Here is a 281357-nt window from a genome sequence, read left to right as displayed (position 1 = left end):
AGGCTGTTCAACATTCATTGTAAACATAGTCATATTGCGAGTAACATTTAGTGTTTGTGCACGCACATATGCACATGATTATGAGTCTTATATGTGTGTCAGTGTGTTTGGGTGTGTGTGCAAAGAAAAATAATTGCAGACAGCTTGTGCATCAAGTCATCATCAACCAGAGTTCTGCCATATTGCCAATGCACTGGAGCTTATACAAGCCAACACAAGGTATCCTCAATACATTGGTCAGGCAGGGTAAAAAATAAGAGCATTAGTGTATTGAAGATGGTAAAGTTCTGTAAATAGTGAGATGTAATTAAAACAGCCACAGCTCTCACTCCTTTTATTAATAAATGAATCACTTTATGCATGCCAATCTTGTACAAGGTAGCATTATATGCAACACATGTAACTAATCTAAAAGGTATCTTTTTTCTCCATTGCTTTCATCTTTCAAGCTTCCTGTTAAAGTTTTTGAGTTGATCTACTAGCTAGGCCTTCACTCATACAAGATTCCACCCATTTTCTCATGTTCTGTATAAAATAAACATCTGCACATGAACAAGAAATCTTCATATTATAAATGTTCAACAGCTCCAACATTTTGTCTTCTTCAAACATTTATAAACCCTAAGTTTTCGAAGTTTCCAATGCCTATTTAGGTGAAGTCATATGAAAACAAAGGTTTTAAGATATGAAGGTGCAAAAGAAGATAAAATTGTTGCAATGTAATGACCCAAAACTATTCCCAAAATGACCATTGCCGGAAACTCCTTGTTAAGCCATGGATTTGAACACTAATTTGATCAAATTTGCACTTCTCTAAAAATGGAGTTCCAAACTCTAAACACCAAATGTAAACCTAAATCCCACCTTTGATTCAATCAAGCACCAATCCACATATAACTTCCGCCAAAGAGAATTCCGAGCAAATGAAACAACATTCGATTTCCCGTAAAGGAAGAATTCCATCATAACCCTAAGCTACCTATCCACCATCACACTAAAAAACACTACAATCCACTACCCTAGCTATAAAGTAACATGTCAAAATTTGCAAGATACAACCACAATGAGAATGCAACCAATGCTCGACCATGTTCCTCTTTATAGCTTCCAAATAACATTAATACATTCACTTCAATAAATGGAAACAATAAAACTCATTAACATACAAGTCTAATAATGCAAACCTAAGTTCAGCATCTTACATAAATTTGGTAAAATAATCACACTGATCAATTTAAAGAAATACCCAACAATAATAATCAAAAGGGTACTGCTAAAAATCACAACTTTAAACCCATGATTAAAATATGAATAAAATTGGAAATATAAAACCATAGTATAAAATCAAACAACATAAAAAGGGAACATACAGGGCCGTGAGAACGATGGCGGGCGACAGGAAAAGGAAGAACAGAAGGAAGAGGAGCAGTAGAAGGCGGAGTAGAGAAGCAATCATCAGAAACACACTTTTCTACAATTCCACCAATTAGCTGATTTGCTTCATCTTCTGATAATTGAACAGCGTTTGCTCCGAATACTCTCGCTTTTGGTAGCTTCTTTCGCGGTGCCGGTGGTTTTCCGCCATTGATGCTTTGCTTCTTCATCGTCTGTTAAAGAGAGTGAGAGCTGATTTTGCAGGACGTTGACGGGAAGACGGAGGACGGGAGGAGGGAAGTTGAAATAGGGAAAGGAGGTTTTCCAGTTTTTTTGCACTTGCTCAATGTTGTTACTCAAAAATACTACGGAGTAGCTCCATAGTTTATATTCCGCATTTTATTTGTAACAAAAGAATATTTTTGATTCTCAATTCTCATTAACGGAGTACTAATACACTTTGAACTCGGAAAAAAATATTACTACCTCTATTAATTTTTATGTATAATTTTGGGTATTATTTGTGAGATATAAAATATTTCAAAATTATACATAAAAATTAACGGAGGTAGTACCCTTTATTATGGACAATAAAAACAGATGTGCTAATTATAAATTATACTTAAAAAAATATTATAAATTATACTCAAAATATATGATCCAACTAATTTTAGTCCCGGGCGATGTCCCGGGTTACAGCATTATTTCCATGATACATATCTTTATTAATATTTAAATTTTATTGAATGACATGTAATATGGTAATAGCTTAAATCTTGTAATCACCAAAAGGAGTAGAGTTTTCTAATCAATTGATTGACCATAAACTTAAATTTTCCCCACTTCCCCAAAGCATAATAACTTTGGCGGATTTGGACATTTCTTTATTAATAAAATGCTCTATCTTTGATTGTATTTTTTTTATTATTATTTTGAATTAGTCTAAGAAAATTGTAAATATTTTACTTAAATTATTAGGACTTCTCATTGAACTAGCCAAACTATCTATGAATTTACGTATGCTATCTCTAAGGATGTTCAGTATTAATTCGAGTATATTATCAATCTACCCTACTTAAATTCTTAGGGCTTGTTATTTAATTAGTCTAAGAAAATGATCCCCTTAGAAATTTTTGTTTTTTATAGCAACATGATATACTACCTTCGTTACATATTATTTGCAACGATTAGACATTTTTCCTCTCTACTTTATGTCAACTTGTTGCAAATAATATGTAACGGAGATAGTATATGGAGATGAGCGGAAAATGATTAGTGCTTGACTTGACAACTTGAGTATAATGATAAAAATTTTACGAAGTACATTTAGAAGTTCTTCATATACTCGACTACTCTGTATTTTTTGTCTTAGTATAGAGTATTTTTTAGGGTTACTAATTTTAGTGTGTGATCGTGAACCTTACTTTTTATTATTTTACTGGTTAAATTTGATTTTGCTGATTAAAATGTTTTTTTTTTCTTTCACCATTTTCCTTTTTTTTAAGATGCCCACCCGTTTACCGTAGCTTACTTTCGATTACATTCGGATCCGACTTGGAATGCATTCCCCCCTCATGTTATATTCCGTATTTCCGTGCATGAACAGTTGAATACGCAAGTACTAAATGCAATACAAAATGACCTAAATGCAGAAATTAATTAATGATAAGAAAATAATAAAAGACTGAAATACCCTTTTCCAAAATGAAAAAATTGATTTGTCATTTCACCAGACTTTTATTTTTTACATTTTCCCTTTTGTGATTCATTTCATTCGCTATTTTTTCCATTTCATTCACCATTTCAGTCGCCATTTTTTTTTGCTATTCATTTCATTTCATCATTTCCCTCAAAAATTTTCAATCTAAGCCGTAGAGACGAAGAAGTTGTTCACAGTCGGCTATGATTTCCAAGGGGTACTATTTTACCCCGACTATGATTTCCAAGGGGTACTAAAGACCCCCGAAAATCATAGCCGGGGGGGTGCTGGAGACCCCCGGAAATCGTAGTCGGGGGGTGCTGGAGACCCCCGGAAATCGTAGCCGGGGGTATTGTTGACCCTCGGAAATCATAGCCGGGGGGTACTGTTGAGCCCCGACAACACAACCGGCACCGTGATACATGCCCATGAATAAAAAGTTCCGTTTAAGATGGAAATTTTATTTTGTTTGATTGTTCATCTATAACTTAGATTTTGCGAAGAAAAAAAATTTACAACACATAATTTTCATATCTCAAAAAAATCGTCGTAATGCACTTTATTATTATCCATGAATTTGTATAGCATTGAATATTTAATAGGATAAAAGGTTGAATACGTTAGAATATGGTTGTAAATTAAACGGTAGGAATGTTTATATAGTTAGGAGTATTAAGGGTTTAATTTTGGGATTTGTTAAACATCGCCCGCGTTTTTCTACATAAAGCCCACATTTTTTAAAAATGTTGACATTATTGCCCTTGTTTTAATTTTTACCGAAAATAAAATTTTTCACTCATAAAAAATGTGGAGCAGGACTGGATCGCCGAGTGAAACCGAAGAGCCCTCAACGTCGGGTAGATGCACCGGAGAGACGCCGTTGACGCCGGAAAAGGAGGTACGAAGCCATCTAAAACCACGAATTGGCGGCTGGCGTCCTGCCGGGACGCCGTGACCGTAGTGGTGGCGCCTAGCCAGGACGCCGCCACCGTGGCTCTGGCGCCTGGCCAGGACGCCGCCACCGTGGCCGTGGCGTCTGGCCAAGACGCCGCCGCCACGGTGGCGGCGTCCTGGCCAGGCGCCACCGTCACGGTGGCGGCGTCCTGGCTAGACGCCACCGCCACGGTGGCGGCGTCCTGGCTAGGCGCCACCACTATTTTTTTATTTTTTTTTTTAATTTAATTTAAAATTTGTTTTTTTTTTTTTTTTTTGTGTTACAATTTTTTTCTTTTTTTTTGGTTTTTTTTTTGTTTTGTTTTTAATTGTTTTAATTTGTTTTTGTTTTTAATTTATTTATTTTTTATTTTTTTTTTTACAATTTTTTTCGTTTTATGTTTTTTTTTTGTTTTTATTTTTTTGGTTTATTTTTATTTATTTAATCTAAAGTTTTGTTTATGTTTTTTATTTTTGTGTTTTGTTTTTTTTTTTTTTTGAATACTTTTTGTTTATTTCTTTGTTTGTTGTTTATAATTTATTATTGTTTTTGCTTTTGTGCTAATGTTGTGTCAAATGTATTAATTTAATCTACTCTTATGTGATTATATTTATATGTTATTGTTGCAGGATTATGGTGGAGACGGAAATGATTATAGTGGGATTTTTGTACACGATGGTCTGTTCGAAGATGCTCAACAAGCGGTTGATTGGGCGAAACAGGTTGCAATTAGATCAGGTTTTTGTTTAGTAGTAGCAACTCATAAATCTCAACGGGATGGTAGAATGGATCGCATTTTGAGATGCGACCGTTATCGCAAAAGGGAGGAACGAGATTTCAGTCAAGCGATTCGGTTTGATACAAAGCGGAAAGGTTGTGGGTGTCAGTTCAGAGTAAAGGTTCGACAACAGCAAAGGGGTGACGGTTGGGAAGTGAAGAGTTACGGTAAATGGGGGTATCACAACCATGAGATGATCGCATATGAAGTGGGTCATCGACAGTTAAGTGGCCTAAGTCCTGCTGCGAAACTAATTGTAAAAGAAATGAGTGATGCTCAAGTGAAGCCTGCTAAAATATTAGCATCTGTGTTGGAGAAATTTCCTGAAGACCAGCCAAACCGAAGACACATCTACAACGTCAGACATAAATTGAGGTTTGAACGGTCAGAGGGAAGGAACCCTATACAGCAGCTTCTACACCAGGCACAAGCACGTGGTTACCTGTACTGGTTTGAATCTGATGAAGACACATCGGAGGTGACTCATTTGTTCCTTGTGCATCCTGATTGTGCTGATATGATTTCGTCTTGGCCATCTGTGATTCTGATCGATTCAACGTACAAGACAAACAAGTATAAGTTTCCACTGGTTGAGATGGTTGGGATGACTCCAACGAACCAGAACTTTTTGATTGGTTATGCAGTTATGAAGGATGAGACGGTTGCGAGTTACCGTTGGGTGTTGGAGAAGTTGAGAAATTACATCGGCCCAAGTGTTCAGCCATCGGCCATCGTCAGCGATTGTGAGGGAGGTCTCTTTGCCCCTATAGCGGAGCTGTTTCCGGAGTCGAGCCATTTACTGTGCACATGGCACATCAACAAATGCGTGAAAGTCAAAGCCTACAACCTTTTCAACAAGAACTTAGATTCAGCAGAGAGATTGGTAAATGGTAAGTGGCGGAAGATCCTGCAAGCTACCACGGAGGCAGAGTACGACCGAGCCTTGGATAACTTCAAGGATGCATACCAATGGTGCCCGGCAATCGTAGACTATGTGATGCAGCAGTGGGTGCCTCAGAGGGAAAAGTTTGTCAAATATTGGACAAACCAAGTTCTTCATTTTGGAAACACTACTACATGTAGAGTTGAGAGCGCTCATAGAGCTCTGAAGGACTGGATTGATTCTTCCACCTCTGCTCTGGATACACTGTTCGAGAGAATAAACAAGGCTATTGATACTCAGAGGAACGGCATCAAGAACTCTCTCGAGGACTCCAGACGGCGACATGGCACGATGTATAGCCATTTCATATTTAAGATTCTCCATGGTCGTGTGTCACACTACTGCTTGGGGTTGATTCTGAGCGAGCACACCAGGATGAGGGAGTTGGGTGATGAAGTGGCTATTCGGTGCGGATGTGCTATATCGGTGACTCATGGACTACCTTGTGCATGCACCATTCACCGCGTAATTACGCAAGATAGGGCGTCGTTACATGTTGATCAGGTTCATCCATTCTGGCGGACGCTCGTTATCGGAGAGCATGCTGTTCCACAGACAGTCAACCGTGAACAGGAGGAGTTGGAGCAGTTTCGTTCGATGTTTGACCAAGTGTCCTCCAGCCACCCTTCAGTCATTCGTAGTGCTACCCACGTACTTCATGACATGTTCAACTCGTCGTGCTTGGATCATGAGGAACCTGAGGGGGTCGAGCGACCACGGGGCCGACAACCACGGCGGGAAAGGAGTGCGTTTGAGTACATTCGTGGTCGTGGTCGTGGTCGTGGCCGTGGTCGTACATCGTCATCAAGTGGTAGTCAAACATCTTCGTCGGTGAATATGCCCGGCACCGGTACGGTACTTTAGTTTAATTTACTTTTTAGAGTGTTTGTTTAGTTTTCTGCTAACTTGTTAATTGTGTTTTTTGATGTGTGCAACAGGCAGAATGGACATTGAACATTTTCCATATAAAGACAGGATCCCTAACATCATGATGCCGTTCCTGGACTCCACGCACAGGCACGTGGCTGGCCATCCCCAATAGGAACCGGGTCGCGGTGTGGTCGAAACGCCGGGAAATACTCGTATATCCACGTCTGTAACAACGTCATACATCCAGTGATACCTGCCGCATCAGCCCGGCTCGAGAATCCTAACTGGCGATACATGTACGCTAATGTAGCCGACCCCCAAGAAAACTGGCCTACTCTGTCGGGCTCACACGCGTCAACTATGTCGCGTGGCCTGAGCTTGTTTCCGCTCTTATCCGGAAACAAGGTACACCCGAGAAGAAGAAAAACATATGCAGCCAGCTGTGTGTCCTGCGTCCTACGTGAAGTGGGGTGCAAACATCGCTGCAAAACTGCTGCGATCTTAACACCGCCGTGATCCCACACACCAAGTGCCGCTGTGTACAGCGCAACCCTATCCACCGCCAACAGCTCCGCCAATAAATCTGCCTGATCCGCATCTGTGACAACAGATGCTCGGTTTCCCTCTACGGGAATCCCAAGGATGGCCTCGACGTCATGCAACATGATCGTCATCTCACCGAACGGAAGGTGGAAAGAGTTCGTGTCCGGCTGCCATCGCTCAACGAAAGCCGTGATCAGCGTCGAGTCAATCCTCTCATGCATGGTGGCAGGAAGGTGGCTCACTCTAGTGGCCCTCAATCGGCCGACCATCTCGCTCTCCTCCGGCCAAGCCTCAGCCCAACTACACAAGAAGTTACAAGTCCTCTCCCGGGTTTGGCATTTCAAAATGCCGCTATCCAAAGCCCGCTCTTGGTCCTCCCAAATACGGGTAGCGATGTGTCCTAGAAAGCTAGGAATCACACTCCCGTCTATAGGTCCCCCAGCCACCTCGCCCCTCACCACCCAAGAATCATTAACGGCCCTCGACCGTTTTCTGCTAACCGCAGACACAGTGGACGCAGATGATGTGCCAGATCTACTAACAAATCTACCATCTCTACCCTTACGCACGTCTACCCTACGCGTCTCATACACATCATCAAGCCTCTGACTGAATGGACCGTAATCATCATATGGTCCACTCTGATCGTCCACATCCTCATCTGCATCCTCCTCCTCCTCCTCCTCATCACCATCATCATCTTCATCATCCTCAGAATAGTGCACCCGTTCTCTACGAGCCGAGGCCGAAATACCACGGGATCTAACGTGTCTGGGCCCCGAGCTCTCCATTGAGTTCATCGTACTTCTCATAATGTCCATACTCTTCCCAGCCCCAGAACGAAAATACGATGCCTAACACAAAATAACAAAACATGTAATATGCAATATAAACATGTAATATAAACATAAAAAAAGTAATTAAAATAAATAAATAAAACAATATACATATGATGGAAAATAAATTAAAAACATTACAAAATATTAACAACCTAAAAATAAAAAAATTAATAACCTAATAAATAAATAAATAAAAAATTGGAAAAAACAAAGCAAAAAAAAAAATTACCCAAAAAAAACAAATTGGAAAAAACAAAGTGAAAAATATAAAATTATAAAAACTTAAAAAAAGAAGAACATCAAAATTTTAAAAAAAATTTATAACAAAAAAAAGGGAACATAAAATTTTTTTTAAGTAAAAAAACTAATTCAAAAAAAAAAAAAAACAAGAACAATAAACAAGAACATAAAATTAAAAATTAAAAAAAAAAAAAGAGGAACATAAAATTTTTTTAAAAAAAACCAACAAAATTTAAAACAAAATAAAAAAAAAATCAGAAACATAAAATTTAAAATTAAAAAAAAGAAAAACAAATTTAAAAAAAAATAAAAAAAAAATAATTATTTTCGAAAATTAAATTTCAAATTTAAAACCAAAAAAAAATTAAAAAAAAAAAATAAAAAGGCGGCGGCGCCTAGGCCAGACGCCGTGACGGTGGCGGCGGCGTCTAGCCCAGACGCCACTACCACGGCGGCGGCGCCTAGGCCAGACGCCGGTGCCGTGGTTCTGGCGCCTGGGCCAGACGCCACCGCCACCGTCACGACGTCTGGCCTAGGCGCCGCCGCCGTGGTAGTGGCGTCTGGGCTAGACGCCGCCGCTGTGGTGGTGGCGTCTGGCCTAGGCGCCACCACCGCCTCCGACCTTTTTTTTTTTAATTTTTAAACACAAAATTAATAAAAAATACCTTCTCGCCGGAAAACCGCTGTCCACCCGCCGCCTGTGCCGCCACTTCCTTGCCGGGCCGCCTCGACATCGCTCGGAAAGTTTTTTAGAGAGAGAAAGTGGAAGTAGAGAATTGAGAGAAGAAATTGTGTTTTTTACTTTGAGGGCAAAAGTGACAATTCACTCTAATTTTGTGGGCTTTATGTGGAGATTCGCGGGCGATGTTTAGCAATTGAGTTAATTTTAATCCTTAAAAAAAAGTGTAAGGGATAAAATTAAAACAAGGACAAATATGAAATATAATTTTTTTTTAAAAATAATTTATTCTGCATTTAGGTAAAATTATGCCTGCATTTAGTATTTCCCGTTGAATATTTCCTCCATTTGCACTTCTCCTAATATCTCCTTCTCGCACCTCCAATTCTCCAAACAGAGCATCAATGGCGGACTGGTCTGATCTTCCCAGAGAACTCCTCGATGAAATCTTAACCCGCCTCGATTCTCCAATTGACGCCCTCCGTTTCCGCGCCGTATGCTCCACGTGGCGCCAATCATCACCATCCAAGCTCAAATCCAACGGCCCACAAACCCCCTTCTCTCTCCCTTCCCATGGCATTTCCCTCTCCAAACGATCCATATTCGTTCTCTCTCCTTCCGAAACCCCCATTTCTGAATTACCCCACAATGACAATCCCTATTCATGGGTCATCAAAATCGAAGAACAAAACCCTAATTTTTTTCACATTTTCTTCCCTCTTTCGTGGACCCAGATCGATCCTCTACCTGAAGATTTCCCAAGAGTCATGGATCTCTCGAACATTCGAATTCGTGAACTGGGTTGTGAGTATTTCCTTCGTTATACCGATAAAATTTGCTTTAGGGGTAATTTTCTGAATTTGCTTATAGAAAAGGTTGCAATTTTACCAGGAATAAATGATGATGATTTTTTTCTATTGACTATTCATGTTTCTGGGAAATTAGCATTGTATAATTCTGTTAATAATATATGGCATATTGTATCTGATAAAATAGACGTACCTTATGATGATATTATTGCCTTCAATGGGGAGTTTTATGCTGTTGATTATACTGGGAGGATTGTTTTGATTGGATGTGATGCTGTTGATAATACCACGATTTTATTGGCAACATCTTTTGGTGGGGGTGATAAGAAGCGTTTAGTAGAAGTTGGTGATGAGTTGATATTGGTGGATGTATATATGGGTCTTCCTCCATGGGAGTTTGCTCATGATATGGAAAATTTCGATGGATATGTCACCTCAAAGTCTAAGTGGTTCAAGGTCTATAGGTTGGATAGGAAAAAGATGCGGTGGATTGAGGTTAAAGATTTGGGAAACTATATCTTGTTTTTGGGTATGCATTCTGGATTTTCAGCAACTGCTGCTGATTTGTTGTGTCATAAGGGGAATTGCATATATTTTTCCTTCCCACACGATATATACCCATCACATTTCGACAAAGATGATGTCTTCAAGTTTCATAGTGGTGGTGTGTATAATTTGGAGGATGCTAGCATCACTTATTCGGACCTGTTTTGGCCTCCTCCGCCTTGGATTGCTTAGCCTTCCGGAGAGGTACGTGTTTCATGTAATATTTGTTGATGAAGGCTGTTTTGCTTATGTAGCTTGGTGCATTATATGCTTTAATTTCTATTGCCCCTTTTGAAATTCCCTCCATGATGTGCTATGTGAAACCAAATTTTGCAATTCACAAGTTTCTATCAATCCTCTTCAATGATGCAAGTGGAAAGTGCTGAGTTGGGGTTATTCTATGTGATTAGTTTATCTGCAACCTCTACAGTATAGAAGTTGAGGTTTTTTTTATGTGATTGGCTTATGTGATATCTATGAAGTTTCTGCTGTTGTATTCCTGCAGACCTGCAATGCTTAGTGATGGTAGACTATGGAGTTCTTTTTGCGGAAGTAGTTCTTTCTTTTTGTCTGCAGCAATTGCTGTTGTTTTGACTTTGTTAGCTATAAAAGATGAATACATACTGACATTATGCCAGATGCACCTTAATTCGTTAGTACTTTCCCCCTTCGCTCAAATTCGATCGACATTGTTTGATAAGCAATATCAATTTCCTATATGTATCACCTTAAAATATTAAAAGACTAGTTTTTAAAGTGTGCGTGAAGCTTTGCTATAGCTTCTGTAAGGCTTCTGGTGAATGCACTATTTTGATGGTGGCAGTAATTGTGTAATGTGAGCCGATTGGAAGTTCTTAGGGAAAGATTTGGGCCTTGCATTTTTTACCTAAGTCTGTAAATAAAGAGCTTGATTACAGTTATTAATTTGATAGTACTTGATTGGATACAGGAACACAATTTGCCACTTAGCTTTGTGAATTAGGTCGAAATGTATTAATTTGCCTTTCCTAGTTTGATACTTTGATGGGATTAAAAATTAAGTAACACTGTTTTTTATACTATGTCGTACTCAGTAAAAGAAAGATATTTTGACTATTTGTTATTAAAGAAATATATATTGACCCTAGGTTATAAAGGAGTTAAGGAACATATTTTGAACTTAGGTAATTAAAGTGAGTATTAGATTTACTCAGGTTTTCCTTCTTTAGTACTAGTACTTAGAGCTCACAAGGTATGGCGTTTTTGTAAAGTCAGCTTATTTCATTCAATTATTTCCTTTTTTTTTTCTCTCTCCCTGTTGTACGGCTGTCTTTTGCGGAATATGCCCTATCTTAAGAATATCATGCAATATTTTCCATTCTACTGAGTACCTTTAGATATACTGGGCTGTCAATCTTATATGTTTATGAATTAAGCATATCCAAGAGCAAAACTTTGGATTTTGGAACTTTTATTTCAGTAGACATATCACTCTGCTCCCGGTATTGAATTTATGTGGTGCTGACGAAACAACCCACCCTGCCACCCATCAATGCTCTTATTTCGTTATCTACCTTTAAGGTAACTCCACATCTGTGGACAGGCCTTGACCACTTACCGTGTCAGGTATAAATCTGGTCTTTTATAGAGTACCCTTCAATAGGACACATCTTCTTCAAGTTTCAATGGCCTTTTCCTTCTTATCTTGATCCAATACAAAGTTTCCCTCCAAAATTTTTCCTTATGTAGATGAACTACTTAGGAATTTCTATCTTTTGAGCTTCTCGCAACACCTCCCAGTATTTTGGCTAGAATTCTTTAATTTGTATAGAGCCCGCCACAGGTGTTGACATATATTGCCCTCTAGTACCTTGTGCAAATTCCAGGACAAAAGAACTAAATTTTCTAGCTGTTAACATAATTTTAGTTTTTAGTTGCACAAGCAGCAAAATTTAGGTTTACAATCACAGAAAAGTTTTTTGTTTTTAAGATTCAAAGGCGCAGATCAAATACTAGAAACTTGCTGTCTTTCCATTAACAGCATAAGACTATTAGTGTTTGAGGAATTTGAAGCTCTTAAGAATTGCATACTTTTTGGTTTTCAGCAATCCCATCATCTTCACGTAGGTGCAAGAAATCACAGCAGATACCTCTCATGATTAGACAATTGCTTAAATCCAAAATGATCTCTTTACAAATGTTTTGTCAATGCACATGAAATCTATGACAAGCTAAAATTTAAGCAGAAAGAACAAAGCAATACCATGAACCAAGTAGAAACCAAGCTAAAAAATCAAGCAGAAATTAAATGCTTATTGAAATTAAATTTGAGAAGGCTCGATAGAAACTTGGTTTTTATCTGTCTAGAAGCCCCTTCCTCTCTTCTTCTCTTCATAGGGTAAAAGGATTAAGATAAGATATGGCCATTTACCAAATTATAGAGTGAATTTTGTACTTCCTTTTTTTCTTTTGATTCGGTGACCATTTTTTTGAGATATAATTATCTGACTGACCAAACCAGTTTCAACATGAATGGACAGGTCTTCATAGTGAAGCATGTTTTCCCCTTCCCCCCGCCCCCAAATTTCCTGAAATGAGATTTCAATTTGCACCTAAGATGTCCAGACTTTCTAGCTTTTTATTGTTGTGGCCTCAGCTGTGTTCTGTGTATTGGCACTAATTTGTCAAAGGATTGGTTTTAGACAAACATTAGGGACCTACAGTGGCTATAAATAAAGCTTATCGGTACTTTGGAATGTGATAAGTCTTGATAGTGAATCATGAGTACTTGATGGTCTTTCTTCTACTGTTTACTCTGCAGTAGAATTTACAAGCCATTGTCATGTCATATTTTTTTTACAGGAGAACTTATGTTCTTGATGAAAGAAAGTTCGGAGGCTAGGTGGTCATCTTCCGAACGGCTTTAGCATTCAAGCTACAATATCTCCCCTGTTTTGTCAAGCTGAAATAAATTTGCATGACGTTTCATCCTCGCCTAAAATGGCTTCTTCATGTTTCCTAGATTAATGAACTGTGTATGTAACCGATTATTGTACATATATAATTGAATAAATTATCAATAAAATGCTTACAGGTTTTTATTGCCAATTTGCCTTCCATTCGAGCTTAAATTGTGGATGCTAAGTCTATGTGATTCCCCTTGTAACAAAATGTTTATTGTATTATACTATAATAGTACATACTCATTATGCTGTTATATACTCATGAAAGAATTTTCGTGGAAAAATTGGTAGATTTTCCAGAATCATGAGTAAATGCTTGGGAAAAAAGGGATGATTGAATAGGATGTGATTCCTTTCAAACCTTAGCTTGATAGCGTTACGTTATTTTACTCGCGATTTGATGGTTTACTAGTCAGTAGTCACTACTACTAGCAAGTACTCGTATCAAATATGCTGGTCTGAATACTTATCATTTCCCATCAATGCGAAAATCTGCTCTTTCTTTTGTTTGTTTTTGGACCCAGCAAAATCCTGTCTTTTTAATCTGGACTAGACTAGAAAATCATTTTTCGTAATTCTAATCCATCAACTTTAGTAACAGTCTTTGGTCTACTAGTATGCAATTATGTGTTCAATTTTACACAGGACCATTAAACGTTATGCACGTTTTGTTTTTTTAATTTGCCTAAAATTTGCATCCATATTCTATTCCAGTTTCCCGACATCCTCATTTACATTCTCTGAACCCCTCTCTCTGATCTCTCTTGTTTTTTGGAGCCTTGATATTATGTTTATGAGAATAAATTTGAAATAACTCATATGATCCTCAATGTACTTAGGTGGTGCGAATAATGTGTGAAAGATCTAGTCAAAAATATTTGTATTTATCAATCTTCCTTCCCCTAGCTCTAGTTTCTATAGTTATGTATTGAGCAAGTTCACGAGATTCTCGAGTCGAGCTTTATTGTGCCTAGCTCATGAAAATTTCGAGTTGGATAGTAGGCTCTTAACACTCTTCATTATGAAGATTATATTTTAATGGATGTCACTCTCATTTTACTTTGTATAAGACCTTTAATTTTCTTTGTATGAGCGAAGCAAATATACAAAGAAATTAGGAAATGGGGAGGAAAATGAGGCATCCTCTAAATTTAACTAAACAAAGAAAATTCATAGAAACGAAATGAATTTTCCATCCTATACTAATCACTTAATCAGTAAGCATAGCCTTGAAACAAAGGCAAATTGGGGCCGTTTCAGTGTGTTTGCCATGGTAATTTCATTCTCTCTTTCAAAGATGAATTGACTTTGCCTAAAGTCCTGATTCCTGAGGCATCACAAGCTTTTCTTTTCTTGATTCTACTTTGATAATTGTGCCTTTTTTTGGTGGTAGAGTGATATCAGTTTTACTGTTGTGAAATATAATATGGCTTTCACTTAAGAATTAAGATATATACACGAGAAACACTATTATTCACCCGTTCCACTAAAATTGTATGAATTATGTAGTACATGGTGTTTGAAGATGCTATTTAGTGTTTCAATTTTCAAACAAATGTTTTACTTTAACAATCACATGGCTCACATATATTCACCCATTTCACTGAAATTGGGTCGTATCACCTATTATTTAAAGATGTTTGTTTTTATGAGTACATAATTACTTCATACACGGCCCCTTCAAGATAGTTTGGCAATTGCAAGTGTTACATATTCAGCGAAATGAGCAAAAGTATAAAAATAAGGAATAAAAAAAATATATATCTAGTGTTATTTAATGACCATTTTATGTGGTGTAGAGGGAGTCACAATACTCGCAAAGAACTAAAGAAGTGAAAGAACATATGAAATACAGAGTAACTAATAAGTAATGATTGGATTTCAGATTTTAAGGTATCAAACCAAAACTTAACTAACAACTACTCGAAATAATCTTATTAAATTCTAGGCTCAAACCAAAATTATGTTTAATTCAATTCTAAACGTAAGGAAATTAAGGTATGGCTTGCAATTAAATTAGTACCAGTCTTCCTTGACTTCAAATTTTCAGTCTTTATATGGGCCTCTGAATTTTCTTTTACTGTCAATTAATCAATCTAAAATATAAATTATTTTATATTGATTGAGAATTTGAGATGTGATCATATTTGGCATGATATTTGGTTTAACTTCCTTGGCGAAGTGGTAGAGTCTTTCCTATAAAAGTTTGTTGTTTATCTATTTGATAAGTTAGTTAAAATTAGTCTTATTGCATAATTTGTATGAGTAAATAATATTAATCATTGTTTAAAATTAAGTTCTTACTAGTTTTTGTCTCTGAATACTGTGCTACAGAACGTTTTATTGAAAGTCATCTTTATATAGCTAAGTTAAAATATCACAATTTTTTTTGTTTTGTTTTGTTTTTTTTTTTTTCATCGTGAACTAGTTAAGATTCTCACTATTACTTTATCCGTCCCTTAATTAGATTTCTACTTCTCTCTATTATGTGAGGAATAAATGTTAGAACTAGAAATTTGATTAAGGGACGGAGGAAGTAGGATTTTGACAAAGTTGAAAGTTTCCAAACTACATCTAAAAATGGACTATTATTACTTGTATAATATATAACTAACATTATTGTCTACATTGACTTGACCCATCCCAAATTAAATTTGGTAGAAATTTCTAACTAATTGCTTACTTGTGAAGTTGTGAACATCAGCTCTATATATTTGTTTAAGTACTCACCCAAATGTCCCATCATTTCTCACATCTACAATTCTCCATTCATACACTCTCCTCCAACTTACTATATATATGTTCTCAACCTTCACTATAAAATTCAAATAAAATCCACAATGATGATTTAGGTTATCCGTCTTAAATCTCCATCTTATTTTCTTTCCTAGCATCGAAAAAAATACTTCCTCCGTTTTTTTTTTTTTTAAAATGGCAGATTGGTCGGAACTCCCTTCAGAGCTCCTAGAGCTTATTTCTAACCTCTCAAACACTTGCTCCAACACTCGCCAATTTCGTTCCGTTTGCTCTTATTGGCGTTCTTCTGTTCGTGGCAAACCAACCGCCAATTTTTATTACTCTCCAACTATTAAATTCTTGGGCTCTAAAGCCCACGACTTTGACCTTCGACTCATCAGACAAACTACCTACATCATTTCTCTCTTGTCTGACCCCAACTCTTGTTGGGTGATCAAGACAGAGGAACATAAGCCAGGGGTGTTACGCCTCTTGAGCCCGTTTTCGAAGAGCGATTCCATTAAACCCTTAGATCACAACATTTTAGACCTTAGTAATGTTAACACCTTTGAAATTGGTCACGAGTATGTTCTTCGTAATATTAGCGGGAATGATCGAGTGATGAATTTGTACAATATGGAGTATGAGAAAGTAGCGTTTGCTACTATTGGAGGAAATGACTCTTTTGTCCTTTTGTCTACTCAAAATTCCACGGGTAAATTGTTAATGTACCGGTCTAATACCCAAGAATGGGCGCTTTTGGACGATTTTGCCCTTGGGTTTGATGATACGAGCGAGTTCGTTTATGATATGTCGATGAGATATGTTGATGTGGCGGAATATGAAGGGAAGTTCTATGCTGTGACCGATTCAGGTCGAACTGTTGTCATTGAGTATGGCGGCGAGGATGAGATTTTGGTTGAGGTCGACTTAATGGTAAAGTCAATCATTGGAGGGAATAAAAAATATTTGGTAAAATCAGGCGATGATTTACTGTTAGTAGACTTGTACACCTCTTCAGACAAAGGATCATGTGACGTCTATGCAATCGATGTTTTTAAATTGGATAAGGAGGACAAAAAATGGGTCTTGCTTAAATGTTTAGGGGGTCATTCGATATTTCTAAGCAACTACTCTTCATTTTCTACTACTAGCACTAGTTTGCATGGTCTTAAGGAAAATTGCATATATTTTTTCTTGAATAATTTAGGAAGAGATTTTTCAGAGAAAAAGCAAGGGAATATAGAGGATATTGATGGCGTAGAAAGTGGTGGAATTGGTGTTTTTAATTATGAGATGGGGACGTTTGAGTCATTGGAAGAAAACATTGAAAATTCAAAGTTCTGTTGGCCCCCTCCTTCTTGGGTCAATTTTGTAAAGTAAATTATAATGTATTAGTGTCTTGTTTGTTTAAACTTTCACTTCACCTTCTATGGACATCTTAATTTTCAATCTATTTTTATCTTCTATAATTTTTTTTAGCAGCGGATTTATTAATTTTCTATATTTAATCATCTCGTTCCATAGTAATTGTGACATTTCTTTTGTAATGTTTGCTAATGCATGATTTAAACCTTAATATTTTCAATTATCCATAAGAATTTATTTTTTTTATTAAAAAAATCAATAAATTGAAATGAACTTAACAAGACCTTGCATATATACTTGTTTATTCTCAAATATAGATCATACATCAATAAAGCTAAAATAACTTATGTAAATAGTGCTCAAAGATAAAATTTATCAACTAAAAAAAAAAGAAGTATCATATATAGTCGTGAATAAATCAAAATTCTTAAAAAAAAAGTTGAATAAATCAAAAGAAGTAAAGAACACATTGCACGTACTTCCTCTGTTTTGAGTCCGTAAATTTAAAAGTAATGCATCTTTTAAGAAACAGAGAAAGTATTAAATTTGACTAAAACATGCAAGTTTGTAATACATGGCTACCGGTTATTTGTATGTCTCCATGATTAGTGCTTGGCCCAAGATTTTATAAGCTAATAAGACGCATGCTAATGTTCCAGGCTTTGGTAAATTTGATATCCAATTTAAAGCCCAGCCCATCTCTATATATTTATTTTTATTTGAAGAAATCTCTATATAAGTAGTACGAAGTATTTATTATAGGATAGGATGGCAATAAAATACAAAACAAGTCAACTAACAGTACATGGATAGCTAAAGGCGTCGGTATTGAATCTTGACCTTCAATTATTCGGTTGCTCCCCTAAAAAACTATTTGTATTATTGTATACTCGTATGTCTTTTGTTTTTGTTTTTATTTTTAAAGGGTAAAAAAAAAATTAAAAAAATAAAAAGAAAAAAAATTAGGAAATAATTTCTTATTCCGTATTAAAGGAGATAATAGAAAATTCTTTACGAGAACTTTCTAAGAAATTAAGGATCATGTGATCAAAATCCCACAAGGGACTCTTTACATCCCAATTTACTTGTCTCATAACGTTACTTCTATAGCGTATTATGCTAATGCACACATGCTTAGTGACTTCAAAGTTCAAACATATCAAGAATTAAATAGTTTCCTTACTCGATAAATATGAAATTACCTCGTTCTTGTTAGGAATCACAGTACATTTGTAGGGAATATGGCAATTAATTAATAAATGTAATATAATAGGCATTCTTTGCAAAACTTGTAATTGGTCTTCCCCTAACATTCAATTCCCATTTATTTAAGTTATGGTTATAAGTCTTATTACTTTTCAAAATAAGTTATGAGTAATTTAGGGCCTGTTCATATTTACTGATAAGTTATGGTTATAAGTCTTATTACTTTTCAAAATAAGTTATGAGTAATTTAGGGCCTGTTCATATTTACTGAACTGATTGGAACTGAACTAAGCTGAAATGAATATTTTATAAGAGGGGGAAATTAAGAGCTGAACTGAACTGAACTGAACTGATTGGAGCTGAACTGAACTGAACTGAAAATAAGTAAATATGAGCAGACCCTTACTATTGACTATAAAATGAAATTTCACAGTATTATTCACCCACGCTAGAAAAGTATATACTATAGTTCTTTTTTGTTGACAAAATTAATAATGAATTCAAATAAAATGGTTAGAATGAGCAGCAGCTAGTCTTTGCCCGCGAAGACTGCTATTTTATTAAAAAAAGATGGGCACAGGAGAAATCTTGACCTAATTAATAGTCATATGGAAGCTTACTATGCTGGACTCATCTCTTTGGTTTTTTAGTTTTACTTATATTGAGTTTTCTACTTGATAATCTCCTTAAGCTTATACGAGTAATAATTTTATATTTCAATACTTATACCTCTAATTTATAATATATGCATCATTTTAACTTTTATGTACAAAGTTTTTTGACTTTTATATTATTATTCACTTACTACAATTTTTATTTTTATTTTTATTTTTATTTTTTTTATACAAAAAAATAATGCTATTCGTAAGATGTTGTGGGATTGGTTTAAACTTTAAATAAATATTTCAACATATATATTTTTTCTATAAATTTTTTATTGATAATCTAGCTAGACAAACATTAATGATCAAAGTTGTATTTTAACAAAGTCAAAAAGTCAAATTGTTACATCTATCGTAAACTAAAGGTAAAATAGACTTGCTGAGTATGTGTTTTACTTTTATAAATTAGCATCATATTCACTATTAAACTTTACGCTATCAAATGTAAAAATTAAACTGTAATACATATTGCATAATCATATAACACTTAATCCGGCCTAAGCATATAACACTAAATCCTGACAATTTAATCTCGATTAACAAGTATAAATATTTTTTTTTATTTGAGAAAACAAGTATAAACATTTGGTTGGTGGTTTTAGACATTTTTTTTAGTTTTAGATTAATTAGTAGTTGCTGAAAGTAGAATAGTACGTAGAGGTTTGCCGATTGTATATAAGGACCACATACAACAATTGTATGTATAGCCTTTACCTTGCCTTTAGTATATAACCACTCACAACATTAATTAGTACAGGTCCTACTTAATCCGAATCGATAAGAAGCATATGACATTACTATAATTAATACGCTTAAATAGTCTAATCCTAGTACGTACTACGTAGTTGGGTTGCAAGCTTGCAACCTTCTACTCTATTTTTACATAAGGACTTTTTCTATTTATTTATGCATTAGGTTAGGAATCTTGTCGATTTAGCTAGTTTAGTGTGCGTCGGAATGACTTAAGAGCCATTATTTTTGAGAATCTATCTTCTCATACATTAGTATAAATTTTATGAAATCTTACGGTGTATATTAGCATAGATTTACAAAATTTGATATTATAAACTACAAATATACATTAAACATCAAGTCCAACATGGTCACATATAATTTTTTTTCTTGTATTCCATATTACTTGTACATATTAAAGACAGTTTAAATTGAAGTTTAATTAAAAAAAATGAAAGAACGAAATAAAGAGTACATGACATTACATACATTGTATCTGTGCTAATTTACGAAATATGATTCAATTCAGCTTTAGAAAATTAGTTGTTCCAAGTTAATTTTTTTTGCAACATAATTGGAAAGATCGACTATGGTCATGTTTGGCAATTGACTGTTAGCTGTTTTAATTGGCTGTTTAGATTGGCTTTTGAGTTGGCTGTTTGACTACAATTGTAGTGTTTGGTAAATTGGCTTGTTGGGTGCTAGTTGTTGTTAAACTACACAACACTAATTAGTAATTATTAGGAAAATTTGCAAATTGCAGCCATTTAAAATTCGTATTTTGCAAATTGCAGCCCAAAAGTTCATATAAATTGTAAATTGCAGCCCGATTTAACTTTTTCATCGGTTTACAAGTTGAAAAATCTTCGATTAAGGTTTTAGGGGCCATTTTAGGCCTTAGGGGTCTGAATTGAGCTCGGAATCAGCAAAAAAATAACGAAGTATCTTGTTTTGCGCAACAAAAATGTATCGATTTGTGGGAAACTGTAAATATGAGACACTTACGTTATTTTTTTTGCTAATTCCGAGCTCAATTCGGCCCCTAAGAACTAAAATGACCCCTAAAACCTTAACCAAAGATTTTTTTTAACATGTAAATCGATGAAAAAATTGAATCGGGCTGCAATTTACAATTTATACGAACTTTTTGGCTGCAATTTGCAATAAAAAAATAAATGGCTGCACTTTGCAAAATATGAACTTTAAATGGTTGCAATTTGCAAATTTTCCTAATTATTAACATTAATTATTGATTATAGATAATAATTTTTTTATAACTAATTATAAATTTAAATTAATTAATTATTGGTTATATATTAACAATAATTGTATTAGTTATAAATTGATAATTATCAATAATAATGTACTATTAATTACTAATATTTTAAATACTAATTATTAAACACTAGTAATAATTTATGTTTCAAAGAAAATAATTATTAACTATCAAATATCAATTATCAATTATTAATTACTGCCTCCGTTTCTTTTTAGTTGACACATTTCTTTTTAAGATTTTTTTTTTAGTTGACACGTTTCCTTTTAGGATAAATTTTTTACCTAGCATTTCAAGCTACCCTACTTGCTTTTTCATTCTCTTTCACTCTCTCCTCTCTTTAATATATGTGCCTAAATCAAACGCGTCAACTAAATAGAAACGGAGGAACGAAGTATTAACTATTAACTACTAACTATTAACTATTAACTACTACCTATTAACTATATATTAACTATTAACTATAGTATTAACTATTAATTACAGTATTAACTACAGTATTAACTATTAACTATTAACTTTTAACTTTTAACTTTAAACTATTAACGGAGTATTAACTATTACTCCCTCCGTCCCCGAAAGAACGATCCATTTGGCCTAATTTTAGTCCCAAAAAGAATGACCCATTAACATTAAATATCCACCAATTTGCAATAATATTTGTGCAAAATTAGATTCGCCATATAAAATTTTGTTTTTCCGATCCATATACTTTTATTACTATCTCTCTTTACTTTTTTGTAAACCCCGTGTAAATTTATCTTTCCAATATACTTTTACTTCTTTTTATTTAATTTAAAATTAATGCCCGCGAAATCAACCAAAAAAGGGTCGTTCTTTCGGGGACGGAGGGAGTAACTATTAACTACTAATTACTAATTATTAATTACTAATTATTAATTAATAATTACTACTACCTCGATCCGTCCCCGAAAGAACGGCCAATTTGGCCTAATTTTAGTCTAAAAAAGAATGACCCATTAGCATTAAAATCCCCACCAATTTGCAATAATATTTGTGCAAAATTAGCTTTCCTATATAAAATTTTGTTTCCCTATGTAGTTATTACTTTCTCTCTCTACTTTTTTACAAACCTCATGTAAATTTATCTTTCCAATATACTTTTACTTATTTTTATTTAACTTTCTTAATACACACGAAATTAACCCAAATGCGTTGTTCTTTTAGAGACGAAGGGAGTAATTATTATTAATTATTAATTTCTAATTACTAATTATTACTTAATTATTATTAAGTATTAAATATTAATTACTAATTATCTTTTATTATGACTAATTATTATTAATCAAAAGTTAATTATGTCAACAAGCCAAAAGCTGCTCCAACCAGGTTTTTGCTTCTGGCTTTAAAGCCAGCTTTTCAGCTAGTTAAAAAACCCAATAGTCAAACATATTTTTTGAATGTTTGATCAACTTGAAGAAGCCAAAAACCAGCTAAAAAGCTGGTTTCCAAACACCCCTATGATTTTTTCTAAAATGAAATAAAACTCGTACTAAACGTAAGTGATAGTTGTATAAAGGATTTTGCCTAGCTAATTTCGGAAAGTGACCACTGCACTTTCTAAACAATTTTCAAATATGCATTGGATCAAAACCTTTGTCCTATTCTACATGCAATTGCGTAATATTGATTAGGAAGTTAGGACATAATATTGTTGACAATACTACTAGCTAGTACTACTATTGACTATTACTTCAGATTCGCCCTCCTTTTTAGCTTTGATCATTTAATTATTATTAAACACTTGCATTATTTTCTCAAAAGGTGGGCTGTCACATTTTCTTGATTCCATTTAAATACTACAACAATTTAAGCACATTTCTATTCAACTCAATACACACCTTCTACTTCCAAAACCCTAAACACCTTCTACCTAGCTAATTAAGCCATGGCATATTGGTCTGATCTCCCTCCGGAGCTCCTCGATCTCGTTGCCACCGGCTTTGACACCCCGTCCGACACTCGTCATTTCCGTTCCGTTTGTTTCACGTGGCGGTCTGCCATCCCCAAAACACTACCCATATTTTTCCCTCCTATAAAATTCCTAAACTCTAACGTCCATCATTGTGACCTCCGACTCACCAAACACACATTTACCCATCTTTCACCCTCTTTCGACGACCATGATGGCCCCGGGTGGCTCATCAAGACCGAGGAGCACAACCCGGGGGCGGTCCATTTGTTCAATCCTTTCTCTAGGACCCTCATCAAACAGTTAGCTCCAAATCTTCCTAGGAAGTTGGATCTAACCAACATTAAAATCAAGGAGTTGGGTTGTGAGTATGTGTTACGTAACGTTAGTAATAATCCTAGTACAGAAAACATGGATTACTACAACATGGAGCATCAAAAGGTAGCTGTTACCTTCCTTAATTCTAATAATGTTAACGATTACGTTATTTTGTGTACACATAACACGGGTAAGTTACTCATGTACCGGTCCAAAATCGAATCATGGACGTTTTTGGATGATTACACTTTAGGTTATGATGATCGGAGCATATTTGTTAACGATTGGTCGTTGCACTACGTGGATGTAGTAGAGTTCGATGGTACATTTTATGCTGTTACCAACTCGGGTAGGACCGTAGCCATTAAGGTTATTGGTTCTTCCGTCACAGTAACATTGCTAAAAAATTCTATTATTGGCGGAGATAAAAAATGTCTGGTAAAAGTAGGTGATGACCTGTTAATGGTAGACCTGTATACCGATATCACTCCTAAATTGATAAAGGTACACGGGGTTGAGATTTTCAAACTCGACAAGGAGAAACAAAAATGGGATTTGGTTAAGGATTTAGAGGAGCATGCAATTTTTTTGAGCAACCATTCTTCATTTTCCGCTATTGGTTTAAAAGGTTGCAAAGGTAATTGCATATACTTTCATTTTAAGAACTTAGACAATAAGAATTCATGTTATTCCGAGATTAAAGTGGGAGATTTGGATAAATTGGATGATTTTGAGTGGAAAAGTGATGAAATTGGTGTTTTTGATTTTGAAAAGGGCATTTTTGGGCCGTTGGAAGAATATTTGGAAGATTCTAAGCTATTTTCTTGGCCTCCACCAAGTTGGGTTACATTGGCTCGTATGACATGAAGTTTTCAATCTTCATAATTCTAGATTTTTCATTTTTTTACCCTTTCGTTGTGCAATTTTTTATTTTTTTTAATCCTTTCTTCTTTAATTAATTGTATAATTAATTAAAAATATATAACTCTGTATTACTCCGTACTATATAAGTTTACAATGAAATAATAGTCAAGTCCAACTATTAATGATCAGTCATAACTATTTTTTTCCCAGACCATTTATCATTCATGTTATTTATGCATGTGTAGTAAACGTTATTAGAAATTCTTGTAAATAAAAGCGCAGACTTGGAGCCACTTTTGACTATAGTACTTGCTGGAAAATAAGTTAATGAAAATGTTTATTATATGGTCAAAATGCATGAACTTTAATTTATTTTGAAAAAAAAAAAAATCAAAGTGAGATCATCGTGTATGGACTTTGTTGTTAGCTATGATAATGAGCTGTAAACTATATAGGCAATTAGGCATATCTAGCCACAATTATTTCAACTTATGTTAATGAGATCTTGGATAAGTTGGGTACTAAAGATTGAGGGCATGCATATAATAAGTCACAATTACAAAACTATTTTAACAAAGTATTGGTATTGAGTAACAATAAATTAAACAACAATATAATATAATAATAATATAATATAAGCAACCCAAGTAATACATGCATGAATCAACAATACAATGGTATGTCATGGTAAGTAATGATTGAATGGGTGAGTAATATTGGGTATAATTGAGAGCTCAATCCTGATATCATTATAAGAAACCTGGGATGTCAAGTTGGTGATTGAAACCATTATCTTTTGAAACTTTTCAATATCAATGCAACATATAATTGTTCCGTAATACCATACTCACATAATTGAGTCCAACTCATCGATCTCGATCCTATATAAACAGATTAGTAGGCTTGTTATGGCTTCAAACCAGCTTATATGACTTCAGAGAAAGCCCCACATGTTAATTCTAATTTTATGAAAATTTTCCTAATTTAAATTGGTTTGAAAAAGTTAAATATAACCTTTAGTTTTAGACGATTTTTGACTTTTTTGAACTCGGAAAGGAAATAGGTTGAGGTACTTTCCATATATCCCATAACATCTTGGGAGGTCACTTATGTGGTTGGAATCAACTAACCACTTTGTCTTTAAACTGTCAAGTTAGTCATTTATGTATATGTTTCTCTTTATTAATTAACCAAAGGCCACCATAAGCCTTTATGTGATTAACTAGCTAGCAGGGGTCATATATGATTTCAAACATCATTAATATTCTATCCTTTGAGTTTTATACACCGGGTCTCAAAATTTATTTCTTTAAACAGTTTGATTTTGTGTATTAATCATTAAAATCGGCCAGTGAAGAGCACATACTTTTGAACCCGATAAGATTATGCACCAAATTTCTTCAGGTGTTGTCAAAAAAATCCCGGGAGGCCTACTTGGTGCTCAAAACCATGTCATATTCATGTTTGGCCTACCCTTCTTTATAGTGTCTTAAATGTATTGCCTTGGCTTGGTCTTGTTACAATACCTTGACTTGTCCTAGCGTTGCCTTGCCTTGCTTAATCTACGAAGGTGTTAGCTACTGATTAGCAATACATCATTATTATTGTTTTGGTTAAATTGACAGATTGGAGAGAGTATCATTTTTTTTTTTTTCAGATTCTAATAAATGATATAAAAGTAGATTATGACATGAATTGAACAAATCCTAATCTCAGTCAATGGCGGAGAGAGGCCGGAAGTAAGAAGTCACGAGTATATAAAAATAATTTTTGTTTATATTAATACTTTGTACTTTTTTGAAACCATTATTATTCAAGGTGATTAAAAGGTGTACAATATTAAATAAATTTTCTAAGTCATACGATTTAACATATTATTGTCAAACAAGTTTTTAATAATATGACTAAGTACATAATCCCATCAACTTTGTAAGATAATAATTGTACTTTTAATTAAAAAATAAGGACTTCATAGAATTTATTAACGTACGCAAATATAGATTCATTGTCGACAAAGAAGTCCAAGTGAGATAATTACGTACGTTAATTAGAAAATCTAACCCGTCTAAATTTGACGAATAAATGCATTACTAATAAGCATGCAGTATATCTAGTTGTGTGATTTTGACTGACATTATTTTCTAATCTAGACTATGTTTATTGGATTATTCTAACTTTAATTTTATAAAATATGCCCAATTTTTGTTTACTTTTACTTTTATTCACAACCCATACTTAGTATTTAAATTTAAATATTGTGATACATTTATGAACTGTTTTCTTCAATTAGACAAGTACAATTTACGAGTCTTAAATGGTAACCTTGATCAGTTTGCGATGATGTCTTAAACAATTCTGTATAACTTATTACCATTGCCACATCAATTAAAATTATTGTTTGAATTTCTGGTCTGCCATTGTTGGCCGATAAGTCCGAGAAATTGGCTAGTAAATTAGATTTCAATCAAATATTGTTAGAGATATAATATGCATGATACATGTGAGTAAAGACTATTTGTCGCACTTTGGAAAAAAAAAATTGCTTCCTCCATACGAGTATTTTTAAATGCATCACTTGAGTTTGCGTATATATTTGCTGATGTACAAATTTAACCATTAATATATTTAATTAAATATTATTTAAAAAAATTACACGTCCTCTCCACAAATATTTCAACAATTACCATCTTATGAAGTTTTTAAATATTACTCCATACAATATTTCACTATTTGCACATGATTTCTCTCTTTCTTTCACCTCAACACATGAGTCTCTATCTTTATTCCTTTTTATCTTTCTCATCTTCTTAAAATTCTTGTTCCATCCCCATGTTGCAATATTTACAATATTTAGGAAACAGAGGAAATATTATAAAAGTAGACATTGTGACAAATACAGGATATCGTGCTTAATCTCGTTAAAAATGAATTTTGAACAAAAAAATTCAACTTTGACTCAAAAAAAAAAAAAAAAAAAAAAGAAAAAAATCATCATGAAGCTTGTGGGCTAGCCCATACAAAGATATTCTGTACATCAACTTAGTTTGAGGCCCGTATTATGTATATTGGTTTTACGTTCGAAATTTCAGATGGCCCAAAGTTGGAGTAAGCAATACGCTATTCCCTGGCAACCCAACTTTTTTTTTAGCTACAGTATTACTGTACTCCGTAAAGTAAAGTCGGAGTACTGACCTGTTTTTTTTTATTATGCTTGTCGACACTACCTCAGTGTTATTTTAAGTGTTACTCTTTGACCGTCACATATAACGATCACATATGGTTCAAAAAGGTATTATATGACCCCGAGATATACCCCCTAAAATATGAATATACTTTTCTACACCGGGCCCTGAAACCTCCAAAATTTCTCAAAAAACGTGGATATTAGTCTTCAATTTTGAGTTTTTTTTTATTTTTTTATTTTCGCCTGTAAATAAAAATTGCCGAAATATTTACCATGGTCCCTTATACTCTCCGGGAGTTCAATTGAGTGGGTGGAACCATCCAATTAGCCTTTAATCGACCAATTTACCAGTTTACAACTTGCACCGATTTCATTAATTCAAGCCTACCACGAACGTTTATGACAACAAATAATGATCATATATGGTTCCAAACGACATTATATGATCCCGATATGTATCCCATAGAACTTTAAGACTTTTCGACACCGGACCTTGAAACCACCAAAATTTCTCAAAAAGCGTGGATATTAGCAATAGCCTTCAATTTTGGAATTTTTTAACTTTTTTTCGCCTAGAAATAAAAATTGCTGAAATGTTTACCATGGTCCCTAATAACCTCCGGGAGTCCAATTGGGTTGGTGCAACCATCCAATTTGTCTTTAAACGACCAATTTAATTACCGGTTTACAACTTGCGTGGAAGAATTTCATTAACTCAAGCCTACTACAAACATTTATGTCAACATATAACGATCACATATGGTTCCAAAACGCATTATATGACCCCGAGATGTATCCCCTAAAATATGAATACTTTTCTACACCGGCCCTGTAACCTCCAAAATTTCTCAAAAAGAGTGGATATTAGTCTTCAATTTTGAGTTTTTTTTTTTATTTTTTTTTCGCCCGTAAATAAAAATTGCCGAAATATTTACCATGGTCCCTTATAATCTCCGAGAGTCCAATTGAGTGGGTGGAACCATCTAATTTGCCTTTAAACAACCAATTTACAACTTGCAACGATTTCATTAATTCAAGTCTACCACGAACATTTATGACAACAAATAATGATCATATATGGTTCCAAACGGCATTATATGAGCCCGATATGTATCCCATAGAACTTGAAGACTTTTCGACACCGGGCCTTGAAACCACCAAAATTTCTTAAAAAGCGTGGATATTTCGAATTTGGAATTTTTGGACTTTTTTTCGCCCGAAAATAAAAATAGTTGAAATGTTTACCATGGTCCCTAATACCCTCCAGGAGTCCAATTGGGTTGGTGCAACCATCCAATTTGCCTTTAAACGACCAATTTAATTACCGGTTTACAACTTGCGTGCACGGATTTCATTAACTCAAGCCTAATACAAACATTTATGACAATATATAATGATCACATATGGTTCCAAAAGGCATTATATGACCCCGAGATGTATCCCCTAAAATATGAATACTTTTTTACACCGGGCCCTGAAACCTCCAAAATTTCTCAAAAAGCGTGGATATTAGTCTTCAATTTTGAGTTTTTTTTTTATTTTTTTTGCCCGTAAATAAAAATTGCAGAAATATTTACTATGGTCCCTTATACTCTCCGGGATTCTAATAGAGTGGCTGGAACCATCCAATTTGCCTTTAAACGACCAATTTACCAGTTTACAACTTGCACCGATTTCATTAATTCAAGCCTACCACGAACATTTATGACAACAAATAATGATCATATATGGTTCCAAACGGCATTATATGACCTAGATATGTATCTCATAGAAATTCAAGACTTTTCGACACCGGGCCTTAAAACCTCAAAAATTTCCCAAAAAGCATGGATATTAGCCTTCAATTTTGGAATTTTTGACTTTTTTCGCGCGTAAATAAAAATTTCCAAAATGTTCACCATGGTCCCTAATAACCTCTGGGAGTCCAACTGGGTGTATGGAACCATCCAATTTGCTTTTAAACGGCCAATTTACCGGTTTAATTACAACTTACACTGATTTACCAGTTTACAACGGCTAATTTAATTCATTTGCACCGAACCCGACTTGAACTGAAATTGACCCAAACTCATTTTTATCCGTCAAAATCCAAATTTAACCCGACTTGTTACTAACCTGACCCGAATTCAACCCAACCCGTTCCTAACCCGACCCGAATTTTACCCAACCTGTTACAAACCCGACCCAAAATCAACCCGACTTGGTATTGACCTGACCCAAATTCAACCCGACTTGTTATTGACACGACCCGAATTTTACCATACCTATTACTTACCCAACCCAAAAATTCAACCCGATCTTTTACTAACCCAACTCAAAATTAACACAACTTGTTATTTACTCAACCTAAATTCAACCCAAATTGTTCTTGACCTGATTTCAAATCACCGACCCGAATGTAACCTGACCTGTTATTAACCCAACCTAAACCCGATAAGAAGTATGACCTGGCGTGACCCGATTCAAGCATGACCCAACCCAAACCCGACTCGCATAGGACATAGGTTGTGGAATTAATTTGAATTGACCCGACCCAAGTTGACCCAACCCACTCTTACCCAACCCAAACCCAACCCGTTTACCCGAATTTACAGCTCTAGATACAACCTTACATGGAGTAAATCAAATGAAGCACATATAGCAACCTTAGATGGAGATCTATTCATTGCATTCCACTTATCGATACAAGTAGAATTTGATCTGTAAAGGATCCATGTTGATGATTGTTCGAGTAATTTATTATATTTTCGATGGCCGTTATAGAAGTTATAGTGATCCATATCCAACAATAACAATTGCATCATAAAATAGATCAGACTAGCTAGCAATTAAGGAGCAAGTAGCAAGCAACAAAGTTTAGCAATTCTAGAAGAGTGAAGCAATCCTATTGGGAGAAGGAACTAGTTTAGCTTATGATAAATGGGTGATGCACCATTGCACCGCACCAATTTGCCATACAAATTCAACAGACCAATTTTGACTCAATCATAATAAGTGGTTCAAATATACATATTCAATATTCATCGTGGTTTAATTAAAAGATCAAGTATTTTACTACTCCACTTGTTTTCCATGATTTTGAACCAAATCCTTGATTAATTATCTGATTATACTTAACTACATATAATCTTTTTATTGAAATTAAAATAATTAAAAAATCTTACAGGAACTCACTTATGGTTTGAAAATTGATATGAGATATTGCATTTGCATCATTACTCCTTATAAGCTACAATATCTTATCCATTCTGACATTTTACATTATTTATATACTTTCTTTTAACTTCTCCATACGTAAAATTATCAAAAAAAAGTTATTATAAAAGAATTGTTGGATTAGTCCTAATTTATATATTCAAAATGTATTAGAAGTCAGTTGGTTTATATTAATATTGTATATTTATTATGTTTATCTTTAAAGAGTTTTAGGTTAGTTAGGTCGATCTCCTTTATATTGTACTATATGTATTGTCGTAAATACCCCTTTTATATATATATATATATATATATATATATATATATATATATATATATATATATATATATTAATAAACAATTATATAAATAAAGAATGAATCATCTAAATGTGTTCAAGTAAATTAAAATAAAGAAACAATTATGGCGGGATGAAGGCCGTTCCTGTATAGTGTGTATAGTGTATAGCATAAGAACACACAGAATGGTGATATACTAGCTTAGTAACGTACCATGCATACTTGATCATTTCTCTAATAAAGCCATCAATCTCTACACATAGGTACAAAACGATGAAAAATTTCCCATAATCTAGTATCAACAAATAATTCAAGTAACCAATTTAATTTCAACATTACAACTATTACAAGTGGCCTGTTATATTGGATAACATACAGCCAGTAAAACAACTTGCTTTATCACTACCACAAGCAACCGTCAAGGTATGTGACTATGCGGCTACGTATTATCTATCAACCAACTTTTATGTAATAATTGGTTACATTATATTCATATTTTTATTATTTTTCCCATGCAATTTTTCTCCTATATATACCTCTTTTGGTTGTTCTATATTTCATATCTTATTTTGTGATAAGCAAAATTGCAATATAAAATAAATTAGAGTGAAAATGAAGAGCTTGATGAATAGTGTCACTCTTTGTTGCGTCTTTTTCTCATTTTCTCTTCTCTTTAACTTTGTTTCTCCTACCTTATTGTTTCAGGTATATATATATAGCTTGCTTATGTATGATTTCCTTAAGTTAGTTGAACGATTCAAATTTCAAAGAAATGAAGTTTTTCTATATAAATGATCCAAACATTGCATAAAAAATATTAGTGATCAATAAAATAAGTCGTAAAAGCTACTAATAATGTATAAATTTTCCTATCCTCTTCTCCTTTCGTTATATATACGAGTATAATTTATATTAGCAAAATGCGTTTTTGACTTGCATTGTCATTAGGATGATATGAGTAAATTAATTAAAAAAATGTAGGGTAGTCTTCTTTGCTCAATTAAGTTTCTTGATTAAACATACAAATACAATGTGGTTTGCTAACTAGTTTTGTAATTCATCAATGTGGTTAGGGTTTCAATTGGGATTCATGCAATAAGCCAGGAGGGCTGTATAATTACCTCAAAAACTCGATCGACGACTTGGCTAGAGCAGGAGTCACCCATGTCTGGCTTCCTCCTCCATCTCACTCAGTTTCTCCTCAAGGTATACAATCATACAGTGATCATGTTTTGCAGTATAATTTTATTTATTTATTTTTTCTTATCCTCACGTGGAAGTAAATTTTATTAAAAATGCAAAAATTAAAGGTCCACAAAATTTTTTGTTTAGGGTTGAACATACGTACCATTGTGTATGTAACACCCTTTCTACACTCTTAAGTCTTAAGCCATCATTTTCCTTCAAATATATCGTAAAATTTCTAATTTAACTTTCATACAATACTTTAATTTTCGAATGCCATGTTTATTAAATAAAATTGATGCTATTAGAACGTGTTGTAACAATATTTTCAAAGTATACAAACATAAATTAATCATCTTGTTTGGACATACTACAATACATCTAAAAAAAACTCGATTTTGATCATAATTAATACAAATCCATTCTTAGTTTTCACAAATAAATTAGAGTCACATTTTGCACAATATAATCAAGTGATTAATGTTTCATGTTTAATAATTAGTGCTTCAACGTACCAAAACATACTCTAATAATACTTGTACATCTCATCTAATGTTTTATCTATATTAATTAATTGATTTTCAGGATATTTGCCTGGAAGATTATATGATATAGACGCATCCAAATACGGAAAAGAGGCAGAGTTGAAGAGCTTGGTTAGTGCATTTCACCAAAAAGGAATCAAATGTGTTGCTGATATTGTCATAAACCATAGGTGCGCAGATAAACAAGATGGAAGAGGAGTATACTGCATTTTCGAGGGCGGAACGTCTGATGACCGCCTCGATTGGGGTCCTTGGGCTATATGTAGGGACGATACTCAATTTTCCGATGGTAGCGGGAATTTAGACACCGGTGCTGGCTATGGTGCTGCCCCTGACATTGACCATCTTAACCCAAGAGTACAAAAGGAGTTGGTAGATTGGATGAATTGGCTTAAGGCCGAAATCGGTTTTGATGGTTGGAGATTTGACTTTGTTAAGGGGTATGCACCTAGTATTACAAAAATTTATATGGAAAAGACTTCACCAGATTTTGCTGTTGGAGAGTTGTGGGACTCAATTAACTATGATCCAGATGGTAAGCCTGATTACAACCAAGACGGACCGAGAAATGAGCTAGCAGGGTGGGTTCAAGCTGCTGGTGGTGGTGTTGTTTCTGCATTTGATTTTACTACTAAAGGTGTTCTTGGTGCTGCTGTTCAAGGAGAATGGTGGAGAATGAAAGATTCTAGTGGTAGGCCTAGTGGACTAATTGGTATTATGCCGAAAAATGCTGTTACTTTCATTGATAATCATGACACTGGATCTAGCCAAAAGTTATGGCCTTTCCCTGCAGACAAAGTTATGCAAGGATATGCCTATATTTTGACACACCCTGGAATTCCATCCATCGTAAGTACTTCTATGTGTTTTCGTTCAAAGATACATACCATATAAATTACTATGTATGTCTATTATACATTTAGGTGTACCTGTGCCTTTTTTTAATGAAATATTTTGTTTTGCAGTTCTATGACCATTTCATCGAGTGGGGTTTGAAGGAAGAAATTATAAAGCTAACTTTGATTAGAGAAAGGAACGCGATAAGTGAGACAAGCAGTGTGAATATAATGGCCTCGGATGCAGACTTATATGTAGCAATGATCGATGGAAAGATTATTGTTAAGACTGGAACAAGATTCGATCTTGGCAATCTTATTCCTGCAAACTTTAAAGTTTCCACATATGGAAAAGACTATTGTGTTTGGGAGAAGCAATGATTGATCCTAACTAAACAAGCATATGCTTAATGCATATACAATTAAGAATGAAATACACAAATATATATAGATATTAAAGAATAATGTCAAGAAATTTGTACCATGGTTTATTCAAAATCATGATGAATTAGTGACTTGTTACAAATTATTTCTCATTTGAAGGTTATGCTTAGCTTAGCCTCCTCATTATTGTTATACATTGTATGACCTATGATGTCATGTTTGAATTTTACTAAGAAAAATAATGGCAGTATAATAAATGGCCTTTTATTATCAGATCAGTGTCTCAAATTGTGTTGTTTGCTACTTTTGTTTGACTGCTGACCAAGGTACTATGAATTTGTTGTTATTACATACACAATATATGCAACCAGTCCATTAATTACTTCAAAGGCTTTAAATTGCTCGATCCAATTTTGTAAGTTTGATTGTATTGATTGAATAATTTCCGGAATTAGAAGTTTAGTGGTCAGGCACCACTCTAATTTCCGGAATTAGAAGTTTAACTTTCTCTATTTCTCAATACTTACAATAAAATGTGATTGAATTACAAGCTTGCGAATGCATTAATTTGAAGATTAGTTATTTATTTATACTAATGTAAAATTTTAAAAAATACACGTTTAGATTAACTTAACAACAATTAATTTGGTGTGATATTTTTTTACGTAATAGTCTAGTAATGTCAAAATGTTACGAGTAAATATGTGTTGATAAGTATATTAGGTGACTCGTACTTCGTAGCTTTGTCCGCCCGATCGGGCGGACATTGCCCGGTCTGACCGGGCGGAAGAAGAAGAGGTGCCTGGCAAATTCGTTGAAGAAGCTGCTCTCGCGCCCGACCGGGCGAGCCTTCGCCCGACCGGGCGAGCCTTCGCCCGATCGGGCAGACCTTGCCCGGTCTGACCGGGCGGTGGGGGTTGGATACGTTGAAGCATTCGTATGGAGTCTTCTTCTCGCGCCCGATCGGGCAGACCTTGCCCGGTCTGACCGGGCGGAGAAGGAAAAATACGGAACGCGGATTTTGCGGTTTTAGGTTATCTTATTTTATTATCTTTTTGCCCAAGTATCTTTTAATTAGGGATTAATATAAAACCTCCCTAAAATCAGTATTAGGGTTAAGAGAGACAGAGTGAAAGTCGTTCTTGAGAAATACAAGAATCATCTTTGTAATCTTTGCAGTTTATAGTGAAATCATTCGATCTCGGTGCCCGTGGACGTAGCTATCACATCGATAGTGAACCACGTAAATTCTTGGTGTTGTTCTTATTGTTTGCATTGAATTTCTTTATTGTTTTCTTGTTTGTTTACGACCTTTGCTTCCGCTGTCGCACAACAATTGGTATCAAGAGCTCAGGTTCAATCCTTGGAGAGTTTCTTGAAGATAACAATGGCAGGAGATTCAACAATAAGAATTGAGAAGTTTACCGGGAAAAATAGTTTCGGGCTATGGCAAATTAAGATGAAGGCTCTGTTAAAACAACAGCAGATATGGCGTCCGTTGGCTCCAAAGAGTACTACTTCGGAGTCAGGAGACGGACCGACTGACTCGCAGTTAGAAGTTATGGAAGAGAAGGCACACTCTACCATATTACTTAGTCTTGATGATCAAATCATCACGGAGGTTGCTGATCAGGAAACGGCGGCTGGATTGTGGCTGAAGCTGGAGTCATTGTATATGACTAAGTCGTTGACCAACAAATTATTACTGAAACAGCGGTTGTTTAGCCTCCGGATGCAGTCAGGTACTTCCTTACGGGAACATCTAGAAAAACTTAACTCTATTTTGCTTGATTTACGTAATTTAGATGTTAAAATTGATGATGAGGATGCTGCGTTGATTTTACTTGTATCTCTACCGTCTAGCTTTGAGAATTTTGTAGAGTCTTTTGTTGTTGGTAAGGATTCTATAACCTTAGAAGAAGTGAAGGCAGCACTTCATACTAGGGAACTCAGAATGAAAGCTACGAGTGATAATGGGGATAATGGTAGTGGGTTATTTGTTAAGTCCGGAAAGTCTAAAAAGAATAAGGGGTTTAACAAGGGGAACAATGCTGGGTCGGGTGCTGGAAACGGCAAGGATGGATCTAGTAAAACTACTACTAAAACATGTTATTACTGTAAAGAACCGGGTCACTTTAGGAATAATTGTCCGGTGAGGAAAAACAAGTCCCAGGCTGCTGTAGTTGAAGAGAAACCGAATGAGAGCTATAATTCAGAGGAAGATTTAGCATTAGTCAGTTCTGCTAGGTCTGATGATTTATCTGATAACTGGGTTCTAGATTCGGGGTGTTCGTTCCATATGTGTCCACGTCGAGATTGGTTTGATACATATGAACCTCGCAATGGGGGTATGGTTATAGTCGGTAACAATGCTCCATGTAAGGTCACAGGTATTGGTTCCATGAGGTTGAGGACTGTTGATGGGCGGAGGTTAACTTTGACTAATGTACGGCATGTTCCTGCTTTAGGAAAGAATCTGATTTCATTGGGTACCCTGGATGAATTGGGGTACAATGGTGTGTTTTCAGATGGGGAGTTGTGTATTTTCAGAGGTTCTGAGTTGGTACTTAAGGGTATCAAAAGGAACACCCTCTATGTTTTTGAGGGTGTTACACTGCCTAGTTCTGCGGTTTGCGCATCTGTATCTCACCAGGAGATGACTAAGATTTGGCACATGAGGCTTGGTCATATGGGGGAGAAGGGGATGCAGCTATTGTCCAAGAGGGGTCTTCTATCCGGGGTCAAGGTTGCCAACCTTGAATTTTGTGAGCATTGTGTGTTTGGTAAGAAACACAGGTCAAAGTTCAGCAAGGGTGCTCACATTACTGATGCAGTGCTCGATTACATCCATTCAGATTGCTGGGGTCCATCTAGAGTTGAAGGTATGGGAGGTTACCACTATTTTGTGTCATTTGTTGATGACAAGTCCCGATACACATGGCTTAGGTTGCTTAAGTCAAAGGATGAGGCCTTCAAAGTTTTCAAGCAATGGAAAGCTTTGGTGGAAAATCGACAAGGAAGGAAGATCAAGAAGCTACGAACGGACAATGGGCTAGAGTTTTGCAAAGACGAGTTTAATCAGTTCTGTGCAGATGAGGGTATAGGTCGGCATCATACTGTCAGGAAGACACCACAGCAGAACGGTGTAGCAGAACGGGTTAATCAGACACTGCTAGAGAGAGTCCGATGCATGCTCTCTAATGCAGGGCTTGGGAGGAGGTACTGGAGTGAAGCTGTGTTAACAGCTTGTTATGTCATTAATAGGGGTCCTCATTCTGGAATTGATTCCAAGATTCCGTTTGAGATCTGGAGTGGTAAGTTGCCTAATTTTTCGAATTTGAAGATTTTTGGTTGTGTTGCTTATTATCATGTTATTGAGGGTAAGCTGGATCCACGAGCCAAGAAGGGGTGTTTTGTTGGGTACGGGGATGGTGTGAAGGGGTTTAGAATTTTTTCACCTTCGGAGGGTCGGGTCATTCTTAGTAGGGATGTTACTTTCGATGAAAACACCATGTATTCAATTAAAAATGCAGAGATTTCAGATTTGAGAAGGGAAGGAGACAATTTATTACAGACAGATGGGGTACTTGAGGTACATCAGTCTACCATTGCTGATTTACCTCGGGTACAATATATTGATGATGATGCTGATGTTCCAGTGCCGGGTACTCCTGAACCTGAGATTACTCCTACTCATTCTAACTCTGGGGATGAGGTGGAGCAATCTAATCAGGGGTCATCTAGTCAACCTGACACCATTCTTGAGATGCCTAAACGAGTTATCAAGAAGCCTGTTAGATTGATTGAAGAGATGGAGGGAAGAAATTGCTGTGTTGATGCGATGACAGGTTATGCATTGAGTGTAGCTGATGATGTAGAGTCATTTGAACCTGCCACATATAAACAAGCAATTAGTTGTAGTGAGTCTGCGCAATGGCTTGCCGCAATGGGTGAAGAGATGCAGTCCCTTTACAAGAACAGAGTGTGGGAACTGGTAAAGGTACCGGAAGGGAGGAAGCTTGTGGGTTGTAAATGGATTTACAAGAAGAAAGAAGGGTTGTCGGAAACTGAGCAAATACGTTTTAAGGCTAGGCTAGTTGCTAAGGGGTTCAGTCAGGTAGAAGGGGTTGACTTTGTTGAGATATTCTCACCTGTGGTTCGACATACTTCTATCCGTGTGTTATTGTCAATTGTAGCACATTTTGATCTTGAGCTGGAGCAGTTGGATGTTAAAACGGCCTTCCTTCATGGCGATTTGGAGGAGGAGATTCTGATGAAGCAGCCCGAAGGATTCGAAGCTCCTGGAAAGGAACACTATGCCTGCAGATTGCTAAAGTCATTGTATGGACTTAAGCAATCCCCCCGACAGTGGTACAAAAGGTTTGATTCTTTTATGGTTTCACAAGGTTTTGACAGGAATTCATATGATTGCTGTGTGTATCATAGTAAGCTGGATAATGGTTCCATGATTTATCTTTTGTTATATGTTGATGACATGTTGGTTGCCACAAAGAATAAATCTGATATTGCTAGATTAAAGGAGATGCTTAACTCGGAGTTTGACATGAAAGACTTGGGTGCAGCTAGGAAGATTTTGGGTATGGAGATCTACAGGGATCGGGCTAGAGGTAAGCTTTTCTTGACTCAGAAAAGCTACATTGAAAAGATTCTGTCTCGTTTTGGAATGGAAAAATCGAAGCCTATAAGTACGCCAACTACTGTTAGTTGTAAGTTGTCTTTGTCTATGTCACCTCAATCAGAGGAGGAGTTGTCTTATATGTCTAGAGTTCCATATGCAAACGCGGTTGGTTGTTTGATGTATGCTATGGTCTGTACTAGGCCGGATATTGCGCATGCTGTTAGTGTTGTAAGCAGGTTTATGGCTCGACCTGGGAGGGAACACTGGCAAGGGGTGAAAAGGATTTTTCGCTACCTGAGAGGGACAGCTGATATTGGTCTTGTGTACGGGAATGGTAAGGAATGCTTGGTCACTGGGTACAGTGATTCTGATTATGCAGCTGATGTGGATACCAGGAGGTCTGTGACTGGTTATGTGTTCACTTTGGGTGGTTCTGTGGTTAGTTGGAAGTCTACATTGCAGTCATCAGTTACGTTGTCAACTACTGAAGCTGAGTATATGGCTCTAACTTCTGCAGCTAAGGAGTCTATTTGGCTCAAAGGCCTAGTAGGTGAACTGGGTATTGCACAGGATTTTGCTACAGTGTATTGTGATAGTCTAAGTGCGATTTGCTTAGCTAAAGATCAAGTACACCATGATCGGACGAAGCACATTGATGTCAGGTATCATTTCTTACGTACTGACAAGAGGATTAAGGTGAAGAAGATTGGGACTGCTGACAACCCGGCTGATTTCTTCACTAAGCCTGTTCCGTTTAGCAAGTTTAAACATTGCTTAGACTTGCTAAATATTGATTACTACGTGATGTAGTAGGCCCTGAGGGGCGAAGTTGGGGAGCTCCTGGTGTAGGTGTGTTGGCATTAAGGTGGAGCTTGCCCGGGGCTTGTGATGCAGGTGGAGCATTATGAGTTGTTATACTTGGAGACGAGTATGTGATGGGTCTTGGTTGAAGACTTATCGGGATGTATGGCTTATGCATGAGTCCTGCATCGGGTTTGGCTTGAGATGTTTTTTCACTATGTCTTGATGGGGTCGTTTGCTGACTACGAGTTCTCGTCAAGGTGGAGATTGTTGATAAGTATATTAGGTGACTCGTACTTCGTAGCTTTGTCCGCCCGATCGGGCGGACATTGCCCGGTCTGACCGGGCGGAAGAAGAAGAGGTGCCTGGCAAATTCGTTGAAGAAGCTGCTCTCGCGCCCGACCGGGCGAGCCTTCGCCCGACCGGGCGAGCCTTCGCCCGATCGGGCAGACCTTGCCCGGTCTGACCGGGCGGTGGGGGTTGGATACGTTGAAGCATTCGTATGGAGTCTTCTTCTCGCGCCCGATCGGGCAGACCTTGCCCGGTCTGACCGGGCGGAGAAGGAAAAATACGGAACGCGGATTTTGCGGTTTTAGGTTATCTTATTTTATTATCTTTTTGCCCAAGTATCTTTTAATTAGGGATTAATATAAAACCTCCCTAAAATCAGTATTAGGGTTAAGAGAGACAGAGTGAAAGCCGTTCTTGAGAAATACAAGAATCATCTTTGTAATCTTTGCAGTTTATAGTGAAATCATTCGATCTCGGTGCCCGTGGACGTAGCTATCACATCGATAGTGAACCACGTAAATTCTTGGTGTTGTTCTTATTGTTTGCATTGAATTTCTTTATTGTTTTCTTGTTTGTTTACGACCTTTGCTTCCGCTGTCGCACAACAATATGTATATGCATTATTGTTATGATGAAATGTTACTAATGTATATTCTAAAATGTACACAGTGTGTATATTATCTTTATCATTATCATGATAACTTTGATTAAATTCGTCTAAATGTGTATTTTATCCAAAACCTAAGTATAGCGTTCCCAATTTCGTAGCAAATTGCAGAGAGAGCGTGGCTTGAACTGGTGTCGTCGTGGCACAAACATAGCATAGACTAGCTTGGCTTGGGTTAGTTAGCGGTTTGCAGTTCTGTAAAACCAATAATAAATTCATCATAACACTAGCAAACCATGCAGCAGTACAACTAGCTAGGGTTTACAACTTCAAGGAAATTCATACACATAAAATTCCCTTTTGATAAGGAAAATAATTAATAATGCATACAAAATGGCTACATTATTGATGTATATTTATTTTATTTCCCTGTAAACTACTACGTAATTTATATGATCATTTATAGCCATGCAAAATCTGCTGACTCGTGCATGCATGCATGGATAATGAAACTTGAATGACAAACAATTCAACAGACTATTTTCCAGAATTTAGCGGTTAACTGGTGGACCTAGAGCTAAGCTAATGCCTATCTTATTATTATTAATTATTTTTTTTAATGAAGAGTATCTTATTAATAACTCAAAAGATTTACATAAAATTAGTGGCAGCCGAGAAAGAGACAATAATATGAGCCCCCACTACTTAAGTATAGCGAAATTAATCCTAACAAAGATGTGGGCCGCTGCTTGACCCCAAAATAATCTAACATGATAATGTTCGTTTATTCTTGTACGTGGTATATATATTATTATATCACAAAAATAAAACGGATGTTCAGTAAATTACTGAATATCCGTTATAAAGTGACAATAAAATGTGCAATAGTTACACTAAAACGCACAAAAGTTATTGTGACATATATAAGAGTTATTTATGTTTTATTGATAAATTTGACAAAAGTGACACTAAATCTGACAAAAGTGTACCCGATGTACAGTAAATTACTGAAAACCGGGTGTATACAAAAGTTTTCCTTATTATATTACCAAGGATAGTCAAAATTTCTTATATTAGACATCTTGAATAATTAATAGAACAATGAACACATCGATGAATGATCGTAGCAAAGTGCGTGGAAGATAAGATCATAAAGAGCTTGTTGATATGGGATCTTTTGGGATAGGGATGGAAGACATAAATTTGACGCTGAGATACATTTTGAGTTTGTCAATCCCTATAATTTGATGATAACTGATAACTGATAGCTTTATTATGATAAGGTGATTGTGTTTTATATAATAGACTTAAATTTTGAGAGAAATAGTACATAATAGAGAGAAAGAGGAATGTAATTTAAGGATGGAGGGAGGATGATTTTTGGTCTAAAGATTTAAATAAAATAAGGTTGATTTATCTACTATAACTATGTTGTATGTACTTCGTATTTACGTTTTAGTCTTTTAGATGAGGTGTTATGTGTAAACTAGTTTCTAATTATTTTTTTTCTCTGGGCTCCAAATAAAACATGACGAGAGAGGTATTTTACATTCTTGCTTGTCGATATATGATGCTCGATCATATGAGTCACATCACATGAACATACATATAGTTTAATCAGATTCACTATTTGGATACATAGCATCATGTAAACATTTTAATTAACTAAGTTAGTTGACATCCACACATCTCTCACATTTATTTCCGTATACTAAATTCTTCGGACTCAGACAAAACCGATTATGGTTACTCGTAAGTTTTTTGGCGACCTTATATATATCCAACAGATTGAATGACTGCGTATTAAATGCCATCAAAGTGGCAACCAAAGCCAGAGTATGAGAAAAATCGCGCGCGGTTTCATCGTGAGCAGTTGCAGCGCATGCATGCGGATAATCCTGTTATACATCATTAATCTGCCTCAGCAGTCAGCATGACCTGTTTTGGTGATTGCCTTGTCATTCCCTTTATCTATATTACCCCATTATAACTTATACTGTATGCTTTTTATCATAAAGTTTCATTTATCTATTATATAAATATATTTCTCTAGGACCATATATATAATTAGTTATGTGGTACGGTGTTTTAATAGCTGATAGGACCTTTATAGTAATTAGTTATATATGTGTACACAACTTGTTAAATTGATAGTTTAAAGGCAAAGTAGATGATTTCAATCACTCAAATGACCTTTTGAGGTCTTGTGAGGACGTTAGAAACACTTTATTTTCTATTTTTTTTTGTTCCAGAATCGCTGAAAATTGTCAAAAATTGAAGATAATAATATTATAATTTGTCCTTTAATATCATATTTGAAGATTTGGAATTTCATATCGAAAACTCAAGTGCGATGGTTGGAGATGTTTCTCGAAGTCATATAATATTGTTTAAAATTACATACATTCTCTAATTACTCACATAAAGACCCTGTGTATTTATTTATTTATTTATTTATTTATTTATTTTTTTAATAGAGACGTGTATTTATATATGTAACTAGTTAAAATACATATTCTTATTTTAATCATCTAGAAAGACCCATTTAGTTTTTGGTACAAGAATACAATATGAATACACTTAAGTAATGTACAACATACATATTATACATACATTGTCAATTTTGATACATACTTTATACAAACATACAGAGTACATCTAAATCTATAATTATTATTGTAAAAACCTTAGAGTGAAGAATTATTATAATCACGGTGCAAGCAATTTGTCAATCAATGCGGCTAATCTGACCACCAGAGTTTATCAACTTAATTTGTTTGCACCGAATAACGTTTTCAAATCTTAACTTAAAAATAAATTCATTATACGTTAACCTTATACAGTACAATTTTGTGGCTATAAATACCCTTTATTTGGTATACGTACATTCATGCAAATACTAGCTAGCTTTCTACTTATATTACAAGTATTTCTAAAGATGAAGATCAAATGCTTCAATTCTCTCTCTTTTGCCTTCCTTTTCTTGTCCTTTTCTCTTTTACTAAATCTTGCTACTCCTACTTTGTTGTTTCAGGTATGTTAAACACTTATCAAACCAATTAAGCATATTTACTACTCCGTACTAGATAGACATCAATCTACATTTTTATTATTCGACAAGCTTTCCTGTGTATAATTCTAACTACTTAATTTGTTGGAGGCTTGGAGGTTATTAGAGATCACATACACTCTGAGTCTATCTATCGATCTATCCAACTTTCTCTTAGGGTATTTCATATTTGGTGTATTACACTACATGTAGTGTTAACAAGACTTGATAAAAAAACAATGCTAAAGGAATTGTTTTTGTATCTGATTAGTGATAATGTGACATTATATTAACAATCTTAAGTTGATGAATTTTTTTAAAAATCCGTCTTAGGAGAATTATGTCTTAATCTTATATATAGTTTGTGTTACATTTTGGTTTTTAACTTCGAACTTTTTTCTAAACTAATTCTCCATTGTTATCAGGGATTCAATTGGGATTCATGCAATAAGCAAGGAAGTTTATATAGCTTTTTAAGCAACTCAATTGATGATTTGGCTAGAGCTGGAGTAACTCACGTGTGGCTTCCTCCGCCAAGCCATTCCGTTTCACCCCAAGGTAAATTTAGTTTTTTTTACAACTTTCTTTGTCCGAAATTAATACTCTTGTTGATGACGTAATTAAAATATATTCCGTATTAGCAAAATGTGACGTGACAAACGACTAAAGAGTATTAGCAAAATATTTTTAATTCACATTCCTTAAAATTTAATTATTCAAAAGATAATATTGTCTTCAACAGTTGACTTCCTTTTACTTTCTGCCTATTTGATGACATAGGGCATAAATTAAATACTCTGCAACACAATTGACAAGGCAAACACAATTCCTCTATGTGTGTGTTTGTGCACGCGCGTGCATTAAAAAAAAAAAAACAAATAAGGACAACCTAAACAATTATCGAGTAATTAAATACTTTTCTTAATTAATTACTAATGATATGTATAATTATTATTTCAGGGTATTTGCCTGGAAGATTATACGATCTCGATGCATCGAAATATGGTAATGAGATGGAATTAAAGACACTAAACAGCAATTTCCACCAAAAAGGGATCAAATGTGTTGCAGACATAGTCATCAATCACAGAACTGCTGAAAAACAGGATGGAAGAGGTATATACTGCATGTTCGAAGGAGGAACTCCAGATGATCGTTTAGATTGGGGTCCTTGGGCTATCTGCAGAGACGACACACAATACTCTGATGGTTCCGGTAACCTTGATACCGGGGATGGTTACGCTGCTGCCCCTGACATTGATCATCTTAATCCAAGAGTACAAAAGGAGCTTATAGATTGGATGAATTGGCTCAAAGCCGAAATTGGCTTTGATGGTTGGAGGCTTGATTTTGTTAAGGGATATTCTCCTAGCATAACAAAGTTGTACATGGAACGAACACAGCCTGATTTTGCTGTAGGAGAGTTGTGGGACTCGATTACTTATCTTAATGGTGCACCTGACTATAACCAGGACGCGCATAGAAGTGAGTTGGCTCGATGGGTGGAAGCCTCTGGTGGAGGAGTGGTGACCGCGTTTGATTTCACCACCAAAGGGATACTTCAGTACGCGGTACAAGGGCAGTGGTGGAGGATGAAGGATCCTTATGGAAGGCCTAGTGGACTTATTGGAATTTCACCGAAAAATGCTGTTACTTTCTTAGATAATCATGATACAGGTTCAAGTCAGAAGCTTTGGGCTTTTCCGTCTGATAAAGTTATGCAAGGATATGCTTACATTCTCACCCATCCAGGAATTCCATGCATAGTAAGTAACTAAATCCGAACAGAGGTAGTATAGTTTCGTAGTTAAAAAACTAAGTGACTATATTTTCACTAATTAACACTTATTTTTTATGTTGCAGTTCTATGATCATTTCTTTGATTGGGGATTAAAGGAAGAAATTATAGCATTGACATCCATAAGAACAAGGAACGCGATATCTGAAACAAGTAACGTCAATATACTCGCCTCTGATCCTGATCTATATGTGGCAATGGTAGGCGATAGGATCATAGTGAAGATTGGGTCAAGTATGGCAACGGGCAATTTTGTTCCGCCAAATTACAAAATTGTGACGCATGGAAACTGTTACTGTGTATGGGAGAAACAAGGCTAAGAATTAAAGTTTTCCGAAGATGTTACGTTACTTTTTTGTTAATCGATCAAATGTAACACAATTCATGAATTACAATGAAGCTTATGGGTTATGATAGTCTCTTTACACCTTCAAATAATTGACTAGATGTTTGCTGATAGATTTATTAGCTGTTACATTACCGCACCATATATACCGACTAACTAACAAAAGTGAGTAAAAACATAGCCCATTTGCCTCCGCTCATCGCCTATAATATTCAAATGATCAGCCAATGTAGCAATTATGACAGTTTTGGTACCATTTCCAGTTGTAATGGTAAGCACAATAACACTTCCCTGCTTCAGCTAGAGCAGGTCATAACTCATAAGGCTAGAGCCCTGGTCCGAAAAGTGGCCAGTACCACCCTAAGGCATTAAGTAGACAGTTGGAACTTTGGAAGATGGGGTCTAGGATTGCAAAGGTGAAACTAAAAATACAGTTTGTTCAGCAAAAAACGAAATTATCAACAAAAACTGGGCCAACCAAACCTGACCATACATGATTAGTTCTAGTTTTAGGCGTTTAGCTTAAGACATCCATTTGGTCCAAGTAAAACGGCTTCAGAACAGATACAAAAGCTTGAGAAAAATTAAATTCGGTACAATTAATAGCTTAGGACGAATTGACTATATCTTGAAGTTGTGACGTTTTAAGAAAAATAAAGGCAACTCAATTCATAACTCCCATAGACACATGTAACATATATTATTGAATCCATATCCGCCCAAACATACAGCTTTTCGGATGGAATCTATCTACTCGATTTATAACTTCCTCCTACTTGTCCTCAATGGCTGTCGAATGTGTAGGATAAACCTCATCTTATTAACAAATTTAAACCTGACTTGATAGACTGAACCCAACTCCAAGTAGAACCTGTACACGAGTCAAGTGACGTTTCATCTCTAAAACCACTTATCAACGCGTGAATAGATGAGTCTAAATTGATTTCATTGATATGTTGTACAAGAAGGTAGTCTGTACTACATATTTGGCTAAGCTTAGTGCTATTGGAGATATTAGGATCATAGTGAATTTCAATCTGTACCATAAGACAGTGACTCTGAGTACTGACAAGGGAGTGTAAATCCATAAGACAGTGCTAACAAGAAATAGGAATTTAGAAATAGCAGAAGCAACAAAATTGCTTGTAAAGATCATTACAAAGGCTTGCACTACCTAAACAAACTTACTGAAACTGTATATCCATATTACATATTTACACGACATGTTTTAAGCCAATGCAAAAGATCAATGCGGCTAATGGTTGTATCATATGTTTTACATGACAGATAGACTCGTACTTGATTGCCCAATCTGAATAATCCGTTATTACATAACTCATATCAAAATTGACCCTAGCTGACCAAACAAGATTGTATCGTGATAAACTAATCAACTTAAATCTGGAATATGACTCCAACAGCAACCACATTGGCTTAAATTGATCGATTACTAAACCAAATAGCTCTGCACCCTAACCAAATTCACCAAATGGAACTTGTATGATGAAAAATGAAAACTACTTATAAAAAAAAGAGTAATCAAAGCGCATTTGATTAGGAAATTAAAGAGCCCTCCTTTACATATAATCTCAGGTTTCCTGGCAAATATAGAAAGTACTAAACTACTAATCCATGACTATGATACACCCCCGTCTCTTACCATCTTACTATTCCCACTCTATCCGTCTACTAATGATTGCCAACAAAAGAGCTGTAAACATAAACATTTTTAAGAAAGACTTTGCTAAAAATAGGTCCTAACATATACTAAATCCTCCTCAAAAACCTAGTACAGAGTAGCGAATATTGTAACTAACCTAATTTAAAGTTTAAACTAACAAGAAACTTACTGCACAGATGGTCTGTTGCTAGAGAATTTACAAAGAAGAAGTTATATTTAGCTGTTCTGGGAAGCTGTCCTCTTAGGTATTGTCGTCATCAGTCTCTCTCAGGAGCATCTCCAGGTGCTTTCCTCGCACTCAGATTCCCTGGATGTGCCCAGATCCTCTCAAATTCTTCTGACAGTATTTTATCAGCTTTCACATCCTCTTCTCCTGCTTTAAGGTTCATTTTGCTGAGGGTGGAGAGTGATCTAGGGCTTCCTCCAGCAGCAGGGGAGAAACAGAAGCTTGGGGTAGCAAATGGTGAGCCATAAGGAGTATGTTGAATAGAGAAGGGGCTAGGTGACATGCGTTTTTGGATCGGGAGACCACCAAAACCTCCTCTACAGAAAAGAGATTTGGACTCTGAAGCTGATTGTTTAACAGCATCATCCACAAATAATAAATCGTCTATTCTAGCCATAATGTTAAATGCTAAGCTCTCCAAAACTCTTGAGTAGCTTTCTAGTATTGCTTGCCCAACATCCTGCACGACATAAATGCAAAATTTTGAGTACTTTCAATATTAGAAATGCATGCCTTCCAGCAATCACATGGCAAAAACTTTCATCACTTTGTTTAAGTATGAATTTTAAATCCAAGTAGGAACAACAATACGATATTACATCTGGGGTAATTAGCAATGATGCAGCAAATTATGGGGCATCGACAAAGTACCTTGTTAAACTGTATCTTGCTCATATCTAGAGCTGTTTGTGGAAGTACAGGGAACCGAAGCTTCAGGAACCTCAAAAGCGTTTCAGCACGTCGTGCAAGAACTTGATTCTTGTCATTATCGGATACAAGACCTTTGACCTTGCCACCCCAAGTTGCTCGTTTACTTCTAGACTGACCTGCAAGTCTTTTCTGATCTTTCAATCTCCAGACATGAACCGATGCCTCGATCCTATTGGCAACTTCCAGGATTTGATGTTCCGAAGACAAGTCAAGGCAATCAAGTAGGCAATCAGGTGTGAACAGCTCAGCAGTTACATAGCGGTATATGACCTCTCCTAGACAATCTTTTCCGTTCTGCCAAGGCAAGGTTTATTAATCAGTAAACACATTGCTACACAGGACGCATCAATCTCACAGAAAACCAAATTGCATAGAAAAAGACAGGAAATGTTGGACAATAACATTCAAATTTGGACGACAAGAGCACAGATTCTAGCAGCAGAATTAATACCACTTCTCGGTCACAGAAAAACAGACAAAGGAGGGTAAATTTACAAAACTCTACAGACTGATATCACTACCAATAAAAGCAATAACTTTCACTCAGACGAAATACAAGCACAAGGTATAAATACACATTGTACTGGACTGATCAAGGGAACAGTTTAGTGCTTGTGTATTCAAATTTAGTTGCAGCAGCCAACTGAATGACAATGAAGATTTAAATACATATATACAAGCATCATTACACCTATATCAGGCAACAATGGTAGTAATAAGCTTCTCACCTTAGGCAAAGACTCCAAATAAACATCAGGAATCTCCATCTCAGCAATGACACTGGTATTAATAGCCATAGCAGCCTTGAGAATCTGATTAGTACAATCCCTACACTGCTGCAACCTCTTCCTAGCATCCTCAGACAACCCACGAGGCGGAACTTTCGGACAAGGCAACCACCACTTCTCCTCCTGTCTAACAGAAGGCCGACCATTAGACACCGCTGTTTTAAGAGGATCCCGATCATCACTCTCTCGGTCAGCATACGAAAACTCAGTCTCCTTAAACCCTTCAAGCATACTAAGCAACATTGCATCCAGTTTCTTAAGAGCAGGCAGATTCACATACAAATCCGACCTCGGCCTCGTTGCCATGACCTCAAACGAACCCCCACCAGGAAACTCTTGTATCGACGGGACTAATTCAACAATCGAGTCACTCACACATAACAACCACTCCATTTCTCTGCACCACATCTTCTTCCTCTGCGACGCCAACGGCTCTAATCTCCATAACTCCCCAAATACAGTAGCTACCCAATTTCAACAAACAAACCAAAATCAGACTAAAAATTCACCAAAATAGTACTAGACAACAAAAATATCAAAAAATGTCAAATAAAACAAAGTATAGAATGTAAGTAATTATACCAGCAAGATTGGTAATTGCATTTGAGATAGCAAGAGCAGTACAAACTCCCTTTCCACCACCAGACATGTCCTCTCCCAACAACAACTTTGCAAATCTCTCCTTCATCAACTCTACCTCTGTACACATCAAACAAACACAAAACCCAAAAAAAACCCAGAAATTATTATTTAATTTTTTTCAGATATACATAGAAACAGTCAATATAATGAAAAAAAAATAATCATAAAATATGCTCAAAATGGAAATAAACACAATTTATCAATACTTTGACTTATTACTTATTACCCATAGATTAAGCCACAGATTTATAATACAAGGTCACCATTTTTTCACTGACCCAAAAAAAAAGACAAAAAAATAAAAAGAAAATGACATTATTATGATAAATCCAATCAGTCTCAATTCGCAGAAATTTCGCCATAGGTATATCCAATTTTTTAAAAAAATAAATAAATAAAATTATAGCCGACACATTAAACTGAATTTTTTCCCAAAAAAAGCAACCCAAAACACAAAATTAGAAATGTCATTATACTACTATAGTAAAATTTTATACAAAAAATAAAATAAAAACAGAGATCCAAAAAAAGGGAATGTGGGTATATATTATAAATATTTACCGGAAAAATCGGAGTCGTTGGATTGAGGGAGTTTGATGTCATCCCAAAGAACGGCGTCTCTACCGGAGATAACCGGAAAAGCGAAATGAGTAGCGGCGAAGTTGAAGTTTCCGGGGTGTCGGAGAGCAGGGGAAGAGGTGGAGGTAGAAGGAGCAGCATCAGGGTCAAAACGAAGGAGAGAGAAACTACTAGAACTTTCAGATTCACTAACATCTGCACTCAAACAGTAGCTACCACCACCTCTATCGCTTTGTTGGTCGTATTGATCGTCTTCTGAAGAAACACTACCCATTGATGAAGATTGAATCTGGGAATGAAGGGTTGAATGGTGGAGATCTGTTATTGCATTGTGGATTGAAAGAGAGGGAATGTAGATGGTTGTTGTTGTTGTTGCGGAAGGATGAAGGAGTGATAATGGAGGAAGAGAGAGAAAGTGAAAGTGGGGACCAGAGAGAGAAAGAGAAGAAAGAGAGAATGTGGTTTTTTTTACGGAGTATTCGTAATAATATGACAAGAGGAGAGAGAAAGAAAGATGCTTAAGGTGCCCGACACAGACACTGTGGTTTCCTCTTGGTTTTTGATAAGGGCTTTTTCACTTTTTTTTTTTTGTTGTTTTTTTTTCTTTTTTTTTTTTTGGGTGAGTAAATTTTTTTTGTTTTGTTTACAATAGGAGTACTATTTTAAGTTTTTAAACTCTTGTCAAAAAAAAAAAAAAAATTTGGACATTATGTTTTATCCTAACCTAACATAATGTCGTCAAATTGAGGATACTCAAAGCTTGTTTTCATATGATTATTTCCAGTTTAGTTCAACTCTAATAAATCCAGTTTAACTCCTAATTTCCTTCTCTTATAAAATATTCATTTTAGTTCAGCTAAATTCAGTCAATGAGAACAACTCCTCACTTCCAAAAAACATTAAAAAAAATGAGGAACTTAAAGAGCCAAATGTTTTAATCTGTTTTTTTAGTATTTATTAAAGGGTTGGCTGTTTGAAATCCTCTGAACACGAAAAGTTATCAATTATAATGAGCCTTAATCCTTTGTGTTAATTTCATACTATAGTACTTCGTATATGATCATATTTCATACTATGGTATACAAACATATTCATTGAACTCATTCTATTTCTATTTAATGATTCACTATCATAAATATTATCTGTTTAGATTTACAACATAAATGGAATAGATTTGTTTAAATTAATACAAAGTAAAATCAAAGATTGTACCAGCTCATAACAGCATTGTCATGGAGATTTCTAAACCATAAATAGGAAGCTATATACTCAAATATATGGTCATATGTATATGAAATTACGTTTATATAATCACTTTCAAAGCAAAAATTGTACATTGCACAAGTTTACAACTAGCTTAGTTTCCTCTATTTGGAATTGATTGACATAATTTACACCTAGCTACAATGTATCTAAGGGCTTAAGGTTAAATTGATCATATGATTTTTTGGTGCACTAAAATTGATCCTATTATGTGACTATAGGCTCGTCCCATGAGGTCGTATATACTTGATTCGGACTAATTACTTTGTATTTACTATTGAGAACGTGTTAACTTCTGACACATACCGTAGCCTAAAAGTCATTTATAATTGTTGGACTACTGTTTACCATATCCCTCTGAATTAGTTTGATGTCACAATCTTTTTATTTTTCTTACCAAAAAATGGGGAAATTGGCAAGATAAGCTCAAATCACAATGGCGCTAGCTCTAACAAAGAAGAAAAAAAAGCAGACAAAGAAGAAAGCAATAAAACAACGTATGGCCCAGAAATAGGCACAAAAAATTGATGCCGATGATAAGGTAATAGTATAACTTTATATGGTCTATTAAACTGGCCTTGGTATTCGGGAACAAGAGTAGAAAAACCCACTTATTAAACCAATAACAAATGTCAGCAAAATCCTTTATTTGCATAATTAATATAAGTTTATTCCTGGTACTTTTTAATTAAGCTGAAACCGGCCGTATTACAACTTTTACGACATTTTATTATCTCCTACTATTAAAATGATGAGATCAAGCATTTTTATTGTAGTTTTCTTATTAGCTCTATTAGGAAAATAATTAAAATTAGCAAAAGACAATTACGAGTTTATTATTTTGACTAAAGTAACAATTAATTATGTTTAGAGAAACCCCTATTAGGATTAGAATTGGTATTAGCTAGGCATGGTATGGAGCCCACCATTACAGTGCATGCATGGGGATGTGGGCCGGTGGAATTCCTTTATTTTTAATGTTTTTTTAGAGGGAGGAAGAAGAACAAGGGGTAACGAATGATAATAAAGTAACAACATGATGATAGCGTAACGTTTTTTTTGTTAACTGTATAGTATAGAACTATAGAGTATAGACTAGTATTCTACCAAGTAGCAACTATGGCCTAATTATGGCATTATGATATGAAGCATTGAATTGTTGAAGTATGAACGTATGGAGGAATTACAATATGTCTACTTCTGAGCATCGTAGTAGATACACAAGTCTTGTGACTTTTGAATTGTGACTAAAATTTTGACTTGATTTGTTGTAAACCAACCAAACTAAAGGCATATTTTGATTGACTGAATTGAGTTGAGTTAAACTGAACTGAACTTATTAGAGTAGAACTGAACTGAAATTAATAGATCTGAATTGAAGTGAATATTTTATAAGAGAAGGAAATTAGGAGTTGAACTGCAATGAATTGAACTTATTAGAGTTGAACTGAACTGAACTTATTTGAGCTGAACTGAACTGAACTTATTTGAGCTGAACTGAACTGAACTTATTTGAGCTGAACTGAACTGAAATGAAAATAATCGTATCAGAATAGACCCTAACTCGATTAACCAATTCTTTGATATTGATATCATGCATACATACTTGTAAGTTGTAAATGCGAACAGGTTTCCCAATCAAATACCCCAAATACTAATGATCGAGGAAGAAAATGACCTGCGAACAGGTTTCCCAATCAAATACCCCAAATACTAATGATCAAGTAAGAAAATGACCTACTACGTACAAAATTGATTGATTTTTATGAGTAACAAATTAAATAAATGCACGGAACGAAACAAATAAGAGGGAGAAAAAAGTCTTTTTAAAACTCTTACATTTTCATTATCTTTTTTTTTTTTTTTTTTTTTTTTTGTTTGGGTGTTTAGAAAATCATAAGGTCGAGGTGAGAATCAATCCAAACTTACCTAAAATCGGGAGGGTAGCTCTAACTTTTTTTTTTTTTTTTTGAAACAAGCTCTAATTACCTTAGCTATCCCTCACTCTTATTGTCATTATATGGTTTAATCATGAAATTAAATCATTTTTACCTAACTCTCTTTCTTTTTATTTGAAATAGGTGCAGGATAATTATTAATTCAGGTTTTATTAGAGAGGTAACAAGTTGGTGGAAACCATTACCTCTATGTTATTGTAATTGTTATCCAAACATTATAACCAAACACTTGGTAACTCAGTAAGATTAAGGTCCTGTTCACATTTACTAAACTGAACTGATTGGAGTTGAACTGAAGTAAAATGAATATTTTATGAGAGAGAGAAATTAGAATCTGAACTGAACTGATTGGAGCTAAACTGAACTGAAATTAAGTAAATGTGAACAGACCCTAAATGACTAATGATTTAATTGAAGGGTAATGATATATGTAGCCCTAAGGGTTATATATAAGCATTAAATATACTTTCGAAAATGGAATTAAGTTGAAAGTTCATGACCAAATCACGCACATATTAGTGTAACAAATGTTAATTATCCTTAACATTTCATTTTTTATCTTCTTATACATATCCCTTAGACCCATGTTTATTACGAAGTATTTTTCTAATTGAATTTATTTCCATTCCAAAAAAAAAAAAAAAAAAAAAATACTCAAACATGTTATAAAGCGTCATTTTAAAAATTGTTTTCAAAGTAGGTAATACGAGTACTCCTAGTCCGTATATGATAATCACATACATAGTACTCTGCATTGAGTACGTTATTTTAAAAGGAATAATCATAATCACCACCTAATTTATATTCTAGGGGCGTGTATTTAGAAGAAAGGACTATTAATAATATTGACCAAATTAATCAAGAAATTAAATAGGGAGTTGCACGAATTGATTAGAAGTAATTGCCCATTTATTTCATTTTGAGTGCAATTTTAAATTAAATTTCCTCTGTTGGTCAAATTAATTTCATAAATTTTGTGCCCTTTAAGAAATTCACACAAAAAGTCTTGAAATAGAACGTCCAAAATTTCTTCAAACCCATAATAATGACTGTTTTCGACATTTGAGCTCAAAAAACCTGCTAAAATTATGGACAGAGAGAATCAAATCATTTTCACATATGAGGGAGATTTTTTTTTTTAAAAGGTATTGTAGGATTTTGATTGCGTGTTTTCTGAATTGGAATAATGCCATTTTAGTGAATTTGGGAAGCTTTTTTGGGTTTGAAAATTTTGGAGCATCTCATTGATTTCTTTACCCTAAGTCAGTAAATACTATCAAATTTATTTATTTTTGGTAGTAAAATAAAGTAAGCTAGGATTTTCTTTAATATCCACGTTTTGGTTTGTGATTGGTTATGATTCTTTCATCCATAATTTTAATTTTTTATTTGAAGCCACCAAATTCATTGATCCATTTCGATATTTTCAATTGATTCCTTGTTTGAATTTTTTTGGTGCGGTTTGTGTTTATAAAATTAACAAAGGTAAAGCTATAACAAGTAGTGGTAGAATCCATTGGGATGAAGAAAAGTGAGAAAGTACATAGGTTAGCCTAGTCTTTTTGTGAAAATGTGAAATGATCCAAATGCTCATCTTGTTTTTTCAAAAAAAAAAAAAAAAAAGATTGCATGTTGTGAAATTTTCATAGTCAATAACGACAATAACTCAATAATAATTTTATAAAATTAAGATATACAACCAAAAGTTACACTAAGGGCATGCTCTCTTGCGTTGAAATTTAGTTCAGTTCAATTCAGCTCAGTTCAATTCAGTTCAGTTCAGCTCCTAATTTCCTTCTCTTATAAAATATTCATTTCATTTCAATTCAATTTAGCTCAGCTGAGTTCAGTCAATGAAAACAGACCCTAATTTAAGCTTTGAAACACTCGTATATAAACCTTGCCTTTTGAAAATAATAACAGGAGCTAACTCATTACTCATTAATTCATTACAATACATTTTAACATCATACCACATGTTCGTTAAAAAAAAGAAAAAAAAAAAAAAAAAAACGGTGACAATTCACAAAAAGGGTGAAAAGCAAGTTTAAGCACACGATTTAATCTGTAGAGGGTGACGAGTTGGATGTATCAAGGCCGTTAATAGCAACAACATAAAGTCCTTAAATTTATGATGACTGCCTACTGCCTCCTGCTCGCTTGTTAATGATACATGTGCATGATTGCGCCATCTCATCTCAACTGTTGTACACTCTGCTCTAGACTACCATCTTTCCTTTTTTTTTTTTTTTTTTTTTTTTTTTTTTTTCTACGACTAATTAATTTACACTTCACATGGTAATCAGCAAATGTACGCTGTTTTACGAGCTAATCATAGTTTTTGGAGAATGGGATTATTGCATTAATTACCCCTTCTCATTATTCTAATCTCTACTACTAGTACCACTGTAATTAATACTCCTAAGGAATACTTCATATTCTATATAGATGTCAACTACTGGTATATCCCTAAAATTTTAAGATGCATAAGCCTTGTTCTTTTGAGCTTACAAGCATAACAGAGAGCAGACTTCGGGTCTAATCTGATTTACTGAATTGAGTTAAACTAAACTGTTTATGAGAGAAGGACATTAGTAACTAAACTGAACTGAAATTAAGCCGAAGAGAACATGTCCTTCAACTAAGTAGAGCAGGTATTAGCAAAACAGATTATTAATGCTCAATAGAGCAAAATATGACTCATCAAAGCAGAATAACTCAAAAGAACATAATCATACTCCGTAGTAGCTATTATGTGGAGTATGTAAAAAAGAATATTCACTTATGCTACACTTGTATATAAACACTGTGGAGTATTGTACTAGTGGAGTATTAGTTTATAATATGCTCCTAATTGTGCTTTAAAGAGTTATTGTTACAGGATCTTAAGGCAAAATCTTGATTTCATGCGCCTATGATAGTTAACTGACGTAAAGAGTGGATCAACTTATGCACGCTTATTTCTTTATCCTCACAATTAATCATGGTATCTTGTGGGTTCACCAAGTTTAGTTGTTTATTTATTTTCATGATATACCAATAGATCAAAACGACTTTTTTTTTAATCAAAAAGCTATGTACTATACTCAAATGTAGGTATTTCACCTAAAGTCGAATAGAAATCTGAACTCCCATGCATCTAACAGAAACTTGTGTATCTAGACTACGCATTGATCTGTAACAAAGTTTTACCCTAACAACTGATTGAAATTTGTTGGTGCAGTGTATGATAACTTAACAAACAATTACGAGTAAGGCCCTATTCTTTTCACCTTTAAAAAATAATATTAAGTAAAATTAATTCAGTTCAGTAAAAATAAGTTCAGTTCAGTAAAATTCAGTTTTCTTAAAGAAGAATTATAATAGAAAATCAGTAAAAATAATTTTAGTTCAGCAAAAATAATTTTAGTTCAAATAATTTAAGTTTAGCAAAAATAATTTCAGTTTCGTAAAAATAATTTTAGTTCAGAAAAATTAAGGTGAAGAGAACGGGGCCTAATTGTTAAAACCCATTGTAGCCCACTTGTGAATGTCCCACATTGGAAAAAGAGGATAGGTGGTTCCACTTTATAAGGTAGAGGAGTTACTCCTATTATTACCAATTGGTTTTAGTGTGGAATTTACAAACAAAGAGAGTATTTAACTACCTTAATCTTAGCTTAATACAGTACCGCAACATTATCTAGCCAACTATTTATTTTAGTTTTTATGACAAGATTATCTAGCCAACTAATAAGATGTATTAGTATATATCTAAAAAATCAATGAAATTCTATTAAACATGATCTCTAGTCGATCAAATGTCAAATTATGAGATAATCATAAATAATTAGTTAGCTGTTAGCTAGCATATTATCAAATTAAGTTAAAGCTTTCACAAGATAATCTATATTATTACGCCATAAAATTATACTAATATAAATAAGCTTGTTTACACACAGCTAATACCATATTAAGGTGTTTTGTTTAATACTAATACATACTTCGTATTATTAGCTCTTGTTTGCATTAGCATCAATTACGCATTTACGCGTCTCACTACTTCAATATTAATCGTACATAGGCCTAACAGTCCTAACAAGTAACAACCTCAATGCATGATAAATTATTCAGTTATTGCTAACTGCTTTTTACGAGTTAGCAAACTTCCATGAATATTAGACTTAGAGAGTTAGAGGTGATTATTAGGATCATGGGTCGGGTTTTGGTAAAATCGTGTCCAAACTCACTATTTCAGGCCAATCGGGCCGGTCGGGCACATATAAACTGTTCAAACCTGATATTAAACTTTGATCGGGTCAAGGTATTATTGGACAGGGTAGTTCAATCCTTCCATGGGTATAACCGGATACGGTTTGAGTCAAAATTAAAGGTTTTTTTTTTTTTTAGATACGACGTCTTTTTGGTGCAGCAGGCCACACTGTGTGGCCTGCTTCCAAGTCAGCAAAATAACGGAGAACGACGCGCGTATAACGGGATTAGGAAACAAGCGCTGAACAAAATGGCTCTACAAAACATGGGCAAATTTCTAAACCTTAAAACCCATAACAACTCATTTACGAGGAACGAATGCGAAAATTGAGCGAAACCTCACACAATTTTTCTTCCAGAAATTAAAGAATAACAATGGCAGAAGAAATCGAAAAATTACCTGATTCACAAGAATCATTAGAGATCGAACAAATTGAAGATTCTTTGATGAATCTTGAAATCCAAACCAGTAATCAGGTATTGGATCTGGAAGATGAAAACAGATACAATGAAATTGAAGAAATTAACGAGTAACCCCTGTAAAATTAACACGTAACCCCTGTAAAACTAATAACTAACCCCTGTAAAATTAACAAGTAACCCCTGTTAAACTAATAAGTAACCCCTAAAATAAACAAGTAACCCTAACAAAAATTAACAAGTAACCCCTGTTAAACTAACAAGTAACCCCTAAAGTAAACAAGTAACCATAACAAAAATTAACAAGTAACCCCTAAAATAAACAAGTAACCCCTATAAAATTAACAAGTAACTACTGTTAAACTAATAAGTAACCCCTAAAATAAACAAGCAACCCTAACAAAAATTAACAAGTAACCCCTAAAATATACAAGTAACCATAACAAAAATTAACAAGTAACCCCTATAAAATTAACAAGCTAAGTAACCCCTATAAAATTAACAAGTAACCCCTGTTAAACTAACAAGTAACCCCTAAAATAAACAAGTAACCCTAACAAAAATTAACAAGTAACCCCTAAAATAAACAAGTAACCCTAACAAAAATTAACAAGTAACCCTAACAAAAATTAACAAGTAACCCCTATATAATTAACAAGTAACCCCTAAATAAACAAGTAACCCTAACAAAAATTAACAAGTAACCCCGAAAATAAACAAGTAACCCTAACAAAAATTAACAAGTAACCCCTATAAAATTAACAAGTAACCCTAACAAAAATTAACAAGTAACCCTAACAAAAATTAACAAGTAACCCCGAAAATAAACAAGTAACCCTAACAAAAATTAACAAGTAACCCCTGTTAAACTAACAAGTAACCACTAAAATAAACAAATAACTCTAACAAAAATTAACAAGTAACTCTTAAAAATAACAAGTAACCCCTATAAAACTAACAAGTAACACCTGAAACTTAACAAAAATTAACAAGTAACCCCTCTAACTTAACAACAAATTCTATAAAACAAACAAGTAACTTCTAATAAACTACCAGTAACAAGTAATAACCCCCTAAAACTTTACAAATAACCCTTGTAAAATCAACAAGTAACCCCTCCCTATAAAACCAACGAGTAACCCCTAAAACAAGTACACTATATTTTTTAAAAGTAATCCCTACATAATGAAAAAAGTAACTATTGTTGTATCTTCTACATTAGCAAGCTCCTCCGGCATCTTCTTAGCAGCCTCCATTTCATCTGCCTTTTTTTTTTCTTTTCATTCTCTAGTAATTCTTCATAAATTGCTTGATTTCTACTCACGAATTCTTTCACACCACCAAAAACAATCTCACGATACTTGTTCAAATTGCAGAGCATAGATGACAGGAAAATCGAAAAATTACTAAAATTAGGGTTTGATTTATATCAGAAGTAGGAGAGTACAGCATATATGTCGATTCTTTCTTTCCCTTGGGGAAGATTATCTTGATTTTAGTCATTATCAACGAAACGAACAATTTAGAGGAGAGAGAATTTGAGGAGAGAGAAAATGGAAGAAGAATAGTTTGAGGAGAGATAAAATGGAAACAGAGAAAATGAGAAAACTTTGGGAAAGAAGAACCTTTTGATGTAATAAAATGAAAAAAAAAGAAAGACACCTTTTATTTTATATGAAACGGACTGGCCACACCATGTGGCCAGCCACATATAAAAATTTTCCTTTTAGATATGGTCGTATTAGTCAGGGTGGACACGTCAGTACAACACTACAACTGTACAAGGATAAAATAAACTTCAAGGAAGTTAGTCTCGACAATGTACTTTCTTGTAACACAGGCTAAAAGTTTTAGGGTTATGATCGATGGAGGTCTCCCATGAGAAATAGATAAGATAGGGGAAGCCAGAAGGGCGGGGAATATAATATGACGAATGGTGGAGGTAAAGAGAGAGATACCATGTGATCTTTTTTACTTGAACAATTTAGGAGTGTTTATGTTATATGTTGATTTTGGCATACAAAAAGTTTGAGTACGCCATATGACTCATACATGTGCTATTTAATTTTATTCCAAGCAATTTATGAACAAATTTCTATCATAAGCCAGTCATGAGGCAAGTTAGGTAACTATCAAAATTGTACTGAAGTACATGAGTTATACAATGCCGAGTGTCGGAGTACTATATCATGGACTTGGATCACGTTTCAGATCCTAACGTAAAACATTTACTCCCTACTTCAAAAATTACAAACATTTTGGTTGTACTTTAATTTTCATTTAGTTATTACAATTGCAAATTAGCAATATTTGGCTAAAGAACGATTGATTCTAAGTGGCTAACTTAATACAATCATACAAGATTATAAACCAAGGTCATTGGTCAAAGTCCAATTATTCTCAAGCCCAAATATCTTAAATAAGCCCATATAACCGAAATCACTCATAGGTCAACCCGACTCGAGTTAACGCAGTGGAGGTCAACCCGACTCGAGTTAACGCAGTGGGATATGGTAGTTTGGTGGTAGGGAAAGGTATTGGGATCGAACCCACTCTTTCCTCTACTCTTCTCACTTTATTTTTTCTTATGCTCTCTTTCCACCACTTCTACTCAAGGACTCCACAATTTTCCGGCGACCATCGATAAGCTTGCAGATCATTATTTAATTCCTTAATCAGGTATTTTTTTTTTTTGTTGGCATGTCAATTTCAACCAGATTAAATTTTAGTGCTTAATTGATTGAGGGCTATTGTTGTTGTTCTTGAGAGTGCTAAATTAATAACAATGTAAATAGGAATTCACAAACTGTTCATTACCTATTTTCAATTGATTCTGCCTTGGTTTATTGATAATGGGTCCGGATTACTCGCTTTCAATTGTTTCTGTTCTGGTTAATTGGTAATGGAGGATTACTTGCTTTCAATTGTTTCTGTTTTGGTTAATTGGTAATGGAGAATTACTAGCTATCAGTTGTTTCTTGCTTGGAAAATTGATAATGGAGGATGATTGTAGCTTCAATTATACAAGAAGGGTAAAAACTTAATGGTCTATTTTTGGTGTATATGTATCATGGGTAACTATATATTTATGGAGGGTTGTGAACTTGTGATTATTCTCAACTCTACAATGTAGAGTTACAATCCCCCTCTAAAGGATTCAATGTCGAAAAGGCGAAAATAGAGTTAGTATTAAGCTTTGGTTTTCTTTAGTTAGATTATTTATTTGATTGTGAGTTGAGAGGTGGAAGTTTGTTACTCTCACATTGGATATTTGTGTTCCTAAATGTCATTTTGTATAATTACAACCAAGATTGAACAACTAATTGTCAAATAAGATAAAGTGTAAATTAAATTGGAGAAGAGAGAGTTACATGGTAGCATTTGCCTAATGACTCCACCTTTTTGGCCTCCTTATACACAAACCTTTCAATTTCTTGATTTCCATTTGAAGTTACTTTTAGGATTTTCGATGAGTTATGAACCTTAGCAGGGAGTATATTGCCAGGTTGCTAGCTTTGTATCAACTATTAAAATTAAAGAAAATTAATTAAACAAGAGAATTGAACTACTAATATGTATATATATAAACAATCATATTCGTCTATGAATGCTCTAATGCATCCATTTTTTGGTACAATAATTAAAAAGCTGCAAACTAAAATTGAAACGTACATCACTTGAAGAGGCTGTTGCTGCTATAGCCTTTAGCACTGTAAAGATTTGTGCAATCTTAATCGAGTAGGTGAATGGTGGAGATGATTTTGGGGCTGGTTGATCATATGGCTGACCATGACATGAATCCATGAATAGCTATTTTTAGTTCCTTTCTTAGATTGACATTGAGTAGTCTAGTGATTTTAAGAAATTTATGGAAGTGAAGGGGTTGATATAGGCACGGGGTTTAGACTAGTGTTGGGTTTGGAAGACTAGAAGGGTTTATATCTACGCATAAATGATTGGTGTTATGGTATGGGGTTCAATGGAGGTGTAAAAATAGCTAGGGAATGGATGTGGTTGGTGTAGGAATGGGTGCTGGAGGTGTATTTGGAACGGGGGTTGGTGGTGGTGAAACAGTTGGTACTGGTGTTGGTGGCGGTGATAAAGATGGTGCAATTGGTGCCGCTGGTGGTGATAAAACTGGATCCACTGGTGGTGGTGAGGCTAAAGGAGGTATTGGTGTAGGTGGTGGTGAAGAAATTGGTACTATTGGTGCTGGTGGTGGTGACAAAGATGGTGTGATTGGTGTTGGCGGTGGTGATGATATTGGTACTGTTGGTGCTGGTGGTGGTGACAAAGATGGTGTGATTGGTGTTGGCGGTGGTGATGATATTGGTACTGTTGGTGCCGGCGGTGGTGATGATATTGGTACTGTTGGTGCCGGCGGTGGTGATGATATCGGTACTGTTGGTGCCGGCGGTGGTGATGAAATCGGTACCGTCGGTGCCGGTGGTGGTGATGAAATTGGTACCGTTGGTGCCGGCGGTGGTGATGAAATTGGTACCGTTGGTGCCGGCGGAGGTGATGCAATAGGTACCGTTGGTGCCGGCGGAGGTGATGCAATAGGTACCGTTGGTGCCGGTGGAGGTGAAGCAAAAGGTACTGTTGGTGCTGGTGGAGGTGAAGCAAAAGGTATTGGTGCTGGTGGAGGTGAAGCAAAAGGTATTGGTGATGGTGGAGGTGAAGCAAATGGTATCGTTGGTGTTGGTGGAGGTGAAGCAAATGGTATTGTTGGTGTCGGTGGTGGAGGGGATGCCAATGGTAGTATTGGTGTAGGTGGTGGAGAAAAAGGGATTGGTGTTGGTGGTGGTGATGAAATTGGTAGTACCGGTGCAGGTGGAGGTGATAGAAGGATTGGTGCTACCGGTGGTGATGCAAGTGGTGGTGGAATGATTGTTGGCGGTGGTGATGCAAGTGGAGGTGGAATGATTGTTGGTGGAGGTGATGCAAGTGGCGGTGAAATGATTATTGGCTGGGGTGGTGGTGATGCAAATTGAGGTGGAAATATAAGTGCCGGTGGTGGAGTTAATGTTGAGATATCAGGTGGTGTTGGCGAAGATGGTGTTAATGGCAGTGGCGGGGAGAGAACAAGTGGTAGTGGTGGTGACAATAATGAAGGTGGTGATGGTTGTGTAGGTGAAGATGGAGCTACTAAGGGTGGTGGCGGAGAAGGTACTAAAGGAGGAGGAGGTGGTAATACAAATGGTGAAGGAGTCACCGATGGAGGTGGTGGAGATGGTACGAGAGGTGGCATTAAAGGAGGAGATGGAGTTATGGGGGTTAATGGTGGTGACACTGGCGGTGAAGGCCTTTGTCTTGGCAAAAATGGGTTATTAGATGAAGATCGAGCAAATGGCCATTTCCCACAACTACCAAAAAGATACTGGTACAAGGGATCACAACTAGTGTTTTCATTGGTCTTACTGCCCTTTGATTTATGATGATGAACACTCTTACCTCTGCCTTTCTTACTTTTACCACTAGGTGCTCTCTTCTTTGGCTCTTTGTTATGTTTATGTGTTCTAGCCTCTGTGAATGTCTGGGAGATCAAAAGTAATGCTAGAAATATTATTATTAGTATATTTCTTTTCATAATTGAAAACTTTGGGGCTGTGCTAAAACTTTGCTTCTTCACTCTTCTATTTATAAGGAAAAATAAAATTCTAGGCAATTATAGAATACTTTGAACCAACATTAATATGAGAATTGATTAGGATTATGTAGCTCTCTGAAGTTGGGAATTCAATAGGTATGGTTTTACACAGTAGCACAAGCAACTGGCAATAAGGCATAGACAAAGGCGCTAGAACGAAATTTATTATGTTATTTTGGATAGAAATGCCAACCGTGTAGCCTCCCTACTGCGGTTGTAGGCGATGAGAGATTGAAAATATACAGACCCAATGAATGAGGAAATCCTTGTATTGTGTGCCTTTTCTAAGTAAAAGTCCACATTAAAAACTTTAGTTTGTGGAATTGGCGACTAGCTCTATTTCTGACTTACTGTATTGCCAATAAATTATAACGCTAGTTTTAAGGAATGCCTATCTTGTGAGTTGTGGCTTATCTTTAGCGATTTATATTTAAGACATACTTCCTTCGTTTCTTTATAACTGCAATATTTTTCTAAAATGGAAATGTCACAATTGTTGCAACACACCATAAAAACAATAGTTGCAACACACTATAAAAGGAAGGTTTTCTTTGATGAAGATTGTACAATTACCTTTATTTAAAGCTATGACCCACTTGATTATACTTCTAATAACCTTAACTCCATTTTAAATGTATTATATCATGTGAGATCACTTTTCTTAAATATCGTGATAAAGTGTGTGTTGCAACTATAAAGAAATAGAGGAAGTAATAGTTATGCAGTATCAACTATCAAACTTGAAAATAAAAATGTTGCAACTAATTAAAAAAAAAGGAGTAAATATTTGACAAGAACATTTGACAAAATCAATGGAAATTCAGCTGACATTGCATCTATAAAATGTAAAAGATTAAGTAGGTACTGGTACAAGAGGTGGTGAGAAAAACTGGTCTGGCTCGCTAGGAGCCATCCAAATTGGCGGATAATCCCCATATTGTGATGCTGGAGGAGATAGCCATGGATCAACAAATGGCGGCGTCATACCGAAACCACCACGATTACTACTACCATCATCCGGAGGTGTTAGCCATGGCCATGTTGGTGGCTGATCAATATTGCCATTACCATTGTTAGCAGGAGGAGCTTCCCATGGCAATGGTATTGGTGGCTGGTTGATTTCTCCAACAGAAGGTGCTGGCCATGGTAATGGCGACCATGGAAGCCATGGTATTGGTGATGGCTGGTATATATCTCCAAGAGATGGTGGTGGTGGAGTTTGTAGTGGTATCCATGGAGGAAATGCAAACCCTATCGGCGAAGATGGAACTGATGACGGTGGTGAGGGTGGAAGCTGAAACACTGGTGGTGGAGATGGTGGCAAGAATGGTGGAGGAAATAATATAGGCGGTGTCATTGGTGGGGATTCAACTATCGGTGGTGGAAAGGGGAGCGCTGATGGTGTTGTAGGTGGTGTGAAGAAAGGTGGAATTCCAAACTCCGGTGGAAGAATCGAGATCAATGGAGGAGGCGGAGTGAAGCCAAACTCTGGTGGCTGAATCGAGACCAATGGAGGAGGCGGAGTGAAGCCAAACACTGGTGGTGGAAAAAAGAATGATGGAGGTGGTGGTGAAGGAACAAGTGGAGGTGGTGGTGGGGAATATAAAGGTGGCAGTGGTATCACAGGTGGTTGAGGAAGTATTACAGGTGCAGGAGGTATTACTACAGGTGCTGGAGGTAATACTACAGGTGCGGGAGGCAGTACTACAGGTGCGGGAGGCAGTACTACAGGTGCGGGAGGTAATACTGGTGGTGGAGGTACTATTACAGGTGGTGCAGGTAGAATTACTGGTGGTGGTGGCAACAGTAATGGTGCTGGTGGAGGAGGGAAGATAAGTGGGGCAGGAGGCGGTAGTGATGGTGGTAAGAGAAATGGCGGTGGAGGAAGCACAGTTGGAGGCGGTTGGGGAGAAGGTGAAAATGGTGGTGGTGATGATGGTGTATGGAGAAAAGGATTATCAGGGGAAGGGGAAGTAGGAAAAGGCCATCTCCCACACATATCAAACAAGTAACCGTATAAAGGGTCACAATTGCGGCCTCTTCTCAGTCTACCACCTCGACTTGTTCCTCTACTTCTTATCCTTCCTCTTAGTCTTGATCTTCTTCTTCTTCTCCTACTTGTACTACGGATTCTGCTTCTCTTCTCATCATCTGCTATAGATGGTTTTTGCTGTAGGATACTATTACTGTTATTTGCTTCTGTGATTGCTGCTTGTGCAATCAACAGCACTACTGCTATGATTATAACTACTTTCATCTCTTGCCAAAATTTTGCAGTATGTTACTTGATTTTACGTTATTATAACTTTCATGTATGATGGTTGATATATTGCCTGGATCGTTCAAACTATTTATCAAAAATTTACTCTTTTAATGGACCTTAGCTGCATGATGACAAATGTCTTATATGTCTATGATAACTTAGTTACTCATAATTTGCATGCATACTTCGAATACCAAAAAATGTTGTCTTGCTCAGTAAACTACTTAGGTATATAAATGCACATTAATTGCTTAGTCAACTGATTTACTGAGAGAAGTTTCTCAGAAGAAAGTTGCATGTCACCCAAGTAAACTATAGCTTTCTGCATGCATGTAGACTAGAAAGAGAGGCTTTCGAGGATGGTGTTATTTAACAGCTTCAGCATGCACTGGCTATTCAATGACAGCCTTTGTTTCGTGTGCCTCTAGATTCTTTTACAGAGTTTGATGACATCCCTGATATCGAACAGTGTCTCGACAGGAGATAACCGGAGAAGCAAAATGGGTGGGGGTGAAGTTGAGTTATAGGGACGTCGGAGGGCGGGAAAAGAGGCGGAGGTTGAAGAAATGGCATCATGGTCAGTATGGAGGACAGAGATGTAGAACTTTTTGATTGCCTAACATCAGAAATTACAGTTATATGTTACAGTAGCATAGTATCATTAAAAAGCTATCACAACTCACAAGATGTACATGTTCATCATAGGCTCATTTATATTCAGCTAATGCCATATTATGGTGCTTAATATACTTTTATTCTTCATTAAGATCATATGCTGTAATCATATGAATCAATAGCGCGTCTCAATAGTACTACGGAGTACAATATATATTGTACACAGCCCTAACAATGCCTCAACCATGAGCTATTAAAAATAATTATTGACATGATTCATTTTTAGGGAAGTCAGTTTTGAATTTCTGATGATGATACTTTACTTCTTAAAAGTTGAATGCGCCCAATAATGAGCTTAACTGCTTAAGACTAGATTACAAATTATCTATGGAATAATTAAATTTCATACAACTACTTAACATTAATAATATATATAGAGATTATAAGGCTATGTACAATTATTCATTTTAATTTTACCCCACAAAATAATTCAATGTTGGCTTTGTAAAAGCACACATCTCACCTGGCAATCTGGCTTTAGATCATATGCTGCAGAATGTTGAAACTGAATCAAATAACATTAACAATTGCAATTTAGATACTGTGTGCCAAAGGTTTGCTTTTAGTATACAAATAGCTACTTGTATATAGGACTAGAATAAGTTTATTTTTTGGAAGAATAAGAACAATGTTATACACGAGTATATCATTGTTCTAATGTCGTAGTAGTAAAATTCTAATGTCGCACACAAGCCGTGAAATTATATTGTACATGAAATCAGATATAATCATGTGTGTAATTGTTAGATTCGTCTTAGTGTATAGTTTTAAATATCAATTTTTTATAAGCTATACTTATTGATAATCAAAGATACTATTGATCAAAATTTATTTATTTATTTTTTATTTTAAATTTGACAAGGACTGTATTTGAATTGGGCCAAGTATTCTCAAAAGCTCCTTTGGCAAAAACACAAGGTAACGTAAGCCCAAAAAATTCACCATTTGTACGCAACAACATACGCGAACACAATTGTCCACTCAATTCAACCGCTTTCTCTCTCCTCAAATTCAACCCCAAATTCATTCATCAATTCTCCAAATCAATTCATCCAAACTCCAGAAAATCAAAAAAACCCAGAATCCCAAATTCACAATCAATCAAACCTTCAAAGATGCCGAAGAAGATGGGTGTCAACAGCAAAGCCGAGGACGCCAAAGCTCGAAAAGCCGCCGCAGAAGCCGAGAAGAAGGCTCAAGAAGCCAAGCAAAAGGAAGACCAGTACTGGCGCGAAGCCGAAGGCTCCAAATCCAGATCCGCCAAGAAACGCGAAGAAGAAGAGCAGAAACGCGCCGAAGCCGCCGCTAAGAAAGCCGAGGCGCGCCGATTAGCCGAGCAAGAGGAGCAAGAAATTGAGAAGTCCCTGAAGAAGCTTGATAAGAAGGCGAATAGGGTTATGGGGGCGACGCCGACGAAGGTTACGGAGGCGGAGTTGCGGCGGAGGAAGGAGAAAGAGGAGGAGGAGATGCGGCGGAAGGCGGAGGAGGCCAAGAAGAAGCAGAGTAGAATGGCGGGTGAAGATGAGTATGAGAAGATTGTGTTGGTTGAGAATAGGAATAGAGAAGGTGATTTGATTGAGGCTCATACTGTTGAAGAAGCTCTTGCTCAGATTTCTGTTGCTGATACTTTGCCTGTTGATAAGCATCCTGAGAAGAGACTCAAAGCTTCTTTTAAGGTAATTTATTATGCTGATCGTCGTGTGATTTTGTCGTGTATTCCTAAATTAATGCTCGTAGTATTTATAGTGTTCTGTTTAATTCTTATGCTTAGGGTTTTGCAGGAATTATTAGTGTTAGTTGATTTTGGGTGAATACTGTTGATATTGATGGTTATGATTTAGCACAGGTGAATTGATACTTCAATGTTACAGGGACATTGTTAACGATGGTTGTGTTATGCTCCATACTCTCTTGTTTCCTTTTGTTCTACTAATTGGGAAATGCAAACTAAGAGATTGAGTGTGTTCATGTGTAAGGAAAAGGGGGTAGGAAGTGGGTGTGTGTAAGAAGAATGTGGATAAATTATGCGGCAACGAGGCATAAGATGGTATATTGTGTTTGTTAATGTAGAATGAAGTAGAAACGAGTAAAACAAAAGGTGGGTATGACAACTAAGAGCAAAGGGAGTGTGTTTATATTGGTGGTGTAACAAAAGATTGTAGTGGTGGATGATTAACTGCTTGAATGGTTAAATAAAGTGCATGTATTCAATAGTTTGATGGGCTAATTGTGATAATTTGTATAGAGGGTGCATTTTAGGTGAATGCCAAGTAATTACACAATTGTGATTGATAACTTCATTGCCTACTTGCCCATGTATTTTGGAAGGAGATGCTCTTTCTTGTTCCTATCACAATTTCTTGTTCCTATCACAAAACCTTCATCTTACATTCTTTGTGAGCCCTCTAGTCACAGTCCTTGTTTGACAATTAGCGGTTAGCTAGTTTGACTAGATGGTTGTATACATGTATTTGGTATATATTTGTTAGCCGATTGCTACTTTATCAAAAGCTGCTACAACTTGTGTTTGGTTGTGGTTTAGCGCTGAGTGCTTCATTCTCTGTGTTATTCTTTTGTTTGTCAAGTCTTTTTCTATTTTATTAAATGTGTATGTTTATTTTCTGAAGGCTGTATGTGTTCATGACTTTTTGACTTCATAGGCTTTTGAAGAAGCTGAATTACCAAGGCTGAAGGCTGACAAACCAGGTCTGACACACACTCAGTATAAGGAAATGATATGGAAACTGTGGAAGAAATCTCCTGACAACCCTCTCAACAGAGTAAGCAATTATGTCATTAGTTTACCTCTGTAGAATTATCTTCTATGTTTTTGTTACTTGTATAGTACTGTAGTATTTGCAAGTTTGCTGCTTTGAGCTTCTAGTATTTGATCGTAAGGGATGGAGGAGGAAGATTTTTGTGGATGACTATACAGAATAATCACTTTTGGTTCATGTAGTCGACCCCACTTATGGGATTAAGGCTTTGATTGATTGATATAGTAGTATTTGCAAGTTTGCTACTTTGAGCTACTAGTATTTGGAGTAGTTAACCTGTTTGGATGTGGTACTGCATGTGTAGTGTACTCTTTTGATGCTGATGCTATAAATATTTCACTTATGGTATTGAATCTTCTTAGAAGTGTAATTTATTTGAAGACAGAAGAGAGTAGTGTGGGTGAAATTTTTTGTCAGAGATCTATGAAAATATAACTTGATGGGATTATGAATTGTTTTTTCTTTCTTTGAAGCCATATGCAGCACTGAGATACTCTGTATTTGAAGGCACATGTATATGCTCGTTAAAAATCAAAATTCAGTAAGGGAGAATTAAGATGCCTTAAAGCTTAAAAGTAGTACTACTGTCTACTGATGCATTGTTAATTTATTATGCATGTACCAAGCCACTGTGTTATTGAAATTATTAGTCTAGTTTATGGTCATCCAGTATTTCGGTCATGAGGAAGCAATTCTGTAGTTTTGCTGGAAGATTATGTTATACTGATTTAAAATCTGTTTCTGGGGCTGTATTTGATGAATGTTATGCATCCCTTGATCTTTGTGATTATCTTTTTCACATCCTACATATTTGTGACTTGTTTGATGCTAAAGTAGTGTTCACTCAATAGTGTTAAAATATATTCGTAAAGTTCTATTCTGTAGATTAGGGTCTTTGGGGATGGGGTTATCTTCATGCAATCGATACAGATTCCATGACATGGTGTAAGTGATACATGGTCATTGATTCTGAAGCTTGAAGTGTAAGTTGGGAGGTTATGAGGTTGCCCCTTTTGTGACTGGCTGAATATTTCTCCCTTTTAGGAGTTCTAGGTTTGGACTCAGGGGGCTGTTTTATAACACTATGTTTGGATAACAATACTGAAGGGAAAGGGAGGGGAAGGAAAAGGGAGGTGAGGGGAGGGAGAAGGAAAATGGATCCTTCCCCTTCCCTCAGATTTAAAAATTAAGAATGATGCATCCTTCCTTTTCTCCTCTTCCTTTCCCTCCATTTCTCTCTATCTAAACATAGTGTAAGTGAGAGGCAAAATGACAGTTTGCGTTTGATGGGTAGGGAGTGTTTTAAGTGGGTGAAGATGCAGGATGATTGCCTTAGGGTTCGCTCTATGTAGATGGTAAAATAGAAGCTCAAGCTGTACAAGGCATGAATTGGGGGAAAATGCAGGATACTTGAAAAGCAGAGCTAGCAGCTAGCCTGAACTAGGTATTGTTACCAATTGTGTGTAACTGCAGTAAAAAATTATTAGCACAAAACTTAATATTTGGTTTTTCTGTTTTTGGTTACAAAAAACTTTATTTAGCTACTTGCACCATTGTTGCAAAGTTGCAAACTCGACATCTTACATATGCCTGTATATTTTGTTGCTGACTATGTCAAATTCTGTGTCCTGAACAGGTTGAAGAATGATGTGTGATAAGGAGGCTGTAACCGTGGAATTACACTGGCATTGAACACTATCAATAACTGCGGCACATTCTCTGTATGAGTAATCTATTCCTTGACTACTAGATGCAAATCTGATCATTTCTTTCAAGGCTCTCCAAGAATCTGTGTGCATATGGTGTGCCTGTAGTAATAAAGCTTCCTCCTCTTTGGAACCCCCCTCTCCCCTCATTTTGTCGTAGTTACACTGTGTTTCATGATTGGATCAGGCTGTTAACTTAATCTTCTACTGTGTACCATAGCTAGAGTGTTGACATTTGAGGCTTTTATAATGTGAATGCCAAATTTGATGCTCAAACTTCTATGAAAGTGTGAAGATCATTCAAGATCTTACTTTTAGGCCCGGTTCTTGCATTGCGGACTGATTATAACTAACTGTACTAACTCGAACATGAATGAAATTCAAAATTGTTTACGTAGTCATAAAGAATATACAAAGAAGTTTAAAGTAACTAATGATTTATCATCAAGTTACTTTTTCATTTGAACAAAAAAGTAACTCAAATGATATAGATTTCAGCATCAAAATATAAGAAAAATAAATGTACATTAACAGAGTACATGGCCAGAATATATACGAAGTATGAAAAGAAGCTAAAGCTAAGTTAACATCTTTGGGGACTCATGTAAAACGTGACAGTAATATTATAGCTCATCATTTAGCTAGATTATTGCCCTTTGGGGTGGAGCAGGTTTGGATTAATCATTGTCCGTGTACTCTCGAACATGTTGAACAAAACTTAACACCTCATTTGGTATGTGGTAACTGGTAAGGACTAAAGATAGTGATCATTCAAAGTTTGTGAAGAAATTCTCATGCCAATACCCAGGGTAGTGCTAGTCTATAATTAGATCTAATATGGAGATTTATGAAAAAAATACAAAGGTTTGAAGATGGAGTTCTGTTGACATGGTGATGAGACTAATAACCATGAAGTTCCTTACAAAATTACACTTAAATTTATTACAATTTCCATAATTTATAACCGCTAAACAAACGGACTTTATGAAGAATTGTAAGATCAGATTGAAGTTTCAAGAGCAATGAAATAGAAGAATAAATACAACACCTTCATTAACTTGGCATTCAAGTTGTTTACCATTTTTTCTTAAAAACAAATTCAATCCTTGAGTTAAAGAATTAAGACCCCAAGAAGGGGTCAATTCACGCTTCTTGCCCCTTGTCTGGTAGATCATGCACAATGAATTTATCTCCATGGCAAGTACAACAGATCACTTGCTAGCCCTACCACAGAGAAGGGCGTTATCAGGTATCTGGTATTCGTCCCTGAGTGAACGCGTAGGCGTATAAACTCTCAAATAAAATTGTTCTCCGAGGTATTGTCGTGCCCAGAATTGAGTCCTTACATTCCACATGCCAACATTGTCCAATGATAAATACACCGCGGTCCAGGATCTTGGATATACCTACAACAGAGTAAAATGGACCATTAAAAAATGCCCAAAGGTGAATTGTTTTTGTTTAACGTAATGGCATTAACTGTCTTACCTGTACTGTGCAACGCGATATTGCATCATGTAGGTTGTACTGTCCGCGCTTCTCTGCTGACCATTTTCCGCCATCCATCCTGCCATACATTCAACAATATGAGTCACCACAGGCAAGGTTAGAAGAGGTTCAAATACATAAACAGAAGGTATGAATTATTACTAATGAGCAAATATATAACATACTAGTCAAGAAAACTGTTAAAATTTTGTTTCTTGTAAGTTGCCATTTTTAGCCTGATTTGTTTAAAAAGACTTGTTAATGGTGGTTTAAAAACTTGCTTACCCAACGACGAAGAAGTTGTAGCCATCAAGGTGCCAAGTTTGAACAATGTTCTCTTTGTTCTCAAATACAATCTCTATAAATGTTCTGTAGTCAGCGCCCATCACTCCTGTGTCAAGGTACATTTTTTTTCCCGTAGGGTGATCAGGTATGCTATCGGCACGAAACACGCCTTGAATGTTGAAGTAGTCTGCTAGCTTAAGGGGAGTATCTGCTGGAACAAAAGAAACACTATTGACAGCATATCTTTGTTTTTCATTCACTTGAGCTGCAGAGCTCATTAGCCTGATTGTTCTGCTCAATGGGATTTCTCCATAATGGTAGGATCCTTGTGGATTCGGCCTCGGTCCACTTGCTGTTAGGTTAGTCCTAGTAATCATAGGATTTCATATATATTAGTTATGACTAGATAAAAGAAAATAGAGAAATTCCAAGTTTATAAGTACGTACTACATAGCACTAAAATACTCTGTAGATGAGAATGATATGCATTAGTTTATACTACCTTATTGTACGTGCTTGTGCGAGGGACCAACCGATTTCGGTGGTGGGTCCACCAGGAGGAGGGCCGGATACAGCGTGGTTGGAGCCTTGATAGTGGAGGATCCCGGTGGTTGTATGGATCACATCATTGAACCTGGTTGATACCGCGATGTAGTAGTCTTTGACCTCCTGATCTGCTGTGACCAAGACGGAGTAAGATTGACCAACATGAATATCCAATGATGAATAGAGTTGTTGCATGGTGTGAGTCCCCTCCACTTCTACTAGCTTCATCTTATGATCTTGAAATCTAATGTTGAGTGTGTTTTGCAGACCAACATTTGATATCCGAAACCTGTATGTCTTACCTGCCAATTTTTGTAAAAAGGGTTGCGCATAAGCATTAAATATATTTCCTAAAATAACACATGAAGACATATTAATCAGTTTGGTTAACATTTTGTACCCTTTTCGACTGTGAAAACTGCATCGTTTGCACGTCGACCATTGATATGAACCCCATCAGGGAAGTGAAGCCTCTTTCCATTGTCCAAAATTGTCTTCAATTTCTGCAATCATAGTACATTAGTAGCTACCCCTAAATTGATGTATCCAAGCAACTTTCTCCACATTGGGAGTCGAAATGTTGCTATAACAATCATTTAGAACTAATAACACGATAGCTTAAATTAAATAATTTAACGCTACTAAATTACTAATAGCACGACAGTTTAAATTAAATAATTTAACACTACTAAATTGTATACGTAGATTGAGGTCTAATAATAAAAGCAAAAATGTTTAGAAATAATCGAGAATGGTAGAGTCATAAATATACCTTGTGGTTAGTTTTGTACCAATCACCGATGAGAACAGTAAAGTCGTCAGCAGGGGGAGGGAAGGGAACAGGAATGAGAGGCCTGCTAAGAACCCTAATTCCTCCAAACCCACCAGCAGCCTTGTGAAAGGCTGTAGAAGGGAAGTAGAAGTAACTTCCAATTTGATCTTTTACTTGTAATTTGTAGGTAAAATTCTGTCCTGGAGGAATTGGACATGTAGTTCCATACACTCCATCTTCAAATGAATTCTTCCTTTGTTGGATCCCATCCCTACATCATCAAATGTCCGTAAAAATAACTTATTTTCGTGCATTCAATCCATTGAATATTATGAATGAGCTTTATAATGTGATCGATTCAATAATAAAGAATTAAAGATGTTCCTATAGGATCGATGTTAATAACGTAATAAGAGCAACTCCAACAGTGTAAAATTAGGACTAGCTTGCAATTTATGAAACTAATAAATAATTAGCTTAACCATTGGAATTGCATTACCAAATTAGCTAGGCAAAGCTATTTGCTTAGCTAAGCTAATTAGCTTAGCAAATTGTGAGAATTAAAAAAAATTAATTAAATAAAAAAAATTATTGAAAATTAGCTTAACCATTGTGGGATTAATTAGCTACAAGGTAGATTAGCTTTGCAATCCTAGGTGGCATGGCAAGCTAATTTCACAATTAGCTTACCATTGGAGTTGCTCTAATAAGGATATTTGTATGGTTGTACCATACTAACAATTGTGTTAATTGATTTAATTAATGTTTAATTTACATGAAGTCATGACTTTTATGCTAATACATGAAGTCAGAGATTGCACGTACCTAGTTTGTTTCAGCTAGTAACTTCCTTGATAATAAAGATTGGCGGTTAAGGTTTGTAGTAACTTTGCGGTGGTAAGCAATTTGTTTCAAACTGTCAATTTTTTTTTGACGTGCACGCACCGTTAAATAATATTCATGCACATATCATGATTTTTTTATTTTTATTTTTATTTTTTGCTAGTTAAGTATTTTTCTCTATTTTGCATATTATATTTAGGTCATATAATATTACAATGTAATTTAAGAGGAGGCTAATATTTTCTCAGCTAAAATGTCATTGGGATATTTCCTTTTAAATATATGAGTATTAAGTTTTTGTTTTAATTAAAATAAAATGGATATAGTTCAAGCTGGTATCACAAAAATTCTCTTACACATGTTACGTGTAGATGAAGATGAACTTATGTGTAGATGAAGAATGAACTTTTAGGTGTATAAATAATTTTATAACAACACTAAATTAGAGTAAGCATTGACTTAGAATTATTAGCAAAGCTTTAATAATTAATTACAAGATAACCAAACAAAATTACACTTAAAAATTGAGTATGAACATGAATAAGAAGTATAAACAGCCTAAACTATTCTCACCCTAGATGATTAATTGGTTACAAAAAAACAATTTTTTCGTTTTTAATTTTGTATTGCTTTTGGAGGTTCTTAACATGATAAAACAACATATTAATGATTCTTTACCTCTAATTTTCTTCTTCAATTAATCTTTACAAAATAATTATACATCATCATATACGTTGCACATTAGCATTAGTAGCTATATACGAATTGTGTAGAAACTATATATTTCATGCTTGATATAATTGTGCCACCTATTTACTTTATATCGACCTACCTATAATAATACATAGAAGAAAAGGTAATATCAATAAATACTACTTGTATATTACTCATAAATTTATATAACAATATAGTTTTACATATAAACTTTATGTGTCTCCAATAACAATATTTACCCTTTAAATTGCTTTTTAGATGAAAAAGAAATAGTGTAGCTTAGCTGCCTTGCTTTATGCAAGTTGAGTGCACTCATGATTATACCACTCACGTTTTTTCCATTGACGGAAATTTTGTTGGGGGACAACTAGGACCTTATTTTAAAGCTAAATTGAGTACTTCACTTATTTTAAGACTTACTTTTAGTTATTTCCTTTTGTCTTTAATTAGATTTCCTCTTTGGTCAACAAGAGGGAGTAAGTTCAAATTTTTTAAAACATTGGTTAATAGACAAAATTTCAACATCTCACATAAGAATAACAAAGTTACTTTTAATTATTGGTGTTTAACATTATTAATGTTACTTTTTGGCATAAAGTATTTATTTATTAAGAAAGAAACATTATATCTTAGATATGAGGAAAATATATTACATTTCCATATTTATAATAGGATTGATTTGGTATATAATATCATTAGTGATATTTTTTCCTAATGTCTAAGATCTCATATTTCTAACAATTATCATAACCTTAAGTAAATTGTTTTATGCCATTATGTAGGAATGCCATTATTATGAGTATAATGTAGATCTGAAATTCAAAAATTAAAATTAAATTCAACACCAAATTCAAATTCACAATAAAGATGTAAGCAATGTAAAACTGAAAATTTTAAAACTAATATCTTCAAATATAAACTGAATGTCCAAAACTAGTTACATTGAATTGAGAATTTTTTTAAATTAAATTTACGTGACCAAGAACAAACTACAATAGAAGTTGATTTAACCATTTCAAACAATATGGATTGCTTGCCCCCTTAAAATTCTCTATAAGATGTAAACTTGGTTCAACAACTTTTTAGTGGTACTATTTGATCAAACAACTAAAAAAACCACACCTTTTAAATTGGGCAATTAGATGTTATATTACGGCATGTTAGCTAGGCCAATTGAATTGCACCCTTATAATAACATATACCGATACACGTACATTTTTTTGGCTAGTATGAAGCATACTATAATTTCACTAATATAATAAAATTATTATTAATCTGGTTTGACAAATTAAATAAAAATTCGAGAGAGAGAATTACAAACCAAGAAATGAGAAAGGGCTCATCCAAGTGATTAAATACGTTGATAATAAGATTATCATTTGTCACTGAAATTATATCTGGACCTGGGAATTGCTTGTTGATTAGTATCCCCTGCATTTTTTAATTAACCAAATCATCATCAAATAAATAAATAAATGAATAAATGAACAGATTATGAAAGTTTAAATCTCAACAAATTAAATTATCTTATTACAAAAAATCATCTTTACTTTCAATAAAATCATAATGTACGTTATTTTTCTAACATTCACACCCTTAAAAACAACAATAATTGATAATTGAGAATTAAAGCAGTAGAATATTTAAGAAAGAGTTTTACAAAAATCCCTTGACTTGGGTTTTTTAAAAACAGCCAAGAGGTGGAGGCCAAAGGGAAGGAAGAGACGAACGAACCCGTTGTCGAACACCGAGAGGATAGACATGGCCATAGGTGACATGCCAATCGAAGAACCTATAAGGACTATCAGCAGCAGCAAAGTATAAGAGAGAAATCAAAGCAATGCAGGAAAGCAAACAATAATTTTGAGACATATTGTTATTTACTACTATATGTTGTTACAAAAATAATGGTGTTTAATTTGTGTTGTGTAGGAATTGAATGTATGTTTCATGAAACTTTATATTATAAATTTATAACATAATAAAATTAATGGGTTGTGGTGTGGTGTAGTGTGGTTTTATTTTTATTTCCTTAGGTGTAGAGAAAATAATAACAATAATAAAGTGTGTAGTTTTGGGTTAGGGGGTATGGGAAACAGAATGAATTGAAGGGGTTTTAAATGGAGATGAGTAGTATGGTAGGGCGGGTAACCGAAAGAGGGTTTTAGTTGTATTTTATTTATTATTTCTATGTAGTGTATACATGTGTGTATACAAGAGTATATTATTATTCAATATAATTTCAAAAGAAAATGAAATGAACTATGTAGTCAATTACTCAATTATATCTTTAATAAAAAAAAAAATCTATACATTTACCAAAAGTATTGTCGAAAATTCATACTTTGTATATATATTTATTATAAGACGTGTTTTATGAGAATAAATTAAATGACTGATTAAATTACTAATGTAGATAATTTAGCTAGCAGTTCCATCATAATAATACGAAGTAATAAATCACTCAAAATGTAATATGGAGTACGAGTCTGTTCACATTTACTGAACTGAACTGATTGTAGTGGAGCTGAACTTAACTGAACAAAATATAGCTGAAATGAATATTTTATGAGAGAAAAGAAATTAGGAGTTGAACTGAACTGAACTGAATTGAATTGATTAGAGCTGAATTGAACTGGACTGAGCTGAAATTAAGCTGAAGTGAACAGACCCTACCTTGGTACTCTTATAGTTTGTTATTGAATTTTACATTTTCTTTGAAAAATAAGTTAAAGTTAAATATAACAAGGTTTATAAATTATAATTATGTACTCATGAAATCATTTGTGGCATTGCTTATGAAAAACAAAGGTCTAAACAGGTTAGACCTGGTAGATGTTGTTATTCAAAAGGTTGTGGGATAAAATTGTGCTCGTAGTTGTAAATAGGATATTACTTGTCAACCCGAATCCATCAACCAGATAGATGTGTCAAGTAATAATTAGTCTAGTGGTATTACTCAATAATGGGCACTTTGGGAGTCGGGACTCTCCCAACTTTTTTCCCTTCTTAAGATATCTTGCTTGCTAATCTGAATTAGATTGACCTGTGTAAGATTAGATCGGGTAAAAAAAAAAAAGAAAAAAAAAAGGTATAGAATTTTAGAGTATGAGTAAAATAAATGGGAGAAATGCAGTAAATTTTGTGGGCGGAACCGTGTAGTGAGGCTATAGTGAAGTGGGTCGGTCAGCCTCTAATTGTTTGGTAAATTAAATGGGCTTCCGTGATTATTGTCGTAATACCCGGTATTCATGTGCGTCTATTTTGCTTTTTATTAATTTCCAGCTCATTTCCTGTCCATTTTTATCATCATTTCATTCTCTCCACTCCACTGGAAATCACTTCACTCACTTACAACTTTTGATTATTCGTCTTATTATTAACGCGTTATATTTAATCATCTTTGTTAATAATCCTAAGGTATAGATAAATATATATGCTCAAAGTATTGTAATTAGGATTGGACAAACTTTTAAATAAAACGGATGTTCGGTAAATTACTGAACATCCGGTATAAAGTGACAATAAAATGTGCAAAAGTTACACTAAAACGCACAAAAGTTATCCTGACATGTATAAAAGTTATTTATGCTGCATTGATAAATTTGACAAAAGTGACACTAAATATGACAAAAGTGACACTAAATATGACAAAAGTGTACCCGATGTTCAGTAAATTACTGAAAACCGGGTGTATACAAAAATTTTCCCTAGGATTGTTTGATCATTATATTTAATTAATTTTTGTTATAAAGTGCATAGTACGTATTTCTCTCATTCCCTTTTAATTGAATGTTCTAAAATCTACATTAGTTCATGAATTAATTAACTTATTGATAGACATGCTCATAAACTATTTGCAAATTCTCGTCTCTTAAGTGACATCTGATAAAATTGAAACTATTTGCAAATTCTCATATTTAATTATTCTAAGTGATTTTTTTGGGGATTATGATCTTCGAAGGGATCTTGATGGCAAGTCTATCCAATCGAGATAGGCCCGCCCAAGTCAAACTTACATTTTTTGATTCAAAAGTAAATAGAATTTGATATTTTAGGATCAAGGAGTGGGGGATGGTTAGGATATAAGGCATGTTTATATCTATTGAGCTAAACTGAACTGAACTTATTTCAATGTTCCTTAAAATTCAACTGATTTTCACTCGCACACCAATTTAACAGCTCTACTTCGTATAAAGTGCACATTCTGTTGCCTGTGTCAAGGAAGGGTGCTCTTCCCTGACCACTTCGCCACCTTTGTTTGGTACTTAGTTTGTCGAAGAAAATCGATTATGATATGTACTTTGTATATTGTACTCTGTATATATAACTATCCTGGGCCTAAACTTAATGTCAAACTTCTATTAAAGCCCAAAGGGCCTACGGTAATGCACGTACAATGTTGCATTTATTTGTGACAATTAATAATTCTCTTTGCTCTCCAAATCAAAGCAAAAGTTGCTGTTACTTACTTGGACTGTTATGTACAATATATACTCACTCGAATCCAACTTAATATAAGAAGGACTTCAATCCGTACGATTTGGGCCCCCAAAACTAATAGGGCCCAGTATGAGTAGTGTACATCAAACTCAGAAACCCAAACCCCAATAAACTACTTATCAGTGGTCCACCAACACACCTGATCCATGGGCCACAGCATTCAAGTTTTTGGTCCAGGCTTATCAGAAAGATGGTGCCAGACTGTCAAGAGCTAGTCTATTAAACTTTTATGCAAAATTGCTTTCATACATTAATGAATATTCAATCACTACTAGCTAAGGAGCTAGCCTAAAATGAGAACATACAAGTTTATCTTCGTGATGAACGTGTAAGACAGTGTAAACTGCTATTTGAAATAGTGATTTTAAGTAAAATCAATACGTAATGAATGAAATTGTTTATCACGGAGATTAATTTTGCAAATAAAAAGAACCTATGTATTTGAAATTTTGAAGAAGGAAACAGAAAGCTGTTTGTTGCTGTACAAAATCCTATCCAAAATCACATCCATTATTAAGTTAGAACTATACATAAGTTTATAATCTCTAGGTACCTACAATTCCTTCAAATTGAAGATTATTCTTTGATTCCATATTTCCATGATCCATATAATTAAAGTATGAATTAAAATTCATATTTAACAAATGAATTGATCTCAAATCAGTAACTAAAGATATCAAAACATCAAATCAGCTCTCAAGATTTTGCATTTTTATTGTTTTTTTATTTGTTTAGTTAATGTCATTTGTCACGGACATTAGTTTTACAGGGAAACTAACTACTACTAGTAAGAAACAAAGCGCGTAGAATGCCAAAAATGAGCAACAACCAAAACCAAAATTTACATACATACAAACAAACACCAAACCATTTAACCAAAACTGCTACTAAATTCCAGCAGACATTGTTAACATAAAAGAAGAACTCTGATCACAACACCCCATTTACCCTCTCCAATCACCCTCTTCAATTCCTATTGTCCAATTCACCTAATCATCCATCCTATTTTACTATAGTCTCTTTTTTCTCCAAAATACCAAATTTACTTATCCTATCTAAAGGTGTCGATTTAAATATTCGAATCATGTTCGATAAGATTGAGTCAGGTCTCTTTTTAAACTTGAGTCATGTTAAATTAATGTGTCAATAGTTAATACGGATCCAAATCTAAATCAAATATTTTTCAAATCAGTTTCAAATTGAGTCAGGTCCAACGGGGTTTTAACACCTCTAGTCCTATCTACATTTATAGAAACCTTTTTATTTTTCTCGAGTTAAGTTCCAAACTCTCTTGCTCATTTTTTTCATTTACTCATTTCACTTGCATAAAATCTTAAACAAGTAAAAATCAAGTAATTTGAGATAGAGGGGTAAAATAATACGAGTAATTAATAATATAATAATAAAAATAATAACATAAAAAGCAGATTGTAGCAGAGGCATTAAACCATCCATAATTGTTCCCCCAAATACCATCCTATATCTAGGAACAGTTAAAACACACTTCTCTCTCTTACATTTATAATCCTCTCTTCCATTTTCCTTCATTCTTGCATCATCTTCAACAATTATCAAACAAAAACCCACCAAATAATTTCTAAAAAAAATGCATGCGAAAACAGATTCAGATGTAACAAGCATGGCAACAGTAAGCCCACCAAGATCACCCTCAAGAAGAGCAGTCTACTACGTTGAAAGTCCATCTTATTCACAACAAGACCTCGACAAACTATCTTACGCAACACTAAGCCCCCCTACTTCTCCTACAAGAAACTACCATTGTTCTCCAATTCACCATTCTCGAGAATCTTCTACTTCTAGACTGTTCTCTTCTACTTCCCTTAAACAGCATTATCACCGCCGTGCCGGAAGTGGGTGGCGCCGGATTTACGGCGGACTCCGGTTGGATTACGGCGGCGCCGGCGATGAGGAGAGAGATTGTGAGGAGGAGGAAGATGAGGAGGATGGTGGGCCCAGTTGGAGGTTTTATGTGGGGTGTTTTATGGTTTCGTTTATTGGGTTGTTTAGTGTGTTTTCTTTGATTCTTTGGGGGGCTGCTAAGTCTTTTCACCCTCATATTCTCGTCAAGGTCAGTCTTTCTTTCTAAATTCCTCTGTTTCTGCATATCCCCTGTTTTCTTGATTTTGACTCGGATGACTCACTGAGTCAACTCGATGGTTTCATTAACCTAATGTTTTTTTATTTTGCAAATTGCAATGGGTCTTGTACATATTGAATGTACTTCTCCTTTTTTTTAGTTGAATATTTCTCTTTTAATTATATAAGTTGAACAAAACAAATAAGCAAATTTTCTAATTTGGTTTTGATTTAATGAATCACACGTAAATTATTGTATCTTTTTATAAAAAATCAGTGAGTACGTGTAAAATGATTCTAATAAAATCACATTTCATTATAAAATGTATCAATTAAAATTTTCATACATAGAGAAATAAATAAAAATGTATCAAGACTATCAACTACCAAATATTCCTTTGTTGCGGAAGTTATAATATGAAATGGAACTACTGCAAAAATGGATGAATTAAATGTGACATTAACGGAAGTTATAATATGAAATGGAACTACTGCAAAAATGGATGAATTAAATGTGACATTGGCAAGACACCTAAAGTCTATCGTAGGAGCATGGGTAGTTCTGAAAAGTGAAACCTTGGGAATTTGAATTAATTTTCTTTTTTTTTTTTTTTTTCCATATTTTGTGGTTATTTTTTTTGGTTAGTATGATGAGGGGGTTGACTAAGTCAAACATGTGAGACTCACTGAGTCAACTCGTGAGCTATTGTGATGATTTTGTTTGGAAGGATTATTGAGGGTTAAACTAGTCATTTCCGCATATAATTTCATTGCTTTAAGGGAAGTTACAGACGTAGTAGCACACTAGCACCCACCAGTTGCAGGACACTGATCACTTTCGTTTAAAGTTGGGCTCTTTTAATTTGTTTTAGTCAGAATACAACAACCGAGTTCTTTTTTTTTAGGTTCGAGTTCACTGAGTTAACTCGGTGTCTCGTCCTATGAGAACTCGCACTTATTAGGCCCACCACATGACCTCATGGGTTTGACTCTTTTTCCCACATGCTCATGTCATGGATTAAACGGAAACATTTTTTAAAAATCATTTTTTGAAAGAATGTTTTTTTGGTAAAATACTCAAAATTTGAAGACTAATGAATTATTTATTAATTCTGTTTGAAATAATGTAGAACATGGTGTTCCTGGATTACACAATACAAGCAGGAATGGACGGCACAGGAGTTCCGACAGATATGCTGTCTCTTAATTCGACGGTCAGGATTTCTTACAAGAATCCCGCCACATTTTTTGGAGTCCACGTCACTTCCACCCCTTTTGAACTCTACTACTATCAACTCAAAGTTGCTTCTGGTCAGGTATTTGTCCTCATTCACGAGTACTCGTTAGGTGACTAACATATTAGCCATTGCGTCGATGTGAACATACCAAGTATTCTAGTATCTTTATCACATGTTTGAATGTATTGATTAGTTGCCCTATGCATAAGCATTACTTCCTAAATATGCTTGTTGGCTTATTGTTTGACTTTTGTGATCCATAGGGTTAAGGAATTAATTGCAATTTAATAGTCTAATTGTATAGATACTAGGGCCTTGTGTTGTATAGATATATGTCAATGTCATGTTTAATGTGATGGCTTGGTTATGAGTAATTGGGTATGGTTGCATGTTTCTTCAATTTTGAAGCAAGCTTCTTCACTATTAGCTGTGAGACTGTGACCTTGGACTTCTTCAGTAGTGTAAAAAAATTTCGAAATTGCACCGGTTTTGTTTCCATAGTTGTATGAAAATTTTACAGTAGTCATTTGAAATATGACTACCATAATGTTTTCATGATTATAAAGTTTATAATACGATAGTCATTTTTCAAACGACTACTGTAAAATCGTCCATAGTTGTAACTCAAGTTTCACAGCTAAGGAAGGCTGATTTTTGATGAGGATGTATTAAATAATATACATGTGAACATCCTTCATATTCTTAGACAAACCTTGAAGATTGAGTCTATATTTATGTGTTTCGAGGTAATACTATCATTTTTGTAGTGTATGCCCTTGTAAATGGGAAATTGAGTATTGATAAAATTTTAGTATACTTCCCAAGGAAAAAATTTAAGAAGGCCTAATGGTGATACATCTATGTTGATTTCCTTGGAACAATATACTTTTGTGATTAATTTAATTTCGGATTGATGTTGTGGGAGGTATTCTTGACTTGCTTTTGTTTAGTTGTTGAATTGATGCTAAACTGAATATGAATTTTTTAGATGAAGAAGTTCTACCAGAAAAGGAAGAGTCATTCCAACATAACTACAGTTGTGCATGGACATCAGATCCCTCTCTATGGTGGAATGTCAGTTGTATCCGATGCAATGAAAGGTAACAACTTGCATGACAAAAAAGTGAATGTCGGGTTGAATTTAACATTTACTCTGCGATCAAGGGCTTACATTCTAGGGAGACTGGTTAAGTCCAAGTTCTATAAGCATATCAGATGCCCTGTCACGTTAGATAGCACCCGTCTTGGCAAACCCAAGAATCTGTTACATTCCTGTGTTTTCAATGAGTGAATGTTAGTTCGAGCCTATAGTTATGAAAACATTAACAGCAGATCAGGAATTAAGACTAGATTTAATGTTGGCAAAAGCCATCATTTATATGATTAACTAAGCTCAAAGTTTGCTGATCATTTGGTTTGTAGCTTAGGAAGAGAAAGTATATACTAACTTTTTTTTGTTGTTGGTTTTGGGATTGTACTTAAACAAAGCTTTGTTTTCAAGGAATTATATGACATTGCTGAAAGCATATGTTATTGCCTATTGGATTGAGTATTTGGATCATTGGATCCTTGAGATATTTTAGTTGCATCTTTTTGTAGATGAGCATCAGTATACTTCTTATGCAAGTAGAGTTTTCAGTATGGCCTGGCCTTATTTGAGCAGAATTTTTTGGCTGGTTTTGTTTTCTACCTGATTTGGCCAGTTCATTTTTTCGGGTTTGGGTTGGCTCAATGGCAGCCAGGCTTGATGACTGATGCCCCTGGCCAAAATGGGACTGATAAGTTGGCCACGGCCTGTCCTAGCCGTGTCCAGATCTGCCACTCTCAAAGTATAGAAAGGGAACATCAGGTTGTTGCCCCTCCTAAGAAAAAAGATTTGAGTAGCAGTCATGCAGTCCATACTGGCTGAACAATTGCTTTGTTTATAAGGTTTTGGAGGAAACCATGGATTTGAACGATCAGACTCGTCTTCAATCTCATTCTGTTTTGTTCCAGAGCCTCAGAGACCTGCTTTTGGAATCCAATGGTTGCTACATAATTTCAAAGCTCAACAAACCGGTCTATTTTGAAATGAGCTAAATTATTCAGATTCTGCTACTATTACTAAGGTGGGAATTCCTTTTCTTCAATCAAATTTGTTGTAGTACCTTTAAGTGGTTAAATGTTTTCCTAGGAGTTTATTTAGGTTTGGTTACTACAGGACCTGGTATACCGCCTCTTCCCCAAGTTTCTCTTATGGACATGGAAATTCTAGCATCAGAACCTCCAAATTTTGTGTTGTTGGCAAAATTGCGTTCTGCATGTTTTAGAACATTTCATAATATGAAGTGCATCATACTACATTACTACGTATGTTTTTGGTCCAAAATAAGTGTCTAAGAGTCCACTCATATCTGATTCTTAAAGATACAACACGGTGCATCAGGTTATTTGATGTTTGATGTGAGAGTTTTTGCCAAATTTTATACACACCTTAGAAAATGGAAATAAGTAAAATCATAATCTCAAGCATTGAAAAACTCAGAGAATACAGGGTTTGCAAGGGGAAAATACAATGGCTGAAGCTGGAATTCAAAAGAAAGACCTAACGATATAAAACAGTGAAACCAAATTACACAAAGCTGGGAAAATATTGAAATTGCAGAATACTAAAGCTTAACACTTAACTGACACTAGGACATAACAATAATACATTAGTACCAGCAAAGTACCAAGAGGATGATCAACTAATGGTCTTTCTTGACTTCTTCGCTATCCTTATGTCCACCGGGAAGCTTATCTTTGATCTTCTCTAAGAATCCTTTCTTCTCCTGGGCTTCATGTGACCCCCCACATTGCCCATCAGACCCACAGTGAGCCACAACTGGAGGTTGAGAAGCCGCAGAAGCTGGTGCAGCTGCAACAGCGTCATCCTTGTGATGCCCCGGCAACTTCTCTTTGATCATTTCAAGAAAACCCTTCTTTTCCTCCGGGTGTGTTGCCTCTGCAGTTACAGTTGTAGGCTGATGATGGTTATCGTAATCACTTACTGGAATGGCAGCAGCTTCATCTTTGTGACCTGGTAGCTTTTCCTTGATCTTGTCTGTTAGGCCCTTCTTCTTCTTCTTCCTCTTTATTTTCACTCCATCTTCCTCCACTTCTTCCTCCGACTATAAGATTCCATGTTACAAATAAGAACAGTTAGATCATTCTGTTAAAATGAATCTTTGCATAATGAAAATTTATTTCCAACATAGTAAAGTTCTTACCGAGCTAGAGCTGCTACTGTTTAGATAGACCTTTTCTTCCTCTGCCTTGTCTACCTTCTCTTTTGGGTTCTCTTCCTTCTTTCCAAAGCAATCAAAGAGACCGCGATCCTTAGCATTGACCTCAGTGGTCTCATTTTCAAATTGGTCTGACATACTGCTGGTTGGTAATAATAAACCCGAAACAAAGTTATTCTAAGCTTATTATGCAGTTGTAATAGAGATTATACTTGGGATTTTTTCTTTTGAGATGAATGTAATTTTTTTTGTTGGTGATTATACTTTGTAATTGGTTGGCCTTTTATAGAAGAAGAGGATCACCTGATGACAAGTTAAACTACTTAGCTTGGCACTTGATCTTACAAATTAAGTAATTAAAATTTCTGCATTTATTTTTGTGCAAAATCCAAGTAGTGAATATTTTTTTGCATTGTTTGCCTGATGTTTTGTGAGAGGGGATGAATCTGCTAAAATGTCGGTCCATCGACCAAAGTTAAGCTTGAATGGTCGGTTTGGCGAGTCTGCAGCGTATTAAGTTAACCCATGTGCCTGCTGCTGATTTGGTGTGGCCTTGAGATTGAGAATACAGGACATACTGGGTATGTAAAAATGACCTTGAAAGGAGGATACAATGCTTCAAGTTCCTAGATCTTTCTTGTTTATAATAGTTTCAGTACTAAGTTCTATATAATACAGTACTACATCATTCAACTATGAAAGATTTTGATAGAAAATTTTAATCAAAGTTAAATGTATGTTACAATTTCTCTTTGACTATTATGGTTTAGGATGGAAAAAATTGGCAGAAAGGCCCTTGGTTACAAGATTATATATAGCTGCAACGATTAATAATACGCTTAACAGAATGCCTAAACTGCCTAGAACCAAGTTAAGAAACCACATTGTGCTGAATTTACTTGGTTTCTTGATAATAATCCACATGAAACACGGGTAGGCAAAGGTAACTGGCAGTGCAATCCCTCCGATTAGTGGTGCTAGGACGGGCAAGAAAGGAACAGCAACTGCTATGAAAAAAACCAGCCCTCCGAAAAATACCCTTAACCCTGCTCTTATCCACCAGGTGCAGGGCTTTTTCTGTATGCTCACATAGCGTAACTCAAAGTTGTCAAAAACTGGCATCGCGTAAACTTGAAATGAACACAAGCTGTTTATGATGAGGAAGAAGTATATTAAGGCTAGCTTCAACCTTGAGCTGTGATTTCCATGAAATTGTGCAAATGCTTTCAACATCCCTGTATTTGGCATCTGAAATACAAATATGCTATTAAAACATTGTTTTTTATTTTTTTTTTGAGAAAATTTAAATTTTTAGTAAAGTTAACAAGTGCATAGTTAATTACCAAGGTTCCATATGCCCAATATCCACCAATTGCTAAGGGAAAAAGACACAATGCTATCAATGCATATGTTATTTTCACTCCTTTCCACATTATTTTGTGGGTTGGATCTTTTAAACTTGGTGGAAGTGTTCCCTGAAACATCACAATCGTTACATTAATTTGTAAACTTCATCATGAGTTTATTATAGTGGAAGTACGGAGTAATATAAAGTATGCATATTGACTTAATGGAAGTTAGATAGATAATAAGTACAATACGGACTTGTAAAGTATATATATATATATATATATATATATATATATATATATATATATATATATATATATATATATATATATATATATATATATATATATATATACACGTGTCCTATTATTTAAGGACAGATGACTAATGAAGTAATGAGTCTAAGAAACAGTAACATTAATATTATTGAAATATAAAAACCAGGACATATTGCTCACAATTCATACCTGAATCTCAAGCACAAGATTATGACCTCTGAAAGAAAAGGCAATAATCCCAAGAGCAGAAAGAACATTTGTAAATGATTTCATTTCCGATTCCAAACCCCTTGCAGAAAGGCTGTATTTTGTTCCTGAAGGTCTACCATTGCTGATAGACATGATCCAGATAATAGTGCAGTAAACTACAGCTGAAATCGCGCTAACTAGTGACACCCAAGCCACTGAGTTCAAGTTAGGAAGTTGGGCTATAACAATGGCCAAACATATGAATACCATGTACCATTCTACAGTAGTTAGTGATTTTGCATGACAAATATTGTCATTTTCACATAATATGTGATATAAATGTTGCATTGTGCCACCACCAGTTATAAGAAGTGTAACACATGTTCCTCCTGACAGGTACATTACTGGTAATAGAGCTAGCAATTTCCCCAGCTTAGGACCTTCATTCACATACAAAATAATAAAAACAAAATTTAGTTATAAATTACTCTCCATCATATCAACTATTACTTTATACTATTACGATATAAAATAGAAATGTGGTATATTATTTAAAGACGGAGGGAATATGATAACGGGGAAATGAGGAATGAACTAACCAAATGCGGCCATAGCCAATTGGAGGTATCGGCTATAGCGAAAGCCGGATGGGGATTCATGCAGTTGGGTAAGAAGCCATATGGTGTAAAGTTGCCATATGAATGCAATTGACAACCATGTGATTCCCCAAGCCCTGAAGACAAATTAATTTAGAAAAAATTGTCAAAAAAAATAATTTCTCTTATAAGATTCGAACTATTGATCTTGTGTCACACTTGCTCCGATACCATATTAAAGGATTATTTCAACCAAAATCTTAAATTATTGGTTGAAACCCATGATCGATTTAGATACTCTATTAATTACGTTATGTTTACTTTGACTGCCTGGATATATAAATTTTTTATTTACAGGCATTTGGTTTTTTCATGTGACATACTCATTGGATGACTTCATTGCATTAATTTGGTAAGGGTAGAACCGTAGAAATATGTGCATGGATCAATAAATTTGGTCGCTGGTAAAAGTGCATGTAATTCTATTGAGGAAACTATGGTTGACTTTGGGTCAAATATTAATGTAAACCAAAGGCAAGTTATTACTCAATAGATCGTAACACGGTAACAGGCGAGGATTTCTCTGCTCTTGTCAAACAGGAAACCAAATTCCAAATACCATGAACTTGTACTGTTTACGCATTTATAAATAGTATCTCTGAAATTGAATGTGTCAAAAAGCTTAATTTGTTTTTCAATGTTTAATCGATCAAAATTCCATACCCATAATAATAGACTTAAATTAAAAGTAAAGTTAGGGATGTTTCTAATGCTTAAACTTTAGGAATATATTTAATCAGCCACTAACCATCAAATAACTAATATTTCAATGAAAAAGTGTAAAGCAAACGAAAAGACTCGTATCTAACCCAGTAGAAACAATTCCAAGAGACGATTATTCCTCTATTATTTTTTTTTAAAAAAAATTACTACCTCTATTTTATATTATTTTAACGATTTGATATAAAGTGTGAGTAAAAAATGTCTATCCGTTGCAAATAATATAAAACAAAGGTAGTAATTATCATGTTAGGACGGATCTAATTAGGTGATGGTACACACCATATACCATCAAATTGCATGCCCATTTCAAGCCATAATTTGTGTAACATGCAATGATGCAAAAACACAACCAACTATATATGAGTAATTGAGTACAATGTTATGCTATGCTTATGCTCAACTTATTTCGACTTATTTCAGACAAATATTTTTCATACTCGTAATTTTGGTAAAGAAAAAGAAAATGAAGTATATAAAGTTAGTAATTACCATCCAAGAGTAGTAAAAGCCACAGGAAGAGCAAGAGACTGAAGTCCAAGGCCAGAAGAAAGCAAATGAAAGATGCAAAAACACAAATTTCCATTTCTTGATTCTGTTATAGGAAGCCATGCTTCTGCTTCCGGATTTTTACTTACTTCTCCTACCAATTCCTTTCTTCCCGACACGAAAACTATGTTGTCATGTAACCTATTATGATCATCGAAATCGAGTTCGTCGTCGTCGTCTTCCACGGGATTAATCCTAATGCTCCTACTACTACTCTCATAATTAATTATGGAGATAGGAAAAATATCTATTGATCTTGACGACGACTTTACACTTTGTCTATCTCTTTCTATTTCTTCTTGCATTAGTTGCTCTAATGTTGTATGCCATTTTGGAATTTCCATTGTTTTTTCTTACTATTTTACTAGTATTTGTTTATTTTAGAGGAAAATTCTTCCTATTTTTTTTTATATCTTCTTTCTTGGTTGGCATGGTTGCTTTATATAATGGATTTATGGTAGTATGCCGAAATATAAGGTTGCTGATAGACTAATAACCAATATTTGACGGACCTACATTGTCCCCTTTTTTAAAATAAATAAATAAATAAATAAATATTTATTATTATTTTTATATTTTTTTATTAGTAAAAAGGTTTAAGCTTTTTATAAGTCAACACGACTTAAGTTATGATTTCACACTTTCATGGTCGTGAAATGTAAAACTTTTCACTAAACCAAAACTTGTTGATAGTAGACGAATTTACATGGTCCGTCCATCCTTTTAATAAAGGGCCATATTCTCATTTATTCATGGGGCTTGCCAATCTCGTCCACTATAAATAATTATTCTCTTTCTACTCATAAAATTTGACTAATTTTAAGTGTGTTTTAAAATGAATGAATGAAAAAAAAAAAAAAAAACCTATCATATTCTCTAAAAAAATCATTATATTCTCTTAATATATATACACTCTTAAAATCATATCTTAAAGTAGAATAAATAAATAAATGAAAGTGGTAATTAAATTTTCTAGTTGGTAGCTTGATACTATTAATTAATGTCATTTTAGGATATCTTGTTCTATTAATACTGACAAACTAAAAATGCCAACTTGATTCGATGAAAGTATGTGGTGGGAAATTTTAGCATCAATTTTGTTCATTTTTCTTTTTATTAATTTATATTTTCTTTGCCGTTTTATACTTGAATTATTGTGACTTTTGCACTATTCATTTTCACTTATTTAACTATCTTTTGTGATTTATATATAAGATAAAGCATAATTTTAGCATCACTTTTTTTAAAAAAAAATATCTAAGTAAATAGTATACCAATATCTAATTTTTACTCATCAAGATTTTAAGACATTAATGTTGGAATTACGTGTTGATAAGTGTGGTAGATGAAATAAGTCAAGTAAAATAGAACCTAACAAATAAGTAATAATTTATTTATTCTTGGAACCTGGCCTTCTGGTGATGATGATGATTTGAATGATGTAACGATGGTGACGCTAGGAGTCTAGGACTTATCAAGTCATGATTTCTTTGATACGTCGGTAGTCATTATGGAGTACAAAAATGGAAAACAATGTGCTTTGAATTTTTAATTATGGAATTATGAGTCAGAAGACAACAAGTGTTAAGTTGCATTATTAGAAGAATTAGGGCATATGTTCTCATTGATTGAATTCAGCTAAACTAAGGGCATGTTCTTTTTCGTTGAAATTCAATTTAGTTCAGTTCAGTTCAGCTTTTAATTTACGTCTAATGATATTGCTAATGATATAAAGCCAAATTTCATTCTTTTAAACTCTTATTACAACGACAATAACAACAATAATGATAATAATAATAATAATAATAATAATAACAATAACAACAATAATAATAATAATAATATTAACAACAATAATAATAATAAATAAGTAATAAATAATAATAATAATCATCAATAAATAATAATAACAATAATAATTGAAATAATAATAACCAATAAATAATAATAATCATCAATAAATAATAATAATAACAATAACAATAATAATAATAATAATAATAATAATAATCAATAAATAATAATAATAATAATAATAATAATAATTAATAATAATAATAACAATAATAATAATAATATTATTAATAATATGTACATTTGTATATACACATATGTATAGTAATAAATAATCAAAGATTACTAATTCGTAGTTAAAAATCACTAATTAATAAGTTCAGTTCAGTTCATTTCAGCTGAGTTCAATCAATCGAAATAGGCCCTAAACTAAACTAAACTGAAATGAATATTTTATAAGAGAAGGAAATTAAGAGCTGAACTGAACTGATATGAATATTTTATAAGAGAAGGAAAATAGGAGCTGAACTGAACTGAATTTCAACGTATGAGAACAGACCCTTAGTTGAGCAATTTTTTATACGGAGCAATATGTAATACATACAGTATTACAAATACCAATATAATAGTATATAGAGTGAGAGTAGTACAGACGTATAGTACAACAAATGTTACGTATTTCTTTTCTTTTTTTTTAGGAAGTACTCAAAAAAAAAAAAAAAAAAAAAAAAAAGTAAATGACCAATGAAATTGCTTCTATTCCGTAGTACGGTTGTACAAGCATAATACTCCGTACATTGTTAAGGACTAAGAGCATGGGCAATAACATCCCAATCCTCATCCTCTAATATACTCTATCTTTTCTTTTTGTTTTGACACCTCATTTTCTCTTTCATATACCCCACTTTCCACTAACTTCATCCTTTTAACTATTTTTCATCCTCTATTTTCCCCACATCAATTAAAGATCCTCTTTCTCATCCTCCTCTTTTCTCTCCTACTTTTTACAAAAATAGCATTGCCAAGTGTCAAATAATTATAGGTGCATGTTTATGTTTTTTTTTAAAAAAAAAAAATCCCTTATCTCTCCTCACGTGTCACCCACCCCACAATTCCACCCAAAACTTGGCTCTTGAACCAATGCACCTTCATCCTCCATCTATAGAGGATCCACCATCATCCTCTTTAATTGAGGATCCTCTTAAAAGGTTTTACAACAATCCTCATCCTCTAACTTCACAAAAAACATAAAAAGGATGAGGATCATATACCCCATTGTGGGTGCTCTAAGGAGTATTTCTTTGTAAGAAAAAATGAATAATGTGTTTATGGTTCACAATTAATTAAGCAACAAATTAGTGAAATGGGAAAATAAATTAATTGCATGTATACGTATCAAATTAGTTGTGATATTCATAGTTACTTTAAATTAGTCCACAAACGTGACAATAAATTCTAGACGATGACAAACTTATGAGAAGGGGAAATAAATCATACCATTCAAGAGTAGCAAAAGCAACGGGGAGCATAAGAGCTTGCATTCCAAGTCCTGATGATACTAAATGGAACACACACGACCATATGTTACCATTCCTCGATTCTGTGATAGGAAGCCATGCCTCAATTGGATTACTATCCTCTTCAAATTCCATTGATAAATTGTTGTTTTCGGAATTGAAATCACCATTATTTTGGAATTCTTCCAATCTATGAATTGGAATAATTCTATTACTAGTACTCATTTTTTTTTGCTAATATGTTTGATTTAGTTTCCTTTGTTTTGCATACCAAATGAATGTATTTATAGAAGTAAATACTTAGCTAGCTTATAATTAGCTGTCAAAATCAATTGACTCATTAATTCTAATTCACATGTGTTACATATATAAAAATGGAAACTAGAGCCTTCTATTTATTTTATGATGTCACATTCTCACACAATAGTAACATAGAGATGTACTTGTATGTATTAAGGACGCCTATCTCAAACAAATATACGGAGTACAAAATGGAGGTACTGTGTTATTGCTAAAAAAAGGGGTTTCCATAAATAGATGAAAAGATCAGGTTTTTTGAACAGAAGTTTAGTGGAAACCAAAACTCTAAACTTCTGTTCAAATGACGCACTAATGGACAAATTCAATTTTTTTTAACACTAGTACACTACTACAACCACATATCAAATGGGAGAGTGAAGGATAAGTTAAGTAATTAGAGTTTCCTTTCTGATTGTTAGAGATCATGTGCATCGACTCTCATCACCTGCCCAACTGTCCTTGAGTCTCTCTAAACAGCAAAAAAAAAGGAATATTAGTTAGGGCCTGTTCATTTACTGAAGTGAGCTGAACTGAACTGAACTGATTGGAGCTAAAAATTGAACTGATATTACGTTGAAGTGAACAAGTCTTTTGTAATTACTAGAATTTCTGCTACAATAATGTTTTACCATTTTACATTGAAAAAATTGGCAGTTAGGCCTTCCCTAGAAATTTCCCATATTGCTACAATAATGAAGTACTCCGTATAAGTTACTCAACACTACACCTAAACAACCAAGTCCCAAATTAAGCAAAAACATAGGCCCCCAAACCTTGGGTTTCTTAATACAAACATACATGAAACAAGGGTAAGAAAATGTTACAAGCAGGCCAATTGCTCCTACAATCGATCCTAGGCTTGGTAAGAAGGGGAATGTTATTGCTAAAGACAAGTTCCCGGCGAAACAATATAAAAACCTAAATGCACTCCGGAGCCAAGAGGGACATGGCCTGTTCTTCGCTAGGACATATCGAAACTCTATGTTGTCAAAGCTTGCCATGGCATATATTTGGTACGCGCATAGCTGGTGTGCTAATACAAACACTAGAATCAATCCTAGCATTGTTGTTGACGCGCTATCTTTGTGAAATGCTCCCAATGTGTATATGATCCCTGTCCTTGTTATCTTGTTTCCATAAGCCCAATATCCAACAATGGCTAGTGGGAAGACACAAAAACATCATACAATAAGAGATTTTTTACTGCTTTCCACGTTGTTATATGAGGTGGAAATTTCGAGTTTGTAGGCAATGTCCCCTGCATAAAACTAATGTTTAGTAAGATTATGAGATGTAAATAAGTAAGATTAAGAGCTTGTTATATCTACCTGAATCTCAAGGACAAGGTTATGACCTCGAAACGAAAGAGCAATCATCTACATTGCAAAAAAAAGTGCTTAAAAATACACTCAAATTATCTTCCAATTCTTCAAATATGGGATTATATGACACGTTTTCAACTCTGCCTTTGGCAATGGATATAATCCATAGAAGGGAGATTAGTACTATGGAAGCAATAGTTCCTTTAAGTTAGGGTGTTGCGCTAGTAAAAATGCCAAACAAACAAATATTAAGAACCATTCATTTGTGCTTAAAATTTTTGGACAATTAGAGCTTTCGGAACAAATCAATTCGTACAAGAGTTTCAATGTTGGACCACCAGTGATAACAAGCATTGTACATGTTCCTCCTGATAAGTATAAGATTGGAACATACATAACCATTTCGCGAGTTTTGGACCTGAGGCAGTGCAATAAGATTATTGATACGTTTTTATGTACATGGTGTATATATATGTAATGTAGAAAGGATACAAGAGAAGAATTATAGGCGGTTACAAAAACTTATTAGCATAATTAATTATGATCTCTATGTTTGTCTGATTGGCAGTAAAACAATTAGTAGCATGTTTCAGATGATACTCCGTACAACCAATAGAAAACAAATTAACATCATAGCTCCCTAAATGTATATTATCAGTTAAATGTCTTCATCATTTCATTATAGTGTATCATGAATTTGCTACACAAATTCGAAATTAGGTTGAAGAGTCATTATTGAATTACAGTAACTAATTAAGGGTGAAAATTGGTGTTGGAATAATGAAACAACAATTTTTGCATGTCTTGTAACGTTGCTACGTGTGGATGGAACTATTTCGATCTCTTTGGAGCGAAAATTGTTAACACGATTCCTAAGAGTTGTGCAATATTTAGAAAATTTATCATAAAAGAAACTCTTCAAAATATTTAGTAAAACGAGTTTTTGTCAGGCTCTACGCTAGAATAATTTGTTGCTTTAACGAACATGCATGTCTGATGGCGGAAAAATCATGCGAACTATGCTATGGAGCCGTGACAGTACAGTACAAATCGATAGAAATATTTTTCACAAACAAGGTAAAGCCGGAAGAGGTCATCAGGTCAAAACTCAAAACAAGCAAGTGTTTTAAAAGAAAAAGCTCTCTAGTAGGGGTGGGACATCGGTCTGGCAGTTCGGTTTGACCTCAGTTTGAAAACGGTTCGGTTAATAATCGGGTCGGTTTGAAACAGGTCGGTTCAGGGGCGGGTTTACCCGGGTCAATGCCCCTTCGGTTTATAAACGGTTCGGGTCATGATCTGACCGGTTTGAAACGGATCGGTTCAGGGGCGGTTTTACCGGGTCAACGTCGGTCCGGGTTCATATCGGTTCGGGACATGAACGGATTATTTTGAAATGGGTCGGTTCAAGGGCGGGTTTACCCGAGTTAATGCTAGTTCGATTCATATCGGTTCGGTTTATACTCGGTTTGGTGCTAAAATCGTTTGGGTTAGTTTGGTAATCGGTTAATTGGATCGGGTTGAAATCGAGTTCTAAAAAGTGGTTTTGACCAGTTAGCGCATTTTGTTTTATATCAAGTTGGGACTAATATTTCCATTTCATTAGCGGGTCGGCATAGGTTGGTGAAAAAAATAATGGATCGAGTAGAAATTGAGTTTTAAGAGATTTTTGACCGGTTAGCTATTTTCGTTTTATATAAAGTTGGGACTTCGTCACTTTATTTTCAGACATCGGATTATATACAATTACACAAATCTTCATTTATTCAATTATTCTATATCATGTTAATATGTTATTTTTCAAGTTTGGTTATACTCTTGTTGTTGTTTATTCGATATTATCATATTAGTCTATTACAAATTTATAATGTATTAATGTATTATTGTTTCATTATTAAATATATATTATTAGGTTATCAGCTTCTTGTTGGATTGTTTTAGATATCGTGTCATGACCATGTTTTGATGAGTTGCTACTTTGAATACGATAAATCGATTCAGATATCAGATTATATAGAATTACAGAAATTCTCATTCATTCTATATCATGTTAATGTGTTATGTTTCAAATTTGGTTATAGTCTTGTTGTTGTTTATTAAATATTAGTCTATTACAAATTTATAAGGTATTAATGTATTATTGTTTCATTATCAAATATTATCAGGCTATCAGCTTCTTGTTTTAATTGTTTTAAAGATCGCGTCATAACCATGATTTGATGAATTGGTACTTTGAATACGATAAATCGATAATTGATATTGTAATAAACTAATGATTTAATGTTACAGAACTATATTTGGATGTTTAATTAAAATCACGATTATTCAATTTCCCATTAGTCTAATAAAATAATAATTGACAATTGTTTGTAACTATTCCATAATTTTGGTGTTAAAGTTATATTGCTGAATTACTTTGTTGTCTTACCCTCTCTAATCACCTTTTAAGATTACATGCCTACAAGGCTGCAACATATATATGTTGCAACTTGCAAGTTAAAGAAAACGGGTGGGGAAGTAGAAGTATTCAATTAGATCGATCATCAACTGTTTTAAGTTTTAATAATCAGATACATTTATCGATTATCTATACATACCAATGATAGTATGATACCAATCGTACCATACATTATTATTTATTACATATACTGATATACATATAACTAATATACATTAAATATGTCATATTGAATCAATTCCAATTTCCAAACATTTGTGTTTCTTACAATTTATAAGTTACATAAAGTTAAGAGTACAGTAGTGTTTTTATTAGTACGTAGCTATGAATAAAAAAAAACATACTATCCAAATCCATTATCCCATGATCCGTGTCACCGTCTTATATTAAATATCAGCCATTGATTTGCATGTCATCTAACGGCCTATCATCGCACACATTCCAATTCACGATCCGTGTGTTTTCTTTTCCACCAATCAGATCACTCTTATCATCGTCTCTTTAGCACTCTTTTTGATTTCTCTCTCGTTTTCTTAATCCTCTTCTGTAATATTATCAATTTTTTGAAGCCATGGCTGCTAATATGCTCACTGCTCTCTCGTTTTCTCTCTCATCTCCTCTTCCTTCTTCCTTTCTTCTTCTTCCTTCTTCTCCCTTCTTCCGTCTATGTTCTCCTTTCTTCCATCTCGTTTCTCCGTCTCCGTCCACCGGCACCACGCACGACGGTTTTTATGGTCAAATTCGACCACGAAACTCTAGATCTAGTTGTTTCATGATTGAATTTGGCCTTTTAAAACCAAATTTGAGGCCAAATTCAGGATTAATATATAAGGTGTTTTCGTTCTTCCTTTTTTTATTTTCTGTTTTTCTTTTTAATTTTTTTTCAAGTTGTGGGCAACGGAGGGGGCCGAGTTAGGGTGGGTGCGGCGGCGGTTAGACTGGGTTCGGGTGGGTGGGGAGGGAGGATTTTTCGAGGGAGGGAGGGAGTTTTATGGTGGGTGAGCAATTAGAGTGAGTTGGGGGGTTTCGAGGATGTTGGGTTTCGTGGGGGCGGGTGGGGTGGGGTTACGGTGGGTTTGGGTTTTTTTTTCGATTTTTTTGTATGGGGTGGGGTGGGGTGTGTTACGGTGGTGGTGGGTGTGGTTGGGGTTGGGTTTTTTTTTTTTTTTTTTTTTTTTTTAGTGACGGTGGTGGGTGGGGTGGGGTGGGGTTTGTTAAGGGGGTGGGGTGGGGTACGTTACGGTGATGGTGGTAGGTGGGGTGGGGTATGGGTCTGGATTTTTTTTATTTACGGTGACGGTGGTGGATGGGGTGGGGTAAGGTTTGGGTCTGGGTTTTTTTATTTACGGTGGATGGTGGGGTGGGGTGGGTTACGGTAATTATGGTGGGTGCGGGGGTGGTGTTAGGGTGGGTCTGGGTTGACGTTGGTGGGGTGGGGGTGGGTTACGGTAACGGTGGTGGGGTGGGGGTGAGTTACGGTAACGGTGGTGGGTGGGGGTAGTGTTAGGGTGGGTCTGGGGTGATGGCGGGGGTGGTGTTAGGGTGGGTTACGGTGGTGGGTGGGTGGAGGGTGGTTGGATTGGGTGGGTGGTCAAATTTTTTCATTTTTTTATTTAATTTATAACTCCTAATTTAGTTATACAAGAATATAATTTTAATTTTGTAATAGCAAAAAAATTTACAAATTTAAATCAATAATTATATGTAAAAAAAATTGTATAGTTAAATTACATTTAACATCAAATATATTTCGTGGAATTCTAACAAATTGTTAAAGGCTGCAAATAGTTCAATTTGAATGGAACGGGTTGTAAACGGTTCAGTTTAAATAGTTTGTAATCGGATCGGTTTAAATGGGTTGCGGTTTGAAAATAGTTCGGTTTAAACGGTTTAATGGGTTATAACAGTTCGGTTTAAACGGTTAGCGGGTTGTAAATGGTTCGATTTAAACGGTTTTTTCCTACGGTTTAAACGGTTTCGGTTTATAAACGGTTCGGTTTAAACAGTTAGCGGGTTAACATTAATCGGTTCAAACGGTTTCGGTTTATAAACGGTTTGGTTTGTTATTGGTTTATGGTTCGTAACGGGTTAACATTAATTGGTTCGGTTCGGTTTCGGTTTGACATTATACGGTTCAGTTCGGTTTTCGGTTTAAAATTGGTTCGGTCCGTGATGGTTCGGTTCGGTAACGGACGGTTTCACGGTTCGGTTTGAAAAGTCCCACCCCTACTCTCTAGTATTGTGTTCATTAGTATTGTGTCATGACTCATGAGTCACATGGCCATAGAAATGTGAATGCTTTATATAGAAGAGTAGTAGGTGTATCGGGTATGTGTTTTACAATACAAATGCAATTTTTTTTAATTTTTTTTTCAAAAAAAAAAAAAAAAAACACTTCTTATGAATTAAGGTATTTGTGCAAAGAGTCAATCAATGGTAAAGTAGTCCACAATAATTTCTCCAAATAATTAATAAATTGAAATTAATATCAACCTTGAAATTACAAACACTAATTATACATCCTAAAATGAAGCTTAATTATCACTCATCATGTAAAGGAACACGTTGATTCACTTCACATGTTAGCTAGAAACATTAAACGTAATCCACATCGTTACAAACTTGTCATCATTTTACCATTTGCAACCTTTTTTTTCCACCTAACCCCAACCTACAAAAAATACTTTATATTATACATACACAACCTTATTATTACATACTTCGTATGCGTTACGTTATATTTTTGTTAATTATATTAGTGAGGCTTGAAAAAATGAAATTCAACCCCATTAGCAATAACAACGTAAATACCAGCAGCAATCATTAATACACTAAGTACCATCCCTAAGACCCCTAATCCCCAATTTAGACACCACATTGGACCATAAGCTTTAGGCTTTTTCAAAACGATCCAAATAAAACAAGGGTAGGCTAAGGTTAAGGGCAAGGCAATCCCTCCAATAAGTCCAGCAAAGCTTGCAACGAAGGGGAATGCAACCGCGAAGAAGAAGCATAGGAACCCACATAGTGCTCGGAATATGGCTCGTAGCCACCACGGACATGGCTTCTTTTTTCTCATTGTGTACTTGGACTCAATGTCATCAAACATTGGCATACCATAGATTTGGAACGAACTTAGGGCGTTAACAATCACGAATAAACTTGTTAGGCCTAGGATGAATTGGGATGTGTCACGTCCATGGAATTGATACAAGGCTGTTAGCATGCCTCCATCTTGTGGTATCTACATACAATACAATTATAACAAATATTAGTACATTTTTATCAATCATAACACGAAAACATATTAACTATAATAACATAATTATTTTTTTTAATAGAAATATTAGTAATTACCTTGTTTCCATAAGCCCAAAATCCCCCAATTGCAAGAGGATACAAGCACATTGCAATTAGAACATAAGCTGATTGGACACCCTTCCACATTGGTACCCTTGATGGGTGTTTCTCGCTTGAAGGCATTGTTGCCTGAAATGATAGCAATTGAATCATTCATACTATTAGTCATGTTTCATACTTTAGACATTAAGTTAAACTTAAACTTACATCGTGCACATGTGTCCATGATCTAATTTGTACCCGTATATCATATTCAGTTAGTTTTATTTACTTTTACATAAAATTAGAGCCGCCTACCAACTTGTCTTTATTTATTTTTGTTTTACGTGTCGTTCTATTAAAGAGATTGATAAAGACATGGATTAAGCTAGATTGTTAAAGTAAATTGAGTCTAAGACTCTTAAGAATCTAATTAACTAACACAATGTGACATAAAGTAAGCAAAAACTAATAACATATAGACGTTGATACACTAACAACATGATGTAATACACGATAACATCATTTGAATTAGCCCATAAAACCGACTTTGAACAATTGAAAGACACCTACCAAGAAACAATGAATTGAAGATTTAATGTTAAAAAAAAAATGATGCGACTAGCAATGAAAAATGACAAAATAAAGACTCTTTTGAAGACTACTTTTCTCCATTTCATACGCTCACCAAACCACTGTAGTAGTGTAACACACTAAAAGTCAAATTTTATGTCAATTTTTAAACACAAAGTAGCCCACAAAGGGGTACCAACCAAGCCACCACACCAACAACCTACTAAAGATTTTTCCTATATTTCAATTGGCATTTAATACAATTATATTGATTGATTTTCTAAATTGGCTTAAGAATAGGTCAAAGTCATAAATTGAAACAGGACGGTCCATTTAGAGATAGAGTTTCATTATAAACATGCACCTTGCTTAGATACTTGGCAACTTGCTCATAACAATAATATCTTCGATGATTAGGGTAAATAATTGAGTTGATATATATTTGTTTCATTAACCACCTTATATCTGCTACACTACTACCAGTGTTCTAAAATTTGTACGCGTTACACCTTTAAATGATGTAAATAATTACCTGAATTTCGAGTATGAGATTGTGGCCTCTAAAAGCGAAAGCAATAATCCCAAGTGCATTAAGGACACTAAACACATTCTTAATAGTGGAAGCAGATCGGACCGGCTCATAGGATACTCCGGGTAGAGCATGCTTAGCGACGGACACGGCCCATATTATGGTGATGTAAGCCACAGCGGTGATGGCGCCAATTAAAGAAACACCGGCAATGGAGTTCATGTTTGGTAGTTGAGACAACACCACGGCAGCACAAGTGAACACCAAGTACCACTCCGTTAAGGTTAAGGGCTTAGCCGTACAATCTTGGCCACATACAATTTGGAAGAATATTTTGCACGTGGACCCCGCTATACTAATCAGAAGCACGCACGTGCCAGCTGATAAGTACATGTATGGGAACATTGCCATTAGCTTGCCTGCTTTTTCACCTGTCAACCAATTCCAATTAAGATAACATTAGTCACATTATCTTTAATTTGATTTAAATTTTTATTACATTGATCACGTATAAGTTCAAGCAAGGTTGTTCGTTCTTGGTTAGTTACGTACCAAAAGCTGCAATACATAGCGTGAAGTAACGACTATAACGAACACCCGTCTCCGTTGATTCGTGGAGTTGTACTAGTAGATAGAGGGTGTAAAGTTGCCATAGGAAGGCTAATGTTAAACAGATGATTCCCCATGTCCTGCACCCACCAAGTTTAAATTAGATTTAGAAGCCGAACCAAGCAAGTCAAACAATTACATACCAATATATTTAAGTAAAAGTAAAATGAAACAGAAGGAGTAATTTCTTACAATAACAATAAACAAAGGTATGAACGAGCAATGACCTCACTATGATTTTGGGTGGGTGGGAATAGTAGTGGGGTGGTTTGACCAAAGCTAGAGTGTCAACATAGTTTGAAATAAATTATTTGAAGAAGACAAAATAAAAGTCAAGTTATTCTGCCCAACGATCACATACCAAAAGAAAAAAAAAAAGCAAATTTACCTAATTTTGTCATGGATTTATGTTCCAATAAAAATGTTTTATGTAGGTAGAAGCATCACATGCATGCATATTTTTTCTTACGCAATTACCACATTTAATTAAACACTTTCATCCGTCTTTAAAATTCAAATTTCTATACCTAGTAAAAAAGATAATTTTTTTTTAAAATATCTGAAACACTAAACATTTATATGGTAAAAAACAAATGTATAAACTTACTGATTATTATGAATTTTAGACATAAGATAGAGAGTTTAAACGGGATCAATTCATTCACGTATTCGCATAAAATTGGACGGTTCAAAATATTGTAAGAAATTTGAAAAAAAACAAATATAGATGTATATACTATATGTAGGGAAGATTAGGGATTATAACTTACCAACCAAGGACAGTAAAAGCAACAGGAAGAACAAGAGCCTGAATTCCAATCCCAGAACAAAGCGTATGAAAAGCAGCATAAAACGCATTTCCATTCCTAGACTCCGTAATAGGAAGCCAAGCATCTTGAGGATCAAGCTTAGTCATGCTAATCGCCTTCCTAATCGGGCTAGCTATCGGCGTTATGGCTCTCCTCAAGGGGCTAGCCAAAGGGGTTATAGCCCTTCTAAGTGGACTAGCCAATGGACTAATGAATTGGACCGGCGTCCTAGGCCTAGACCCTTTAGGGGTTTTATTAGTCCCGTTATTATTATTATTAAGACCATTTATAGGCTCGACGTTCTCATTAAATGAAAGGAGAGGTGACCGGGATAAAGACGGGGAATGAAACTGTGATGGCGGGGCGGATATTGGTGGTGTCATGGGTGTGACCGTGCCCGATTTTGGTGTGGCCGTGCCTGATCTAGGTGTTAGAGGGGCTGAGTATATCTCCCTAGCTTCACTCATTTTTGCGTTGTTAGTTGTTTGCTAAACTTTACGTTGTGTTATAATTTTAAACCTTTAGAGGAGTGTTACATATATATAGTATATGACATTATATTATGTACAAGTAGGAAAATAAATAATTGAGAATAAATGGGTCATCCATGAAGAGTGGATTGATGAGTAGGTGTAATAGTTATGTTATTATTCAACATTTCCTCTTTCTTTCTAAATGGGGTTTGGTGTGACTGTGAGAATAATACAAGTATAATTAAAGTAAAGAGATTTTTATTATTTTGTAATTATATGAATTACCTAGTTGATGTTATCTAATTATTATTTGGCGTTTCCTAGATGATTCGGTTAATGTTAATGGGAACAGCTAGCTTGCTTCATTATAATATTGGACTGTATGTACATGACCGATTGACCGTATATTTGTTGATTATTTTTTTATGTTGTTGAAGTTGAATTATACGTGAGTGAATTTAATCAAGCCTTTTAGTTGTGTTGATATGAGATTAGTTAAAATTAATTATAATTTAAGACTTCTACTAAAGTAATACTTCGTTTATTGTATAGTGGGCATATATATATGCTTCCAAAAAATGTATTTTATGGTCCAAAAGTAGTACAAGTTTTATACTACAAGTTTTATGTGGAGCATGCATAGTATAGTACTAACCTTAAGTCCTTAATTTGTTAGTGTTGAAATGTAAATTCTCTAACCAGCAAAAGGTTTGCCTCTATAAGTCAAATGCAACAAACAAATAAAAAATAAAGCATCTGAAAAGAATAAGTGTACACTTTCTAATTTAAGAAGTATAATAAGGGAAGAAGGGTAAGAGGATCCTCGCCCCAAAAGGATTGATCCCAAAGCCTCAAGATTAGGAGATATAGCCATACAATACTTACCATTAGATCAGTACGAGTACTAATTAATGACATAGGTTGATATTCTAATTATTAGTGAGATCCAGGGATAGGTTAGTTGGTTAAAGGCTTAAAGTCCTCCTCCTAAATTTAAGAGATTTTGGGATCAATAATTCTCATCATCCACCCTAATATTATAGTTTTTTATATTTTCAATGTGAAACAATTTATCCCGACTTATTTTTATTTAAAAATAGGCGTGTCATATATCTAAATAAAGAAATTCTGTTATGACTTGGGAGATATAAGTAGGTATGTTAGTAATTAATGTTGGATAATAAGAAGAAAAAAAAAAGAGTGAAAAGGAAAGAAAGTAGTGGAATAAAAATACGAGTATAAATTGATAAAGAGGGAGTAGAAAAGTCAAAGCAGGTTGGTGAGATAAAGATATAGGTTGACCTGGTATTTCCTTGGCGGTTGTCAAAGTATAGTGAGGACTACAAAATTGGCTGCCACATTATTATCTCTTATTTGTTTAATAATTTGGTACCATCCTTTTTAATTTCAAAAGTTTTTGTATGCTCCGGGTGTACAATAATATTATTGTACATCCAAATCTCACATGTGCCACAAGGCCCATAAGCAATCAAGTCATTCATGAAAAGTTGAAAACAACAACAACAAGTCAACAATCACAGTCCCCAATATTTTTCTCTCATGTTTGTTCAATCAAACAAAAGAATATTGCAACCAAATTCAACCTCAAACCACAAAAAGATAGTTGTATTTGTATAGAATTTCAATTCCACTAATCTTAATTTTCAGCGTGCAATTGATTGACCTGTTGATGATCAAATTACGAACCCTAAATTACTCAAATTGCAATACTTGCTTTCAAATTTATTGATTAACAATTCCAGTTGATTTTTCCGGTCATATTTCCAAACCTTCAATTCAAATCATGGCATGAAATTAAAATATTTAACTCTCAAATCATAATTGAAGCTACACGATGGAAACAACTACAGCTAGTATTTGGTAATGTCAGAATAATCTAGTATCCTGTTGTTATTGTATGTGTTTTCATTTTATCGCAATTCTCGCTAATATTTATGGTGATGCTTTTGATTATTTTGTGGTGTTGTCTTTCACTTATAGCTTCAATGTCGTTCTAATACTGGTGTATCACAATTTATCACAATTTATATTATCAAGGTACTATGCAATTTTATTGATACTGAGTATATTCATAGCTTTCTGTAAAATTGTTGTTGGTGCTTAATGCTTATGTATTGAATATAAGAGTATATTTATAGCCCTCTGTAAATATGTCATTTGTTAATTGGAAGAGAAAATCATTATATACAAAAAAACAATTTTTTATTATGTTGTTTACAAGCCTATTAGTTCAATTGGTCGAGCACTCTATGCTTCTACATACGCATAGAGGATGTAGGTTCGAGTCCTACATAGGCTATTTGTTGTACCATAGTATTAACTTAAGAAATAGTGATTCTAACTAGAGACAAAAGTGACCCTAACTAAGGGCAAAAGTGATCCTAATTGACAAAAGTGATCCTAATTGAGAACAAAAGTGACACAAATTGGGGATAAAAGTGACTCTAACTAAGGGAAGAAGTGACCCTAAGTGGGACAAAAGTGACCCTGAGCGAGAGAAAAAGTGACCCTAACCAAGTGCAAAAGTGACCCTAACTGGCACAAAAGTGACCTTAATTGTGGGCAACAGTGACCCTAACCAAGGGCAAAAGTAACCCTAATTCAAGACAAAAGTGACCCTAAGCAAGAATAAAAATGACCCTAAGCGAGTGCAAAAGTGACCCTAACTGGAACAAAAGTACCTTGAGCAAGGTAAAAAAGTGACCTTAATTGAGGGTAAAAGTGACCCTAAGCAAGAATAAAAGTAACCCTAAGCAAGAATAAAAGTGACCCTAAGCGAGTGCAAAAGTGACCCTAACTGGGACAAAAGTACCTTGAGCAAGGCAAAAAGTGACCTTAATTAAGGGCAAAAGTGACCCTAATCAAGGGCAAAAGTGACCCTAATTTGAGACAAAAGTGACCCTAAGCAAGTGCAAAAGTGACCCTAACTGGGACAAAAGTGACCTTGAGCAAGGCAAAAAGTGATCCTAATCAAGGGCAAAAGTGACCCTAATTTGAGACAAAAGTGACCCTAAGCAAGTGCAAAAGTGACCCTAACTGGGACAAAAGTGACCCTAAGCAAGATTAAAAGTGACCCTAACCAGCGCAAAAATAACCATAACTGAGACAAAAGTAAAGTGACTCTCATCGAGGGTAAACGTGACCCTAATCGAGACAAAAGTGACCTTACTCAAGTGAAAAGGTACCCCTAACCATGGACAAAATTAATAAAGAGTGAAAGTGACCATAACCAAGTTAAAAGTAACCCTAATCAAAAGAACTTAATTAATTAAATGATCCTAAGTAAGTTATATAAAAATGGCCATGGTTACATGGTTACACCAACAATATGAATACACCAATATGTATAGGCTATGTGGGGCTTGAACCCACACCATGTACACTTATAGTACATTGCTCTACCTTTTGAGCTAATAGCCTTGATATTAAACACTTCAATTTCCATTGCTATTATAACCATTGCAACACAATCACACATTTAAAAAAAATAGCTAGTATGCTCATTAAAAGAAGGATAGAGAGAAACTTCAATTCATCAATAACTCTGGTGTCATCAAAAGTACATTGTGCCAATCCAAATCATCATCTATAAATGACTCAAGCTCTTATCATAGTTGCATATTGACTATTACAATATCAGTTTACTTGCTCTAAAAGTTCTTGAGGCCTCAAGACCCCTAAAACCATTGAATAAGTGTTATAAAAAAAGAAGGATGAACTTTGAAAGTTACAGTAGCAAAATTTATTAAGGGATGATAGCAGAATCAAGCATCACAGCAGCCATTACACAACGTGGAGCCTCCTCAACCCATACTCTCATCTCCACTAGCTTGGGCAAGTTTATGAGCAGCAACATTACCACATCTACTTACATGAGAGAAAAAGATAAGATTGTTAAGACTAGTAAGCTTAACAAAATCACTGATAATAACTTCCTGTTTCACATGCTTCAAATAAGAAAAAAGTTAAATGTTACCAGTCTCAAGAATAGCCTTACTAAGGCCAGCATCCATAGCAATTGTTAAGACAGGTCTTGCAGCACAAAGGTTTATATTGATCTTCTCCCAAAGTGTCCAGCATTTCTCTTCAACCAAATCCCCTACAAAAGACACCAAAATAAATCCCACCAAGATTTATCCTTTGAAAGTTTATCCCTCTCAATTTTCAAGTAATAAGGCAGTGATAACTAGTTCAAAAGACTAAACAATTTTTACTGTACTCAACTCTATTGTCTAATGCTTTTGTAAGTAGGATAATTCCCTTCTTTGCAAAAAAAAAATCCATAGAAGGCCTAAAAAATTTTAAATACTACCATGCACTTTTTTAAAACTCTTTTATCTATTGTATAATGTCTATTTGGTCCAAAATTATCTGAAATTCAGAAAGTTACAAAATACATTAATTTCAATTTCTTCAATAAAGTATAATTTCATATTGCAGGATAACAAAAATCAAATTACATAAAAGACAAAGCAAATTAACATCCACAACATAGAACCCTATAATTTGATTTGAATGATGAAAATAAGTAAAATTTGCACAAATTACAAAATCCACCATATAGCCTAGTTAAATTCATCATATAAAACCCTAGAATTCAAATAAAAACACGAATTACCTTTATTTCAATTGATCCTCAATGATTATTTCTAATGTGTGTAAAGAAAAGTGCAAAACAGAATACATAAAATAAAAATTGAAGAAAAAATTCACCTGCAGTTAGTAGATTCGTTTGCAAGACGATTTTCACAGTAAAAAGAAAAAAAAAAAAGTAAATTAAGAAAACAAAACTATGAGTAAACAAACCTAGAAATCGATGGAAGAAAGCTACAAGCTTGTAACAATGGCGGAGACGGGAGCAAAAAATATGGCGGAAGAGAGAATGAGCAAAGGAGAGAGAAGTAAAATTAGGAAGAGAGAGAAACCAAATACTGTAAATAACATTGACACGTGCGAGCAAAAACAAGGAAAGTTAATTACTTTCCTCATTCAACCCGCCACACAGTACACTAATGTAAATCGGTTTTTTTTAAAAATTTGTGTTTTAATTTTGTTATTGTTGGTGAAAAAGTTTCCCTTATAATTTGGCAAATCCATAATTACAGGGAACTTTGTGAAAGAAGCCACTTTCCTTTGTCACTAAAACTTTAGCATTGTTTAATGTTTATGTGTTAATTCTTTGTTGGATTGGGGCCTTAATTAGGGTGTTGGGGGGTTACAAGCCGAAAGCTAATTATTGGTTATGATTTATGAGCAATGTTCACCTTGGGCTCGATCCATTAGGTGGGTGGAGTGATCTATAAACTCATGGTCTCAAACTTTCATGTATGTATACAATGAGTCTATTATTTTGGGTGCACATGTATTCAATGAGTACGTGACATATCCGTCACATGACATATTGTTTTATGAGCAGAAATTTGGCAACCTTTGAATTGAGTTGTACGTATATTGGTAAATAATTGAGATTATATTAAGATTTGGATGTGAGTACCCTTAAGATAGCAATTATGAAAATTACTCCTTATGAAAGTTCTGAAAATCTCACCACTAACTATATCATGCCTTTACTGATAAATGAACAAAAAATTTGGAAGTGCAAGATTTTATTCATTGATATCTTGTTTTACACAAATCAGACCATCATGAATTGTACAACACTCCCTCTGTTTTTTTGAAGTGGCTCATTGAAACTTGGCACATATACTGATATAGAACTTTGACCAATAATATCTTTGATTATGAATTAAGTACTAATCCGTATTAATTAAAACAAGAGTATATTAATAATCTATTGATTAACACGATTTTCACAAATGTCTACATGATTACAAAATTTACAATCATTACATTATTTTTCTTTATGTATGATTCACAAACAATGATCAAAGTAGGTCAATATCAATGGGACACTTAAAAAAAAGTGAAACGCTAAACATCACCCGCAATTTACCATATATAGCCCACAAATATGATATGGTTTGACCATTATGCCCTTTTTCTAAAATTGAAATAATCTCGGTATAAAAAATGTGGAGCCGTACTGGCTCGCCGGGGGAGACCGGAGGGCAGGCCGGAGATGCGGGGGACGCCGGAGGTACGTCGTCGTCGACGGAAAACGAGGTAAGTCACCGTTAAAATCCACGGTTTACCGTCGGAGTGGCTCCGGCGCCTAGGGTAGACGCCCAAACCGTAGCCTGGACGTCCAAGCCAGACGCCAGAACCACCAGAGTGGCGTCCAGCCCAGACGCCCAGACCACCAGACTGGCGTCCTGGGCAGACGCCACTCCACTGGGTGAGGCGGCCCTGCCAGGCGCCAGTCCAGTGGATGTGGCAGCCCTGGCAGACGCCACCTTTAATAATTAATTTTTTTTTTTTTTTTGATTTTGTTGTTGTTTTTTATTTAATTTTTTTGTAAAAAAAAAATCGAAAATGATTTTTTAAAAAAATTCGAAATGGGTTTTTTTAAAATTAAATTTGAAAATTCGAAATAGGTTTTTTTAAAATTAAATTTGAAAATTCGAAATGGTATATTTTTAAATTTAGTTTGAAAATTCGAATTGGGTTTTTATAAAAATTAAGTTTGATTATATATAATTATGTTTTTTTTTGTGTTAATTCTGTGTAAATATAGAAATTAAATGTATTATCCGTTAAATGTATTTATTGTAATATATAATTGATGCAGGAATATGGTGGAGACGGAAATGATTACAGTGGGATATTTGGACATGATGGTCCATTCGAAGAAGCTCAACAGGCGATTGATTGGGCAAAAGAGGTTGCAATTGCAGCTGGATTTTGCTTGGTAGTAGTAACTCATAAATCTCAACGGGATGGTAGAATGGATCGCATTTTGAGATGTGACCGTTATCGCAAAAGAGAAGAAAGAGATTTTCGTACAGCCACTCGGTTTGATACAAAGCGGAAAGGTTGTGGGTGTGAGTTCAGAGTAAAGGTTCGACAACTACGGAGTCGTGACGGTTGGGAAGTGATTGGTTACTCTAAATGGGGGTATCACAACCATGAGATGATAGTATATGAAGAGGGTCATCGACAACTGAGCGGCTTAAGTCCTGCTGCGAAACTAGTTGTGAAAGAAATGAGTGATGCTCAAGTGAAGCCTGCTAAAATATTAGCATCTGTGTTAGAGAAATTTCCAGAAGACCATCCAAACCGAAGACACATCTACAACGTCAGACAGCAACTTAGGTTTGAACGGTCAGAGGGAAGGAACCCTATACAGCAGCTGCTACACCAGGCACAATCACGTGGTTACCTGTTCTGGTTTGATTCTGATGAAGATACAGCGGAGGTGACTCATCTTTTCCTTGTGCATCCTGATTGTGCTGATATGATCAAGTCTTGGCCATTTGTGATTTTGATCGACTCAACGTACAAGACAAACAAGTACAAGTTCCCACTGGTTGAGATGGTTGGGATGGCTCCAACGAACCAGAACTCTCTGATTGGTCATGCAATCATCAGGGATGAGACGGCTCCAAGTTATTATTGGGTGTTGGAGAAGCTGAGAAACTACATCGGGCCTAATGTTCATCCAGCAGCCATCGTCAGCGACTGTGAGGGAGGTCTCTTTGCCCCCATAGCAGAGCTGTTTCCCGAATCGAACCACTTATTGTGCACATGGCACATCAACAACTGCGTGAAAGTGAAAGCCTACAACCTTTTCAAGAAGAATTTGGAAATGACAGAGAGATTGGTGAATGGTAAGTGGCGGAAGATCCTACAGGCTACCACAGAGGAAGCGTATGAGCGAGCATTGGCTAACTTCAGGGATTCGTACCAGTGGTGTCCGGCACTGGTGGACTATGTGATGCATCAATGGGTCCCTCACAGGGAAAAGTTTGTCAAATATTGGACAAATCAGGTACTTCATTTTGGGAACACTACAACATGTAGAGTTGAGAGCGCTCATAGAGCTACCAAGGACTGGATTGATTCATCGACCGCTGCTTTGGATACACTGTTCGCTAGACTGAACAAGTCAATTGAAACTCAAAAGAACGACATCAGGAACTCTCTAGAGGACTCCAGACGACGACATGGTACGATGTATAGCCATTTTATATTTAAGATTCTCCATGGTCGTGTGTCGCACTACTGCTTGGGGTTGATTCTCACTGAGCTGAACAGGGTGAGGGACTTGACTTGAATAAACGCCACAACCGTGGCCGTGGCGTCCAGCCCAGGCGCCAGCCAACTGGTGGCGGCATCTGCAGCTGGCGCCACCACCGCTGGTTGGGCGTCCAGCCAGGGCACCCCACCGCGGTCACGGTGGGTTTTCCCTTTTTTTTTTTTTTTTAAACAAAATGTACCTTTCCTCCTTGGGACATCCTTCCCTCCGCCGCCGCCGCCAATTCCTTGCCTTGCCGCCTCGACATTGCCGTTATTTGAATTTTTTTTTTTAGAGAGGTTGAAAGAAGATGAGCAATGAGAGTGTGAGTGATGAGAGTGTGAGTGATGAGAGTGTGAGTGTTTTTTTTAAGGTCAAGGGCAATTTTGGCAAACCAAGTGAATTTTGTGGGCTTTATGTAGTAATTTGTGGGCGATGTTTAACAAATCCCAAAAAAAAAAGATGTATGACTCAATTACAAATCAATTTGTTTTTCTTATTAGGTGAATGACCAAAAAAAAAAAAGAAAAACCCAAAATAATTTTTTTTTTTTAAAAATTTGACTTGTTTTTAATTTCAAAGTATTTCATAAACTCCATGATGAATAGTTTTGTTTATCACAGGGTAAATAGCGATTTTAAAGGATTTTGTCCATTTATATTGAAAATTTTACACTTTTGCCCTTGTGATAATTACGGAGATAAAGGTAATATATGATTTATACAAGAGTAGAAACTCATGAATTTGTGGGAATTAAATTGCTTACTACTTTAAATTTCATTTTTTCTATAATTGTTTGGTTTAAAATGTGGAAAGTAATTTTTCACACGAAATTCAAGGCCTATACACTTTTTTTTTTTTACGGGGAGAGCCTATACACTCGGTCATTAGCTCATTTTTTTTTTTTTTTTTTTTTTTTTGAGGAACGGTCAAGCTCATTCAATAAACAAATAAGTAAAATATTATTTGCTTATTTATTGATTAAATAAGAAAATAAATCTCGGGTGTGATATTTTTAAGGAATTTCTATTTACCTTTTTTTTTTAAGGAGAAATTTCTATTTACCTAGAAAGAACTAGATAATTAAATTTCTACTCCATATAGAGAAAATTCATGAGATTTTCTACTCCCTCCTATTCCATTGATTTATTAATTTTTTTTGTTTCAAAGAAACATCTAAATTTTTTTCAATTCCCATATTTTCTTGTGCCAATTTTTTAGATTTTCTCTTTCCTTTCCATTTTTACAGTTTTACTTGATTCGATTTTTTACAAACCCCTTCGTTACGCAGTAATTAATTTCCTGGGTTTTGAGAGTAGTTTTGGTCTAATGAGATCGTTGGTTGTGAAATTGTGATGTAATCAAGGAGTCATGGAGCAGCCATTGATGAAACTAAACAATCATAGATTAGACAAGGGTCAACCTAATTTCTGCAGGTACTCACATTTTCCTTATTTTAATTTAATTTTGTTGACAAACTTAGATATAAGAAAATTCAATTATACCTCTATTGACTCCAATGGCGGTTGATTATATAGTATATTTTTATCACAATGTATTAAAAATTACAAATTTGAAAAACCCTTTTAATTTAAAGGCACGCATTTGCTTCCTTTGAAAGAAATCAAAATGCCAACTTATTCTTGTTCTTTATTCTATTTGGTTAGTCAATTCTATGTTCTTTTGTTGGTCTAACAATCTTTATTAGTTGGGTTAATCTTAATTTTTCCTAGAATAGCTTCAAGATGTGGGTTTGATTTGTAATTTAATATATCTATTGACTAATGTTCTTTAAATACTACTATGTTCAAAATCAAAACCCAGAATTTGGTTCCAAATGTGCTGCCTTTACCTTATGTGACTCTATACGTACATAAGTCATAAGGCTATATCTTTATTGTGTACCTGAATGTATACGGGCTAATGAACGGGATATATCAAATTTGCTAGGTAAAATATTGATGAAAATTCTTGAGAGATTTCTTTTTTCCTTTAAAAAAATTAACAAATAAAAAATTCAGGATTAAGGGTTTGGAATGTTGTGTTGAAGGTAGGATAATTGACTCGTCTATTATTATCTTGATGGATGTAAAGAGGGAGGTAATGGGCAAATGATGTAGACCGAATGTGCTATGACTCTATGAGTTCTTTGGTAAAACCTGATGATAATGAGTTTTTAATCGACTAAGCTAATTGTCAACGACACATAATGAGGTTGTTAATATTGAACTTTTCCTTTTTTTTTTTTTTATTTGGGGCAAGGAGAAAGAAAGTTGAATGTGTATGGCTTGGGCTACCATGGGAGGGGATTAAACTCGAGGGATAGTAGAGGTACTTTTATTCTATGGATGCTTGGATGGGGGGCGGAAGTGAGGGGATTCTGATATACTAATGGATGAGAATTAAACCCCTCCATCTCGGGGGTGGAATGTGAGAGTGTGTACTGCTCTATCCCGTCTTGAACCTTTATAAAATTGCAGTTAGTGACCCTCTAGATCATAGTTTAATTTAGTTCTTCAGATACTTTATAAATTGAATACAATTTCTGATAAAAGAAGGAGTTTTACTTAAGGCTGACATATGGGATCTCTTGTTATGGGAGGATATAAATGTAGAAAGATTGGGAGAGAAAAGCTAGAGCTTACTAGGTCTTGGTAAAATTGAAATGCAGTTGGTTGTTATAAAGTAGTTATATGGGTAGTATACCAGGCTCTTGAACGGATGATCAACAGGTTTTCAAACAAATGTTCTATAATTACAGCATGCATAATAGATAAACTATAATATTGGGTATCTTGTAGAGTTGCTACAATAGAAACAGTTTTGTTCCATTACATAGAGCTGAAGGTTCTGTTAGCCTGTCTATATATTGGATAAAAATGTCTAATGGAACATGGCATGTGTGGAAGGGAACATTGTGGATAGTTACCTTATTTAAGCTATTGTTGAGTGTTTGTAAAATGGAGTTATGATTCATATCATGTTGAATTCGTTCTCAAATGCAACAGGCTTCACAGCTGAATGATGCATAATGTGTGTATGAATTGCGGTATCATGTATTTCAAGTCTGTTGACAACTGACATGGACAAAATATTTGCCTTACTTTCTCTTTCAATATTTTAGGCTGGTTTATTTTGAGCTTGTACTTTGCAAAATCTTGGTTGTTAATTTATTTTTTATTTTTTATTTTTTATTTTTTTTTTCCGTTTGTGGGATGGGGGTGGAGGGAAGGGATTCGAGGGATAACCACAAAAATCAATGTTGTAAACAGATATTTTTAATCAATAATCATTAACAGTTTTTTGTTACATTTTACATCTATCTAGCCAATCTAGGGATAAATATGCTAACATATACAAACTCGGGAATTTTTTTATTCTTTTCTCCTTAGAAGCTACATATTAGTAATTGTTGGTTAGTCTGCTCTTGTTGGGAGTATGATAATGAGGAAGAGCAACAACTATCCATCGATAAGAGGAGGGCTTTCTGCAAGTCTGTAGCTTCATATCTTTGGAGAATAGAGATTGCATACTCCATAAATCTTGAATCGCATGGCAATCTAATCGGGCCATCACTTGTCACTCCAAACTCTTCTTTGGCCATTTTCAATAACTCTCTAAGAATTTCACTCTGAAGATACTTTAAGGGAATCACAAATCGTCTTCCATCCATTGTATAGACGACAAAGTGACCCTTTTCAGTCTCTGATTTCAGCCAGGAAATCCTTTTTCTGCTGGCTGCTGCTAGCTTTTGCCACTTCTTTGCCATACTGATAAGCTTCTTAGTACTAATCATGTTTTAAACTCTTGGAAAACAGAGGGAAAGAGCTATGAAGTTTGAAGTGTTAGATTTGATTTTAAGTTTGTTTGAGAGAATCAGGGGAGGTGGCTAGCCTTTTATAGACCCTTGTCAATGAAAAGGGATTTACTGTCAATCACTTCACACTGCCTCCTTGCTTTCAAAACCATGTGGATGTTGTCTCAAGAAAGCTCTGCCAAGCTAGTGGACATGTCTGATTTAAAGTTTATTAGAAGCCTGCATATGAAGGACATTTGTCAATTATGGAGTATTGATCAAAGTTTTACCTATATTATATAGAAGCTATCTTATTAAGTCTCTTGCAAGCCACTAGATAATGAAGGACTTATTGATGCTAATTGCTAAGTTGTTGTATGACATACCGGACCCTCTGATCTCATCAGGATATCCTATGGTAATATTATTGAATTAAGCAATCAAAATGACTGGGTAGCTCTATCTATTCATAGTTATTAGATTAATTAAAGTACCGGCCTTTGTTATCTCATTCATATCCAGGTCAGATATTGGCACAATCCCTTGTATGAAAATAGGAGAATTCTAGATAAAAACCTTACATTAAACACTATTTTTTTCGAAGGAAAAATAGGTAATTCTTGGAATAAGATGGAATTTTTGCCTAACTTCTAGAGTTTCATCATTGATGAAGTACTTCAAGTTTATTATAATTTGACGAATATCACATTGAAAAGCTCTGTTTGTATACATCTTCTTGGATAAAATCACAAGGCAGTTTGATAGGTTCCTCACTGAACACTTCCCATGTTTTATAACATTTGATATAAGGGTCCTTTATTGTTTCACCTCCATGTTGTAAACAAAGAAGTGACCTTTGTTAGTAATTGCTGTTCGTGAACAAGAAATTCTGCTCCTGCTATTGCTGATAGCCTTGGTCTTATGATGAGCTTCTTAGTAATGGTCATATTCTTGATGCTAGAACTAGAATAAGGAACTTGTTTGTGTTGGGTTCAAAGGAATTGTGGCAAGTGTCCAAGATTTTATTTTCTCTAGTCAAATGCTGGATGTTTATGTTGCCTCTTATGTTCCATAACAAAGCCATGTGAATGCTGGGCCAAAGCAATCTACCATGCATGTTCTCATGCCAAATAATATTTTTCTCTAAAGCTATCTTTTTGAAGTCTAGAAGGTAGTTGGCATGAAACTCTACCACACATGTCAACCCAAGAAGCGATATATCTTCTTAAATAGTGAACCTAGACAGTTTAGTTTCTTAAGCCACTAGATTTTGTGCTAGTTTAAGAGTAAAGGGATAAGATGATTACTAATCTGTAGAATTGTCTCCTTTCTTATGGTTGGTAAAGTGGTAAACCATGGTTGTAAAGCCAAAAGCACACTTAGGACTTGGCTGATTTATTGATGTCAAGTGGTTACTAGACAAATTGAGTACTTAAAAGTGATGATCATTGGGAAGTTATATGAGAACCACACAAATTACATCAAATTGAGGCATGTGGGGTTTTTACTTCTTATTTTTTCCCAAGTGTAATTTAGGTACTGTATGCTGTTGCCCACGGCTACAGGGCTAAGGTGCATCTTCGTTAGCCTATGTATGTCCATATTAACACTTATTGGGGCTCATGGGATGTACCTAGAAGAGATTGTTCTGGAATTTCTTTTCAAGGTTTTTTTTTTGCCTCCTACCAGCCTACCACACTGAAAAGGAGAAGAATATGGTAGTTCCTCTGTCTGAAATGCTTGGACTATTACGAAATCCTTACACAAATCTCAGTGTGATTAAATTAATACTGCTATATAATTAGATCAACAACAATAAAAGCTATCCATTGACTTGATCGATGATTAAGCTGATGTTTTAAAACAACATAATGGGTCACAATTCAAAACAGTGAATATGTTCATCGACGAAGTTTCTGTGGGTTTTATTACTCCTGATACTGATGGTGAAAGTTCATTTTGTTAAGGGATTTTATCTTGAAGTTTTTAGATTGATGTTTCCTTTTTCCCTCAGCCTTCCCCCCTCTCTTCGTTTTCTTGCATGTGAAGTATTTCTGTGAGGAAGGATTCCAACGAACATTAGCTTCTTATAAAACATCCAAATTGCTTCTGTTGAGACTGATGAGTTAAGATACCAAAGTTTGTAAAGACCTTTTTTCCTTTGGAAATATTTTATTGGACTTCATCTATTTTGTACTCTTTTTTTATTATTATTTTTAATCCTTCTTTCCTTCCATCATGCTAGATATTGGAATAGCTGATTTGTATGCAACTATATTGAAGGAGGGGGTGGGGGAACTACAAGTATAATCACGAGATTCCGAGTGCAAAATTGTTTGATTATGAATAAAATATTTGGTTACATTTGACATTAGTGACTTGATCTATGTACAATTTAAGAATTTGTTTGTTTCTATCTAGAAGCTACAGATAAGTAATTGCTGCTTGGTGTTCTCTTGTTTTAAATCTGATAATGACAATGAAGAGTGATAGCTAACCAAAGACAGAATTAGTGCTTTCTCTAAATCTTCATTTCCTTGTCTTTGGAGAATAGAAATAGCATGTTCCATGAAAATTGAATCACATGGTAATGTGATAGGTCCATCACTTGACAGTCCGAACTCTTCTTCTGCCATTCTAAAGAGCTCTGTGAGTATCTCACTTTTGAGATACGTCAAGGGAATCATGAACCGTCTTCCATCTGTTGTGTAGATGACAAAGTGACCCTTATTGGCTACTTTTGTTCTCTGCCAGGAGATCCTTCTTCTGCTGTCTGCTGCTAGCTTCTGCCACTTTCTTGCCATTTCGAGGAGTTTCTTAGTACTAATCATGATTTTGAATCTTAAGAAATATACAGGACTTTTGGGATTTAAGAAATTGGATAAGAATTGGTCTGTGTTGGTATTTTTGGTTTAAGGAAATTACAAAAGGCAAGGTTTTTATAGCCCCTAGCCAAAGATTATGACCTCTATCGTGTCATTTGCAAAGTCTTGGTAGCCAAACCATGTGGATGTTGGACCCAGGAACTTGTCCAAGCAGGTGGGCATGTCTAGATTATTTGTTTGCCCTGAAGCCAATATTTTGGTGAGTAGTTTCATAAAGTTTCTAACCTGTGGTGGCCAAAAGAGCCTCTAGATTGTGGATTTCTTGAGATTGCCGAGAACAAGTATGCATTTGTGCTGGACAAGAAATATTTAAGTTTGTCCGATCTGAAATTGTTATCTCCTGTCTTTGTTAACTTGTTAAGTGACCAAAAAAACAACTGCAACCAAGTTGTCGCAATTATGAGTCGATTAAAGGTTAATCTATCTAGTGGTGGGAAGTAAATGTTTATGTAGCAAAAATAGTATTGCTAACCTGACAGAATCCAAACTAGGTGTAAAAGATGGTGAAAGAGCCTTCTCTTGTGGGATCATATTGTTAGACTTAGAATTTTGATGTGATTTTAAAAATTAGTGCATAGTATTATCACACAGAAGGTTTATTATTGTGATGGATAACTCTGAAATAGGAGTGAAATGGGTTGAATGATAAAAAAATATGGTGTATAAGCATGATGATTGGTGCAACCCTATGTCCTTATAAACGTATGCTCTTTTCTAAGAATATCTGAATATTCTATTTTTCCACTCTGCGCACCTAAGACATTGATGATGCCATTGGTCTTCCTTGAAGGCTTGAAACATAAGACATCAAACTTAAGTTTATTGTTGAGGAAGCAAGTTATATTGATGCTATCTTCTCTTGGTTTAGCATGAAAGACTTATCTTCACCTTTTGTTTTGAAGTGCCTGCAGCATTGCTTGGATGATATATCAACATAATATCGTTGGTAAAGATTTAGCGTGAATGAATTACTAATGTATTGAGCAAAACTAATGGAATGAGATGATTATGCTAGAGTATATACAAAGATAGTTTCTGATTATTGAAAGAGAATAGGCTCTTGAATGAAATTTTGGGTCTCTTGATTTGAAAATTGGGTATAGGCTGGCTAATTTCTTCTCAAATTCATTTTACTGTTAAATTCTGCTTGTGGTTCTTTTTACCCCCCCTTCTGGCTACTAATGGACATTCAATTTTAAATTTAATGGAGTTTCTCTTGTAAATTCCTATATTTTTTCTTCTTTTTTTTTTTTTTTTTTTTTTCCTTTTGTTTTGCTACTTTGTACTCTTTTTGACTGGCCTTTTACTCCTGTATGTGATAGTTTGTTTTTATGGTAGGATTTTTTTTTTATTTTTTTATTTTTTATTTATTTTTACTTTGCAATCAAGAATTTATTTCTTTTTCAATAGGTTGATTCTACTATAGGGAGAGGCAAAAGTGACAAACACAAGAAAATGTTATCCAAAGGCTAACTATTTGATTATGAACAAAAATTTCTGTTACATCTGTATTGTATTCTAAACACTAATCATAGACTATTCAGGAAATTGTAATAATTTCCCTCGTGCCTTCCTAGAAGCTAGAGATTAAAAATTGATTATTGTTGTATCCTTGCTGCATATTTGATGATGATGATGAGGAGCGGCAACTGTCCAAGGACATGATAACTGCTCTCACCAAATCCTCATTTGCATGTCTTTGGAGAATAGACATGGCATATTCCATAAAAGTCGAATCACAAGGTAATGTTAGAGGCCCTTCACTTATGAGTCCAAACTCCTCTTCTGCCATCTTAAGCAGCTCTCTAACTATCTCACTCTGAAGATATACCAAGGGAATCATAAACCGTCTTCCATCTGTTGTATATATTACAAAATGACCCTTGGCCACTGCTGGTTTTGGCCATGAAATCCTTCGTCTGCTGGCTGCTGCTAGTTTCTTCCATTTTCTTGCCATGGTGATGAGCTTCTTTGTACTAATCATGTTTTAGATCTTGAGAAAATTAGAGGTGGATTGAAATATGGAGTTTAAGGATGTAGAAAACTAGAAACGGATGAGGAAGTTTGTATTTGATTTGAGGAAACTATGAGAAGTGCGCGAGCTTTTATAGCTCCAACCCAAAGACATACGGCTCTATTGTTTCTTGTAACATGCTAATTCTTGATTACAAAAGCATGTAGAGATGGGTCCATACCACTCTTTCAAGCAGGTGGTTATGTCTTGCTTTAGCTTATTACCCTTAAGAGTAGTTTCCATCAAGTTTCTAATCCATGTAGGCCAAATAATATTACCTTGTACTGATTAAAGCATTAGTACGTTTTAGTGCTAGCCACTTGTGAGTTATGAATGGTTGTTAGAATTGCAACTCCGTGTCTCTGTCAATTAAGCAGGTGGGTGTGTCTGGATTTAGTTCACTCTGAAGCAAGCATCTGAAGAGCAGTTGTCATCAAGAGTCTAAACCACTTAGGCCATACGGGTCCTTTTTAATTAAATCTTTATTTAGATGGTTGCTTGTTAGCTACTAAATTGTGGTTGTGGATAACTAAAGAGAGTTCAACTTTATCCTCTCTTTATTGAGATTACGTATAAATGATGTCTCCTGTTTTTGTTGTGTGGTGTTTGTTGGAACCTCAAGGGTCCGTAGCTTCACAAGTACATGATAATCGTTGCCAGCTGATCAAGGCCCCTCATGCTGACCTTGAGTCCTAAACCAGAAGTTAGATTCATCAATTTTTTTTTTCTTCCAATAGATGGTGTATTATTTGTTGGGGTAAAGGTTTTATTAAATTATATAACTTCGATTTGATATATTCTAATTATGTGGAAATTTACTTGCTGCAACTGAACATCAGGATATTCAGATTTTAGTTTGATTACATACTTTACTAGATCCTTTAATGTGAAGATGTGTACCCATAGAGAATAATCATCTTGTACAAGTTGTACCATAGTTCATCCTCTGAGAAAACAGGAATTAATCGTTGACTGCCATCCTTAGAAAAGCCACGTGCTTACAGAAACAGAGAGATGATGTATAGGACTGGATAAGCAAATTTCGGATGTGAGGGATATAAAGATAACGAGGTTTGTAAGTGGTAGCATTAGTGAAGACTGAGAACAATACAAACTACTTTGTATATAGTAATTACGTAGGACAATATAGTCAGGCAACTGTAGAGCAATGGCTTCATCTAAGGATGTTTTTTAGTAAATTATGAACACTTTTGCGGTGTTTGGAGGCTTTTGTGAAATGTTTTCCTTATATTGCAACCATTATTTTCTGTCGGCTCTGGTTTCAGTTTAAAGTAAAATATCAGGAGCACATTTGAATATCTTGATTGTAAGCTACCTTTCGTGAGACCATGTCAGGAATGCTGTGTACTGGAGTCACTAATGTCCTGTATGTTCAGTTGACATTGTTAAGGTTGTATTTTGGATGCATTTTTTCAAGACATGTGATTAGTTTTTTTTTTTTCTTCCGGGAGAAGCAGAGGGTTGGGGGTAAGAATTAGCAACAAAAAACAAATAGAGATGTTTCAAAAGCAATAGTATGTTAAACAGAATCCTCTTTACATCTAATTAACATCTAGGTATCTCATTTTTGGTATACAAAATGGCAAAACATATACATTTTGTTCTCCTAACTAGTCTAGAAGCTGTGAATTAATAAATGCTGGCTATTCTGCTGTTGCTGTAAACACGACAATGATGTTGAGTGGCAGGTATTACTCAAGGACAAGATCAGTGCTTTCTCAAAATCCTTGGCTGTATGTCTTTGGAGAATAGAGATGGCGTACTTCATGAAAGTAGAATCACATGGTAATGTAATATGCCCATCACTTAATCCAAACTCTTCTTCTGCCATTTGAAAGAGCTGTGTAACAAAATCGCTCTTGAGAAACGATAAGGGAATCATAAATCTTTCACCATCTATTGTGTAAACGATGAAATGACCCTTATCCGCAACTTTTGATGCTGGCCATGATATTCTCTTTCTGCTAGCTGCGGCTAGCTTTTGCCACTTTCTTGCCATTTTTATCAGTTTCTTTGAACTGATCATGTTTTCTGAAGTTTGAAAGACCGAGAGTGTGAGATTGAATTATGAATTAGAAGGAGGTAGATACTTGGACAAGTAGTTTGGTTTGAGGGATTTTTGAGAAGTAGCAAGGCTTTATAGCTCTTAGCAAATGACATGATTTTAATGGTGCTTGTATTTTTTTGGAAGCAAGACCACGTGGATGTTGGTCCTAGAAATCCTGTTAAGCAGGTGGGCATGTTGGATTTGGTTTTGCTTGAACTCCCTTGTGAGATACTATTAAGCTGTTGTGAGTTGGCATATTAAACCCCAAAGTGTAGGTAAGTTGGAAATTCCTTGAGAGCCACATAAGTAAATTGTTTTGACAAAACAAAGATAGCCTGTAGATTTTCCCGTCCCCCACCCCCCCTCTCCCCACCCTCTCGTCAGGTCGTGCTTGCAATCTTGCTTGGATTCTTTTTGCAACTGTACTGCAATGTAGGCCATTGTATTGATAGTCATGACTCTAGACTAGCAAGTTAACATCGTAAATATGATAAGTGCAGAGTAGAGAAATTTGGAAGTCATTCTTTTCTACGACTGTCCTTGTTTGGTGATCCTTATAGCAACTATTGATTACTGCCTCTTGTCAGCAAACCTTCTTGATGGCTTGTTCTGCCCATTTGCCAAACTGAAGCTCATCACGTCCGTACTATGCTTTAAACCTGCTTCTCATAAGTTGATCATCATTTAAGGATCCGTTGCTCTTAAACTGGTAAATCTTTACACCTGTTTCGTCCAATCTTCCTCATTCAATACTTACAAGAATACTAGTCATCCTATTCTACCCAGATGTTTTGCTGCTCTTGGTTCTTCCTTGTCTTGTTATGACAAGCTGCTGTTTTCATTGTTACTTAATGTTTTTGTTTGGTGATTAAAATTAAGGGAAGAATGATGTAGAAATAACCCTCATCTCCCAAGGTTAACATAAAAAATCATAGCAGCAAAGAGTGTATTAATCTCATCCCCCTCCAAATTGACAGTAGACGAACAATTATACAAATCTGCTATCATAAGTAGAGCTGTCAATTCGGGTAAACGGGTTGGGTTTTGATCGGGTAAAGAGTGAGTCGGGTCAACTTGGGTCGGGTCAATTCAGATTAATAATATAACTTATGCGGGTCGGGTTTGGGTTGGGTCATGCTTGAGTCGGGTCACGTCGGGTCATGCTTCTTATCGGGTTTGGGCCAGGTTAATAACAGGTCGGGTTACATTCGAGTCGGGTGAACAATAGGTCGGGTTTTCACGGGTTCAAATGGGTTAGGGTAATTCTCGGGTTCGAGTCGGGTTCGGTTCAAGTCAATAATTTGCCGGTTAGAATCAGGTCGGGTCAATCTCGGGTTTGAGTCGGGTTCGATTCAAGTCAATAATTTGCGGATTATAATCAGGTCGGGTCATTTTCTAGTCGAGTCATTCTCGGGTTCAAGACAATAATTTACGGGTTATAATCAGGATGGGTCATTTCCAAGTCGGGTCATTCTCGGATTCAAGTCGGGTTATGTTCAAGTCATTAATTTGCAGGTTACAATCAGGTCGGATCATTTCCAAGTCAGTTCATATTCAGGTTCAACTAACTATAAATAGATAATTATCATTTTTATCAAGCTAATTATTTCTTTTGACTATAATATATATGGCAATATACTAGGGAATTATAGTCTACAATTTAGGAAGATAATTATCTCCTTTGACCATACAACAAATATGTACTATATTTACCTCTTAAATTTGAGAATGATGCTCCTTTCTTTTGCTGGTGAGAACCGACTTGGTCCCCCAAGACAAAATGCTTTGATCAACAATAATAAGGTGGTCTAAATTGCATTTAAGTTGATTTGAAATCGGGTCAGGAACAATTTGGGTTGAATTTAGGTCGGGTCCATAATAGGGGTGTTAAAAAATACCCGACCCAGTTGACTCGACCCGTTGACCCGCTTACCCGACAGATTTTAGCGGTTAATTTTGTTGTTTTTTTCAAAATTAGCAGGTCGGGTACCCGACCCAGTAAAACTGAGATTTAGCGGGTCGGGTCATTGGCCGCCCTTTTGTGTTTGACGGGTACCCGCTGACCCGCTAAGCTTTTTTTTTATTTTTTTATATATAATATATATATATATTGCTAGGAAATTTGGGTTTTATGCACAGTCGTCACTCACTCTCTCTCCTTCAAGCACCCACCTTTCTCTCTCCTTTAAGCAGCACCCACCTCTCTTTCTCTCCTTCAAGCACCCACCTCTCTCTCTCTCCTTCATTCATCTTTCTCTCTCCTTCATTCACCTATTGCAAATAAACAATTTCATTGCAAACATCAAGAGCAAAGCCTTCATCAACCCAAAAAATCGAACCACTGCACGCATCGTCGGAGATAGGCTTGCTGGAAACCGCGCGGCCGAGCTTTAGTTGCTGGAAATAGTCCGAGATAAGCCATAGCCGAGCTTTAGTTGTGGACTTGCGGGCCTATTCATCCTCCAAGAAAGATCCTTGTCAAGTTCAATTTGATAATTTAACTCTTATTAATGTTAGAAATCTTATGATTTCTCTAATATTTTGCTCAAATTTGCTAAGATCCAATTGACATAAATTCTCAGTGATTCTTCATTTGTGAATGTTTAAGGTGTTTTGTCTATTTTATCTGTATAAGAAGTATATTATTTGTGGTTGTATGCTTGTATCTAAATTTTATGTTCTCAATTTCTTTTAATTCCTTAGTTGAATCTTAATTATCTTCAATTTGTGTACAAGAGTATTTTTTTTTAATGCTTTCAAATGCAAACATTAAACTTTATTTATTTAATTTTTTTTTTTACTTTTATTCGAGTACCCTTCGACCCGACCCGGGAATTTCTGGTACCCATTAACCGGGTACCCAGATTTCTCGGGTCGGGTCATGGGCCGAGTATTTGACTACCCAAGACCTTGGGTACTCGCATTTCCGGGTACCCGAAATCCCGGGTACCTGGATTTGAACACCCTTAGTCAATAACAAGTCATGTTAATTTCGAGTCAGGTTAGTAACAAATCGGGTTGAATTTTTGGGTTGGGTAAGTAATAGGTATGGTAAAATTCGGGTCAGGTCAATAACAAGTCAGGTTGAATTTGGATCAGTTTAATAACAAGTCGGGTCGATTTCGAGTCGAGTTTGTAACAGGCTGGGTTAAATTAGGGTCGGGTCGAATTCAGGCCAGGTTCGTAACAAGTCGAGTAAAATTTGGATTTTGACGGGTTAAATCGGGTTTTGGTCAATTTCGGTTCAAGTTGGGTTCGGTGCAAGTTAATTTAATTGGCCGTTGTAAACCGGCAAATCGGTGCAAGTTGTAAGTCGGTAAATTGGTCGTTTTAAAAGCAAATTGAATGGTTCCACACACTCAATTTGACTCTCGGAGAGTATTAGCGACCATGGTAAACATTTCTGCAATTTTTATTTCCGGGCGAAAAAAAAGTAAAAAAATTCCGAAATTGAAGGCTATTATCCACGTTTTTTGAGAAATTTTGGAGGTTTCGGGCCCCTGTATCGAAAAGGTTTGAAATTCTAGGGAATAACTCTCGGGGTCATATAATGTCGTTTGGAACCATATATGATCATTATTTGTTGTCATAAATGTTCGAGGTAGACTTAGTTAATGAAATCAGTGCAAGTTAAAAACCTGTAAATTGGTCGTTTAAAGCCAAATTGGATGTTTCGAGGCTCGGTTTTGAAAAGTTTTGAGATTTAAGGGTATACATCTCGAGGTCATATAATGTCGTTTGGAACCATATATGATTATTATATGATGTCATAAATGTTCGTAGTAGGGTTAAGTTAATTTAATCGGTGCAAGTTGTAAACCAGTAAATTGACCGTTTAAAGACAAATAGAATTGTTTCACCCTCCCAATTGGAATCCTGGAGGGTTTTAGGGACCATGGTAAACATTTTGGCCATTTTTATTTCTGGCCGAAGAAAAGTAAAAAAATTTTAAAATTGAAGGCTAATATACACGTTTTTTGAGAAAACTTTGAGGTTTTTGGGCCCGACGTCGAAAAGTCTTTAGATATTAGGGGATACATCTCAGGGTCATGTAATGTCGTTTGGAACCATAAATAATCATTATATGTTGTTATAAATGTTCGAGGCAGGCTTGAGTTAATCAAATCATTACATGTTGTAAATCGGTAATTTGGCCGTTTAAAGGCAAATTGGATAATTCCACTAAGCCAATTGGGCTCCCAGAGGGTATTAGGGACCAAGGTAGATATTTTTGACAATTTTATTTTCGGGCGAAAAAAGTAAAAAAATTCCAAAATTAAAGGCTAATATCCACGGTTTTTGAGAAATTTTTGAGGTTTCGGGGCCCGGTGCCAAAAAGGCTTAAGATTTTAGGGTATACATCTTGGTGTCATATAATGGCGTTTGGAACCATATATGATCATAATATGTTATCTTAAATGTTCGTGGTAGGCTTGAATCAATGAAATTGGTGCAAGTTTTAAATCGGTAAATTGACCGTTTAAAGGACAAATTGGATGATTCCACCTAACTATTTGGACTCCTAAAGGGTATTAGAGACCATTGTAAACATTTCGGCAATTTTTATTTCCGGACAAAAAAAAGTCGCAAAATTTCAAAATTGAAGGCTAATATCCACACTTTTTAAGAAATTTTGGAGGTTTTGGGTCCTAGTGTTGAAAAGTCTTGAAATTCTGTGGGATATATCTCTGGGTCATTTAATGCCGTTTGGAACCATATATGACCATTATTTGTTGTTATAAATGTTTGTATTAGGCTTGAGTTAATGAAATTTGTGCAAGTTATAAACTTGTAAACTGGTCGTTTAAAGCCAAATTGGATGGTTCCACCCACTCAATTGGATTTCTGGCTGGTATTAACGATCATGGTAAACATTTCAGCAATTTTTATTTTCGGGCGAAAAAAGTAAAAAATTCCAAAATTGAAATCCTCGCTTTTTGAGAAATTTGAGTTGTTTCGAGGTCCGGTGTCGAAAAGTTTTGAGATTGAAGGGGATACATCTCACGGTCATATAATGCCGTTTGGAATCATATATGATCATTATATGTTGTTATTAATGTTCGTAGTAAGCTTGAGTTAATTAAATTAGTGCAAGTTGTACACCGTTTAATTGGCCGTTTAAAGGCAAATAGAATGGTTCTACACACCCAATTGGACTTCCGGAGGGTATTAGGGAGTATGGTAAACATTTTGGCAATTTTAATTTCTGGGCGATAAAAAGAATAAAAATTCCGAAATTGAAGGCTAATATCCATGTTTTTTGAGAATTTTCGAAGGTTCGAAATGAAATGAGATTTTAGGGGATACATCTGGGGGTTATATAATGCCGTTTGAAACTATATATGATTAATATATATTGTCATAAATGTTCGTGATAGGCTTGATTTAATGAAATCGGTGCAAGTTGTAAATCGGTAAACTAGTCGTTTAAAAGCAAATTACTTGGTTCCACTCACCCAATTGGACTCCCGGAGGGAATTAGGGACCACGGTAAAAATTTCGGCAAATTTTTTTTTTTTTTTTTTTTTTTTTTTTTTTTTTTTTTTCCGGGTGAAAAAAAGTTTAAAAATTCCAAAATTGAAATCTATGCTTTTTGGGAAATTTGGGATTTTTCGAGGCTCGGTGTCGAAAAGTTTTGAGATTTAAGGGAATACATCTCAAGGTTATATAACGTCGTTTGGAACCATATATAATCATTATATGTTGTCATAAATGTTCGTAGTAGGCTTAAGTTAATTTAATCGGTGCAAGCTGTAAACCGGTAAATTGACTCTTTAAAGGTAAATAGGATGGTTCAACCCACCGAATTGGACTTCCGGAGGATATTAGGGACCATGGTAAACATTTAGGCAATTTTCATTTCCGAGAAAAAAAAGTAAAATTATTTCAAAATTAAAGGCTAATATCCAAGCTTTTTGAGAAATTTTTGCGGTTTTGGGGTCCGGTGTCGAAAAGCCTTTAGATTTTAAGGGATACATCTCGGGTTGATATAATGTTGTTTGGAACCATATATGATCATTATATGTTGTCATAAATGTGTGTTGTAGGCTTGAGTTAATGAAATCGGCGCAAGTTATAAACTGGTAAATTGGTCGTTTAAAGGCAAACTGGATGGTTCCACCCACCCAATTGGATTCCGGGAGTGTATTTGAGACCATGGTAAACATTTCGGCAATTTTTATTTTTGGAAAAAAAAAGTCAAAAAATTCAAAAATTGAAGGCTATATCCACGCTTTTTGAGAATTTTTGGAGTTTTCGAGGCCTAGTGTCGAAAAGTCTTGAAATTTTAGGGGATACATCTCGGGGTCAGAGAATGCTATTTGGAACCATATATGATCATTATTTGTTGTCATAAATGTTCGTGGTAGGCTTGAATTATTGAAATCGGTGCAAGTTGTAAACCGGTAAATTGGTTGTTTTAAATGCAAATTGGATGGTTCCACCCACCCAATGGGACTCCCGAACGGTATTAGGGATCATGGTAAACATTTCGGCATTTTTATTTTCGGACGAAAAAAAATCAAAAATTTCCAAAATTGAAGGCTAACATCCATGCTTTTTGAGAAATTTCTAATGATTCGGGGCCCGGTGCCGAAAAACATTGAGATTTAACGGGATACATCTCGGGGTCATATAATGCCGTTTGGATCCATATATGATCATTATATGTTGTCATAAGTGTTTGTGGTTAGTTTAAGTTAATGAAAATGGTACAAATTGTAAACCGGTAAATTGGTCGTTTAAAGGAAAATTGGATGGTTCCACCCAGCCAATTGGACTCCGGAGGATATTAGGGACCATTGTAAACGTTTTGGAAATTTTTATATACGAGTGAAAAAAAGTTAAAAAATTCCAAAATTGAAGGTTAATATCAACGTCTTTTGAGAAATTTTGGTGGTTTCGGGTAGAACTTTCAATTCGGGTAAACGGGTCGGGTTTGGGTCGGGTCAACTCGGGTTGGGTCAATTCGGATTAATTCCATAACCTGTGCCAGTCGGGTTTGGGTTGGGTCATGCTTGAGTCGTGTCACGTCGGGTCATACTTCTTTTGGTTTTGGGTCGGGTTAATAACAGGTCGGGTTACATTTGGGTCGGGTGAACAATAGGTCGGGTTTAATTTTGGTTAAAACGGGTTAGGGTAATTCTCGGGTTCGATTCGAGTTCGGTTCAAGTCAATAATTTGCGGGTTAGAATCAGGTTGGGTCATTCTCGGGTTTGAGTCAGGTTCGGTTCAAGTTAATAATTTGCGGGTCATAATTAGGTTGGGTCATGCTCGGGTTCAAATCATTAATTTGCGGGTTACAATCAGGTTGGGTCATTTCTAAGTCGGGTCATTCTCGGTGTTAAGTCGGGTTATGTTCAAGTCAATAATTTGCAGGTTAGATAATGAGGTAGGGTCATTTCCAAGTCAGGTCATATTCGAGTTCAACCAACTATAAATAGATAATTATCATTTTTATCAAGCTAATTATTTTCTTTGACTATAATATATATGACAATATACTAGGGAACTATAGTTTATAATTTAGGAAGATAATTATCTCCTTTGACCATACAACAAATATATACTATATTTAACTCTTAAATTTGAGGTTGAATTTAGGTCGGGTCAATAACAAATCGTGTTGATTTCGAGTCGGGTTAGTAACAGATCGGGTTGAATTTTTGGTCGGGTTAGTAATAGGTCTGGTAAAATTCGGGTCTAGTCAATAACAAGTCGGGTTGAATTTGGGTCAGGTCAATAACAAGTCAGGTTGGGTTAAATTTGGGTCGGGTTAGGAGCGGGTCGGGTTGAATTCAGGTTAGGTTAGTAACAAGTCGGGTTAAATTCGGGTTTTGACGGGTTAAAACGGGTTTGGTTTAATTTTGGTTCAAGTCGGGTTCGGTTCATGTCAATAATTTACGAGTTACATTCGGGTCGGGTCATCTCCAGGTCAGTTCATATTCGGGTTCGGGTCTTACATACTCGAGTCAACTTGTGTCTAGGGTTGGTTTCAAGTCGGGTCAGGTCGGGTTTGGGTCACCATTTTTTCGGGTTCAGATGGGTCGGTTAATAATCGGGTTTGAGTCGATATTTCGGGTCGGGTTAACTTTTGACAGCTCTAATCATAAGTATACTATCATAGCGGGTGAGATGTGAGAGCATAATACCATCGATTATTAAAGTTCAAAGTTGGCTAGCTGGATGGGTAACTATTACTCTGATAGAGTCTGGTCTGCCTGTAAGTTCTAAGACTGAGCTTATACTTCAGTAAGTAGTAGATGTCATTTTTTATGTAGTCTGATTATAGTATACATGTTCTATTAACTGCTTCTATGCAAGGTCACAACTCAAATCTTTATGTCCTTGCTACTCTACTGCTGTTAACTATAATGAACTGAAGGGATTGCTTGAAAGTTTGTTTGTAATAACTTATAAAAGTTTAATTCAGTTCACCACTTCAATTTCTTTCAAACTTCCTTTTATTCCAGATATTTTTTGGTCTCTTCTGATTAAAATTTTAGCCTATTCCATTCTGTGTTAATCAATGACAGTTCCTGTAATAAGGTAAACAAGAACAAATTGCTAATATTGCGAGACTTGTTTTTAATAATATCCGCAGGAAGTTCCATAAACTCTATCTAGGTATAATTACATAGTATTGTCCTATACAAAAAAAGGAGAAAGGAAATTGTCTTAATTAGAAACTACTGACAAGCAATTGTTGTGTGGTTTGTGTTTGATGTTCATATGACAATGATGAGTATCTACAGCTTACTAAGGATGTAATAAGTGCCTTCTCCAATTCTTCAGCTGCATGTCGCTGGATCATAGAGATTGCATACTCCATGAAACTCGAATCACAAGGAAGCGTAATTGGTCCTGTACTTGTAACCCCAAACTCTTCCTCTGCCATTCTTAAGAGCTCTCTGAAAATCTCAGTCTTAAGGCATGTCAAGGGTATCATAAACCGCCTACTATCTGTTGTATAGACAACAAAATGGCCTTTATCAGCCAGTGTTCTTGGCCAGGAAATTCTTCTTCTACTAGCGACTGCCATCTTTTGCCACTTTCGTGCCAGTTGAATAAGCTTCTTGGTACTTATCATGTTGTGTTTTCTGTAACAGTGGAAGAGAAAGACCTGGTGTTTCTGAATCAGAAATTATGTAAGGAAGCGCTAATGTCTGGTTGAAGGAAATAAATTCTTTGAAGATGTTGCTGTGCTTGTTGAAGGAATGAGGCTGTATTGGATTTTTATAGCTCCAATCCAAGGGCATATCATTTCTTCAAAAAAACAGAACCATGTGAAACTTCAGGTGGGCATGTTTACTTTGTTTGGCTTAGAGCTATCATTAGAATGATTTGAGAACATGTTGGCCAAGTGTGAACCACTCCATGACTCCATGTAGGCCAATTCTTCCTTTCAACCACTACAATATGGAACATGAAATAGATAATCCAAGACGGAACTTCTCTAAACCACTACAAGGTGGAGCATTATATAGATAATTAAGGAACAAAGTAACATGGATTGCTTGGACTATCATGGCAGTGATGGTGCATACGGCGAAACTTGGCTTTGTTTTCAATATGATAGTAATTAGTATTGTCAATCCTGTGGTTCATGTAGGTGAGCATCGCCAAATGTTTGAAAGGTCAGCTACTAGATCTGGTATTCTGATATGACAGCAGGACTAAAATTCTAGGATTGCAGTACTAATACTTAGTACCGTAGAGTCTGCATACTACCTCATAGTATCCATCTGTGCTGCATTATACTAAGAATTAGCTGGAGCTGAACTTAAGACTAACAATGAATTCATCCTTTTATTATGCTCTCACATCTCACCCGCTATGATAGCAGATTTGTGTTACAGTTAAGATTATGGATAGGTTTTTTCCATTATTTTCTGAAGAGTTCTGATTTCTGAAGTTATATATGCTGGATGACATGTATCACCTATTAACAAACTTTAGTCTTGGTTGTTTGACATCCGGAGATCCAAATGGACTCAAGGGTGAATTTTTATGTTTGAAATATATATATCAACTAATGACCTTTAATTTTCTTTTTTTTTTAATTTAATAATATACTTGCATTTTTCTATACTGATTTTCTGCAAGGTCACAAATAACAAATTTTTTGACTGCATTTGCCTATTGGTTGCTGTAACTTCATATTTTTTTAGGACAGGCTTTCTGTGTCATGTAAGGTGTGCTGAACAATTACTAAATGAAAGCCGCTGTTATAATGTCATGTACTGCTTGATTTGACCTGAACTAGGTCACTGGCTTTACTGTATTGTTAGTTCATTTGTTAAGCCTAGTACTATTTGATGTTCTTGTAATTGGAAACTGCTTTCTTTTTCATTGAATATTTTTTCTTCATTCGACGATTCTATAATAAGCTGACTCAGTCGGATGCCAAATATTTCTATAGAGAATAATTTGTGTCGATTGCTAAGTTTATTAGTAATCAGTATAACATATGTAAATGCTTTTGCATTGCAGTTAGCAGCACAGGAAGGAGGATATATGATGCAGAAATCATCTGTCATTCAGTTCAACTTTACCACTTCAATTTAAACAGTTTCCTTTCCTGTAAGTTTTTGTTTTGTTTTTATTAAGCAATATCATTTCCTTTTTATACCATGAAAAGATAAAGGGACTGTGCTAAACTGACCAGATTGTTTGATTTGAACGCATAAAATTTCTATTAATCTCTCATTAATTTTGTACAACTATTCGTATCTACAAAAAGAGGAAAATTTTCTAGAAACTACAGATAAACAATTGTTGACTGGTTTGTTCTTGTTGGTCATTTGACAAAGATGAGTATCTGCAATTTGCAAAGGACATGATCAATGCCCTCTCCAAGTCCTCAGTCATGTGTCTTTGGATCATGGAGATCGCGTACTCCAAGAAACTCGAGTCACAAGGCAACATGATTGGCCCCGTACTTGACACTCCAAACTCTTCCTCGGCAATTCTAAAGAGCTCTCTGAAAATCTCGTTGTTAAGGTATGCCAAAGGAATTACAAATCGCCTCTTATCACTTGAGTAAACAACAAAATGACCCTTCTCTACCACTGATTTTGACCAAGAAATCCTCCTCCTGCTGGCAGCTGCTAATCTTTGCCATTTCTTTGCCATTTTGATGAGCTTCTTAGTACTGATCATTTTTTTTGGGTATTCTGCTAAAGAATTTTAAGGAGAGAATTTATTGACAGTAAGAAGATTGGAATGTTATGAGAAAATTAGCAGTTTGGTTGAGAAATACTTTGGAGAATGATCAAGTTTTATAGCTCCAAACTAGAGACAATTCATTTTAATGTGGGTCTGCCATGTTTTCATTCTTTTGAAGCAAGTTCATGTGGATATTCATGGCCGTGTCTGGGCTACTTATCTATTTGGCATTCATTCTGACAAATTTCGGAATACGTAGGACCAAAGATGTAATTTGATGATTGATATAAGCCTCTTGACAGCAAATTAATTAGATTATCGACGATATCGTAGTTGAGAGTGGATACTGCTTTGTTTGGGCTCATCATGTATTCACACTACCAAGCACTTACCAAATAATTAAATGCAGATGTTTAGTTGGCATATGCATCAGAGAACAGCACAATTATGCATATTAGATATTGGATGAAAGAAAAAGCAGAACCATTCAAATTATGATTCTATAATCTAATTGGCTGGCTTAGAAGAGGTTCATATTAATTATCAAGAGACATATTTGGGCTACATGATTTTGGATCATCCAAAGCAACAAAAACCTAATCACATGGTTTTGCTTCAAAATATTGAAAACAATGCTGTCACCAATGAAGTGATTTGTCTTCAGCTTGAAGCTATAAATCTGCCCATTCCCTCAACTCTTTCCAACCAACTCAATTGCTTAATACTTCATACTCATCTATTTCCTCATCTTTGAAAAAAAAATCTCTTCTTACACTCAAAAAAAAAAAATCTCAATATGATTAGTACAAAGAAGCTCCTCAAGATGGCAAGAAAGTGGCAAAAGATAGCAGCTGCCAGCAGGAAGAGGATCTCCTGGCCGAAACCACTGGCTGATGAGGGTCACTTTGTTGTCTACACAACAGATGGAAAACGATTTACCATTCCTTTGGCTTATCTCAAGAGTGAGATTTTCATAGAGCTTTTCAGAATAGCTGAGGAAGAGTTTGGGTTAACAAGTTCAGGGCCAATTACAGTGCCTTGTGATTCGATTTTCATGGAATACATGATTTCTATGATCCAAAGACGTGTAGCTGTAGATTTAGAAAAGGCATTGATCATGTCATTAGGCAGCTGCAGACACTCATCATTGTCACATGAGCATCAAGAACAAACTAAGCCACACATACTTATTTGCAGTTTCTAGAAAAATTATGTCCTCTTTCGTATATAATGTAGATTATAGAAAATTATTGTAGGCATGAAACAGAAATTTTTTGTAGAAATTAATGAAAGTTTAGAATGAAATCATTCAAATCAAACAACTTTTCCGTTGTATCAATGTTACCTTCTCTTTTACTTATTCATGTTGCATAATATTGATCAATATGGTCACAAAGGAATAGCCTATGTATATTTTTCTAATTGAAGGGGTCATGTTTCGAATCATGTTGTTGATGAAGTAACATTTAACATAACCAATAGTTCGAGCAACATAAGTAAATTAGATTAACTGTGTATGCATGGTCCAGTAGCTGGGTTTACAGGAATGTATATAGGACATTTGCATGTTGGATAATAATATTTCAAGTACTTGTCACATGCTTTGGTTCAATTTGAACCCTACTTACAGCTAAACAAGAAACAATCATAAATGTTGCTATATCTACACTTTTTGGCCACAAAACTTTGTCAAATTCAAGCTGTATGATTTCAAGTTTGTCAAACAATAGGACTATTAAAGATAACCTTAGTGCTATATAAGATCCCGTTTGGTTTGATGTAAAATACTTTCAATGAAAATTAGTTTTCATGAAAAACATATTTTCAAGAAAAAACCACAATTGCAAATTAGTTTTCGTTTGTTTGGTTCCATCAAGAAAAGTTATAGTGAAATTAAAAACAGGGGTGGAAATGTGAGGATGGAGGAGAGGAAAGTAAAAAATGAGGTAAGAATGAGGGAAGGAAAATGTGGTTTCCCTTGTTTCATAAAGGAAAATGTTTTCCACCTTAAAGGATATAATTTTCCAACATTGGGAAAATTGTTTTCCACCCCTTAACAAACCAAACAAAGAAAAATGAGAAAATATGGAAACAATCATTTTCCATATATAAAACTTTTTACATCAAACCAAACAGGGCCTAAAAGTGTTAATATACTTCATAAGTAGAATTTCAAAATAAGATCTGCCAGGGAACCGAGAATGTCATTGCAGGTGAAAAATGCCAACAGATTACCTGAAAGTTTTACAAGCAGATTATTAACTTGATTCAATTTATCTAACTAGTTCATTCACTCTTTCAAAAAAAAAAAAAAAAAAAAAAAAAAATCTAGTTCATTCACCTATTTATGAAGAACAGAAACTCTACAGATATTTGATATTTGGGAAAGAAGTGGTATACACAAATGAGTCCCTAGGTCATTGTAAGTGGGAGATTTATTAGTGAGTTTTTTTCCCCTTCAAGTAAAGCACAAGAGAGTGTCAAGGAAAATTATTGATACATCCCTGGAAGTAGTATTCATTAAAGGTGCTTTTCTTTAAACAATATTCATGTTTTGTACTCTTGCTATATGTACTTCATATTCGCCTAGCTATTGACCCTGTTGGCGTGGATGCCAAATAATTAAGTTGGTAAAGTCTTGGAGATAGTACTCTAGACTTGGAATTTTTTTTTTCAGGTTCTTGTGTATTCTGCAAAAATTATTGCTATTGGCTTGCAATCATCTATAGTAGCTGAGCTGCGTATTTTAATTTTATGTTCTTATTCAAATTATTCTCTCCTCGACGAGGATATGGTATTGATCACTACCTAAAATTGGTTTTCTCAAAATGATATTCCCTTGGATTTACTAGGCAGTTGTTGTTGTCCTTGTTAGAATTTGTTCCATGCACCATAACGAGCCTAAGAAAGAAGGATATTGTCAATGTTAAAACAATGAATTTGAATAACTTATCTAAGAATTCTCATTATCTATCTAGGTAAAAGTGTACATGTTTGTTACAAAATTAATACAGAACAGAATTGGTTTCTAGAAACTACTAATAAGTAATTGTTGATTGCTTTGTTGTTGATGTTGTAACAATGATGAGTATTTGCAGTTAGCCAAGGACATGATCAATGCCTTCTCCAAGTCTTCAGCTACATGTCTTTGAATCATGGAGATTGCATACTCCATTAAGTTTGAATCACAAGGTAGCATAATTGGCCCTGAACTTGCTACTCCAAACTCTTCTTCAGCGATTCTGAAGAGCTCTCTGAAGATCTCACTCTCCAGGTAGTCTAAAGGAATCATAAACCGTTTTTTATCACTGGTGTAAACAACAAAGTGACCCTTATCAGCCACATATCTTGATCTAGAGATCCTCTTTCTGCTGGCAGCGGCTATTTTTTGCCATTTTCTTGCCATTTTGATAAGCTTCTTAGTACTAATCATATTGTTGATTCACAAGTGTAGGAAGGAGAACCGTTTGAAGACGAGAAATGTATTTGGAGGATTTTGATGAGAAACTGAAGAGTTATTGGTTGTGAAATCTTTCGGAAATGATCTAGTTTTTATAGCATCAAGATAAAGACATCACTTTTGACGTGGGACTGCTTGTTTTCGTTCTTCAGATGCAAGTTCATGTGGATATTCAGGTGGGCATGTGTAGTTTACATTACTATTTGGTATTCATTTTGACAGATCTTAGAACATGTTGGCCAAAGTTGTCACTTGATATATGCTGCAAACAAACTGGCTGGCTGGCAATAATGTAGATTATAGAATAATTTTGGGTGAATTTTCATTTGTTTTGGATAAGTTGATTCATACGAAGTATTTGTGGCATAGCCTCTAGTAGATTTCTGTGGGAAAATAGGTCTATTTGACACCCAAAGCATTTTGAATACCCTATTGTCGTGGCTGTGGGAATTTGTCTGATAATTCGACCCATTGATATGCTGCTGTAAATAGTTGTAAATATAAAATCTAAAAGGGATGTATACTTTGAGCTAACCAAGCAAAGATGTTGAGCTTACTCATATTCTAGCTGGCATGGACTTATTATGAATATTTGGTGAAACTTGTCTTTGTTTTATGCAATTTAATGGTGCATAAACTTTTTATTCATAATTGTATAGAACTTGAGCTGAGCCTGCTATGTGATAGGAACTGTAAAATTATATAAAATTCCCTATCATATTTTTAGGTTTTTTTTTTCTTTTTCCTGTGGTGTAGTGTGTAGATAGGGTGGTTCAACTCAAAGCACAAGCATGTGCATGTTATAAATTAAAGTCATTCAATTATGGAAAATGCAAATGTCTTTTTATGTTGTCTATTAATCCTTGGGTAGGTCATACCTATGTTGCTTGAATTCTTCTTCTTCTCTTTTTTTTTCTTTTTTTTTTTTTCATGCAAGTTAGTATGACCACCATGAGGATATGCATTTTTCTGTGACCCTTCTAATAGATTGAAAATATACTTTGTGTAAATTTCCTACAATTGTCGGATAATTTCTGTTAAATGCCACAATGAAGTGAAGGGGGGAAATTAATCCCTTGGCAAAACTGTTAAAATTGAACAATTTTTCTGGATCTTCATCACCTTTAATTTCTAAGAATAATTGTAGTATTAGTATATGTTTTGTACATTAAGGGAAACAGATCAAAAATTTATTCCCCTAGAAACTACATACATACAACTGTGGATTAGTTTGTTCTCGACATATATGTGACTGTGATGAGTAACTGCAGTTAGCTAAGGACATGATTACTGCATTCTTCAAGTCGTCTGCTACACATCTTTGAATCATAGAGATTGCATACTCCATAAATTTTGAATCACAAGGCAGTGTAATTGGCCCCGAACTTGTAACTCCAAACTCTTCCTCGGCTATTCTGAGGAGCTCTATGAAAAGCTCGCTCTTCAAATATGTTAAAGGAATCATAAATCGTCTACCATCAATTGTGTAGACTACGAAATGACCCTCATTAGCCACTTGTCGTGGCCAGGAGATCCTCTTCCTGCTAGCGGCTGCTATTTTTTGCCACTTTTTTGCCATCTTGATAAGCTTCTTTGTGCTGATCATGTTTGGAATTTTGAGAAGAAAATGAGAGAATTTTCGAAGATGAGAAGGTTTTGAAATCTAATTAAACAAGGAATTTAGCAGTTCTTAGTTGGGATGAGTTATGGAAATGGTTAGGTTTTATAGCTTCAACTTGTAGATATTTTAAATTATTGGTGGCTAGACTTGTTCTCATAATTTGGATGCTAAACCATGTGGCTATGGTCTTGTTGCTTTGAATTATCTGCTTATCTCAAAACATGTAGTCCAAAGATGTCTCATGATATTATTGATGTAAGCCTCTCCAGCCACTCGATTAAATTTTTAGTGTGTTTAGATTGGTGGTTGTACAAATGTACACTGTTGCCTCTTTTTTTTTTTCCTCTGTTATCTTCAATTGCTTTGTATATTATACTCCCTCTACGACTTTGTCCCCAAATAAAAATTGTCGAGTGGGGTTTGGTTGATTAAAGGTAATTTTGTTTTAGTGATAATAATAAAAATAAAAAAAAAAAAAAAAAAGAAGGTAGAGGGGTTTAGTTGATTAAAAGTGAGTAAATAAGTTGATAAAAGTTGAAATGAGACTTTTCCTCAAAAAAAAAAAAAAAAGTTGAAATGAGACTTTTATTTAGAGACAAGGGTGAAGTGAGACTTTTATTTGGGGGACGATATCTAATTAATCTGCATGGTTGTAGTGTACCAGGCATTGATCTATTTATTCCATATAAGATACACTGCAAACCTACGAAACTGAGATTACTTCTGTTATATATCATAATGTAAAGCTATATCTGACATGGAATGAGGGCTGCTGCTGTTATACTTCATGTCAACATATATGCTGATTGTGTTATTCATATGCACCTGATTTCTTCTGATTATGAAATGTACAATAGATCTACCAGCTGTTCTGTAAATTCGAGTAGTAGGTCTTTGTGCAAGAATGAATTTAAGACATGAAATTTATATTACTGCGAGATAAATGCCATTTATATCCCTTAAGGAAAAGGATTTTGTTGATTGTTTGGTATCATTCTTGATTGAAGATCAACTCTCATGTATATGCCGCATGGTTAATGATTAAAACATAGCGCATCTGCCACAATATTTTTATTAGACAGTAAATTCTCATTTTGTTCATATTTACTGCATTAAAACCTCCTTTCCTGTAAGTTCTTATCTGTTGCTTTCTTTTAGGTATGATATTATTGATCATTGCAGTTACCATGTGCCTGGATAAAATGTTGCTAAATAATTAAACTGTTTGATATGAAATTTTGCTAGATATTTCATTAACTTTCTCTTGGTAAATTTGTACAACTGTATACTTTCTACAAAAAAAAAAAAAAAAAGCTAGGAAATGTGTCTAAAAACTACAGATGAACAATTGTTGATTAGTTTGTACTTGATAATTATTTGACAATGATGAGTGTCTACAGGTGGCTAAGGACATGATTAATGCCTTCTCCAAGTCTTCTGCAACATTCCTTTGAATCATGGAGATTGCGTACTCCATGAAAATTGAATCACACGGCAACATAATTGGCCCTGAACTTACTACTCCAAACTCTTCCTCTGCCATTTTTAGGAGCTCTGTGAATATCTCGCTCTTGAGGTATGTCAGAGGAATCATGAACCGTTTTTCATCGCTTGTATAGACGACAAAGTGACCCTTTTCAGTCACTTGTCTTGACCAGGAAATTCTTCTTCTCCTTGCAGCTGTTAGTTTTTGCCACTTCCTCACCATTTTAATGAGCTTCTTAGTACTGATCATACTGAGGGGTTTTTTAAGTAAAGAAAGTATGAAGTTTTTTAAAGATGAGAAATTGATTTGAATTGTAATGAAGGATTAAGTTGTGTTTAGTTGAGAATGCTTTCAGAAAATGATCAAGTTTTATAGCTCCAACCTGAAGACATATCACTTCATCATTATCAGCCTTGTTTTCATTCTTTTGAAGCAGTCATGTGGATATTCAGGTGGCCTTGTCTGGTATACTTTTCTTCAGACAACTCTATATTATATGACTGAGCTAAGAACATATAGGCCAAACATGTTGCTTGATAATTGAAAAGAGTCTCTTGGCAACCACTAATTTGATTATACTGTAAACAACCTTCTTCAATACTTTCCATGTACTCGCCAACTAATTAAATGCAGATGTTTGGGCCTCCGTATGCATCAGAGGACAACATTATTATGCAGATTGATTGAGTGGTTGAGCACTTGAGAAGAGGCTCATATAAATTATCAAGAGATATCTTTGGGCTACATTGTTTTGGGGTCACCCGATGCAACACAAACTTTATAACCGCGTGGTTCTGTTTCCAACTGTTGAGAACAAGGCTGTCATCAATGAAGTTATCTGTCATCAGTTTGAAGCTATAAAACTTGAGCATTTCCTCAGCTCTTTCCAACAAGTAAACAACTATATCTTCAATCTCCTTGATAATAATATTTTCTCATAAAAAAAATTCTCTCTTTCCACCACTCTTAAAACCCACAACATGATCAGCACAAAGAAGCTTCTCAAGATGGCTAGAAAATGGCGAAGGATAGCAGCTGCCAGCAGGAAGAGGATCTCTTGGCCGCAACTAATGGCTAATGAGGGTCATTTTGTTGTCTACACAGCAGATGGAAAAAGGTTTATGATACCTTTGACATATCTCAAGAGTGAGATATTCATAGAGCTCTTCAGAATAGCCGAGGAAGAGTATGGAGTAACAAGTTCAGGGCCAATTAGGCTGCCATGTGATTCGAAATTTATGGAATACACCATCTCTATGGTCCAAAGATTTGTAGCCAAGGAATTGGAGAAAGCATTAATTACATCCTTAGTTAGCTGCAAATACTCATTGTCACATGAACATCAAGAACAAACTAACCCACAAATGTCTGTATGTAGTTTCTAGAAAAAATTTGTTTCCTCTTTTTTTATTTGTTGAACATATACATAGTGTAAATTTACTTAGAAAGTTGATGAAAATAGTTCAGAGAAAATTCTTTTGATCCAAACAGTTTTCCTATTGCAATCATATGCCCTTCTCTATATTTTACTTAAATTGTACATGGTATAAACTACAAATGATCAGTATTCACAAAGAAATATCCTGCAATTTGTTTTTCAGAGAGCTTCGTGTGTTCTGATCTAATTTGAAGGACTGAAACAATTTATCAACTGAAAGAACATCCTTGGTACAGCAATGATCATGATTGTTTACATCTAAATTACCCAGGTAATAAAGGGTGTATACATTAGGACATATTGCAAAAAGATAAAATCGCCTTCCATTGTAAAAAAATTGTATGTCTTGTTTGAAGAATTTGCCATCTTGAGAAGGGTGCTAATGCTGATTTTACAAAGGTCTTATAAGGTGAAACCAAAGACTTGGGACTAAATCTCGTCTCAGTTTCATCCCTTTGTAGAGCTTATGTCTTGTATAAACATAGGTAAGTAATTCTGATTTCTTTCTAATTTAAGCTACTTGTTAATTATCAGTATATGCTTATGACCATTGGACCTTTAGAAGTAGTTAACCAAAACTACAAGAGAATGTAGGCTATTCCTTTGTTGATCATTTGCAATTAAAAGTTTTAAACCATGCTCTATGAAGTGAAGAGGTACAGGAGAATTTAAGGGCAGATCGTTAGGAAAGTGGAACAATTAATATGAAATAATACAAGAATTTGTATTATCTGTTCAGGCAAAATTGTATTGTACATATCTGCTACCAAAATTAAAAAATAAAAATAAAAAATTCTAGAAACTGCAGATAAGCAATTGTTGACTAATATGTTGTTGATTCTCATGTGACAATGATGGGTATCTGCAATTATCTAAGGACATGATCAATGCCTTCTCTAAGTCCTCAGCTACATGTCTTTGGATCATAGAGATCGCGTACTCCATGAAAACTGAATCACAAGGCAGCATGATTGGCCCTGAACTTGACACTCCAAATTCTTCTTCGGCTATTCTGAAGAGCTCTCTGAAAATCTCGCTGTTAAGATATGCCAAAGGAATCATAAACCGTTTTTTATCACTTGTGTAAACAACAAAGTGACCTTTCTCGGCCACTGGTCTTGGCCAAGAAATTCTCTTTCTGCCTGCAGCTGCTAGTCTTTGCCATTTCCTTGCCATGTTGACAAGTTTCTTTGTACTGATCATTTTGTTGGTTTTCATAAAGAAAAAGTATGAAGAAAGTTTGTTTAAGCTGAGAAAGGCTTTGGAATGTAAAGAGGAATTGAAGTTAGGTGTGATGGGTTGAGAAAGGCTTTGAAGAATGATCGAGTTTTATAGCTCCAAGCTAAAGGCATATCGCGTCATGGTGGGACTGCCTTGTATTCATTCTTTGGAGGCAAGTTCATGTGGATATACTTATTAACAGGATATTCAGGTGGGTTTGTCTGATTTACTGCTCAATATTGCAAACGTTTTTACAGATTTCAGGTCTGAGATAATGTAGGCCAAATATGTCACCATATAATTTATGCAAGTTGCTTCTTAGTAGGACTAATAAGCTTGTTTTTCAATGGTTGAAAGTTGAAGTCAAGTTGATCATCTCTTCGAAAGGTCGAGTCATGAACATCTTTCAGCAATTACAGCTGCAATGAGATTCTGAAGGGCCAATGCAGATCAAACTGATATAGACATACACTTTAATTTATGGTTGTTATGTTGTGAGTAGGGTTCAACATGAAGCATAAGCATGTGATGACAGGTGAAAGTTACTTTAAATTATATAGCTACTTTAATTTCAAGTTAGGAAAATCCAAATGTTCTCACTGTTAAATTTGCTCACCATTCCTTTGGGTGGTTCATGAATTAAGTTAATTTATCACATCTATCCATCACTGTTAACATGTTTACATCTCTACAATACTTATGTAACTTTTCTTTGAAAGTCGTAATTTACAGCCGTCTAATGAGATAGATAGGAATATACCATTTTGAGATGGTTCAAAATAGAAATATGACAAATTATTTAGGGGGCCGATGGTATATGAGAATCTCAAATATTGTATGTTAATTATTCCATTTGTTTATTCGCAATTCATGCATATCAAACAACAATATAAGAAACAGTAAGTTAAAAAAACACTTGCACAACGGAGAGACTAAAATTTTCTGATTATCTTCTTTCTGAAATTTTATTAACATTCTAGTCCTACTTAAAAATTTCTACTGTATGTATTTTGTACAAAAAAAAGGAGTAACAAAACTACTTTTTTTTTCCTAGAAACTACATAAAAACATTTGTGGATTTCGTTCTTGATGTTCATGTGACAATGATGAGTATCTGCAGCTAGTTAAGGACATGATCAACGCCTTCTTCAAGTCATCTGCTACACATCTTTGGATCATAGAGATCACATAATCCATAAAATGTGAATCGCAAGGCAATGTAATTGGCCCTGAACTTGTAACTCCAAATTCTTCCTCGGCTATTTTAAGGAGCTCTATGAAAATTTCGCTCTTCAAATATGCCAAAGGAATCATGTATCGTCTTCCATCTGCTGTGTAGACAACAAAATGACCCTCATTCGCCACAGGATGTGACCAAGAGATCTTCTTCCTGCTGGCAGCTGCTATCTTTTGCCACTTTCGTGCCATCTTGATAAGTTTCTTTGTGCTGATCATGTTGTTGTGTTTTAAGAGTGAAAGAAGAGAATTTCGCAAAGTTGATAAGTTAGTTGAATTTGATGAGAATTTTAAAGTTTGAATTGGATGGAAAGAGTAGAGGAAGTGGTCAAGTTTTATAGCTTCAACCTGAAGACATATCACTTCATTGGTGCCTTACTTGTTTACATTATTAGGAAGCATAACCACGCGATTAACTTTATGTTGCTTTGGATGATCCCAAAACATGTAGTCCAAAGATGTTTTTTTAACAATTAATATAAGCCTAGTATCACCCACTCAATTAGATTACTGTATTACAAGTGTGTGATGGTTCTGATTTTTCCACACCTAATATCTAATCTGTTTAATTGTTTTGTTCTTTGATGGATGTGGAAACTGAAACATCTGCATTTAATTAGCTGGTGAGTACTTGGCGTTATGTTAGCAGGAAGTTTACACAATAATCAATCAATTGGTTGCGAAGAGGCTGGTATCTATGAGCAACATAGTAGGCCTGTATGATCTGGGATTTGTCAAAATGGTTGCCAGATGGAAATTAAATCAGACAAGGCCACATGAACAACCACATGAACTTGCTTTCGATGAATGAAAGCAAGGCAGTCCCACGACGAAGTGATATGTCTTTAGCTTGGAGCTATAAAACTTGATCATCCTCCAAAGCCTTCTCATCCAAACATTGCTATATCATCATTCATCATTACATTCATATCTACTTTCTCATCTTCGAAAAATTCTCTCCTGATCTTATAACCTACAAAATGATTAGTACAAAGAAGCTTATCAAAATGGCAAGGAAATGGCAAAGATTAGCAGCAGCCGGTAGAAGGAGAATTTCTTGGTCAAGAGCAGTGGCTGAGAAGGGTCACTTTGTTGTTTATACAAATGACAATAAACGGTTTATGATTCCTTTGAATTATCTCAAGAGCGAGATGTTCATAGAGCTCTTAAAAATGGCAGAGGAAGAATTTGGAGTAACAAGTTCAGGGCCAATTACACTGCCTTGCAATTCAAATTTCATGGAGTACGCGATCTCCATGATCCAAAGACATGTCGCTGAGGACTTGAAGCAGGCACTAATCATGTCCTTAGCCACTTGTAGATACTCATCATTGTCAAATGATCAACAAGATCAAAATAATCAACAATTATATATATCTGTAGTTTCTAGAAAATTTTCCTAGATCTTTTTGTAGAAAATGTATAGTTGTACAATCTTACTGAGAAAGTTAATGAAAATCTAGCAGAAATTTGAATCAGATGGCCTTCATTTTAACAGTGCACTCTTCTCTATCTTTTCATGCTACATGTTATAAACTGCAGGTAATTTACAGTTCCTTGAACAGAGGAATTTACCTTATAAGATGTATTACAAACCTATTGACTGAGATCTGATGTTGCAATTTAGTTAGAGTGATATTTGGTTAACCAAGCAATGAACAACAGATGTCCTAGAGAAGGCAATACTATCTACTCTCAAAGAGTCAAGGGTATCTTGGCAAAATCACTGGCTTTTAAGCTAAGTAACAAACATTTTACTGTAAAATAAAGTAAATAACAGCTATCTTAAACTTTTTTTTAGCTCATATGTTTGCATTTGCTACTGCAACAAAGTAAAAACATCTGACTGTGAAAGTAATTTGGGACAAACGCGAAAGTTAAGTATGCAAATTAATAAGGGAAACGGAGTATGAGTATTCATCTATGTTATAATTGGCTGAAAGGAACCATGTTTATATTGCCAGAAACAATAAACATAATTTATAGTTGCCTAGTTATATGTAGGGTTAATATGTTCAATATGAAACAGCATATGGCTAGTTATTGATAAATTAATCACATGCTCTTTCAATAATGTAAAAGGCAAATATACAATGTAAAAATTTTCCATCAACCCTATCACTAGACCGAATATATATACCTATGTTACTCGAACTCTTCACTATAGTTAGAAACATTTAGTCCAACAATTGATTATGATGTGTGAATATGTTTTACTCTTTGCAAGAAATTTTTAATAAGGAAAAGAAAAATGGGTGTAAGCTGTATTTCTGTGATCACAATGCAGTTTATTTGAATAAAAATTTAAGAGAGGCACAATCATATGATGGCAAATTTGTTTGATTTGAATGTTTGATCTCGTTAATTTTCTAAGTAAATTATATAATCATGTATCATCTATACAAAAGGGTAAAAAAAAAAATATTTATATTCTAAAAACTACAAATCAACAATTTTGAATTTGTTTGTTCTTGATGTTGATCTTGTGACAATGATGAGTATCTGCAGCTAGTTAATGACATGATCAGCGCCTTTTCTAAATCTTCAGTTACACATCTCTGAATCATAGAGATCGCGTACTCCATGAATTTCGAATCACAAGGCAGAGTAATTGGCCCTGAACTTGTAACTCCAAATTCTTCCTCGGCTATTCTAAGAAGCTCTATGAAAAGTTCGTTCTTGAGATAAGCTAAAGGAATGGTAAATCGTCTTCCATCTGTTGAGTAGACGACAAAGTGGCCCTTATCAGCCACTGGACGCGGCCAGGATATCCTCTTCCTGCTTGCAGCTGCAATCTTTTGCCACTTTTTTGCCATCTTGAGGAGTTTCTTTGTACTAATCATTTTGAGGTTTAACTTTTTAGAGTGCAAGAAGAGTTTTTTTCGAAGATGAGGAAACAGGTGTGTATGAGGAATTTAGCAATTGAGTTGGTTGAAAATTGCTGAGAGAATAGGCAAGTTTTATAGCTTCAATGAAAAAGACAAATCACTTCATCAGTGACAGCCTTGTTCACATCATTTGGAAGCAAAGCCACGCGATTAATTAAGTTTATGTTACTATGAATGATCACAAAACATGTAGTCCAAAGATGTTTTTTTATAATTAATATACACCTGTTGTTAGCCATTCAAATAGATTATCGTTTTACAACTTTACAAGTGTGTAATGGTTATTTATTTTGCTCCACTAATATCTAATCTGTGTTATTGTTCTGTTCTTTGATGGATGAGGAAACAGAAACATCTGCATTTAATTAGCTGGTGAGTACTTGGCGGTTCATTAGCAGGAAGTTTACACGATATTCAATCAAATGGTTGCGAAGAGGCTTGTATCTATGAGCAACATATTAGGCCTGTATGATCTGTAATCTGTCAAAAAGAAAAGTAAATCAGACAAAGCCACATGAATAACCACATGAGCTTGCTTTCAATGATTTTAAACAAGGTAGTCCCACGTCGAAGTGATATGTCTTTAGCTTGGAGCTATAAAACTTGATCATTCTCCAAAGTCTTCATTCTCATCCAAGCATAGCAAAATCATTCATCATTATAACATTCCAATCTACTTTCTCATCTTCGAAAAATTCTTTACTGATCTTATAGCCTTCAAAATGATTAGTACTAAGAAGCTTATCAAAATGGCAAGGAAATGGCAAAGATTAGCAGCTGCCGGAAGAAGGAGAATTTCTTGGTCAAGAGCAGTGGCTGAGAAGGGTCACTTTGTTGTTTATACAAGTGACAATAAACGGTTTATGATTCCTTTGAATTATCTTAAGAGTGAGATGTTCATAGAGCTCTTAAAAATGGCAGAGGAAGAGTTTGGAGTAACAAGTTCAGGGCCAATTACGTTGCCTTGTGATTCAAATTTCATGGAGTACGCGATCTCTATGATCCAAAGACACGTTGCTGAGGAGTTGGAGCAGGCACTAATCATGTCCTTAGCCACTTGTAGATACTCTTCATTGTCAAATGACCACCAAGATCAGACTAATCAACAATTAGTCATCTGTAGTTTCTAGAAACTTCTCCTCAATCTTTTTGTAGATAACATATAGTTGTACAATTTTACTGAGATAGTTAATGAAATTTCTATGAAAGTTCCAATCATTTGGCCTTGTTATTTTAGCAGTGAACCCTTCTTAATATTTTCATGCTTCATGGTATATACTGCAAGTAATTTACGGTTCCTGGAACAGAGGATTTTGCCTTTAGGCCTTGCCTGGACTTAGTATAATGATTAAGGGGTATCTCAGTTCCCGGTATTACCCTTAGTTCCTGTATTACAAGCTGAGATTTAATGTTGTCAGTTAGATACAGCACGCGGCTTTGCCATTTAGTTAACCGGACTATGACCAATCTATGTCCAAGGAATAATTATCAACTCTCAAAGACTTTAGGGTATCTTGGCAAAATCACAGGCTTTTAGTTGATTAAGCAACAATTTTTTCTTAAAATGTTTTTTATCTGATATGTTTAAAATCACTACTGCAATGACATCTCTGGTGCCTAGGAAAATCAAATTGTACATTGAAATAAAATTAATAATTGTTGTGTACGAAAGTAGTTTTGGACAAACGCGAAAGATTAGTGTGCAAAATTATATGGGACTCGGAGGGTGAGTATTCACCTATGTTATACCAAGAAATTGTTAGAAAGGAACCATATATGTATGCCTGATAAATATAGCATCATTTATGTTGCCTAGTTTTTTGTTGGGTTAATATGTTCAACTTGAAACAAAAGCATTTGGAAATGATAAGCTATGATATAGGAAGTATGATTCTTAAACCTTTCAACATAGATTTAAAAAATCTGTAAGAAGCATGTACTGTATTTCTATGATCATTTTGCAGTTTGTATTGTGCCAAGAATTAGATTTAAGACAAGGGGAGAACATTCATATAAAGGCAAAATTGTTTGGTATAAATGATTGAATAACTTCTTTCATTAATTTTCTAAGTTTGTATAATCAAGGTATGTTCCATACAAGGGGAAACAAAATTGTAATCTAGAAACTGCAAATCAACAAATTTGAATTTGTTTGTTCTTGATGTTGATCATGTAACATCGGCGAGTATTTACAGCTTGCTAACGACATGATCAATGCCTTCTCTAAATCCTCAGCTACACGTCTTTGAATCATAGAGATCGCATACTCCATGAATTTTGAATCGCAAGGCAGTGTAATTGGCCCTGAACTTGTAACTCCATATTCTTCCTCGGCTATTCTAAGGAGCTCTATGAAAAGCTCGCTCTTGAGATAAGCTAAAGGAATGGTAAATCTTCTTCCATCAGTTGTGTAGACGACAAAGTGGCCTTTATCAGTTGGTGGTTTCGGCCAGGAGATCCTCTTCCTGCTGGCTGCTGCTATCTTTTGCCACTTTTTTGCCATCTTGAGGAGCTTCTTTGTACTAATCATTTTGAGTTTTAACTTTTTAGAGTTCAAGAAGAGATTTTTTTCGAAGATGAGGAAATTGATGAGTATGAGGAATTTAGCAATTGAGTTGGTTGGAAATTGTTGAGGAAATGAGCAAGTTTTATAGCTCCAAGCTAAAGACAGATCACTTCATTGGTGACAGCCTTGTTCTTATGAATTGGAAGCAAAGCCACGCGATTAGGTTTATGTTTCTTTGGATGATCCCAAAACATGTAGCCCACGTTTGTCTCTTGATAATAAACATAAACCTCTTCTAAGCCACTCGATTAGATTATTGAATCATAAATCCAATGGTTCTGCTTTTTCTTTTATCTAATATCTAATCTGCATAATTATGCTGTTTTCTGATGCACATGGAAACTAAACATCTGCATTTAATTAGTTGGTATGTGCTTGGTAGTATGAAGGCAAGAAGTTTATCATTTGAGCTAATTTGTCAGATAGATTGTTGAAGTGTAATGTCTTGTATCTTATCAAGCTACCCAGAATTTTTTCCTACTATCCAACATAAAAACAAGCTAACATGGAGTAGTGTTTGGATCATTAAATCTTTGTTGACAGATGTAGCTAAACTCGCCGTGTTCCATATGGTATAAGGTTGTTAAAATTGTGTGAATATTGGCTAAACAACTGGCACCATCATATATAGCCTTAACTTATCCAGTTATCCTAAGGAATGAAAGTCTGTACTGCAGGACGGATTTTCTGTACCATATACTTGAGGCGTACCACAAAGTACCTGATAAAATCTAGTATTTTTCTGTATTGTTTAATACAGTAGAAAGATATCTGTTGATTTATCATCAGTTTTATAGGTGGATCACACATAACTCGTTTATCTAATTTAAGGGAGTGTTCTTTATTGTTGCGAGTTTTCAGTTTTCTGTTCTTTAGAAAACTAGTTTCTAGAAACCACTAGAGGTAGACAGGGAGTTTTTCATTTTCTGTTAGTTTTCAGAATCATCAAAACTTCAAAAGTTATGCTACTGTATATGAAATATGACTGCAGTAGTAAATTACCATTTGTATGCTCATGAAATGAAATAAATATACTTCGATTTGATTTATCTATGAACTTTTTCTTGAATTTACAATGATTTCTAGTACATAATTCATACAAGTTAAAAAAAAAGTTGTCAGACAGCTACATTTTCACAAATTTTGATGATTATGATCCTTGATATAATCCCAAAGATGAGCAGCAGAAATCAGCTAAGGAAAGGAGCGCGTCTTTAAGATCAACAAATGCATGGTTTCTAACAATAAACATTGCATACTCCATGAAAACTGAATCACAAGGTAGAGTGATGGGTCCATCACTAGGCACCCCAAACTCTTCTTCTGCCATCCGAAATAGCTCTCTAAACACCTCGCTCTTCAGATATGACAAGGGGATCATAAACCGTTTTCCATCAATAGTATACGCGACAAAATGACCTTTTTCAGCCACTGCTCTTTTAGGCCATGTAACTCTTCCCTTAGGTGCAGCCTTATTTTGCCACTTTCTTGTCAATTTGAACAATTTCTTGGTACTAATTACCATGATTTTAGCTTACTGAGGCAGAAAGAGAGGGAATTAAAATGCTTAAAAACACAAGAAAACAACGCGAAATAGTTTAAGTTATATACTACACTTATTTAGGTGATTGACCAAAGGACACTCATTTTGTACTTGACTTCTAAGAAGCTGATTTTTTGGAGCAAAAACATGTGGAATAATGTAGATATGTGAAGGTTTGCTTAGCATATGTTTCGAACTAAAACTACCAATAATGCAATGAAACAGCATTTTTTTCGTGCAAGTTTAGGCCTATATGTCTCCTATGTCCTTACAATAGCACGGCTGCACGAACAATATGTGGTTCATCAGAAAAGAATAGATAGAATTGGAAGAAGGAAATGTGCCCTTTATTTCTGTATCATTGTGTTCATGTCATTTGTGTGAAACAAAACAAACCCTTGCAGTAGAATTCTGCATTTTCTTCTGATAATGTTACAGCCTTACTTGTTTTTCATCCACTAATTAGGAGATCTTATATAATCCATACATTTGTAATTTGTATTATCAAATTGTAATTGATCCAAGTACTTCTACTCATCAATGAACCATTTTTGATAAATTTCATACATAGAATCAGAAGCATTTTAATAAAGCTTATTTACTTGAGGATTAGAGAATATTTCCTTTATTAGGAATTCTATTATACTTGTAGTATTTTTATTAAATTAAAGTATAATCTTGTGGCCAAATTTTTATAAATCATGATCTACATTATTCCAGCTCCAAAAAATGAAGGTTTGCTTAACATATGCTTAACATTTTTTTTCCAGCTATATATGGTTTGCTTAGCATATACTTAACATTTATTAACCGATTTACTCGTGAATTGTTAATAAATTCCTAGATTAACACTAAAAAAAGGAAGTATATTAAAGGGCTGCATATAGCATTACACTGTAAAAATATTTGTAAGTTGTAATTAGAGCTATCAAAAGTTGACCCGATCCGAAATACCGACTCAAACCCGATTATTAACCGAACCATCTAAACCCGAAAAAATGGTGACCCAAACCCGACCTGAAACCAATCCTAGACCCGAATTGACCCTAGTATGTGAGACCCGAACCCGAATATGAACTGTTCTGGAGATGACCCGACCTGAATGTAACCCGTAAATTATGGACCTGAACCAAACTCGACTTGAATCGAAATTGACCCAAACCCGTTTTAATCCATCAAAACCCGAATTTAACCCGACTTGTTACTAATTTGACCTGAATTCAACCCGATCTGAAATCAACCCGACTTGTTATTGACCTAACCCAAATTCAACCCGACTTGTTATTAACCCAACCCGAATTTTACCAAACCTATTACTAACTCAACCCAAAAATTCAACCCGATCTGTTACTAACCCGACTTGAAATCAACACGACTTGTTATTGAGCCGACTTAAATTCAACCCAAATTGTTCCCGACCCGATTTCAAATCACCTTAAATGCAATTTAGACCACCTTTTTATTGTTGATCAAAGCATTTTGTCTAGGGAGACCAAGTCGGTCCAGGCCAGCAAAAGAAAGGAGCATCATCCTCAAATTTAAGAGTTAAATATAGTACATATTTGTTGTATGGTTAAATGAGATAATTATCTTCCTAAATTATAAACTAAATTCCCTAGTATATTGCCATGTATATTATAGTCAAAGGAAATAATTAGCTTGATAAAAATGATAATTATTAATTTATAGTTAGTTGAACTAGAATATGACTTGACTTGGAAATGACCCCACCTTGACTTGAACATAACCCGACTTGACTCCGAGAATGACCCGACTTGGAAATGACCCAACTTGATTATAACCCGCAAGTTATTGACTTGAAATGAACCCGACTTGAAAATGACCCGACCTGATTATGACCCGCAAATTATTGACTTGAACCGAACCCGACTCAAACCCGAGAATGACCCGACCTAATTCTAACCCGAAAATTATTGAATTGAACCGAACCCGACTCGAACCCGAGAATTACCCTAACATGTTTTAACCCGTGAAAACCCGAATTAAACCGACCTATTGTTCACCCGACCCGAATGTAACCAAACCTGTTATTAACCCAACCTAAACCCAACCCAAACCCGATAAGAAGTATAACACGACGTGACACGAATCAAGCATGACCCAACCCAAACCCGACGTGCATAGGTTATGGAATCAATTCGAATTGACCCGAACCAAACCCAACCAGTTTACCCGAATTGACAGCTCTACCCGAAACATCCAAAATTTCTCAAAAAGCGTGGATTTTAGCCTTCAAATTTGGAATTTTTTGACTTGTTTTCACCCATAAATAAAAATTGCCGAAATGTTTACAATGGTCTCTAATACTCTTCGGGAGTCCAATTGGCTGGGTAGAACCATCCAATTTTCCTTTAAACGACCAATTTACCGGTTTACAACTTGCACCGATTTCATTAACTCAAGCTTACCATGAACATTAATGACAACAAATAGTGATCATATATGGTTCCAAAGAACATTATATGACTCCGAAATGTATTCCCTAGAATCTCAAGGCTTTTCGATACCGGGCTCCGAAATCTACAAAATTTCTCAAAAAGCATAGATATTAGACTTTAATATTGTAATTTTTAGACTTTTTTCGCCCGAAAATAATAATTGCCGAAATATTTACCATGGTCCCTAATACCCCTCAGGAGTCCAATTGGGTGGGTGGAACCATCCGATTTGTCTTTAGACGGCCTATTTACCGGTTTATAACTTGCACAGATTTCATTAACTCAAGCCTGCCACGAACATTTATAACAACAAATAATGATCATATATGGTTCCAAACAGCATTATATGACCCCGAGATGTATCCCCTACACTTTCGAGACTTTTCAACACCAGGCCCCGAATCCTCCAAAATTTCTCAAAAAGTGTGGATATTAGTCTTCAATTTTGGTATTTTTGACTTTTTTTTCGCCCGAAAATAAAAATTGCCGAAATTTTTTTACCATGGTCCCTAATACCATCCGGGAGTCCCATTGGGTGGGTGGAACCATCCAATTTGCCTTTAAACAACCAATTTACCGGTTTACAAATTGCACCGATTTCAATAATTCAAGCCTACCACGAACATTTATGACAACAAATAATGATCATATATGGTTCCAAACAGCATTATATGACCCCGAGATGTATCCCCTAAAATTTCAAGACTTTTCGACATCGAGTCCCGAAACCTCCAAAATTTCTCAAAAAGCGTGGACATTAGTCTTCAATTTTGGAATTTTTTGACTTTTTTTCGCCCGGAAATAAAAATTGCCGAAATGATTTTCATGGTCCCTAATACCCTTTGGGAGTCTAATTGGGTTGGTAGAACCATTCAATTTGCCTTTAAACGACCAATTTAATTACCGGTTTACAAATTGCACTGATTTCATTAACTTTAGCCTACTACGAACATTTATGTCAACATATAATGATCATATATGGTTCCAAACGGCATTATATGACCCCGAGATGTATCCCCTAAAATATTAATACTTTTCGACACCGGGCTCCGAAACCTCCAAAATTTCTTAAAAAGCATGGATATAAGCCTTCAATTTTGAAATTTTTTGATTTTTTTTTGCCCTGAAAAAAAAATTGCCGAAATGTTTACCATGGTCCCTAATACCCTCCGGGAGTCCAATTGGGTAGGTGGAACCATCCAATTTGCCTTTAAACGACCAAATTACCGGTTTACAACTTGCACCGATTTCATTAATTCAAGCCTAGCACGAACATTTATGACAACAAATAATGATCATATATGGTTCCAAACGACATTATATGACCCCGAGATGTATCCCATAGAATTTCAAGACTTTTCAACACCAGGCCCGAAACCTCCAAAATTTCTCAAAAAGCGTGGATATAGCCTTCAATTTTGGAAGTTTTTGACTTTTTTTTCGCTCAGAAATAAAAATTACCGAAATGTTTATCATGGTCCCTAATATACTCCGGGAGTCCAATTGGATGTGTGGAACCGTTAAATTGCTTTTAAACGGCCAATTTAATTAACTTGCACTGCACCTGACTTGAACCGAAATTGATCCAAACCCGTTTTTAACCCGTCAAAAACCAAATTTAACCCAACTTGTTACGAACCTGACCTGAATTTAACCTGTCTAGTTCCTAACCCGACCCGAATTTAACCCAACCTGATACAAACCGACCTGAAATCAACCCGACTTGTTATTGACCTAACCCAAACTCAACCCAACTTGTTATTGACCCGACCTGAATTTTACCCGACCCAAAAATTCAACCCGATTTGTTACTAACCCGACTAAAAAATAACACGACTTGTTATTGACCCGACCTAAATTCAACCCAAACTGTTCCTAATCCGATTTCAATCACCTTAAATGCAATTTAGACCGCCTTATTATTGTTGATCAAAGCATTTTGTCTTGGGAGACCAAGTCGGTCCAAGCAGCAAAAGAAAGGAGCATCATCCTCAAATTTAAGAGTTAAATATAGTATATATTTGTTGTATGGTCAAAGGAGATAATTATCTTCCTAAATTATAGACTATAGTTCCCTAGTATATTGCCATATACTTCGTATATTATAGTCAAAGGAAATAATTAGCTTGATAAAAATGATAATAAACTATTTATAGTTAGTTGAACCCGAATATGATCTGACTTGGAAATGACCTGACCTGATTATAACCTACAAATTATTGAATTGAACATAACCCGACTTGAATCCGAGAATGACCCGACTTGGAAATGACCCAACCTGATTATAACCCGCAAATTATTGACTTGAACCGAACCGGACTTGAACCCGAAAATGACCCGACCTGATTATAATCCGCAAATTATTGACTTGAACTGAACCCGACTCAAACTCGAGGATGACCCAACCTGATTCTAACCCGTAAATTATTGACTCGAACCGAACTCGACTCGAACCCGGGAATTACCCTAACCCGTTTTTAAAAAACCAGAATTAAATCCGACCTATTGTTCACTCGACTCGAATGTAACCTGACCCAAACCCGATAAGAAATATGACCCGACTCAAACATGACCCAACCCAAACCCGACCCGCATAGGTTATGGAATTAATCTTAGTTGACCCGACCCGAGTCGACCATACCCACTCTTACCCGACCCGTTTACCCGAATTGATAGCTACATGTGTAATTAGTGAACAAGTGGATTATATTCCATGAGTATGGGAGCTTATCTTCTCCCTCTCACTCAACTGTCTCTACCCAACTGTTAAAATTTGGGCATTGTTCAGCTCTCAAACTAGAGAGAGAAAGTAGAGAGAGGTAACAATGGCGAACCATGCGCTTCTACCCACTTCCAGCTTGGTCTCCAGGATCAAACCCACTATTCTCATTTCCCATGGTTAATTTTTTCTTTCTCTCTCTCAATTTCTTTGACTATAATGTCTGAATTTTTAATTTCTCTTGCTCTGCAAAATTAATTTTCATTTTAGTTTAAATTATTGCCAAATTACTGATTTATATTTGCAATTGAGAGAGAAGCATTAGTAATTCCATCCCAAAGACTGAATTTTGCCTAATTTTATGGTTTATTGTATGCTAATGTTATGGTTTATTGTACGAAGCTTAATTTTTCTACCGTTTTAGGGATACAAATTCTAGGTTAGCCCAATTTCTTGAATAAAGTGTCAAACTTTTTATTGAATTAAGGAAAGACATTGAATTCGATTAGTTTGAGGTTAAGAATGTTGTTGGCAAAAATATGTTTGATTTAGGGAAGTGTTTTGCTGGCTACCAACTTGGAATTAACTCACTAAGCAGCCCGAAACCAGGCTAGAGCCGGGTTCCGGTTTGGTTGTTCTGCTAGTTCAGCGCTTCAATGGACTAGGGGAAGGGCTAGACCCCTGTGATTGTGATTGCATTTCTAGTTTTTCCACATAAAACATTGTTTGCTATTGGCTTTTAATTTTTTCACCTTTAATGTTCATATAGTATTGTGTATTGTTTGTGTTTTTGCTTGCGCTATTCCTAATATTATTTTTTTCTCATAATAGATTGTAGAAATTATGCGAGTTTGATTGTAAAGACGCTAGGTTTACCATACTCTAGTAGATTTACTCAAAGACATTCAAGTGTCAGACGTGCACGAGCTGCTAGAATTCTCACCAGAAGAGTATCAGGTTCTTGATTGTATGTTTTTCTGGCACCAATGCATGTAACTGTTCCTGAGTTTCCATTAATGAGTACATTAAACTTAATTATTCAGTTTTCAGCTTCTGCACAATCTTTGACTGAAGAAGTGGTGGAGGAAAAGCCTGTAGATGACCCCAATAGTGGGAATTCTATAAGACGGAGATTTCTTGAATTTTTTGCCGCCCGTGATCATAAGGTGCTCCCAAGTTCGTCTCTTGTGCCCGATGATCCTACTGTCCTCTTGACAATTGCAGGAATGCTTCAGTTCAAGCCCATTTTCTTGGGGCAGGTATTCTATTTTGCATCATTACCTTGCATTCTGAATTCAAAGGATCCATGAGGTTTAGCATGTAATTATTATGCTATCATCACTTCATATATTGCTGTATCATATTAACTTGATGGTATTTATACTTCCTCCATCACTACCTTAACGACTGTTCTTGTACTTGTTGTACCCTTCTAAAGATTTGTGGAGAAGATCAAGGGCATTATTGCATCTGTGCATGTCTTTTTTTATTTTGTATGGTATGAAATTGAGGAAGGTTTTCAGCCTAAAAAGAAATGTTTTCTTTGTATCAATCGTATCTCCTTCAATTGTGTAGACTAATAGTAAAGATGCTTTGAGATGTTCCTAAAAATAGAAATCTTGTTCTCAAACACCCATGAAATATTCATAGCTGTATATTTACATATATAATTAAGTTTCTCAAATCTTTTGTTATCATCATGGACTTACACTGGTTAGGTTCCTAGACGAGTGCCTCGAGCTACTACTGCTCAAAAGTGCATACGTACTAATGATGTGGAAAACGTTGGTCGAACAGCTCGCCATCATACGATGTTTATAATGTGTGGGAATTTCAGCTTTGGAGACTATTTTAAAAAAGATGCAATTGCATGGGCATGGGAGCTTTCAACCAAAGAGTAAGTTGAACTAACAACATCTGATGTTTATGAAGCTTACCGCTCAAACCAGGAATACGAATGCTTTTTATTATGGGAAGTATCTTTTTTGTGATATTCTCCCTCCATCTTAAATTTACAAGTGGCACACATTAAAGGAGAAATAGGGCAAAGTGATTTCTCTTGTGAAGAATCTACTAGTATATGGAAGTGAAAACATGTAAGAACAAAAACTGTGACAGTTAAGATTCATCTGATACTGGTGTAGAGTACCAACTTGTTTATAAATAGCTTCAAAGTTTGATCTATTCAATTTTTTGTTCTTATAATCTTATTAATGATACTCAACCTTTTCATGGAACCTGGAAAACTAAAATCGAGGATTTGATACTATTGAAGTGTCTTGTAACAGATTTGGTTTGCCAGCAGACAGATTATGGATTAGTGTTTATAAAGATGATGATGAAGCTTTTGCATTATGGCATGATGAGGTAAGCTGGTCCGAAAATTAACTTCTGTTTTTATATTTTCAATTTTAACAATTGTCTTCCGCACTCTTTACTTCTCTATCTTGCCTACTTCATAGTTCATATGTTTGTTAACATAACATGTAGCTGTAATCTTTTATATTATAATTTATATTTATAAATTATAACTGTGTTGCAGCTGATTCTTCACTAAAGATCCATTTCTATGTATCTTCACTCTTCTAGACCCAATTCACTTTTATATTTTCACTTCAAAATCAGTAGTAGCATCCATCTAGATAGAGATGAATTGGACACACTTGCTCATCTGACCACTGATAGAAGTTTGGTTCAACTTTTCAAGTGTATCTTAAACAATTTAATGACCATTTAAAATCCTTGGATATAAAGACTTGATGAACTTGCCATTGCTCAGGTTGGTGTTCCTGTAGAGCGCATAAAGAGGATGGGTGAAGAAGATAACTTTTGGTCCAGTGGAGTGACTGGTCCCTGTGGTCCGTGTTCTGAAATTTATTATGATTTCCATCCTGAAAGAGGTTGTCTGGATGTTGTATGTATATCTTTACTTGTTTCTTTGCTCTAATTCATGCTCTTTTCGTCACTTTTTGCTGATGAAGATCAACAACATTCATGACAGATATTGTCTGTTGACTATGCTGTTCTATGCAGGATCTAGGGGATGATACAAGATTCCTTGAATTTTACAACTTGGTTTTCATGCAGTACAACAGGACAGAAGATGGATCGCTTGAGCCACTGAAACAAAAAAATATAGATACTGGTCTTGGTCTAGAAAGGTTGGCTTGTATACTTCAGAAGGTAAAGGCAGATCAATGACTTCTCTCCTATGAATGAAGTAGATTTGGTGGTTAGCAGCCTCCTTTTCTATAGAAAATGAAATATGTTTGCTAATCTGCTTTTAAAGCATGTAGTAGACATACACTACCATATGCCTATTTTTAGGGTGGTTATTACCTTGCATGGTTTTGAGTCATCTGTTCCCTGCAGGTTCCCAATAATTATGAAACAGACTTGATTTATCCAATAATAGAGAAGGCTTCAGAATTGGCGAATGTTTCCTATTCTGTTGCTGATGAATCCACGAAGACAAAACTTAAAGTAAGTGGTGGCTGTATGTGTTTGCAGAGGGAAAAAAAAAAAAAAAAACAGTGATCCTTGTCCTTTAAAACTTGTTTTTCATCTGAAAGCTTGCTCATTTTTCAGATAATTGGAGATCATATGCGTGCTGTCGTATATCTTATATCAGACGGTGTTGTACCATCGAATATTGGAAGAGGTTATGTAGTACGTCGTCTTATTAGGAGAACTGTTCGTACAGGAAGATTGCTTGGCATAAAGGGTGATGGTAAAGGAAACCTTGAAGGAGCATTCTTGCCAGTTATAGCGCAGAAAGTTATAGACCTAAGCTATGAAATAGACCCAGATATGAGGGGCCAGGCTCCTCGTATTCTTGAGGAGTTAAAAAGGGAAGAACTACGGTTTGTGCAGACATTGGAGAGAGGAGAAAAGTTACTTGACCAGAAATTAAAAGAAGCATTATCAAATGGCAGTACAAATGGATGTACACCTTGTTTATCTGGGAAAGATGCATTTCTTTTGTATGATACTTATGGATTTCCTGTGGAGATAACTGTAGAAGTTGCACAAGAGCTTGGTATCCAAGTAGAGATGAACGAATTTGATGTTGAAATGGAAAACCAAAGGCAGCAATCCCAGTCTGCTCATAATACAGTTAGACTTGCAGTTGGAAATGATGCAGATCTAGCAGAAACCATTCCAGAGACAGAATTTCTGGGGTATGAGACCCTTTCTGCAAGGGCAAAGGTGGAAGGCTTGCTGGTAAATGGAAGGCCTGTAGAGCAGATTAATGAAGGAAATGAAGTAGAAGTCTTGTTGGATAGAACTCCGTTTTATGCTGAATCAGGTGGCCAAATAGGAGACCACGGGTTTCTCTATGTCAGCAGTGCTGATAGTCAACCAAATGGTATTGTGCAGGTGAAAGATGTCCAGAAAATTTCTGGTAGCATATTTGTTCATAAGGGAATTATAACAGAGGGTGCTATAGAGGTTGGGCAATTAGTGGAGGCTGCAGTTGATCCCAAACTCAGGCAGAGGGCTGAGGTATGTATTTCAGTCCGAGTAATGTTATTATATTTACATAGAAAGACATTGTTTAGAGGGCCCAGAGCAGGAAATGTGGTGATAGGAGAGTGAGTAATGGAGGATGAAGGGTGAGGATTATGTGCTGATAACTGAATTTTACCATAGTAAAATTGTGTCTTAAAACTTGCTTAACCGTTTTGTTTTACCTTGCTTAACCCGTTGATGTAAAGTTTTTAATCTAGTAAGGGTTTACGATTTGTCCAGGTTCATCATACTGCTACTCATTTGCTACAATCTGCTCTCAAGAAAGTCGTTGGGCAGGAGACATCACAAGCTGGTTCTTTGGTGGCCTTCGACCGTCTAAGGTTTGACTTCAACTTCCATCGACCAATTACAGACAATGAAATTCTTGAAATTGAAGGGCTCATTAATGAATGGATTGGGGATGCTACACTGCTTCAAACTAAAGTGATGGCACTAGATGATGCAAAAAGTGCTGGGGCTATTGCAATGTTTGGAGAAAAATATGGAGAACAGGTCAGATTCTATTCCCCCTTGTAATCAAAGTTTGTTTGGCTAGGTATTATGCAAAACTTTCAGAAGTAAATATTTGTGTATATTCATGAAAGTGAAGTTTTGATATTTCCTCTGTTTCTCCCAATTGTATGTTTGAGGTGTAGAAATCTCAATATGCAAAAGAAAAAGGAAATGGCTTATGCATTTTTCTTGAACTATTTTGTGCCTAGGTACGTGTTGTAGAAGTCCCTGGTGTATCCTTGGAACTCTGTGGTGGCACTCATGTGAGCAACACGTCTGAAATACGTGGCTTCAAAATAATCTCAGAACAGGCAGTTGCATCTGGCATTCGACGTATTGAAGCTGTTGCTGGCGATGCCTTCATTGAATACATCTTAACCAGGGACAACTATATGAAGAATTTATGTTCTACCCTCAAAGTACGTTTACTGATCTTTACTGCAAAATTTTAAAATCCATAGTTCATTTGCTTCTTTATTGCTTCGACTTGGAAAATTTGCTCAATTTTCAAGTCCAGAAATTTTCTGAAGTATGTGACTATGTGTTTCCTTAATATAAGGAATTTTTTTCCTTTTGACTTGGAAAGGCCAAATTGTGGGTCTGTAGATATCAGTTGCACTCACATTACTCCTATTACATGAACCAGTATTATCATAAACATGTGCCGTTATGGACTTATGGCTAGTTGGCTACTCTTGTATGAATGTTGTCTATGGCATGGTCTAATCCAACTCTTCTGTAAATGATTCCTCAACCAAGCAAGGTTTGGTCTAGTGTCGGGTTTGTTCCTAATGACCTTGTAATAAAGGAATCAAACCCCAACAGAGACACTTTGGTGGTGGAGTTCCTTTACCTCACTGCACCCCCGAAAGTCTGGGGGCAAAAAGAAATAAATATAAAAGTTGATCCTGTTATTTCTGAATATTTACTCAAATTGTTAGCATTTGGTTAATGAAGGTCAAAGCCGAAGAAGTTACACCAAGGGTAGAAGCCCTGTTAGAAGAGTTGCGACAGACAAGAAACGAAGTCTCAGCTGCTCGTGCAAAAGCTGCTGTATATAAAGCATCAGCCATCCTTGATAAAGCCTTTACTGTAGGGGACTCCCAGATTGTCAGGTACAGAGTACTTCACATAGTTCCAGTTTACCAGAATTAATTCATAAAACTTCATCAGGATTATTTTGATCACAACTTCATGTTTCTCCTCATGCTAAATACAGGGTAATTGTCGAGTCTATGGATGACACAGATGCTGATTCACTCAAGAGTGCGGCTGAGTTTTTGATAGAACATATGGAAGATCCTGCAGCTGTGATCTTGGGATCTTCTCCTGGTGCAGGAAAAGTCAGTTTAGTTGCAGCATTTACACCAGGAGTTGTTAATTTGGGGATTCAAGCTGGGAAATTCATTGGACCTATTGCCAAGCTATGTGGTGGAGGTGGTGGTGGAAGACCTAATTTCGCACAAGCTGGCGGAAGGAAGCCTGAGAATTTATCAGCTGCTCTCGATAAAGCACGGGATGAAATTATTTCTGTTCTCTCAGAGAAAGCAAGCTGAGGCAGAAAGCTACTCCATTGTTTATATTTTTTGGCTTTAAAAAAAAAGAAAGGGATACAAATCATACATATGAGTGCTAGTATATTGATTGCAAATATGTATAGCAAAAATAATCTTTCAAAAGTGAGAAATAGAACTTCATTTTTATGTGGATTTTGAGATCTTGGACCTTTTCTTTATCTGTTTAGGATACCAGTATAGGGAGTACCCGATACTATAGTTCATAGTTCTTACTAAGGTAGACTAATTTGAGACTGTCAAGTACTCACGTGTAGCTATTCCCCCCAAGCGTCGGTGATCCATGGTAAGTAATGAAAAAGAATCCTTTCAAGTAACAAATTAATAATAGATTCAATTTGAAATGATCGTAATCGTGTTCCAGTCAATCTAATGTGGATCATGTGCCAAATATTAATTCACAGTAGATGTACCCATGTACCATACTATCGCAAAAATAGGGTACGGACTCTACGGAAGAAAGGAGTATAGACCAAGAAAACACATAAATATACTTTAGACATTACAGATTACATACATTGCCCACATGCATCATGCATACCCATTAATGGGATGAACTTAGGCAATGCAATCAAAGGCCCATTGTTTTAAATACTAATTAGTTTTAAATCACTTGCATGTTACCATGCTTAAATCACTTACTTATACTACTTAATCATGTAATCATGCTTTAAGCAATTAAGTTGGTGATTAATTTCCCCGCGCTTTGCGTATTTTGTTTGTATTTGTCCAGCTAAAGAATGTGCACTATATAACAAGCATCATCACCACCCTAATTACAATATCTCACTAACAAATCTGTGTATATGAAAATGGGTGTTTTACTCTGTTTCTTCTTCCTCTTCTTTTCATCTGCTTCTGCTACTTGTAAACAATGTGTCTTCTCAAAAGCTGCTTTCTTTGCTAGCTCTAAGGGTCTTTCAGGTAATTTTCTCTTCATTATCTTAAATCCTAATGCTTACTCTGTTAGTTTTTTTTTTTTAGTTGTCTCGTTTTGACTTTTTGAAATAATTATTCATCCACACATACTCATACCCTGGTAGTCTTTGTATTTTGGAAATATACATCATATAATTATTTTTGGCTTTATTAACAACAAACCAAAGGATAATTAGTAAAAAAAAATGAAGTGGTTAGCCTTTAATTTGTTGAAGTAATAATGCAGGTGGAGCTTGTGGGTATGGTCCTTATGCACTAGACTTTCATGGTGGACATGTTGCTGCTGCACTTCCTTCTATTTACAAGAAAGGTGAAGGCTGTGGTGCTTGCTTTCAGGTACCCCTTATTAGCTTGTTTTCGAGGCGATAATGATTTAATTTCAATTGATCATTGATGCTACAAGCACTCACTAGACTGACTGAGGTGTTGTGTTGAGCAGATAAGGTGCAACAACAGCGCGATTTGCAGTACAAAAGGCACAAAGATAGTTGTTACTGATGTTCATACTGATAAGACCAAATCTACACAATTCGTGCTAAGTAGCAGAGCTTTTAGGGCTATGGCTTTGCCTGGCAAGGACAGACAACTCTTACATGTTGGAATTGCAGATGTTGAATATAAGAGGTCATAATCGTTACTTATTGCTTGAAGTTTTTTCCCTCCAATGATCATCTACTAATTTATTTATCTGCATTCATGTTTTACTTCATTTGTCGAGATTTAGTTCAAATTACATTATTAACATTATCTTTAATTTTAGTTGACTTAGGGCATGTTCTCATATGATTATTTTCAGTTCAGTTCAGCTCCTAATTTCCTTCTCTTATAAAATATTCATTTCATTTCAGCTCTAATAATTTCACTTCAGTTCAGCTGAGTTCAGTCAATGAGAACAGACCCTTAATATGCGTGTCAAATAAGTCAACTAGGATGAGGCAAAAAAAAAGACCGTATTATAACACATTATGCCTCTAGTTGCTTAAGACTTGCTAACATATTGTGATCAATATGCGACAGGGTACCCTGTGTTTACAAAGGTCAAAACTTGTCGATTCGAGTGGAAGAGTTCAGCAAATTTCCTAACTATTTGGCAATCAAAGTCCTCTACCAAGGTGGTCAGACATCTATCTTAGGTGGTGATGTAGCCTCGGTAAGAAATTAAGCGTTACATATTCGGATAAAATCTTGAATTGCAAAAAATGTAGTCTCATCATATTATAACTAATTTTGTACTGTTTTTTGCTATACTTTGTGTATAGGTTGATAATCTAAGTAACTGGGTTTACCTGAGCCAAAACTATGGGGCGGTATGGGACACTGACAATGCTCCAAGTGGGAAACTGGTGTTCAGGTTCATCATCAACTCCGGCTTCGATTCCCGATACTTCTATACCAACGAAGGTGTCCTCCCTGCAAACTGGAAGCCTGGTGTGGTATACAACTCTAGTGTGCAAATCAGTGATATTGCTTTAGACGGTTGTGTTCCTTGTAAAACCTGGAAATGAATTGAGTATTTTGTTTGCATGTTGGAAGATTTGTTTGTACTTATTAGCGTTACCAATGATCAAAATTGTAACAAAAAATCACCAAGTCGTAAGGCTGGCTAGATTTTTTAATCTCTCTCCAAATAGTATTTCTCTTCCTGTATTCTTATACAATGTATCTTAACTTATTGGTTGTGGACTTGTGGGCCGAAACTTCAAAAATTTCTTTAAAAAACGTGAATATTAGCCTTTAATTCTGAATTTTTTTTGACTTTTTTTCACCCGCAAATAAAAATTGTCGAAATGTTTCCCAAGATCCCTAGTACCCTCTGGGAGTCCAATTGGTTGGGTAGAACCATCTAATTTGCCTTTAAACGATCAATTTATCAATTTACAACTTGTACCGATTTAATTAACTCAAACTACCACGAACATTTATGACAACATATAGTGATCATATATGGATCCAAACGACATTATATGACCCCTAGATGTGTCCCCTAAAATCTCAATGTTTTTCGATACCAGGCCCCGAAACATTCGAATTTTCTCAAAAAGCGTGGATATTAGCCTTCAATTTTGAAATTTTTTGACTTTTTTTCGCCCGGATATAAAAATTGCCGAAATGTTTACCATGGTACCAAATACCGTCCGGGAGTCCAATTGGGTGGGTGGAACCATCCAATTTGCCTTTAAACGACCAATTTACCAGTTTATAACTTACACCGATTTCATTAATTCAAGCCCACCACAAACATTTATGACAACATGTAATGATCATATATGGTTCCAAACAACATTATATGGCCCCGAGATGTATTTCCTAGAATTTCAAGACTTTTCAACACCAGACCCCAAATATTCCCAAAATTTCTCAAAAAGCATAGATATTAGCCATCAATTTTGGAATTTTTTTACTTTTCTTTGCCCGGAAATAAAAATTGCCGAAATATTTACCATGGTCCCTAATATCCTCCGGAAGTCCAATTGGGTACGTGAAACCATCCTATTTGCCTTTAAACGACCAATTTATCGGTTTACAACTTGCGTCAATTTCATGAACTCAAGCTTAACAGAAACATTTATGACAACGTATCATGATCATATATGGTCCCAAACGGCATTATATGGCCCCGAGATATATCCCCTACAATTTCAAGACTTTTCGACACCGGACCCGAAACCTCCAAAATTTCTCAAAAAACATGGATATTAGCCTCTAATTTTGGAATTTTTTTGACTTTTTTTAGCCCGAAAATTAAAATTGCCGAAATATTTACCATGGTCCCTAATACCCTCTGGGAGTCCAATTGGGTGGGTGGAACCATCCAATTTGCCTTTAAACGACCAATTTACCGGTTTACAACTTACACCGATTTCATTAATTCAAGCCGACCACGAACATTTATGACAACATGTAATGATCATATATGGTTCCAAACAACATTATATGACCGCGAGATGTATTCCCTAGAATTTCAAGACTTTTCGACACCAGACCCCGAAGATTCCCAAAATTTCTCAAAAAGCGTGGATTACTTCAATTTTGAAATTTTTTTACTTTTCTTCACCCAAAAATAAAAATTGCCGAAATGTTTACCATGGTCCCTAATATCCTCCTGGAGTCCAATTGGGTGGGTGAAACCATCCTATTTGCCTTTAAAAGACCAATTTACCAGTTTACAACTTGCCCCGATTTCATCAACTCAAGCTTACCACAAACATTTATGACAACATATAATGATCATATATGGTCCCAAACGGCATTATATAGCCCCGAGAAATATCCCCTACAATTTCAAGACTTTTCGACACCGGGCCCCGAAACCTCCAATTGGGATTTTAATTTTGGATTTTTTTTACTTTTTTCGCTCGAATATAATAATTGCCTAAATATTTACCTGGTCCCTAATACCCTTTGGGAGTCCAATTGGGTGGGTAGAACTATCCAATTTGCCTTTAAATTACATAGTTACCGGTTTATAACTTGCATCGGTTTCATTAACTCAAGCATACCACGAACATTTATGACAACAATTAATGATCATTATGGTTCCAAATGGCATTAATTGACCCCGAAATGTATCCCCTAGAATTTCAAGACTTTTCGACACCAGGCCCCGAATCTTCCAAAATTTCTTAAAAAGCGTAGATATTAGCCTTCAATTTTGAAAATTTTGACTTTTTTTCCCCCGGAAATAAAAATTGCCAAAATGTTTACCATGGTCCCTAATACCGTCCAGGAGTCCCATTTGGTGGGTCTAACAATTCTATTTGCCTTTAAACGACCAATTTACCGGTTTATAACTTACACCAATTTCATTAATTCAAGTCTACCACGAACAATATGACAACAAATAATGATCATATATGGTTTCAAACAACATTATATGACCCCGAGATGTATTCCCTAGCATTACAAGACATTTCGACACCGGGCCCCGAAAACTCCCAAAATTTCTCAAAAAGTGTGGATATTAGCCTTCAATTTTGGATTTTTTTTACTTTTCTTCGCCAGGATATAAAAATTGCCAGAATTTTTACCATGGTCCCTAATATCCTCTGTGAGTCCAATTGGGTGGGTGAAACCATCCTATTTGCCTTAAAACGGCCAATTTACCGGTTTACAACTTGCGCCGATTTCATTAACTCAAGCTTACCTCAAACATTTATGACAACATATAATGATCATATATGGTCCCAATTGGCATTATATGACCCCAAGATGTATCCCCTAAAATATATTAATACTTTTCTATATCAGGCCCCAAAACCTCCATTATTTTTCAAAAAGCGTGGATATTAGCCTTCAATTTTGAAATTTTTTTATTTTGTTTCGCCCGGAAATAAAAATTGCCGAAATTTTTATCATGGTCCCTAATACCCTCCGGGAGTCTAATTGGGTGGGTAGAACCATCCAATTTGCCTTTAAACGACCAATTTACCGATTTACTACTTGCACCGATTTATTAATTTAAGCCTACCATGAACATTTATGACAACAAATAATGATCATATATGGTTCCAATCGGCATAATATGACCTCGAGATGTATCTCATAGAATTTCAAGACTTTTCGACACCGGGCCCCAAAACCTCAAAAATTTCTCAAAAAGCGTGGATATTAGCCTTTAATTTTGGAATTTTTTGACTTTTTTTCGCCTAGAAATAAAAATTGCCGAAATGTTTACTATGGTCCCTAATACCCCCAGGGAGTCCAATTGGGTGTGTGGAACCATTCAATTTTCTTTTAAACGGCATATTTACCGGTTTACAACTTGCACCGTTTTACCGGTTTACAACGGCTAATTTAATTAACTTGCATCGAACCCGACTTGAACCGAAATTGACCCAGACCCGTTTTAACCCGTCAAAACCCGAATTTAACCCAACTTGTTACTAACCTGACTTGAATTCAACTCGATCCATTCCTAACCCGACCCGAGTTTAACCCAACCTGTTATAAACCCGACCCAAAATTAACCCGACTTGTTATTGACCTGACCCAAATTCAACCCGACTTGTTATTGAACCGACTCGAATTTTGCCTGACCTATTACTAACCCAACCTAAAAATTCAACCTAATCTGTTAGTAACTCGACTCGAAATTAACATGACTGTTATTTACCCGACCTAAATTCAACCCAAATTGTTCTTGACCCGATTTCAAATCATCTTAAATGCAATTTAGACCACCTTATTATTGTTGATCAAAGCATTTTGTCTTGGGATCGGAGACTTGAACCCGAGAATTACCCTAACCCGTTTTAACCCGTGAAAACCCGAATTAAACCCGAATTATTGTTCACCCGACCCGAATGTAACCCGATCTATTATTAACCCGACCTAAACCCGACCCAAACCTGATAAGAAGTATGACCCGACGTGACCCGAGTCAAGCATGACCCAACCCAATCCCAACCCGCATAAATTATGAAATTAATCTGAATTGACCCAACTCAAGTTAACCCGACCCACCCTTACCCGACCCAAACTCAACCCATTTACCCGAATTGATAGCTCATTAGCTCTACTTGTGACTGTACCTTTCTCGAATGTAACATTTATTTTAGGATAATTTGCAAATTACCACCCAAAAATAGTATCAATTTCTAAATAACCACCCAATTAAAATTTTGTTTTAAATTACCACCCATTAAATTAAAAAAAACGCTCAGATTACCACCCATTTTATTTTTCCGGTGGAATTTCCGTCAGTAGGCCCCACTTTTTTATTTTTTTCCTTTTTTTTCTTCTATTTTCTGGCTTTCTCACTCTCTCTCCCCGATTTTTCACTCTTCTTCTTCCTACCTTCTTTCTTTCTTCATGCTCAAATTCATGCTCAAATTTTCAAAGCTAATCTTCATAATGACCCTTTTATAGCACCTAAATTAATCTCTGCTTTCTCTCTCTGCCATCAATTAGGGTTAGCCATTAATGTATTCAATCAAGTTCGATATCCCAATGTTCATTTGTATAATTCTCTTATTAGAGCTCATACCCAGAATTCTCAATCTTCTCAAGCTTTCATTACTTTTCTTGATATGCTTAATAATGGCGTTTTCCCTGATAATTTTACATACCCTTTTCTTCTTAAGGCTTGTAGTGGACCCTGTTCATTGCAATTGGTTCAAATGGTTCATACCCAGATGATAAAGTTAGGTTTTTTTGGTGATATTTTTGTACCCAATTCGTTGATTGATAGTTACTGTAAGTGTGGGGTGATTGGTGTTAGTTCTGCTAGGAAGTTGTTTGTGTTCATGGAGGATAGAGATATTGTTTCTTGGAATTCATTGATTAGGGGGTTGGTTAAAGGGGGTAATTTGAAAGATGCTCGCCAACTGTTTGATGAAATGCCTGAGAAAGATGCTGTGAGCTGGAATATAATGTTAGATGGGTATGTTAAAGCAAAAGACATGGATGCTGCGTTTCAAATGTTTGAAAAGATGCCTGAGAGAAATGTTGTATCTTGGTCTACCATGGTTTCGGGTTATACGAAAGCAGGGGATTTGGATATGGCTAGGTTACTCTTTGATAAGATGCCTGTTAAGAATTTGGTGTCATGGACAATAATAATTTCTGGGTATGCTGGAAATGGATTCACAAAGGAGGCTATATCTTTGTATAATGAAATGGAAAGTTTAGGATTGAAATTTGATGATGGGACCATTATTAGTATCCTAGCTGCTTGCGCCGAGTCTGGTTTGCTCACACTTGGGAAGAGAGTTCGTTCCTCAATTGTGGCAACTGGTTTTAGATGTAGTGTCGCAGTGAATAATGCATTGATTGATATGTATGCCAAGTGCGGATGTGCAGAAAAAGCATTAGTTGTATTCCAGGGGATGTCTGAAAGAGATTTAGTTTCCTGGAACACCATTATCCAAGGTTTAGCTATGCATGGAGATGGAGTGACAGCACTCAAGCTTTTCTCAAGGATGAAAAAAAGTGGTTTTCGACCTGATAAATTCACTTTCATTGGTATCTTATGTGCTTGCACTCACATGGGTTATGTTGACAAGGGTCTTGATTATTTTTATTCTATGGAAAGGGATTATGACATTGTCCCCCAAATAGAGCATTATGGCTGCTTGGTTGATCTATTAGGTCGGGGTGGGCGTCTAAAGGAAGCTTTGGAGGTTGTGCAGAATATGCCAATGGAACCAAATGCTGTCATTTGGGGTACGCTCTTAGGAGCATGCCGGTTGCATTACCCTGTGGAAATTGCACAGGAGGTTTTGAAGCATTTGGTCAAAGTTGATCCAACAGAAGCCGGAAATTTCTCAATGTTATCTAATATATATGCTGCTGCGGGGGGAAGTCGGGGAGAGAGAGTGAGAAAGCCAGAAAATAGAAGGAAAAAAAGGAAAAAAAAAAAAAAAAAAGTGGGGCCCACTGACGGAAATTCCACCGGAAAAACAAAATGGGTGGTAATCTGAGCGTTTTTTTAATTTAATGGGTGGTAATTTAAAATAAAATTTTAATTGGGTGGTTATTTAGAAATTAATACTATTTTTGGGTGGTAATTTGCAAATTATCCTTTATTTTAAAAGAGGGAAAATTTATGTGAAAGACTAAACATAGCTCACCAAAAGTATCCAACAAAACAACACATGGATGGTCTTAATTATGTATTCCTATATTATTTGTCACATTATGAGTTTTGCACTATTTATCTATTATGCATTTTAACTTTTAATTTTTTTTTTGGTGTTTAGAGACCTACAAGGCTATAATAACGAGTGATAAGAATCGATCCTAAAATTACTTGAAATCGGAAGGATAGCTCTAACCATCTTATCTATCCCTTACTCTCATTAAAATTAAACTTTAAGTACTTGTATATGGAAAACACTGTACCTTAATTAATGGCTTGATCAATTTAAAATCAATATATTTATAGATTGCTCAATTTGAGACAAAGTCACGTGTAGCTGCTATGCCCTTTCGTCGGTGATCAATGGTAATTAATAAAAATACAATCCTTTCTGAATAATACTCCCTGCAAAAATAATTATTATTATAATTACATAGAAATATCTTCTCAATTTTCTAAGAAAAAAATATTTAATATAATACTTACACTACGCATAATTTCCCTTGTAAGTAGGGGGGTATCCCACTTATTTTGGGATGTGAATCAAACTCGTCTTACAGAGAATAAAAAAGGCCTATGATCACTAGACCAACCTTGATTCTCAAAGTTGCATACTTGTATGTAGGGTGAGATTAATGATTACTCCAATCTGAAAATTTATTGAGCTTAACTAAATGAATATTTCTTTTATTTAAATCAATTAATCATGTTTTAAGCAATTGATTTGTTAATTAATTTTCCCGCGTTTTGCGAAATTACGCCGTTTCCTCTCCCACTAAAGAAAGTACCACAAATATGAGTAACATAAAAACAAACCATATGTCACTTACATTTAATTTCTATATATAGAAAGCATTAGCATCCCAAATTCAATATCTCAAAATAAATCTGTATGAAAATGGGTATTTTACTCTGTTTCATCTTCCTCTTCTTCTCATCTGCTTCTGCTGCCTGTAATCAATGTGCCTTATCCAAAGCTTCTTTCTTTTCTAGCAATAATGGTCTTTCAGGTAATCTTTTGTTTTTGGTTTAATTAACAACAACCCAAATGTTAATTTGTCAAAAAATAAAAAGGGTAGTTTTTAATTTGTTGAATATATAAATGCAGCTGGAGCATGTGGGTATGGTTCCATAGCTTTGGACTACTATGGTGGACATGTTGCTGCTGCTCTTCCTTCTATTTACTCCAATGGTGAAAAATGTGGTGCTTGCTTTCAGGTATTGCTTATCTGTTTCACTACAAGATCGATCTATGCTAGGCTTAATGCCTAAATCATTTAAATTAGTAACGTGACAACTAAATCAGGACAACTCGAGTTTAATCAGTTAAATTAAAGTGATCATTGATACTACGAGTACTATATTGACTGAGGCGTTGTGTTGAGCAGATGAGATGCAAGAACAGTGCTATTTGCACTACCAAAGGTACAACAATAGTTGTGACTGATGTTCACACTGATAAGAGCAACACAACTGATTTTGTGCTAAGTAATAGAGCTTTTAGGGCTATGGCCTTGCCCGGTAAGGACACACAACTCTTACGTGTTGGGATCGCAGATGTCGAATATAAAAGGTAAAAGTCGTTACTTAAGATTGATTGAAACTTGTGACATTATTCATCTACTGATTTACTCAGTATCAATTTATGTTTATACTATACTTTCATCAGTCCATATTTAGTCAGTAGCACATGTACCCAAGTCCAATTAGGTGTATATAGTATATACAGTAGTGTATACTATGTATTTAAATGATATGTGGCTTTTTTTATTTTTTATTATAGTAATATACATTATAAACACTAATGATATTGATGATTATGCAACAGGGTACCCTGTGTTTACAAAGGTAAAAACTTAGCCATCCAAGTGGAAAAATTCAGCAAATTTCCCAACTTTTTGGCTGTCAAAGTCCTCTACCAAGGTGGTCAAACCTCTATCTTAGGTGGTGATGTAGCCTCGGTAAGCAACAAATCGTTACATGCTCTAATAACACCTTGACTTACCAAAAATGTAGTCTAATTAAACTAATTTTTCTACTGCTTTTTCTATTGTCTATATCTTGCATATATATAGGTTGATCACCCAAGTAATTGGGTATCACTGAGCCGAAATTATGGGGCAGTCTTTGACACAAATAACGCTCCAAGCGGGAAGCTGATGCTTAGATTTATCATCAACTCCGGTTTCGATGCACAATTTGTCTATGTTAATGAAGCCTTGCCGGCAAACTGGAAGCCTGGTGTCATATACAATACTAGTGTGCAAATTAATAATGTTGCCTTAACTGGTTGCGCTCCTTGTACAACCTGGAAATAAAATTGTGCACACTCCTTTGAGTAGTGTTAGTGTGTCTGGATGATTAATTCGTGTGTTTTACCATAGTTCATAATTGTAGCAAAAAAGCCCAAGGCGCAAGCTAAGCTAGCTAGGCTGGTTCGGCTTCATGTAATAGCTTGGTTATCTGATTTTGTATGTCTTTCAATGTATCATGAAAATCATTTTACTCTAGCTTTTGAGTTCCTTTCCTCATTTCACTGTGTTTTAGATGGTGTTCTTTTTGTAAAACATGTGAATTACTCCATATAAGATCTCGTATAGCGGGCCAAGCTAGTAATCAATTGTGACATTTTAATTGTACTATTAATAGATCTCTAAATACTTGGAAAAGTTTACATCTAAGGAAGATCAATTCTCACTATAGGCAATTTGGAGTGAAATTCCGTAACTCCTCCCCTTTCTGTCTTTAAATTTGTAAAGGGCCTAACTCGCTAACCCAGGCCAACTTGACTAATAAAAAGTTTCAACCTTGTGTAACCCTTCTTCTTGTCTACCAAAAAAGAAGGGATCTATTTAAACATAGTAGTAGAGCTTTTAGTGGCATGGTTTTGCCCCGCAGAAAAGTTTTACATGTTGATTATATGAGCCATGAGGTGATATTCGTATTTCAGAATTAAAAATTAGCTTGATGTCGAATGAATTACAAATATATAATCATTATGTCTTTCAAATAACTACTCTACATTTATTTACTTTTTAAAAAAATTATGCAAAAAGTAAATGTCATTTTTATTTGGCGATGAAGAGAGTACATCTCTTTCTGTCAAAAAAAAAATGAAAAGAGTACATTTCAATGATGATCAAAACTATATAACAATACTTTAAGCAATTAGTTTGTTAATTACTAAAATTTGTACATTAAAAAAATTATTAAAATTTCAAGATTAATTATGACAATTTTTCAGTAGGAGGAAGTATAAAATAATTATTATTACAGAGTAATTAATAAAAAAAATAAATAATATAAATAAAGTATTAAATAATTAATTAAAAAAAATATAGAGTAATCATTTATTTATATTGTAAAATATAGCCATGCTTTAAGCAATTAGTTTGTTAATTATTTTTCCCGCCCTCTGCGAAATTGCTTTGTCTCCTCCCCACTAAAGAAAGTACACTGAATTTTAGTAAAATAAACAATACTTTACGTATTTTCTTTCTATATATAGAAACCATCATCATCCCAATTCCCAATTTCAATATCTCAAAACAAATCTCCCTGAAAATGGCTATTCTACTCTGTTTCATCTTCCTCTTCTTCTCCTCTGCTTCTGCTGCCTGTAATCAATGTGTTTTATCAAAAGCTACTTTCTTTTCTAGCTCTGCAGGTCTTTCTGGTAATTATCTCACACTTTTCTCAACTCAAATTCATTATTAATTTTGTTTTTGGCTTAATTAACAACAACCCAGATGATAATTTGTGGAAAATTGACATTGCTAACCTTTAATTTATTGAATTAATGTAGCTGGATCTTGTGGGTATGGTCCTGTTGCTCTGGACTACTATGGTGGACATGTTGCTGCTGCTATTCCTTCTATTTACTCCAATGGTGAAAAATGTGGTGCATGCTTTCAGGTATAGCTTAAGATTGATAGATCTATGGTGCGCTAAATATTTTGAACTAGCAACGTGACAACTAACTTTAGACGGGTGAATTTATATTGGGTAGAATGTACAAATGCCTTTGTAATGGGAGGGTTGATGTCTTTGGGGAAGTGCAAACTAAAAACACAAAAATTCACATTGTACATTAGCTGAAACAGTCTAGATATTGTGATTTCATGATTTCGAGGCGAAAATGTTTAGTTACATTGATCATTGAAGTAAGCTACACGAACTGATGTACTAGCTAGATTGACTGAGGTTTTGTGTTGAGCAGATGAGATGCAAGAACAGTGGTATCTGCACTACTACAGGAACAACGATAGTAGTGACTGATACTCACACTGATAAGAGCAACACCACTGATTTTGTGTTAAGTAGCAGAGCTTTTAGGGCCATGGCTTTGCCTGGCAAAGACAAGCAACTCTTACGCCTTGGGATCGCTGATGTCGAATATAGAAGGTGATCATCGTTATTTATAATTATTCGAAACTTGTGCCATCACTAATCTATTTGTTTATCAATCTGTATTTGCATAAAAGTATACTCCACCTGTCTAAATTTAGTTGTGGGTTATATTTGATCGATATTTTAAGTGATCTTATCATTAATTCTGGACGGAAAAAATATGCATTTTTCCAACTTAACTATAATCTATGTTACTTGGAATCGGGTACCCATGTTTAACATGGGTACGTGTCCAAGCGTCCGACTCGACTATTTTGTGAAAAAAATTCCATGATTTTGAACTAAAAGTGAAGTGTCCGGGTGTCATACCCATGTCCGAGTGTCGAGGATCCGACACTGGTACGTGGGGTGAAATGAAGAGTCCAAGTAATATAGACTACCATTGCTTGATTTATTAGTCAACTAATTGGGAAAACAAAGTGGATAGTCCATGATGAGATAGATAGCACATTTACCCTCTATTAATCATTAATTCAATATGCATCAGGATACCATGTAATTACAAAGGTAAAAACTTGGCGATCCAAGTTGAAAAGTTCAGCCAATTTCCAAACTATTTAGCAATCAAAGTCCTCTACCAAGGTGGTCAAACCCAGACCTTAGGTGGAGACGTGGCCTCGGTAAGCAATTAATTAAGCGTTACATGTCCTAATAAACCATGCATGATTTGCCAGTATATAGTATCTCTAAACTCTTTTTCAACCAATATGTTTTTGCCTTTTATTTGCATACATATAGGTTGACCATCCAAGTAACTGGGTTTACTTTAGCCGAAATTATGGGGCAGTCTTTGACACAAACAACGCCCCAACCGGGAAGTTGATGCTTAGATTTATCATCAATTCCGGCTTCGATGCACAGTTTTTCTATGTTAACGAAGGCTTACCGGCGAATTGGAGGCCTGGTGTCATATACAACACAAGTGTACAAATCGATAATGTTGCTTTAGACGGTTGCACTCCTTGTAGACCATGGAAACAATTCGGACACGCTACGCTGATCTCCTCTGAGTAACGTTGTTGTGTGTTTACATGTAATTTTTTTTGGGTGGTATACAATAAATTTGTTACTGAAGCTCATAATATTGTAGCAAAAAATCCCAAGGCACAAGCTAAGGTGGCTCCATCGGTTTCAAACTTCATGTATTACTATTATCCGGATGTGATGAGCTTCATTTCTATCAATATACCATTATTAAACATTTCATGTGTTCACATGAAATAGGAATTAATGTAGAAATTTAATTCATATGTGAACCAAATGAAAACTATTTAAAATAATAATCTTTAATTCGTTTCATTTTACATGATTTGTAGTTCTGTACAACATACAAAGTAAAAAATTATGGAGTTGTCATAATAATTTTCGTGTATAATTTAGCAATTAAAAATGATGGTTTGTCTTATTCATTTATTAAACCTTCCTTGGTCATATTCGTCGACACTAGCTGATATGGAGATTATGGATTAAACTCATTTAAGGACAAGCATATTAAAACAGACTCTCCAAATTTGGGCAAAGTCACGTGTTGGTGTAGCCACATACAAGTTTGTAGTTTAATGCCACCCAACTCATAGCCATAGGTGATCATTTTGATCAATGCTAATTAATGAAGCTAAGGAATTCTTTCCAAATTGTCATACACTACTTGGATTACATACTACTATTGACTCTATGTAGAAGGCTAAAAGAGCTGTTTTGCTATGTTATACTCCCTCCGTCCCCTTTTAATAGTCTCTTATGAGCAAATTTTTGTCCCATAATGTTCACCCCATTTGCTTTTTCCAACAACCATTAATATTAATTTTTAAATTTTCCACGTAATTTTTGTTTTTTCATGTACTTTTATTGATTTCTCTCTCTACTTTTTTGCATATCTAATGTCAATTTACTTTTTCAATGTACTTTAACCTTATTATTTGTGTTTATTAATTCCTGTGGAAATTGCCCATAAGGGGCTATCAAAAGGGGACGGAGGGAGTATATTCTTTTCGATCATAAAGATGGGAATGCATGAGATTATGTTCAATTGCCCATTAGGATGTTACCAACTTAGCATAGAGTTACTCCATATTTGAGAGGAATATCTATTCTTCAGTTCTTCATCAATTAAAAAACAAAAAATGCTATGTATAAGAAAAAATGTTACATCTTAAGGTAAGGGAATGCCTCTACTTACAAGCATATGTACGTAAATGGTGGATTCGAGGCTTCGAGCTAATAACCTTTCCTACCATCGTTATCAAGCAAGATTGGTTTTTTATTTTATCTCTTACTAGATGGAGGCAAATGTTGGTTTGAGTCAACAAGTTTTTTTTATTTTATTTTTTTAGTATTGTATGTAAGTAAATATGTTGTCTTATATAAGCATATACTACCCTTTCAAAAAAATATATATAAGCATATACTACAGGTGTAGTACATTGGTTAAGTATACTATGAATATGTTTTAAACAAGATGTTGCAGTTCAAATCTCGACCCTCCTAAATTTTTTGTCCATGTTGTGACTTTTAGGATTATGCATTTATGCATTCTCCTCTGCTGTAATTATTTTAAAATGGTTAAAGAATCTGCTACTCTGCTAGGTTGCTAGCTTGGGTAATATAGTTAGGGCCTGTTCTGATTGACTGAACTCAGTTGAACTGAACTGAACTGAACTTATTAATTAGTGATTTTTAACTACAGATTAGTGATCTTTGATTATTTATTGATTATTTATTACTATACATATGTGTATATACAAATGTACATATTAAAATATTTACGAAAAATATACTATATAATTATAAAATTTATGGAAAATATATTAAAAACTTGAAACCTCTAAACATTTTAAACACATATACTATTTAATTTAAAAATAAAATATTATTATGACAAAAGAACACAAAACACTTACATGTATCTAACCCATTTAAACAAATTTAAAAAAAAAATAACCATTTGAACAATGAATTGTATCAATATTATTATTATTATTATTATTATTATTATTAGGGAAATTCTCAATGGTGCTCTTGAGGTTTTCATTTTTCTCAATGGTAAACATCAAAAAATCAAATTATCTTTGGTAATCAACAAGTTATGTAATTAATTCAATGATGACAAAATTTACATTTATAAGCTAACCATGGTTAACTAAAGGTAAAATGACTAATATATTCTTGAAAATCGTATTTTCCTTTATTCTTTAACAATTAAATTATTTAAAAAAAAAAAAACACCAACAACACTTTCCCCAGCCACCACCGCCAGCCAACAACCACCACTAGCCCCGATCCCCCATCCCCCAGCATCGGCCGCGCCCAAAACCTCCGGCGCCGGCGTCGCATGAACCAACAACCCCCTTTCCCTATCCCCACGAAACTCTAAACCATTTAAAAACATAATCCCGAACCCTCGAAAAACCCCAACCGGATTCCCCAACGGCCGACGCCGATCCCCTAATCGATTCCATTTCACCCAAATTTCCTCAATTACAAAAACAATGAGCCCATGAATTCCCAACAACCATCTCGACCTAGGGTTCGTGAATTTAGCTCCAGATTCGTGTTACTTGTGGCAAAATCGACCCGATTCGAAGCCGTTAGCCCGGTTCGTCGAAACCCAGGGTTGCTATTAAGCTTTTTAAGGAAGGTTCTGGAGTTGGGATTTCGCTGCCTTGAAGTTGTTGCAGCCTGATGGAATTTGCTCCAATGGTGAAAATGATGATGATGATGATGATGATGATGGTGGGTGTTCGGTTAATGGGGATGGTGAGTTAGTGAAATCGGCGTGAGACAGGGGGTGGCAGGGGGAAGAAGAGGGTGGTGGGAGGGGAAATCAGGGTGAAATCAGGGAGGGGATCTGGGTGAGCACGACTGACGCCGACCTGAAGCAAGGAGTCGGGGCTGGGTGGACTGGGGGTGGCAAGGGGAAGAAGAGGGTGGTGGGATTTTTTCAGTAGGGGTATATTAGGCATTTCTATTTTCCCTCCCTTCTAAAACATTAACCATGATTAATGTTTTCCTTAAAATGCTTAACTAATGTTACCATTGAATTAGTATTATAAATTATAGATTACCAAAGGTAATTTGATATTTTAGTGTTTACCATTGAGAGAAAAAAAAAGTTGATGAGTACCATTGAGAATTTCTCTTATTATTATTATTATTATTATTTATTGATTATTATTATTATTATTATTTATTGATGATTATTATTATTATTTATTACTTATTGATTATTATTATTGTTGTTGTTGTCGTCGTTGTAATAAGAGCTTAAAAAAATTAAATTTGATTTTATATCATTAGCAATATCATTAGACATAAATTAAGAGCTGCACTGAACTGAACTGAATTTCAACGAAAGAGAACAGGCCCTTAGTGAATAGTTTAAATCATTCGGCTTTTAAGCAATTCCTAAGTAAACTTCCCGCGCTTTGTGCATTTGATAAGTCTCTGTCACTACATCAGAAACCTATGCTTTTAATAAATTAATCGCAAATAATCACGAATTTACCATTTTACCCCCATCATAGCCTGTACTCCACTTTCTCCCTCAGTCCTCACTGCTCCGTGTTCACTTTGTATTCTTTCTATAAATAGCAAACATCACCGTCTCCAAATCCAACCCCCTCCTAAAATAAACCCTCACTAAAAAATTGAAAAATGGGTGTTTTACTCTGTTTCATCTTCTTCCTCTTTTTTTCATCAGCTTCTGCTGCAACTCCTACTTGTAACCAATGTGTCTTTGCAAAAGCTGCGTTCTTTGCTAGCTCGAAAGGTCTTTCTGGTAATTTTCCTCTCCATTTTATTTGCAAGTTTTTTTTTTCCTTAGATTGATTTTTTTAAAGACCCAGATGAATTATAATTTAACTTAGGCTCAATTAACAACAACCCAGATGAGAATTTGGCAAAAAATGAAGTGGGTAACCTTTAATTTGTTGAAACAATGTAGGTGGAGCATGTGGGTATGGTCCATTAGCTCTGAACTTAAATGGTGGACATGTTGCTGCTGCTCTTCCTATAATTTACAAGAAAGGTGAAGGTTGTGGTGCTTGCTTTCAGGTATACCCTTTTTATCTTTGTTTTTGGTGCAAAATTTGGGTACTTTTTGTGTTACAGTGAAATTAATTGTGTGAAAATGTGATTAAAAGTTACAATTGCTAAGATCTTCTAGAACAATTGCTAGTCGCGATGATAGCGTAATTTGAACTAGTAATGTGACAGCTAAATTCGGAGTAGATAAAGTGAAGTGGTTTGTTGTTATGTTGATCAGATAAGATGCAAGAAAGTAGGTGTTTGCAGTACAACAGGCACATCAATTGTTGTGACTGACATTCACACTGATAAGAGCAACACCACTGATTTTGTGCTAAGTAGCAGAGCTTTTAGGGCAATGGCTTTGCCTGGCAAAGACAGACTACTTGAACAGATTGGAATTGCTGATGTCGAATACAAGAGGTAACAATCATCATTAACTGAAGCTTTTGCCACTATTTATTCATAAACTTGTCATTTTTGTCAATTATTTGTCCAAATTTTCATGTTTATATGAATTAGCTAGGGTTTTCCATATTTGTATATGTAAATTTTGAGAAAATACAAGTTGATCTATTAGATGTTTATTTCAGAATTTCATTGCTTATTAAGCTAGTTGCCTAATAGTCAGTGGCAAATTGTTAATTGTGCACTTTACCAAAGTCTTGCTACAATTTGCGGAATTTGAATATAGGACTTTGATCTTCCTTTTTGGTGTGAATGTGTGATATCTACTTTCTGTAACCTTAATCATTGTATTGAGATTTCGTCCGAAATTTCAGGCAAGAGGCTGATCTTGCTGCTATATAGATAACCAACATAGCAATCATTCAACATTTTTATTTCTTTCTTTTGGTTTTTGCTTTTGGGAATGATCTTTGAACTCTATTGATTACTACTCTAATACTTCTCATAAGAAGTGGCTTACAAAGTAATGCATGCTAACATTTTGATATTGAATATGCATCAGAGTGCCCTGTAATTACAAAGGTCAAAATTTGACTATCCGAGTGGAAGAGTTTAGCAAACCTCCGAACTATTTGGCTATCAAAATCCTCTACCAAGGCGGTCAAACCACGATCCTAGGAGCTGAAGTTGCTTCTGTAAGCAATCCTCTACATTTCCTGATTATGTTATGGATGAACTTTCTTGGCAAAAGAATAGTAGACATTTAACTTTTACTTGTATATGTTATGTTCTGTAAATAGGTTGGTAAAGCAAGTAACTGGATTCCCATGAGCCGAAATTATGGGGCAGTCTGGGACACGAGCAAGGCTCCAACTGGGAAACTGATGTTCAGGTTTTCCATAAACTCAGGGTTCAAAGCTCAGTATTTTTACACCAATGAAGTCTTACCCGCAAACTGGAAGCCTGGTGTCATGTATGTCTCCAAAGTGCAAATTAAGGATGTTGCTCTAGACGGTTGCACTCCTTGTAAACCATGGAAATGATCACGTCGCTTTGATCTCCTTTTAGTAGTAGTGTTGTGTGCCTGAAGATTTTCGTGTACTACTCCGTACTTGTTATGAGAGCTCAAAGTTGTAGCAAAAGAAAAAAAAAAGGCTGAAGATGGAAGAGTTGGTTTCATATCATATTTCATGGTTGTTATCTGACTTTGTATGCCTGTAATGAAACTTAATTTACTCTTTTGTGTCTCTTAGTACTTGTCAACCAATCTAAGTTGTAAGGCTTTATTCATATGAACGAATGAATGATATGATAGATCTCATATGATCCTGCTAGTATTGGCCATCACTTCTATTCTGTTTTCACTCCTAATGACCTAAATGGAAACTGTCATCTTCTGATGTGAATTTTGTTGCATCAGTTGTAGCCAGGAGCAACTCCGGCGAGCTGCGATATGAGACTTATGAGTTGCCTTTTCTCTCCTGGTTTGTTCTTTCTTTGCATTTGGAGTTGTTTTGTAAGCCACTTTCCCCTGCCCTGCCCTCCCCTCCTTGTATGACCTTGAATTGGTTTGCAACTCATGGCTTAATGTGAAATGACCAAAATGCCCCTCATACTTGTGTGATTGTGTTTATGTGGCGAACAGCGATGTACAAGGATATACTCAAGTTTTTGAAGGTCATCACTTAATTAAATGTCAGCTGTAACTGTGATAATTGTCTGATATTAGGTTGATGTTTTAATGAGATTTTGGCGTTATTTATAATCTGTGATTTGGTTCATGTGATTTTGTTTTTATGTTGTGGGTGTCCACTTTGATGATCAAATCCTCATTAATATAGTGGCTATTTTTGGGAGGATCCAAGTTTAATGATCTTGTTTACAAAATTTAGGTGGGATCAGCATCAGACCTCAGCTCACCAGACTGATGACCCGCCTCAGATTAGTAGCATGAAATTTTTTATTTTGATTTATGTTAGTAATAATATTACTTCCGTTTCATATTATTTGCAACGATTTGGCATAAGGTAGAGAGGATAAATGTCTAATTGTTGCAAATAGTATGAAACAGAGGCAGTAATTGATTGCCAATAAACTCGAGTTTGCCCCCCTTCAAATTGTGTGACACAAATACGATATGAACAAACTTGGCCTAAATCAAACATGATCCAAACAACTTGATTCGTGGTTATGAAACAGAACGGTAGGCTGACTATGGAATATAACTCAGTGGTAGATCACGGGAACACCCTACGCACTACCCTTGAAAGTTGACGAACCTCCCTTTAATTATCAATATAGTTTGCATTTATACATTATAATTAACCTCATTAACCCCTGATTTAGTGGTATTAAAACCATTGACTTCGTACGGAGTACAATGTATGCGTAAAACAATGATTTCAGAAGGAACTTTAAGACAACTAAATAATTTTTTATTGACTCAGAAAACTACGAAACCAGCAACTATGCAAGTGAGTAAGTTTTGCTAAACAATTAGTACGAAGTAACACACAAACCCATTATATTAACTTTAATGTCACTAGTAATGAAGTAAACTGTTGTACACTAATGTGCAAAGTCAAATTACGTTTCTTTAATTTCATTCCCTGGGTTCACTTGTAACATGTAGCTTGGATTTTGCAGCTGGTTGTCTATGTATCAAATGGCAACGCCGCCAATGATATACTTGTCATCGGTCCTATATACAAGTATATGAATAGATAGACAAGCCCTATGCACTTATAAATAATGCATGGTTCTAGCTCATCATCATATCAATAATTAAATCATCTCGTTGATCTGTATTTAATAATAAGATTAAGGTTAACAAGTAGCTAAAGCAATGGCAACATTCGTTTTGATCTTTCTCTTGTTCATTTTCTTTTCATCTGCTAATTCGGCTTGTGATAGTTGCTTGCACCAATCGAAGGCAACTTACACCTCTCAAATCTACTGTAATTATCTTCCTTACTAGTAGCATTGTTGTTCTGCTTTCATTTTTTGTTACTTCAAACTTTATATGCAAATTTTGACTAATGTGATAACAATGCAGCTGGAGGATGTGGTTATGGACCTTTAGCTTGGAATTTCAATGACGGACTACTTGCTTCTGGCCTTCCTTCCCTTTTCAAAGGAGGTTATGGTTGTGGTGCTTGCTTTAAGGTTTGTCTCCTTTTTGTTAAAGTTGCTCGTGTTTTTGAATTAATTGAAAGTCATACGACATTTAACAGTATAGTACGACTAGTAGTTTTTAATTTAAGAACTGACATATACTTCGTATATACTTATAATGCAAAGTATTTTTATGACAGGTAAGGTGCAACAATAGTGCACTATGCAAAAAAGAAGGGACTCCGGTGATTTTAACTGAACGTCAAGGTGATAATAGGACAGACTTTGTTCTTAATAAGGATGCTTTCGTGGCCATGGCTAACCACGGTAGGTCACGGGATCTCCTGAACCTTGGCATAGTCGATATTGAGTATAAGAGGTTAGATTATAATTTCCATGGAAACATACATTTTTAATTTTATTTCTTATATCTTTGACAAATTGGATGATCAACTGTAACAAAAACTAATGAGCTTTTAAATTTAGGGTACCTTGTGTTCATAAAAATAGAAACCTAGCCGTACGAGTCCAAGAGTACAGTCAAAGACCCTATTATCTTGCCATAACAATCTTATACCAAGGTGGTCAAACACAGATTGATGCTGTTGACATAGCCACGGTAAAATTCGACACCTCTAATTTAATCTTTATCATCTTTTCGATTTCTTGAATAGTCAAGTTGTTGCACTTATTTAGAAACACAGAGAATGTTGGGAATGTAATAGTTTTTATAACGTGTGTATAAAGGTGGGGCAACGCGTTTGGAGAACATTGAAGCATAGCTATGGGGCTGTATGGGAAACAAATCGTGTGCCAGAAGGCCCATTGAGGTTTGGGTTTTTGGTGAAATCAGGTGATGAAGATTTCAACTATTATAGGACTCAAGTAATACTACCATCTGATTGGACACCTGGAGTTATTTATGATACCGGAGTTCAAATTACTGATGTTGCTCAAGAGGAATGCTACCCTTGTGATGAAAGCACTTGGTAATCTGCAATGTATTTGGATGAATAAATGTGATGTTGGACCATATTATATGGAAGAAGATTTGGGGTTTATAAATAAATAAACAAGGGTTATGGGCCTTTTAGCCCAATTGGAATTAATTGGGCTTCATATGTGTAATTTTATGTATCTTAGTTTGTATGTGAAGGTTAATATGTTTTCCATTACTCACTCATATCATGTATAGCATGTACCAAGGAATAACTTAAATCAATAAATGTGTTAATTTTGAAGTGTACTTTGATACGAGTAATTAATTAGAGATAGTCAACATAGGCCAATTTGACCTAGGTCAAACATAGTCTAGTTTGGTTTCCATCTTTATATGATTTATTTTAATGGCCGAGTCCCGAGCATTCGAATAGTTTTACAAAGTATATTATCTCATATGAATGCAATTTTGGGCATGTTACATTTTACATTTTCACATTGTAGAGCGTAAGGCGAATAAAACATGATCAAGACCTATAGACCAATATATTCCAAAATTGTCAAAGACATAGAAAATTGGTTATCCTAATGCATTAATTAATAAGTACTCCGTACCAAACCAAAGAAAAAAGAGTAGGTCTTGATAGGACTAATGAGGCTAGCTTGCAAAGTGTCCTCTATTAGATGATGCTGAAAGTTCTAAATCAGGAGAAAGAGTTGTTAGTTGAGGGTTATCATAATAGTAATGTAGTTTGGCTTTATATACTTTTAGTACAAAGCATGAAAACTGGAGACTACTACAACTAGATTAGACATTTATCCACTCTCTCTTCTATTATTCGTCTAGTCACCAAACTTGTCAACTTTTTAATTAGGATATTATTTCAGCTAATCCTTAGCTTAATCACTATAACAACCACTCGCGCGGCCGTGCATAATACACTTGTATAAATAACGATTTATGATTATTAAACAAAAAATGGAAAATATTTGTTATATGCTTTCACCTAATTATTCTTCTTTAACTTTGATTAATCATTAATATTTGGTACCACTCATGAACACATAATTATGAAAAATAGTAGCCATAAAACACTCCTAATTTCTGACCGTTTTAGATTTAAAGTTGTTTTTTATATTTACTTTGTATTTTTAATGGTTTTGAATGTCGACAACAATGGTTCCATGGATTTGTTACACCTAAACTACACTATTACAAGCTAGCTAAAACAACACATACTTTGTATATTACTTTTTTTTTTTTTTTGCAATATATATGCTATGTATTCTGTTTAATATCTTCAAATTCTTCACTATAAATCTTCTCTTTATTCATCTACTTTTAAAAGTCGGTATCTTAAAAAAATGAAAATTATTTCTTTTGCTTAATGTCTTAGGACCTGTTCACATTTACTGAACTGAGTGAACTGATTGGCGTTGAACTGAAATGAACATTTTATGAGAGAAGGAAATTAGAAACTGAAACTGATTAAAATTGAACTGAACTGGAATTAAGGTAAAGTGAACATGCCCTTATACTCTTCGTTTTTATATAAAATGCAATGACTTTGTATAGATAATACACCAATAAGGCGGTAACAATAACAAAACATGAGAGTTCGTTCACACGATCAAATCCAGACTCATCCAAATTCCAAAATGACCTTGATCTTTTTTTTTTTTTTGGTTTGAAGAAAGATAGAAAATGACCTTGATCTTAGGAACATCATAAATAGATGAATTAAGCTTCACTTCAAAGTTTCAAGTAACAAAATAATTGTTCGTAACAAAACCAACAATTAACTTGCTGTCAGTGTTCACACTGCACCCCCACTTGACCGCTTGTCTCACTGTCAAACACTTCACTTACTTTTGCTTAATTTGTCCGACCGCCTTAATTTCTTAGAGGTCGGTGACTCCCATTTTTTCACACTCTCTCTCCCTTTTTTTTTTCTTTTTTTACGCGTTTATTTGCTGATTCAACTTTATCTTCTTCGATCCTTCCTAATTACTGTACCACATTAAATAAAAAAAATAGAAATTACAAAGCGAATTTATCTTACTTTATTTTTCCTATAAATAAGAGAGCACATCACTTTCATTTAAGACAAACACATAACTATATACTTTTACACAGAAAAATACAATCTTTATTTTTAAAAAAATGGCGAATTTAAGTTGGTTGATTTTGTTCTTGTTCGTTTCATATGCAAGTGGTTGTGATCAGTGTGTTTTATCAAAAGCATCTGTAATCACTAAAGCTTCTACTCTTTCTTGTAAGTTTTTTTTTTAATTATTTCTCTTACTATTTTTAGCTTGTGTTTTAGACCCAGATGATTTTTGTTTGAAATTAGCTCAAATTAAGATTCACCCAGATAATAATTTGGCAAAAAAACAAGTGGGTAATCTTTAATTTTTTGATTTGATGTAGCTGGAGTATGTGGGTATGGTTCTTTAGCTCTGAACTTCAATGGAGGACACGTGGCAGCTGGTGTCCCTTCTCTTTACAAAGATGGTGCTGGTTGTGGTGCTTGTTTTCAGGTATATGGAGTACTAATTTATTAAGTATGATCAAATTAATTCAAAGTTATTTGATTGATTAATTGAGTATTAATATATTCTTTTAATTTTATGATGATGATCAGATAAGATGCAAAAACAGTGGATTGTGTAGTAAAGCAGGAACTAAAGTGATAATGACTGATGTTAATAAGAGTAACAACAGCTCTGACTTTGTGCTAAGCAGCCGGGCATTAAGGGCCATGGCTTTACATGGCAAGGACCAACAAATTCTTAAACTTGGAGTTGTTGATGTTGAATATAAGAGGTAACTAACTATATAATCCAATTAACTAGACCAAATAAATCGTCTGTCTCATTCTTTATGTCTCGGGTGTATTGTATCCATGTCACGTATGTTGTTTGGTTCATGCATGCTTGATTGTTGTACACTTCTAAGTTTACTTTACACACCGGAAAAGATATAGAGTTATACATGAAGGTGATTATAGCCTTATAGGTCAGGTTAGGTCGAGTCAATGTTGAAATTTTGGATGATACTCTTAACCATTTGTGACATTAGATGTTGTTTGGATCCTTTTGGAAAAGATTGCTTAGTTACACTCGATTGGCAATCATTGCTAATTTCATAATATGTGAACATTGGCCTAGAGGTCTAATAATTTATGTAGCACATCTTTTTTAAAAAATTTCTAGCGGATATTGAGAGATTTGTCAATTGTCAAGATATTATTGACCTTTGCATTTTGTCCAATGGCGTGACAGCCAACGTATAAAATATTATGGGCTGTAGCCAACCAAAAATGTCCTAGTCCATTCTTTATGCTCCAAAATTGATTAAATTTAAGTTACAACTAGCACATTGAATGTTAACCTGACTAGCTTGTCTAACATTTTAATGCACATGTTGTAGATGCGCAATGTCTATTTAATTTAACTCTAACTTTACTCCACGCTTAGATATTGTAGGGCCTCTTAATTTGCCCATATTAGGCCCGTTTTTGAGTGTCTTTACAAAATTAAAGTACATGTTCAAACGATTACTCGGTTGACTTATTACTTGTTTGCATTTATGATCAACGGTCATGAACAAACAACGGGAGACATAGAAGTCATTAGTCATGTACGGTGTGTGGACTTAGAATTACATCTACTCGATCTTAATGTGAATATATTGAAATATCTACATATATACTAGTGTATGTTGTCTAATGTCATATACTATAGTATAACCGATAAGGAATAGTGTATTAAGAAGAATGTAATACATGTTAAATTGGTAGGTTCCACGCTTAATTGGTATCTAACTTGAATGTTATGTGTATCAGGATACCGTGTGATTATAAAGGTCAAAACTTGGCAGTTCGCGTGGAAGAAACTAGTAAAAACCCTGGCTATTTGGCTATAAATATTCTCTACCAAGGTGGTCAAACCGAGATTGTTGCAATTGATATTGCTCGGGTATGTTACAAACATTAGTAAGCTAGATATATGTATACATTTTCTCCTTATGGTGTTAACATGTTACTTATAATACATTTACAGGTCGGTTCAACAAATTGGTCATTCATGAATAGGAAGTACGGTGCAGTTTGGGAAACAACCAAGTATCCGGGCCCTGGTCCATTACAGTTCAGATTCGTCGTGACATCGGGCTTCGATGGCAAGAACGTTTGGGCTCAAAATGTATTACCAGCAAACTGGAAGGCAGGAGTCACATATGATTCTAAAGTTCAAATTGATGACATTGCATTACAAGGTTGCACCCCTTGTGCTGATAGCCACTGGAATTAGTCTCTCTACTTAATTATTTCATCCTCTGTATAGGACTTTTAATTTCTTTTTTTTGGGCCTAATAGTAAAGTAGAATGATTATTTTTAAACATAAGTTTGTTACAATCAGCTAATAAAATTACTCGGAATTATTTGTTTCTATATTTTTTCCTTTGTTACTATTGAATGTGTCATTTTCGGTGCATCAAACCAATTATTTATGTGGATAAACAACATTGAATATGATTGATCAATTATTTGGATCAAGATGTAAACAAAAGATATTGTCTGATTACTGTTTACGAGTATTACTAAGAAAACACCCCATATTGCTATTATTAGCTTGGTTTATATCATGTTGGCTAAGAAACAAATACGAGTAGGTATTGTGAAGTATGGTCGTATACTCCTCGTATATATGGACACTTCTTAAAGGTGTCAATATTCGAACTCTAATACAGTACTTTATACTCGAACATTAGTTTGGACGGTATTAACATTATGATTCTTTATAGTCGGACATTTATAATTGTGCGTATGCCTTAGGCACAATAACATATACTCACCCATGTAGATTATTCGTACTTTGCTAACTGCTAAACATCAAGCCAGGCGATTTTGTTGCATAGCTTTAGCTTGCTTCATAATAACAAAACTATCAATGCTTGAACTTAAAGTTTTAGAAGTACTAGAGCAACATTTTAATGTCTTGAATACGAAGTATGTCCTAAAGTCACTTCTAAGTTCTAACAATGCAAGTTCAGCAATTCATGAAATCTCTACCCATGATTTATCATCATTGTTTTTAGGTGTGGACTATTAGCCGGGCTTATAAGGATAGTATATTGTCTTCTATTTTGCTTATCAGTCATCAAAATAAGGCAGTACCTTAAAAATCAATTTTCAAGCATGTGTTGTCTTTCTTTTCATATCGACTTTTTCCAAGTTAGTCAAATACTTGTATGTTGTTACAACATTTTAATACTACCTCCGCTACATATTATTTGCAAATAATATGTAACGGATGTAGTATTTTAAACAACTCAATTTATTGATTCAAAATCCGTCACGACTTATGTGTTATTTGACAATTCTGCTTATATTGACACATGTTCACAAAAATCGTTATGTGGAAAAAAATTGTGATCTACAGTCGTCATCATTCTAGCTAAAATAGATATATCTCATAAGATAGCCAACAATTATTCACATAGCTGATTAATTGTTACTACCAATATGAATTATGACATCATTAAATTTATATGACATCATTATAGTTAAGTCACATCACTTCATTAATTATACTTTTATAACATCATTATAATCAATCTCGTCAAAAACAAAATAATAATAATAAAAAAAATAAAAATATCATTATAATCAAGCTGCATTAGGTTAGTATATATAGACATCATTATATTTCAAAATTTCATGAATTTCATAATAGAAATAAAACTCATTCTTGGTAATTTATGGACATCTTTAAAGGTGTCTTATGGTTACAAACCACCTTATATGGCCCTAAAAATCACCCCACGCATACTTTTTATCTGTTGAAAAAATATCAAAAATTGACTTGAAATCGTGTATAGACTCACCCCACCTTATATAGGCTTCAATTTTGGACAAATTTTCACTTTTCTAGACTCATATTTTTTTTCCAATATGCTTCCCATGGACCCTAATACACGTTCAGAGTCCATTTGGGTGGGTAAAAGTGTAAAACTATCCAATATGTCTTTAAACAGTCAATTTACCCATTTACAAGCAACTTGGATCGATTACACAAACTCAAGGCTACCACGGAAACTTATGACAACATATAATGATCATATATGGTTCCAAACGACATTATATGACCCTAGGATGTATTCCCTAGTATCTCGAAATTTTTCATCACCGAACCTCGAAACCATCGAAATTGCCTAAAAAGCGTGAATTATAGCCTTCAATTTTGCAAATTTTCGACTTTTTTTAACCCAGAAATAAAAATTGCCAAGAAGCTTCCTATAGACCCCAATACCCCCCAGGAGTCCAATTGGGTGGGCAGAACAATCTAATTTGCCTTTAACCATCCAATTTACCCGTTTTCGTACACACCTCTTTTATTGGCTATAAGTTTTCACGGAACCTTTATGTAGCCGACTAATGGTCGTATAAGGTTCAAAACAACATTATATAACTCTGGGATACATCTCGTAGAATTCCGTGGAATCTCGACACCGAATTTCGACACCTCCTAAATTGCTCCGATTTTGTGTATTATATAGCCTTTAAATTTGGCTTCAGTACATCATATTTTTTTTTTCCTGACGAGATTATGCATCTAGGTACTTTCATGGGTTTCCAGATGGTCTTGGGAGTCAAGAATAGTGCCCAGAACCATCTCATTCATCCTTAATCATCTTTTCTAAAGGCAAAGACGACATAGTACCCTCAAATACTATACTAAGTTTTTTTTAGCATACAAGATGCACTGCTAACCTCTTTTTCCAAAATATAGGTGCTTTAAGGGAATAGGGTGGGGGAGGGATGAATCGAAACAACATAGGGTTGAATCTCAGTGGATCGTGGAAGCAAGGCCACTCTACCACTTATATTACCCCTCGCTCGATAGGTATTGTATTTCAAGGCGGCTCTCACAGCATATCCATCGCGCGAGCTTAGCCTACGACACGTGCCCTTGGGGGTCGAAACCCCTACTGTAGGACGACAATCGGGCGGTGGGCGCATGCGTCACATCTGGCCTGAATTTTGACTTAGAGGCGTTCAGTCACATCATAATCCATCACTTCGAGGCTTCAAGCCACTGGTTTTTCAACCAAGCGCGATGACCAATTGTGTGAATGATTCCTCTAGTACTAGGTTGAATTACCATTGCGACATTGTCATCAATAAGGCAAAACTGACTTGTCTCACGACGGTCTAAACTTAGCTCACGTTCCCTAATGGTCAGCCTACACTTTACCAAACTTGACCCATATATATAGAGTTGTCAATTCGGGTAAACGGGTCAGGTTTGGGTCGGGTAAGAGTGGGTCAGGTTAACTCGGGTTGGGTCAATTCAGATTAACTCCATAACCTATGCGGGTCGGGTTTGGGTTGGGTCATGCTTGAGTCGGGTCACGTCGAGTCATACTTCTTATCGGGTTTGGGTCGGGTTAAAGTCAGGTTACATTCGGGTCGGGTGAACAGTAGGTCGGGTTTTCAAGGGTTAAAACGAGTTAGGGTAATTCTCGGGTTCGAGTTAGGTTCGATTCAAGTTAATAATTTGCGGGTTAGAATCAGGTCGGGTCATTCTCGGATTTGAGTCGGGTTCGATTTAAGTCAATAATCTGCAGATTATAATCAAGTCGGGTCATTCTCGGGTTCAAGTCCGGTTCAGATCAAGTCAATAATTTGCGGGTTATAATCAGGTTGGGTCGTTTCCAAGTCGGGTCATTCTCGGATTTAAGTCGGGTTATGTTCAAGTCAATAATTTGCAAGTTACAATCAGGTCGGGTCATTTCAAAGTCAGGTCATATTCGGGTTCAACTAAGTATAAGTAGATAATTATCATTTTTATCAAACTAATTATTTCATTTGACTATAATATATATGGCAATATACTAGGGAACTATAGTCTATAATTTAGGAAGATAATTATCTCCTTTGACCATACAACAAATATATACTATACTTAACTCTTAAATTTGAGGATGAAGCTCCTTTCTTTTGCTGGCCTGGACCGACTTGGTCTCCCAAGAGAAAATGCTTTGATCAACAATAATAAGGTGGTCTAAATTGCATTTAAGGTGATTTGAAATCGGACCGGGAACAATTTGGATTGAATTCAGGTGGGGCCAATAACAAGTCGTGTTAATTTTAAGTCGAGTTAGTAACAGATCGGGTTGATTTTTTGGGTTGGGTAGGTAAGGTAAAATTCAGGTCGGGTTGAAATTAGGTCAGGTCAATAACAAGTCGGGTTAAATTCGGGTCGAATTAGGAACGGGTCTTGTTGAATTCGGATCAGGGTAATAACAAGTCGCCAAGTCGGATTAAATTCGGGTTTTGACGGGTTAAAACGGGTTTGGGTCAATTTCGGTTCAAGTCGAGTTCGATGCAAGTTAATTGAATTGGCCGTTGTAAACCGGTAAATCGGAGCAAGTTGTAAACCGGTAAATGGTCGTTTAAAAGAAAATTGAATGGTTCCACACACCCAATTGGACTCTCGGAGGGTATTAGGGACAATGGTAAAAATTTCGGCAATTTTTATTTTTCGAGCGAAAAAAAGTCAAAAAATTCCAAAATTGAAGGCTAATATCCACGTTTTTTGAGAAATTTTGGAGGTTTCGGGGCCCGGTGTCAAGAAGTCTTGAAATTCTCTAGGATACATCTCGGGGTCATATAATGCCGTTTGGAACCATATATGATCATTATTTGTTGTCATAAATGTTCGTGGTAGGCTTGAATTAATGAAATCGGTGCAAGTTGTAAACCGATAAATTGGTCGTTTAAAGGAAAATTGGATGGCTCCACCCACCCAATTAGACTCCCGGAGGATATTAGGGATCATGGTAAATATTTCGACAATTTTTATTTCCAGGCAAAAAATAATCAAAAATTTTCAAAATTGAAGGCTAATATCCACGCTTTTTGAGAAATTTTGGAGGTTTCGGGGTCCGGTGTAGAAAAGTATTAATATCTTATGGGATACATATCGGGGTCATATAATGTCGTTTGGGACCATATATGAACATTATAAGTTGTCATAAATGTTCGTAGTAGGCTTGAGTTAATGAAATCCGTGGAAGTTGTATATTGGTAATTAAATTGGACATTTAAAGGCAAATTAGATGATTACACCAACCCAATTGGACTCCCAAAGGGTATTAGGGACCATGTAAATGTTTCGGAAATTTTAATTTCCGGGCGAAAAAAGTCAAAAAATTCAAAAATGGAAGACTAATATCCACGCTTTTTGAAAATTTTAAGAGGTTTCGGGGCCCGGTGTCGAAAAACCTTGAAATTTTAGGAGACACATATCGGGGTCATATAATGATTTTTGGAACCATATATGATCAATATTTGTTGTCATAAATGTTCGTGGTATGCTTGAATTAATGAAATCGGTGCAAGTTGTAAACCGATAAATTGGTCGTTTAAAGGCAAATTGGATGGTTCCACCCACCCAATGGAACTTTCAAACTGTATTAGGGACCATGGTAAAAATTTCGGCAATTTTTATTTTCGGGCGAAAAAATAAGTCAAAATTTTCAAAATTGAAGGCTAATAGCCTAATATCCATGCTTTTTAAGAAATTTTGGAGGATTCAGAGCCCGGTGTCGAAAATTCTTGAAATTTTTAGGGGATACATCTCATGGTCATTTAATGCAGTTTGGAACCATATATGATCATTATTTGTTGTCATAAATGTTCGTGGTAGGCTTGAGTTAATGAAATCGGTGCAAGTTATAAACCGCTAAATAGGTCCTTTAAAGGCAAATTGGATGAATCAACCCACCCAATTGGACTCCCGGAGGATATTAGGGACTATGGTAAACATTTCGGCAATTATTATTTTCGGGCGAAAAAAAGTCTAAAAATTCCAAAATTAAAGGCTAATATCCACGTTTTTTGAGAAATTTATTAGGTTTCGGGGCCTGGTATTAAAAAGCTAGACAATACTTCTCGGGGTCATATAATGCCATTTGGAACCATATATGATCATTATTTGTTGTCATAAATGTTCGTGGTAGGCTTGAATTAATGAAATCGGTGCAAGTTGTAAACCGATAAATTGGTCGTTTAAAGACAAATTGGATGGCTCCACCCACCCAATTAGACTCCCGGAGGATATTAGGGATCATGGTAAACATTTCGGAAATTTTTATTTCCCGGCGAAAAATAATCAAAAATTTTCAAAATTGAAGGCTAATATCCACGCTTATTGTGAAATTTTGGAGGTTTCGGGGTCCGGTGTAGAAAAGTATTAATATCTTATGGGATACATATCGGGGTCATATAATGTCGTTTGGGACCATATATGAACATTATAAGTTGTCATAAATGTTCGTAGTAGGCTTGAGTTAATGAAATCCGTGCAAGTTGTATATTGGTAATTAAATTGGACATTTAAAGGCAAATTGGATGATTCCACCAACCCAATTGGACTCCCAAAGGGTATTAGGGACCATGGTAAATGTTTCGGCAATTTTAATTTTCGGGCGGAAAAAAGTCAAAAAATTCAAAAATGGAAGACTAATATCCACGCTTTTTGAGAAATTTAAGAGGTTTCGGAGCCTGGTGTCGAAAAACCTTGAAATTTTAGGAGACACATCTCGGGGTCATATAATGCTTTTTGGAACCATATATGATCAATATTTGTTGTCATAAATGTTCGTGGTAGGCTTAAATTAATAAAATCGGTGCAAGTTGTAAACCGGTAAATTGGTCGTTTAAAGGCAAATTGGATGGTTCCACCCACTCAATTGGACTACCGGATGGTATTAAGGACCATGGTAAAAATTTCGGCAATTTTTATTTTCGGGCGAAAATAAGTCAAAAAATTCTAAAATTAAAGGCTAATATCCATGCTTTTTCATAAATTTCAATGGTTCCGAGGTGCAGTGTCGAAAAGAAATGAGAATTTTGGGGATACATCTCGGGGTTCATATAATTCCTTTTCTAACCATAAATGATCCTTCTATGTTGTTATAAATGTTCGTGGTAGCCTTGAGTTAATGAAATCGGTGCAAGTTGGTAAACCGGTAAATTGGTCGTTTAAAGGAAAATTGGATGGTTTCACCCACCCAATTGGAATCTCGGAGGGTATTACGGACCATGGTAAACATTTCGGCAATTTTTATTTTTGGGCCATAAAAAGTTGAAAATTTTTCAAAATTGAAGGCTAATATCCACGCTTTTTGAGATTTTTTGGAGTTTTCGGGGTCTGGTGTCGCAAAATCTTGAAATTCTAGGGAATACATCTCGGGATCATATAATGTCATTTGGAACCATATGTGATCATTATTTGTTGTCATAAATGTTCGTGGTAGGCTTGAATGAATGAAATCGGTGTAAGTTGTGAACTAGTAAATTGGTCGTTTAAAGGCAAATTGGATGGTTCCACGCACCCAATTGGACTCCCGGAGGGTGTTTGGTACTATGGTAAAAATATTTCGACAATTTTTATATCCGGACGGAAAATGTAAAAAAATTCCTAAATTGAAGGCTAATATTTACGTTTTTTGAGAAATTTTTGAGGTTTCGGCCATACATATCATAAGTCTTAATTATTAATACTAGTAAAAAATTTAAGATATATTACCTACTTTAAACAATAGAAATCTTTAACATGAACATTAAAAATGCACCACTATAAATGAGCTTTATTTAGATCAATTACAAATTCATCAATATGAGTGAACATTAATTTAAATCAAGGGTAATGCTATGTACTACCTCTGTATTTTTTAGTTGACACGTATATCTTTATAAGAATTTTTTTTTTAGTTGATATGTTTCCTTTTAGGGTAAATTTTTTACCTTGCATTTACAAGCTACCCACTTGCTTTTTCACTCTCTTTCCTCTCCTTAATAAATGTTCTTAAATCAAATGTGTCAACTAAATAGAAACGGAAGAAGTATTGATATATGTAGTTCGTAAGACTATGAATAAACATTTAATAACTTTTCTTATTTGGTATTAATTTAAGAATGGATGACAAAATTACGCGCAAATCAATGTAACAAATGTTATACTCGTATTTTTTTTTTTCCACTTTTAGCTTCTTATATGTAGATCTGTAACCCTGTATATAGCATGTTACTTAAATCAATTACAAATTCATCACTATGAGTAAACATTAATTTAAATCAATTACACATTCATCACTATTAGCAAACATTAATTAACACCCATCTCATAATTTAGAATGAAACATGATGATACAAGTAATTAAGTAGGATTACACATGCCCTAATATAACAAGTTAATACTCCAATAACAAAATCACTAATCATAAACATTTCATAATCATTCAATATAAAACCAATGAAATATTGGGCAATTGTCAATAGTCAAGACAGCACATAAGATAATGGCCACCAACAAAAACCAGTAACTAAGTGCCCTGTTTTACATATTCACTCACTTTCATCCTCCTCATTTTTTTTTTCTTTTTTCGCCGCCATTTTCCCGCGTTTGCACAATTTCCCCTGTCTTTTTCCTTCACCCCCTCAACAAACTTACCTCATTATTTATATCTCATTTTCTCCCTCTTTTTGCTTACCTGTACACCATTTTTATTTTTAATTTCGAAATTATACGTAATTTTCTATATATATGTGTGAATTAAATCAATAATTTCTAACCCAATTCAAAATATTCCACAAAATTGATCAAATATGGCGGGATTTGTGGTCTTCATCTTTATGATACTGTTTGTATCATCTGTAACAGCTTGTGATCGTTGTGTTCATCGATCAAAGGCTGCTTTTTTCTATAATGATTCACCACTTTCATGTAAATAAATATCTCCCCTGTTTTATTAGTCTAGTTTTAATATTGAATTTTGATTAAACTGATTGTAATTAGTACAATTTGAGATTGACCCAAATTATATTTTATGCCATTAATAAGTGGGTGATCGTTAATTTTTTGAATTGATGCAGCTGGAGCATGTGGGTATGGTTCGTTGGCTTTGAACTTAAACAGGGGATTTCTTGCAGCTGGTGTCTCTAAATTGTATAACGATGGTGCTGGCTGTGGTGCATGCTTTCAGGTATTTTATGTTCGAAATTAGTTGTCACGTTGATATTATCGTTTAAAGTTGTATTGTATGTAAATTCAGACGGGGTTACTACGAATATGCTTTAGTAAGATAGATGATCACTGATGTTATATTGTTATATTATGTGCTAAAATCAGTTATTTTTGTTATGGCAGATAAGATGCAAAGATAATTATCTGTGTAGTAAGGCAGGGACTAAAGTGATATTAACTGATCTGAATACAAATAATAAAAATGATTTTGTTTTGAGCAATCGAGCTTTCAAAGCCATGGCCAACCCTGGAAAGGACCTAGATGTTGAGAAGCTTGGAATTAATGACGTGGAATATAAAAGGTTACATTTATTAAACTAATTTTTATGTTACCTTGCTCATATTCTTCGAATATATATTTATGAATGTGAAATGATACATTGAAAACAAATAAGTGTGAATGAATATAAATGTTCTGTCAATATTGATAATTTTCAAAAATGCAATAACATGATTTGTGTTGAACATTATCTAAGATCTTATTATCTTGAGTATGGAGTAGAAAGTCTTAAGGTTAAAATCGTTCTTACATCATTTTACATGTGCATAACAGGATCCCGTGTGATTATAAAGGTCAAAATTTGGCTATTCGAGTTGATGAGTCTAGCCATAATCCTGGTTACTTGGCAATTAAAATTCTCTACCAAGGTGGACAAACAGAAATCGTAGCAATCAATGTTGCTCAGGTAACCATATTTTAAAATGTACTCCATCTATTTTCCTCAAGCATATGAGCAAGTAGTTAAACTAGGGATATCTCCATAAATGAGAGGTTAGGAAAATATAGAATTCAAAAAATAGATCTTGCATGTCAAAAAACATTAGCCCACATTTTAAGAATATTTGTTTACATTTAATAAACTTTAATTTTTGTGTTTATAGTGAAATGATAGGTTGGTTCACATTAATAATACCTTAATAAACTTTAATTTTTGTGTTTGTGTATGAAATAATAGGTTGGTTCACCAAATTGGACTTTCATGAGCCGAAATCATGGAATAGTGTGGGACACAAGCAGGGCACCAAATGGGCCTTTGCAGTTCAGATTTGTTGTAACATCGGGCTATGATGGCAAAAATATTTGGGCCAAAAATGTCTTACCAGCAGATTGGAAGCCCGGAGTTATTTATGACACCAAAGTTCAAATCACTGATATTGCTCAAGAGGCTTGCTCTCCTTGTGATGATGATACACAATGGAAATAATTTTAGATGTAGAAATGTTTAAGCTATAAGTTGTATGTTTTCTTTTATGTTATAGAATAATAAAACTAAAAGTATATATTTATGTAAAAATTAAAATAAGTATTTGTATGTAATAATAAAGAGATACATATGAATGTCAAGTCCAATTTTTCACTTTGAATACAATTATGCAAACCTCGCACTAGTTAGCAATATATACCATTATTTGAACAAAAGGAAAGATGAGATAGAGGTGGTGATAAGTGATGACGGTGGATTCTTGAGCTACGTCGTGGATGGAGGGAGTTTGAGTATACCCTCCCGATGTCAAAAATTCACCAAGTAATAAGCTACTACCTCCGTTAACTTTTAGTTACAACTTTGGGGTATTATTTGTGAGATAAAATATTCTAAATTTGCAATTAAAAGTTAACGGAGGTAGTATATCAACGTCTACTTTGATCACGCTACAAAATAACTACGCTTAAACTAATAGTTAGTTGTCAAACATTACCGGTATAATATCTAGAAATATTGGTATGTTTTTAAAAAAATGGGCTGCACAAAGATAGGAAAAGAAATTAAATGTATTATTACTAGTAAAAAGAAAAAATTGAAAAGGCAAAAATCTGTTGAAGTACAAGCTCATTCGAGGAGCTGAGGTTTAAGTCATCCAAACAAATAGTGGGCCATCTTCCCGTTTTCATAATGTAAAAAATGGGCCTAACGAGCCGGTGGCCTACCAATCCTAAAGAAGTACAATACTCCACAAATTAAGACCATTAAAATGTGCAAGTCCAAATCATTGAATTGAAAATAAATGACTTTACGTACATTCTCACTTTTAACTCCTTATATGCAATCATCTATTCGGTTTCATCAAGATAAACGTTAAATATCCGCATTCAAAAGACTTGTATAAAGAGGATCAAGCGGGAATAGTAATTCCAAAGAACAACTACGCGTAGAAAATGAAGCAAGAATGAAAAAGAAAAGTGAGAAGGGAAGGTTATCTGTTGATCTTAAGTTTTGATGATGACTTAAGGAACCTAAGCAAACCCATAAGGGCGTTAACCTTTGTCTATTAGCTTTGATGTATTTGACAGGTTCTTATTGGCAACGAAGTTCTAGAGTCAGAATGGAGCATGGAACAAGTCTAAAGATTGAGCTATGGATGAGCATAGAAGACAATCAGAAACCTAGTTCCTTGAGTGAGGAACTGAAGCTCCAGAGTCGAAGCTTCACTGAGTTCCAAGAAATCTATTGTATCTTTATTGCTTATTTTAGGCTTCTTGTTTATTTGCTAAGTACATTGACAATTGATAGGATTTTAAGTGGATTTAATTTCAGTTTATAAAGATTTTATTTTTTTTTTGTTTAAAAAGATTCTATCTTATTTGGAAAATTATCTTTTAAAGAAAAACTATCTTATTTTTTTTTAATGATTTTCTGTTTTGATTTTATCCTAATATTTTAGAAAATCTGACTTGGTAAAACTGATTTTGTAAACGTCTTTTTACTGAGTCAAGGAGGTTTAGAAAATAAAGGAACCACTTCCTTATTGTGTGATTTAGCTTGCTGCTCAAGCCTCCACGAACTGCACTTCCTAAATTAATGGAAGTTGTGGTATAGTGGGAGTTGGAAGCAAACGTAAAAGTTTCAACCGCTTTCCTCTTATATAAATAGGATTAGTTTTCTGTTTTGAAAAGTACACTTGAGCATTACAATACTTAGCTTTTCTAAAAGAGTCAAAAATCCACTTAAGTCCTTGAGTGTCTTTGTATTTAACATCTTAGTAGTGTTAATCTTGAGTTGTATTGGGGTAGAGTTTGGGTAAACTCTAGAGTGTTTGAGTTGCTTTGAGTGAAGCAAGGAGAAAGAGAGAGATTAGAGTGCTCAACTGATTGAGGGATCAGTTGAGGGGGAACTTAAGTTCGTTGAAGAACTTGAGTTTAGAGTCTTAATTTGTAATAGGTTGTTTGCCCTATTATTATTAAGAGTTGAGTTTAAAATCCCTTGTGGTCGTGGTTTTTCTTCTTGATTAGGGCCAAGAAGTTTTCCACGTAAAATCTCTCTTGCACTTTAAAGTTTTTGTTTAAGTTTATTTAAGAATTTCGCAAAAATTACCCGAGTTCCTCCACAATACAATTCACCCCCCCTCTTGTATTGTTCATTCGAGTCAACATTATCGTATATGCAAAAATGAAGAATAAAGGGCCATTTTCAAATGAAGGGAAGATTCTTTTGGTGTGGGGGACTGACCCCTCTTAACGATATTGAGGGTGACGACGAAGAGGGGAACAACATGTTGACTACTCTATTAAGCAACCAAGACACTTCCATCAATTTGCCTGTTTCTTTGTTTCTTTTTAATTATTGTACCATTATTTTTTGCCCCCAATATGTCATTTGTGACTAATATCACGACCTCTCTACATGCCCTTTTTCTTTTAGGTTTTCTAACAAAATTAAAGTCATTTTTGTCTTTCAATTAATTTGAAAATATCCCGTTATTTACTTAATTAGTTGACAACGATGTCGGATAATTTAGCTCTTTTGTTTACTATGATAAATTACGGTATTTGTTTACATGTATAATTTTACATATCAAAAATCAACACGTATATGTAATAACAAATACTACCTCCGTTACAGGTTATGCGCAACGATTTGACATAAAGCAGAGAAGGAAAATGTCTAATCGTTGCACATAATATGTAACGGAGGTAGTATTTCAATAAAACAACGTATTCAATCGAATTGTATGTAAGGACATTGTGTACGTAGTATACTAGTATGCTTGTACAAGTTACACCAATGCCACAAAGAGCAAACTTGACATTTTCTACTTTCAAATTTATTTTATAATCCACAGATTGATCGAATTGTGTGTAAATGATACTATGTAGTATGCTTGTACAAGTTACACCGACGCATTGTTGTCAGCAAAAACTAGGCCATGTTCTTTTCAGCTACTGGGCAAGCAGAGCATAACAGATTTCAGCAGGTGTCAGCATAAAAGAGTAGAGCATATTGAGTTAGCACTCAACAGAGCAGAACAGCTTAAAAGAATAGGGCTCTAATTGTGATATATACTTGTAAATGTGGTACCAAATCCTAAAATTGACTTTTCTTGGCAATTATTATACAAGTAACAAAAATCGGTGTATAGTAGGGCATTACAGTGAAATTGAAAGGAGTAGATAAGTTATTGGGAAATAGAAGCAAAATGCTTTTTCCATGAAACGAGTAGCACCAGCTAGTTGTGCAGTGTTAATGTGTTACAATAGGACTAATAGCCCATACTTATAAGTTATAACATCCCCACCTCTCAAGTCCCACCCCCACCTTCAACACAAACACCTGTTAAACATGCCAAAATTAAGCTATGTGGGGAACATTTTGCCTTTGCTTCCAAACAAATCTACTCTGGCTTTGTTAGTACTGTGGAAAAATTCTAAGAACTAAGATAGTCGCCGACTATATAAAATTATGAATATTTAAAATTAAGCGTTATTAAATTTATACCACATCCTAGTCATATACTTCGTCGTTGTATAATAAAATAAATAATATAGACTAATATGGAGTAGTATATAGTGAAAATAAATTTTTAATGCTATCTCCGGATCATATTATATGGAATTTTGGGGTATTATTTGTGAGAAATAAAAAATTCCAAAGTTGCATATAATACGATCCGGATATATGTAGTATTTTAATTTTTGACACCATATCATATTGAGGCTATGCTAGGATTTTTAAAAAAAATCTCCGACCAAAAATATTGTGTTATTACTATAGTTAGCTTGAATATTAGATATTCCTACTCTTTAGCATTGCACTGATTAACGGTTTTTTATAACGTATATTAAAGTTGTGACTAAGTATTCAAAAAGTTTAAAAAATGATACTCCAAGTCCATATTATTTGTTACGTATACAAAGTTAAGTGCACATGGAGTAAAGACACGAACTTACATACCTCAGTAGTCGATCAGTAGGCTTTCGAGGTTGTACATTAAAGTTGTGTGCGTGCTAAGGGTGGCATTTGTGTCACATTAGGCATTAAACACTAATCTAAGGGTCAGTTCACATAAACTAAAATGAGTTAAATGAACTAAATTGATTGGAGTTAAATTGAAGGGAATAGAGATGAAATGAATATTTTATAAGAGAAGAAAATTAGGAGTTGAACTGATTGGAGCTAAAATGAACAAGCCCTAAGATGTAATAGTTGCATGAAATACTACTCCAAGTCTTCAACGTAAATGTTTTTGCGCTTGTTAAAAATAAGCATATCCAAACCTAACGAGAAGAAATAAACGTGTCTCGATGTTGTAAAATATACGTAGTAGAAGTAATAGACTCATAGAGTGAGTAAAGGCAGCGAAATGAAAGGGAGGGAAATAGAAGGGGTGATGAGATGAGAGTGATGCTTAATTTAAGATGAGAGTAACCGGAAAAAGGAAAGATGAAAGATGAATAGACATATAAAAGGATTAATGCAGGAGGCATGAGGCATGAGGCATGAGGCAGAGCACAACCAACCCATAATCATTGCGCCGTTCTATGCAACTTCCCCTACTCCTTCAGCTGCCGCAGCCTATTCCCTACTCTCTTTCTTTTTCATTTGGTTTTTACTGTTACTGTCAATGGGGATTTAACTACATTTACTAGTTTCTGAGACAAGTTATTGAATGTTTTTTTACCACCCCTTTAGACATTTTTGATAAATTGTTTGATATATGAAAATGTCAAAATTGATTATGCTAATTAATTGTGTAAAAATTACGTAGTGATAATGAATAAATATTATTATAACTATAAATAAAAATTAAAACAATTCAAGCAAACATAGAAAGAAAGTTGATATGGTGAGTTTAACACTTAAAACATAGAAAAAAAAAGTATTCCCTTAGTTGTTTTTAAGTGACACGTAATATATACTAGCCCTTTTCATGTATGTTGGTACAAATTGTTTGACTATTAATATATTTAATTAAGTGAGGGTGAGGTATATTTCAAGTGGTTAGAGTTTCCCTTTTAATTTTCGAAAATTTTGGGATCACTAATGCAAATAGAGGAAAATTAGAGGAAGTACGTATTTTATTGACAAAGTAGTACTCCATGAATGCAAATAGTGTTAAAATTAGAGGGGATGACTAATGGCACGACCCGCTATGCTAATTCCTAATAAAAGGGAGAGCGAGGGAAAGGAAGAAAGAGAGAGAAGGAAGGGAGTTGCGCTTGTAAATTGTAATGTAGTGTGTGATGCGGAATAGCGGTCAGTTTGAATAGACGGACATTCTCCTATTATCCACCTAAAACATGACGCGTAGCAAGATTTGATCTGGGAAAGTCTATACAAGTAGGAATGAAGTATGAACAATGCCCTTATCAAATCAATTGTCATTTACATCCCTACATTAATTGCCCGTGTTTCACTGCCATCTCCTTACACTTCTCTCTCTCTCTCTAATCACTTTCACTCTCACTTTCTTTCATATACTCTCCTTTTCTCTATTTCATCTCACCTCTTTTTTCAATACCATGCCAAACCTCTACCATATCATATTACGATGTTCAACCATTAAGGATCTATTCTATTCATCTTAATTTCATTTCACTTCAGTTTAGTTCATCTTCAATCATTTTAATTCAATTCTTAATTTCCTTCTCTCATAAACCATTCATTTTAATTCAGCCCCAATCAATTCAATTCAGTTAAGTTGTTTTCATTAAATCAAAACAGGCCCTAACTACAACTACTTAAAAATCTCCCATAATTTTTTTTTTTTAAAAAAAATTTACAAAATCCACTACTATAAAATTCCATTATGTACACTTATCAATTGTATCTTTATGAATTTATATCATTATAATGTTTAGCCTAATTATATGTTAATCTTTTACGAAATATAGTGTTTTCTTTTTATTGGTGTAATATGATAGAGAATATGTGATCCATTGTCATAACTTTATCCTCTTAACCATATAAACTTTTGCTAATAAGGACCCTTAAACCACGGGACTTGTTAAACATCGCCCGCGTTTTTCTACATAAAGCCCACATTTTTTAAAAATTTTGACATTATTGCCCTTGTTTTAATTTTTACCGAAAATTTTCACTCACCAAAAATGTGGAGCAGGACTGGATCGCCGAGTGAAACCGAAGAGCCCTCAACGTCGGCTAGATGCACCGGAGAGACGCCGTTGACGCCGGAAAAGGAGGTACGAAGCCATCTAAAACCACGAATTGGCGGCTGGCGTCCTGCCGGGACGCCGTGACCGTAGTGGTGGCGCCTAGCCAGGACGCTGCCTCCGTAGGTATGGCGCCTGGCCAGGACGCCGCCACCGTGGCCGTGGCGTCTGGCCAAGACGCCGCCACCATGAAAGCGGCGTCCTGGCCAGGCGCCATCGCCACGGTGGCGGCGTCCTGGCTAGACGCCACCGCCACGGTAGCGGCGTCCTGGCTAAACGCCACCGCCACGGTAGCGGCGTCCTGGCTAGGCGCCACTGCATTTTTTTTTTTTTTTTTTAATTTAATTTAAAATTTGTTTATTTTTTTTTTTTTTTGTGTTACAATTTTTTTTCGTTTTTTTTTGGTTTTTTTTGTTTTGTTTTTAATTGTTTTAAAATGTAATGTAAAATTTTGTGTTTGATTTTTGTGTTTTTGATCGCTATGTTTTTTATGTTTATGTTTTTTTTTTTGTTTTTATTTTTTTGGTTTTTTTTTTTTATTTAATCTAAAGTTTTGTTTATGTTTTTTATTTTTGTGTTTTGTTTTTTTTTTTTTTTTTGAATACTTTTTGTTTATGTTTTTTATTTCTTTGTTTGTTGTTTATATTTTATTATTGTTTTTGCTTTTGTGCTAATGTTGTGTCAAATGTATTAATTTAATCTAATCTTATGTGATTATATTTATATGTTATTGTTGCAGGATTATGGTGGAGACGGAAATGATTATAGTGGGATTTTTGTACACGATGGTCTGTTTGAAGATGCTCAACAAGCGGTTGATTGGGCGAAACATGTTGCAATTAGATCAGGTTTTTGTTTAGTAGTAGCAACTCATAAATCTCAACGGGATGGTAGAATGGATCGCATTTTGAGATGCGACCGTTATCGCAAAAGGGAGGAACGAGATTTCAGTCAAGCGATTCGGTTTGATACAAAGCGGAAAGGTTGTGGGTGTCAGTTCAGAGTAAAGGTTCGACAACAGCAAAGGGGTGACGGTTGGGAAGTGAAGAGTTACGGTAAATGGGGGTATCACAACCATGAGATGATCGCATATGAAGTGGGTCATCGACAGTTAAGTGGCCTAAGTCCTGGTGCGAAACTAATTGTAAAAGAAATGAGTGATGCTCAAGTGAAGCCTGCTAAAATATTAGCATCTGTGTTGGAGAAATTTCCTGAAGACCAGCCAAACCGAAGACACATCTACAACGTCAGACAGAAATTGAGGTTTGAACGGTCAGAGGGAAGGAACCCTATACAGCAGCTTCTACACCAGGCACAAGCACGTGGTTACCTGTACTGGTTTGAATCTGATGAAGACACATCGGAGGTGACTCATTTGTTCCTTGTGCATCCTGATTGTGCTGATATGATTTCGTCTTGGCCATCTGTGATTCTGATCGATTCAACGTACAAGACAAACAAGTATAAGTTTCCACTGGTTGAGATGGTTGGGATGACTCCAACGAACCAGAACTTTTTGATTGGTTATGCAGTTATGAAGGATGAGACGGTTGCGAGTTACCGTTGGGTGTTGGAGAAGTTGAGAAATTACATCGGCCCAAGTGTTCAGCCATCGGCCATCGTCAGCGATTGTGAGGGAGGTCTCTTTGCCCCTATAGCGGAGCTATTTCCGGAGTCGAGCCATTTACTGTGCACATGGCACATCAACGACTGCGTGAAAGTCAAAGCCTACAACCTTTTCAACAAGAACTTAGATTCAGCAGAGAGATTGGTAAATGGTAAGTGGCGGAAGATCCTGCAAGCTACCACGGAGGCAGAGTACGACCGAGCCTTGGATAACTTCAAGGATGCATACCAATGGTGCCCGGCAATCGTAGACTATGTGATGCAGCAGTGGGTGCCTCAGAGGGAAAAGTTTGTCAAATATTGGACAAACCAAGTTCTTCATTTTGGAAACACTACTACATGTAGAGTTGAGAGCGCTCATAGAGCTCTGAAGGACTGGATTGATTCTTCCACCTCTGCTCTGGATACACTGTTCGAGAGAATAAACAAGGCTATTGATACTCAGAGGAACGGCATCAAGAACTCTCTCGAGGACTCCAGACGGCACCATTTCATATTTAAGATTCTCCATGGTCGTGTGTCACACTACTGCTTGGGGTTGATTCTGAGCGAGCACACCAGGATGAGGGAGTTGGGTGATGAAGTGGCTATTCGGTGCGGATGTGCTATATCGGTGACTCATGGACTACCTTGTGCATGCACCATTCACCGCGTAATTACGCAAGATAGGGCGTCGTTACATGTTGATCAGGTTCATCCATTCTGGCGGACGCTCGTTATCGGAGAGCATGCTGTTCCACAGACAGTCAACCGTGAACAGGAGGAGTTGGAGCAGTTTCGTTCGATGTTTGACCAAGTGTCCTCCAGCCACCCTTCAATCATTCGTAGTGCTACCCACGTACTTCATGACATGTTCAACTCGTCGTGCTTGGATCATGAGGAACCTGAGGGGGTCGAGCGACCACGGGGCCGACAACCACGGCGGGAAAGGAGTGCGTTTGAGTACATTCGTGGTCGTGGTCGTGGTCGTGGCCGTGGTCGTACATCGTCATCAAGTGGTAGTCAAACTTCTTCGTCGGTGAATATGCCCGGCACCGGTACGGTACTTTAGTTTAATTTACTTTTTAGAGTGTTTGTTTAGTTTTCTGCTGACTTGTTAATTGTGTTTTTTTGATGTGTGCAACAGGTAGAATGGATCGACGCGCCACTTGATCTCTTCGCCGTTGCAAACATCTACAAGTGTGCAGTGATGCATTTCGGCCTTGGTTTGCATGGTGGAGCTTACTATCCATGTACCACGGTTCTGCCTTGGTGTTCGCGTGAGACCGTCACCAGACCGGTAAGAGAGGTTGCTATTGGATTTCTGGGGCCGTCATACAGACATTTCATCCGACTGGACCTGTCACCCGATTTTCCGGTCCCACCGATCATACCAACGTGGTACACCATTCGTACAGCAAGCGTAGAGGGCTGGGATGCGCTATATCATGACCGGGTGCAGCAGTGGAACAATCTAGTTGCCTTTTCTATGTGACCTTCTATTGTTATTGCTATGTTTTTCCCATTTATTTAATTTTCGGATTCTAATTTTCGTATTTAGTTTTCCCATTTAAATGTGAACTTGTATTTAATTTTCGTATGCCCACTAATTACAACTTAAAATAAAAATTATAAAAACTAAAAATATAATGTCAAATTCACACAACTACAAATGTTTTATGAGACGTACCGCATCCACGGCAGTGGGCGGTGGCACATCATCATCATCGGCGTCGTCGCCGTGGTGGACGTCTCTGATCAACCTCGGGTGCGAGTGCCGGTTGTACCACTCCATGTAGTGCTGGTCACACATGGCAGCCACCCCAGTTGGCGGCCGCTGCAGCTGCTCAATCCATATGCGGGCAACCATCGGAAACTGCTCCCACGTGCCAATCATGCTTGCCGGCCATTGGACGACGTACTCCTTCGACGACGCAGATCGGACGGCCTTACTGGGCCATGCTGGTGGAGGAGGAACAACTTGGACATATCCAAGCTGGCGAAGACAGCGCTGCGGCATGTACGCCTCTACGATCTCACGATACTGAATCAGTCCCGTGTAGAGGGTCCTGGGTACCCTATTACTAGGGTTCTGGCCGAAAGGCATCCAGTTCACCTGCACATTTTTTAAAATTAGTAAGATTCATACAATAAACACATCAAACTATAAAAGTAGAAATAATTTAAACACTTTACCTCTAATGGGGACATCCTGTCAAGCAATAACCGTATCGATCGCAGGCGGTCAATGGACTTCTTCTCGACACGCGGACTCCACGCACAGGCACGTGGCTGGCCATCCCCAATAGGAACCGGGTCGCGGTGTGGTCGAAACGCCGGGAAATACTCGTATATCCACGTCTGTAACAACGTCATACATCCAGTGATACCTGCCGCATCAGCCCGGCTCGAGAATCCTAACTGGCGATACATGTACGCTAATGTAGCCGACCCCCAAGAAAACTGGCCTACTCTGTCGGGCTCACACGCGTCAACTATGTCGCGTGGCCTGAGCTTGTTTCCGCTCTTATCCGGAAACAAGGTACACCCGAGAAGAAGAAAAACATATGCAGCCAGCTGTGTGTCCTGCGTCCTACGTGAAGTGGGGTGCAAACATCGCTGCAAAACTGCTGCGATCTTAACACCGCCGTGATCCCACACACCAAGTGCCGCTGTGTACAGCGCAGCCCTATCCACCGCCAACAGCTCCGCCAATAAATCTGCCTGATCCGCATCTGTGACAACAGATGCTCGGTTTCCCTCTACGGGAATCCCAAGGATGGCCTCGACGTCATGCAACATGATCGTCATCTCACCGAACGGAAGGTGGAAAGAGTTCGTGTCCGGCTGCCATCGCTCAACGAAAGCCGTGATCAGCGTCGAGTCAATCCTCTCATGCATGGTGGCAGGAAGGTGGCTCACTCTAGTGCCCCTCAATCGGCCGACCATCTCGCTCTCCTCCGGCCAAGCCTCAGCCCAACTACACAAGAAGTTACAAGTCCTCTCCCGGGTTTGGCATTTCAAAATGCCGCTATCCAAAGCCCGCTCTTGGTCCTCCCAAATACGGGTAGCGATGTGTCCTAGAAAGCTAGGAATCACACTCCCGTCTATAGGTCCCCCAGCCACCTCGCCCCTCACCACCCAAGAATCATTAACGGCCCTCGACCGTTTTCTGCTAACCGCAGACACAGTGGACGCAGATGATGTGCCAGATCTACTAACAAATCTACCATCTCTACCCTTACGCACGTCTACCCTACGCGTCTCATACACATCATCAAGCCTCTGACTGAATGGACCGTAATCATCATATGGTCCACTCTGATCGTCCACATCCTCATCTGCATCCTCCTCCTCCTCCTCCTCCTCATCACCATCATCATCTTCATCATCCTCAGAATAGTGCACCCGTTCTCTACGAGCCGAGGCCGAAATACCACGGGATCTAACGTGTCTGGGCCCCGAGCTCTCCATTGAGTTGATCGTACTTCTCATAATGTCCATACTCTTCCCAGCCCCAGAACGAAAATACGATGCCTAACACAAAATAACAAAACATGTAATATGCAATATAAACATGTAATATAAACATAAAAAAAGTAATTAAAATAAATAAATAAAACAATATACATATGATGGAAAATAAATTAAAAACATTACAAAATATTAACAACCTAAAAATAAAAAAATTAATAACCTAATAAATAAATAAATAAAAAATTGGAAAAAACAAAGCAAAAAAAAAAATTACCCAAAAAAAACAAATTGGAAAAAACAAAGTAAAAAAAAAAAATTAAAAAATAAAACGGAAAAACAAAAACAAAAAAAAGCAAAAAAAAAATTTGAAAAAATAATTCAAAAAAAAAATAAAAGAAAATGAAAAAAAAAAAAAAATTAGGGTTCCGGCGCCTGTCCCAGACGCCAGAGCCACGGTGGTGGCGCCTGGGCAGGACGCCGGTGCCACGGTGTTGGCGTCTGACGTGGACGCCGCCACCGTGGTACCGGCGCCCTGCCCAGGCGCCATCACCGTGGCAATGGCGTCTGGGACAGGCGCCGGAACCGTGGTGTCGGCGTCTGGGCCAAACGCCGCCGCCCATTCGCCGCCGTCCAGCCACCAGTCGCCGCCGGGCCGCCACCTTTTCCGGTTTTTTTTTTTTTTTTTTTTTAAATAAAAAAATTAACAAAAAAAAAAACATACCTTTCCTCCTCCAAACCCCCTTGCTCCGGCCACCGGTGCCGCCACTTCCCTGCCTTGCCGCCTCGACATTTTGAAAAAATATTTTCGAGAGAGAAAGTGAGACTACAAAGTTAAGAGAAGATGAAAGTGTGTTTTTTACTAGAGTAGAGAGAATATAATTTTAGTTCGAGGGCAAAAGAGTCATTTCACTTTTAATTTGTGGGCTTTATGTGGAGATTTGCGGGCGATGTTTAGCAGTTCACTAAACCTACTAGAGATGTTGAGTCTCACATTAATCATAAGAGAGATAAATGTTAAGGTTTTTATAGATCGACAAATAGTTCTCCATGTATTATCTACTTGCCTCATTAAAATAAATTACACGCAAATACAAGTGTTGTTACACCAAATTTGGTTTAGTGGCAAAATCTAGAGGTTAGGATTTTGTATGTGTTAGAGACACTTTGAAGGTGAGAAATTCATTACCCTCACTTTCTACTTCGTAATTTACAAATATTAGACCAAAAATATTATGAGAGTTGAGATCTAATCAGAGTGTTTCTCGTTAACCATTTAAAAAAAAAAAAAAAAAGTGTTGCAACTATACAGAGAAATGTACTTGTAATAATTTTCTAATTAAGACTATGTCTATTTGTTTACCTTATTCCGAATTTGTTTTCTGTGATTTGATCTGATTAGTAAAATCAGCAATTTGAAGATAATATTGGGGATTACCTTGCTTACATAGGGGTTGTTTTGTTACACAAAGAAAATGAGGGAAGTGAAAAATCATGGGAATTTGAAAGTGAGTGAGTTGTTTAATTGACAATAAAAAGTATAAAGGAGGGAATTGCAAATTCATGAAAATTGTGAATTTTCACAAAACATGGGAAATAACACCCCCTAGGTAAGTCAAATTTCCTGTAATTTGTAACTTTCATCTTAACAATCAAACAACTTTATACAATTTCCATAAATTTAATGCAGGAATTTAATTTCCATAAAAGACAAATTCTTATAGAAAGTAAATTCCCATACAAGTAAACCACACCATAACATCTAAATTAAAGAAAAAGGTACGGAGTAATAGGAAAGGTAGCAATTAAAAAAAATATGCAGAAAATAATTAATGAGTAATGATAATACAAAGTAATAAAATATATCTACTGCCACAGAATTGTCCATATCAAACCTGTCTTGGGAACCATCAGTTAATGATAAAGCTGAATCCTGATCGAATTCCCGATAATCATTTATACGCCATGACGTATTAATCCACTTTGCTAGCTCGATCAACTCTTATTCCTACTTGTACTAATTAATCACTACTTTCACTTAGCTTCTAGTTATAAACTTTTACTCATAGTGCACCTTATTCGTGTATAACATTGATTAATTTACTCCCCTTGATTGATGAGTACACCAAAGTATAAATTCATCATGTATAAACTTGGTAAGGATTTCATCATTCTAAAATTAATTGATGATCGATAGGTAGACCAAGAGCATTTGTTATACGTACTTTAAAAGCAAGGAGATTATTATTTCATCCATTTGTGAAAAATGAGTTAGTAGGCATGTTAGCTACTTAGGGCCTGTTTCGATTTATTGAACTAAACTGATTGAGGTTGAACTGAACTAAACATAGTTGAAATGAATTGTTTATGAGAAAAGGAAATTAGAAACTTGACTGAACTGAACTGATTGAGGCTGAATTGAACTGAATAGAACAGATATGAATTATTTATGAGAGAAGGAAATTAAGAAATGAAATTAAGCTGAATAGAATAAGCCCTTATCATCAAACTAACACCTTATTCGTGTAAAGTCAATTTGAATAGAGTATAACTTACTCCAATCAAGAGTGTGTAAAAAGAAGTCATAGCTTTTATCAAAACGTACGTACAAAAAAGATATAATCTCTCATAGAAATGGATAGAAAAGGAGAGTGGTTTACGTTAACAAAAGGCAATAGCAGCAGCAGCTAAACGAGAAACACACTGATCGATCAGCAGCTAACCAACTGCGCTGTATGCTGCTGCTGCTGCTGCTGCACTTACACTGCTGCCTAATTTAAAGGTGCCTTAAAAAAGCTAAGTTTATTTACAAACAAAGAATTGAAAGAGGTAACTTGCATTGAAGCCTTGCTTTTGTGTGTGGATAAACACTTTTTTTGGTGGGGGCTAATTACACTATCATTTTACCCAATCATAGCCCAACAATTGTGAGTAATTACTAGTTTTTAGGGGGTCAAATTTAATTGAGTAATTATAATTTCATCAAATTAAGTAAAGCTTTATTGTATTATTACTAAATAGTTCACCCACACGTTGCCTCATGTTTTGTCCCTTTCTCTTCATTTTGCTTGCTCACACAGTCACACTTACCCTTTTATTTTTTAAAGTACCTTTCTTTTTTTTATCTTAACAACAATAGTAAAAGATGTTTTCACATCAATTTCTATTTTGGGTATGTAAAATGATTAAATGAAGTTATTGATAAAATAAAGTAAGTAGTATAACCATTACACGTTTTTAAATTGTTTATAATATGGACAAAAATAATTATGAGTAAAAGATGACCGAGTATCCATTAAATAAGAGTTTACGTGTACGTGTGAAATTAAAATTTTGTACCACTACATGTTTTCACATACTATGATTTAACTTGTAATTTTTCATATATTTTGAGATAATTAATTTGAAATCTAAATTATTATATTAAAAAAATTATATCCATAGTTCATAGACTACAAAATCATTGCTAAAAAGTGTATATATAATATGTGATTGAATTAGGAAATCTCAATTGTTAGGTTTGTTTGTTAGTTAGTTTAGTCTCTTCAATATTTAATGATTATTAGATGTATTGTCCATTATTACAAAATATTCCATACTTATTATGTACACGGTAGGTAAGGGCGGAACAAATACTTAGCTTGACCAACAATAATTATTTTCATCATATATGAGTATTTCCTTTAATTTTCTCTTTTGTTTACCAAGTCTTAATTAATTTTATATATACACATTCATAATTATTCTTTTATCAACGCATATCTTATCCTTAAATAATTGTCCGAAAAATATAAATGAGTTACAAAATAATATATATGAAATAAATAAATAAAAAAAAATTATACATTAAAGTCTAACATGTAAAATTAATATATCTTGAATTATAATTACTATTTACATGTTCTACCTTTTTCCCAAAAAAAAAATAAAAAACCTTTTAGAATATTAGTTTGTTCAGTTACTATTACAATCCAAAAGAGATAGAAGTTGGATATAGATACGATCATATGATCTAGGGTTTTGGGTGGTGGACGGTGGGGAAAATCGATAATATTTATGGAAATAAAAAAGAAATAATTATTGAAAGAACATAGGCAAGTCGTACAAGTTAAAGCATTTGTTTATGTCTATTTTATCCTAGTGCTGCTACTGCACGTGTAGTCGCCACCATCTTTTAGATTTTTTTTTAATTTTTAATTACTTTGAATTATTTTTTAAAAAATAAATTAGAGTATCATTTGATTTCATGAATTATATCACATCCCAAGACAGAAGGATATATGGACTTCGTAATAGCCAACTTGATTGAGTGTGGATTAATCGTGCTCTCCTCTCGTTTTATTGGCAATCATTAGAGGTGCATTTCCTCACTTTTTTTTATTATTATTTTTCTATTTTTTATTTATATTTACCCGTTGTCTAGGACTCTGATTTACTGAAATGGGCTAAACTAATTGGAGCTTAACTGAACTAAACTGAGCTGAATATAATTTGAAGAGAAGGAAAATAGGAACTAGACTGAATTGAATTGAAAATAAGTTGAAGAGAACAGACCCCCTATTATCACCTCTTTAATTATTACGAGTATCATATTCAATGGCGGAGTCAAGATATTCAAATTGCGTAACAAAAACGTATCGATTAGCAGACAATTATTTTTTGTTGTAAAAACGACACTTAAGTTAATTTTTTGTCAATTCCAGAGTTCAATTTGAATCCTTAAGAGATAAAATGACCGCTACAACCTTAATCGAACTTTTTCCGACACGCAAACCGATGAAAAAATTGAATTAAGTTGCTATTTACAATTTATAACAACTTTTAGACTGTAATATACAAATTTCCCCTATAATTAATTAACGATTTAATGCATTTTCATTCAACCTTTTATTTTGCATGTACAAATATTTAAGATAGGTCATATTTGATCTACTCCAATTATTTTGATTATTTTGCGCAAGGTAAGTCTTGCTGTCTTGATAATAAAGTACTCGTATATAAACTATTACACTCCTACAAAATAAGTTCCGACAAACTTATAAGTTTGCTAGATTGTCGAATAACATAAGTTCCGACTTCCGACAAAAGGCGTTGATTAAAACATGCTCATACAACTACGTTGTAACGTTGGCTACGTAAACAAGATTAATAAATTGGATAGGATAATTGACCATTTTGCTAATCTTGGAAACAGTCTAGTAATACGTCTTCCGACCGGTAAACAAAATACATTCGCATCACACGAAGATTAAATTATTAGATTCGGTATTAGTTATAGTAGTAATAATTAATTAGATATAATGGAATCTTATTAAGATATATAAATCGGTCAAAGATATAATTTTTGATCATATAACATTATAACGTACATATGTTGTTCAATCCGTGAGTGACATAATATAAAATCACATACATCAGCTTAACACGTAAAAGTTTTTTAAATTAATGTTATGATCTTAGCAAATATACTTGATGGCAACATAGGATATAATTAGCCAGTGAGGTAGTTGCTGTCAATTAGTTAATTAATATTAGTGCTCCTAATTTGCTTATATCAGTCCAAATTGTAAATAACAAGATTATGTTAGATTGAATTGGATTCTTATTTGTCCAAATCCAACATTATCATAGTTTAATAAGTGTAATAAAGTTTATGTTCGACATTATTTGAGGCTGATTTAATTTTGTCTTATTATGTTTATGCAAATAGAGGGTGGTAATAAGAGATTGATGGTCCAAATAAAGAGTAGTCGTCTTTACTCCTTAATTTCTCTATATTTTTGGTTAAATAAATTCGAATTCTAAACACCATAAGAATTGAAATTTAGGAGTTAGGAGATTAGATATGAAAGAAGTAGTATCTAAAAACTCGAAACTCAATAGCACCTAAAGTTAAGTATATACTTGGTACATAAAACGACATTAACACTTATTCCGACACTATGAGTTGGAATGTTGAACACCTTAATAATGTAAACAAAACATCATATATCAATATTTTTTTCTTAAAAGAAACTTTGCCACATGGAAGTTTGATAAAAACTCTTGTACTATCTTGAACCAAATAAATAAGGACGGTTTATTCTCTATATTGAATGCGAAATGAAAATTGGAGTGTTGTAGTTATTAGATTAATCTCCATACTTATCATACCTTTAGTTGATTAATTAACTAGATACGAATAAATTTTAAAATATATTACGAAGGTTTGGCTCTATCACTATTTATTTTCATTTTAATTTACATGATCTCTACGAACAAACATTCATTTATTTTATACCTACATGCTTATTAAAAAGGAAAAATTACCTTACAACTTAAAGAAAACTTGTAAACACAATAAAAGTTAAATACGATACAAACATTAAAGATGACGAGGGTAATTAATATTTTAGTTGTTTTAAGAGTAATTTGTGTTTTTTACCCTCTAAATCAACATTTCACATAGGCTAGTTCTATCATAAAAGTTAATGCTTTAAAAAATTAATATAAAGTACAAAGGCCCTTTTTATTTATTTATTTAGTTTTTAAACAAGTATAGTAACTTCTAGTAGAATAAAGCATGTGTCAACAGAGCATATTGAGTCAGCACAACAATTCAACATAGCATAGTAGAACTAGCTCTAAAAAAAAAAGCCACTGAAGATATTTTCTAAAACTTGGAAAAAAAATTCCAAAAAAAATACATTATGGGGACACGTGGAGGGACCGGGTGGCAAGAGAAGCAAAGAAGAAGCCAATCTTTCCTTTTTGTCCTCCTCAACTTCATTTCTTCAATATTTCATACTCTTGATACACTATTTCTCCAAAAGAAATGGGGGCTCCACTTTTTTTTTTGCCTTGGTCCCCAAACCTAAAAACTACTCATACTTTTATCTTTTTATTATTTATTACAAGTATTTTTCATAAAATAATTCAATTAATTTCATTTAATTTCTTCATTAAAAAAAAAAAAACTAACCAAGTACCCCAAATAAAATAAAATTACATCATTCGTTCTTATATTATCACATCATATAGGTAGGCACTTAGGCATAATATTTTTGGTAGTGTAAACAAAGGAAGAGAGAGCAGGGTAGAAATACAATATTAACTATGTGATGTAAGCATAAACTAAAGAATTGAGTGTTAAAAGTAAGAATATATTGAGTATTTATACTGAAAACAGAGATATTTTATTTTCTTAAATGGATATGGTGCAATATTTGTGAAATTTTCTTAAAAAAACAAGTGATGTATTCCATCCGTTTCGCATTAGTTGCAACAGTAAGCTTGACTCGTAGTCTTCGAAAATTATAAAGTAGAATTATAGGCTTATATGGAAAATTTGCAAATTGTAGCCATTTAAAGTTCGTATTTTGCAAATTGCAGCCATTTAAATTTTTTTTCGCAAATTGTAGCCCAAAAGTTCGTATAAATTGTAAATTGCAGTTCGATTTAATTTTTTTCATCGGTTTACAGGTTGAAAAATCTTCGGTTAAGTTTTTAGGAGTTATTTTAGGTCTTAGGGACCGAATTGAGCTCAGAATTAGCAAAAAAATAACGTAAGTGTCTCATATTTATGGTTTCCCACAAATCGATACATTTTTGTTACGCAAAACGAGATACTTGCGTTAATTTTTGGCTAATTACGAGCTAAAATGGCCCCTAAAACCTTAATTAAAGATTTTTCAACTTGTAAACGCCGATGAAAAAGTTGAATTGGGCTGCAATTTACAATTTATATGAACTTTTGGGCTGCAATTTGCAATTTTTTTTTAAATAGCTACAATTTGCAAAATACGAACTTTAAATGGCTGCAATTTGTAAATTTTCCCTTATAATATAAAGTATTGTTAGTAAAAGATAAAGATAATAAAAAAGTAGAGTGGGTGAGGTTAGTAGGAAAGAGGAATATTAAAATAATTGTGATATGCAATTTACAATTTATATGAATTTTTGGGCTCCAATTTGCAATTTTTTTTTAAATAGCTGTAATTTGCAAAATACGAACTTTAAATGACTGCAATTTGCAAATTTTCCCTTATAATATAAAGTATTGTTAGTAAGAGATAAAGATAATAAAAAAGTAGAGTAAGTGAGGTTAGTAGGAAAGAGAAATATTAAAATAATTGTGAAAATGAGGTTAGTGGAAGAGAAAAATTATAAAATAATATTATGTCCTTTTTAAATATAGTAGTGTTGCAGCTAATATGAAACGACCGAAAATAAAAAGTATTGCAACTAACATGAAACGGAAAAAAAGTAGCGTGGGTGAGGTTAGTAGGAAAGAAAAATATTAAAATACTTTATGAGGGTGTTTGTTTGAAAGGATTGTAGGTAGGATGGAGATTAATAATCTCTTGTACCAGTATCCTATAATTCCTTGTTTGGTTAATGAGAATTGTCTATCCCATATGAAAGGGATAGGGATAAAAAAAGTATAAGGTGTAGGGATTCATTTTGAAATGTAAAAGACAAATTTACCTTAATGAAAGGGAAGGAAGAGGGGAGAGGAGAAATGTTAGTAATGATAGTTATGTAATTTTACTATTTATCCCAATTTAATTTCCAAATCTTACCAAACAATTAATAACATAATTTTTATCTTGTTCTAATTTCCTATCCTTATCCTACCTTTTAATCTTCATTATCCCTATCCTTATGGCCAAATACCCCGTATATAGTCATTATATATTTATACCCCTTCTCATCTCCCCATCTCTCTCTTTCCCTATATATAGTGGACCGACCTCTTCTTGACCAATCACCATTTGTCCCCCTTTTAATTAAATTATAAATTACCAAAAACAATAAAATGTGTTTTGAGAAACAAACAGTAGTAGAGCAAAAAATGGAACCAACAACAACTATAGAAAAAGAAGCTTCTTCATCTTCTTCAAGATTCAAAAGTGTTTGTGTTTTCTGTGGTAGTAGCACTGGTAAGCGAGACTCTTACCGCGAAGCTGCCATTGAACTTGGCCAACAATTGGTAATTTTTCTCATTTGCTAATAATAATAATAATAACTATTTAAATTGTTAATTAGGGTGTAATTTTAATTTTTTTTCTGTGTTTTTTGAACTGATTTTGTGTTTTGTTGTTCAAGGTTGAAAAAAGATTGAATCTTGTTTATGGTGGTGGGAGTATTGGGTTGATGGGTTTGGTTTCTCAAACTGTTCATCAAGGTGGTGGTCATGTTATTGGGTATGATTTTAACCTAGATTAAAAATAAAAAAATAATTCTTTCTATATATAAAAAAATTTGATTTTTTCGTGTACAATTTGTTTATTATTTGATTTTTGATGAACAGAATAATACCCAAGACTTTGATGGGAAAAGAGGTAAATTTTTTGGCATTTTCTGTTAAAATTATGTTACATAGAATTTTTATTATATTTTATAATTTTCATAAAATACAAGTTAATAACAAGGGAATGTTTGTGTATTTTTGGATAAATTCAACTATAGCTTACTGGAGAAACAGTTGGAGAGTTGAGACCAGTTGCAAATATGCACCAACGAAAAGCAGAAATGGCCCGCCACTCTGATTGTTTTATTGCTCTTCCAGGTCCCATTACTTCTCCACTTGCTAAATTTTACCACTCGGTTAATTAATTGTCACGTTGATAGTGTAATTTGAACTCGTAATGTGACTCGAATGTTCATTGTCTACAATTTGAACAGGTGGGTATGGAACATTGGAAGAATTGCTGGAAGTTATAACATGGGCACAGCTTGGAATTCATGACAAACCTGTATGTAAATTCATACACACCTTACCATATAATATGAATAATGCATGCAATATAAGTATAGATTGATTATATTTAAATTATATGAAATTGATTATTGTTATATGATTAAAAAATAATTAAATAAAATATGTAGGTGGGATTGCTGAATGTTGATGGGTATTACAATTCATTGCTCACTTTCATTGACAAAGCAGTTGATGATGGTTTCATTCATCCATCACAACGCCACATATTTGTTTCTGCTCCTACTGCTAAAGAACTTGTTCAGAAACTTGAGGTGGGTCCTACCCTTTTTTTTTTTTTTTTTTTTTTTTCATCTCTGTAAAAATCTTATCTTTTCTTTTTTTGTGTGTGGCCTTACCTTACTAATTTTCACCATGTCAAATACACTGTTTGTTACCATGTTGCACGGCTTAAGTTAAGTAAAACCCGCAATTCTAAATTAATTGTCACGTTAATACTGTAATACGATTATACAATATGAAATGCCGAGTATAATGTAGAAATAAGATAACTTAATAACTTGGATGAAGGTACGGTAGTACGAGTAGTTTTTAGGATAAGTTGGTACATATGAACAAGTTTATGCCTTGTAAGTTATTGAGTACGGATTTAGTATATTATGATTACGCACACAAATGATGTAGTAGCTTGTTATTTTGAGGTGAATCTTGACTCATAATATCTTTTTGATTATAGCTAAAGTGTTTAATTTTTTTTTTTTTTAGTATACTTTAGTGACTATCAACTAAGATCACCCTTTAATTAACTATGCTTGACTTTGAAAAAAGAGTTATAATAGCTTAATAACATAATAATGAAAGAATAGTAAAATATAGTCAAATCAAATATTTTAAATTATAAATGGTTTTGTTAAATGGGTCATATGCCAATTAAAAGGATAAAGATATTGGGATTTCCACTATATATATATATATATGAACCTTGATGTGTAATCTCCATCACCATATTAGTGGAAATCTTATCAGAGGCAATGAAAATACAGTAATATGAAAAGATTTATTATTAATGATATTCATTAAAAAGTCATAGCTAATAATGATTACACAATTAGTTGGCATTATTTCACTTTATTTTATTCAAATTTTTATATTTTTTATATATATATTTAATTTCATTTATTTAATTTTATAATTTTAGGAATATGAGCCAGTGAATGGAGTAATAGCAAAGGCAATGTGGGAGGTAGAGCAACAACAACAACCTCAAGTGGGATTCAACACCACTCCTTTGCAAACTGAAGTGGCTATGTAAAGATCATGCATTGCATCAACAAACAATCAAAGTCCAACTTAAAAAAAAAAAAAAAAAAATTATATTAAATTTTTTGCTGCTGATTTTGGAGGGAAGAAAATAGCTAAATGGTGGAAAGATGAAGAATCTTCCTTTTGGGTCCCTCTAACTAAAACTATATAATAGTATGGGAAGTTATAAGGGGGTTAAAAACAAAAATAAAAGTCATATTATTAGTAACTGACCATATGAAAAGTTGCATCAAGTGTAAAAGGTCATGGAATGTTGCAAGTGTTTTTTTGCTATAACTTTTGAATCTTCTTTTTGAACCTACCCCTATCTAATGTTGTTAGCTACCTCCAAAAGAAAAAGAGGAAAAACAAAAAAAAAAAAAAATCCACTAATGTCATTATATCCTATTGTAGATGGTCTTGGTTGTATGTAATCGTCTAACTTTTTATTATCCTTGAACTGTATGTATGAAATGAATATAATCAAAGTACTATTATATTACTATCTCTGTTCTTTGAATATTTCATCTTGGTTAAATACCTTTGCTTGAATTTGAAATGCGCGCGTATTTCATACAATGAACGTGGTATAATCACCACAATATATAATCAATGTATCTCAAATGATATCATTAAATTCCATTATTAGTAGTAGTTGTAATTTTGTGAATGTAGCGTCTCCAATTCTCCATGTCTATACATTACAACCATTCTCCAAACACCGTTTACAGAGGCGTGTTATCACCCTACCGCCCTGCCTCGTTACCATTATGCATTTCACGGTCGTATGACATAGTACACCGAGATGATATGCATAAGCATAACAGTGCAAAATGATTAATAAAAGCATGGGATTTGCATGCATCACTGAAGATGTGAAAAAGAATAAAGCTAGGATGCATGTTATTAAAAAAAATGGTAGGAGGGTTGGCTTCCTTTGCGATTATGGCAGGTATTCTTTGAGTGTTTTAGGCTACTTTTGTGTATACTTGAGTAAGAGGGTGAGATGAAATTGTACGTAGTGTTTATGCTGCTTCTAATGATCAGTAAAGTGCGCGGTACACGAATTCAGGGGAGTACAATGCAGATGCTGCACAAGTAATTTTGTTTCATCTGATGTAGCTTTGAGGGCGTTTGTTGCCTGTCAATGGTCCTCCACCAATCAAACATCTGATTTCCTCTTCTTTTTTTGTGTGGAAGAGAGGCAGATGATGCAAGATAATCTTCTTATCAATTAATCTGACTAATCATGACTCTGATAGTCAAGAAACAAATGTATACTCGTTTTCTTTCTTTCGTTACAAGTCGGTTGAATGTTTTGATTGATTTCGAGCACGTCTTCACAATTAGTAAGGCGAGTACACTAATCGATGGTTACTCGAATTGATTGTTTTGTGTGCAACATGAATCAAGCCATTCTTGAGGGTTAGCTTAGTGAGAAGAATTTATTTGTGGGGCGAGGAAAGAGTCTCAATATCGTCCAAGCAAATGCTACCCTTAGAATTTTGATTTCATTTTAAACTTTGGTTCTTGATCGATTACTGATACATTGTAACATTGTTATCAAGGAGATTATTGTAGTGTAGTATCATATCACTGTCAAAAATTGAGTGTTCCTAATTACAAGTATACATACAATATTTGTATATTACATCTATTTAGCTATAAATGTTTATTTGCATGGACGGCATGGTGTATGTAGACCAAAAGAACCATTTTACTACCTCTTATAACTTTCAGAATAATGGACCATTAACTATCATTTTCCTAGGGAGGAATGGACCATGAACTGTAGAATTATTTCTCTTCTTTTGACGCACATGTACAACGATTATTTTAGATTGGTATTGAGAATGAACGCGGTAACAAATGGAGGTAATGATAATAATTAAGTTTATGCGTACGTTTAGTAGCTAGGAAGTCCAAATCAAGCTTGGTACATTAGATGCCGTTATATATTATCTTAAACCTTGATCCGCCTATTGCGAGATGGAATTATTTTCAAGTACTACTCTTTGGATCGTACATAAAATCTAATCCTAATCAATAGTACCATCTTAAAGAAAGGACATCTTAGTCCACTTGTTTTGTAAACCCACCAAAAAAAATCAGAAGAAACCCAGGCCAATTGATAATTAGTAGTAGTCCCCCCCCCCCCAATATTATTCTGATACATACACTTAAAACTGGTCACAACCCTCATTCACAAAGAACACATGAAGGACACAAGCCTAGGAGTCCCCCACCAAACAAAGGCCACACCAACACCCACACCCACACCCGCATTCGCACCGCGACACACCATAGTTTGGTCTATTCTCATGGGCATGTCTTCTATTTTTGGAGCTCCGGGACATGTGAAAAGATGTGGACTACTCTTTGCTGTTTTTTCAAGTATATTTCTCACTTTTCTTCACTATAACCTCTACTTTTATATTTTCATGTAATATAATTTTTTTATAATAATGTTCATTTCTGTCCTTGGTCTGGACCATATAATATAAGAACCTGGACCATATATTATACATACAATCTGTTCTTTTTACCATTCTTAGCTTCTTCTATGACTGTATGACACCAACATTTGTAGAACATTTTTATTTGTTTATTTATTTTGCATGTTTATTATCATGAAACTGAAACTTTAGATACTGTAAAATGATCATATATTATATCAACTTTAGTCAAGTGTAAAAAGATTTGTGACTTTCTCGTTTACCAATGTTTCATGTAAATCTCTGAAATAGTAAGTAAAATCATAAACTTTCATACATTCAGAATGTACTTGAACCTTGTTTTATGTAGTGTTACATTTAAACCATAAAACTCACTGTAGACTGTAGTGAATCATGACTTCTGCTAATAAATTTTTTTTAGGGTGCTAATTAATAAAATTGGTAATAATATGTAGTGCAGCACATATTGTAGTACAGTATATATGCACTAAATAACTCCGTAGTACTTTTCCACTTGTGCTTTTTTTTAATTGTTTGCTGTAATCATTTTGTGTATGTACTCTTACTCCTTTCAAGTTATATGGGGTATCATTCTCTTTGTATCCCAATTATCTAGTTTAAAATTTCTTTGTTGGTTTCTTTTTCAAGGAGAGGGAGGGATGAAAATGTGAAAACTCGTACATGTACACAAGTGTACCTTGTGGGTTAGAGGTAGGTGCGCCTAAGAGTATTATTTGCCCATTTGATACTTTTTTTTTTAATTTTTTTTTTTATTAAACTGAGCAAAAAATTACTATAGGGTATTTCTCACCCTACATGTAACCTGTTACATATAAAAACTTTTCGCAAATTTTTAATACTTGTAGAGAGTAAGAACCTATTTATGGACGTGTTCAACAATAGCTTTTGAAGTTGGTGGTGAGTAATAATAATAGCAGCTTTTGCCCCAAAAATCTTGCAAAATTAAAAATTACATTTCAACTTGCTAGTTAATTTAAAAGGCCCAAGGCCCCATTATTTTGGTCACTAGTTATACCCCACAAGCCTACTACAATAAAGACTGTAAGCCCTCAAGTTTTTTTGGAGCCGCCTGGTAATAGGAGCCTTGATCAGTCCACTAGTAAGAATTATGGGCTTTTATCGTATTAAAGTTTGGGGGAAGGCCCAATAAGAAGTAAGTGGTATTGCTTCTTCAATTCCAACTTCCTTTTACTTTCTTCAGTACAAAGGGCTGAGATGAGTCTAATTCAATTAGCTTAGGTAGTTTTTAGTTATTTTATAGTTAAGGTGTTTTTGTGTCTAAAATGTTGTGTGAAACACAACCTTGCTCTTTTTAGAAGGAAGTCCTAATATATCACCGTTAGACACAAGCATATACATGACAATAGTAATTTTGTAAATAATGACATTTTGAGAGTACTACTGATAGATGATATAGTACTACCTACAAATTTTCGTAGTGCTTTATATGCTTTCACTAGTATAAAAGACGCTCTTAGATCAAGTAAATCTCAGTAGTACTATTAGGACTTCCAATAATATAAAAGGTTGCTATGTAATTTTGCTTGTGTTTAATGGTGATGTATTAAGACTTCCTCCTCTTTTAAGTATGTTAATATATTTTTCACCACATTTTATTCCACACTATTACCATTTTAAACTCGGACTTGAAGATATGAACGAATGAATAAATAAAAACTTCTAGAGACCGCAAATATGAGACTAACAAAAAAAAACTTAGGAATTAATTTGCAATATTGAAAGGAGACTAAAAAAGGCGAACTGTGTTGAAATTTAGTTTTTTAAAACATGTTTTTTTTTTTTTTTTTTTTTGTATTGTATTGTATGCAAGTCACTTGATACCAAAAAAAACACTAGTCTAATCAATTGGTTTTTCTAAATCCTTCATATATTTTGTACTTGGTAGTATTTTTTCCCTCTAATCAACATTCCTACTTTACACAAGACTGACAAATATAACATGTACATTTTGTATAACAGCTTTGTCCAACGTTGGTTGTCTGTGCACCACTTTGAATTTGAGAATTAGAAAAAATGATACAAACCGATAAAAGTCTTGCGGTAAATGTTTATAAAGTCTTAAATTATTCTCTTATAAAGGTTTATAGACTTGGTCCAAGTAATTATATTATACAAGGTACAGATAGTAACCTCTACCATTGATTGTCCTTATTAGAAGATTCCCGGAAAATGTAACATTACTAATTACCACATTCAAGTACAATTTATAGGGTTTCCTTTGAATTCCAACCCAATTATTTTTGGTACAAACATTGATATATACCATTCCTTTGATCAATTTTGTCAAGTTTCAAAAGGACTCTTGTGGACTGAAGGCTATATTTCTGACTTTAAAAAATAAGTGAATGAGAAGCATGACTTCAAGTCAATTCTTGAAAGAAAACGCGTCTTTTGCTATTATAACTTTGATATTGTGAATACTTTTTTTAAGTGATGAAATTATGCATGCATTTAATTGAAGAAGCCAAAAAAAAAAAAAAGGAAAAAAACTTTGGCCTTGTTTGGCAAGTGGCTGTTGGCGGTTGGCTGTTGGTTGGTTCACTTGGCTTGTTTGACCAGCTGATATGTTTGGCTGTTTATAATGGCTTTTGAAATTGGCAGTTAAAGCTGACTGTTTATAAAAGTGTTTGGTAAATTAATTGTTGGTAGTTGGCTGTTTATTAGATAATTTGTGGGCCAACAAGCCAAAAGCCAACAAAAAAGCTACTCAAAGCAGGTTTTTCATTTTGGCTTAAAAGCCAGCTTTTTCACTGGCTAAAAAACCAATTACCAAACACATTTTTTGGCTGTTTGACCTCATAAAAAAGCCAAAAGCCAACCAAAAAGCCACCAAAAAGTCATTTACCGCCTTTATCTAACGATTAATTGATTAGATAGATAGATTTGAAATCTATGCTTATCTAACTAAGATCGTGTTTTGTTTAACTTTTATACATTTATTTCTAGAAGAATAAGTTCAAATAAAAATTAGGAAGTGTTTTTATTCATACTTTCATAGAGTGACTTGATTTGGAATAAATGAATAAGAATAGAGTGATATGAGGTTGAAACTTGATTTTTAATACACTATATTTGGTTGTTGTTCGAGAATGATTTTATTTTTTTGATACTTGAAGATATGGCATGAGGCATACTCACCCCTCGAATTTATAAACCATGTACTTTAAAAAATTGTAATCTTCTTGAACAAACACTACAGGTTTTATTTATTTTAAACCTAAACCTCATATCAAAAATCTCAATTAGGAATAGAGACATATAATAGATGAAATTGAAAATTTTAAGAAGATAAAGTACAATTTCTTTGAGAAGTGACTAATGGAGTGCTTAGATAGTTAGATATAGGTCATGTTTGGCAAAAGTAGCGGTAGCGGTAACACGTAGCTTTTAGCGGTCGAGTAGCGGGCAGCTGTTAAGGTAGCAGGTAGCGGTCAATTAGTAGTGATCAGTAGAGGTTAGCTGTCAAAGTAACGGTTAATGTTATGAGTGTTTGGTAAAAGTACCGATTGCAATAACTAAAATATATCAAAATTCATATAAATATTCTTTAAAAAGTAATAAAAAATTGCCAAACACTACCCACTACTTCTAAATGCTACTATTTTTAACGTTTGAAAAAAGCTACCTAAACGCTACCTCTATCGCTAATCGCTACTAGAATCACTACTTTGCCAAACGCTCTCAAATTTATTCTAGTAGTGTTTTGATTGGTCAAAACGCTAACCGCTACATCAAACGCTACTACCAAACACGACCATAGTAATAAGAGGAGTTTACACACAAATCAAAGTAAGAGAGAATGAAATCTCGTTGAATTCATAAGTGTGATTAGAAATAACAAATGATCATATATTCATACAATGCATGAGGCAATCTCGTTGAATTCATATGTGATTAGAAATAACAAATGATCATATATTCATACCAATGCATGAAGTAATGACCTTGACTCCTTAAGGCTTGAACCGCAAACACAAAAGTAATGGTTCAATTATTATCAATTGGTTGAATGTTTCAAACCTTGCATAAATTCAACAATCAAAAAAATCTGAAGAAAAAATAAATAGTGTCTAGATAATATTAAGCTTTGAAATCTTCATAAAACTATTACTATTCTAATTTTTCCCATCAATTATGGAAGAGTGAAGGAATATATGTAGTATTTTAGTTTTAGCTCATTTTACAAATATACAAAGAAACCCAAGTGTTTTTTCAATGGATGGTAGACTTAGGTCAACTTAAAGTTATTTGTTTAACATTATTTTCAAAGTCTGTTTTTGGAGGTGATGATTATTGGGAAGGATCCTAAATATCATTATTCTTTCTTTTAATTATTGATTCTCTCCATTAATTAATTTGCAATATTATTCTAAATCCACATCACTAATAGAATTGGTCAAGTGAATCTTCACTTTTCATTAATTCTTACCTTTTCAAAGTATGAGATAACTCTTAAAAATAGTATTTGAATAATTATATTCTTTAAAATGTCTTTTTTTTTTTTACTTATTTTCCCTCATTGATGTTAATTGTCTATTTTTTTAACCTCATCAGAATTCAGAATAGTGTATATAGATATTTATACCCCTAATAATATTTGTTTGGATATTTTCCTTCATTAATGTTTCTAACAACTAAGGGTCTGTTCTCTTCAGATATTTTCTGTTCAGTTCAACTCCAATAAGTTTAATTCAGTTTTTAATTTCTTTCTCTCATAAAATATTCAGTTCAGTTCATTTCAGTTTCAATAAGTTTAGTCCAGTCAATCAGAACAAGCCCTAACTTTGTGACTTAAGCAAAATATCTCATCAAACAAACAGAGCTAGATATGACGTGCGCATTAGCCACCCTAATTTGATCAAAATTTATCTCTAATTAAAAATCTCTTTTGTTTCCTATACACAAAATTTTAAGAAGCAAATCTTATATGAGTATTATTGAAAGGAAAATGTTATACATAACCCTTAGGACTACATATAACATTACCCTTATTGAAAACACAATCTCACTTGTTTTGTACTTGAAGATATCCTACATAATTTGTGCATACACTGTTATCAAGATAGATTGCTAACATAACAGGTACATAAATCCACAAGGCACATGACATGGCCAATAATAGTCAGAGTTTTCATTTCTACTTCTAGTTTCTAGTATGTATAAGGGCTTGTTTTATCCCGCTTAATTTCATTTTGTTTCATTTCAACTCAATTCAAATTAGTTTAGTTCTTAAATTTCTTCTCTCATAAACAATTCATTTCAGTTCAATTCATTTCATCTCCAACCAGTTCAATTAAGTTGTTTTCAATAAATCAGAACAAGTCATAAGTGTGTAACCTAGCTAATAGTTTTCTTTCTTGATTTGAGATGTTTTCAAACAAGAAAAAATAAAGCAAGTCTAGTAAAATAAATGTTTACAAGTCATTTTTCTTTCTTATCAATTTAATTATACTTAAAATTGTACATTCCTTAGAATTCTCATACTTCTTCCATTCTTCAATATCTTCATGACTTCGGACTTAAGACCATCTCTCAAATATAGAGTAAATTCCCACTTCTACCCCTATTTGTTCCAAGTGTTGATTAAGGATGCCTTGCACTTTCCTAGTGTATGAATTGCATTCCGTAATCCTTGAGGGGAAACAAATGTCATATTTTTGCCATCCAAACAGTACCACAAGAGACAAGACTACTCCCACCCCAATAATATAATCGTAAACTTGTAATCATAACTTACAATGTTTATTAAATTTACACTTAAACTAATATTGATAAAGTGAAACTAATCATAAACACAGTATTTGGTACTTTGGTGCTTAATACACGTTTAATGTTTTTTTAATTTATTTTTTATTTTTTTGATAAAAAATAAAGGTTTAATTCTAATAATAATATTTGAAGAATATAATGAATTTGGACAGCCATCATATTCATGGTTGTACAAAAATTACATTTGGCCATCAGCAATTGTTGTTTTCCGTATACTATTAATGGACTAGACGAAAGCGACATCAAAATAAGACTTGGTAAACATTTGATATATGAGGTAATAATCCACCATTTTAATCTAGATTTTGGACCGTTAACAATTTTTTGTGGTTGAAGCTTGAAATTGACTTCATTTCTTTGAATTAGTACTCGTAGTAGTACTAATATTACCAATGCACCAAGATACTAGAAAAGGATATAACTCATATAAACATGCACTTACCCGGAAAATTTCAACCATTTGCAAGGACATTTCTTTGTTGTAAATATAGTGAAAATAATTGTAAATTATAGTAACCGTACATAGTTAAAACTAACTTAAATCCATCAAAATCTAACTTTTGTGCTTTCACTAGGACATGTTCTCTTCAGTTTAATTTCAGTTCAATTCAGATCAGTTCAGTTTTAATCAGTTCATTTCAATTCAGCTAAGATGAACATAAACTGCGCTAAGCAGCTAAATGATCACAATACACAAACAATTCCACATTTTGTTTGTATAAAGAATAGTCTAACCAAAAATCAAAGCGTTAGTCAAGCACCAAGACTCATCAGTTGACAATAGTTTGTTTGATAGCTTAAGGCTCACTAAGAATAAAGGGATTAACCAAATTAAGAGGTGATATTATCATCTTCAGTGGGTCAGTCTATACCGTGTGGGTCCAAATGTCCAATGGTTGCTATCAATTGACCCCACTTAAGTCCACTCTTTCCTAGACTTTTCGTTCATGCCTCTCTTTATTAAAACATTACCATCATTTCTTTTATTCTACAAAAACATTAGATTTTGTACCATCATTATCTCTTTCCTTATAAATACTCTTATACTTTCATGCTTCTATTTCATTAACCATAGTTTTCTCAAATAACTTCTTGTACAAAAAAAGAGAGGGAAAGCTTAACCAATATACAAAATAATATATCATTTGAATAAAAGTATATAGAAGCCATGGATGATAAAACTTCCCCAAATTTCGAATTACCCGGTTTTCGATTCCATCCTACAGAAGAAGAACTCTTGGATTTTTACCTTAAGAACATGGTTAATGGGAGAAAAATGCAACATGATATCATTGGGTTTCTTAACATTTATCGCTTTGATCCTTGGGATTTACCAGGTTTGTTACGTGCACAATATTTTTTTATAATTGATTCATATATTTTCTATGGAATTATAACCAGTTTTTACGTAATATTGTAATAATATGAAACTATCATTAAGATTATTGATGAGTTTGATTCATTTAGTGAAGTTCAAAGTTTTAGTACGTATGCATAATTAAAAATGTTACATAAAAATGCAGGGTTGGCGAAAATAGGAGAAAGAGAGTGGTACTTCTTTGTTCCAAGAGACAGGAAGCATAGCAATGGTGGAAGGCCTAACAGAACTACGGAACATGGGTTTTGGAAGGCTACGGGCTCGGACCGAAAGATATGGAGCTTATCGGAGCCTAAACGGGTTATCGGGTTAAGGAAGACTCTTGTGTTCTACCAAGGTAGAGCACCAAGAGGTACCAAGACTGATTGGATTATGAATGAATACCGCCTCCCTGATAATTATGTTTTACCTAAGGTTTGTCTATTGATGCATATCAAATACTCTCTACTTTCATTACTATCCATATGTACATGCATAAACATCATATAATATTACCTTCAATTAATATGAAAAGTCGAGGATCTTTCCTAAGCTCCACATTAAATTTCCACATGTATTACCAAATCATAGGTCCCACCAAGGTTCATTATCAATAAATAAGGAGTAGTACAATATACAATATGCTAAAGACGTAAAAATAAGTTTTAATCAGTAAAAAACACTTTGGTTTATATATCCTTTGTTATACCCTGGATCGAATACGAGTCTCATGGTAGATAATGTTAATGCAGGACATAGTATTGTGCAAGATATACAGGAAGGCAACCTCATTAAAGGAACTAGAACAAAGAGCAGCCAAGGAAGAAGAGAAGTCAACAAATGGATTAGCATATTCTTATCCCACATCTCCTCTATCATCATCAAATGATACTCATCACTCCTTTTTCGGTGCTGCTAATGCTAATGCTAATGCTAATGTCAATGGTAGCGGACAATTATTACAAGACTTTTTTGCACCAATGTCTACAAACTATATGGTTACAACTTTGAAGAAGGAAGATCAAACTACTTTTGTAGAGAACGATTGCAAAGTAGCTGCTGCTGCTGCTGCTGCTGCTGCTGTTACTCCTACTCCTAACACTATACAACTACCCTTTGGAAAGGAGAACTTAGAACTACAAGTTCCGAAATCGGGTATGGATTGGGGCCAAGACCCGTTTTGCTCACTATCATGCAGCCCATGGCTTGAGAATTTGTTGAACTTCTCTAGCCCAACTCTAATTTCCCAAATTCTATGATCAACTCTACTTAATTAATTGTGCTAGATGTGACTAATTTGGTTTAATTAATTGAGCTTTAATCTTGTTTTGCTATCCTCCATTCAAAGTAAATGAGAGTTACGGAGGGATGAGATAGTTGTTTGTAGCTAGAAATCAGCACATTAATAAAGTGGAGTATTATATATGAGTTTTACTAATATGTCATGTATAGTGTATTCATATTACTAGTAGTAAAATCGTTGAACATAAATTACTTTTTATCATCCCGATTTTTCTTAAATATTAATGTCTCCTTCTCTTATACTTTGGATTATATACTCGTACATATAAAGGACTGAGAACTAAAGAGGTCAGTAAATGTATTTGTACTTTATATTCGGAACCTAAGACAAGCATTCATCACTTGCTAGAATAAAGGATAATTAAGAAACGAAATCTCTAATAGCCAACCTCCCCTAACCCCAACTAAGATGATAATTTTTTAACTTTTAAAGGCGTAGGGTTAGACTTTACGGAGTAATTTATAATGGATAAACACACAATACAACTTCGTATGTTCAGAAATTTTTCTTTAAAAATGTTCATATTATATCCTTTTATTAGTTTGGTTATAGTCATATTTGGGTGAAAACTTATTTTTCGGTCATATTTAGTTATACTATAGAAGAACTTATGATAAATTTATGATTTTTTATGTTAAAAAAAAATCGGGTTGAGTCAATTTCAGTTCATATCAATTTGGCCGAATCTAGTATAGGTATAGAAATATGTCAATGAAAAGATTCGTACCTCGGTACTTGCATAGACAGAGCCTACATGATTTTGTCCAGTGCCCAATATCACTCCAGAATGTCTACCACTTTTGCTTGGACAAAGCTAAGCTAATGACAGCATAAAAATGAAAAAGTTATCAATGAGCACTTATAGTAGATCACAATAATGAGAATAATATTCATATTAAAGCATTTATATTATGAAAATCTTTAGACTAGCAGCATAATTCTGCTTTCAGAATGTAGATAATCCACAGTATCTAGATCTTACTGAAAAAATTTACACACTCTAAATTAAAAGAAAAAAAAAAAAAAGCGTGGACGGCAGGATTCGAACCTGCGCGGGCAAAGCCCACATGATTTCTAGTCATGCCCGATAACCACTCCGGCACGTCCACACTTATTGTTAAGTACAGCAGGTTTTATTAACCAGTACCTGAAATAATTATAATACAGTCAACAGATTATTGACAAATTTTGCATCTGTAGCAGTATTGAGAATGTTGATTATTTGCTTCTCGGTAAAAAGTTACATCCTACAGATGCATGAATTTGATGCAAATCAAAGAAAATATAGTCATTAACAGCAGAATGATACTTTTTAATACGCAACTATGAATTTGGGTTAGAATCCCTGTTACCAATCTGTTGGATCATATACCATTAATTAACAGTATGCATCTTTTGTTGCATTACTCTAGCCTAGTTTACTCGAACTTTTCATTTCATCTTGATTTCCCTTCATGAGTACAGACACTTGACGCCTGAATTTGAGCCAAGAATCATGGAATTTCTACACATAAAACCAGAGTCCAAGACCAAGCAACATAAGTCAAGCCAGACAGCTCCAAATTAAAACACAATAATTTTAGAGCTCATAATTCATGTGTCATGTCATAAGTCAAGCCAGACAGCTCCAAATTATCTGAAAATTTGTACTATGAAATTAAAACCAAATGCCAAGCAACAGCACCATGCCCCTAGAGCGTAACTTATATTGATTTTAATGAATACTTATTGCAAAATACATGAAAATAATATTTGGGAAGTAAACGTTAACAGCAGGAAATAAACCTCCATGGACTACCCCACAAGTTTTCTAGTCGTGCCCTAAATCTGATCCGGTATGTTCACAATCTCCATATTATACTAAACAATGTACATTATTCAAGAAGAAAACACATGTGTTTGTGTTTGTGCATGCTAAAATATGCATCCAAGTCATTTTCCATCAGCACTGGATCACAAGCTAACAGGTCAGACAAAAAACAATCCAAGAGTGACAGTGATAGATTTAATGGCTTAAACTGCAATGGGATGAACACTTTTTATCTCATACTTTTTATAAAGTGTGTTAATTGTACATATGTTCCATTATGAATACTATGAGGTCCAAATCAGCCAATATATGCATCTTCTACCCCACTAGAAAACATACAAGCCATGATGTTCAAGTGTATTACAAGTCTGAGGAGCAGGAGAAGTCTGTAAGATAGAGAAACACAAACTTCAAATCAGTAAGATAGAAGTGGGAGGAATCAAAATTATACAAAGTGCTTCATCTGTCTCCCACTTCCATACCACCCCGAACAACTACCCCAGCCATACATTACAAGTATCAGCCTATCAATAAACTGCTTCAACAATTTTCATTCATTTTTGAGACCGAATAAAAAGAAAGTACATTGAAATTTGAATCAGCTATCACAAATCATTCAGTAATCAAATGGCTATGTCAAACTAAGAAGTGTGAACGGCACAACTCGAACCTGTGCGGGCAGAGCCCACAAGATTTCAAGTCATGCCCGATAACCACTCCAGCATGTCCACTTCATATTGGAAAGTTCATTCCCGTAATTCTAGCAACACAAAGGCGATCAATCATAAGTATGAGCCCCCACCATGACTTCAACAGATGACCTGAAATCTAAATTATTATTAAACAAAAAATCAATAGCAGGATACAGTTTATAACTTTATTTTATAACGTATTGCTTGTAAAAGTATAGCAGGATTCAAGAAGCTAAGCTTAAACCATATAAGAAACAAAAATAAGAGTAAAAGTTACCTTTCATCCAAAGTATAGCTCCTCTATTATCATCCTAACAAACATCATGCACTTCAGTAAAATTGAATTAATCAAGCAGCAAAAACGTGGACGGCAGGATTCGAACCTGCGCGGGCAAAGCCCACATGATTTCTAGTCATGCCCGATAACCACTCCGGCACGTCCACTTCCTGTTACATAGTTTGCAGAACCAACACTTGACATGATCAGAACATGACTAATAGATATTAATAAGCCAAAATGAGGATTACAATAATCACATAAACGTAACTACATTACTATACATGTTCCACCTTGAATAATAAACAAAATAAGAGTTATCATGATTTGTTGCCATTAAATTTTAAAAACATACTTTTCCAGCAGAAATAGGGCGAGTATAACATGTAGACATAATTACGTTCACTCTCTTGAACTCCATTTCTTGTACACCCAAAAAGAGTGTCAACTTTTCATCCTACAATCCTACTGCCAGTGCAGTCTACAATGATTGTTCATTCATCTAAAACAGACGTGGACCTTTTAACAAAAAGTACGGCAATAATGTTCATGAAGAGTAGTTTCCTTGTGTCACCACATCTTCAATAAACTTCAGCCAAACTCAGTCAAAAAATTTGCAATCTACGATTATGAAGATAAAAGAAGGCCACTTGTGGCTGACAAGAACGGTGAATATTCAGACGGTAGGACAACAGTTATAAAAGCTTCATTCTTCCCTTAAAACTGGGTAGTAAATTGTTCAGGGTAACTCAATCATTTTCATTTTAAATCAGCATTGGTCCATTCTTGAGGTAAGCTCTTTTCTCATTGGTGAAGCATGAACAAATTGTTCTACAACCATTATAAATCGAACAATAATTATTTGTCATATTTCTCACATAATATTATGAGAACAATCAAGCTGTTATAAATTTATGAAGGATCATAGTATAATAGTGTCACATGCTTAATGTCAAGGGATTGTGTCAATGTGACTTATCATATTCGGATAGAGGAGAATACAACTTACAGAAAAGCAACTTCAGTCTTTTCATGAATATGTTCACCACATAAAAGCACTTAGGAACAAATTTGTACCTTCCAAGAGCCATAAAGTATAGTACACATAAAATTAGATACACCAAATAATCTAATAAGAAAACAAAGGTGATCATGTTGAAAATGCATAAATGTGTATTGCATAAAATGGAGTATTTAAAAGTGTTTCACATAGACATCTTTTGAAACCCCAAAAGGTGCATTCCTTTAAAGTTAAAAATGGAGACAATAGTCAAGGATTTGGCAGAAAGCCTCAAACTACCGAAAAATCTGACTACGAACACGAAAAAAGATCAAAAGAAGTGAGAAACCCAACTTAATTTCAATTCAGTTCAGCTCCAACCAGTTTAGTTCAGTTCAGTTCTTAATTATCTACTCTCATCAACAATTCATTTCAGCTCTATTAAGTTCAGTTCAATTCGGTTCTTCTCCAATCAATTTAGTTCAGTAAATCAGAACAAACCTTAATTTAAAGTGTCAATAAAATCCAAAACAAGTCTTTCTCTCATTAGTCATTACATAAACACAACAAGACATCCAAAGCCTTGATGGGTAAAGATGGGGTCGACTACACGAACCAATAATTTACCTTATCTCTATGGTCATCCACTAACATCATCTTCCTTCAATCATTTCTATCTAATACTACATGCTCTTGCAAACCAATTTTCTCCAAATATAATTTCTAAACAAAATCCGAACCCCTTCTTTCCAACTCTTCACAACTGTCCTTAATAAATTACCCCAGTTACTTTTTTCATTTGTCCCTCTGAATTTGCCAATTAAAACAATAATTCAACACAAACCCAATTAAATTAGAGTGCAAATTTACCTACAAACTCAATACAAGTTACACAACTCTTTAAAAAGTGAAAGTTTATTCCTAGGGCAAACACTAAAGAGGGAGAATTAAATTAGAGTGGAATAATAAAATAATCTCAAATTTCCACTCATGGTGCATGTAATTCAGCAATTAACTAACGAATTGGGGATGATCACTTCCTAATTAAAAAACTCAACCAATAAATACGACAATTCCTTCCCATCACCCAAAAAAGATTGTATCTTTTGAAGCAAATAAAGAAAAAAAAAAGTAAAGCGAAATTGGGTTTATGGGATGGAAAATTTAGGGGAAAACATGTACAAATCAATATGATCATAATTTAAAACGTGAAAAATAAGAAACAATTGGTGGTACCTCGCAAAGAAGAGGGTGAAAAACAAGGGTTTGCGTCGATCGGAAAGTGACGCCGCAGAGAAATGCAAGAGGCGGCGAAAAGGTTCGAACCCTCGTTTCCGGCGATCTCGCTGTCTTTTTCACCGGCTCTCATCTTTTTATTTGGTGACGGTTTTTTCACCCCATGTTTTCTGTAAAACTGTATTGCAATGAAAATTACCGCTTTTATGTTTACCTTTGGATCATGCACAAATGAGGTCATTGATAGGAGTAGCAAAATTAAATTGAGATTCATGTTAATTTTTTCAAAGGAAAATAATTAATGCTTCATTAGGTTAAAAATTATTCCCTCCGTTTTAAAATAAAATTATTAAAAACAAAAGTAAGAGAAAGAATTGAAGAAGAAAGAATATAAAAATAATAAAATATGATCATGGTGGGTTCATTAGGTGAGAGAAATCAATTTAATATTGTAAAAACTTTCTTAATAAGTGAATGTAGCAAGTATTTAAAAACGGCCAAAAAAGGAAAGTGAAGCAAGTATTTAAAAACGGAGGGAGTACTCCGTAAAGTTTTAAAAAGATCTAAGAGCTTGTTCTGATTGACTAAATTGAGCTGAACTGAACTAAATAATTTATTAGAGAAGGAAATTAAGAACTGAAATAAACTGAAAATAATCTGCAGAAAATAGGCCCTAAATTAGATTTTGTTTTTTGAGAGAGGTGTTACATACACCCGGGTGTACCGTACACCCATGAGTATTTTATTCTCATTTTGATAATTATTTTTCATGTAATTATCAAATGAAGAACAAAAACTAACCTTGGGTTAATTTGTTGTTGGTGCACCCGAGTATATACAACAAATCCTAGTCTTTTGATTAAATTATGGTTTGATAAGTATACAGATACGGACTACGAATAAAGTCATATGGGTGATACATGCGTCCATCCATACAAACATAAGTAGAGCTGTCAAAAGTTGACCCGACCCAAAATACCGACTCAAACCCGATTATTAACCGAACCATCTGAACCCGAAAAAATAGTGACCCAAACCCGACCTGACCTGAAACCAACCCTAGACCCGAATTGACCCGATTATGTGAGACCCGGACCCAAACATGAACTGACTTGAAGGCTGAAGATGACCCGACCCGAATGTAACCCGTAAATTATTGGCCTGAATCGAACCCAACTTGAACCGAAATTGACCCAAACCCGTTTTAACTCGTCAAAACCCGAATTTAACTCGACTTGTTACTAACCAGACCTGAATTCAACCCGACCAGTACCTAACCCAACTCGAATTTAACACAACCTGTTACAAACCGGACTCGAAATCAACCCGACTTGTTATTAAACTGACCCAAATTCAACCTGACTTGTTGTTGACCCGACCCGAATTTTACAAGACCTATTACTAATCGACCAAAAAATTCAACCCGATCTGTTACTAACCCGACTTGAAATCAACACGACTTGTTATTGACCTGACCTAAATTCAAACCCAAATTATTCCCGATCCGATTTCAAATCACCTTAAGTGCAAATTAAACCACCTTATTATTGTTAATTGATCAAAGCATTTTGTCTAGGGAGACCAAGTTGGTCAATAACAGTAAAAGGAAGGAGCATCATCCTCAAATTTAAGAATTAAATATAGTATATATTTGTTGTATGGTCAAAGGAGATAATTATCTTCCTAAATTATATACTATAATTCCCTATTATATTGCCATATATATTATAGTCAACGAAAATGATTAGCTTGATAAAAATGATAATTATCTATTTATAGTTAGTTGAACCCGAATATGACCTGACTTGAAAATGACCCGACCTGATTGTAACCTGCAAATTATTGACTTGAACATAACCCGACTTGAATCCAAAATGACCCAACTTGGAAATGACCCAACCTAATTATAACCCACAAATTATTTACTTGAACCAAACCCGACTTAAACCCGAGACTGACCCAACTTGAAAGTGACCCGACCTGATTATAACCCGCAAATTATTGACTTGAACCGAACACGACTCAAACCCGAGAATGACCCAACCTAATTCTAACCCGCAAATTGACGACATGAATCGAAACCGACTAGAACCTGAGAATTACCCTAACCCGTGAAAATCCGAATTAAACCCGACTTATTGTTCACTCGACCCAAATGTAACCCGTTATTAACCTGGCCTAAACCTGACCCAAACCCGATAAGAAGTATGACCCGACTTAAGCATGACCCAACCCAAACCCAACCCGCATAGGTTATGGAATTAACCTGAATTGACCCTGTAATACCCCGTATTTTTATACATATTTTATTTAATATATATACATTTTATACGTATTTTATTTAATATATATATTTTATAAGGGTATTTAAATAACTCTAGCATTTTAATTATGATGTTTTAATTATTTATCCCATGTAAATTGGGAATATTTTACAAAAGGAAAAGTCGTTTAATTAATTAATTAATAGAAGTTGGGGTTTTATTTTAAGAAATTATGATTTTTAACAAGTTTTAGTAGAGAAGGGATTAGGAAAAACTAAAGGAGGAAAGTTTAGGGTAAAAGGGGAGATAGAGAAGGGGTATAAATATCCCTCTTATCAGGCAATTCAACGTTGCCCAGAGTGGAGAAAACCCAAGGTAAACTTCTCTCCCTTTTCTCTTTATTTTTCTCTTTCTTTTTTTTTTCTTTCTCTCTCCTTCCCTTCCCCTCTTGCTGTGCACACCACCACCGGCAGCCACCACCACCACCGGTGGGCTGCCGGCCACCAGCACCAGCCGGCAGCAGCGGCGACCACCGGCAGTGGCGCCGGCCCCCTGCTGTCGGCAGCCCCTTTTCGAAAAAAAAAAGGTTTTTCTTGTTTAAAAATCAAATCTTTATTACCTAAATCTAATCTATGATATAGTCTAATTATAAATTATGAGTTTGGAGATTTAATTTTGATGTTTGGTTATTGTAATTGTGTGAATTAATTTTCAGATTTGGTTTTTAATTAAAAAGCCCCAATTTTTGAAACCTTATGTTCTTGTTTCATGATTTATTGAAAGATTATGATGTATAATAGGGTAAGCCTTTGTTTTAAGTGTTTTAAAACCAAATTACAGCAAGTTTTAAGTATAATAAAGTGCTGGAATTTTATGTAGAACACTTGATATTAGGTTTCTTGAAGAAATTTTGATTACCCATTAATTGGGACTTAATTTATGGTGTTTTAAATATAATTTCAGCTTATTCTAATTAAATTATGAAGGGTTTTAAAATAGTATATATTGCTGGAAATTTGTTTAGAGTGGATATTAATACTCTATTATGAATTTAATGTGTAGGAGATTTTGAAGTAAGCGATTTCTACTAGTCGTGGCAGTTTTAATAACGTACTCAAGGTACGTACGCGTACTTAGCATATTTTGGTGATGTAGAATAATGCTAGGATTATTTGTAATTGATTATAAGTAGAATCATGCTAAGGTTTATGTATGGAATTGTGAATTTATGGTGTTTGTGATTGAATTGTGAAGCATGAATTATTTGTGATGGTTTTAGATTGGAAGATTATATTTTGGGCATGTTGCTTTTGAACCACAATTTTATTTATGGCATGTTAGAAGACATGATTAATTAAACTACGTGTTTAATTATGTTTGGAATATTAAAAAGGAATTTTATTATGGTTCAAATAATTTTTATTGATGCTTTAAGCATGAGGAAGGAGCTATATAAGTGTCTATGTACACAAGGAATAAATTGTATGTTGGTGCCTTTGTGCACTTAAGTTGTTACCGAGGGATAGGATTTTTGGCGCATTATGCGTTTAAGGTGTCTTTGACACTGAGGTAGAATTAAAAAGGGTTCAACAATAAATAAGATGTGGTCACTAGTTATTCAAGAATTAAATTGGTATATTTTCTTGATTGAATAATTATTGTTGATTGACTTATTATGCTTTGAGAGTCATCACCAAGTCTAATAATGTGTCAATAACGTAAAGTGAAAGAGATTACGCACCAAAACTCTTGGAACGTATATACCTTGAGTATGAACAATGGGGGGGGGGGTTATGGGGTTTTATATTTAACCATAACTTCCAATGGAGTACAAGACGCTATATATTCCTTTTAATTATTTATTATGCGCAGGAATTCCGCCACCTTTGTGTTGTTTGTCGCTGGCACGGTTAGCTCCCGTGCTAGTTAACCTCAAATTTATTTGGGGGAGGTTAATAGGTGGAAACCCGTTCGATGCGTAATCAATGCAAAATGAATTAATTAGGGTCTAGTAATTGTATTGTGTTGATTGGTGTGTTTGTGAACAGGTGCAATGAGGTAAGTGTGTGTTGATAGGTGAAAGCATTTTAGTGTGGCTATTTTACGCTTATGTACTCAACTTTGCTGATTGTGTGTGTTTGTGTTTTGGCCATGTCTTTACCTTGGCCCTATGATGACCCATTTTTAATGGAGAGTAGTGGAAACAAATAGAGATAAACTTTTCAGGTATTGAAGCATGATCATGATGGGGCATGAGTGAAGAGTGAATCCTATTAGTTTTCATTAGATTACAATGTGTTTTATGCTTTATGTATTTATGATATATATTATGTGTGGACTAACATAAAGGTTTGATTTGGGAACGATTTTTCGAATAAGGGCCTTTAATGGTTCCAAGTTGTAGTTTGATTTTATTTGACTTGTTCGTTTGGTTTTAAACTTTATTTTCGTTTGGTTGACTTTGGGTTGACTTGTTTAAACGGTTTTTAATTTTGAGTCTTCCGCTGTGTATCTTTGATAATTGCCTTAGTCGTTTTCACAGTGGCGGTAATGTCTTAGTTATTCCTAAATCGTATTTGTTTAAAAAAAAAAGAGTAGAATGAGTATTTAAAGAAAGGAATTTCTAGGGTGTTACAGACCCGAACCGAGTTGACCCGCCCCACCCCACTGACCTAAACTCGACCCGTTTACCCGAATTGACAGCTCTACCCGAAAACTCCAAAATTTCTCAAAAAACGTGGATATTAGCCTTCAATTTTAGAATTTTTTTTATTTTTTTCACCCGGAAATAAAAATTGCCGAAATGTTTACCATGGTCCCTAATACCCTCCAGGAGTCCAATTGGCTAGTTGGAACCATCCAATTTGCCTTTGAACGACTAATTTACTAATTTACAACTTGCACCGATTGCATTAACTCAAGCCTATTATGACAACATATAATGATCATACATGGTTCCAAAATGGCATTTTATGACCCCGAGATGTATCCTCTAAAATCTCAATTTTTGGACACCGGGCCCCCGAAACAATCGATATTTCTCAAAAAACGTGGATATTAGCCTTCAATTTTGGAATTTTTTTGAATTTTTTTTTTCGCTCGGATATAAAAATTGCCGAAATGTTTACCATTGTCCCTAATAACCTCCGGGAGTCCAATTGGGTGGGTGGAACCATCCAATTTGCCTTTAAACAACCAATTTACCGGTTTACAACTTATATCGATTTCATTAATTCAAGTCTACCACGAATATTTATGACAAAAAAATGATCATATATGGTTCCAAACAACATTATATGACCCCGAGATGTATTCCACAGAATTTCAAGACTTTTCGAAATCGAGCACCGAAGACTTTAAATTTTTTTAAAAAGCGTGTATATAACCTTCAATTTTTGAATATTTTGACTTTTTTTTTCACCCGTAAATAAAAATTACCGAAATATTTACCATGGTCTCTAATACCTTCCGGAAGACCAATTGGTTGGGTGGAACCATCCAATTTGCCTTTAAACAGCCAATTTACTGGTTTACAACTTGCGCCAATTTCATTTACTCAAGCCTACCACAAACATTTATGACAAAATATAATGATCATATATGGTTCCAAACAGCATTATATGACCCTGAGATGTATAAACTAAAATCTCAAGGCTTTTTGACAACGGGCCGCGAAACCTCCAAAATTTCTCAAAAAGCGTGGATATTAGCCTTCAATTTTGGGATTTTTTTGATTTTTTTCGATCGGAAATAAAAATTGTCGAAATTTTTACCATGGTTCCTAATACCCTCTGGGAGTCCCATTGGGTGGGTGTAACCATCCAATTTTCCTTTAAACGGCCAATTTACCCGATTTACAACTCTCATCGATTTCATTAATTCAAGCCTACCATGAACATCTATGACAACATATAATGATCATATATGGTTCCAAACGACATTATATGACCTCGAGATGTATCTCTTTAAATTTCAAGACTTTTCGACACCGGGCCTCGAAACCTCCAAAATTTCTGATAAAGTGTGGATCTTAGGGTTCAATTTTGGAATTTTTTGACTTTTTTCGCCCGGAAATAAAAATTGCCGAAATATTTACCATGGTCTCTAATACCCTCAAGGAGTCCAATTGGCTGGGTGGAACCATCCAATTTGCCTTTAAACGACCAATTTACCAAATTATAACTTGCACCGATTTCATTAAATCAAGCCTACCACGAACATTTATGACAACATATGATGATCATATATGTTGCAAACAGAATTATATGACCCCGAAATGTATCCACTAAAATCTCAAGTCTTTTCGACACCGGGCCTTGAAACCTACTAAATTTCTCAAAAAGCGTGGATATTAAGCATTCAATTTTGGAATTTTTTGACTTTTTTTCGCCCATAAAAAAATTGCCGAAATGTTAACCATGATTCCTAATATCCTCCGAGAGTCCAATTGGGTGGTTGGAACCATCCAATTTTCTTTTAAACGACCAATTTATCGGTTACAACTTGCACTGATTTCATTAACTCAAGCCTACCACGAACATCGATCTATGAAAACAAATAATGATCATATAAGGTTCCAAATGACATTTTTTGACCCCCAGACGTATTCCCCAAAATCTCAAGACATTGTAACACCAGGCCCTAAAACCTCCAAAATTTTCAAAAAACGTGGACATTAGCCTTCAGTTTTGGAAATTCGACTTTTTTTTCGCTCGGAACAAAAATTGCCGAAATATTTATCATGGTCCCTATTACCCTCCAGGAGTCCAGTTGGGTGGGTGGATCCATCCAATTTGCCTTTAAACGGCCAATTTACTGGTTTACAACTTGCCCGATTTACTGGTTTACAACGGCCAATTTAATTAACTTGCACCGAACCTGACTTGAACCGAAATTGACCCAAACTTGTTTTAACCTTTTAAAATCCGAATTTAACCCGACTTATTACTAACCTGACCTAAATGCAACCCGACCTGTTTCTAACCCAACCCGAATTTATCCCAACCTGTTAAAAACCCGACCCAAAATCAATCTGACTTGTTATTGAATTGACCCAAAATAAACCCGACTTGTTACTGACCCTACCCGAATTTTACCTGACCTATTATTTACGCGACCCAATAATTCAATCCGATCTGCTACTAACTCAACTTGAAATTATTATGACTTGTTATTCCTGACCCGATTTCAAATCCAATTGGTCTTGTATGGACCCGGTCTACAATAAATTATTGTAGACCCAAAATTTGACACTTTCAAATAATATAATCACATTCTGGATGATATAATCACTTTTTTAGATGATATAATTATATTTTTGTGAGTCATATTTTGAACTCATATTAAACCATTTAATGAGATTATATAATTATCTTTAGGATGATAAAATTTAAAAATCATCTTTTGAATGATGTAATTTACTATTTGATACTTTTTATAATGATAAATTCACTTTTTGAGTGATACATTTACATAATAATTTCAAGATGATATAATCACTTTTGTAATAATATAATCACATTTCGTATGATATAATCACATTCGTATGGTATACTAGAAGGTTGGGTCTATACTAAGTTATTGTACACCGGGTCTATTCTAGTCTTAATATTTCAAATCACCTTTAATGAAATTTAGACCACCTTATTATTGTTGATCAAAACATTTTATCTAGGGAGACCAAGTCGGTCCAGACTAGCTAAAGAAAGGAGCATCATCCTCAAATTTAAGAGTTAATAAGCTCTGGGCTAAACGATTGTGTTCGTCATTGATCCAGGGTCCGCAAGTTGTAACCTTTTGCTATCTGTTCAGTATAATCCTAAAGTGATTCTGTATGTGAACTATTAGCAACTTGGATCAATATATACGAGTATACGACGACAACAAAATGTACAATTATAGAAAACTGTATTCATTATATTGCACTTTCATTCACAATTTAAAGCCTAGCTATAATTTGTACACAAGTAATTTGTAGTCTAATTACTGAGGATGTTAAGAAGAGTTGCTCTAGTCCTAACAAGATGCCTAAACAAACATTCTAATGCTTCATCAAAATCTTGAATTTCAGACTCTAATTTTATCATCTGCCTTTTCATATCCTCTACTTGTGACACATTAATGCCAGTTTTCTTCTTCTGGATTAGTAAATCCAATGTATCATCAACAATGTCGAATTCGCTGATTAATGCTGCTGCTTCCTTGTTTCCACTCTGGCTGATTAGTTTGGAAACTGCAGACCAACTACTTTTCTGAGACTGCAACTTTGCACCAGCAATGTATGACAGAAAGGACTTGAAATTATCAGTAGTTATTGCTTCTGTATCTTTCAGCATGCTTACTATGGCATTTGTCTCGGTGTTTTTGTGAGCTTCCTTGATGTCTCTTAAGCACTTTTTAATGGTTTTCTTGGCTTTCTTTCTTGTGTTTAGATATTCTGTTACTTCATTGGCAATGCTAAATTCGCCATTGCTCCTTCTGCGCAGCACTGATTGTATGTCCTGTAATCGCTCTTTTGACTGCTGTAAGACATCCCTGGATGTACCACAGATCTCCAGGAGTCTCAGAGATCCACTTAAGACTTCTTCAATAGATTTTGTATGTTTGTTTTTGGATAGAAGTAGTTGGTTAGAAGGCAGTTGAAGCAACTCATCAGCATTGTCGTACAAGTCCTTAAGACTGTTAAGCCTGTGGCTTACTGATGATGATGAAGAAGTTGAGGCAGCTTGAGAAGACCTCAATGTGTACAACTGTTGTTCAAATTGATTGGTTTTAGAGTGAGATCTTGATGGAAAACTTATAGAACGGGTTTGGAAAAAGGACTTGGAAACCGAAGAAGAGGCCATTTCAAATTGTTTTTTGGACCTTTTGGGGGAGCAAAGGTTAAGAGCTCAATTGCAAGCTAAGTCTTGGTTTGGTGTCTTCTCTCCCAATCGTGTCTTTATATATCTAAGTATGAGGAGACAGGAGGAATCTCATATTAAGTGAGAGGTACCGCGATTTCTTTTTTCTATTGAGGGCTTTCTTGCATGGTTCCATGCCGTGTTTTCAGATTGTCCTCTCCTATCAAACTTGGCAACTAAGCAGTAGGATGAATGGTCATATTCTTGAATAAAAACCCAAGGACTCAAGGTTATGTATGTAGGATTTCCGGCATGATCCAATTTGTGCGCTGCACACGAGTGGAATTACATCACCAACACTTGTTAATTGTCTTGTTGAGCTGCGCGCTTGTTCCTACCAGCTTCACTTCATATTATAATATAACAATCTGATCTCTACTGGAAAGAAACATGTAGTTTCATAATCTGACCAACTGTCAAATTTTGTAAGCAATCTACTGTTTTAATATTTGTTTAAAAGCTTGATAGATTACAAGCATCCTTTCCTCGTGTTACATTTACTAAATTATTCAAGTTTTTAGTTAATCAAGGTGTGTTAATGCTGCATTACAGAAAAGAAAGGCCAAGATAGTACTCGAACATGTACATACAATATGATAATCCGTAATACTATTATGGAATTAGTAAACAAGAAAACTATGCAGCAAAGACTCACTAATTAAAAATGTGCTTCCCAATTTTGGTGTACAAGTCTTGAACCACTAGACAAGATCGAGGCAGCTTTAGATATTGTGAGCCGCTCTGATAATGTTCATAGAATAGATCAGCAACATAAATGAGATTTGGGGATTCAGTTATTGCAGAAGAAATAGCTCTTGAGTTTTTAAGGGAGAATGAATACCTTTACTAAAGAACCTGAATCCAACCAAATGGTTTCGTCCTGTTTTTTCTCACCACTTACTAACTAACTAACATGTCAGCTTCCAATCTGCTTCCCTTTGATTAACTCATAATGATGTGCTGAAATTGTCGCGGAAATTTAAGCTTAAAAAATTTCTGAAGATGAGGCTGCACACTGAGGGCTCTGACAACTTGTCTTCAGGGGGAAAACTCAGTGATGTTTCTTTCTTGGCAGTTTGATTTTTTTAATAAAACGCACGAACGGATTTCAATTAGTGATTGATTATACTATTATGATATGAATGATTAGCACTTTCAAGTCCTGTAAGGTCATCTTTGTGCACATGTTATCTATGATTTATTTGACAGCATGATGCAGGCAGATGCTTCTGTGTGTTGCTTGAATAAGTCCATGACATGCTGATATGTTATAGACCTGGCAAGAGTAACCTCATCCGAATCTCCTAACTCAAACCTAAATTATCACACCCAAAACCACATGACTTGATCTTGGACTAACCAAAAATTTGTATAATTAATAGCGAGGGATTTTTCATAACAAGGTAATTATCATGATAGTGTTGAAATTGAGTTAAAAAAAAACGGCCATTGATACAATCATACAAGTAATTACAATACATAACTTCAAAAAGGAAAAAGTAATTACAATATACATCTTGACGGACCAAAAACATGACAATAAGAAAAACATTGAAACTAACTTAGTAGTCTATACATATATGACATTTCTTTTAGAGGTGATCGTAGACCAAATTAGGTCGCGATAAAAAGAAGCCCATTTAGGCTAGACCCATTTGGCCAAGCACTACTTTGGGGTCAAAAGTCAAAATATATCAATACTGTAAAAATCAGGTTTGATTGAACCGTGCCTCGGGCAAAAATAGCCTGAAATAACATTCCAGGCCAAAAAATGTTCCCAAAGCTGGGAAAAATTACCCGAGGCGTGTTTTTCAAACCGGAAAAAGGCTGCTCAAACCCGGACAAAATCGAGGCTGGGCAGGCAGGGTAGTGATTTCAATTCAAAGATTTTAATGTGTAAACTTCTCTTGTTTTTGGTTTTTTTGGGTGGTTTTTGATGATTTTGCAACTTTCAATAGTAGCTGAGATTTAGGAGGGTTGCCCTGGTCTTAACCAGACACCTGAACAAGCCTTCTAACACTTCATCCAAATCCTGAATTGCTGAGTCTAACTTCACAAACTTTCCTCTCAAATTCTCAGCTTGTTCTACATTGAGACAACTCCTCTTCTTCTGAGCAATGAGCAAAGAACTCAAAGTCGAATCGATATCTTCGAATTCATTTCTTGACACCTCTTCTTCCTTGTTAAATGACTCATTTTGGTACTTTATCAGCCTGCACATAACATTAGACAAACTAGCACTTCTCTTATGAGATACCGCCTTTGACCCTGAAATTGCTTCTAACAAAGACTCGAAAATCTCAGCTGTTGCTCCCTCAACTTCTCTCAAAACATCAACCATTGCAACATTCTTATAATCTTCTTGAAAGATAGGTTTTTTCTTCATCATATCCTTAACTTCCTTAGAGCATCTCTTTATCATCATCTTAGTATTCTTCCTCATATTCACGTACCTAACCATTTCCTCGCCAATGCTCAACTCTGCATTGGATCTTCTTCTAAGAGAAGATTGTATTTCTTGCATATGCTCCTTCACTTGTGACAATGCATCCTTTGCAATGCCACACACATCCAAGAGCCTCAATGATCCATCGAGTAACTCATCGATGCATCTAGCATTCGAGTATTGCTTAAGTTTAAGTTCGTTTTGTGGGAGAAGAATTAAATCACCCAAACAATCATACACATCTTTAAGGATGTTAAGTTTGTGGCCTAGTGAGGATAATTGAGACACCGAGGTAGAAACCACCTCAAAAGACCTTAGACTAGCTAGATGTTCGTCGATTTGGGGGACTAGTGGGTGAGGTCTTGATGGCAAACTAATCGAACGAATAGGTTGATTTGAGGGAGAGTTAGCCATCTTTGTACAATGAACTCTTTCAAGTTTCGAACATATATATATGGGGTGATTATCATGGAAGTTTTTGGCTTGTAAAATGTGTAGATTAGATGAAGTAAAAAAGACAAAAAGAATCCCTTCTTTTTGTAATCTTCTGATTTAGGTAACATGATTTTAATGCTTAAACCAGCTTATTTTATGGCATGTCTTTCTCCAAGACTCTTTAGCTTTACTTGGTTACCAAGGTCCAAATTAGCTGTCAAGCTTTGCTGCAGCAACAATTTTGTCTCCCAATTCATGTTATTTTTACAGCAACTCCTATGTTTTTCCCGTTTTCTCAAATCCTTCACTTCTCAAAAGACACGATGAAACTAATCTATACCTGATTACCTTTCCCAATATCGAAATTTACCCTCTATTGACTTGAATTGAAACTGACCTGACCCAAAATTTGATGTGGCAATTATCAATTATTTTTCTATGGTATACTAGTAATTGACAAAAACGACAATAGACACGTATCCAAATAACGTGTTTGTCCCCTCTACTACTTTTAAGACACGACTTACCAAGGTGTCCGCACATATAATTTTGTAATTCATGGTACATATGTATACAGCTATGTCGGCTACTCCACCCCAGGTCGATGGATTAGTCATTCAGAAGGGTGTGTGTTGATCAGAATCATCACATGATTTTGTTGAGCTTTATTATATCATGATCCATAATACGTGCAAGTGCACGAGTGGGGAACATATGTTCATGTAACTGTGATTTTCTCTAACTTTTATGTAATTTCTGGTTGATTTTACGAGGAAAACATTATTAACTTATTTCTGAAGTTACTACAGGCTGACTAGGACCAATATTTGGCAAAATGGCAACACAAACCATCAGAAATGGTAGCAGCACATTTTCATTTAATTTTCTGAAGTCCAAGGCACAAATATTGCTCATACCAAATAGAAAACATAAGCAATTTATCTACTGCATAAGTGTTACATAAGTCATACTAATAAGGTTCGGGTCGTTAGATTGAGGTTATGGATAAATAACATGTTCTCATGTAGGAAAGAGATTGAGGTTTAGAGGCGCCACTCTAAAATTAGATAAAGTTATTGAGAGAAACTTAAACTCGACACCACATGAGTATAAGATGTGTTTTAATTCCTCATTTTATGATTTGTTCTTTTCTCTGTCATATTATGAGAACAGCTTAAAAACGACACAAATACAACATGACCAAACTATATTATTGTACTTGTAGTAAACTACTACAAAGTACCTTTTAATGACACTCTATAATTTATTATAGAGTACTTTGTTTCAAAGCTATATGTGTTATTAGCATAGCAAAATTAATGTTTGGTAGTTTTTCTTTTTTTTTTTTCTTTTTTTTTTTTATATGTTCTTCAAATGGATTTTACAAGTAAAAAATATCAGCAGTTATATGGTTTCTCACTTTCTCCTCATATCCCCTTTCATAATATAGTATTATGGTAATTTAGGCCATATATATTACTATTTTATTCATAACATTGAACACTTTGAATAGGCCAATATACTTTTGTGTATTTTACATGCATTTTATGTCCATTACTCAAGGGGTCCGGCCCACCCAGTTTAGCCCATATCAATTGCTTCATGGGCCATCTTCAATCCTCCCAACCCAACCCAGCCCAGCCCAATCCAATGGCCACCTCTAATTCTTGACTTGGTAAAACCATAGACAGGAAACTCAACAATGGTGGTAACTTAAGGCCCTAAACAGGAAGTTGATTAGAAGCAGAAGGTTGATACAGTAATAGACATGGAAAGCAAATTTCGCACACCGATAAGGCGACAAGGTTCATCCAGTTTATAAATTGACAATATTTCTCTTTATGTTCAAACAAGTTGCCTGTACAATATATGTAAAGAAGAAATGCTAATTTCATTCCTCTATTCAAGCATTGCTAATAATAGTTGTCACATTTGGCACGTCAAATTGATCAAAATGAACGATGAAAGAATAATTTGCAACTTTGTTTGCAAATTGCATTCTCATTTTTACTTCTCCCCCTCTTTTTCTCAATCTCTTACAGCCCCCAATAACTTACAATGACCACACAATCATACAATCGAAAGTATAACATGATGCAATTTTTGCATCAATAAGAATCTTCTGTTTCCATCTCAGATTTTACAGACACTCGGGTTCAGAGAAGAGTCAATCTACCCTTTTTCGGATGATTAACTTCTTCCACCTTTCTGCCTCTTTTCTTCAAGGCCAGATGCTTCGCTTAGCATATCAAGAGCATCCTTCTGCATGTCTAGTTTAGCAAGGGCAACTGACTGCATATAAAAGGCTGTTGGCCAATCAGGGTGCACACACTGTGCTTGCATTGCATCTCTAAGGGCTGCATCTGCTTGGTCATTCATGAGGTAGCACAAGCTTCTCCTCGCATATACAGTTGGTGAAACCATAGTCCCCACATCGATAAACTGTCCCAAAGGAGAACCCGAACAGAAGGGGAAAAAAAGAAGGGATAGATTCATCAAAACCCCAAAATTTACAAGCTTTTGCCAATGAAAGAACCAATTTAATATGAAGGTCAGTTACTGACTTTCAGTCCAGCAGGAAACAGTCATAGTTTCAAGTTTCATTTTCCCTTTATATATATCCTTTATCTCTCTCCTTCTGAGGATTTTTTTTTTTCAATGGATAGTCGCAACTAAATTAAGTTTTCTTGAAAGTCTTAAATTTAGGGCAGTATGTCTAAGAGATAATTTACGCTTTAAGATGAAATACGTTTCAGGAAAGTTAGTTGCTTAGTTCGTCCTACGTGTAGGTCAATAATACAGAAAACTTCATGGTTTAAAGAGCATGACATTACCTGAGAGTAACAGTCAATGGCTGTTTTGAAGTCTTTTTCCTTAAAAGCATGATCTCCACGCTTTCTCGCTTCCAGCATATCTCTCATTTGCTGTGTCCATTCTTGAAAAGACAGCTGAACCAAAAGAAAATTAGGTAAAGGAAAAAACACACAATTTAAATATAAGTATATATAGTTCAAGTACCTCATTCGTTCCCTCATCATCTCTGTAGTGTGTCATAAACAATATTTGATGGATTGCTGTGAGATCCTTCCGAGAGCATGCTTCACCCATCGCCGAAAGAGGTCGCTGTGGGGTAGAGGGTGCTTCTTCTTGCTGTGATATCCCAAGCATGACATGTGATGCAACCTGAATGTCAAGTATTACATTTAATAATGGCAGAAGCCCATGATGAATTATATGAAAAATGTACATTCTAATATGGCAGAGAAAGAGAGAAATCAAGTAGCCCCAATTTTCTTACAAATGATGATAATGTTGCAAAAGAAATATACAGGACAAACTCCAGTAAAAGAGAGTAGTAGGTCCTTACTTCTGGATTTGTATTCAATGGGGCAAGTGTTGAAACAAGATCCTTGGTGTTTGGTCTCTCCCGAGGTTCATATTGCAAACATTTAGATGCCAAATCAACAACTACAGTGGCTTCTTCAGTGGAAAATTTTCCCTCCAAATGGGAATCCATCAATAGGATTATATTTTTGCCACGTATCATGTCAAGGGCCTAAATGAAAAAGGCACATGAAGTAAGAATAACCACTTCAACCAAAAATGAGTATGGAAAAATATATAAAAAAAAAAACGTATATACAGCCAGAAAACACAATAGTGCTATTAAGCCAGATCACTTCATATCCAGAAGAAAACCCAGCTTTTATACACTAATATAGAAGTCCACAACTCCCCACATCTATAATCAACTATCTTATCAATATAAATTAATGCAGGCAATATCTCTAAAATAAGCTGCAATTCCAGAATAAGAACTCATACTTCATCATTACTGAATCCATTTGTATATTATTGGAGGTTGGCCATGATTACAAAACTCTTCATGTTACGACATGTTTATAAATTATATGTTACATAAAAGTGGAAAAAATAAATAAATAAATAAATAAATAAACACAAAAGAACGCACACAAGGTGATTCTTTTCTGAGGGAGAAATGCACGCTTGCAAAAGCTGGATGCAACAGCAAGCTTTGGTATTACACAATTGATAAACTAATTATGTTTATGTCATTACCAATGGGATAAAAACATGAACAAAACTTGATCAATCATATAGCAGTCATGTAAAATCAAGAGACAAAGTTTTACTTACATGACTTGGAGGTATGTGCTTTCCACTCAACAAGTCCAAAAGAATAGTACCAAAGCTGTAAATAACACTTTCAGGAGTAACTTTTCCTGAAATACAAAGAGAGGATGTCAGAGGTATTGCATGCTAGAATATCAGCCCAAAACTTACCACTTTGTTTTTTGAGGATATGAGGAGAGGGGGTGTGAGATTGGCAGTTTTGCTCAATACAGCTTGATGAGGTTTGAAGACTAATCATTTTGTAATAGAACTACGTACTGTACAATGCAAGCACAGTACTGCACGGATCTCGTGCACAAAGTTCTTGCTACTTAGGCATGCCAGTATTTCACTAGTGTGTGGTTAACCATGAGTAATGATGTCCCAATAGATAGATTAAGAGTCCTTTAATTTTCCCCAAGATATTGTGTGTTACTCCTATGGAGTATAATTTTGCCATAATATTTTCTTGTGTTGTAATGAACATCCTTAATTCATGATATTTTCCATATTAAAAATAAAGCCATACAGAAGCATTGCACAAAGCCACAAATTGCCTATGGGTTCATGGCAGCTCCCAGTCATGACTTGATCTAGCCAGCTTAAACGGGGTGAAGTCTCGAGACTATCTTTTCTAGAATAGCATATCCCAGATAGGACATCTGTCGATATGAAATACAAAATGCCTAAAATCTGTCCTCAGCTAACATGTCTAAATCATTCTATAGCCTAGCAGAACTTGGAAAATATTCTCATATCCCCATGCTTTGACCTTATTGACCCTTAACCCTTTCCAAGCTGATTAACAATTCCAAGCTTTACACCACTTCTGCACTTCTACTCATGTCAAATAGTCATAACTATAGATGCATTTATAAACTTTGGTTACCAGAGAGAGAAACATCCAAAGCAGCCACACAACAAATACAGATGTAAAAAAGTTCATAACGCCTGTTAAATTCTAATACTACATATCAGTTTCTTTTCTAAATGAAATGAACAACTTAACAATATGAGCATAAGATACACGAAGTATAACATTTACTATAACTATAAGACACTATTAAATATACAAGAAAGTAGTCGGAACTACTCAAACTACTTTGGGATGGATGAGAAATTTTTTTACAGAATAAATAGGCTAACCAGAACTGAGAAGTGATTACCATTTCTAAGATATTCTGGAGGAGTGTAGGCAAGATTGGTGCTGTAACTTTTTCCGTCCCTACTGTTTTTCATCAATCCAAAACATGAAAGTCTAGGATCACCATTCTACAACAGCCACCAAAAAATCACAAAAAATTAAGTGAATGCATAGAGAACTAAAGGAATCAAAGTTTTTTGGATTTCAATGATCCTACCTCATCAAAGAGAACCCTATAAGCATTCAGATCATGGTACAATGGACGACCTTCAGAACTGCAGTAATCTAAGGCTTCAGCAACATTGAGAGCTACTCTCAGTCGCATTGCCCACTCAATTGTCTGGTTTTCCCCTGCAAAACAAAAATAGGCATAAGATAATTCTAACAGGAATGTTAACAAAGTTGATCACCAATTATGAATTATAAATGCAACAAATTAATAACTAAGCAAGAACAAGAACCTGTACCTAAATGACAGTAAAAAAAATGACCTTTTTAGTCACACTTAATATTTGATACTCGAGAAATTATTACTGATAATATGTTGTTTACACGAGCTTGAAAGATTGAAAAAAAAAAAAGCATAACCAAGTTCGGCACAATTTCCTCACTAGCAAGGCAATGTATAACTCTAATCTTTGTAAACACTCATGTTAGAATACCCCAGTCAGGCAGTCACCACTCACCAGCAATCACATTTGTCAGTTGTCACATCAGAATATGACATACCAATTTTACTAATTCCTCTAATTCAAGTCAAGAGGAGATTGATCATTAATAATTATGGCCCTTATCCGTGCTTTACCTTGCAGCAGATAGTACAATCAATGTCCAATTATCCATAAAATGATAAAAATTAGTCTCACAATTTCAGAAAACATGATTGAGCAATGTGAACTTCATCAGCAGACCAATCTGCTAACAACTCAACTTTTACTTGATAAGCTGGCAAATGACTCTCAAAAAGCTATATAGACCACAGACCAAAGTCAACAAGTTCCAATGAGCACTTGCTCAAAATATATGGCTCAAACCTTCTACACTCCGGACAACCAGAAACCCGATATACAATAAATGCAGTATGGAAGCACAGCAACCAAGATATAATGTAGTTAGTACACCCTCCATAAAGTAGAGATCAACCAATAAATACTATGAGTGAGCTAAAAACAAAGAAGAAACAAACCACAGCATCATTTAATGAATCAACACCTATCACATGGAGTCAAGATAGAGCATAAATCCCATTCCTTACAACATTGCTTTGGACCACCAAGGGGCATCTGCCTTACCACAATAGAAACAAACATGGGCAAAAAAACATGTTTGCCCATAAAAATCCGTCACAACATTTAAGTCATTCAAAGACCAATATTCTCTTCTGCATAAGACTTATCCCACATAAAAAGATTTGCAAAATCTAAATAACATGATCAGATAGTTATGTATCTTCACATCAAAGTAGAGAGCAAGAACCCTACACCGACATCCGGGGCCGGAAATCGGTTGGAAGGATAAGTTAGAAGCAACAAGCAGGAATGGGAGAACAAATTACAGTGGAATAAATGCTTGGCAAGAGTATCATTAGGCATGAACTCAGCAACCAGCAACCTCTCATCACCATCACAGCAATATCCAATCAAATTTGCAAGCCTTTGGTGTCTTAATTTACCAACTCCCCAAGCCTCCTCCTACAATTATAACAATCACAAAATAAACAATGTATCAAACACTAGACTAGGCCACCAAAAAAAAGACAAAAATACCTAAAAGCCTTAAAAAATGCCCAGATAAAACTTTTTCCCAAAAATGTATCACAATTTTATGCTAAAAAAAAAAAGCATAAAAGCCAGCAAAAAGGAAACAAAAGCAAATGCATTGAACCCTTAAAAACAACATAACTTACAAAAACCCAACTTCATTTTGCCAGAAACATAAAAGAAACAATGTATCATCAATTTTAACAGCAAAATTACCAAACACCTGAAATCATTTTGCCCAAATAAACAATGTATCAACAATTTAATCAACAAATTCATGAATAAAAACAAACCCAGATAAGATTATGCCCAAATAAACCCAATATAACAATGTACCCCAAAAAAGATATAAACTTTATGCAAAACCCATATAAATTATCAAATCAAAAACGGACCGCAAATTGTTTAGGATCAGGCCAAGCTAATTTGGTAAACTTCTTAACAGCAATCCAGTGTTGATTCTTGAGACGGCCTTTATAAACAAGATTAGGCGCTTTTTCACCACTTTCTGACACTATATTTTCTGTACTAAAATTATTTGTTGCTGTTTTTAAGTCAGCAAAAGAGAACTCAGCAAAGGCAGGAACTCCACCACCACCTCCTCCACCAACAACAACCCCACTTCCACCGCCGGCGCCGCCGTCAACTCCACCGACGTCAGCCGTAGACGGCGTTTGCTGGTGGTGAAAAGGTGGGTTAGAATTTCTGTTAAAAGGGTGTTTAATTTCAGAGGATTGACAGCACCCCATGAAGAAATTAATTAATGGGTGTTTCTAAAATTTCTTCCTTTATTAAAAAAATTGGGTTTTTTTGAGGTGATTGTCAGAGGAAAAGCATTTGAGTAGGCTGGCAGCTTTGAGCAAGCTCAATCAGTGAGAGAAAAAGAGGAGAGAGAAAGTAAAATTATGGAGTTTGTCTTTCCAATTCAGCCCAACCGTGTGCATATTCACAAAGGCACGGGAGAGGGAGGAGAGAGAAAGAGAAAAGTGAAGGAAAAATGTGAATGGAAAGTGGGAAAATAGGAATTGGTTGTAAGATTCTTGTTTTATAAGTCTAGTGGGTGTTTAATTTAATTTTGTTGTAAGGGCTTTTATATTTTGTTGTATAATTGGTGTATTTGATTTAATTACAAGTGTAAAGAGTTGATATTATAAAGCTAGTTAATGTTGTTGTACTTGACTACTTGAGTGCTTGAAGTGTAATTGTGTAGTGGTTGCCCTGGTTGGTGCATCAATCTTTGGTCCTCGGTGTAATACGTCGAGTCATATGACTTCACTCTATGAGTATGCAAGCGCGTATAAAATTACAACATACGACTACATTATATGGTTATATACAAGTTTTGAAATACAACTACTTATCAATAACTAGTGTTAGGGTCTATTCTAAACTGAAATGAATTGTTTATGAGAGAAGGAAATTAAAAATCGAACTGAGCTAAATTGATTGGAGCTGAACTGAAATTAAGTTGAAGAGAATAGACCTTTAGTTATCAAATCACTACAATCTTATTAGAAAAGTGATTTAGGGCATGTTCTCATTAACTGAATTAAATTGAAAATAATCTAATGAGAACAGCCGAACAGGCCCTTAGTATGGTTTTTGACTTTATATGGCTAAGTAAATTTTTGCTACTTGTATTGTATTTCCACTCTAATTTTTTGGTGTTGTGGGTTTTGTAACCAATTATATGTAAATTTCTTTGGGATTACAGTCAAAAGCTCTATACAATTACTTATGATCCACACAAAATACCCTTGTCAAGTAAAATCACTAATTTGTCAAAAAGAAAAGTAAAATCACTAAAGCATAGTTACTTTTTCCTTATACCTCTATGAAAATTACATTGTTGATTGACTCGGAGAAAATTAGCTTGTAAATAAGAGATTTAAACATATTAAGTATACAATTAAGCTGACCATCATTCATGATCATTGGCGAGACTTTCATTATTGAGGATCAAGGTACTAAGAAATTCATCAGAAAACCTTTTTGGTAGGAATGGAAATACTATATTTGTCAAATTAGTTGACTTGCCGTGTATAACAAGGACGGTAGTAAGAGACATTTTTTATTTTTTATTTATTTATTTTTTTGAAGCTAGGAAGAGACAAAGTAAATTTTGCTCCCAAATTATCTCAAAAAAAAGTACTCGGTGTTAAGTAATTAAGAAAATTCTCGTACATGTACCAAGCAAAGTTTAGCATGAGTGTTCCAGCTCAAAGTTGAGAGTTAAGAGTTCAATCTCTATTAGGGACAGTTTTAGGATAGTTATCAACATTTTCTTTATCTTTTCTCCTTACTCTTAAAGTGCTTAGTCAATAACTCGATTGGGTTGACATGTGGGATGTTACAATCGATAAGACAACTCATCCTACTCGCAAAAAAAAAACATACATATGCAAATTACGGAATGTATAGGGTTAGAACCTTTCGTATACGTATCAACGTATTTTACTAAACTGTTTATACGAGGTATAAATTAAATGAGTTTATTTTACTATAAAAAATAAAGAAAGAAAGAAAACAACATGATACTCCATAGATGGGTGATTTCAACAAGAGTCTTTGGAATTTCTTAAAAAAGTACAACACGTATTTAAAAGATGAGAGATGTGATGAGATTACCTTTGCCGCAGGTCAAGGTTGTTGCCATTTATTCGTATGGTGTCTTCATCCTCGATGAACTATGTTTTCATACTCACTTGTTCACTTCTTACTTTTCAAATCTAATCATCTTATTTGTTTGTCATATCATCATCATTATTATTATTAATTGATTGTTATTCTTCACTTTGTAATTTCTTAGTCGAATGTGTTCATGAAAACAGATTAAAATTTCATCAAAAGCGATACATTTTAAAATTACGCTAATAAATCTAGAAAGATAAAAATATATTATAAAAAACAAAAGTTTTAAGTTCGGCTTCAAAATAAAGAATCGTACAATATTTGGCTAACACAAAAAATATCGACACTACTTACACTAGTAAGTAGCTTAGTAACAATAACAACATATACATGACATTGTAAATAGGCAAAAGCTAATGAGCGCCCCCGGGGCGTTGGATAAGATAATTAAAATGCAAATATTAGAGTAAAATTAACATTAATTACACCGAACGACGAGTGATTTTGTCATGAATTCCTAATTTAATACCATTTCAACCAATATAATTTATCCTTATCTAACGCCCCGGGGCGCTCGTTAGCAAAATCGTTGTAAATAAAAGGAAATACTATTATCATTTATTTCCATCAATAAACTAAAACTTGGGTGGGGTTAACAGTTTATTTCTTCTTCAAAAAGTTAATAGCAAACATAGCTTTTTAGCCATATGAGTCATGAGTATAGAATATATACGAGGGTGAAGAACAAATTAAAGCGTTGGTCGGTACAATAAAAATGTTGTATTCGAAGGTATCACAACATATGAATACGTGTCACAATTTATACACAACCATGAAAATAGTGGTACCCAGATCAATATACAAGCCCCTCCTTAAAAGTGGGTGATCCAAAGCAATTAAGTCAAATAATTTATAATTAAAGATTATTTATTAATTTAATGAATGAGGTTACCTTTAATAATATTGTTGTGCATAATTAAATCATGTATTAGCAAATGAAAGTGGACAGCTAATATGGTTTTAACCTGTTAATAATCTTCCGTGATCATCATTGGATTCTCTAGTTTTTGTAGCTATAGCTAAGCTAATCTAGCTAGGGTATACTTGTACATTATTATTTGCTTTGCGTATGTTACATTCTTACACTCAAAATAAAGAGCAAGAACATATTCTCCATTCATGGATTTTTTATTGCCTTAATTAAATAAAAAATTCACTATTAACCTATATATCTTGATTATTCGTTATCTTGATCTTGTTGTTTTTCTTATTCTTGTAAATAGTGTCTTTTAATCATTAGGACAATTTTAACCACTATAAATAATTCTTAATTTGGTCAATAATTTTCATGTAGAAATAGTTTTATTTATTGTCATTTCTTTAAAACATGACTTACTAAACTTATAAAGTTATAAGGATAAGGGTTTAATTTTATTTAAAAGGAAAATGATCTGATAAACATAACTCTAAGGGTTATGTATAAGAAGATAAAAAAAAGAAATATCGAGGATAAAGTAATATTAATTACACCGATTTACACGTGATTTTATCATGAATTCCCAACTTAATTCTATTTTAAAAAGTATATTTAATGCCTATATATAGCGTAAGGACTACATATATCATTACCCTATTTAAAAACATCCGATATTTTTCCTTCCCCTACGACACATACAATATGAATATATGATTGCCTTTTTGGAGAAGATTTAGCTGGAATAATCCCCTTTAACAGACTAATAGTTAGACAAGAAGTTAATTTGAGTAGAACAAAAGGCAAAAGTGACAATAATCAATGATGGTAAAAAGAGAAAGTAAAGCATGACAAGTAATTTTTAAAGAGATATGCTCTTATGTCAAATGAGTGTAACTTGAGATTGATTGAGTTAAAAAGATTTGAAGTACCCTTTTCAAGAGAGTATTCATACAGAATTATTTCAAATGCTAAATTTAAACATTACGGAGTAATTGACAAATGTTAGTGAATGATTGTTGCCTTGAAGCGAAGCATGTCATTCGTTAGATATGATTAGGAGTCAGTAATTCGATAATTAAGATTCATTAAAATTAAAGGTACCAAGTGGGGAATGCGTTTATGATACTACTTGCATTTGTTCATGGTGTCGTTACATTTTATTAACATGAAAAATTAAGCGTATATTACATCATAACTCGTAAGTCGTTTTCGATTACTCATGCCTTGATATTAATATCAGCAAAATACTTGTATATACCCAATGTTTAAACTCATCCTTAATTTAGATGTGCTTTTCAATTGACAACAATTACAAAGAAGTTGTTGATTTGAGAATAGGTTATTAGTCTTCCAACACAACAACAAAGCAAAAATTGACATTCTCGATTATATGAGATGGCTAATGGACCACCATTTTGTACTTTTTGTACAATATTGTTAAAGAATTAATTCTTTGGACCATCTTAAATCTTAATAGTGAATTACTCCAAATTCTATCTTTTTTTTCTAATGAAAGATGTAATAATTAAGATTTAAGAAGATGGATTTATGTTTGTCAACCCACTTTTTTCTTTCAACTAAGCTAATTATTATTTCTTTGGTAGGAACATGAGATGTTAAATTATATTTATTATACACCACACCTTAATGGGTACTCCGTAATAAAGATTTAATGATCACCCATTTATTTAAATTTTTCAATGGGATAATGATAATCGTTGCCTGGTGATGGGATGGATGCCATAGCGTTTTTAACTTCATTATGCATATATGCTACTTAAATTATATTTTATTATCAATCTATATACAAATAACTAACACTAGCTATCACGTGAAATGTTACTAAATTACTCTCGATGTGTTTTTTGTTTTTTTTTTTTTTCCAACAGGCTCAATGTATATTTCAAAATATCATTTTTCAATCAACAATTTTAACAATTTCAATATGAATTTATACATTGAAGTAGCGAAAACCAAAAGAAATATTGCAATGTTATATAATATGGAGAAAGTATGTGTTATACTTCATTACTACATATGTGATTGCAGTATTCATAAGTTAATATTTCGTACTTAATATGAGGATGGTAAAAAAAAAAAATCAATGCCTTGTGCAACTTAAGTGAATACGGGGGGATTTGTGTGCGTGAAAAGAGCCATAAGAATAAATTATGTAGACAATAGGATTCGATATTAGATTTTGAATAACACCAAACTTTAACGACCTAAACTAGTCGATCATCCAATTAGTATTAGGATATCAAACTGCCTTAGATGGTGCTTGGATTTGAAATCTTGAATAGGATTGTGTTAGGCTCTATTCCCCTCAATTATTGGGCATAAAAGGCACCTTGGTTATTGGGATTTTTCCATACAAGGTGCAGCATCATGAAACATTGGGCCGAAGTATGAAAACATGGAAAGGATTTGCGTATTTCGGCTTTGTTGCGTCTTCCATTTGTCTTTGAGTGAGAAATAACCTCTTGATTATGAAAGTTCAATCGTTTAGCTCTTTATTTTATGGACAATTTGTTCTCTAATCTTATCATTATCGCATCATTCACATGTCCATATAATCTAATTTTCTTTATGTTATTTAAATATTAGATTAATTATTACCATTTGTGTTTTTGAAATATGGATAAAAAATATGAAACATACAATGACATTGTTTCATACTGTTGAATATAGTGCTAGCAACTCAGATTCTAGAAGCAAGCTCGTTCCAGAAACTTCCTCCAAAAGATCAGTGTACTAGCTGGCAGGTTGTTACAACAACCTGAATTCTATTATGATGTAATAATTAGAGCTAAGATATTATGTTCTAAATATCTATGCTATAAATACTTGTATTCTTCCCATTAATCATTATTCAGAAATAAGATCAAAAATTCCCAAAATTCTCTCTCTCTTTGTTTTTCATTTTTCTCTGCTTAGTTCCTCATTTTCTCTGTTTGTAACATGGTATCAGAGCAATACGATACCTGAATTTGTTTCAGAAATTCTTCTTCAACGCATTTTTTTATCCTGTTTTTCGCTTGTTCTTCGATTGAAGTTTCGTTGAAAGATCGACTGATTTTTTCTGCAATTCTCACCTCAGTTTGTAAGTAATTCATTGCTCGTTTTTCGGCATTATTCTCTTCTATTGGAGTTCTTTTCTGTTGAAATTGGAGAATATAGATTCATTTGATTTGAGGATTTATTGATTGAATTTGAGGAATATTTCTTGAGGATTTTTTGCTTGTTTACGTGATATTGTTGAAGAAATTTGTTGAGGTATTTTTTGATTCGATTGTGATATTGTTTATATTGAATCTGCAAATTATGGCTAGTAATTCTACACAAAATTCTGATCCGTCTTCAGATCCTGCTTCACCATATTATCTTCATCCTAGTGATTCTTAATATAAGCTTGTTCCGATGAAATTTGATGGAAATGATTACAATGATTGGAAGAGATCTGTTATGATAGGTTTATCTGCGAAAAATAAACTAGGTTTCATTGATGGAACAATTGTTAAACCTGCTGCAACCTCAAGTTTATTCAAAGCCTGGGAGAGGTGCAATTGCACTCTTATTTCCTGGTTTATTCAGGTCCTTGATACTCATATTGCTAGGAGTATTTTGTACTTTGACACTGCTAGAGATATATGGCTTAATCTTGAAGAGCGCTTTGGTCAGTCATCTGGAGCACAGCTCTATTCCATTCAGCAACAACTTGCTGAGATTCATCAAGAAGAAACTGAGAATATTTCTACATTCTACACCAGGATCAAATGCTTTGGGATGAATTTGATGCTAATGATCCGGTGCCTACTTGTCAATGTACTCAGTGCAACTGCAACATTACCAGAAAAATCCTCAAATCACAGCAAGACCAAAGACTAACTCAATTTCTGATGAAGTTGAAGGAAGAATACAGTCAAGTCAGGGCTAATATTATGATGCAATATCCTCTTTCTACTATTTCTCATGCTTATCGATTGCTTATGCAAGATGAAAGACACAGAGATGTCTATAATTCTACTCATTCTTCTAACACTGAGGATGCAATGGCTCTTGCTGCATCACATAAAAGAAGATTTTATGAACAGAATATTTCTAGAAGGATTCATAATTCTACTGCAATCACACCTCAGAACAGTCTCAATAGAACTGGTAATTCTGTTGGTTATTCTACATTTGGTAATTCTGGATCTAGTGGTGCTAGAGGTCCTTGGAATCAGTATAATCGGAGACCTTCTCCATATTTTTGTGATCATTGTAAGATCACTGGTCATACAAATGACGGATGCTGGAAAGTTCATGGCTATCCTAATTCTTTTCCTTCAAGAGATAATTGGAGGAACAAGAGTGTTGCTGCTCTAGCTCATTCTGATGATCAAACAGCAAATGTTTCAGAACAAAAGAGTCCTGTGATTACAGCAGAGCAGTATAACAAGCTTTTGTCTCTTTTGGACAAACATATGACTGATGATGCTCCAGATGCCAATACTGGTGCTACAGCTCTTGTTTCAGGTACTCTCTGTTTATTATCTTTTAATAATCAACATTGGATTATAGATAGTGGAGCAACTGATCACATGACACATAATTTGAGTCTATTTGATGAATATTTTCCTACTTCTAGTGGTTTAAACAACATCACTATACCTGATGGGCAACAAATTGCTGTGAAACATAAAGGGACAATCACTCTTGGTCATAACATTCTTCTTAAGGATGTTTTACATGTCCCTGGCTTCCAATTTAATTTGATTTCTGTTCCTAAACTTTGCAAAGATATGCAATGTGAGGCTTATTTTTCTTGTGATAAATGCTATCTCCAGGGGCCTTCCCTGAGAATGCCACTGCTGCTTGGTAAGCTGGTGGATGGTCTCTACTGCTTGGACCAATCTTTTGTTCCTGCTATTCCAGACTGCAAGTTTTTTGACTCAACTGTAGCTGTTGCTAATGTAGCTAGTCTGTCTGCTCTAGATTCTGCCAAACTATGGCACTTAAGACTAGGTCATATGTCTTTTGTGCATCTAAATAAGGTTAGACCAGAGGTCAACATAAAACCATATCTTGATGCTTGTACTTGTCAGATTTGTCATTTTGCTAGACAACCTAGATTACCTTTTGGGCATAGTCAAATAAAAACTTCTGGTGTGTTTCAGTTGTTGCACCTAGATGTTTGGGGTCCACATAGAGTAGTTAATCATCATGGTTGTACTTACTTCCTTACTATTGTAGATGACTTCTCAAGATTCACTTGGGTTTTTCTTTTAAAGAATAAATATGATGTTTCTAAAGTTTTCAGAGAATTTTCTACCTTGATTTTCAATCAGTTTAGTTGCACTATCAAATCTGTCAGAACTGATAATGCTCCTGAGCTTTGTGAAGGAGACATGAAACAGTTTTATATTTCCCATGGCATTTCTCATCAGTCTAGCTGCACTGACACACCACATCAAAATGGTGTTGTTGAACGCATAACACAAACATCTCTTAGAGACTGCTAGAGCTTTGTATTTTCATTCTAAAGTTCCTAAGAAATTCTGGGGTGATAGTGTTCTCACAACCACACATTTGATAATCGTATGCCATTACAATGTCTCAACTTTTCGTCTCCTTTTGAGATTCTTTTTGGTCACACTCCTAAGCTGGATTACCTCAGAGTCTTTGGGTGTTTATGTTACGTTTCTACTTTGAAACAAGGCAGATCAAAGTTTGAACCCAGGTCAGATCCTTGTGTCTTTTTAGGTTATCTTAGCTCTCAAAAAGGTTATAGGGTACTTAATCTAACCACCAATAAAATCACAGTTTCAAGAGATGTTCTATTCTATGAGAAACATTTCCCTTTTCTTTCTGATTCTCTTTCACCATCTCTCATTTCAAAACAAATTGTCTTACCTCTAAACACACCTCTTCCTGATATTTTCTTTGATAATTTTCCACCATCTTAGATCCTACATGACCCACCTCCACATATTCCTTCTTCTCCTACTCCATCTTCTCATTCTCTTTCTCTTCCTTCTATTTCTACACTTCCTGTCATTTCAGAACCTGATTCTGGTTCTGCTTCTGTCAGAAAATCTGATAGAGTCAGATATCCTCCCAAACATCACAAAGATTACATACTCACTGCTCCTAAGAGACATTGGTGCAACATGGTTCTGTTCAGTTCTCTTCCTGCTCCTCACTTGGATTTCATAGCAGCTCTTAATGATATGATTGAACCTTCTTCTTATGCTGAAGCTTCACAGAGCAATGACTGGATTTTGGCTATGCAAAAGGAGCTTGCAGCCTTAGATTCCAATCACACTTGGGATTTAGTTGACTTACCTAAGGATAAAAAAGCCATTGGTTGCAAATGGGTGTTCAAAATCAAGCTTAAAGCTGATGGTAGTATTGAGAGGTACAAGGCTCGTCTTGTTGCTAAGGGTTACACACAGAAGTTTGGAATTGATTACTCAGAGACTTTCTCTCCGGTGATTAAAATGGCAACCATCAGATGCATTATTGCTCTTGCTGCTTTTCATGGTTGGAATCTTTATCAACTCGATGTCAATAATGCGTTTTTGCATGGAACTCTTGATGAGGTGGTGTACATGAAAGTACCTGAGGGTGTTCCTAATCCTGCTGGTAAAGTTTGCTTGCTCAGAAAATCTTTGTATGGTCTTAAGCAAGCTTCTCGTCAGTGGTTTGCTAAGCTTCTTACTGAACTTAAGTTCCTTGGTTATTGTCAGTCTCAATGGGATAGCAGCCTTTTCATCAAAAAATCTGGTATTCACACCACTTTGGTTGTTGTTTATGTCGATGATATTATTGTTACAGGGAGTGATTTGGGTGCCATTGATTATTTGAAGATTCATTTACACCAAACTTTCACTATCAAGGACTTAGGAAAGTTAAACTACTTCCTTGGCTTGGAAGTTAGTTATTTGGATTCTGGTATCTCTCTTACTCAGAAGAAGTTTACCAAAGAATTAATTGAAACTTCTGGTATTTTTTACTTCAAGAAAGCTGTCAATCCCTTACCTATTCATTTGAAGCTTTTAGCAGATGATGGTGTTCTATTATCTTATCCTGAGTACTACAGAAGAATGGTGGGAAAGCTTAATTTTTTTTACCAACACCAGGCCTGATTTGGCTTATAGTGTTTAGACTCTGAGTCAATTTCTTCAGGCACCCAGAACTTCACATTTACATGCTCTGACTCATACATTGCATTATGTTGTTGCAACTGCAGGCAAAGGCATTTTGCTTAATGGTACTGCTACCCCAGTTCTACAGGCATACTCTGATTCTGACTGGGGGTCTTGCCCTGACAGTAGACGATCCATTACTGGTTGGGTTGTCATGCTTGGTAGCTCTCCAATTTCTTGGAAATCCAAGAAACAAAGTACTATCTCTAAGTCTTCAAGTGAAGCTGAATATCGTGCAATGGCTGCTGCATCAAGTGAGGTCACTTGGTTGGTACATTTACTTGAAGAACTTGATGTTGATCATTTGAGACCTGTTATTTTGCACTGTGACAATCAGAGTGCAATCCACATTGCTAGGAATCCTGTGTTCCATGAACGGACTAAGCATATCGAAATTGATTGCCACTTCACTCGTGACAAGGTCCTTGAGGGGTTATTACAGTTGACTTATGTCCCAACTTCAGCTCAGCTGGCTGATGTCTTCACTAAGGTTCTGCCTTCTGCTCAACAGGACCTTTTCCTGTCCAAACTTGGCATGATTTCACCATTGCCAAGTTTGCGGGGGGATGTTGAATATAGTGCTAGCAACTCAGATTCTAGAAGCAAGCTCGTTCCAGAAACTTCCTCCAAAAGATCAGTGTACTAGCTGGCAGGTTGTTACAACAACCTGAATTCTATTATGATGTAATAATTAGAGATAAGATATTATGTTCTAAATATCTATGCTATAAATACTTGTATTCTTCCCATTAATCATTATTCAGAAATAAGATCAAAAATTCCCAAAATTCTCTCTCTCTTTGTTCTTCATTTTTCTCTGCTTAGTTCCTCATTTTCTCTGTTTGTAACACATACAAAAACATATGATGATAATTTTTAGAAGAGAGAAAGATGTTAAGCTGCTATAACAAATGAAAAAGTAGGAGAGACACAAATTTATTAGTCATATTGTGTATTTAGACCACTAACAAACTTTAATTCCAATTTTTTTTTAAAAAAACTTCAACATATACTCCGTTACATAATATTTCCTTGCAAATTTCATTACTAAGTATTCTTTCTCGGACACATCAATATTTTATTCTCAAATGCTCTCAAAATTGAGCAACATTAGTTGTTAGTCAATTATGACTAAAAGTTAATATTGGTCAAAACATATCATTACACAAAACGTTAATCACTCATGATAGCCCAAAAGCTTTACTCAAGTAAAGAAGGGAGTTTTCATAAGATTCTTATTTTATTTTTTTTATTAAACCATGGTTGTATTTTGCATTTTTCTTAACGGGGCGTTTGGCATGTGAGAATGGAACTTGGAGAATTATGGGTGGAAATTTGCTACTCTTAGAAATTAATGAAAAAGGTGAAACGGGATAATAGATTGAGCAAAATCATCACTTAATAATGATTGGTTGTATGACTAGTTGAGTGCGCCATAAGATGAAAATGTCTTGATTTTACACAGATTTCACATGCACAAAGACCCCAGTTACTACTTACAAGTGAGAGGGAGCTAGCAGAAGGACGAGTTTCTCCCATTGAGTTCCAATTTCTTGCAGGTTGTCCAAATGCTGGTAAAACTACAATGGTTACAAAAAATGAACACGAGCTGCATAATAATAATCGATCCAAGGGAACCAAAACCGCTTTATTATGAATAACAACAACAAATTTCAATCACCAGTTCCAGAAGAACTTCCTATCGGTGTATGTAATAAATAGGCCTCAATGTCAGTCTCCAAGATTCTGTACAACTAAATAACTCTTACACCTGATCCCTAAGATTTTCTATACACGTACATCTCTAAATTCTGGGCACTTACAAAGACAAGACTTGCGTCCCCCCAACCCAGAAAGTCCTAAACTATAGCTCCTATCGTTACAAAATTCAAGTAATTACGATTTACCTGCTTAGGCAATGGCTATCCAACTTCTCACCAAAGCCAAAGCTCTTGCTTTAAATTTCGGGGTGTTGCTGCACAAGACACCGAGGAACAGCATACAGCAGATTCAACAAGCAAGTACTGAGAATTTTTATCAACGCGATTCTACTGCAATGTTAACTATGAAACATTTCCATGTTCTCGTAACACCTCTTCAGTGCGTTGAAGGAGCTCCTCATAAACTTTCACGGAATCTGTTGTAAACCTATCCAAGGCCTCAAATACATGCCGTAGACCAGCCTGTAAACTAGTCTTGCTGCTGGTATCACTCTGATAAACAACATTGCCAGATAAGGAGAGACCATCAGGATCCCCAGAAGCTAGAACCATCTTCTTTTGCATTTTTATGTCTTCTTTCTCCAAGTTTTTAACTTTCCTCTCCATATCTCTATTTGCTGTCATTCTCTGCCGTAATTCACCTCTGTCCCGTTCTCTGAAATGTAAAACTATCATGGCAAAGACACGCATTGAATCAATCAAATCTTTCTCAGATGTCTCTGATATTCTTTCCAATGATTGATCCCACTGGTTGCATATAACAAAGATAGGAGGTGCCCCTGCCCTTCCAGGTGAAAAAGGAGCTACTCCATCAGCTGTTTCTTCGGGTTCATTCAAAATACATTTTAGAAGCCAACGATTCAAGGCTCTGACATAACCCTTTTGCGCACCAATCCATTCTGTGAACCGGTATGTCCAATTTAGAAGGTCATGTTCAAGCTGCAAAGAAGCTTCCAGATGCGTGTCTGTTGGATTGCTAGGAAATGCAACTGCATCTAGACCCCTTGCCCCATCAATTACCTCGCACTGACTGTGATGACATTCAAGCATGGCTTTCCACATTCTGCTCAGGCTGAAGAAAGAATAAGAAAAAACTAAAAGTTAGCCAGCAGACCACATTATATCATAGGAAAGCAAAATATGAAGAATTACAAACTTGGCAGCAATTGATCAATACATGATAACGTTGAAAGCTTCAAAATAGAGGAAGGATTAAGTACGTCATCAAGCAACTCAAATCACAGATAAGACCCCCAAAAGAGGTTAGAAGTCAAGGAATGTTAGCTTTAGAGCTAATTCATTGAATCCCTCCTACAATCGCAAATTATCATCAATTGGATTTCAGACTATGAACTAATGAAGCCAGATGATGTACAAAATCAACCCTCCCCCCCCTCTTCCAAAAAAAAAAAAAAAAAACCCCAAGGTTCTAGCTTTCTGCCAAAAACATTTTCCATTAATGTAAATCTCACTCTACAGCAGCCAGTCACAGGTTTGACACACAACAAACATCTGCAGCAAAAACCAGTTTCACTGATATATTAGACAAATCATTGCCACATAAATCCATACCCTTTCTAATTTAATTTAAAAAGGAGAAACAAGTAATTAAATGGATAGAATGATCCACACAAGACATTTTCTATGTCATGAACAAATTTTCCAAGGATGGGGTAAACTTACTATTACAGGAAGCATAGATAATAAACAGAAAGCATAGGTGGAAAATATCAACAACAATACAACTCACATATAGACTCAAGTATAACAGCTCGCAATGTGGCAATCAGATTTCAGAAGAGAGGCTTCGACCCTCATCTAGGTACCAAATATCGATATTTCAGTCAAATAAAACCTTACTCTAGATTTCATTACAAGCTTACAAGGAACATTTTAAAAATATTCCAAGTGTGAATTCTTCAAGGCTGAACTTGCTCAAATATTACCTCAGCTTCAAGACTCTGATAGAGTTGTTTTAAAGATCTTAACTCTTTTCAACGGCAACCCATCTCTACCCAATGACACTATGTACAAATTACAGATGTCAAAGCCTGCTTTCTAAAATCTAAATGTACTATAAGAGAAAATTATACCAGTCATCATTAAATTCATACTAGAAGTTATTCTATGTCCATATTGAAGTCATACATTCCCTTGGGGTGCACTGGTGTTGAACTGAAGCAACAAGTACTCACGTCATTCATTTACAAATCTCTCTCATAAAATTACTGACAAGAAAATTTTGTTACGGCCAATACGGAGTATAAATTGATGCTAATGAGCTAATCCATGAGATCGAGACTAATAAAAAGGACATGAGTGCATTTACCCTCAAGAGCAATCTCTTACTATCGGTATAATTACATATGTTATCTACATCCTCAAGAAAGCAACTAAAATACAAGGCCAACAGGCTACCAGTACCAAATTTGATTATCTGTGCCTGGCGTATACTTTAACTAAGAGACTAGCTCCAGAATCAATCCAATAATTATAAGAGTGGAGCACACAGTGTGGAAGTATGAGTACATAATTAAGCTGTGGACTGAAGAGTTTATTGCACGGTCCAAGTATCAATGCCCCATTCTCTCATGAAGAGATTGTTGACACACAAAAGGTAACTACCTTAGAGTGAGAGGGGGGAGTATCGGTCCAAGAACATGCAATAACAACAACAACAAAGCCTTATTCCCAATATGATTTGGGGTAGACTAACATGAATCATCATAAGGAATCGTACAATATAAAGAAAGGAATATAACAAGACAATCACTTGGAAGAGTTTGAAAAGGGTGAGTAAAGTGAGAAAAAGAAAGAGCGTCCAAGAAAGATCAAGGGAATCTAAAAAAGAACCAATAATAAAATCCATGAAAGTTATAATGCAAGAGCATGCAATAATTTGTGTGTGGTCTGGAGACTGAAAGTTGAACATTACCAGTGGCTTTCTTCCATTTTATATTACTTTAATGCCTTTCTAAAATAATAGTCTTAAAGCCACAGAAGTGAACTATCACTTACCCTAAGATTAACTCATTCAACTGAGGCCACAGCTCTTCATCTCTGAGTTTATTTATTTTTACTGAGATCCTGTCAACAATTTGAATTGCAATTCTTATCTTTGTGGACAGACTCCTCACCACGCTTCTTGTTGATTCTATCTTGGTGGGTTCAGCACCTTTTTCAACCAAATGGTTTAATTTTGCCAATTTTCTATCATGTGAAACCCTCATTTTTTCTTCAGCCTGTACAGAGAAAGCATGACGACATGAAGAAGTGACCATTGGGTACAGAGATGAACCAAATTACTCCTCATCAATGAAAAAACATAGCAGCAGATTCGGCAAACTGAAAGAATTACTAAAATTGAAAAGGAGAGTAAATCACACATCCCCTCCCCTCTCTCTCTCTCTCTCTCTCTCCCCCCACCCCCCAGTCCCACCTCACCAAAACACATAAAAAATATATGAATCCACAATGAAAAATAAAAGCATAGAGCATACAACTGAAAAATCTCCACTCAAAAGATTGCTTGACTCATAGCGATGGGTCAGAAACCAAGAGATTCTACTCTAGCAACAACTATGTATGGTATCAGATATCAACATTCAAACAGAATTACAAACAATAAATGCATATATAAAATTTTGAAGCTCATGTACATATAAGACCAGATAGATTTATCAGTCCGGAGAGCAATAGAGTAAGAAATACGTTGAAGACCACAGCAAAGAGGTACAATCGTAAAGAAAGCAGATGATATAAAATAGAATATTTTCGGCAGCTTAATTGACTTCGTCATCAGCATTATTAGGAAATAAATTTGCACACAACAATTCGTCATGCATTGAATTAGGAAAAAAAAATCTGAGCTGCCAAAATTAAATTTTGCGCATTTCTTGACCAGGTATACTATAGGAAGGGACAGTCAGCAAAAAAGCATTAATTTAGAAAGTGTGGAAGTCTACTTTGCAAGCCAAACTCATTACAAAATTACAATTGCTTGCCCAAATCAAACTCTCAACCCACCCATATTATCCAACTACATTTTCTTCACAATCTAACCCTTTCATGATACCTAATTAACAACCGCGTAGCAATATTGGAATTGTAGCTACAATCACAACACAAAGACATCCTCTACCATTAACCAAACAACCTTTTGCATTACAATCAAATTTATCGTATAATCAAATTTAACAATTTTTTAATAGTAAAGCCTCAGATTGGAAATAACAGATCCTGATTCTTGAACGACCATTAAGCATAACAACAAATAAAATACAACAGATCAACAATAACCTTCAACAGTAACATATAATTATCCATAAAATGTTGAACAATTGTATTAGTAAGCATAAACCAGGTCAAATATTAACTATTTGGTGAAATAAAAGTGTATATACCTTGACTTCGTCAAAGAGTTTCTTCTCCCAAAGATACAATTTTTGCAAGGTAGCTGAAAGATTAGCCGATCGCAATTGCACATCTTCATCAAGGTCTAGAGAAGCCTCGTCTTTTGATGAAGAGGGTAATGATGGAGTAATCACATTCAGCATCTTTGTAGAAACTGTTTCACAGACCACAAATGCCAATCAAAATAAATTAATAATCTTACCCCCTGGTAAAAACCAAACAATTTCAGCAATTAAGAAACAAAAATAACTCACAAATATAACAACTTGATGTAAAATGCAATCTCCTAACCTTGGTAAGCTGCATTCTTTCTTTGATACCGGAGTTTACCAACCTCCAGCACCTTAGCAATCTCACCCCCAGAAGTGGCAGCCCTCTCAAATTGCACCTGAATTTCCCTCACAACCTCGAAAACATTCTTAAAACCCCCCGGCCTTCCACCGCCTTTACCTTGCTGTTCTGACTTCCCCTCCTCACCAACCACTTTCTTTTCCACCATATGAACCTCATACTCCACCGGGGTACTCTCAGGCGACGACGCGCTAGGCCTTGCTCTATACAAACCACCATCACCCTCACTCATCCCAACAACCTCCTCAACCTCGGCTCGCTTCAAATCACCCTTCCCTTCACCCACCCCACCACCACCACCACCACCCCCACTACCACTACCCCCTGCATTATTACTATCATCAACAAACTTCTGATGCCCATGAACTTCCTTGACAACCTCATGCTGATTATCCTCATCCTCCAAATCAGGAATACCCTCCTCTTCCCTCACCTCCCTAGAATCCCTACTAGGAGTATAAGATGGATAATGATTATCAATACTCTCAAACAAATTCATAAAATCCCAAGCCGACGTCGCAGGCGGCGGTGGCGGAGGTGGTGGTGGGGCCTGTTTTGTTTGCCCCATTGGCGGCGGCGGCCCACCATTCCAACCACCATATCCACCACCACCTCTTGGTGGTTGTGGTGGGGCCTGATTCCCAAAATAACCACCATAATTCATATACCCATTACTATTACTATTTATATTACCATTACTATTATTATAATTATTATTATTATTATTAATACTATTATTATAATTATTACCATAACCACCTCCACCACCAAAATAATCATAATAATTACTTGAAGATGAAGAAGAAGATGGATCACCATACTGTACTGTCTCAGTCTGATAACTTACCGGCCTCTGTTCATACGATACAGACGGCGTTACATGCTTCTTCATATAATTCATTTGCATATTATACCCATTTCCTCCATTTGTATACATATACGGGTTAAACCCAGTTCCCGGAATATACCCACCACCTCCCGGAATATACCCACCTCCAACGCCGCCGCCGGCGTCAGCTTCCGAAGGTCCGTCAATCAAAATCGAATTTCGAGGAGGGGAATCATGGAGATGATGATGAAGTGACCCAGACCCAGAATCATCGTCGTCGTCATCATCGGAATCAGTGTGAAAGTGAAGGTGGGACCCAGAATTAGAGTGAGAGAGATGACCGGAATCAATAGCAGGAGCAGCAGACGTTGGGGGTAAATCGTCGGCGGCGAGTTTCCGTTGAGGAGGGAGGTCAAGAACCGGCGACGGCGGAGGAATTCCGGCGGAAGAATCGAAAAAGCGGTGAAGAGAATCGCCGACAGATTTAAGGGAGTGGATGTACGCCACGTGTGATTCAGCAAATGCGTACCGTTGATGTAACGCCTGAGAAAGGAAGTCTACTCTTTCCCGGCAAAGGATTACCGCCGGGAGGTCGTCGAGCTTGGAGCTCGCACACCCCATTAAACAAAATTTATTCAATTTTAATTTTGGGAAAGAAATTTGATTAAATTAATAATATAAAAAAAATTGAAAATGGGGGAAAATGAAGAATTGGGGGAGAGTTAAGAAAGAGAGATCTGATGAGAGAGAAACATAATTAGGGTTTACAGAGAAAAAATGAGGAGAGAGAAAGAAGAAAGAAGAAGAGGAGGAGAGAGAAAGTAAAAAAGAAAGAGAGAATCTTTGACAGCAGAGACAGTGTCGTCAGGATATAGCAGAAGGCTGCTACACAGAGTAGTGCATTATCGTCGGTGACATTTTGGGGGATTTGGTAATAACATACCAATATCACTTTTTTTTTTTTTTTTTTTTTAATACGGAGTAATAAAATAAATAAATAATGAGTGATAAGAAAATAATTTTATATGTACTTTATTAAATTTTTTAAATATTGATTGAATTATTTGGGGTGGGGGGAAGTGGGGAGGAGCTAGAAGAGTTTGAGAGTGTCTTTTTCTCTAACTTTTATTTTAACAGTTTCAACTTCAAGTGGGGTAGGTCAATAAGGTCATTAGGTGTATTCTTCTATTGGTAACTAAATAAATTTTGCTGATTTCATGCATTTTTCGTTCTTTGAGTTTTATACTAGTTAGAGGTTAGAATTCGGATTGGGCTACATGACTAACATGTTAGGTAGATGATTAATGCTTGTAAGTTGAATTACAATTTTTTTTAAAAAAAAAAATAATGTGTATTTCACACACTTTGCGTTTCAATTCATTATTTCATGGTCTTTCTAACCATATAACTTTTTCAACTGTTTTGACTTGTATTTTTAGCTAATGTATAACAAATAAATTTAGGGTCTGTTTTCTTCAGTTTATTTTCAGTTCAGCTCCAATCAGTTCCTAATTTCCTTCTCTCATAAAATATTTAGTTTAGTTCAGTTCAGCTCCAACCAATTCAGTTTAGTTCAGCTCAATTCAATAAATCAGAACAGGCCCTTAGCATATGCTCGTTATATTATGTTGTTGAATGTTATATACAGAGCATCATAAATACTACCTCCGGTCCAAATTACTCGCAACTTTAGGGTATTATTTGTGAGATATAAATATTTTAAAGTTGCGAATAATTTGGACCAGAGGTAGTAATTAAATTTAATAATATAATTGTTGGTTAGGGAAAAATAGGGGGGGGGGGGGAGAGAACAATTGTTTTGACATAAATAGAGTGGATTGTACTAAAGTGATGGTGTGGCAGAAGAAATATGAGTAGTAGACGACTATAGACTATAGTACAAGTACGAGTAGGATGTAGTCTGTATCGATGGGTTGGGAGCGGCATGAGCGGGAGCTGATTCGTTGCTTTAAGCCATTGACGTTGGTTGCCGCCATTTCTTGTTCCGGTTAGTTATAGTGATTTGGTCTATATTTGTCATCGTCTTGTTTCCCGCTTAACACAAACATTGGTCTTTTACTTTCCTTTTACTGCAATCCCTCCTAACTTTATGTTGCACAAATTACGAATAACCCCTTACCCTCATTCCAACGCCTTTTTGCACAAGCTACCCAATTACTCCGCTCTTAAATTTGCCAACTATAGTACTCCCTTATTTGTTTTTTTTTTTTTTTTTGAAAAGGTAGACAAATATTCATTTTGCCGAGATAGTACTACCAAATGACTTATATTAACAATTTAGGCCACGTTATTTTCAGATTCTTGTCAGAACAAAGTTAGTGTTAACAAAGCAAATTGAGTTAGTAAATCAGGGTTTAGAAGAGCAATGTAAAGTAGCTCTAAAGAATAAGGCCTAAAAACATACCGTAATTTGTATCTTATATGTGTTAAATAATCCAATTGTGAAAAAATGAAGAGTATCTTCAATAATTAATTGTACTCTGTATCTACTAATAGACTACCCAAATACTTCATATCTTTTATTGAGTTGAAAGCTAATTAGTTATCACCCTCAATTTCAATGTTTTAATTGTATACTTGGTATATAACTTTGTACTTTTAAACTATTCACTTATCAGATTCATTACATACTCATAATTAGGATCTCCTAAGATTGAAAGGGAACCTCTAACCATTTAATCTATCCCTCACCCTCTATTGGCTATTGGTATTTATCAGTAAATTAAAGATAATAATGACAATGTATATACAACTATACGGAGTATATAAATATGGATCATATTGAATATCATAGCAACAAATAATGTACTTCGTATGTAATGGATAACTGGATACCATATTCACTTGTACCACAACATAATTGCAAAAAGAAGATAAAAAAGGAATATGCTTGAATATGTTAGATTTGAGTTAAAGCATGACAATAAGGGTCTATTCTCTACGTTTATTTTCAGTTCAGTTCAGCTCAGTTTAGCTCCTAATTTCCTTCTCTTATAAAATATTCAGTTCACTTCAATTTAATTCATTTCAGTTGAGTTCAATATATGAAAACATGCCCTAATTCTTATAACAAATGAAGGCAAAATCGAGAAATAAAGGTCTGAAATATCCGTTAAAAAACCAATTCCCAAGTCCCCTGTAATCTGCATGAAACATCCAATGAATTTCCAAAGTGAGTTATTTCCATGAATTTGAGTTATTACCAATTCTCATACCTGTGAAGTTGTAATCCCTAGAAATAACACTTGAACTGATTTTTTAGTGACTAAAAATAAAAAGTCTTTATTTATCGTAATTTCCCAAGCATTTACATTGCCCTTGCTTTCCATTGACTTGTGTACTCCCCTTCTCCAAACTCGTTTAATTGTGTTCGTGTAGTATACTCTGATCTATTCAAGTCAATGACTACGTACCCAAACTAGCAACAAGTTTGGGCTTGGGAATCAAGCTAAGCAAAACTAAAAGAGGGCTCAAGAAGGCGATAATTAACACGATTGGTGTTAACACTGCACGAGACAATAACACGTGTGTTAGGTGGTAGTAATTACGCTACATAATAAAAGATAAATGTATGAGGTAGTCAAGGATTATCAGTAAAATAAAAGCGTTATTAGCTAAATAATATGCATCCATCACATTATCCGTGACAATTTATACTCATAGTTTTACTTAGTCATATATATACGGTATACACGAAGTATATTTCATATTTGTCTAGTTAATTGTAGCTAATTTCACCCAACGTAACAATTCTTGCAAGATTGCTTCTAACTTTCTAAGAAGTTATAGGTAATAAATGCATGCTGGTGGCTCAATTTACATTCTTTGTGTATGCATTGTCAAGCACAACTGCACAAGCACTCCAATGTTATCTTTCAATCATGCAAAAATATTTCTCAGAGCAATTCTGTCATGCATGCTCTGTCCTTGAGTCATTAATATTGACACAAAGTTGTTACTCAACTTTAATTCCACATTTTCATTTTGCCTTTTAAAAAAAAATAATTGGGCACATTTTTCTAAGGTCATTTCATAGTAAATACACTTATCCTTGAATGGAGTTTGATGTGGGAAGAAAGAGGAAGAAGAAGAGTAAGGTCCCGTTCTTTTAAGCTTTAGGGCATAGCAAAATAGGGGTCACCAGAGTAGATTTCAACATAACAGTTAAGAACACATTGTAGAGCATAGCACAATAAAACAACTAAAAAGAACAAAGACTAAAAATGGATTGAAAAAAGTTAACAACGTTAATTCAAGTATAAAATAGTGATGTATAGTCTAATTAACATTTATGTGATTAAAGAAACATCTCATATTTTCTATAGAGAAATCGAACCTCCCTCCTAATACAATATACGAAGTATCATTGAAAAAAGTGCAAATTAATTAACACCACCTCTAAATAAAGATAAAAGCCATATAAATGTATATTTCCCCATCGATTGGAATTAAGTAATAAAATATGAATTAGGGTATTAGATATTAGGTATCTAAATTATTCTAACCCGAACTTTACAAATACTCCTATGATGATACAAGGATATGTCAAATCCTAGTAATAGGATTGCCACTTGATCCATCAACAAGTTTAATTTGAAATTGGAATATTAGGAGAAAACAAACAAGAGCTTAATCAAAGAATTTGACTACATTCAATTCTAGATATAATCGTAGTTTATCTTCTCGATTACTCCGCACCCCTATTCCACAACATACCGGCGTCTTAGCCTCATTCATCTCTCCTCGACCAACTCATCATATATAGTTACGTTGTCTATTTTGACTACTCAAATTTAAAGTCTCAAATTCTTCATAGCACAATTTTAAAAAGGAAATTAATTTGCTCTATCAATTCCGCCAAAAGTTGGAAACTAAATTTGTTGTGAGGGAGACTTTTTATAAGAAATATATGCGGCTATTATTTTAAATTTAAAAAAATACAGAGTATAAATATTTTGAATAACTGGTTAATAAAAAAATTTATGTAAATAAGGTAAAAATAAATGTTATAAAAAGCTACATGTAAAAAACTAGTAAGGGTGTAGACACGACTTAATCCCACGTCTTCACGAGTTATACAAAAATATTCTTAATGTTTCTTTTACCAACTAAGCTAGTAAACAAAATTTGAAAAAAGTTGTTTTTGATTTAATTAAATTAACCTAGGTTGCTACAATTCAAATTGTTAGCTTAAGTGTAGTTTGTCATTGTTGTCTATGTCATCATATTGGAGCTTCTATCTTAATCCGTCTTAATGAAGTAACATGTCCTAATTGGCTTCGACAATCTTACTGTAACTAACAAGAAATGAAGTGAGCTACTAGATCATCCAACTATCCAAGTATAGCACAATTCTTATCTCTATATATAGTAAGTGTCAATTTCAATTATGACTTTTTTTTAATTTTAAAAAAATATCTCTGAACATATTGGCCCTCAAATACACTAATCTTTGCCCTAGTGCCTAAACTCGTAATAAACATTATTGATAATGACATTTATCTTGGACTCATGCGTATAGTACGTAGTATTTTAATTTATACAAGTGCTTTCAATTATTTGCATCATTAATGCATTTGAATGTATCAATCTCCTTTGTTTTTTTCTTTTATACGAAATACAAATGAAGTTCATACATAATAACGA

General features: G+C 34.9%; 46 protein-coding genes, 3 long non-coding RNA genes, 2 other non-coding genes and 2 pseudogenes across 54 annotated transcripts in view; 24 read left to right on the top strand and 29 right to left on the bottom strand.

The window, feature by feature from the left end:
• Window positions 1-1754, bottom strand: part of LOC110738769 (transcriptional elongation regulator MINIYO-like) — a 10622-nt gene extending 8868 nt beyond the window's left edge. The window contains exon 1 of the mRNA XM_021919201.1: window positions 1371-1754. Within this exon, the coding sequence (XP_021774893.1) occupies window positions 1371-1604 (234 nt within the window). The 5' untranslated portion in view covers window positions 1605-1754. The remainder of the gene's footprint in view (window positions 1-1370) is intronic.
• Window positions 1755-5353: 3599 nt separating this feature from the next.
• LOC110737007 lies at window positions 5354-9203 on the top strand. The gene is made up of 3 exons (XM_021917356.1): window positions 5354-6578; window positions 6667-6745; window positions 9200-9203. Exons 1-3 carry the CDS (start codon window positions 5381-5383, stop codon window positions 9201-9203), a joined length of 1281 nt encoding a protein of 426 aa, XP_021773048.1. The 5' UTR covers window positions 5354-5380.
• LOC110738762 (F-box protein SKIP23-like) lies at window positions 9197-13451 on the top strand. The gene is made up of 2 exons (XM_021919190.1): window positions 9197-10458; window positions 13096-13451. The coding sequence occupies exon 1, from the start codon at window positions 9304-9306 to the stop codon at window positions 10444-10446; it is 1143 nt and encodes a 380-aa protein (XP_021774882.1). The 5' UTR covers window positions 9197-9303; the 3' UTR covers window positions 10447-10458; window positions 13096-13451.
• A 1906-nt stretch (window positions 13452-15357) lies between these two features.
• LOC110738753 (F-box protein SKIP23-like) lies at window positions 15358-17515 on the top strand. The gene has a single exon (XM_021919178.1). The coding sequence runs from the start codon at window positions 16128-16130 to the stop codon at window positions 17313-17315; it is 1188 nt and encodes a 395-aa protein (XP_021774870.1). The 5' UTR covers window positions 15358-16127; the 3' UTR covers window positions 17316-17515.
• Window positions 17516-23002: 5487 nt separating this feature from the next.
• LOC110737734 (F-box protein SKIP23-like) lies at window positions 23003-24592 on the top strand. The gene has a single exon (XM_021918070.1). It carries the CDS (start codon window positions 23086-23088, stop codon window positions 24292-24294), a length of 1209 nt encoding a protein of 402 aa, XP_021773762.1. The 5' UTR covers window positions 23003-23085; the 3' UTR covers window positions 24295-24592.
• A 6966-nt stretch (window positions 24593-31558) lies between these two features.
• Window positions 31559-33916, top strand: LOC110737723 (alpha-amylase-like). The gene is made up of 4 exons (XM_021918057.1): window positions 31559-31674; window positions 32043-32175; window positions 32740-33548; window positions 33665-33916. Exons 1-4 carry the CDS (start codon window positions 31582-31584, stop codon window positions 33914-33916), a joined length of 1287 nt encoding a protein of 428 aa, XP_021773749.1. The 5' UTR covers window positions 31559-31581.
• A 9279-nt stretch (window positions 33917-43195) lies between these two features.
• LOC110737712 (alpha-amylase-like) lies at window positions 43196-45515 on the top strand. Its single transcript, XM_021918047.1, has 4 exons — window positions 43196-43291; window positions 43732-43864; window positions 44267-45072; window positions 45170-45515. Exons 1-4 carry the CDS (start codon window positions 43196-43198, stop codon window positions 45422-45424), a joined length of 1290 nt encoding a protein of 429 aa, XP_021773739.1. The 3' UTR covers window positions 45425-45515.
• A 1459-nt stretch (window positions 45516-46974) lies between these two features.
• LOC110738744 (rop guanine nucleotide exchange factor 1-like) lies at window positions 46975-50545 on the bottom strand. The gene is made up of 5 exons (XM_021919169.1): window positions 50060-50545; window positions 49439-49555; window positions 48797-49320; window positions 48009-48362; window positions 46975-47817 (listed from the first exon to the last, which is right to left on the bottom strand). Exons 1-5 carry the CDS (start codon window positions 50349-50351, stop codon window positions 47389-47391), a joined length of 1716 nt encoding a protein of 571 aa, XP_021774861.1. The 5' UTR covers window positions 50352-50545; the 3' UTR covers window positions 46975-47388.
• Window positions 50546-60657: 10112 nt separating this feature from the next.
• LOC110738727 (glycine-rich cell wall structural protein 1-like) lies at window positions 60658-63103 on the top strand. Its single transcript, XM_021919146.1, has one exon. It carries the CDS (start codon window positions 61974-61976, stop codon window positions 62961-62963), a length of 990 nt encoding a protein of 329 aa, XP_021774838.1. The 5' UTR covers window positions 60658-61973; the 3' UTR covers window positions 62964-63103.
• Window positions 63104-64472: 1369 nt separating this feature from the next.
• LOC110738721 (extensin-like) lies at window positions 64473-66147 on the bottom strand. Its single transcript, XM_021919132.1, has one exon. It carries the CDS (start codon window positions 65874-65876, stop codon window positions 64473-64475), a length of 1404 nt encoding a protein of 467 aa, XP_021774824.1. The 5' UTR covers window positions 65877-66147.
• Window positions 66148-67450: 1303 nt separating this feature from the next.
• On the top strand, window positions 67451-71357 carry LOC110738736 (coiled-coil domain-containing protein 124-like). The gene is made up of 3 exons (XM_021919158.1): window positions 67451-68233; window positions 69218-69337; window positions 70971-71357. The coding sequence occupies exons 1-3, from the start codon at window positions 67673-67675 to the stop codon at window positions 70980-70982; spliced, it is 693 nt and encodes a 230-aa protein (XP_021774850.1). The 5' UTR covers window positions 67451-67672; the 3' UTR covers window positions 70983-71357.
• A 536-nt stretch (window positions 71358-71893) lies between these two features.
• Window positions 71894-77894, bottom strand: LOC110738710 (L-ascorbate oxidase homolog). Its single transcript, XM_021919123.1, has 8 exons — window positions 77423-77894; window positions 77010-77119; window positions 74132-74402; window positions 73760-73862; window positions 73316-73661; window positions 72814-73179; window positions 72529-72607; window positions 71894-72446 (listed from the first exon to the last, which is right to left on the bottom strand). Exons 1-8 carry the CDS (start codon window positions 77558-77560, stop codon window positions 72252-72254), a joined length of 1608 nt encoding a protein of 535 aa, XP_021774815.1. The 5' UTR covers window positions 77561-77894; the 3' UTR covers window positions 71894-72251.
• Window positions 77895-81454: 3560 nt separating this feature from the next.
• Window positions 81455-85103, top strand: LOC110738702. The gene is made up of 3 exons (XM_021919111.1): window positions 81455-82280; window positions 83419-83604; window positions 84515-85103. The coding sequence occupies exons 1-3, from the start codon at window positions 81798-81800 to the stop codon at window positions 84815-84817; spliced, it is 972 nt and encodes a 323-aa protein (XP_021774803.1). The 5' UTR covers window positions 81455-81797; the 3' UTR covers window positions 84818-85103.
• Window positions 85104-86003: 900 nt separating this feature from the next.
• LOC110738694 (dehydrin COR410-like) lies at window positions 86004-87057 on the bottom strand. Its single transcript, XM_021919101.1, has 2 exons — window positions 86775-87057; window positions 86004-86675 (listed from the first exon to the last, which is right to left on the bottom strand). The coding sequence occupies exons 1-2, from the start codon at window positions 86925-86927 to the stop codon at window positions 86253-86255; spliced, it is 576 nt and encodes a 191-aa protein (XP_021774793.1). The 5' UTR covers window positions 86928-87057; the 3' UTR covers window positions 86004-86252.
• Window positions 87058-87408: 351 nt separating this feature from the next.
• LOC110738686 (lysine histidine transporter-like 8) lies at window positions 87409-90997 on the bottom strand. Its single transcript, XM_021919089.1, has 5 exons — window positions 90475-90997; window positions 89206-89339; window positions 88607-89046; window positions 88133-88264; window positions 87409-88037 (listed from the first exon to the last, which is right to left on the bottom strand). Exons 1-5 carry the CDS (start codon window positions 90873-90875, stop codon window positions 87549-87551), a joined length of 1596 nt encoding a protein of 531 aa, XP_021774781.1. The 5' UTR covers window positions 90876-90997; the 3' UTR covers window positions 87409-87548.
• Window positions 90998-94767: 3770 nt separating this feature from the next.
• LOC110736999 lies at window positions 94768-95895 on the bottom strand (annotated as a pseudogene).
• Window positions 95896-100361: 4466 nt separating this feature from the next.
• On the bottom strand, window positions 100362-104311 carry LOC110738675 (lysine histidine transporter-like 8). The gene is made up of 5 exons (XM_021919078.1): window positions 103740-104311; window positions 102913-103049; window positions 102364-102791; window positions 101277-101408; window positions 100362-101163 (listed from the first exon to the last, which is right to left on the bottom strand). The coding sequence occupies exons 1-5, from the start codon at window positions 104243-104245 to the stop codon at window positions 100675-100677; spliced, it is 1692 nt and encodes a 563-aa protein (XP_021774770.1). The 5' UTR covers window positions 104246-104311; the 3' UTR covers window positions 100362-100674.
• Window positions 104312-107775: 3464 nt separating this feature from the next.
• On the bottom strand, window positions 107776-109325 carry LOC110737705. The gene is made up of 3 exons (XR_002514436.1): window positions 109079-109325; window positions 108249-108371; window positions 107776-108136 (listed from the first exon to the last, which is right to left on the bottom strand). It is a non-coding gene; the product is annotated as an uncharacterized LOC110737705 (long non-coding RNA).
• A 6469-nt stretch (window positions 109326-115794) lies between these two features.
• Window positions 115795-116202, bottom strand: LOC110736991 (auxin-responsive protein SAUR64-like). The gene has a single exon (XM_021917336.1). It carries the CDS (start codon window positions 116200-116202, stop codon window positions 115795-115797), a length of 408 nt encoding a protein of 135 aa, XP_021773028.1.
• Window positions 116203-118619: 2417 nt separating this feature from the next.
• On the bottom strand, window positions 118620-119006 carry LOC110736980 (auxin-responsive protein SAUR67-like). Its single transcript, XM_021917326.1, has one exon. The coding sequence runs from the start codon at window positions 119004-119006 to the stop codon at window positions 118620-118622; it is 387 nt and encodes a 128-aa protein (XP_021773018.1).
• A 1654-nt stretch (window positions 119007-120660) lies between these two features.
• On the bottom strand, window positions 120661-121071 carry LOC110736973 (auxin-responsive protein SAUR67-like). The gene has a single exon (XM_021917317.1). The coding sequence runs from the start codon at window positions 121069-121071 to the stop codon at window positions 120661-120663; it is 411 nt and encodes a 136-aa protein (XP_021773009.1).
• Window positions 121072-122737: 1666 nt separating this feature from the next.
• Window positions 122738-123121, bottom strand: LOC110736969 (auxin-responsive protein SAUR67-like). Its single transcript, XM_021917314.1, has one exon. The coding sequence runs from the start codon at window positions 123119-123121 to the stop codon at window positions 122738-122740; it is 384 nt and encodes a 127-aa protein (XP_021773006.1).
• Window positions 123122-131678: 8557 nt separating this feature from the next.
• LOC110737697 (auxin-responsive protein SAUR64-like) lies at window positions 131679-132457 on the bottom strand. The gene has a single exon (XM_021918031.1). It carries the CDS (start codon window positions 132255-132257, stop codon window positions 131850-131852), a length of 408 nt encoding a protein of 135 aa, XP_021773723.1. The 5' UTR covers window positions 132258-132457; the 3' UTR covers window positions 131679-131849.
• Window positions 132458-133846: 1389 nt separating this feature from the next.
• Window positions 133847-134472, bottom strand: LOC110738660 (auxin-responsive protein SAUR63-like). Its single transcript, XM_021919061.1, has one exon. It carries the CDS (start codon window positions 134327-134329, stop codon window positions 133922-133924), a length of 408 nt encoding a protein of 135 aa, XP_021774753.1. The 5' UTR covers window positions 134330-134472; the 3' UTR covers window positions 133847-133921.
• Window positions 134473-134904: 432 nt separating this feature from the next.
• On the top strand, window positions 134905-135668 carry LOC110738653 (auxin-responsive protein SAUR64-like). Its single transcript, XM_021919048.1, has one exon. It carries the CDS (start codon window positions 135132-135134, stop codon window positions 135537-135539), a length of 408 nt encoding a protein of 135 aa, XP_021774740.1. The 5' UTR covers window positions 134905-135131; the 3' UTR covers window positions 135540-135668.
• A 1854-nt stretch (window positions 135669-137522) lies between these two features.
• On the top strand, window positions 137523-140957 carry LOC110738668. Its single transcript, XR_002514646.1, has 3 exons — window positions 137523-137609; window positions 137790-137971; window positions 140817-140957. It is a non-coding gene; the product is annotated as an uncharacterized LOC110738668 (long non-coding RNA).
• On the bottom strand, window positions 138846-139876 carry LOC110738642 (annotated as a pseudogene).
• Window positions 140958-143045: 2088 nt separating the features above from the next.
• Window positions 143046-143729, bottom strand: LOC110737685 (auxin-responsive protein SAUR66-like). Its single transcript, XM_021918022.1, has one exon. The coding sequence runs from the start codon at window positions 143556-143558 to the stop codon at window positions 143136-143138; it is 423 nt and encodes a 140-aa protein (XP_021773714.1). The 5' UTR covers window positions 143559-143729; the 3' UTR covers window positions 143046-143135.
• Window positions 143730-144422: 693 nt separating this feature from the next.
• LOC110737676 (auxin-responsive protein SAUR64-like) lies at window positions 144423-145768 on the bottom strand. Its single transcript, XM_021918013.1, has one exon. The coding sequence runs from the start codon at window positions 145014-145016 to the stop codon at window positions 144612-144614; it is 405 nt and encodes a 134-aa protein (XP_021773705.1). The 5' UTR covers window positions 145017-145768; the 3' UTR covers window positions 144423-144611.
• Window positions 145769-145804: 36 nt separating this feature from the next.
• LOC110736960 (auxin-responsive protein SAUR66-like) lies at window positions 145805-146404 on the top strand. The gene is made up of 2 exons (XM_021917301.1): window positions 145805-146114; window positions 146340-146404. Exons 1-2 carry the CDS (start codon window positions 145805-145807, stop codon window positions 146402-146404), a joined length of 375 nt encoding a protein of 124 aa, XP_021772993.1.
• Window positions 146405-147125: 721 nt separating this feature from the next.
• Window positions 147126-147724, bottom strand: LOC110737656 (auxin-responsive protein SAUR64-like). The gene has a single exon (XM_021917993.1). The coding sequence runs from the start codon at window positions 147638-147640 to the stop codon at window positions 147230-147232; it is 411 nt and encodes a 136-aa protein (XP_021773685.1). The 5' UTR covers window positions 147641-147724; the 3' UTR covers window positions 147126-147229.
• A 574-nt stretch (window positions 147725-148298) lies between these two features.
• LOC110737664 (auxin-responsive protein SAUR64-like) lies at window positions 148299-148895 on the top strand. Its single transcript, XM_021918004.1, has one exon. The coding sequence runs from the start codon at window positions 148408-148410 to the stop codon at window positions 148813-148815; it is 408 nt and encodes a 135-aa protein (XP_021773696.1). The 5' UTR covers window positions 148299-148407; the 3' UTR covers window positions 148816-148895.
• An 817-nt stretch (window positions 148896-149712) lies between these two features.
• LOC110737648 (auxin-responsive protein SAUR66-like) lies at window positions 149713-150682 on the bottom strand. The gene has a single exon (XM_021917981.1). The coding sequence runs from the start codon at window positions 150213-150215 to the stop codon at window positions 149805-149807; it is 411 nt and encodes a 136-aa protein (XP_021773673.1). The 5' UTR covers window positions 150216-150682; the 3' UTR covers window positions 149713-149804.
• Window positions 150683-151401: 719 nt separating this feature from the next.
• Window positions 151402-151776, bottom strand: LOC110736950 (auxin-responsive protein SAUR68-like). Its single transcript, XM_021917291.1, has one exon. The coding sequence runs from the start codon at window positions 151774-151776 to the stop codon at window positions 151402-151404; it is 375 nt and encodes a 124-aa protein (XP_021772983.1).
• Window positions 151777-156993: 5217 nt separating this feature from the next.
• On the top strand, window positions 156994-163706 carry LOC110738613 (alanine--tRNA ligase, chloroplastic/mitochondrial-like). 4 transcript variants are annotated; one of them, XM_021919010.1, is made up of 13 exons: window positions 156994-157151; window positions 157804-157929; window positions 158023-158231; window positions 158691-158869; window positions 159261-159339; window positions 159752-159886; window positions 160006-160155; window positions 160345-160455; window positions 160561-161478; window positions 161725-161997; window positions 162207-162416; window positions 162955-163112; window positions 163217-163706. In XM_021919010.1, exons 1-13 carry the CDS (start codon window positions 157079-157081, stop codon window positions 163551-163553), a joined length of 2958 nt encoding a protein of 985 aa, XP_021774702.1. In that variant the 5' UTR covers window positions 156994-157078; the 3' UTR covers window positions 163554-163706. The 4 variants fall into 4 exon arrangements, with proteins under 4 accessions (XP_021774702.1, XP_021774713.1, XP_021774707.1 ...); XM_021919021.1 differs by lacking the exon at window positions 156994-157151 and having other exon boundaries at window positions 157844-157929; window positions 158016-158231; XM_021919015.1 differs by lacking the exon at window positions 156994-157151 and having other exon boundaries at window positions 157847-157939; window positions 158016-158231.
• A 662-nt stretch (window positions 163707-164368) lies between these two features.
• Window positions 164369-166235, top strand: LOC110737637 (expansin-like A1). The gene is made up of 5 exons (XM_021917972.1): window positions 164369-164495; window positions 164737-164846; window positions 164950-165134; window positions 165528-165660; window positions 165770-166235. The coding sequence occupies exons 1-5, from the start codon at window positions 164378-164380 to the stop codon at window positions 166013-166015; spliced, it is 792 nt and encodes a 263-aa protein (XP_021773664.1). The 5' UTR covers window positions 164369-164377; the 3' UTR covers window positions 166016-166235.
• Window positions 166236-169032: 2797 nt separating this feature from the next.
• Window positions 169033-172258, top strand: LOC110736938 (pentatricopeptide repeat-containing protein At3g29230-like). Its single transcript, XM_021917280.1, has 2 exons — window positions 169033-169045; window positions 170247-172258. Exons 1-2 carry the CDS (start codon window positions 169033-169035, stop codon window positions 171929-171931), a joined length of 1698 nt encoding a protein of 565 aa, XP_021772972.1. The 3' UTR covers window positions 171932-172258.
• A 686-nt stretch (window positions 172259-172944) lies between these two features.
• LOC110737629 (expansin-like A1) lies at window positions 172945-174599 on the top strand. Its single transcript, XM_021917965.1, has 5 exons — window positions 172945-173099; window positions 173198-173307; window positions 173478-173662; window positions 173918-174050; window positions 174165-174599. The coding sequence occupies exons 1-5, from the start codon at window positions 172982-172984 to the stop codon at window positions 174405-174407; spliced, it is 789 nt and encodes a 262-aa protein (XP_021773657.1). The 5' UTR covers window positions 172945-172981; the 3' UTR covers window positions 174408-174599.
• A 916-nt stretch (window positions 174600-175515) lies between these two features.
• On the top strand, window positions 175516-177756 carry LOC110737621 (expansin-like A1). The gene is made up of 5 exons (XM_021917956.1): window positions 175516-175765; window positions 175895-176004; window positions 176309-176493; window positions 176987-177119; window positions 177238-177756. Exons 1-5 carry the CDS (start codon window positions 175654-175656, stop codon window positions 177511-177513), a joined length of 816 nt encoding a protein of 271 aa, XP_021773648.1. The 5' UTR covers window positions 175516-175653; the 3' UTR covers window positions 177514-177756.
• Window positions 177757-180967: 3211 nt separating this feature from the next.
• LOC110738604 (expansin-like A3) lies at window positions 180968-183279 on the top strand. Its single transcript, XM_021918999.1, has 5 exons — window positions 180968-181276; window positions 181442-181551; window positions 181763-181947; window positions 182495-182627; window positions 182733-183279. Exons 1-5 carry the CDS (start codon window positions 181153-181155, stop codon window positions 182973-182975), a joined length of 795 nt encoding a protein of 264 aa, XP_021774691.1. The 5' UTR covers window positions 180968-181152; the 3' UTR covers window positions 182976-183279.
• A 1461-nt stretch (window positions 183280-184740) lies between these two features.
• On the top strand, window positions 184741-186247 carry LOC110737612 (expansin-like A2). The gene is made up of 5 exons (XM_021917948.1): window positions 184741-184889; window positions 184988-185097; window positions 185247-185425; window positions 185533-185665; window positions 185794-186247. The coding sequence occupies exons 1-5, from the start codon at window positions 184778-184780 to the stop codon at window positions 186037-186039; spliced, it is 780 nt and encodes a 259-aa protein (XP_021773640.1). The 5' UTR covers window positions 184741-184777; the 3' UTR covers window positions 186040-186247.
• Window positions 186248-188069: 1822 nt separating this feature from the next.
• LOC110738599 (expansin-like A2) lies at window positions 188070-190440 on the top strand. Its single transcript, XM_021918993.1, has 5 exons — window positions 188070-188261; window positions 188417-188526; window positions 188631-188812; window positions 189834-189966; window positions 190051-190440. The coding sequence occupies exons 1-5, from the start codon at window positions 188150-188152 to the stop codon at window positions 190297-190299; spliced, it is 786 nt and encodes a 261-aa protein (XP_021774685.1). The 5' UTR covers window positions 188070-188149; the 3' UTR covers window positions 190300-190440.
• Window positions 190441-198379: 7939 nt separating this feature from the next.
• Window positions 198380-200449, top strand: LOC110738590 (expansin-like A2). The gene is made up of 5 exons (XM_021918985.1): window positions 198380-198784; window positions 198934-199043; window positions 199208-199386; window positions 199638-199770; window positions 200041-200449. The coding sequence occupies exons 1-5, from the start codon at window positions 198667-198669 to the stop codon at window positions 200287-200289; spliced, it is 789 nt and encodes a 262-aa protein (XP_021774677.1). The 5' UTR covers window positions 198380-198666; the 3' UTR covers window positions 200290-200449.
• Window positions 200450-209714: 9265 nt separating this feature from the next.
• Window positions 209715-212343, bottom strand: LOC110736929 (protein MAIN-LIKE 1-like). Its single transcript, XM_021917270.1, has 3 exons — window positions 212275-212343; window positions 210273-211436; window positions 209715-210192 (listed from the first exon to the last, which is right to left on the bottom strand). The coding sequence occupies exons 1-3, from the start codon at window positions 212341-212343 to the stop codon at window positions 209743-209745; spliced, it is 1683 nt and encodes a 560-aa protein (XP_021772962.1). The 3' UTR covers window positions 209715-209742.
• A 7924-nt stretch (window positions 212344-220267) lies between these two features.
• On the top strand, window positions 220268-223057 carry LOC110738584 (cytokinin riboside 5'-monophosphate phosphoribohydrolase LOG5-like). Its single transcript, XM_021918980.1, has 7 exons — window positions 220268-220521; window positions 220638-220735; window positions 220843-220873; window positions 221001-221100; window positions 221217-221287; window positions 221421-221564; window positions 222449-223057. The coding sequence occupies exons 1-7, from the start codon at window positions 220348-220350 to the stop codon at window positions 222560-222562; spliced, it is 732 nt and encodes a 243-aa protein (XP_021774672.1). The 5' UTR covers window positions 220268-220347; the 3' UTR covers window positions 222563-223057.
• Window positions 223058-231834: 8777 nt separating this feature from the next.
• On the top strand, window positions 231835-233680 carry LOC110738577 (NAC domain-containing protein 35-like). The gene is made up of 3 exons (XM_021918975.1): window positions 231835-232156; window positions 232343-232611; window positions 232929-233680. The coding sequence occupies exons 1-3, from the start codon at window positions 231988-231990 to the stop codon at window positions 233433-233435; spliced, it is 945 nt and encodes a 314-aa protein (XP_021774667.1). The 5' UTR covers window positions 231835-231987; the 3' UTR covers window positions 233436-233680.
• An 826-nt stretch (window positions 233681-234506) lies between these two features.
• TRNAS-AGA lies at window positions 234507-234588 on the bottom strand. Its single transcript has one exon. It is a non-coding gene; the product is annotated as a tRNA-Ser (tRNA).
• A 923-nt stretch (window positions 234589-235511) lies between these two features.
• LOC110737608 lies at window positions 235512-238843 on the bottom strand. The gene is made up of 3 exons (XR_002514424.1): window positions 238495-238843; window positions 236259-236428; window positions 235512-236117 (listed from the first exon to the last, which is right to left on the bottom strand). It is a non-coding gene; the product is annotated as an uncharacterized LOC110737608 (long non-coding RNA).
• Window positions 236344-236425, bottom strand: TRNAS-AGA. Its single transcript has one exon. It is a non-coding gene; the product is annotated as a tRNA-Ser (tRNA).
• Window positions 238844-246736: 7893 nt separating the features above from the next.
• LOC110736919 lies at window positions 246737-247603 on the bottom strand. The gene has a single exon (XM_021917260.1). The coding sequence runs from the start codon at window positions 247601-247603 to the stop codon at window positions 246737-246739; it is 867 nt and encodes a 288-aa protein (XP_021772952.1).
• A 2008-nt stretch (window positions 247604-249611) lies between these two features.
• On the bottom strand, window positions 249612-250520 carry LOC110736912. Its single transcript, XM_021917253.1, has one exon. The coding sequence runs from the start codon at window positions 250518-250520 to the stop codon at window positions 249612-249614; it is 909 nt and encodes a 302-aa protein (XP_021772945.1).
• A 1831-nt stretch (window positions 250521-252351) lies between these two features.
• Window positions 252352-258687, bottom strand: LOC110738570 (probable serine/threonine-protein kinase At4g35230). Its single transcript, XM_021918970.1, has 9 exons — window positions 257975-258687; window positions 257375-257510; window positions 256037-256170; window positions 255842-255947; window positions 254700-254785; window positions 253909-254097; window positions 253560-253724; window positions 253376-253489; window positions 252352-252983 (listed from the first exon to the last, which is right to left on the bottom strand). The coding sequence occupies exons 1-9, from the start codon at window positions 258326-258328 to the stop codon at window positions 252732-252734; spliced, it is 1536 nt and encodes a 511-aa protein (XP_021774662.1). The 5' UTR covers window positions 258329-258687; the 3' UTR covers window positions 252352-252731.
• An 11303-nt stretch (window positions 258688-269990) lies between these two features.
• Window positions 269991-276624, bottom strand: LOC110738563. The gene is made up of 4 exons (XM_021918964.1): window positions 274802-276624; window positions 274501-274664; window positions 273116-273339; window positions 269991-271169 (listed from the first exon to the last, which is right to left on the bottom strand). The coding sequence occupies exons 1-4, from the start codon at window positions 276309-276311 to the stop codon at window positions 270440-270442; spliced, it is 2628 nt and encodes an 875-aa protein (XP_021774656.1). The 5' UTR covers window positions 276312-276624; the 3' UTR covers window positions 269991-270439.
• Between the last annotated feature and the right edge of the window lie 4733 nt (window positions 276625-281357).

The sequence above is a fragment of the Chenopodium quinoa genome, unplaced genomic scaffold, assembly GCF_001683475.1.
Source record: "Chenopodium quinoa cultivar QQ74 unplaced genomic scaffold, ASM168347v1, whole genome shotgun sequence".
NCBI lineage: Eukaryota > Viridiplantae > Streptophyta > Magnoliopsida > Caryophyllales > Amaranthaceae > Chenopodium > Chenopodium quinoa.
Note: the sequence above shows the minus strand (reverse complement) of the source record. Positions and strands in the feature narration are given on the sequence as shown.

What these genes read in the sequence shown, in the direction of transcription:
- LOC110738727 (XM_021919146.1), top strand. Translation starts at nt 61,974, where the DNA reads ATGGATGTGGTTGGTGTAGGAATGGGTGCTGGAGGTGTATTTGGAACG.
- LOC110738590 (XM_021918985.1), top strand. Translation starts at nt 198,667, where the DNA reads ATGGCGGGATTTGTGGTCTTCATCTTTATGATACTGTTTGTATCATCT. An exon ending in TAATGATTCACCACTTTCAT is followed by an intron (nt 198,785 to 198,933) that starts GTAAATAAATAT and finishes GAATTGATGCAG; the next exon opens with CTGGAGCATGTGGGTATGGT. An exon ending in AATGACGTGGAATATAAAAG is followed by an intron (nt 199,387 to 199,637) that starts GTTACATTTATT and finishes TGTGCATAACAG; the next exon opens with GATCCCGTGTGATTATAAAG.
- LOC110736950 (XM_021917291.1), bottom strand. Translation starts at nt 151,776, where the DNA reads ATGGTAATTAGTACCAAGAAATTGTTCAAATTGACAAGAAAGTGGCAA.
- LOC110738675 (XM_021919078.1), bottom strand. Translation starts at nt 104,245, where the DNA reads ATGAGTGAAGCTAGGGAGATATACTCAGCCCCTCTAACACCTAGATCA. An exon ending in GCTATGTATTGCAGCTTTTG is followed by an intron (nt 102,792 to 102,912) that starts GTACGTAACTAA and finishes ATTGGTTGACAG; the next exon opens with GTGAAAAAGCAGGCAAGCTA. An exon ending in ATCTCATACTCGAAATTCAG is followed by an intron (nt 101,409 to 102,363) that starts GTAATTATTTAC and finishes CTATCATTTCAG; the next exon opens with GCAACAATGCCTTCAAGCGA.
- LOC110737697 (XM_021918031.1), bottom strand. Translation starts at nt 132,257, where the DNA reads ATGATAAGTACCAAGAAGCTTATTCAACTGGCACGAAAGTGGCAAAAG.
- LOC110738653 (XM_021919048.1), top strand. Translation starts at nt 135,132, where the DNA reads ATGATTAGTACAAAGAAGCTCCTCAAGATGGCAAGAAAGTGGCAAAAG.
- LOC110738577 (XM_021918975.1), top strand. Translation starts at nt 231,988, where the DNA reads ATGGATGATAAAACTTCCCCAAATTTCGAATTACCCGGTTTTCGATTC. An exon ending in TGATCCTTGGGATTTACCAG is followed by an intron (nt 232,157 to 232,342) that starts GTTTGTTACGTG and finishes ATAAAAATGCAG; the next exon opens with GGTTGGCGAAAATAGGAGAA. An exon ending in ATAATTATGTTTTACCTAAG is followed by an intron (nt 232,612 to 232,928) that starts GTTTGTCTATTG and finishes ATGTTAATGCAG; the next exon opens with GACATAGTATTGTGCAAGAT.
- LOC110738570 (XM_021918970.1), bottom strand. Translation starts at nt 258,328, where the DNA reads ATGGGGTGCTGTCAATCCTCTGAAATTAAACACCCTTTTAACAGAAAT. An exon ending in CTGATCCTAAACAATTTGCG is followed by an intron (nt 257,511 to 257,974) that starts GTCCGTTTTTGA and finishes TTATAATTGTAG; the next exon opens with GAGGAGGCTTGGGGAGTTGG. An exon ending in TCCAGAATATCTTAGAAATG is followed by an intron (nt 254,786 to 255,841) that starts GTAATCACTTCT and finishes TTTGTATTTCAG; the next exon opens with GAAAAGTTACTCCTGAAAGT.
- LOC110738721 (XM_021919132.1), bottom strand. Translation starts at nt 65,876, where the DNA reads ATGAAAGTAGTTATAATCATAGCAGTAGTGCTGTTGATTGCACAAGCA.
- LOC110738710 (XM_021919123.1), bottom strand. Translation starts at nt 77,560, where the DNA reads ATGTCTCAAAATTATTGTTTGCTTTCCTGCATTGCTTTGATTTCTCTC. An exon ending in AGTTTTCACAGTCGAAAAGG is followed by an intron (nt 73,662 to 73,759) that starts GTACAAAATGTT and finishes AAAAATTGGCAG; the next exon opens with GTAAGACATACAGGTTTCGG. An exon ending in GCACAAGCACGTACAATAAG is followed by an intron (nt 73,180 to 73,315) that starts GTAGTATAAACT and finishes TATGATTACTAG; the next exon opens with GACTAACCTAACAGCAAGTG.
- LOC110738613 (XM_021919010.1), top strand. Translation starts at nt 157,079, where the DNA reads ATGGCGAACCATGCGCTTCTACCCACTTCCAGCTTGGTCTCCAGGATC. An exon ending in TCTCACCAGAAGAGTATCAG is followed by an intron (nt 157,930 to 158,022) that starts GTTCTTGATTGT and finishes TTCAGTTTTCAG; the next exon opens with CTTCTGCACAATCTTTGACT. An exon ending in AAAGAGGTTGTCTGGATGTT is followed by an intron (nt 159,887 to 160,005) that starts GTATGTATATCT and finishes TGTTCTATGCAG; the next exon opens with GATCTAGGGGATGATACAAG.
- LOC110736973 (XM_021917317.1), bottom strand. Translation starts at nt 121,071, where the DNA reads ATGATTAGTACAAAGAAGCTCATCACCATGGCAAGAAAATGGAAGAAA.
- LOC110738660 (XM_021919061.1), bottom strand. Translation starts at nt 134,329, where the DNA reads ATGATCAGTACTAAGAAGCTCATCAAAATGGCAAAGAAATGGCAAAGA.
- LOC110737685 (XM_021918022.1), bottom strand. Translation starts at nt 143,558, where the DNA reads ATGAAAACCAACAAAATGATCAGTACAAAGAAACTTGTCAACATGGCA.
- LOC110737637 (XM_021917972.1), top strand. Translation starts at nt 164,378, where the DNA reads ATGAAAATGGGTGTTTTACTCTGTTTCTTCTTCCTCTTCTTTTCATCT. An exon ending in TAGCTCTAAGGGTCTTTCAG is followed by an intron (nt 164,496 to 164,736) that starts GTAATTTTCTCT and finishes GTAATAATGCAG; the next exon opens with GTGGAGCTTGTGGGTATGGT. An exon ending in GCTGTGGTGCTTGCTTTCAG is followed by an intron (nt 164,847 to 164,949) that starts GTACCCCTTATT and finishes TGTGTTGAGCAG; the next exon opens with ATAAGGTGCAACAACAGCGC.
- LOC110738753 (XM_021919178.1), top strand. Translation starts at nt 16,128, where the DNA reads ATGGCAGATTGGTCGGAACTCCCTTCAGAGCTCCTAGAGCTTATTTCT.
- LOC110736912 (XM_021917253.1), bottom strand. Translation starts at nt 250,520, where the DNA reads ATGGCTAACTCTCCCTCAAATCAACCTATTCGTTCGATTAGTTTGCCA.
- LOC110738686 (XM_021919089.1), bottom strand. Translation starts at nt 90,875, where the DNA reads ATGGAAATTCCAAAATGGCATACAACATTAGAGCAACTAATGCAAGAA. An exon ending in ATTGGCTATGGCCGCATTTG is followed by an intron (nt 89,047 to 89,205) that starts GTTAGTTCATTC and finishes ATGTGAATGAAG; the next exon opens with GTCCTAAGCTGGGGAAATTG. An exon ending in ATTGGGCATATGGAACCTTG is followed by an intron (nt 88,038 to 88,132) that starts GTAATTAACTAT and finishes TTTGTATTTCAG; the next exon opens with ATGCCAAATACAGGGATGTT.
- LOC110736960 (XM_021917301.1), top strand. Translation starts at nt 145,805, where the DNA reads ATGGCAAGGAAATGGCAAAGATTAGCAGCAGCCGGTAGAAGGAGAATT. An exon ending in AATCATGTCCTTAGCCACTT is followed by an intron (nt 146,115 to 146,339) that starts GTAGATACTCAT and finishes TATAAACTGCAG; the next exon opens with GTAATTTACAGTTCCTTGAA.
- LOC110736969 (XM_021917314.1), bottom strand. Translation starts at nt 123,121, where the DNA reads ATGGCAAGAAAGTGGCAAAAGCTAGCCGCAGCTAGCAGAAAGAGAATA.
- LOC110736919 (XM_021917260.1), bottom strand. Translation starts at nt 247,603, where the DNA reads ATGGCCTCTTCTTCGGTTTCCAAGTCCTTTTTCCAAACCCGTTCTATA.
- LOC110738694 (XM_021919101.1), bottom strand. Translation starts at nt 86,927, where the DNA reads ATGTCAGACCAATTTGAAAATGAGACCACTGAGGTCAATGCTAAGGAT. An exon ending in ACAGTAGCAGCTCTAGCTCG is followed by an intron (nt 86,676 to 86,774) that starts GTAAGAACTTTA and finishes GGAATCTTATAG; the next exon opens with TCGGAGGAAGAAGTGGAGGA.
- LOC110737648 (XM_021917981.1), bottom strand. Translation starts at nt 150,215, where the DNA reads ATGATTAGTACAAAGAAGCTCCTCAAGATGGCAAAAAAGTGGCAAAAG.
- LOC110737712 (XM_021918047.1), top strand. Translation starts at nt 43,196, where the DNA reads ATGAAGATCAAATGCTTCAATTCTCTCTCTTTTGCCTTCCTTTTCTTG. An exon ending in CTCCTACTTTGTTGTTTCAG is followed by an intron (nt 43,292 to 43,731) that starts GTATGTTAAACA and finishes CATTGTTATCAG; the next exon opens with GGATTCAATTGGGATTCATG. An exon ending in ATCCAGGAATTCCATGCATA is followed by an intron (nt 45,073 to 45,169) that starts GTAAGTAACTAA and finishes TTTATGTTGCAG; the next exon opens with TTCTATGATCATTTCTTTGA.
- LOC110738702 (XM_021919111.1), top strand. Translation starts at nt 81,798, where the DNA reads ATGCATGCGAAAACAGATTCAGATGTAACAAGCATGGCAACAGTAAGC. An exon ending in ACCCTCATATTCTCGTCAAG is followed by an intron (nt 82,281 to 83,418) that starts GTCAGTCTTTCT and finishes GAAATAATGTAG; the next exon opens with AACATGGTGTTCCTGGATTA. An exon ending in TCAAAGTTGCTTCTGGTCAG is followed by an intron (nt 83,605 to 84,514) that starts GTATTTGTCCTC and finishes TGAATTTTTTAG; the next exon opens with ATGAAGAAGTTCTACCAGAA.
- LOC110738604 (XM_021918999.1), top strand. Translation starts at nt 181,153, where the DNA reads ATGGGTGTTTTACTCTGTTTCATCTTCTTCCTCTTTTTTTCATCAGCT. An exon ending in TAGCTCGAAAGGTCTTTCTG is followed by an intron (nt 181,277 to 181,441) that starts GTAATTTTCCTC and finishes GAAACAATGTAG; the next exon opens with GTGGAGCATGTGGGTATGGT. An exon ending in TAGGAGCTGAAGTTGCTTCT is followed by an intron (nt 182,628 to 182,732) that starts GTAAGCAATCCT and finishes TTCTGTAAATAG; the next exon opens with GTTGGTAAAGCAAGTAACTG.
- LOC110737734 (XM_021918070.1), top strand. Translation starts at nt 23,086, where the DNA reads ATGGCATATTGGTCTGATCTCCCTCCGGAGCTCCTCGATCTCGTTGCC.
- LOC110736929 (XM_021917270.1), bottom strand. Translation starts at nt 212,343, where the DNA reads ATGTCGAGGCGGCAAGGCAGGGAAGTGGCGGCACCGGTGGCCGGAGCA. An exon ending in GGGGGTTTGGAGGAGGAAAG is followed by an intron (nt 211,437 to 212,274) that starts GTATGTTTTTTT and finishes GATGAGGAGGAG; the next exon opens with GAGGAGGAGGAGGATGCAGA. An exon ending in ACAGGATGTCCCCATTAGAG is followed by an intron (nt 210,193 to 210,272) that starts GTAAAGTGTTTA and finishes AAAAATGTGCAG; the next exon opens with GTGAACTGGATGCCTTTCGG.
- LOC110737629 (XM_021917965.1), top strand. Translation starts at nt 172,982, where the DNA reads ATGAAAATGGGTATTTTACTCTGTTTCATCTTCCTCTTCTTCTCATCT. An exon ending in TAGCAATAATGGTCTTTCAG is followed by an intron (nt 173,100 to 173,197) that starts GTAATCTTTTGT and finishes ATATAAATGCAG; the next exon opens with CTGGAGCATGTGGGTATGGT. An exon ending in GCAGATGTCGAATATAAAAG is followed by an intron (nt 173,663 to 173,917) that starts GTAAAAGTCGTT and finishes ATTATGCAACAG; the next exon opens with GGTACCCTGTGTTTACAAAG.
- LOC110738736 (XM_021919158.1), top strand. Translation starts at nt 67,673, where the DNA reads ATGCCGAAGAAGATGGGTGTCAACAGCAAAGCCGAGGACGCCAAAGCT. An exon ending in GACTCAAAGCTTCTTTTAAG is followed by an intron (nt 68,234 to 69,217) that starts GTAATTTATTAT and finishes TTGACTTCATAG; the next exon opens with GCTTTTGAAGAAGCTGAATT.
- LOC110737723 (XM_021918057.1), top strand. Translation starts at nt 31,582, where the DNA reads ATGAAGAGCTTGATGAATAGTGTCACTCTTTGTTGCGTCTTTTTCTCA. An exon ending in CTCCTACCTTATTGTTTCAG is followed by an intron (nt 31,675 to 32,042) that starts GTATATATATAT and finishes CAATGTGGTTAG; the next exon opens with GGTTTCAATTGGGATTCATG. An exon ending in TCACTCAGTTTCTCCTCAAG is followed by an intron (nt 32,176 to 32,739) that starts GTATACAATCAT and finishes ATTGATTTTCAG; the next exon opens with GATATTTGCCTGGAAGATTA.
- LOC110738744 (XM_021919169.1), bottom strand. Translation starts at nt 50,351, where the DNA reads ATGGGTAGTGTTTCTTCAGAAGACGATCAATACGACCAACAAAGCGAT. An exon ending in ATTTGGAGTCTTTGCCTAAG is followed by an intron (nt 48,363 to 48,796) that starts GTGAGAAGCTTA and finishes TTGCCTTGGCAG; the next exon opens with AACGGAAAAGATTGTCTAGG. An exon ending in GCAAGATACAGTTTAACAAG is followed by an intron (nt 47,818 to 48,008) that starts GTACTTTGTCGA and finishes TATGTCGTGCAG; the next exon opens with GATGTTGGGCAAGCAATACT.
- LOC110737612 (XM_021917948.1), top strand. Translation starts at nt 184,778, where the DNA reads ATGGCAACATTCGTTTTGATCTTTCTCTTGTTCATTTTCTTTTCATCT. An exon ending in TTACACCTCTCAAATCTACT is followed by an intron (nt 184,890 to 184,987) that starts GTAATTATCTTC and finishes ATAACAATGCAG; the next exon opens with CTGGAGGATGTGGTTATGGA. An exon ending in GTCGATATTGAGTATAAGAG is followed by an intron (nt 185,426 to 185,532) that starts GTTAGATTATAA and finishes TTTTAAATTTAG; the next exon opens with GGTACCTTGTGTTCATAAAA.
- LOC110737676 (XM_021918013.1), bottom strand. Translation starts at nt 145,016, where the DNA reads ATGATCAGCACAAAGAAACTTATCAAGATGGCACGAAAGTGGCAAAAG.
- LOC110737656 (XM_021917993.1), bottom strand. Translation starts at nt 147,640, where the DNA reads ATGATTAGTACAAAGAAACTCCTCAAGATGGCAAAAAAGTGGCAAAAG.
- LOC110738563 (XM_021918964.1), bottom strand. Translation starts at nt 276,311, where the DNA reads ATGGGGTGTGCGAGCTCCAAGCTCGACGACCTCCCGGCGGTAATCCTT. An exon ending in AACTCTTTGACGAAGTCAAG is followed by an intron (nt 273,340 to 274,500) that starts GTATATACACTT and finishes TTCTCTGTACAG; the next exon opens with GCTGAAGAAAAAATGAGGGT. An exon ending in TTGAATGAGTTAATCTTAGG is followed by an intron (nt 271,170 to 273,115) that starts GTAAGTGATAGT and finishes TTCTTTCTTCAG; the next exon opens with CCTGAGCAGAATGTGGAAAG.
- LOC110736980 (XM_021917326.1), bottom strand. Translation starts at nt 119,006, where the DNA reads ATGGCAAGAAAGTGGCAGAAGCTAGCAGCAGACAGCAGAAGAAGGATC.
- LOC110737007 (XM_021917356.1), top strand. Translation starts at nt 5,381, where the DNA reads ATGGTTGGGATGACTCCAACGAACCAGAACTTTTTGATTGGTTATGCA. An exon ending in GGTGAATATGCCCGGCACCG is followed by an intron (nt 6,579 to 6,666) that starts GTACGGTACTTT and finishes TGTGTGCAACAG; the next exon opens with GCAGAATGGACATTGAACAT.
- LOC110737621 (XM_021917956.1), top strand. Translation starts at nt 175,654, where the DNA reads ATGGCTATTCTACTCTGTTTCATCTTCCTCTTCTTCTCCTCTGCTTCT. An exon ending in TAGCTCTGCAGGTCTTTCTG is followed by an intron (nt 175,766 to 175,894) that starts GTAATTATCTCA and finishes GAATTAATGTAG; the next exon opens with CTGGATCTTGTGGGTATGGT. An exon ending in GCTGATGTCGAATATAGAAG is followed by an intron (nt 176,494 to 176,986) that starts GTGATCATCGTT and finishes AATATGCATCAG; the next exon opens with GATACCATGTAATTACAAAG.
- LOC110737664 (XM_021918004.1), top strand. Translation starts at nt 148,408, where the DNA reads ATGATTAGTACTAAGAAGCTTATCAAAATGGCAAGGAAATGGCAAAGA.
- LOC110738762 (XM_021919190.1), top strand. Translation starts at nt 9,304, where the DNA reads ATGGCGGACTGGTCTGATCTTCCCAGAGAACTCCTCGATGAAATCTTA.
- LOC110738584 (XM_021918980.1), top strand. Translation starts at nt 220,348, where the DNA reads ATGTGTTTTGAGAAACAAACAGTAGTAGAGCAAAAAATGGAACCAACA. An exon ending in GGTGGTGGTCATGTTATTGG is followed by an intron (nt 220,736 to 220,842) that starts GTATGATTTTAA and finishes TTTGATGAACAG; the next exon opens with AATAATACCCAAGACTTTGA. An exon ending in AGACTTTGATGGGAAAAGAG is followed by an intron (nt 220,874 to 221,000) that starts GTAAATTTTTTG and finishes ATTCAACTATAG; the next exon opens with CTTACTGGAGAAACAGTTGG.
- LOC110738599 (XM_021918993.1), top strand. Translation starts at nt 188,150, where the DNA reads ATGGCGAATTTAAGTTGGTTGATTTTGTTCTTGTTCGTTTCATATGCA. An exon ending in TAAAGCTTCTACTCTTTCTT is followed by an intron (nt 188,262 to 188,416) that starts GTAAGTTTTTTT and finishes GATTTGATGTAG; the next exon opens with CTGGAGTATGTGGGTATGGT. An exon ending in GTTGTGGTGCTTGTTTTCAG is followed by an intron (nt 188,527 to 188,630) that starts GTATATGGAGTA and finishes GATGATGATCAG; the next exon opens with ATAAGATGCAAAAACAGTGG.
- LOC110736991 (XM_021917336.1), bottom strand. Translation starts at nt 116,202, where the DNA reads ATGATTAGTACTAAGAAGCTTATCAGTATGGCAAAGAAGTGGCAAAAG.